We start from the raw sequence: 239,895 nt of genomic DNA on the forward strand, positions 1-239,895 counted from the left end.
TGGATTTCGGGAACGTTGTTATGTAACTTACTGTTTTGTTATGCACCTTCAGCACCCCTACACACACAAACAATCACACACCCAGCATGCAACACTACTGATACCACTGATGTTCACACCCCATCGTATGTTCTGTTCTGTTCATTTCTAATATATTGTTCATGCTAATTCTACCCTCTGATTCCAGTTTCTTTATTGTGTGGTCTTTCTCTGCTGACATTCATTCCTTAAGGCTTTGTAGTTATTGTTGGGAAAAACGGTCTGTCTAGTTACTGGACCAGATGAAATGAGACGGAGAGGTAATAAAGTCTATCGGCACGAGGACCTTGGATTTATTAAGTAAAGTGGCAACGGTTATACAGAGTCATAAAGCGTGAGAAATCGAATATGTCTAAGTCCCTAATCAGCGCTGATGGTTCGTCTGGAGCTTCGCCTCCGTGGAAGGTCTGCTTCAGAAGAAGGTGAAGAGTCCCTGTGTGATACAGTCTTATGCTGTATCCTCCTCTCGATGAGGTGTGTGCGTTTGAGGTGTGTGCGGTTCGGTGTGTTTTGGCTCCCAGGCCCTGAGAGAGCTTCGTAACGGGGAGAGTTCCTCGTGTCTCTGGTGTGATAAATTAAAACGGGGGAGTGCCCCCCCGAAGTGTCTCGTGTGTGGTAATTTAATGTGGCTCTGAGGCCCCTAGTATGGGCAGAGGTATCTCTTGGTTCCTCCTAACGGGGAAGAGCTCTCAAAATGTCTCCTGTGTGATAAATTAATGTGGCTCTCCCGTTCTGGAGATGATACTGGTGCATTGTCTGAGTGTCCACCATCTGCCTGCCTGGGAGATGGGGCCTTCAGCTCCGGCCTTGACCTGACTATATATGATCATGTTTGTGTTATGTGTTCGTTGGGTTTAGAGCAAGAGTCGACTATATTATAATGTGTCCATGTGATGTGCTCATCAGGCTAGGGTAGGAGTTAGCTATATTTATAATGTACATGTGATGTACTCAGCAGGTTATTTTTCCCAACATATCCCCCTCAAGTCGTCGCAAGACGACTTTTACTCATTAGGGGTACGAGGGATAGGACTCCAGCACGGGACTACCATTATAACACCATTAGAAATAACAGAAAGAAGGCAAAATGACCATAAAAACAAACAACCATGAGCATGGGACTAAAACAACTCGCTGGACCGGGCGTATGGGGAACCACGTGGGAGAAACGCTACCCATGCTTCAGACATGGGTATGCCATACACACCCCACCTAGGGGGTGGCATCCACCCCGGCCTTACATCGCGAGCAGACAATACCAACAATACTGGCAGCAGATGATACACAACAAAACCAACACCAAACCATAACAACAACAACAAAATGCAACAACAAAACTAACAGTAAACAATAATGATATAAACAAAATGCAACAATCACACAAACACTACACAATAACAATCACAGGAAAGAAATGCAACCCTGAAACGTGTCCCTAAATAATAATAATAATATCAGAAAGATATGAGGTACACAACGAATGGCAATCCCCCTCAACCCATCCCTAGATGACCACACACTAAGGATGTGAGGAGGAGTTAGCTGGTCGTGTAACAATAAGCAATCACACGCATGGGGTATTCGGGGTAGGCCCGTGGCACGGGAACAACTGAAACCACGGAATAGTCCTGAGCGTCATCACGGGCAGGTGGACGCAAGGCGCCACCTGAGCATTAGACCCTTTTATTCAACTGCGCTCAGGACCTCATCTGATAAACGGGCAATCAAGGCCCCTGGAATCTCGCCCGTGTGTATCCCCGAGCTCCATCTTGTTCTCCAGCCGGATCAGGTCGGGCCCCTCTGGCGGTCCCTCGTCCAAACTCTCCGGTGTATACTCGATCCCCAGGTAAGCTTGGATGGCACCTGCTGCACCTGTAGCGCCCATCGCTCATTGGGCTCTCCATCCATCCTGTGAAGGGGTCATTAATGCCGGAGCTCTCTGCCAACTCTAATCTGAGGGACTGTAACCCTGCCAGCACCCTGGCCACCGACCCATCCGGTGCTGTGTTATTGGGGATAAAAGTACAACATGTCGTCTTCATCATCCCACACACCCCTCCGTGCTCTGCCAATAGCATATCTATATCTATATAGTCCCTTGACCTTATCCGTGGAAAAATTGACAAAACGTTGCTGATTATAGTATATATTATTTATCCAATCAACATTTTTGTTAATAGTGGACCACCAAAACAGGACTGATTCAAACCCTGCCAAAATTTGATTGCATCATTCTTGGGTAGTTCGTCGGCTCCGGGCGTGTCTGCATCTGGCTCCTCCTCTGGCCCTGGAACTTTGTGTTTCTCTTGCTGGAATTACAAACTTATGTACAACAGTTAGATGTTCAAACATATTTTCCTTAATTCTATTTCTAATTACTCTAATGGAAGTCCCTTTTGGGACCCTCAAATGTTAAGTGAAGGCATGGGTCGACCCTTAAGCATTTCATGCGGGGTTAGATGCGTCGTTCTGTTAGTTTTCATGCGATAACTCATTAGTGTCAGTCGTAGTGCATTAGTCCTTTAATTTAGTACTCTAATTTAACTTTGTTAATCTTTGTCTCAAGCGTCCCATTCCTCTCTCCACCATACCTTGTGGTTGAGGATTGGGGCGTAATCTAGTCTTTATTTGACATGCAAATGTTGAATCACTTGTTTGAGTGTTCTCTGAATAAACGTTTTGTCTGAGCTTATTTCTGACGGAATTCCAAACCTTGTCATGACTGCTCTAGTCCAAAACTTGATTACTGTAGCCGCACTTTGGTCTTTTGATGGGACTGCTTCTACCCATCTGTTGAACACTGTGTTTTTTTGTTTGTTTGCAAGTATGGTGAAGAAAAAACCTCAATACCTCCCCCCTTGCGCAATTGGTGCAACCAACGTCGAAACGTCTAACCTTAACCATCAGCAAACTAAATCCAATCTTTTGGGAAGGGAAATCGAAACCAGTATGTCCAAAACCAAAGCCCAATATGGGTGGGTTTACCATCAGCCGCCGGAGACCACGCTGTTCCAAAGTCATGCACTAAACCGAAAAACGTACATGCGTTAGTGGCCTTCTATACCACAAAGGTAAAATAAAATAAAATAAAACGCGACATGCCCCGTTCCAAGACCACCTCTGCTGCCAGAGCTGACATATCTGACTCCTGTTCCTCCTCCACCCTACACCCCAGACGGGACTTCCCATGATTGTTGCAGCTCGTCACTTCATGATCAAGTGAGCCAGTGCCCACAGCGACTCTGCCAAGTAATCGTGACTGTGCCTGCCTTAGGTCGTCCCGGGTGTCAAGGTGGGATCTTACCCGTCGTTGGCTAACCAGCCTTCCATACTGGCTCGCTGCAGGATGCCATACTTGGGATACAATCAATCCCCACCTATATGGTGGTATAGATCGCAAAGTGGAGGGATGGAGACAGAGTCTTCAGCCCCATCTGCCCTATGCAGCCAAGTGTGTGTGCGTAATGAATACACCTCAGGGAAACTATAAAACAAAAAGTCATTTATCAGAGTTAAAATTATTAAAGTGTTGCAGCAGCAGTAGTGGCATTTGAAAGGTAAACCCACTACTTCCGAATCCAAATTGACAACATAGCATGTAGGACCCCTTCCCAGCAGATGTGGCTTCAATCCACCTGTCATCCTTGACCAAAGAGATACACCCCATATTTTAATAGGTGTAGTCCTACTTGTACAGTTTATCAAGATTACTTTATTTTATTTTATTATTATACTCCTTCTTTATCATATCCATATTTATTCAATTATTCTTTCCTGTGTGAAAATAATATGAATCACTTAGTTAATAGCAACACCTTCTTTAGTCCAATTGCATTAGATTATCATCACTGTTGTCCTATTAAAGTATCAACGTCATTGTCCTTATAACCTCCTCATGAACTTTGATGTTCTTCATCCTGAATAAAAAACAAAACTAAAACTAAACTTAAAGAAAAACAAATTAGCCATAATGTGAATATCCGCTGCGTGTCTCCCTGTGACTCTCTCCCTCCTTCGGGAGAACACGCTCTCTCTCCCTCCTCAGTACGGGGTGCTGTTTGGTGCAAGACAACAGATAAGGGTGGAATGTGGCTTCTCTCTCTCTCTGCGTGTCTCCCTCCCACGTTGGGTGCGGCCATAACGCCTTGAAAGCGAGTGTGCTCTGGGGGCTGGGTGTGAGAGAAACCATGGGTAGTTCCTTTTCTCGGCCAGCAGAGGGGTTGTTCAGGTGAAACCTATGGACAGAGACTACAAGGAACTTCAAACATGGCAGACAGGGAACTACAAATTTATCAAAGCCTGAAAACTCAACAGAGCTCTACCTGCATTCCTTGGATATGTGGTATTTTATGGCGTATGGCCACCACACGCTTTCAGTTGAACACACTCTATATCCTTTCTCTGTACTGTGTGTTAGTGTGTGTCTCTGTACTGCCTGAATGGTGTAGCTCGACAAATGGGGGGGGAAATGTGTTCTCTCTCTCTCACCCTTCCTCACTCCCCTTAGGGTCAAGCAGCAGCTAGGACCGTCAACAGATAAGCCTGGAATGCAACATCCTCAACTCTCCATCATGGAACAAGGCCTAATAACTATCTCTCACACACAAAAAGATCCATCTGTCCCTTCATTCACAAATAACTTTTCACTTTATTATATATAACTTAATACTGCTCCCCCTTTCCAAATTTCTATATACACAAAACTAGAAGCTGACCACCGAAATTGGTACAGGCCTCATCAGGCCGAACCAAAACACCCTCACAGGTTCTAACTTCCATACAATTTTAGGGAGGGGAACTACAACATGAGGTGGAGTAGAGGACTTCAAATATGGTGGACGGGGACCTCAAATGGGAGGACTACACATATGGGAAAGGGGATTACACTCTGGGCCTGAAAACCATACAGAGCCCCTTCTCGTGGTCCTGAAACAACCGTTCATTGTTAGAAAAACACGCACTCTATCGCTACTCAACTGTCTAGAGGGAAAATGGTCCCTCTCGATCGTCCTTCGACTTTAGCTCTCCTTGCTATCTCTCCTTGCTATCTCTCGCTCCCTCTCACACAAACACACACACACACACACACACACCTAAACAGACCTTTCTCATTCTGTCTCCTCCAAACGCACACACAGAAACATCACCTCTTGCGTACACGCGCACAGAGACGCACACAGCCTTTCTCACTCTGTCTCCTCTAAACGCACACAAAGAGACATCAACAGACTTTTCTCATTCTGTCTCCCGCAGACGCACACAGAAACATATCAACAGACTTCTCGTTCTGTCTCTCTTTCACCCATGCTCTCCTATTCTTCCACCCACGCTGACTCTCGTTCTCGACTCCATACACACGCACTTGCTCTCTGGTCATGAAGGTGGGGGTGAGAGGTCTCTGCTATCCCTAGTCTGCGTCAGTTCAGGTGTTTGCCCGTCAGTCCCCGCATATGCAATGAATATATAGCTTACCACATAGAATTATTTAATACACATTTATTATTTGGCCATAGTTTTTCTTCTCATTCCCTCTGGATTCCACCCGCGGTCCAGGCATCCCTCCGAGTCCACTCTTGGCCCGGGCATTTATCACTAGGCCATCGGTAGTCTTGTATCACTATGACCGATTATTATAGGCCCTAGTGTTTCTCTCCTCATTCCCTCTGGATTCCACCCGCGGTCCAGGCATCCCTCCGAGTCCATTCTTGGCCCGGGCATTTATCACTAGGCCATCGGTAGTCTTGTATCACTATGACCGATTATTATAGGCCCTAGTGTTTCTCTCCTCATTCCCTCTGGATTCCACCCGCGGTCCAGGCATCCCTCCGAGTCCACTCTTGGCCCGGGCATTTATCACTTGGCCATCGGTAGTCTTGTATCACTATGACCGATTATTATAGGCCCTATGGTCTCGAGGGTATTCTTTCACCATGCAACGAGCCGATATTCGATGTGTCACGCGTTCAGGGTCAATCGGGTTTATGGGGAAATACTGGGATGCAGTCCTATTCGTCCCCACGAGATATCCCGTAGCGAACCGCTCTCACAATCTCACCTCCTAATGTGGTTCCTATATAACTATGCAGAGTTTGGATTTTATCAACAGGTTCTGCCTACCTTTTGTTGGGCCCGAGGTGAGACTGCAGGAACCGGTCCGGTGCTCCGGGGTCCCGAAAAAAATTCACGTCGGAGGTCACCAAATTGTTGGGAAAAACGGTCTGTCTAGTTACTGGACCAGATGAAATGAGACGGAGAGGTAATAAAGTCTATCGGCACGAGGACCTTGGATTTATTAAGTAAAGTGGCAACGGTTATACAGAGTCATAAAGCGTGAGAAATCGAATATGTCTAAGTCCCTAATCAGCGCTGATGGTTCGTCTGGAGCTTCGCCTCCGTGGAAGGTCTGCTTCAGAAGAAGGTGAAGAGTCCCTGTGTGATACAGTCTTATGCTGTATCCTCCTCTCGATGAGGTGTGTGCGTTTGAGGTGTGTGCGGTTCGGTGTGTTTTGGCTCCCAGGCCCTGAGAGAGCTTCGTAACGGGGAGAGTTCCTCGTGTCTCTGGTGTGATAAATTAAAACGGGGGAGTGCCCCCCCGAAGTGTCTCGTGTGTGGTAATTTAATGTGGCTCTGAGGCCCCTAGTATGGGCAGAGGTATCTCTTGGTTCCTCCTAACGGGGAAGAGCTCTCAAAATGTCTCCTGTGTGATAAATTAATGTGGCTCTCCCGTTCTGGAGATGATACTGGTGCATTGTCTGAGTGTCCACCATCTGCCTGCCTGGGAGATGGGGCCTTCAGCTCCGGCCTTGACCTGACTATATATTATCATGTTTGTGTTATGTGTTCGTTGGGTTTAGAGCAAGAGTCGACTATATTATAATGTGTCCATGTGATGTGCTCATCAGGCTAGGGTAGGAGTTAGCTATATTTATAATGTACATGTGATGTACTCAGCAGGTTATTTTTCCCAACATTATACTTGTATAACCATCTGATACTAGCCAAGAGTTAAGCATATTCATCTAGCAAACTATACCTACCTTGGAGTGTTACAATAGCCAATAATCATTTTATTCCATGTGTCCATCCAGGCAAATTGGTGGATCCAAATGTTATTAAAAAACAAACATACATATATGATGTAATTTCTTTGTAATCATCCAAAATAATGTTAAGTGTATGGGTATTTTTCCCAGAAGGCCACTGACTGTTCGATACGCGCGATCCATTGAGTGGGCAACGCGGCGTGTACTTAGTGGGCCGCGCGCCGTGTATTGAGTGGGCCGGTCTGACAGAAACTCCCGGGCCACTTTTTTCCCCCAGTCCGCCCCTGTATAGCACTGAAGAGAGAGACCAGCACGCACTGGTATGATACTGTAGAGCAGGGGTTCTCAAAGTTTTGACAGCTGAGGGCCAATTTAGGAACCCAAAATTTGACTGAGGGCCGCCAAAGGAAAAAAAATTAGGCGGGAAACGCCGTCATCATCTCAGTAGTGAAAAAGAACATTGCACCGTGGACCTCTGGGAGTGAGGTCAAGTGAGCTCTGAGAATTGAAAGCTAGAGAGAGACGACTTTTCTCTTTATATTTATTTATTTTTGTTTAAATTAATATTGATATAATAATTAAAAAAAAAACGTACTCGCAATGATGGAAAAGTATAACAAAATGGGGAACGACTTCACGTGACAAATGAAGAAAGAGGAAACAGAAATAGTTTGCTTTGCAATTATTGCATTATCTTACACATGTGGGGAACCACCAAAACCCAGTTCTTAAAATTCATACTATTGCATAGGCAAGGGCTTTCATAAGTGCGCCACAAGCTGAATCACCATTTTGTTCCCTTATTAAGCAATAGATAGTAACTTAACAGATTCTAATTTATTTATTTAAATGGAGGGCACTCTGGGTTAGATGTCGGGTTGACCACCTGCCTGGAGTTTTGGTTTGGATTGTGGAGATTCACCATGCTCTCAATCATGGTGAGGTTCAATATGGACCATTCTTCCTAGACGGATATGCCCCGAGTGCAAACACAGCCAACCAATGGACATTTTCTTCCTCTGTTTAGGGAAAATAGGCCTACATTAAGGAAATACGGTATTATATCCTTAATCCATCGATCCATAATATTGGCCCATAATAGGTTCAAATTGTGTGACAAAGCAAGACGTCCGTCTTGCTTTAAATTCAATATTCAATATCAATTTTCATTTTCATGCTAAAACTAGAAGATTATGACTCTGAATAAACCTTTACAATTAGTGTATCTGTAGCCTTTTTTGGAAGGTTATAAAGTAACTGTCCTAGAGAGATTTTAATTATGTAATTCTTAAGAAATAAAGAGCAGTGTAAGAAAATCTGAGGCGATCATACAAATGATAATTTGACAAGTGATATTATTGGCCAAGTGTCATTTCATTTGACACCACTTATATCCTGTTTGTTTTTGCAGAAGGACCTTTCCACGATCTTAGAATTGAATCTGAGTCAGTTTCATGCTTTTTGCTTATCTCACTTCCCAGCCTATATTCCACATAACCGCTACAATGGTTTTAATTCGAAATGCTGCCCTCTGGTGCCATTAAGTAGAATATATTTAAGTGGACACCCCACTCACATGAATAATAATTATAATTGTGAATTTCATTCGAAAATGTTTTTTTTAAATACTATATGGATTGATTTGGTTTATTCTAATATATAATTATCAGTTCATTTTTTTTTAAATCTACATTGCATTAACAAATTAAATATCATGAGACATGAACTTTGCTTTGATCATGATTTGTTAAAAATAAAAGGTAAACGAGTGTGAGTTGTTAAGTTTTGTCAGCATACCTCAGAGGGACAGTAAATATGGGTCCTTACAAGTATTTTCCCTCCCTTTTCTTATCAGTTTGAGGGCAGACGTTACGAAGGCCACGCCTTGCATGGGCACTCCACACTCTTCATGTACTCTCCTTGTACTGCAAAAGTTTGCGAAAGTGTATCTTTATCAAAACATCCAACAGAATGTTTATCTTCTCCTATCTCCATTTAAACATTTGTTTTGCATGATATTTTCTCTATTTTCAAAAAGTTCTGTTCCCTTTTCTATAGACAATGAACATGTCTAAGAGAACTCCATTTCCGGGGGCCAGTTTCATGCTTTTTGCTTATCTCACTTCCCAGCCTATATTCCACATAACCGCTACAATGGTTTTAATTCGAAATGCTGCCCTCTGGTGCCATTAAGTAGAATATATTTAAGTGGACACCCCACTCACATGAATAATAATTATAATTGTGAATTTCATTCGAAAATGTTTTTTTTAAATACTATATGGATTGATTTGGTTTATTCTAATATATAATTATCAGTTCATTTTTTTTTAAATCTACATTGCATTAACAAATTAAATATCATGAGACATGAACTTTGCTTTGATCATGATTTGTTAAAAATAAAAGGTAAACGAGTGTGAGTTGTTAAGTTTTGTCAGCATACCTCAGAGGGACAGTAAATATGGGTCCTTACAAGTATTTTCCCTCCCTTTTCTTATCAGTTTGAGGGCAGACGTTACGAAGGCCACGCCTTGCATGGGCACTCCACACTCTTCATGAACTGCTGGCCTGCATAGATATAGTAGATAGAATGGTCTTCTTCACCATTTCAGTTTTCTTCACCATTTCATTAAAGCCCACTATTTCACTTGAACGGCCCATTACATTTTCAGGTAAGGAATAATTATATTATGTATAATTTTATAAAAAGTATATATATTAAATTTATACATATATATATTGTAAATATTTTATTTGATATGATATGAATGTGACGTGTTCCTGAGAAACAGAATTGACCTTGTACTGCAAAAGTTTGCGAAAGTGTATCTTTATCAAAACATCCAACAGAATGTTTATCTTCTCCTATCTCCATTTAAACATTTGTTTTGCATGATATTTTCTCTATTTTCAAAAAGTTCTGTTCCCTTTTCTATAGACAATGAACATGTCTAAGAGAACTCCATTTCCGGGGGCCTTTTTCCCCAAAGGACTCTTCTTCCTCCTCTCCCTGTCTCTGTTGATTCTGTATTCCTCGGATGCAGATGGAAACCCAGCGACGGAAACCAAAGAATACCTAATGGCTTTCCCCTCCTCCACCACAGAAATCCCACAGACCTTGATGCCTCGGGTCACAGAGGTCTTCTTTGTGGAAAGTAAAATCCCTACCATCCCAAAAGGAGCATTTGTGGCCAATCCTCAGCTTGAAAAGGTGGAGTTCTTATCCACGCCCACAGTGTCCGTGGAGGCCGGGGCCTTTGAGGGTTTGGACAGCCTCAAGAAACTTGTGATCGTCGGCACTCTGCTCACGTCCATCCCAGCGGGAGTCTTCGCCGAAGTCCCACACTTGGAGTCGCTGGTGCTGAAGTCCAACCAGCTTGGTGGTCTTCAGAGGGGTCTGTTTGACGGCCTGATAAAACTGACACAGCTCCAGCTCCACATGAATAGTATCCAATCCATAGAGGACGGCACCTTCGATGAGCTCAAGAGCCTAAAGAGCCTGCATTTAGCCAAAAACAACCTGACGTCTATTTCCCCCAGCCTTTTCTCACAACTCGACGCACTGCAGACATTACGGCTCTACGAAAACCAACTCACCTCTGTCCCAGAAGAGGTCTTCCTTCCTTTACCCAATCTGATGGAAATTGGATTACAGGGAAATCAAATAACTCAACTAGCACCAAGACTTTTTCCACATAAAGACAAATTAAGGAATCTATATTTGGACAACAATCTTCTCACTGATTTACCACCAGAGTATTTCACTGGCTTCAGTCTGCTCAAAACACTGACACTGCATGCAAATCAACTGACTGGTCTACCAGCGCTTTTGTTCGGAGGCACGCCGAAATTAACCGAGGTGAGGCTCCATCAAAACAACCTAAGCAGTCTTCCTAGTGGAGTATTCAGCCCCCTGACTAACTTAAAGGAATTAGATCTGTCCAAAAACCATTTTGAAACTTTATCTTCCGAATATTTTGACGGCATTGCAAAGCTTAAAAAGCTATATTTATCAAACAACCAACTCAGAACATTGAATGCAAACGTATTTGAAAAGGTAACATCGGTAACGATCCTTAAGCTATCAGGCAATATGCTGGAGAACCTTCCGGAAGATATTTTTGAACCTTTGAAAGCCCTGATAAGAGTGGACCTCAATGATAATCCCTGGCGTTGTGATTGCAATTTCATTTATTTATACCAATGGATGAAAGACAACTCTAAAGTGCTAACAAACACTCCTCCTGTGGTGTGTAAGTTTCCAAATGATTTAAGTGGAAGGGAGGTGATTTCACTAACAGAGGATCAACTTGTGTGCCCCACCCTTGCTCCAACCCCCACTCCTTTACATACCACTACCATGGCAACCACCGCCCCATCTACCATTACCACGGCAACCACCGCCCCATCTACCACTACCATGCCAACCACCGCCCCATCTACCACTACCATGGCAACCACCGCCCCATCTACCACTACCATGGCAACCACCGACCCATCTACCACTACCATGCCAACCACCGCCCCATCTACCACTACCATGGCAACCACCGCCCCATCTACCACTACCATGGCAACCACCGACCCATCTACCACTACCATGGCAACCACCGCCCCATCTACCACTACCATGCCAACCACCGCCCCCACTACAACCACCGCCCCCACTACAACCACCGCCCCCACTACAACCACCGCCCCCACTACAACCACCGCCTCCACCACAACCACCACCCCCACTACAACCACCGCCCCCACTACAACCACCGCCTCCACCACAACCACCGCCTCCACCACAACCACCACCGCCCCGCCTACTACCATCCCAACCATGACCTCCCCCACTACAACCTTCCCAACCACCACCAAAATTACAACTACCACAACCACCCCAACTACAACGACCACCACCACCACTACCCCAACCACCATCCTAGCCACAACAACCATCCCAGCCACCACCCCCACTACAACCACCACCACCCCCACTACAACCACCACCACCCCCACTACAACCACCACCACCCCCACTACAACCACCACCACCCCCACTACAACCACTGCCCCCACAACGACTGCCATCCCAACCACAGCGACCATCCCAACCACCACCCCCACTACAACCACCCCGGCCACCACCCCTACCACCACCACCACCACCACCACCACCACCACCACCACCACCACCACCCCTACCACCACCACCACCACCACCACCACCACCACCACCACCCGCTTCTCCCACCGGAAGGAGTTCGTCCGGAGGCCGCTCCCCGAGGCAGAGACCGTCGGGCTTTGAGGTGTGTGGGGGTTTGCGTGCGCGCTTTGCTTCGTCGGCTTCCGACGTTTTTTCTCAACGTAAAACAATCTTCGCTCCAAAAAATCCTGTGTACGAAATGATATCAGTTTTTTTAATTTTTTTGTGTATTTGCTTGTGGATTATTTATTGTGGATTACTGGAAGTTGTAGGGTAGCATTGTTTTAGTAGGGTAGCATTGTTTTATTATTATGATGCCAGGAATAGGTAATTTCCCTGTTTGCCAGAAGAGGGAACCAGACATACATGAAGCAGAAAGCAGGTGGATAATTAACTTATGTGAAATGTAAAACAAAAGCTTTTCTCTGTAAATTATAGTTATAAACTATGCACATTGTTGATTGTATATAAGTGTGCATACTCCAAATCGACCTGGTTCAGAGCTGCCAGCCTGATGGACATGCTTGGCTTGGGAAAGACAGACTGTCAGACAAACAGTGTGTGGTACGTGCACCTAAGCTACGCTTAACCATCTGTGTGTAGAGGGACGACGTTCATACTTTCTCTTAATCCCCTGTTTCTGAGTGGCAGGAGTCCAGTCTAGATTGATGCCAGTTTTGTGGATTAAAGTGACAACGTGTTCGACATGTATTATTATTACAAAAGTATCTAGATTTATCTGTAGGACATGCTGCTGGCTAGCCTGGTGACCCACATGATCGGGTGACTTCACATTATGTTTCGATACTGGTGTCAGTAAACAATCAGCTAACCAATCATGTGACCTCGTCAGTTCAGGGGATACACTGAGTAAGAAAGAATGGCAAAACATTTTTCCGCTTTCCGTTATCTCTACTAATGTTAACGTGACCGCTTGTTTCTTTGGGAGCCGCTATGTTTTTTGTCATAATCTACGACAATCTCTGATTGGCCCGTTTTCATCTATGACACAGTCCCTAATTGACCCAGGCGACATTGTCATTCCTAGAATTCGTTGTGGCCGGCTGAAAGTCCACACTGAGAGGTGTGGCAAAAAGGTGAGGTCACGTGATCAGGATGGTCTCCGGCGGCTAGCTAAGGGCCCTATAGTCTTATACATGCTTTTTTTTTTTTTTTACTCCAGGCCAGAGATACATGTTGTGTTTATTTAACGTGTAGTTACTCAAGGGAGCGTGCTTTCCCTTGTGTAGAGGACTTTTAAAGGCACCCAGTGCAACTTTATGTAAACATTCAATGAAAAATAAACATTCAATTTCTAGTCTTTTTTACACGTAGTAAGTTTCAATAACTCCATACCATTACATATCGACATTCAAGGAGCAAAGATGAGACGTCGTTGTGTGGTGAGAACTGATAGAAAATCGTAAACAACAACAATCGCCGGTGGGGAGAAGCCATTTTTCCATTGACTGGAAGCCTGCTTTATTTATTGTAGGTTACAAAAAATAAAGAAAATGGCGGCATTGTTGTTATCGATTTTGTATCAGTTCTCACCACACAACGACGTCTCATCTTTGCTGCTTAAATGTCGGTATGTAATGGTATGGAGTTATTGAAACTTACTACGTGTAAAAAAGACTAGAAATTGAATGTTTATTTTTAAGCCTCGAAAGTTGCACTGGGTGCCTTTAAAATAAATGACAGCGTGATTTTATGACGACAAAAAGGTCTGATCAAATATTGTGCAATTAAAAATGTCACAGCAAAAATATTGGGAGATCAGTTTCATATCCACCGTAAATACAAGGCTTATGAATGAAAAAAATTTACGAAGGCCAAAACTAAATAGATGTTCTCAATTATTTTAGTTTATTTTAGTTTGTTTTGTCAACAACACACAACAGATTTAGTTTTTTTTAAGCTCTTTTATCTATGATGACTATGACAAAACCATCTTGGAAGAACTAATACTACTACTAGAGGCACCTTACACAGTACGGGTCAGTGCAGGCCACCATATTTGTTGGAAAGGGAAGGGGGGGGGGCGGGGGGGAGCTTCAGTTGGTTGAACATTTTGCCAAAAGCATTTTAGTAAAAGTAAAACTATCTGCAACAAAACACATAGTCTTTGACAGAACGTCAGAAAAGGTTTTTTTTATTTCTTCTTCTGTTGATAATTTTTAATTTATGGACGTTTTTGTGTCTACACCTATTTTGCATATTATAAATTTTTCCTTAATCTCGTTGTAACAGTTTGGGGTTTTTCAGCTTTGAAACAAACCAGCTTGAAGGCATTTTCAGTGTCGGATGACACCACTGCAATTTGATTACAAACTTGATTATGATAATTATGTTTAAAACACAATCATCATAGCCACAAACTCAGCATGAACTAGAGTAACTATTCAAGTAGCCTACATTTACTTAATTACATTCACTTAAAAAAAAGTACAAAATTAGCAAAAGAGCTTATGATAGAGACTTCATGTCATGCAGTAGTACGGATAAAATGAATGGTTTTCAGAGAAATTGGGCCAAGCACTGGACTTGAATTTTGGTTCAACTACGTTTCTTACAACATCAAAAATAGGTCTTCATTAGGGATATTATATAGGTTCAAAGAAAAGGAGGAGAGGCGTTTGTGCTTGCTTTTAATCCAATATAAAAATAAAATACAGAAAAACTACAAAAGTCGGCCTTACTCAAAATGGTAAATGGACTGCATTTATATCGCCCTTTTCTAACCAGTGGCCACTCAAAGTGCTTTGTAATTATTGCCTTACATTCACCCATTCATACACAAATTGACACACCGACGGAGGTGTCAACCATGCAAAACGACAGCCAGCTTGTCTGGAGCACTTAGGGTTTGGTGTCATGCTTAGGCACACGTTGACACCCAGCTTGGATGAGCCGGCGACCTTCCAGCAACCTTCCGGTTGCAAGTCAACCCACTATCTTCTGAGCTTCTGCCGCCTAGGTTGTATGAAATATATTGTAGATGATCTCTCTCTCTGAATTAAGCCTCAACAGATCAACTATATCTGTATCATACAATAAAATATACTCTGATTTTGTTTAAGTTATACGCGTTGGTGTTTCAGTGGTTCATTTCTCGTCTGCCACATGGGAGTTTCTTTCTGATAAACCTGTAACAGCTGTTTGTTGAATTTCTTTCTTTGGGACAATAAAGAATGCATGATACAAAGCTTCAAATAGCTTAGTTAAGACCAAGCACTTGGATGCTTGGTCATACCTGGTGAGGTGAGGTGATCTGCAATCTTGAAGTTTCATGAACATAAATTCCTGCAAAGTCACCGAATGAAGTGCCACAATGGGGATTGATCTAAGGACACACTGCTGGAACCCCTGGTATATAATATAATGTATATATATATAATGATTGTTACAAACTGGGTGTGTGTGATGACCTCATTTGGATCTATGGTAACCATCTATAGGGGATGTGACGCGTATTCCAAAGGTGTCCCTAACAGAAATCTTGGAGATTCCACTTTAAAGTGGCCAAAAGGGTAAAAATCACGAAAGTATAGAAAAAAGTGTCTGGTTGTTGTTGTAGCTGTAAGCCACAATCATCTGAAATGCGAGGATGTATTCGTGTGTGAACGCTCCGTTGGTTCTGTCGTGTCTGGGGTCGTTTGGCTTTGACAAGTAAGCTGACAGCCTCAGACGTCCTTCCCTGGCCCTGTGGACCCGCCCCTGCCCTACAGCCTGCAGAATCTCCTGCTGCATCAGCGCTCTCGCACACACACACATACACACCCTCTGATGCACATGCACTCGCATGCAAACAGTTGCTGTGTGTGTGTGTGTGTGTGTGTGTGTGTGTGTGTGTGTGTGTGTGTGTGTGTGTGTGTGTGTGTGTGTGTGTGTGTGTGTGTGTGTGTGTGTCCGGTCTCTCTTGGCCCTGGGGTCAGCCTCTGGCTCTGGGCAGGGCAGGAGGTTTGGACCTGCTGGTTCTTGCTCCGTCTCTCCCAGCGGAGGCCCCGACGGAGCCACCTGAGCCCCCTCTCTGACCACCAGCTGCCCCCTCCAGGCAGAGCTCCAGAGCGGCTCGCTCCATCTCTACCAGCAAATACCTGTTCCCTCTACACACACACACACACACACACACACACACACACACACACACACACACACACACACACACACACACACACACACACACACACACACAGCTGCAATGTCTTTGGGCACACACAGAAACGGATGACAGGAGGAAACACAGCACAAAACAACATTCAGTATATCTGTATACATATTTATTATTAGTTATTTATATTTATATATATGTATATAATACAACAAAACTTACATTAACCCCTGCAAAATTGCACTTTGGTTGAATAACCGTTATAAAATAGATTAACCTTCACTTTATTTGTGATAATTGTGGATTTTTTTTTTTTTATTGTTCCTGAATTGAGCTAATGCTGCGGCTGTAATACGTGAAAAAGGGGTGCAATGTAATCCTTTGGGGCAATTATGCCCTGTCAATGAAGGTCCTGTAAAGTGCTTATTTTTTTTTACCAATGACTCTGATTAGATTCAAACATTATTGAACGGTTCCCTACAGAGAAAAAAAAAAACGTGTCTGTTGGGTAGGGTGTCCAACCTAGCTCTATGAGAATAGGAGAGGTGTTGTGTTGGAGAGCAGAAAGCATAGCTTTGTTTTAACGATTTGGGGGCAGGGGAGTTGAGATCATAATGACAAAAGGGAAAAACCTGCAACTTCGCAACAATGAGGTCTCAGAGTGAGACGTTGTTTGACACAGCAACAAACCGACCGGATCAAGCGAAAGGTAAAGAAACTAAATACATTTTTCTGTAGATAGCCTTTCCATGATGTTGAATTAGATCCGGCATCTGTGAGCAGTCAAAAAGAAGCATTTTAGAGGGGGTTAATTGATGGGGCGTACTCGTCCCCAAAGGATCTCATTGCAGCCTGTTTTAGCGTATTAAGGCTTTAGCCTTCTCGCTCAATAGGCACAGGTTATAAATTGTCCTTTAAAAATAACGTATTGATGTTTTATGATCTGCATAAAAGTTTAGATAAAGTTCTATAGGACTTCATTTCCACCGACAGTTACTGTACGTCCACACCAGGAGCGACCAAAGCGTCAAAGATGCTTCGGTCGCTCACAAAGTTTCGCTGCGAATTTTTCTGTTCGCTTTGGTCGCTCAAGTCGCTCATGACGTACAATTCAATTATGCAGACGCATTTAAAGGAGCCGTATGCGTTTAGTAGGCCCTACAGACAGCCATATCAAATAGTGAACTCTCCCATACACCTTGGCCATATTGCCGAGACGGTTTTGCTTGTTCGATAAAGTGCTTCGACAACAAGTAGGACAGTGATTCCCCCCAATATAAAAAAAAAATCCTAAAATGTAGGCTAATTACAACCGAGAACAAAAAACCCTGCGTGCTGTAGTAGTTGAAATATGTTTCACTGATCTGGATCTGCAAATCATGATCTGCACTCATTCGTCGCATTCAAAACAAATAGACATTAGCGCACATGGCTAATTTGCATACGTGGACAGGACTGGTTGGCTCCGCAAGGCAAATAATGGAACATATCTATCTAGGTCTTTCTGTCTATCTATCTATCAACGCGTGTCTAGTTTTAATGTGATGTGTCCAGTCAGACTTGTTCTGTGTGGTCTTGTAGGCTACTGTCCTGTGTGGGCCGAACAGTGTTGTTTTTGGCAGGCATTTTAGATTTAGTTTTAGTCTTAGTCTTTTTGACGAAATGCTTCTTAGTTTTAGTCCCATTTTAGTCATTTCTATCTTTGAAAGTTTTAGTCTAGTTTTAGTCTGACGAAAACTCAAAAGGTTTTAGTCTAGTTTTAGTCCGACGAAAACTCGTCGGACTGTCACTCGTCGCACACGGCACACTCGTGTGTGCCGTGTGCGTGCAGGCGCAGCTGCGCGCGAGCGAGGCTTTTAGTGTGTGATGGGGGCGTGACTGTTAGGACAAGCAGCTGGCTCCATTTCTCCATTTCTTTTCCGCATATTATAGTTGGCGGGAAAAAAGCATGTTTTGAAACTTTGTTCGTCCACTCACTGACAATTTAGTCTCGTCTAGTTCTCGTCTGACGAAAATGTCTACATTTTTCGTCACATTTTAGTCTTTATATGGCTTTGGTGACGTTCGTCTTAGTCTCATTTTCGTCATGGAAAAGAGGGGTCTGACGACGTCATTTTCGTTTTCGTCTTGCCTGACGAAAACAACACTGGGGCCGAACCACCTAAATGGATTCCCGACGATTTGTGTCGTTTGGTATCAATAAAGACTTGACTAGGCTATCTATCTAGACTATTTAATTAACAATTATTCACCTCAGGCTCCGTGAATAGTGGGGAATAGAGGGATAAAAGACAAGAGATATATCCCTTGTCATTTATCCCTCGTCTTGTCGATTAGTTTGTTTATGTGACGATTTCAAAAACTTTTGGTTTTGTTTAAAGCATGCTACACGCGATTGGTTGGTTAGATTGGTGACATGTAGAGAAAATTAAAATGAGTCCCGCTTAAATACGAACGTTCTAGATGTAGCCTATAAATACTCCCGCTTATCATCACTTGATATCCAAACCACTATGGCGTTTCGATCTCTGAACTGAAAAAGGGTGGGTTCGTACAACACCGGGTGCCCAGTTACAGCCGCGATTAATACTTCAGCCGACATTTTGTTCAGTGAGTGAATAATGGCGCATTTCCACTGCAGGGTGCGGAACGGATCGGATCGCAAAGGTGCGGGTCGGATCGCGTTTCCACCGCCAAAAGTGGGCGTGACCCGGACTTTGCCGTACCCGTTCCGACCCCATTCTAGGGACTCCTCCGTTGCGGTACCCAAAACGAGACCAGACGCCTGAAAGGGTACCCTGGAATTCTAGCTACACCCCCCCTCCGTTGATTGGTCGACAGAATCGTCACTTCCGGGTGACGCGGGGATAAAAACAAACAAACAGTAGCCTCAAGGTATTATTCTTTACAATTAACATGTCGCGTAAAAAGCTTGCTTGGGCGAACAAGGAGGTGGAGACGTTCGTCTGCATTCTTGCGGAGGAAGACGTTGTTTACGATGTTTACGTAGCTGCCGCGGCGATTGACATCCGGCCTACCACCAAGGGTACTGTCGGCAGTGGAAACGCGACCTCGGAACTGAGCTGGGCTATACTGCCCCCGCCATACCGCACCTTTGCGATCCGATCCGTTCCGCACCCTGCAGTGGAAATGGGGCATATAGGTAGGTAGCCGGAACCAAAGTGCCTGCCGATGTTCCCTGGGATCCACGCAAGCGAAGAGCGTCTACATTCCGATTGGCTGTCAGTGTTTGGCCGCTGAAGCGAATAAAAGTCATTTGCATAAAGTTAAAAAGTTTTCAACTTCTTTTTGACGCTCTGGTCGCTCAACTTTGGCCGCTGGTAGCGTTGGTCGCTTTGGTCGCTTTGGTCGCTCTTGCCCATAGAAAGTGAATGACTTCCGGCGATTTGGTCGCTCAATTCGCTTCTGGTGTGGACGGACAGTTAGCTGTCACAATTTAACAACTGTAGAGATTGTAAGCCTGCTATTATTAATTTAAAATATAATAAATAAAGATTGAGAGCAGTCTCAAGGGGCTGGCAAGAGGGAAAATCTGAGGCGCACTTCTGAATGATAATTTCGATGACTGCTGCCAAAACAAGAGGTCATATTGGCCCAGAGCCAGGATGTCTACAAAGGAAAGGGATAAATTTGGTTGTTCCGAAAAAAGGATGAGTCTATTTTTACTCTCTCCCTTTCCTTACCCTAGTCTAATTTTAGATGAGATCAGTCCACCAAATGGCTTGACCTGTCGTCACAAAAGTTAATAAAGAGTTTATATTGAAATGGAAACTCTCAGGGTATGCACATAAACACTCACAGAAAGAAAAATCCTATTTTCTTTCAAAATCCTTGGTTTAATTACCTCGCAAGGGCTTTTCTGTCCATTACAGATACGCTTGGCTTCAAACAGCTCGTCCAGCAACCAACCCACATCGGTGGAAACACGTTGGATCTCGTTCTGACCCGCGGTGTTGACATTTCGCAGCTAGTGGTCTCTTCCTACACCTCAGCTTTATCAGACCACTTTTTGCTCACTTTCCAGGTGGTGGTATCCTGCCCCTGCGACGATCAGCAAGCTACTTTCAGCTGTCGCCGCATCACACCTGCAACCATTACAGCTATGGAAGATAAGTTATCTGGTTCACTTGCACCTCTCTGTAACTATAGTGGTTCTGTGGAGTGCCTTACTGATGACCTCAACATTGCCTTGTCTGTTGCCATTGATTCAGTTGCTCCGTACGTAACTAAAAAACGAACATTGAAAAAAACCAGCTCCTTGGTTTAATGCAGAAACTCGCATTTTGAAGCGAAATTGCAGGATCCTTGAACGCAAATGGCGCTCGACTAAACTTGAGGTCTTTCATCTTGCATGGCATAATAGTCTGATCACCTATAAGGGTGCGCTGACTATCGCCAGGAACGCCTACTTTTCTAGTATCATTAATTTGAATAGAAATAATCCTACGTTTCTTTTTGACACGGTGAGGAGTCTCACTCAGAAACAGAATCAGACCGTAGGCTCCTCGATCTCGGCAGGTGAATTCATGGATTTCTTTGAGAATAAGATTCAATCAATTAGAGAGGAAATTGATGCTTACCGGGCGGCTAATCCTACACATCCTGTGGGGCAGGATGGGGTTCTGCCAAGTAGGATGGTGAACTCTGACGCAACTCTTTTGGAGTTTAAGGCGATTTCCTTGGTGGAACTTGAAAGGGTGATAAAGGCCTCAAAGCCAACAACTTGTATGTTGGATCCGCTCCCTTCTAGGGTTCCCTTTGAGTCCGAATGTAGCGTCGACGACACGTTTGCACAAGCGCTCTTTGGATTACCGTAATTACGTCAGTTTTTGCACTATCGGAAAAATTTCAATGGTTTCTCAAAGCTGAGAGTTTGCACTTTAGTGCCAACATGGTGTCATTACGGTAATTTCACTCCCGCCTCTCGCGGAAGCCCGCGAAGACGCCCCTTTGTTTCCAGCGAATACACACACAGCGAGAGACACAGACAACTGACTAAACAGTGGCATCTAGTGGCATCTAGCGAAATATATGAGTAAAATGACAACAGGAAGACCTTCCCGAGTTATTAGACCACCTTTGAGGTTCACAGACGGCTTTGAGGAAGAAGAGACTCCTTGTGAAGAAAGGTAAAGTAAAAAAAAATATGTTTCTAGGTGCTATTTGGGGATATTTTTTGTGAGTGACTGATTTATCTTTAGTTCAAACTGTTACTAATGAATGAATATGGTATATAATATATGGTATACAATATGTAACACATGAATGTAGTTTTCAGGCTACTGGGTTAGATAGAGAGGGAATATATTCACATGAGTGACCCAGCTCAAAGCGAAGAGAATGACGCCAAAAAAGGCACTGATGAATATGATCACCTCCACCAGAGTCAGACCGCTTATGGAGATGATCCAGATCAACTGCAAGTCCATTTACCAACCAAGGCAGCACATTGCAGTTGATGAGAGGATGGTTGGGACCAAGGCCAGGCTTGGTATCAAGCAGTACATGAAGGCAAAGCCTACGAAGTGGGGCCTGAAGTTCTTCGCGCTTGCTGCAGCAAACGGCTACACTTTGGACTTCAAGCTCTCCACAGGCAAGTCCAAGACTGCCACAGGGAAGGGGCTCTCCTTCGATGTGGTTGACGGACTGATGGATAGAGGATACCTGGGGTCAGGTTATATTGTGTACACCGACAACTTTTACACAAGTCCCCTCCTCTACCGACACCTGAGCCAGGAGGGATTCGGAGCTTGTGGGACATACAGGCAAGGAAGAGTCGGTGTCCCTACCACCCAGGAGAATGCCATAACAAAAAGGTCTCCACGTGGCACTATCCGGTGGATCAGGGACAGGGATCTTCTCTTCGTGAAGTGGATGGACACAAGAGAGGTCTCCCTGTGCTCCACCATCCACCCCGTTTACAGTGGGGATACAGTGCAGCGTTGGCAGAAGACGGGTGATGGGCCACACCATCATATCTCCATCCCCAGACCCACCACGGTAACTGAATACAACAGGTACATGGGGGGAGTCGATACATCCGACCAGATGATTGGGACAAATTCAGTCCACCGGAAGACGAGAAGGTGGCCCACCACTGTATTCCAGCATCTGGTGGACATCGCTGCGACCAACTCCTTCATTATCCACAAGGAGTGTGCCAGCCTGCAGCAGGTGAGACCGATGACCCGTCAGCAATTCCAGGAGGAGCTTGCTGAACACCTCCTTGGGGTTGACCACAGGAGTGGGCTTCAGAAGACGAGCTACCACCATCTGCCTGTTCCCACCAGCGATGAACAGACGAAGAGCAAGAGAGCCACCGGTGGGCGACGGCGCTGCAAACTCTGCCAGAGGAGCACTGCCTGGCAGTGTGAGGACTGCGCTGTAGGCCTGTGTCTGCAGCCAGACAGGAACTGTTTCAGGCAGTACCATTGTAAATAGAATTAGCCAATAAATGTTTGTAAATACTAACCATAATATAATCAGTTTTTGTAAATTTAAGAGACCAAGAATGAAATGTTTTGTTGTAAATAGTTCTATACGTTATTTATGGCCTGTTATTGTAAATAGTGGAGAATTGGCCAAAAAACGAATGTATATAGTAACCATAATATGACTTGTTTTTGTAAATTGAAGAGACCAAGAATCAAATATTTTATTGTAAATAGTTGTAAACTCTTCAACCTTTCAAATGAAATGGCAAAATCAGTTATTCATGCATGATTGCAGTGTTTTTTCCTCACTAAAACACTCAAATCCAGATCCGTTTTTGTGTTCATCTTCATTTTGAACTGTGATTACACATTTATGACATGTAGTAAATTGTAAAAAACTGACAGATATTGAATGTTCCAGGTATTCTGAAAAAATGGGCAAAAGAAATTACTCACAAGACATTTTCTTACCTTTTTATAGTCAAAATAAGCAAAAAAGTCCAGGCCGACAATTTGAGGCCTAGGACTCAACTTTTTCCAACGGTGGGGCCTGTTATCCTCTTGCTTATGAATCTTTCGTTTTCAACAGGAATGGTTCCTTCCAATTTCAAGGCTGCGGTGTTAAAACCGCTACTCAAAAAGCCTGGCCTAGATCCTGAATTAGTCAGGAACTATCGGCCTATATCGAATCTGCCCTTCTTGTCTAAGGTACAGGAAAGGATTGTAGCAAAGCAAATTGTTGATTATTTGACGAGGAATAATCTCTTCGAACCTTTCCAGTCGGGGTTCAGGAATTTCCACTCAACTGAAACTGCTATTACAAGAGTTGTAAATGACATCCTTCTTGCTTTGGATAAAAACACAAGCACAATGCTTGTGATGTTGGATCTGAGCGCTGCGTTTGATACGATTGACCATAGCACTCTTCTTCACCGTCTTGAACACTATGTTGGTTTCGGGGGTACGGCTCTTGGTTGGCTTGAATCATACCTCACAGATAGAACCCAATTTGTGCTTCATGAGGGTGCAGAATCGAAGCATTGTAAATTGCGCTTTGGCGTACCACAAGGGTCGGTTCTTGGTCCATTGCTTTTTGCAATTTATATGCTTCCCCTCGGTGACGTTATTCGCGGCTTCGGAATTAGTTTCCATTGCTATGCGGATGACACCCAGCTCTACATTCCTGTAGATTCCGGGGATTCTGCCCAGATTCAAAAGGTTGAGTCCTGTTTGGCTGCTGTGAAGGGCTGGATGTCACAAAACTTCCTACAGCTTAATACTGGGAAGACAGAGCTGATGATTATCGGCTCGAAGCGGGACCGGGAAAAGTTTGAGGATGTCTCTCTGTGGTTGGATGGCTTCGCCATCCCACAGAGTGCATCCGTCAGAAATCTTGGTGTCTTGTTTGACCCTCAACTATGCTTTGATCAGCATATAAGAAGTATAACTAGAATTGCCTTTTTCCATTTGAGAAACATTGCAAGAATCAGATCAATGTTATCTGTAGTGGATGCAGAGACACTGATTCATGCGTTTGTCTCGTCAAGACTGGACTATTGCAATGCACTGTTCTCGGGATTACCGAACTCTACTACAAAGAGTCTACAGCTGGTACACAATGCGGCAGCTAGATTGCTGACCAGAACGAGAAAGTTTGATCATATTACACCTATTCTCGCCTCTTTACATTGGCTACCAATAACTTTCAGATCAGACTTTAAGGTGCTATTGCTAACCTATAAAGCCTTGCATGGACTATCTCCATTGTACCTGAAGGACCTGATTATTCCTTATAGTCCTTCTCGGTCTCTCCGGTCTTCGGGAGCCGGCCTTCTTTCATTGCCGAAGGTTAAAAAGAAATCGGCTGGACAGAGAGCATTTGCCTATCGAGCCCCCTTTTTATGGAATAGGCTGCCATCAGCGATCAGGGAAGCTGACTCTGTGGAGCTATTCAAAGGGAAGCTCAAAACGCACCTCTACAATCTTGCATTTGGAGTGTGAAAACAACAGATGCGTAGTGAAGACTACTCTGTTTGCTTGTGCTTTTCTTATTACATTATACATTCCCACTATGTACTTTTCCGTTCTAATTCACTATTCTGTCATTTGTAGCGTGCTGCGGGTGCTGGACTGGATGCCTGGACTCTCCTCATGGATAACCGGCCAGAACCCCATCACCATTTTAATATGATGTACATGTATTTACCTGTATGCCATTTGTGGCACCCATTGCACTCCTGACCATAAAGAAGGGATCCCCTACACTGCGTTTCTTCTCAAGATTTCTTCCTTGCTGATTCAAGGGAGTTTTTTCTTGCCCGTGTGGGGGCATGGGTAAGGGGGGGTGTCACAAATATTTGGCCTGTTAAGCCCTTTGAGACTGTAATGGTGATTAAGGGCTATACAAATAAAATTGAATTGAAAATTGAATTGAATTACAAATAGGGCACTTTTGGTCAATGTACATTTGCAGTCATATCAGGGACTTTGTGAATGAAAAAAAGCAGAAACCATATCCCAATGTAACCCAGGTAGTAAATCTTCCAGGCTATTACCTCCATTATTTTGGAAAATTAAGCTGCATTCCATGTGATTTGTTGTTAAATTTAGTTTTTTTAAAGAAATAACCTATTCCCCAATTTGGTCACAAGGTGGCAGCAGAGGCGCAGTCAATACACTCTTTTAGTTGCGAAGAAAAAACGCTACGAGTCATCATCTTACTCGCACGTGTTTCTTTGTTCTTCCTCGTGCCTGCTACGCAGTTCGTGCGGATGTTGGAGAAACAACATAGCTGTACCTTGATGAAACTGAGTCAGAAAGTTGATAACTGAAATAGAAAGTAGATATTGATAAACATTGAGACGCTTGAGAAGCTGTGGACATCGTGTAGAACTCTGTTGAACTATTGATTGATATTCCGGTGAGTTATGGCCGCTGCTCAGCATGATACGTTAGCATGCTAACTGTATTAGATTAGCCTTGAACTTTTATCAAAAACCAGTCGGGATATTGTTGAAAAGGTGGTAACATGACTATATGAACATGTGATAAGTGTATATGTGCTGTGTTTATGTGTATGTGGACATTTATTATGGACTTAATGAATATTTTCCCTGCACGTTGTGCAGGCTGGTTTTTTTTGTGGAGCCCTTCAGAGGACCGTCATCTGTCCATATCTCCATCCTGGTTGCTTTCCATCTTCTGCCAGGGGATCATCATTCACATTGCCATTCCATCCTGCAATACTCTTCCTGGACTGCCTCATCTGACATCCATTGGGGTGGTAGGACTTCTGGGGTGGACTCAAATTTTTATTATTTTTATTATTTCTTTTTCCTGAGATCTCAGAGGTTTTTGTTTGGTACAATTTCATTTAAGAAAACCACTTGTGGCTCACCAGAACTCAAAGGAAAAAGATCTAAGGTTTAAGGTTCTTCGTGAATTTAACTATATTACTGTGTTATCATACTAAGGTTTAAGGTTCTTTGTGAATTTAACTATATTACTGTGTTATCATACTAAATTGTTTATTACTATTACTAGAAGTGTGGTACTTTCGTGCCTTAGCAGTAACTGAACAAACAGTCAGTATAAAATGGATCTTTGCAACCAATTCGACTTGCATGGGCCTAGTTGCCTTTATGTCACAGGAATAGATGAAACATGCACTGATAAAGAGATAAATGATTTTTTTGAAGTAAATGGGGACATTGAAAAAATTGGCAGGGTCCCTGATAAACCAGACAAGCCAAAAGGTCGAACCCTTATACAGTACTCATCGGAACAAACAATATCAAGACTCGATCCTGCCAACCTTGGCAACCTACCAAGCCCTTATGATCCCACTCTCACCTGGCATGTGAGAAGCATTCGTGAGGTATGTCAAGAGGACCTAGGGAGGGAATTAGCCCGGCGATGTTTGGCTGAACTGAGCACTCTTGCCGGGAAAAGCAAAGCTGGCTTTTGGGATATGCTTCAGCATGATTTGCAACATGTCCAGCCTGATTCTGCCCCGCCACAGAGTCCCGATACCCATTTTGAGACTTTAGATCAGCATGGCCAACCAGCTCGTGGTGACATACCAGAGCTAAACCCACCCAATCTGGTTGCCAGTACTCTCCCTCCCAATGCTCCCAAAGCTCCCACTTTCTTTGACGAGGGCACAATAAATCCCCCTCAAGTTCAGAAAGTCATTGTTGAACATTTCATTCGTAGTGACACAACGCCATCCAGCTACAGCCAAAGCAGAGTGAAAACCTTCTCAGGGCGACTACCAAAGCCAAATGGGGAAGCTGATTATGATGCCTGGCGCATTCAGGTAGACCTTCTCTGTAATGATGCTTCATTGTCTGACTCTCAAAAGGTGAGAAGAATACTAGAGAGCCTGCTCAGCCCAGCTGCTGATATTGTCAAGCCGCTTGGAACAAATGCAACCCCTGAGGCTTACCTCACTCAGCTCGAATCAGCATTTGGCGTGGTAGAGGATGGTGAAGAGCTATTTGCAACCTTTTTGGGCTCCAACCAGAATGCTGGGGAGAAGCCCTCTGTTTACTTGAACCGTCTCCAAACCCTTCTCACCAAAGCCATCTTTAGAGGGGGGGTTTCAGTCACAGAGTCCGACAAGTACTTACTCAGGCAATTCTGTAGAGGGTGCTGGGACCAGAGCTTAATCATCGGCCTTCAACTTGAGCATCGAAAACCCAATCCCCCATCTTTCCCTGAACTATTGTTGCTTTTGAGAACAGAAGAGGACCGGCGTGCAGCCAAGATGGACCGGATGAAAAAACATCTGGGAAGCACTAGGGCTGCAACACATGTTCACTCAGTCTTGAGCATGCCAGTATTCGACGAGGAACCTGCTACCACAAATCCTAAGAAGCATGATGCAAGTTCTAAACTTGAAAGGGAAGTAGCTGAACTCCGGAAACAAGTGGCACAACTTGTACACAAAGAGAGAATTAAGCTCACACGTGAAGAGGTGCCAAGTAGTTCTACAAGAAGAGAATCACCCTTACAAAGTGAACATTTAGCAGCCTATGTCACAAATCCTGATTCGACATCCCGAACTGCCACTCCACCGAGACCATGGTTCTGCTTTAAGTGTGGGGAAACCGGCCACATAGCAGCAAACTGTACTAACAGCCCCAACCCTGACCTTGTCCGCAAAAAGAATGAAGAGCTCAGAGACAAACGCGACAGATTCTGGGCCCAGCAGGCAGCCTGCAAGGTATCTTTAAACTTGTAGAGGCTCCTGCTTCGGGACGACCAGGAGCTGAGGACATCAATCAGATAAGTCCCAGAGTAATGACCCACAATGTTAAAGAGAAGTCAAGAGCCAAAAGCCCTGAAAGCTGCGATGGTCTCAATCACACCTTACCTCTTGGGCTTGTGGGCCCCCGCTGTGTCTCTACAGTCTACGTGGGAGATGTACGATGTGAATCTATCCTTGATACCGGATCTCAGGTCACGACTATTTCAGAGACTTTCCATTCCAGACACCTGGCTTCCCTCCCCATTAAGCCCATCAGTCATTTGCTTGAGGTTGAAGGGGCCGGGGGTCAGCCTGTGCCCTATCAGGGCTATGTGGAAGTTCTCCTGACTTTTCCTAGCAGTGTTACCGGCATGGAGGAACAGTTAACTGCTCTAGCCCTCATTGTCCCAGAGTGCCAATTCAATAGCAGAATACCAGTGTTGGTAGGCACAAATGTTTTGCTGCAGCTCTACCAATGTGGCATAGATCATGACAGGCCAACATTCCTGAGGAGGTCAGACAGTTTTGCATTACTCCTCCACCATGTTACTCAACTGCATGAAAATGAAACCAAAACCTGTCCTGTCAAGTTGCATGGGAAAAAACCCATCACCGTTCCAGCAAGGCACAAGTTGTGTGTGTTTGGAGATGTCAGAGTGGGTAACGGAAATCCACACAACTCTTTCATTCTTGAGCCCCCTGAGTCTTTTTCCCTTCCTGGTGGCTTGTTTCTTGAGTGTGCACTTATGAATATCAACTGTAAAGCTTCAAGCAAGATCCCTGTTATTCTCAGAAATACAACAGATCACAGTATTACTCTACCTCCAAAGTGTGTCATTGGCGAAGTATCTGCCGCTCAGAGTGTAAAGCCCCTAAGCCCCCATCAGTCTGTGCCCACCAACTCTCAGACACCAAGCGAGGAGCTTGCATTCAATCTTGATGATGCACCCATGTCTGAGGAGTGGAAACGACGTATTACAGTCAAGCTGAACTCCATCCCAGAGGTCTTTGCAGTTGACGAGCTCTCTTTTGGTCACACAACTAGTGTGAAACACCATATTCGGTTGCATGACCAGACACCTTTCAAAGAGCGATCAAGGCCGATACACCCCAGTGATAGGGAAGCTGTAAAGCAGCACCTCAGGGAGCTCTTGGATGCTGGAATAATAAGAGAGTCCGAGAGTCCCTTTGCATCACCAGTGGTAGTAGTGAAGAAAAAAAATGGGAAAATCAGACTATGTATTGATTTTAGGAAGCTGAACAACCGCACTATAAAAGATGCATATGCCCTTCCCAACATTGAGGAGATATTCTCAGCCCTGAGTGGTGCAAGGTGGTTCTCAGTAATGGACCTCAAGTCCGGCTACTACCAGGTAGAGATGGCAGAGGTAGATAAGCATAAGACCGCATTCACATGTCCCCTAGGTTTCTACGAGTTCAATCGTATGCCGCAAGGTGTGACCAACGCTCCTAGCACCTTCCAACGCCTTATGGAAAAGTGTGTTGGAGACCTGCACTTGAGCGAGGTTCTTGTATTTTTAGATGACCTCATTGTCTTTTCCGAGACCCTTGAGGAGCATGAGGAGAGACTCATGAGGGTGCTACATCGTCTCAGAGACTATGGTCTGAAATTGTCTCCCGAGAAGTGTCAGTTTTTTAAGTCATCTGTAAAATACCTTGGCCACGTGGTAGATGCTCAAGGAGTCCATACTGACCCAGACAAAGTGTCTGCACTCAGAGATCATTTTGTGGAGGGCTATTCTAAGATCGCCAAACCCCTCAACTCTCTCACTGTTGGGTACCATCCACCCAAAAAGAGAGGCAAGGTCTATAAAAGAGAGAGGCCAAAGAACTTTGTAAATCCTCGAGCCCCCTTCGATGCAGAGTGGACGCCTGAATGTGAATCTGCTTTCAGAACATTGATTGACAAGCTAACGTCTGCTCCCGTTCTTGCTTTCGCAGATCCCAAGCTCCCATATGTGTTACACACAGACGCTTGCGGTGAGGGGCTGGGAGCTGCTCTTTATCAGGAGCAAGATGAAAAGCTCTGCGTAATAGCCTATGCCAGCAGAGGCTTATCAAAGAGCGAGAGAAATTACCCAACGCATAAACTAGAATATCTAGCCTTGAAGTGGGCCATCTGCGAAAAGTTCCATGATTTCCTCTACGGCACTGATTTCACTGTTCTGACAGATAATAATCCGCTCACCTATGTCCTCACCTCTGCTAAGCTCGACGCCGCTGGACACCGCTGGTTGGCGGCCCTTTCAACCTTCAGATTTAACATCAAGTATCGAGCGGGAAATGCTAACGGTGATGCGGATGGTCTGTCCCGACGGCCACAGGACGCACCTCGGGAGGATGAGGATTTCCTGCAGGAGAAGGAAAGGATAAGTGAAATGACGAATCTTAGAGGGGGAGAAACGAGAGATCTCAGCTGCTGTAATATCTGCAGTATGTCAACATCACTCTGTTTCCTCACAACTCCCTGTTCTTGCAGAGTCTCTTGCAGTAGATGCTTCCTCAGTCCCAGATCTGTTTGCCGGCCAAGGCCAAACCACCTTACCTGGGATGACAAGAGAAGGTTGGCGTGAAGCACAGAGTCAGGATCCATCAATTAACAGGGTAATTAAACTGGTGGAAAGTGCACAGAAGCCCAGCTTCAGGACCCTGAGTGATGAGCAGCCTGAAGTCAAGTTGCTACTCAGAGAGTGGAACAAGCTCGAGCTCAGGGAGGGAATCCTTTACAGACGGTGCTTTGATCGAGGAGACATGATCCATCAGCTTGTGTTGCCTGAGCAGCATAAAGACAGAGCTCTGAAAGGCTTACATGATGAAGTCGGTCATCTCGGAGCTGAGCGTGTGCTAAGTCTCGCTCGAGCCAGATTTTATTGGCCGAGAATGAAAGAATCCATCGAAAAGAAATGCCAAACCTGCGAGAGATGTTTCAGGAGAAAAACCCAACCACAGAGAGCAGCACCAATGGTGAACATCAGAACGACTTACCCATTAGAATTGGTCTGCATGGACTATCTGTCCCTTGAACCTGACAGCCATGACACCAGGAACATTTTGGTCATTACTGATCATTTCACAAAGTTTGCGGTGGCCGTGCCAACAGAGGATCAAAAGGCAAGGACTGTCGCCAAGGCTCTGTGGGAGAATTTCCTTGTCCACTACGGCTTCCCAAGTCGCCTTCACAGTGATCAGGGAAGGGACTTTGAGTCACACACAATCAGAGAGCTGTGTTCGCTAATTGGAGCAGAAAAGGTGCGTACTACACCGTATCACCCCCAGGGAAATCCGGTTGAGCGCTTTAACAGGACCCTGTTAAGCATGCTCGGAACCCCAGAGGACCAAGACAAACAACACTGGAGAGATTTCGTCAAACCCCTTGTACATGCGTACAATTGTACGAGAAATGATACAACAGGATATTCACCATACGAGTTGATGTTCGGCAGGCAGCCAACCCTCCCAGTTGATCTCATCCTGGGCATCGACAATCCAAATGAGACCCATAAAACCCATTCAGAATATGTTCAGAACTTGCGCCAGCGTCTCCAGGAGAGCTACACTCTGGCTGCGCTAAACTCTAAAAAGGCTGGAGAGAGAAACAAGCTGCGATTTGATGCTAAAGTCAGAGCTGCTGAGTTGGTTGAAGGGGACCGCGTCCTAATCAGGAATGTCAACATTCGAGGGAAACATAAATTGGCAGACAAGTGGGAAAAATCCATCCATATTGAAGCGATTTGATGGTGGCCCCGTGTATGTTGTCAAGCCAGAGAGAGGCAGTGGTCCACACCGTACCCTTCACAGAGACTTGTTATTGCCTTGTGGGTTTCTGCCTGTTGAGAAAACTCCAGAGCAGGGGCCCCGGCTAGACAAAGCAAAGAAAATGCCTTTGAGAAGCGGTAAGAGAAGAGATCTGCAGACGGAAAATGATAATTCAGAAGGCAATTTGACAGATGAAGAGGAGGAAACTTATCTCTTTGAAGGACCCCCACAGTTCGCTACATGGGGCCCTTATGTACAGGAAATAGAAAGTACACTGCAAAGACAACCCCTAATCCCACTGAACCCTGAGGCTCCTGAGTTTAGTACACAGCATTCACTCACATCTAACCGGATGACTTCTGACCAATCAGTTAAACCCCCCGAGTTACTGATTGAGACAAGTAGTGACGTGGATCAGCCTTTTCCTCAGTCAAGGGAACACGTCGTCGTAGACATCCCAGAGTGTGACATGTCACGTGAAGAGGAAAGGAACCGAAATGTCTCACCCAATCGTAAGGACAATGACACAACTCTGCCTAACCAGCATCATGACATTGTCTCTCAAGAACCTGAAGAGGATTTGAATGTCGTTCCTGAGAGCAGATTAAGTGAGCCCAGGCGTTCTCACAGGGAGAGACACCAGCCACATAAATTGACCTATGATGAGCTGGGAAAACCCCTGATTCTTGCCATTTGCTCCTTAATTGGAAGCCTGCAAGATATCCTTTCCCCAGTATCCAGCAACCACTATCAAGTTCCTTCCAGAGTTTAGTTGCATGAAGGGACTCATGCAGTTAAGAGGGGGAGGGTGTAACCCAGGTAGTAAATCTTCCAGGCTATTACCTCCATTATTTTGGAAAATTAAGCTGCATTCCATGTGATTTGTTGTTAAATTTAGTTTTTTTAAAGAAATAACCTATTCCCCAATTTGGTCACAAGGTGGCAGCAGAGGCGCAGTCAATACACTCTTTTAGTTGCGAAGAAAAAACGCTACGAGTCATCATCTTACTCGCACGTGTTTCTTTGTTCTTCCTCGTGCCTGCTACGCAGTTCGTGCGGATGTTGGAGAAACAACATAGCTGTACCTTGATGAAACTGAGTCAGAAAGTTGATAACTGAAATAGAAAGTAGATATTGATAAACATTGAGACGCTTGAGAAGCTGTGGACATCGTGTAGAACTCTGTTGAACTATTGATTGATATTCCGGTGAGTTATGGCCGCTGCTCAGCATGATAGTTAGCATGCTAACTGTATTAGCGATTTGTTGCGCGCTGCTAAAACTACAGAGATTAGCCTTGAACTTTTATCAAAAACCAGTCGGGATATTGTTGAAAAGGTGGTAACATGACTATATGAACATGTGATAAGTGTATATGTGCTGTGTTTATGTGTATGTGGACATTTATTATGGACTTAATGAATATTTTCCCTGCACGTTGTGCAGGCTGGTTTTTTTTGTGGAGCCCTTCAGAGGACCGTCATCTGTCCATATCTCCATCCTGGTTGCTTTCCATCTTCTGCCAGGGGATCATCATTCACATTGCCATTCCATCCTGCAATACTCTTCCTGGACTGCCTCATCTGACATCCATTGGGGTGGTAGGACTTCTGGGGTGGACTCAAATTTTTATTATTTTTATTATTTCTTTTTCCTGAGATCTCAGAGGTTTTTGTTTGGTACAATTTCATTTAAGAAAACCACTTGTGGCTCACCAGAACTCAAAGGAAAAAGATACTAAGGTTTAAGGTTCTTCGTGAATTTAACTATATTACTGTGTTATCATACTAAGGTTTAAGGTTCTTTGTGAATTTAACTATATTACTGTGTTATCATACTAAATTGTTTATTACTATTACTAGAAGTGTGGTACTTTCGTGCCTTAGCAGTATTTTGTTCTTCATTCCATATATCTGCATTGTGGAATACTGACTCCATAAGTTTGTTTCAATATATATATTTTCTTCTAACTAAATCGCCAATCGGTTGTCGTGTGAGTTATTTGGGGTGGATATTACAGGTATATCCTTACAGTATAACAACCAATCTCCTCATCGAATCTAAAATAGATAATGACCCCTGCCTCTTGGTTTTATAAACACACTAGCTTAAGGACTTAGGTGCCAGAGGGGTTACACCAACAACAGGGATTTTGTCATTAACCTAATGAGGCATTTCACCTTTGCTGGTTTGGCCCTCCTCAGTTCTGAAAGCCTTAAGATACACTACCCAGAGACGTCCCCATCATCTGCCCTTGGGTTTCAATGCTAACATCCCAGCACTTTGCCCATAATTGGCCATTAGCAAGTATGTGGATACAACTGCACTTTTCTACCATTTCCTGCCCTGCAGGGATATTCTTATACTGGTGGTAAAAAGAAAAGGGAATAGAGTTTGTGGATAATTAGTGCGGAAAGTCATCTTTTTGACTGACAACTCATCACAGCCTTTTACTTTTTCCATGAGAGAAATATGTCACATAGTGCTGGACTCCACACGACGACTCTGCTATGGTCCATTATATAGCCCTACTATGCTATGCTTATACTTTACTACTCAATATGTAATGCTATCTAGTTTCATAGGTGTAAGATATTCAGGCATATAACCAAATTCAAGATATTGTCATTATGGAATTTGGGTACTTTTCAGTGCCTCAAACTTTCTAGCCGTATTAAATCGATTCATGATTAATAGTACCAACATAACCGTTATCAAATAAGCACAACAAATTGTCTGTTTCATTAGAGAAATTAATTAATAACCAAAACAAAGATGACAAACAAAATATGTTTATACATTGTATGGATGAAATACCCATGCTATTTATTCATGCTCATTACCGATGACTATGACATATTGCAAAGCTCATTCCGTCTGAGAGAGGTTTTAAATCATGCCAGAACAAACTCAGAGTACACACATCATTTAAGATGTGAGCCACGAAGTGAGGCGATGTTTGTGTGGAACTGGAAAATATATCACCTCAATAACAACGGTGATGTGCACCCATTTGTCAAACTGATTGTCCTAAACAGGACGCTGATTCAGGAGATATAGGTACAAGAACGACATCACACACAGACAAGACTTTAGTTTCTGGGTCTTTGAATCTGTATTGCTGACTTACCGTATTCACATTCTTTAAAGTGAATGATTTACATTTGGATATGAGCACCGCCATTTTGTCAAATAATATGGGATGCCACTAAAGTCCTCCGGAGAATCGACCTGAAAATTGTAAACATTGCCATGGATAGAAATTACATATAAAAGTACTAGAATTAGTAGCCCCACAAAAAATAGCATGCTTCTCAATTCACAGTTTCAGCTTACCAGACACCAACCGCGTTGAAAGGTGCGCTTGCTTGGGTCAAGCCACTTGTGTGTTTAGGCTCATTAAGCTTAACTTCTTAATTTTGTGTGTTTTTTTTTTTTTTTTTTTTTTTTTTTCAGCAGGTTCCCTGTGTGTCAGTGTTGTGAAAAAATACTTTTCTCATCAATGCTCTGGTGTCATCTTCTAGGATACTGTACCTACATAACCTGCTCATTCACATTCATTTTGATCGAGAAAGCATATCCTCTACACTTCAGTCATCCCTATATGGTGTCCTGTGGTGCCAAAAAAAAGTAGGTTGTAAAATTGAAAACGAAACACAAACAAAAAGTGGAAATGTTCAATAACTGCAGGGGTGAGCAAGCGAGGGCTGAAACAGAAACACAATATCTTCAGTGCATACAGTAGGTTATTTGTAAAAACATCTAGTGTAGTGTAATGTTATTAAAGGCACCCAGTGCAACTTTATGTAAGCATTCAATGAAAAATAAACATTCAATTTCTAGTCTTTTTTACACGTAGTAAGTTTCAATAACTCCATACCATTACATATCGACATTCAAGGAGCAAAGATGAGACGTCGTTGTGTGGTGAGAACTGATAGAAAATCGTAAACAACAACAATCGCCGGTGGGGAGAAGCCATTTTTCCATTGACTGGAAGCCTGCTTTATTTATTGTAGGTTACAAAAAATAAAGAAAATGGCGGCATTGTTGTTATCGATTTTCTATCAGTTCTCACCACACAACGACGTCTCATCTTTGCTGCTTGAATGTCGGTATGTAATGGTATGGAGTTATTGAAACTTACTACGTGTAAAAAAGACTAGAAATTGAATGTTTATTTTTAAGCCTCGAAAGTTGCACTGGGTGCCTTTAAGGCTTTTTCCCCCAAATCCTGACACCAGTTTCTCCACTACCTTCCTGAGGCTAGAGCAGAGGAACTGTCTGGTTCAATATGGCAGGGGAGTAATTATTGATTGCTTGCAGGTGCCTTAGCTCCAGGCCCTGCCTTATAGGGTACGTTCCATCATTTTTTCCTACTTACTCCTCCTTCCTATAGTCGCTATAGAAAAACTATGGAAACACAGAGTGATCCAGTGTGCTGTTCCTCCATCTCTAGAGAGATCAGATCAGTCCCTCCAGCCGCTTCCACAGTGTGCTGTGGGTCCTTAAGCTACTTACCCAATACCCTGTTATTGGTTTCCAGGGGTTGGATTTCTGAGTTAAGTCCTGTTAACTCTGACGCTAACTGTATTATTTACAACCTTGTGGCTTTAATAATGTTGGCCACTTTTGTCAAAGTTATGATAAAAAACCGAATAACATTGTTTGATTTTGTTTATCTGAAACTACAGATGAAGTCACGTAGCTAGCAAAATTAAGATTACATAATATAATCGTGCATGGACATCCACAATAAACTTTGTCAACGGTCAGTAATAATGGAATGGGACAAAAGAATACCTTGGGAATGGTATACTGTTAACCGGTACAAACCCAGTGACACACAAACACACACGCATACGCACACAAACACACACACCGGCACACAAACTCACTAGAGTCCTTCCTCATTACGCCCGTCGGTGTCCTGGAGCGAGAGTGCTCTGACATCTAGGTGCAGGTGTCAGCCGTGTTAGTGAAGCCAGGGAGGGACTTGTGTATCCACGTGACCTCGCGCCTACAATTTAGTAGCAATATAAATGGAAATTAGCTCCTTCAATGCTGGGGAAAGGGTTCGGAAACAATTACACTGCCAGGATAAGTAAGCGTGGTAAAAGCGTCTTCTGATGTAGGCCTACTGTATTACCCTGTATCTCATTATACCAAGAGAGGGAATGTGCCTTTAGTGTTTGTTTTATCTACTGACGTTTCCCCTATCTACTGACGTTTCCCCCGCATGCGCGCACACACACACACACACACACACACACACACACACACACACACACACACACACACACACACACACACACACACGCTGCAGCAAAACCAGCTTTTATACAGTAGCACATAAGGAGTGAGAAAGCTGCTGAGGCCCGACGTTACACTTTTACAAAATCAATCATTAGTTAAATAGAAACGGCAGTAATTGATTCAGTAGGACTCCTTATCCATGTGAACGATTATTGTGACATCTGAATTAATTAATTATCTGCAATACACTGCGTGTGCGTGTGATGTTAAATGTTTGAACCATGGTGAACGGTTAAAGTGTCAGAGAATGGGTGGGTATTTTCGCCGTCCTCCCATGATCTGAAGTGCGTGTGCGTGTTCGTGTGGGTGAAAGTTTAAGAAATGCAGAACTGTCGTTTCAGCTCTCTGGTGCTCCCTGCTGGCAGTATCACTATACCGTCCTCATGTTTCACAAAAATAGTTTTGAGAGACGTTGTCAGTCTTTGTGTGTTGCTTAAATTCTCCCAAACGGTTGGCAGTAAAGATCAGGTCACGGTAGGCCACGGAGGCAATGAGCTCGAGTTGAAAAAGAAAAAGCTTACAGCACCTGGTATTCCCAGGCGGTCTCCCATCCAAGTACTAACCAGGCCCGACCCTGCTTAGCTTCCGAGATCAGACGAGATCGGGCGTGTTCAGGGTGGTATGGCCGTAAGCAATTATTACTGCCGCAAAACCAGCATTTATACAGTAGGCTAGCACGTAAGGAGTGAGAAAGCTGCTGAGGTCCGACGTTACACTGTTACAAAAACAATGATTATTATGACATCTGAATTAATTAATTATCTGCAATACACTGCGTATGCGTTTGTGTGTGTGAGATGTTAAATGTTTGTACCAAGGTTAATGGTTAAAGTGTCAGAGAATTCTTTTATTTTTTTTAGACATCCAATAAAAACATTAATATTAACAGTTTTGGTTATTCTTTGGTGCTGTGTTGCTGTCATTTCTTCCACATTTTCTCGTCTCATTGAGAATTTCAAAATGTGCGAAACAGCGCCCCTCTAAATTGTAAGTACTGAATACGCGGTCAAACACGACATTGCACACTGTATGTCCGTGAGGAAGCCAGCCCGAGATGGCATCCCTTGTTGAAGAAAAAGAAGAAGGATTAACCTATCAGGTGAGGCTACCGTCATGACACTGCCCTCCTGTGATTAGTCAGCAGGGTGCAAAGGGAAGCCACCGGGCCCTTGGCTTCACACCAATCAAATCAAAGCATCAACGTCAACGTAAACAAATAGCGGGAGATTTGCACTTTTGCATTTTTATCATTTTATCGTATAAGCAAGTGCAGTTATGGAGGGTTGAGATTTAGAGTATTTAGTCAAATTTAACCAAACTGCCACATGGGCAGCAACTAAAAATTGAATCTGACTGCAGGCCAATGCCGAAGCTTCAGCTGCGTGCACGGAGAGAAAGATGAGTGGTTATCGCACTTTCAATGAGGAGAACTATGTCCTCCTCACCGACTGGTAGCGCTAAACTTCAGCTACTATTTTGCAGGCCATGTCTTCTTTTTCGTAAAGATTCCTGCACCCTGAACAATCCCTGGGTCTCTTATTGACCTCTTCGCCACCATGAAAGACAGGAGAATGGCCTTCATCTACAAACAGGGTGAGTAAAATACCCACCTCCCGGTGTGGCATTACTGTTCCCTGAGCTGTCCGTTTATTATTTTTTGTGTTATTGTATGTCTAATTGTGCATTGATTGTCTGGAATAAGTTGCATTGGTCAATCAACTGAAGTTGTTGTTTTATCAAGTTCGTTAACGCTGAGAATCAGCACCAGCGACAGCAGGGCTCACCTGAACAGAAGCAATATCATCCCACTGCAGACACAAATGGGCGTTCTCGTGTGGTGGGAGTTCCCGTTTACGCAGACTGGAACGCCCCCATCTTATTCTTCGTCGCCTTTCTCGCTGAACTGTATTAAAATTTCAAAGTGTACTACTCCAGTGAAATAGTCTGCTATAAGACGTTGACGTCGCTTAGAAACCGAAGACGCTGGGGTTGACAAGTTACCGGACTGCTACCCTTGCAAGTGAAGGGAGCGTTCCACGGCATTGAGAAGACCAGTGTAATAAAGGCCTGTAAAATGTCTGTTTATGGCATAGATTTCTCCTCAGATTAGGCCAATGATAAGATTAAGCAATGATAACAAACAAAAACAAAAAAAACACAAACGCTCGATCAAAGGCCCCCTCTCCCTTGGGTCAATCAAAACCCTCATTGTTTAACATGAATTGGCTAAACAAATGACCACCATATTTAAACACAATTCAAATTGTGCAGAGAATTATTTCCATTGGTCATTCTCAGTGGCGGCTGACGATCAAACATGTTGGTGGGGCACAGTAACAGACAGGGGGTCTGAGGTTCCCCCCCCATATTTTTTTTTAAATCAATACGTAACTTACTTGCTCCTTTTAAGTATAACATTGCTTGGGGAGTCCAATTCCTCCACTGAAAAGGGTGGAAAGTGCTTACAACTCTCTGGTAGGTAGCGATCTATGACACTGTTGTTTTTTATTGGTCGTCATGAAAAAAACCATAAGGGGTAACACTGTTGTTTTTGATTGGTCGTCATGAAAAAAACCACAAGGGGTAACACTGTTGTTTTTTATTGGTCGTCATGAAGAAAAACATAAGGGGTAACTCTGTTGTTTTTTTATCGGCCGTCATGAAATAAACATAAGGGCTAAACCTGTCGATATTGATCAAATAAAACATAGGGGGTAACACTGTTGTTTTTCTTTGGTCGTCATGAAAAAACAAAACAAAGGGGTAACACTGTCGTTTTAATCAAATGAAACATGAGGGGTAACACTGTTGTTTTTATCAAATGAAACATGAGGGGTGACACTGTCATTTTTCTTTGGTCGTCATGAAAAAAACCATAAGGGGTAACACTGTTGTTTTTGATTGGTCGTCATGAAAAAAAACACAAGGGGTAACACTGTCGTTTTAATCAAATGAATCATGAGGGGTAACACTGTTGTTTTTATCAAATGAAACATAAGGGGTAACACTGTCGTTTTTCTTTGGTCGTCATGAAAAAAACCTTAAGGGGTAACACTGTTGTTTTTTTATTGGTCGTCATGAAGAAAAACATAAGGGGAAACACTGTTGTCTTTGTCAAATAAAATATAAGGGGTAACACTGTCGTTTTTTATCTGTCGTCATGAAAAAACCATAATGGGTAACACTGTCGTATTTTTTGGTCGTCATGAAAAAAAACATGAGGGAAATAATAGAAAAACACACATACATTTTAATGTCATGTATATCCTCTTTATTGATGATTGATCATTGTGAATTTTCATCGCCTCAGTGGTGCAGTGGAGCGTACTCTGCCGAACCCACTGGAGACCGCGGCTCAATTTCTGTGGAAAACACAATATCTTTAATTTGAAACGTAATGCTATCATGTCTATTGCACATGTCATATATAACCACAGACATATTTTTATTATAAATCTCAGTGGGAAGTGGATTGAGCTGTGAGCTGTCCCCCTGGAGACCGGGATTCAAGTCCGTTTGAGGTCCTCTGTTGGAAGACTCTAATCTCTTATTTCATGCGAATTATAAAGTCAAGTAGAACCATTGTGTTGACTTTATTCAGTGTCTTGATGGTGCATTGATAAGTTCGGAGGTTAATACTCGAAACAGCTCAGATTCCGATCCTTGCAAAAACGTCGACAGGGGTACCACTTTTGTCATTTATTGGTCGTCATGAAAAAAAAACATGAAAAAAATAAGGGGTAACACTGTTGTTTTTCATCAGTCATCATGGGAAAAAAACATAAGGAGTAACACTGTCGAAATGTATAGAATAAAACATAGGGGGTAACACTGTCGTTTTTATCAAATGAAACATGAGGGGTGACACTGTCGGTTTTTCTTTGGTCGTCATGAAAAAACCATAAGGGGAAACACTGTTGTTTTTTATCGGCCGTCATGAAAAAAAACATAAGGGGTAACACTGTTGTTTTTTATCGGCCGTCATGAAAAAATCATAAGGAGTAACACTGTCGTTTTTATGAAATGAAACGTAAAGGGTAACACTGTCGTTTTTTATCTGTCGTCATGAAAAATCCATAAGGGGTAACACTGTTGTTTTTTTATTGGTCGTCATGAAGAAAAACATAAGGGGAAACACTGTTGTCTTTGTCAAATAAAATATAAGGGGGAACACTGTCGTTTTTTATCTGTCGTCATGAAAAAACCATAAGGGGTAACACTCGTATTTTTTGGTCGTCATGAAAAAAAACATAAGGGAAATAATAGAAAAACACACATACATTTTAATGTCATGTATATCCTCTTTATTGATGATTGATCATTGTGAATTTTCATCGCCTCAGTGGTGCAGTGGAGCGTACTCTGCCGAACCCACTGGAGACCGCGGCTCAATTTCTGAGGAAAACACAATATCTTTAATTTGAAACGTAATGCTATCATGTCTATTGCACATGTCATATATAACCACAGACATATTTTTATAACAAATCTCAGTGGGAAGTGGAGAGAGCTGTGAGCTGTCCCCCTGGAGACCAGGGTTCAAGTCTGTTTGAGGTCCTCTGTTGGAAGACTCTAATCTCTATTACATGCGAATTATAAAGTCAAGTAGAACCATTGTGTTGACTTTATTCAGTGTCTTGATGGTGCATTGATAAGTTCGGAGGTTAATACTCGAAACAGCTCAGATTCCGATCCTTGCAAAAATGTCGACAGGGGTACCACTGTTGTTTTTTATCGGTCGTCATGAAAAAAAACATAAGGGGTAACGCTGTTGTTTTTTATCGGTCGTCATGAAAAAAAACATAAGGGGTAACACTGTTGTTTTTTATCGGTCGTCATGAAAAAAACATAAGGGGTAACACTGTTGTTTTTTATCGGTCGTCATGAAAAAAACATAAGGGGTAACACTGTCGTTTTTATGAAATGAAACGTAAAGGGTAACACTGTCGTTTTCTATCAGTCGTCATGAAAAAAAACATAAGGGGTAACACTGTCGTTTTTCTTTGGTCATCATGAAAAAAACCATAAGGGCTAACACTGTTGTTTTTTATTGGTCGTCATGAAAAAAACAATCAGGGGTAACGCTGTTGTTTTTGATTGGTCGTCATGAAAAAAAACACAAGGGGTAACACTGTTGTTTTTTATTGGTCGTCATGAAGAAAAACATAAGGGGTAACACTGTTGTTTTTTATCGGCCGTCATGAAATAAACATAAGGGGTAAACCTGTCGATATTGATCAAATAAAACATAGGGGGTAACACTGTTGTTTTTCTTTGGTCGTCATGAAAAAAACCACAAGGGGTAACACTGTCATTTTAATCAAATGAAACATGAGGGGTAACACGGACACACAGACATATTTTTATTATAAATCTCAGTAGGAAGTGGAGAGAGCTGTGAGCTATCCCCCTGGAGACCGGGGTTCATGTCCGTTTGAGGTCCTCTGTTGGAAGACTCTAATCTCTATTTCATGCAAATTATAAAGTCAAGTAGAACCATTGTGTTCACTTTATTCAGTGTCTTGATGGTGCATTGATAAGTTCGGAGGTTAATACTCGAAACAGCTCATATTCCGATCCTTGCAAAAACGTCGACAGGGGTACCACTTTTGTCATTTATTGGTCGTCATGAAAAAAAAACGTGAATTATTATTTTTTTTCCTTATCAAATAAAATATAAGGGGTAACACTGTTGTTTTTCATCAGTCATCATGGGAAAAAAACATAAGGGGTAACACTGTCGAAATGTATAGAATAAAACATAGGGGGTAACACTGTCGTTTTTATCAAATGAAACATGAGGGGTGACACTGTCGGTTTTTCATTGGTCGTCATGAAAAAACCATAAGGGGAAACACTGTTGTTTTTTATTGGTCGTCATGAAAAAAAACATAAGGGGTATCACTGTCGTTTTTTATCGGTCGTCATGAAAAAAAACATAAGGGGTAACACTGTTGTTTTTTATCGGTCGTCATGAAAAAAAACATGAGGGGTAACACTGTTGTTTTTTATCGGTCGTCATGAAAAAAAACATGAGGGGTAACGCTGTTGTTTTTTATCGGTCGTCATGAAAAAAAACATAAGGGGTAACACTGTTTTTTATCGGTCGTCATGAAAAAAACATAAGGGGTAACACTGTCGTTTTTCTTTGGTCGTCATGAAAAAAACCATAAGGGCTAACACTGTTGTTTTTTATTGGTCGTCATGAAAATAACAATAAGGGGTAACGCTGTTGTTTTTTCATTGGTCGTCATGAAAAAAAACACAAGGGGTAACACTGTTGTTTTTTATTGGTCGTCATGAAAATAACAATAAGGGGTAACGCTGTTGTTTTTTCATTGGTCGTCATGAAAAAAAACACAAGGGGTAACACTGTTGTTTTTGATTGGTCGTCATGAAAAAAAACACAAGGGGTAACACTGTTGTTTTTTATCGGCCGTCATGAAATAAACATAAGGGGTAAACCTGTCGATATTGATCAAATAAAACATAGGGGGTAACACTGTTGTTTTTCTTTGGTCGTCATGAAAAAAACCACAAGGGGTAACACTGTCATTTTAATCAAATGAAACATGAGGGGTAACACAGACACACAGACATATTTTTTTTGAATAAATCTCAGTAGGAAGTGGAGAGAGCTGTGAGCTATGCCCCTGGAGACCGGGGTTCAAGTCCGTTTGAGGTCCTCTGTTGGAAGACTCTAATCTCTATTTCATGCGAATTATGAAGTCAAGTAGAACCATTGTGTTGACTTTATTCAGTGTCTTGATGGTGCATTGATAAGTTCGGAGGTTAATACTCGAAACAGCTCAGATTCCGATCCTTGCAAATACGTCGACAGGGGTAACACTTTTGTCATTTATTAGTCGTCATGAAAAAAAAACATGAAAAAAAAAAATTTGTCCTTGTCAAATAAAATATAAGGGGTAACACTGTTGTTTTTCATCAGTCATCATGGGAAAAAAACATAAGGGGTAACACTGTCGAAATGTATAGAATAAAACATAGGGGGTAACACTGTCGTTTTTATCAAATGAAACATGAGGGGTGACACTGTCGGTTTTTCTTTGGTCGTCATGAAAAAACCATAAGGGGAAACATTGTTGTTTTTTATTGGTCGTCATGAAAAAAAACATAAGGGGTATCACTGTCGTTTTTTATCGGTCATCATGAAGAAAAACATAAGGGGAAACACTGTTGTCTTTGTCAAATAAAATATAAGGGGTAACACTAGTTTTTTATCTGTCGTCATGAAAAAACCATAAGAGGTAACACTGTCGTATTTTTTGGTCGTCATGAAAAAAAACAAGGGAAATAATAGAAAAACACACATACATTTTAATGTCATGTATATCCTCTTTATTGATGATTGATCATTGTGAATTTTCATCGCCTCAGTGGTGCAGTGGAGCGTACTCTGCCGAACCCACTGGAGACCGCGGCTCAATTTCTGTGGAAAACACAATATCTTTAATTTGAAACGTAATGCTATCATGTCTATTGCACATGTCATATATAACCACAGACATATTTTTAACATAAATCTCAGTGGGAAGTGGAGAGAGCTGTGAGCTATCCCCCTGGAGACCGGGGTTCAAGTCCGGTTGATGTCCTCTGTTGGAAGACTCTAATCTCTATTTCATGCAAATTATAAAGTCAAGTAGAACCATTGTGTTGACTTTATTCAGTGTTTTGATGGTGCATTGATAAGTTCGGAGGTTAATACTCTAAACAGCTCAGATTCGGATCCCTGCAAAAATGTCAACAGGGGTACCACTTTCGTTTTTTATTGGTCGTCATGAAAAAAGTGTCCTTGTCAAATAAAATATAATAATATACTGTTGTTTTTCATCAGTCATCATGGGAAAAAAACATAAGGGGTAACACTGTCGTTTTTATCACATGAAACGTAATGGGTAACACTGTCGTTTTTTATCTGTCGTCATGAAAAATCCATAAGGGGTAACACTGTCGAAATGTATCGAATAAAACATAGGGGGTAACACTGTCGTTTTTATCAAATGAAACATGAGGGGTGACACTGTCGTTTTTCTTTGGTCGTCATGAAAAAGACATAAAGGGTATCACTGTCGTTTTTTATCGGTCGTCATGAAAAAATAACATAAGGGGTAACACTGTTGTTTTTTATTGGTCGTCATGAAAAAAAACATATTTGAAAATAAATAAATAATTGTCCTTGTCAAATGAAATATAAGGGGTAACACTGCTGTTTTTCATCAGTCATCATGGGAAAAAAAACATAAGGGGTAACACTGTCGTTTTTATCAAATGAAACGTAAAGGGTAACACTGTATAGAATAGAATAGAAACAAACACACAAACACACACACACACACACACACACACACACACAAATCAGTTGGATCCGACCGGGATTTCCGTTGTGACGTGTTTCCTCCATCAGCGACTTATACAATAGACAAATTATGTAAAACAAAACCCCTCTTTCATTTTAAAATAATAGTATGCAAATATGTTGAATTGGCCTCCATCTTTGTTATACTTTTAAAATGTTCCTATATAGCCTATTTTATAGCTTACACACTGATATTTTAAAACAGGAACGCGAAATGCGAAATGCATCCTGGGATATTTAACGATCCCAAGTCCACACCATGGACATATTGGGCTAGCGGCTAGCCCCACCAGGAAGAAAGAATCTCTGTTCACTTCAACAGAGAAACACTCTGAGCATGCGTATTTCAATGTTTCCAGTCCAATACACATTGCATTGGGCTGGTGGGGCTAGAGCCCCTCTTGCACCTCCAGACGAACTCAGCCGGAAGAAGCAAGCCAGGGTCGACAAAAAATTAAATAAAAGCACCAATCTTGTTATTTTATAGTACTTTCTGAGGAGATTATTTTTTATATGTATATATATATATATATATATATATATATATATATATATATATATATATATATATATATATATTCTATTTTTTATATATATATATATATATATTTTTTTTTTCTTGTGAGAGTAGCGACTTGCCCCTAATGACCAGTCACCACTGGTCATTCTGACCGGGGACATTTAGAATTGTCGGTCCTCCTAATTTTTTTCCCGGTCAATGACAGGTAATAACCGACAACGGAAACTCTGCTATAAACCGGCCTAACTTTCACCGTCAACACCGAACCCCTTCTTCTTCGCACGGCTGTCAACTGCCGGAACACTCGCTAGTTAGATTTTCTCATACAGCAGTTTCAAGTACGGGTAGCATAGAACTAACGTTAGCCAAGTGGGGGCTCCATGATTGCTAAATCTAACGAGAGAGGTAAAATTGCCATTAAGGAAGGAAAGCATAGTATGCTTTGCGACTGTGCTTCGCAGTATGCCTTGCGAAACCCAGTATGCCTTTTGAAACACCTCGTGATTGGTCGATGAAAAGCTACCAGGAACGCCTAATGGGCGTTCTTGTGTCATGACGGAAACGCCCAAGCCTGCAGCTGGACCCTTCTCAACAGATGCGGCTGTGTTTGATTATAGCCGCTTGTTCTGGGTTGTCTTGTGTTATCTATTAAGTAGTGTTGTACAAGGAACATTGTTTAGGATGACTGTGTGTGTGTGTGTGTGTGTGTGTGTGTGTGTGTGTGTGTGTGTGTGTGCAGTGGCGGTTTTAGGCACGGGCGAACCAGGCAGCCGCCCGGGGCGCCATCTTTGTGGGGGGCGCCAAATCACATGGGGTGCGCCACGAGCAGTTAAAAAAAAATAAGCGCTGCGTAGCGGTTTTCAATGAAGTACAAAACATTGTGTGGGGAATTGGTGTTTTGGCGCCCCCTCTGGCTGCAGGCACACACATGCTAGTTGAGAAGGTGCCGTGCACAGACGGAATGAAACCCCCACTGAAGTCCGTAGGGTCATGATCCAACCAATGATTGGTCTGTTGGGCGATGATCTCTGCCCAAAATTTCTCAACCATTGGCTGAACGCTGCTCAACTCTGCTCAACATTTCTTAACCATTGGCTGAACGCTGCTCAAATCTCTGCCCAAAATTGCTCAACGATTGGTCTGCTGCATGGACATATTATAGAAAGGACAGCGGACTACAAAATGGCGCCCCATTCATTCCTATTGAAAGTGCTCAATGGCGCAGGGGAACATCAAGGAGCGATTTGCTTCCGCATCATGGGAGCCTAGCCACGCCCTATTTCATGACGTACCGGATGCAGAAATATAGAACGCATGCGTCCCCATCCCCCCACTCCGGTCCAACAACAATATAAAATGATACCGTAATGCACCTGTTGTTTGTCTTTGGATCTTTTGAATAAATGAATCAATACATGATGAATCACAATGATCGCAAGCAGAGGACCGTGAGTTATTGAGCAGCAGATGAACCAGTCCAAAAATCGGACACGTTAACGGAGCACTGAACTAGGCCCTCTCGGATGCCATTTGTTTCACTACGACTCCTTTCAGCTGCACACCCCTCTTTCCCAGCGAGATAACGGCTAATAAAACGCTTGAGGTGGCGTTTTGAAAAGAAAAAAAAGATTTTTTTTTAGTACACGGTATAAAGATAATTATGAACCTTTGATTGATATCCACAATTTTTTTTGCGGAGACACATTCCTGCTCCCCACTTGTATTGGAGTGAACGAGGATATCTACTTCCGGGCCCCGTGATTTGAGGGACCCGTCCACAGCCCACTAAACCGACTGCAATACCAGGCTTGGCCTCTGAGCACTGGTGGATTCCGGAAATATGCACCAGTCCTGGGGGCCTGGTCCGCTGACGGGAGCATAGGGACTTGGAGGGGAATTTGCTTGGGAATGCCAGGTGCTGTAAGCTTTTTCTTTTTCAACTCGAGCTCATTGCCTCCGTGGCCTACAGGGACCTGATCTTTACTGCCAACCGTTTGGGAGAATTTAAGCAACATACAAAGACTGACAACGTCTCTCTAAACTATTTTTGTGAAACATGAGGACGGTATAGTGATAGGCCTACTGCCAGCAGGGAGCACCAGAGAGCTGAAACGACAGTTCTACATTTCTTAAACTTTCACCCATACGAACACGCACACGCACTTCAGATCAATCTAAGACCATGGGAGGACGGCGAAAATACCCACCCATTCTCTGACACTTTAACCTTGGTTCAAACATTTAACATCACACGCACGCACACGCAGTGTATTGCAGATAATTTAAAATATCGACTCTAATGGGAAACCCTAACCCCAAGAGAAAACCCTAAAGATCCTAGCCTACCCCTAAAACCAAATGATAAATCTTTAAGCTTAAATCAAGGGATATAGTATGTGAGTGTCTGTGTGTGTGTGTGTGTGTGTGTGTGTGTGTGTGTGTGGATATAAATATAAATGTGTGTGTGTGTGTTTTTGTGTGTGTATTGGGGAGTAGCTGACACATAGCTGACTGCAATACAAATGCTAACAGGCCTAAAAAATAAATAAAATTCGGTTCCGGTTTCCGACCGACCCTGTCAATTTATGTGCGACCCAAATTATTTTATGAGCTGCTGTAAAAAAAAATAAAAAAAAGTCCTACCTATCATTCGCTGCCGCTGGAAAAATAAATAAAAAAAATAAAAATAAATTCCCTACCTACCCATGACCTCAACTGACAACCAACAGGAACAAAACTTTTTTTTTTTTTTTAGGCCCAAGCATAACATATTTTCACTGGAGAGGAAGGGAGCAACTTTTAGGTGGTATACAAAGGCTCATTAAAGTAATAGTAATATGTTGTATATTATTATTAGGATACTATACTTAATTGTAATTGTACTAATTGTCATGTGGATTCTCTCACCTGTCATTCAGGGCCCTGGGAGCAGGCTGAGACGCAGCAACACTGAAGGAAGACTCAACAAGCAGGAAGTATTTTGTCATTTAATTTGGTTTTCCTTCAGTCTGACACAAGGTTAAGGGTCAAGGTGTTTTTGTGGAAGGGGGGACGGGGACGACTACATTCCAAACAAAAACAGCGTAAGCAAAAAAATATATAACGAAAGAGTTCCCGTTCCCTCCCCCGTAACCCGAGAGCAGAACAGACCTCCTGCGTGTTTGGCGAGTGGAAGCAGTATTCAGTATCTATTTGTACACAATGTACATATTCACACCGCGCTCTCTGGGCGGGGGCTTTGGCAGACAGTGAATACATAAACCACGGCTTACTTATGTACATACTCCGTAAAAATACACAATATCTTTACACGCCCCTCTCCACACAGTTCGTGTCTCGATCAGTGCTAAAAAAAAACACGGAAGAGCTGCCAGTCATTTTCTCTTCCTGGGGATCACTTTGTTCTCCCCGTGTACCCACACAGGAAGTGACATCACTCCCCCTCGGCCACATGCGGCACCTCCACCTCCATGGTCTGGATGTCCTCCTGGGGCGATTCCTCCTGGGGCAAATCCACCTGGAGCATTTCCTCCTGGAGCATTTCCTCCTGGGGCGATTCCTCCTGGAGCGATTCCTCCTGGAGCGATTCCTCCCGGAGCGATTCCTCCTGGAGCGATTCCTCCTGGAGCGATTCCTCCTGGGGCGATTCCTCCGTGATCGCATCCTCCTGCGGCGAGTCCTCCAGCTTCCCATTGGTCCCGGCCACACCCATCCCCTGCTGGGCCAGGACGTAGTTCACCACCTGCATGATGCTCTGATCCGACAGCGTGGCCACCCCGCCGCCGCCACCGTCCCCGACGACCGCCTGCGCCGCCTGCATGGCCTCCACCGTCTCCTCTGTGATCAGGACCGTCTCGATCTCCTCGGAGCAGGAGACGGCCTGGGCCTCGGCGTGGGCCGGCCGCAGCTCGGGGGGCAGGTCGGAGGCCAGGATGCTGACGGCGTGCTCCACCTGCGTGCCCTGGTTGTGGAACTGCAGCGTGTCCTTCTCCAGCATGATCTTGCCCGGCAGGTTGTTCTCGTGGTACTTGGCCATGTGCTTGCGGAGCGTGCGCGCGTCGATGTGCGCCTCCTGGCAGATGGGGCACACGTACGGCCGTTCGCCCGTGTGCGTGCGCACGTGGCGCTTCAGGGAGCGCGCGTCGGCCCACGCCACGCCGCACGTCAGGCACTCGAAGGGCTTCACGCCTGCGGGGCGGGAGAGGGGAGACGTTCAGGAGAGAGCATCTATGTTCAATTTACGGCATTTAGCAGACGCTAAAGAACGTGAAAAGATTTATCGCTGTCGGTACTAATGCCGTCGGTGATCTGTGAAGATAGTTGGACAAGACCAAAATAAACGGTTAATTCAGCCTACCCTGGTGGTTGTTGACGTGGCGCCGGTACTCTCGGAGCTGGGTGAACTTCCTGCCGCAGTGCTCGCAGACCCGCTCCAGGTTCTGCTTCACACGGCCCTTCTTCCCGTGCGTCGCCTTCTTCACGTGCCTCCGGAACAGGGCCTTCTCAAAGAACTCCTTACCACACACGGTACACCTGGGGGCCGCGAGACACACACTTAGCTACACCTGGGAGCCGCGCGACACACACTTAACAACACACACTTAAGGTAACACGCACTATAAAAATAACATACATAGTCTAGGGATGGGCAACGATCGTCGAATAGTTGGAGGCACGTAGAAAATCGAATAATGAATGTGACTATCTTTATTTATTACACGGCATCTCAATGCTGTTCAACGCTCCGTTCACTTGCATGGGCCGACATAACACCCGGTGGTGAATAATTTTTTGATAATTCACCGTTGCTTAGCATATAATGACCGCAGTCAAGGAATGTGGATTTTCCTAGACAGCGTCGTATCACTCCGCAAGTAGTCTGTTAACTCAACAACCCCAGTTTCCTCAGTTGCTAAACGACATCAATGTCTTTGGCGGACTGCTTCTCTGCTGATGAACACTACGAATGCTGGTAACAAATACATTTTAAAAAGACACACTAGGGTTGCCGCGGTGTGGACATTTTCACACCGAGTAATACGCTCGTGTCAACACCGGTATTACCGGTATAAACTTTGAAACTATAGGTCAACCGCCATCTTCTCCGTCAACTCTCCTCTCACACTCAGCGGCTGGCAGCGCGCCAATTCTCGGCGTCTTATAACGTTCTATATATATATATATATATATATATATATAGTATAATATAATTTTATATATCATAATATCATGGCCAAAAGCTCTGTGCGCTTCACATCCCTAACATAGTCCAGACATGAGGGCCACGTACCTGTATGGCTCTGCCACGCTGTGGGACTTGACATGGGAGTACCAGTCCTTCTTCCAGCTGTAGCACTTCCCACACACCTGGCACTGGAAGGGCTTCAGGCCCATGTGCTTGTTCATGTGCTGCTGCAGGTCCTTGGCCTCGAAGAAGCTCTTGTCACAGCTGGAGACCAGACACAGGTGACAAGATGTTAGAAAACAAAAAACTGACTTCAACATAGTGATTGAATTTTACCCATAAAATCGAAAATTTTGTAGCTTACACATGGTTAGTGGCAGTATTACTGGTGGTCAGCCTTTATTTTCGGGTTAAGTCATCACGCCATTGAACTTATTATAATGAACGGTTTAATGAAACAACTAAGCCTTCAAATATTGGAATACGCGCAGGTGAATGAAGCAATCAGAAGGGGATTTTCATATTGAATTATGTCTGAATTTGACAGTCTTCATGGTGTTGATTTGAAACCTTTAAAGACTATTTCTTACAGTTTACTACTGCTGACCGAGTTTGCGTTAGCCAATCACGCGCTTACAGATCCCCTCCTTTTGTCGAAACGATTACGATGCGAAAGAAAGAAAAGTGAACTGCTCCGCTGCACCTGAGCCTAACCCCTACTCCGAACCGTGGTTGAGGTTCACCCCAGCCAACACCACAGGGGGACTGTACTCACTGTGTGCAGGCAAAGGCGCGGACCTCAGGCTTCGGCTGGTGCTTCTTGGTGTGCTTGCTCAGGGCCGACGCACGGTGGAAGGTGTCTCCGCAGATGTTGCACAAGTACTTAGACTCCCCTGTTGGACAGACACGCACACATAAACACTCAGCTACTGCGCCACGTTCATGACCCCAGGTGGCCCTCTGGTGGCCCGGGCTGGGGACTACAAGAAAACACAGGAACACACCAGCTGTGGGACTTGCAACACTACATCCTGTGCCATGAGTTCATTCATACCCCCCAGAGTCTAACACAAGCATCTCAAAACATCACACTGGTCGTTCCGCTGACTTAAACAACCGGATGGAACAGACTAGACATACCAGGGAGGGTTTGTGAATGCGGAAAAGAACAATTACCAATCATCAAGAACTTATATTTCGAGGGCAACCTAGGAGACAGGTGTACGTGTGTATGTGTACGCGTGTGTGTGTGTGCGTTTGTGTGTAGCGGGCGGAGGTTGGCGGGCACCTGTGTGCATGCTGGTGTGCTCCTCCATGCTGCGGCGGCTGACGAAGGTCTTGCTGCAGTAGCCGCACTGGAACTGCTTGGTGTTGTCGTGCAGGGCGCGGTGCATCTTCAGGCTGTGCTTGTTGGCGAACGACTTGCCGCACACCTTGCAGCAGTGCGGCCGCACGCCCGTGTGGTTCAGCATGTGGATGCGCAGTGAGTACAGCTTGGGCAGCGTCTTGCCGCAGATGTCGCAGACGAACTCCCGCTTGGTGCGCACGCCCGACTTGTCGTCCGGGTCGCCGCCCTGGTTGGCCCCGAGGTCGGCGGCGGCGGCGGCCGGGGGCTTGAGGGGCAGCGCCCGCTGGCCGCTGTGCTGCTTGTGGCGGGCGAGGTGGGCCCGCAGAGAGGCGGCGTACTGGAACTCCTTACTGCACAACTGCAGAGACAATCACCGTGGAGTTAATGTTACCGTGGAGCCAATCACCTGGGAGATAGCATCACCATGCGGACCAACACTGTGAATAACAACGTGTCAGACTCGGCACCTCGGCACGGTTGCAGTGTCATCCATTTCGGGACCAGTCATATGAAACACAGAACCAAACCTAGAATCTAAGACTTTCGATTTGTTGACAACCACCCTAGAAACCGGTGCTCAATACATAGTCACAAGTCATCCGTGTTATCGCTAGTCCCCGGGGTGACCCGACACTCACGCTGCACTTGTAGGCGCGGGTCTTCTCGTGTTTCAGCGTGTGCATGATGAGGGCGTAGCGCCGCTGGAACGTCATGCCGCACTCCGAGCACGCGTGTTCCCCGTCCAGCATGCCCTCTGCGTCCGGGCCCCCCTTGGTCCTGGCGCTGGCGTCTCCCCCTCCCTCCCCCTCCCCCTCCGTGGCGGCGACCTCTGACCCGTCGGCCCCGGGGTCGGGTTTGGAGGGGTCCGAGACCTCCAGGGGTCTCTTTGGTGGCCGGCCTCGCCGACCCGGTTTACCGGGAGGGATCTGGAGACAAAGAGGCCAACGTGAGGTCATGTTTCCTAGGTTACAGCATGAAGCCATGTTTCCTAAGTAAGAACATGAAGACATGTATCCTAGGTTACAGCATGAAGCCATGTTTCCCAGGTTACAGCATGAAGCAATGTTTCCTAGGTTACAGCATGAAGCCTCGTTTCCTAGGTTAGAACATGGAGCCATGTATCCTAGGCTACCACATTAAGCATCGTTTCCTAGGTTACAGCATGGAGCCATGTTTCCCAGGTTACAGCATGAAGCCTCGTTTCCTAGGTTACAACATGAAGCCATGTTTCCCAGATGACAACATAAAGCCATGATACCTGCGTTACAAGGGTCAACATGAAGCCAAGTTTCCTAGGCGACACCATGAAGCCATGTTTCCCGGGTTAAAGCATGAAGCCATGTTTCCGGGGTTACCTTGGCGGGGGTGGGGTGTGGTGGCGGGGCCAGGTTCTTCTTGTCCTCTTCCTCCTCCTCCAGCCCCATGTGGAGCCGGGCGTAGCCCCCCTCGACGATGGAGCGCTGCCGTAGACGCCGTCTGTTGGGGTCGTCTGCTGACCCCTCCTCCTCCCCGGGAAGGGCCGAGGCCAGGGAGTCCGTCTCCTCCATTGGCTCCACCTCCATGATCAGAGAACTACAGCATTAATGGAGAACCAAAGCCCTGGCCTCTCCGTAAGACGTGCTCTCAGGGGGTTCCTACGTGGGCTGAGTCAGAGGTTATGCATGCAGTAGCATGTGGTGAACCTCTGGAAGGAGACCTCTAACGCAAACCAACCAAGTAATGTTGAGGTTTGGCTCTCTTATAATGCAGAGGGGATACTCATAACTAGGGATCGACCGATATGGAATTTTTTAGGGCCAATACAGATATTTTTTTCATCAGCCTTAGCCGATGACCAATACGCCAGTACCGATTCTCTTGAGCCGACAAATGTTACAATGTCTCAATTTTTTTATTTTTTACATTTATTGAACTGTCTGTAAATCATGCCAAAAATAAATAAATAATAATGAAAACTAAATACCTCCTCCTCCATCACCACCACCACCACCTCCTTCTTGACCTTTGCGGGACGACCCCGCTTCCGTTTGGGAGGCGGTGGCTCGGCCTCCGCTACTGCTTCTTCCGGCACCACCTCCAGAGACGACGCCGTTTCCACGACGGCAGCCGTCGTGGAAACGTTGTCGTCTCTGGAGGTTGTGCCGGAAGAAACGTCCCCCCGTGACATTTCTGTGGAGGTGGCGGTGTCCGGGTCGGGGTCCTGCGATGACGCCCCCTGCTGGCCGGGGGTTTCCTCACCGACCGCGGGGTCCTGGGCGGCGGGCTCGTCGGTCGGCGGCGGCGGCTCCATCGCAAGGCACGCCGAGACCACCGCCAGGGAGTCGCCGGCGCCGGCCTGCCCGCTGTGAGTCACCACCGTCAGGGTCTCCCCCTCCTCCTCCTCGGGGACGCGGCCCATGAGGGTGACGGTCTCGTTGTCGGCGCCGACCTGGTCGCCGCGCGCGCCCAGGTCGGCGTCCTCCGCCTGGGACACGATGGCGAGCGCCTGCTCCACCAGGACCCCCTCCTCGTCCGACGCCGCCACCACGGCGACGCCGGCGTGCGTGACGACCGCCTGGCCGTCGCTCTGGATGGTGACCAGGAAGGAGCCCCCCTCCTCCTCCGTGGCCTCAGGGCCGGCGGGCTGGCTGGACACCACCGTGTGGGTGTCGCCGCGCTGGTACACCATCAGCTGCTGCTCCTCCACCTGCTTGTGGACCGACTCGCAGATCTGCAGCACCTCGGCCATGAGCAGGTGGCGGGCCAGCGTGGCGATGTCCGCCATCACGCAGAAGTTGAAGGTCAGCGACGAGGTGTAGGCGAAGTCCAGGAGCGGCAGGAAGCTGGCCTTGGTGAAGCCTGCAGAGGAAAGGGAGGATCCATCTTAGCTTAAAGTGTTGCAGACACAGAGATACGTGAACATAAACCGTAACTTAAGTAGCCAATACTTTAACATTTAAATTTGTAAATTTATTGTATATATACTGTTTTCGCACTTCTCTTTTCCCACTGTACTGCTGGTCACCTGTGAATTTCTCCCAAGGGGGATTAATAAAAGACTATCTTATCTTATCTTATCTTAATTAGCTCTTCAAGAAAAACATGTAAATTCCAAGCTGCACATTCAAGTCTTATTTCAACAGACACTGTTTTCTATTTGGCTATTTTGATGTCATTGGTTTTAAAAATCCAACAATCTATTTTCGATTTATCTTGCCATTCAAGATAAAATCCAATTTCAGTTAAACTTTTCAGGAGGACACATGTTGTTTGGCACAGTTCCTATAAATAAGGACTATTTTTCAGTTAACTTGTCTGCAGCTAATTTTGTTTAAAGAAACTCAAAATCGGGAATCATATCGCATCATGAGTCGAGTGCATCGTTACATCCCCTACTAATGACTCAGCGAGACATAAACACCAGACATGCGACGAACATCAACGTACCGGAAAGGTCGACCACGGCCTCGTGAGTGGACACGGCCCCCTTCTCCACGAACAGCTCGTGGAAGTACTCGCTGCACGCGGCGAGCACCGCCTTGTGCGCGCGATGCTCCTCCCCCTCGATCAGCAGCGTGATGTCACAGAACTGGTTGTTGAGACGCTGCGTGTTCAGCTTGTCCAGCATGGTCTGGCTGTGTCTGGGGAGGAACTGGTTCACCTCGCCTTTACTGTCAACCTACAGGATGTTGTTGACACATTAAAACGCACACAGAGGGAGGGTACAAGATCAACATAAATTCATCACACACAGAGACACGTCATTTCCTCAAACACAGATAGGTCACCACAACACACACACACACAGACACACACACACACACACACACAGCTTTAATAGTTGTATGATTATTAATAGTCATGACAGCTCCACGTATTTTCACACTTACAAAGACGAGCTCGTGTTTGCCCGACGACTTTCCCATCCTGGCTCTGGAGCCCATAAAGTCCAACTCATCTTCTCTATCTTCCTCCTCCTCTTCCTCCACGCCCCTGCGTCTGCCCCCTTGACGCCCCCCTGCTCGTGTCCCCGTGCCGTCATCCGTGTTTCGCCGACTCTGACACGCAGGGCATTCTCTGATGTGGTCCTTGACGTGTTTGAGAATACCTGCGGACGTCAATGGAGAGAGTGTTTTTGAGTTAACACCCTAATCGCAAACCTCCGATCCGATACAAAGAAAATGCAAACACAGCGTGTCGTCAGCGGATTTAAAATAAACGCGCCACAACAAAGACGGCAGCATCCCATGTCAGTAGGTGGCGGCAGAGGGCGCTTTATTAAGCCGGGAAGGGGTGGCGTAGCTCAAACTGACAGTCACCAGCATCATGGCGAATAGTGTTTACCTGGGCTATGTTTCGTAATTATAAGTTAGTAGACTTAAGGTTTTAATTTAGTGGAGAATAACAGACGCGCTCTACCTCTCCACCAGTACTTCTGCGAGATGGAGTCCCATGTGAGCTGCTGGTTGAGGTGGTCGCCTTCCTCGGCAATGTGCGCCTGGTTGATAAGTTCCGTCCTGCGTCCGTCCTGCAGCACCACCTCCAGCTCCGTGAAGTCCTTCTGGCCTTTCAGCCGCCGCTGGTAGTAAAGGGTGCCGCTCCTCACCACGTAGCAGGCGGCGGCCTTGCGGATCTTCCTCTTGGTGTTGCCGTGAGTCCCCGGCGCGTACGGCTCCCGCTCGTCAGTCAAATAGCGAATGATGGCCAAGTAGCTTTCTTCGCTCGACATGGCTGAGCTTCCCCCGCAGCGGGCTGTCTCTGAATGGTTGCTTCTTTTGTCTCGAAGGAGCTGGGGCTCCTCTCACAACATTAAAAAACGAAACACAATTTTTAACCTGACTCTCTGGCGCTACATATCATAAAATTAGACGCAGTCACAGTATTTTTTAAATTGTTTTTTTTTTTCCAAGGTGGAACTGCTGTTGGTGACCGTCAGGGGTAGACTTGCCCGAACATACAAAATGGCTGCTGCACAACCGGATTCTGCGTAATGATCACGGAAGAGCCCCGTGTTGTTTTTCTTTTTTTCTTTACCCACGCTGTCGTTTACGTTATTCACCATTAGATGGCGTTACAACCAAACATATCTATAACTCCTAAACGAGTCACGCATATCACAGGATTTATTTTTTTGGGAGGTTTCAGGATTAGAAACCACAAACACCTGGGTGAACTGGTCGGATAGTCACTTGCATCGCAAACGTGTGTATTTAAAGATTACCACAACACAAACCCTAGTGTTTCTGCTATTTAAAGACAGCCAGGTGTCCATCTGCCCACAGAACGATGAGAACCTGCTGGTAACAGGACCTGGCTCTCCTATTGGTGTGGCATTTTGGAAAAATAAAAGCCTGCCTTGTGCCGATGCAAGAAGATATATACACAGCTCTTAAAAGCAGTTTCCAGGCAACCCGACAACATTATGCTAACAAATTGTTTTATGATCTGCTCCCAACTGGCTTCATCTTCCCTGCCGGGGTCTGGTTAATAACAAAACACCAGCGTAGATAGGAGCGGTACATTTATTCCATTGTCACCCTTTGCAGATATTCCCATGACATCACAAGTGCAGGTGATGGATCTTCACAGACCAGAAGGGGAAAATATGAGATAACGCACTATCCTTTAACTTTATCACTGTCACACTTTATCCTTTGACTTTTTTCCTTTAACACTTTATCCTACCAGATAGCACTTCAGGTGTGGAAGCAGCGCAAGGAACTGTGAAATTAAAACAAGAGAATGCTAAATAAAGAATAAGAATATCGGCAGGATCATGTAGGATAGAGTCGAGTGAGTGTTCCGTCTCTGAAAGATTATGGGTTCAATCCCCAACATCCTAACCTCAACCTGCTCCTTAATGACCTCACAGTAAGTGTATTTAAAAGTGTCAGCTAAATTAATAATTAGTAAAATAGAAAGATGTATTTACAGGATAAACAACAGAGGGGATGTGTGTACAGAGGCCAGCGTGCGTACTGTTTACTATGTACAGTATGCAAATGGTCTGTGTGTGTGTTGGGTGTGTGTGCCCATATTGTCTTCACGTGAAGGCCTTATTGTGGGGTTGGCCCGTGCCTATTGTTACGCTGTGTTGACTGTGTACACACACACACACACACACTGTGACCATAACCTATACACTAACAAAGACTTCACTTTGAGGCTAAATGAATGAAAGTGAAATTAAACTATGTGTCTCTTCAAGTGATTAAATGAAATGACCGTCAACTACATAGGATGCCGCCACCTCAAAAAACAATAAACAATCATTAAAAACATTTATTTTACAGATTATTCTAATCACATTTCTGCCACAGTACTATTATTGATATGTTTGATGTTTCATTGTGATAAATTGCTGAATGTTTACTGTTGTGAACATTCAATACTGTAATAATAAGCTAACACTGTGTTGTACTGCAGTATTCATACATTGTGAACAATAATCTATATTGTTCATATAAAAGGCCTCACTGAATTAAACCACTAAATGTTCCATACTACTCAGTTCTTAGTCTTAGTAGGGTTGGCCCAAGCATGCACTGCGGGGACAAAATGGACGACATCATCATAAAAAGTGGGCCACAGTTAACAACACTCTGTCTTCTTTGTTTATCTTCTTTGTTCTCTCTCTCTCTCTCTCTCTCTCTCTCTCTCTCTCTCTCTCTCTCTCTCTCTCTCTCTCTCTCTCTCTCTCAGATTGATCAGAATTATAAGGCTGAAGATGTTTGAACTTGTCTTGGTAGCCAGTTGGTAAGCTGACTAGATAAAGGCCTGTTTTCCCTGCGGTGAGTCTCGGGACGAGAGGACGGTTGATAGGAGGTAATAAAGTTAATGAACCAAGAAGAAGCATAATGTCACCCGACCGGGGTATGAGAACTACCTTTGGGTATCGTTCTTTGAAACAAGTTGCAACAGGAGCTAGAACCCAACGTATTCTAGGAGGGTATAGTACAGACTAGTAATACTTCGGAGTGGCTGCCTCAGTTACAGTCCCCTTGAGCCGACATGTAAATCGTAAGATTTGAATGAAATATACGTTCATTCATGACTAGGATTAGGATACATAGGAGTTCTGGATATGTTGAAGGATCTGGGTTTTCAAAAATACTACAGACCTGATATTACCAAGTAGTAATGTGTAGCAACACCTGTGTTATCCTTAGGGATAATACTTTTGGCAAAAGTAAATATGTATGTTATATGTTTGATCTCTCTCTCAATCTCTATTTACATTCACTCTATTATATTCACTCTGCTTTGTTATCTTACTTCCTCTCACTCTTCCTTTAGTCATATACTGTAGGTAATGAGTGGGGCTGACACCTTTCATTTGTCAGTAACAGTAACTGGTAGAAAGTCTGACACTTTACTTCCTCTATTTTCAACCTGAGGGCCTGCATTCTGTTATGTTCTAGTTAATCAGAATTCCTTTTCCGTGAACATATTCTCACTTCCAGTTTAACTCTAAAACCCATACTTCCACAGTTTTAGGATCATGCTATGTTATACCCACCCTAATCGGAATCTGACTTTATCTCACATAATATAACCTAACCCTAATCAGAATCCATCCTAATCTAACATAATCTGACCTACACTAATACCAAAATTAATCTCTTCACATCCTTTATTTGTAATGCTTCTAGTCTACCTCCCAACCTTCATGTCCTGTTAAGGTCTGAAACTCATTTTGACCCCTGCTTGCTACCAATCTGCTTTCCCACACATAGTGTTTTCACACTAAGTGATAAGAAAATGATGATAAAAAAATGTTGAATCAAACATCTAAAGTTTAGGTTGATACAGTCAGCGGTCTACTGTGACCTCATACGCATGTATCATACAAGTGGGGTCACGACCTGCACTGTAAAAAAGGTCGGTCTACAAATTCCTCAGATTAGCATTGTATCACATGAGTAGCTTTCATCAGAGTCCAACATGATGAGGAGGTGTGGGAGTGGGTGGGGGGGAGATAGGTAGGTGGGCGTGTGAGTACGTGCTCCATAGAGCGAGAAGTGCTGTTTTTTGTTACACTATACTGTTAGTGAGTCCTGCTCTCTCTCCCCGGCCTGGGCTGCTGGCCAATAAGATGAACACACAAACACACACACACACACTGACACAGACACACACTGACACAGACACACGCACACACACACACACACACACACACACGCGCATGCATACACAAACACATACAGATACACACACACACTCCACTCTCGTGACCTCTCGCCTCCAACTAGTTCTGATATTCTAGTAGTTAGGTTGTTTGAATCCCAGAAATCCAAAATGTTCTGGGTTCGATTCCCATATATCTACACTTCAGATACTGTAGGCATCCAAGTGCATGATGCCCCATAACCCTTACCTGGTCCTTAATGACCTGTCTCTGAAATAATTAGGCCGGTAGGTCATTAAAAGGGTATGAATTAGTTTAATTTCTGTGCACATCCTCGCCAAAAAACGGTTTGACGTCATTTTGTTATCTCCAGGCCATGCTGCCGCCCAGCGTCCTTCAATGAGAGAGACAAAGAGCCAGGAGAAAGTTCCGGAGTCTCTCTCTCTCTCTCTTTTTTCTCGTCCCGGAGCTCTGCTCTCCATTCAACTGCCTTGCCATCACAGACCCATAAACAAGCTTCTAATTTATGCCGGGCAGCTTCAACCAATCCGACCAATCAGTGAAGAGGAGCTGTAATAACACAGCTTTGTGTTGTGGAGGGGAGCGGGAGGGGTGGGAGGATGAGGGGTTGGGGGGGGTAGAGAAGGTGGTGAGAAGGCTGGGAACCAGAGGGTCACCAGCTCAACTTACACACGCAAACCCCCCCCTCTGTTCCCACAATGCACTGGCTGACTCCCAAACCCTCAACTGTTTCCTCTGTAGAAGACACCCAGGGACTTAGAGACTGTGATTCTTATTGTGTTAACCTAGAATTATCCCATATTTTTCCATGATCCGATACCTCAGGCAGCCGTGCCGTAGGGCCGGTCCGGGGGAAACCTTCTGAGCTTCAGCGCTCAGTGAGTATTAAGACACATTTCCCACGAGCCCCAAACACACAGAGGATGACCACATGCAGGAAGCAATGGAGAGATGGTTATCCAGGAACAAGGGAACACTGCAGCTTTTCTGGCTCGGGGACTTCCTGGTTCCTGGGTTCAGGCTTGATGTGGTGGTCAACCTGGGTACTGCAAACCGAACTGGTTTACAACCTTGAAAGAGTGGTTTACAACCTGTTTGAAGTGGGTCGCTGACGACTGCTATAAACCCGTCTTTATCATAAAGATATTTGCATCTCTACATGGATTTTCCATTTAATTTGATCATAAGTGGTTCTGAAGGAGTGTGGATGAAAACTTGATCGTAATCGCTTATTTTATAGTATAAGATAGTCGACTGGGAACATTCCCAAATGTGTCTCCACTGATGGGTCAAGCCACATAAAAGCCACAGGAACCAGGACTTCCTGGTTCCTGGGTTCAGGCTTGATGTGGTGGTCAACCTGGGTACTGCAAACCGAACTGGTTTACAACCTTGAAAGAGTGGTTTACAACCTGTTTGAAGTGGGTCACTGACGACTGCTATAAACCCGTCTTTATCATAAAGATATTTGCATGTCTACATGGATTTTCCATTTAATTTGATCATAAGTGGTTCTGAAGGAGTGTGGATGAAAACTTGATCGTAATCGCTTATTTTATAGTATAAGATAGTCGACTGGGAACATTCCCAAATGTGTCTCCACTGATGGGTCAAGCCACATAAAAGATACATACACAGGACTCTGTAAGCACGACAGCCTTAGTAAAGAACACCTTGTGACCCACAATCCAGATTCTCGGTGCATTTGAAGCCTCAAGGTTTGAGGAAATGAAACCAAGCCGCAGCGGAATGTTTACGGTATTCATGGACCCTATGTGCCAATATTGGATCACATGTGGTCTGGGATGAAGGATTCCGGATTCTTACAAAATAAAAGTCCTGTCATGTAACTACAGACCCACAATACCAGAGAGGACCTTTACTTTGTCCACCAGGGAGCCTCCCTTCTGAATCTGGAGATTAGGACCGATCTATTTATAGCAGAGTGGTTCTTCGTAATTGTCTCGCACTGGAAGATAATCAGCACATATGTCATTAGGCATGGTGTGTGTTTCCTCCATAACACTTAAGATAAGCTACAGTATCACATTACTTAACGGAATTAACTGGATATTCAATACTGAAAGCTTGAGATTGAGAATATGTTTCGTAAATAAGACGAGTGGAAAAATAGAAAGACGGAAACCAAAGGGACCTGAACTGAACCCATAAAAGTCTGCTAACAAGGTGGGATCTCCGTGCAACGAAGAACACTCATCAATGGTGCTCTGATAGAGAACAAATGCTTCAATCAGGGAACGGCTGTTCAACACATGCTCCCACACACATGCACATACCATGCACACACCATACATATGCACCCACCCACATATCTTTGGATATGACAGAGCGGCATATCCAAAGACACACTTTGAGAAAAATACAAACCACAAACATACAATCATACACGCACAAACAAACATACCAAAGCACATACTTACAAATATACAAAATAAGAAAATATAAATGCAATCTCAAACAAACAAACAAACATACCATCTCTTAAGCAGACAGTAGGCTACCGTGTGTGTGTGTGTGTGTGTGTGTGCGTGTGCGTGTGTGGGTCGCAGGGCTGGCCAGCTGTCTGATCCCCAGTGAGAGTAGAGCAGCAGAGACTCCTGAAAATAAACAGGCTGCTGTGAGGTCCCGGGACCCGGGGACCAGGGGGGAGAGTCCTCCAGAGGCCCCAGGTCAGGGGTCCTCAGTGGGGCGGGAGACACACACTCACACTCACACACACACACACACACACACACACACACACACACACACACACACACACACACAAGCTTACTCACAGAAACACACACACACACACACACACACACACACACACACACACACAAACAGACAAGCTTACTCACAGACACACACGCACACACACACACACACACACACACGCATAGTATTTAAAATAAAAACGACTTTTGACACGCATGCAATGATTTTAAATTGTGTTTTTATGTATACTACAATTCGGAATTTCATTATCCAAAGCTAAAATCCTTTAATTCCTGGCTGAACCCAGAAAAAACGTCCTTCCTCACCCATAATTACACACCCGGCTAGCTAGCTCGTTATGGACAATACAAAGTGATTGTAGTGGGGAGCATTCAACAGGTTTGTGGCTCCGCCCACTGGGCTGTAATTACATCCAATTAGAGCGCAGTGTGACCGAGGGTTCCAGCAGGCCAGTCGTCTGACGGACGGCCGCCCTCGGCTGCTGCGCCGGGGCCATTAGTGGCCCAACGCCGAGTGCTTGGCTCTCTGCCCCGAGACAGCGACTACTGCCGTAAACAAACAACCAGTGCTCAAAGACGCTGGCTCGGTCCCCAGCCCCCTTTAAGATGGCCACTGGCTCAGACATGGTCCCCGGTCGTTAACACTAGAATAGAAGGTCAGAAACGCTTGACTTGAGTTTCGCTAGCTTTCAGCCGGCTTTGACTGTGATGTACAATAGCCACTTGCACACACTATTAAACTAGTTTAAATGTAACTAATTTACATGTGAAGTGTAGGTAAAAAAAAAGGTCTCATTTACAGGGTGACCTTGTGTTAAAGTCCAACCTCTTCAACAGCGCCACCTCAGGTGAAAAAACAGTGCTTACTGGAACTACATTTATTTATTTATTTTGCTCAGTTAGCATTGATGTTTAACAACAACCAGCAAGCCATACGGCACAAACCCAAAAATTCTCTTTTTGACAAAATGTGTGTAGTGATGTGTATAAAAGTAATATAGATTAACTGAATATCCGTTTCAATAATTTGATCTTCATCCATAGATCCAGTGTTAATAACGAATTGTGGTCATACAAAGTTAATATTAGACAGTTACTGTAGTATGAAGCTCACGTAATCAACTTTACTTGTCAGGATATATGATGCATAATAAAAAAGAAAAACATTAAAGACATAAGGAGTAGGATGAAGTGTTTATGTTTGAAAAATAACATAGCAACCTACTCCCTGCTTGTCGGCCTATCAGATCTCAACAAAGAGTCAGGATAAGGGCTCATTCAAATGTTGTTGGAGGATTTCGTTGCCGGATGAAGAGTGAAACAAAAGCATAGAGAAGCCCTCAATGATAAGGATTTCATCATGCTTTTCCTTAAAGCGCTCAATGAGAAAGAATATGTGTTTGTATAATAGTTATGCTTGTTCATGTAACAAATAACAGTGAGATGTCCATCATCTATATATTCTCAAAAGCACAGTCTTGGTCGGTCATTCTGCACAGGATGTATTTCCACTGCCGATCCCTGGTGAAACAGAGAGAAACGATAACACCTGTTATTATAAATTCCAATAATGATTTGCACTGTATGACATAAGATGTACTGTATCAACCTCCAAGAGAAGGAGGGAAATAGTTCATCTGTGTTTATATAGTACTGTGCACTACTGTAGTTCTTTTCTAGCCTATTCCTTCTCTATGTAATTGCCTGGTATGTCTAATCATCTTCAAGAAAAAAAATAAGTTTGAACCCACCTGAGTAACTTGTTTTAGACAGAAGCCAGTAAATAATATTGATAAACCTATTTAAAGGACAATATCGGTCTGATGATCAAACCATCATAGCCGTCTCTCCTGGCTTCACTTGAACATCCGTTATCCATATCATTTGTCAAAAGGACTTTGGTGTGCCGATTCTCCTGAAGAGCATTCAGCATTAGTGTGCCTGCCATGAGTGTAAATAATAGCAATATCCAAGAGCCCAAGAGCTTAATTATTTTGGAATCAATGTGTGTCACTTAGTAGGGAGTTTGTAGAGAACGTAACAGTGGGTCTTCATAGGACTTTGCAAATCGCTTGTTTGACCAAAGAGCTATTTTACTATTGTTTACATGTTTTGCTTGTTCAAGCAAAATGTTCTTAGGCAGAATTGGTACAACAGAGTGACATACTATATTGGCAACAGAAGTTTTAGTGAAGGTGAGACAGACAGTTGGATGACGGTGTGATCACCCAGACAGGTGTTTTCTTTTAAGATTTGCAAACCTAACCGAGAAACTGGTTTAGAAGAGAAACCAGTTTAAACCAACCCAAACAGGAAACTGGTTGACAGGAGAAACCAGCCTAAGCCCACCTGAGCACTCCACTGAAGGTTGTCTGAGCCCCGCGGATGAAATACCCGTAGGCTGGCACGATCATCTCGCCCTCTTCCCGGTACCGAGCTGGTACATCGTTGGTCTTCCTGTTGACCGGACAAGCGGGGGTTAGTGAGCGCGGCAGATTGGAATTCAAGGTTAAAACGTTAGCATGTGAGCAGGCTAGCTTTGCGTACATGCAGGAGTAGGGACAGCGGCGCTTGTAGCGGCAGCAATAGAACTGCCACTCCCGGTCCAACACCGCCTCAAAGTACTTGCTCTGGATCCCCGCTGCGATCCCGTTCTGGGTACACGTTGAAGTCCTGCAAGGGGAGGGGCATCTTTAGCATTAGCATGATTACATATGTGCTACGACTATAGTCTCATCCTACTTTTGATTACATAAATGACAGAAATACGGCCTTTCTACTCCACATTCACATATCAGGTAATTTACATCTCCAACTGAGAAAATACTAACTCAGGGGTAGTCTTTTTTGAAGAGAATTTCAGCACACTAATGTCAGGATATGTTGTTCACACTTACGGCCCATCAGGAGAATAGCAGGAGAATAGCAGGACTCACGCATATGTGGGCTTCATTGTTCACTTTGCAACTTAGCAACTCTGTTCTTTCAGTTACATGTCATGAAGGAGCAGGTAGGAGTAAGCGAATCTTGCTGTAGGATGCCTGCAGGTGAGGGTGAGGACAAACCTACCGTCCTCATAGATAAGACCCAGAACAGCGCTACGATTGGTTGAAAAATTGTCCATTGTCCATTCTGCCTTGACTCTGCTCTGACTCAATGACTAAATCACAATAACTAAGCTATATGTTAATGTAGTCAGAGCTTAAGAATATACTACAAATATGTCAAAGTGTGAACATAAAGTGACCCACAACCCACGCTTCCTCATCACGCCCGTGCGGTCGCTTTAGGCTTCTTAAGGTTAGAACGAGGAACGCGTGGTGTAAACAGCTGCGTGTTGGCGGCCCGTACGGCCCGTTGTCAGCACAACAAGAACGTGGACTAGCTCCACCGAAGCCACGGCACCCCGGGATAGGCAGACGTTTGTCATGGCAACACGGCCGTGGGCCATGCCGCTCCAGCCAATGGGGATAGCCCGTTCCCTTTCCCACTGCAGTCATGTCTCATTCACAGAGCGCCATTTAAACGGACAGCTTTGTTAATGAGAGGCTGTGAGGCTGAGAGCCGGGGCCTGATTCACTGGGCTGCTGCTGGGCCGGATGCTGAGCAGGGGACTCAAGCAGAACTAATGCGCTGTGCCGCGCTGATGGGCGGGAACGCAACACTGGGAGGGGGACTCAGAGGCTCTCTCTATCACACATGAAGCACTCACTGGTATAGGCCGGGGTAGCTGAAATAACACCCCATCACACTGTAAACACACATGTATATATATATATACTGCTATACATATTCAATACTTGGATAAAATTGTGACCAGTTAGCGTTGACGCCTATTGTACTTTACAATGTAAAAGCACAAATAGTATAGTTGTTGCAATCCTTGTTTTTTTTGTTGGCCTTTGGCCTTGTTGTTGGCCCAGGGCCTCACCTTGATTATCATCTTTACCAAAGAAAGAGATATTTGGTTAAGTGTTGACTTGGTCAAACACAGGGGCGATTCTAGGTTCTGACTTTTGGGGGGGCTCAACCCGAGGAAGCCACAGGTGTATATGTAGTATATAAAGTCCTGTCCAAGATTTTTTTATTCCACAACCTTTATTTTATTAGTTACCATGCTGTAGTATGTCTAAGCCAAAAGCTGGCAGTGTCAGCTAAATAATGCAGTTCTGAATCACTAAAGTGATGAAAGGAAAAAATTATAATTGGATGAAGAAATAATCAATGGATGTGAACTGTAATAACAAATTTGAAGTATACTAAACTTCCTTTGTGTAAGTTTCACTCAAAAATGACCATATTTCCCCCTTTTGTTTTTATTTACACAGTTACTGAAACACATTGGTACAACATGTACGAAATTAATAATATGAGAAACATACCACTATTTCGGGAGCAATAAACTAAGTTCTCTCACTTTCAGGGACCCATGCATTTTTATAAAACTTCTGATGCAAAAAAATCTTGTTCTGATGCAAAAAAAAAAAGGATGCTAATTTTCGATTAAAACAAAACCGCTGGCATTATTTTATCAGCTGTGGGCGTTTTCATTGCCATAACAACGTGAGAAAATCAACAAGTACAACATGTTCTAGACCAGTGGCTCTCAATTATTTTCTGTCATTCCCACCCTAGGAGACAGATATTTTTTCGCACCCTCCCTGAATTGAAATATTTTTCTGCTCCTTGCACCTTATCATGCTTATCATGCTACGCAGCATTACAAGCCCCTGCCGACTAAAACATGAAGCAATTCAAGAGGAGGCATGGATAGAATCGCCTTGTGGTCAACTGTCATTTAATAGTCATCTGACAGATTATGTCAAGGTTTTAAAATGATTATTATTATTATTAGCTGGTCATGTTATAACACAGCTGTAAATCGTGGATTTTCAGATTTTCTGTCAAAAGCCTTTTTTGACAGACAAAACAGCAGAAAGTAAGTTAAGTGTGCTCATGCTGCCTTTTTGGTTTTGTCAAACAGGAGACGCCCACCCACCAATCAGAGGTTAGAGATTCATGCAGGAAGGTTGCGCTCGATTTCACTAGCCCATTTGTGCCTGTTCATTAGTGTACAGCATCTATTCTCTCATTGCTTGTGTAAAAAAAAAAAAGGTAGAATATTAGATTTGAGGACGAAATGATAGGGTGGGCTAAGGCAAGGTCTAGCTTCGCCACTGGTCAAACACTTAAACCAACACTTAGACATAGCTAAGCTTAGATAAGATAAACTTTATTTTCCCCAGGCATGTGTGTAATTACAGTGACCGTAAAGGGATTCCTGTAGAAGGAAAACAAGCAGTTGGATGTCATTGTTTTGCCAAACCCCTGATGTTCGCATTACAACCAAGGACAGTAATGTTGGATCGGACAGCTGTGCTCTGCTCCAGCTGTAGTTTCATAATCATCCCGGGGAGAGGAGCCGGTGCCAGCAGGCCAGGCAGCCTTTTGTTAAGGCAACACGACACGGGGAGCACTCCCTGCAGGCCCTGTGTTGGGTGGCAATACTGACCTTTCAGAGCCCGCAGCCCGCAGTAACCCAGAAACTACTGAGCTTCTTAGGTGTGATGTGGAGAAGCCTACCCAGTGCCCTTCAGGAGTTAATCATTCTACACAAGGGTACAACATGAAAAGTCCAACTCCCCCCCCCCATCCACCGCCAGACCCCATCTGCTCCCTGGAACAAGAAGCATAAATTCCCCTCCAAATGTTTTTTCCATGTGTTGAAATCTCCTCTGTCTCTCATATACAACTTGCTAACAAATTGAGCAAATGTCAAACAAAAATGTATCCCAACAAACAAAATGCATGTGAGCAGGCAGAATGGTGTAGTTAACGATAGTCCGTGAGATTGTTTGTATTGAAAATTGCGGTAAGCCAAGAGTCGACACACTTTGAACCATAGCCATCCTCACATACTGATCAAGAGAACACCTTATAACCTTATTCAGTTACCTTTATCCTAACTTTATTTTATAACTTTTCAACTTCCGATTTCTTTTTTTTGCCATCCCTATGAGTGTTTTTTAAAAACGTACATGGCCCTCGCCCTGTCATAAGAATTTCAATACACAATGTTACATTGCACATCTAACAATAAAACTGTTTATTTATTTTTTATTTATTTTTTTATAAAATCAAAGTGAGAATAAAACACTGATTTTTTGAAGTGCAAAATGCATGATTAAACCCCTTAAAGTTTTACTATAATAAATACTTTAACCATAACAATCCTTATCACAATCAACAGTAATAGCTTCCTTATTGACACTATTACTCTGAAGTGCACTATAAAACGCTTTGATCCCAGATTGAGGGGAACTGCGGTGCATTCTGACACGCTGAAGGAGCTCCCACTCACCACTCCAGGCCGGCCCGGTTGAGGTCGTCCCACCAGCAGTCCGTGGGCTCCCCAAGTCCCTCGGGCGTGGGCTGGCACTCAAAGGTCCACAGGCGGTCGGAGCCCTGTACCTCGCTGAAGAAGCTCCGCACCGCCACCAGTGCCTCACCGTGGGGGCACTGGAAGTTGAATCCCTGGCGGTATTGGTTGACCCAGGACATGTCGTAGGCTTCGGGGTCATGGGGGTCATGCTGGGCCGCCACCAGCGAGACCAGCAGCGGTAGCGTCCAGAGGAGGAGGCTGGGAGACATGGTAGAGGACTGCTTCTGGCCGTAGGTGGGGGGCTAGGGTCGGAGAGGAGTTTGAAGGGGGAACTGGGGTCTCGTCTCGTCCGGTCGGGTCGGCTCCTCTGCACAGCTGTGGCTCCGCTGTAGAGCGCGGAGCCTTTTGTAGCCCAGATGTTTACCGATGATCCCATCAGTGATGATGTGCACACCAAACCCAGATCCCAGAGTGGATCAGTGTGTGGTGGGTTTTAAGGTGGACCAGAGGACGTGCATGGAGACGGAATCGTTGGAGATCAGGGGGCTTCCTTAAACGGGCCACCAAGAAGTTTTATAGTGAGGGAAGGAGTCTGCTATGAAATTCAATTCAAATATTTGTTCTAAGTCAGATTACTTCCTGGAGTTTGAACTTTGCGACGTTATAGTGGTGAAGTCAGAACGTCGTGCGGGACAAGTGAGTGTCTGTAATTTGTTTGTTTAACTAGATAAGAAATATAGGTTTATGGTGAATAACATTTGGCTTTAACAGAAATAAAGTTCAGACAAACGCGTGCTGGGTCGATAAAGGATCAGATTTACTGTGAAGATGAGGTACAGACTTTTATGATATTCTCAATAAAAATGATCATATCGACTTTTATCTACCATGAAATTCTTCTACCAATAGCGTTTTGGCAATAAGCTAAATAATACGTACGACCAAACAAGTCCCCGATACTTCTGGTACATTCCAGTATGCATGCAATACACAACAGTATACATGCAGCACACTACAGACAATTGGAAGAGAAGAGAAGCTGGAACTTACTTCCTTCAACTACAATACACCTCTCTAACCCTCCACCGTGTGCGTTCTGCATGCGTTTTATCCAGTAAGGGAATTGATGGAATTGAAACACTCAGACAACACTCAACACAAGTCAGCCCGGCAGACACACCGGTGGAGAGGGTGAGAGACAGCGTCCAAACGGAATAGTCTGCTGAGGGCTATTTATAGATGCCATGCTATTTAAGAAAGTCTATTCAGAGCAATGCTGCTGGCGCCCGGCACATCTAGGCCTTGATGCGCGTCACTCGCTTTGACTGTAATGTCAAACACACTTGGTGTACATTAGACCAGGACATGTGTGAGAGTGTGCGTGTGTGTGTCTGTGTATGCGTAAGCTTGTGAGGGGTGTGTCATCCTTAACCAGGTGAAATGCAATATAATATAGCTGAGAGTATTTGATGGACACCCTTCCAATAAATCAATATTAATAATATTTAATTAATCAATGAATTTCCGGTGTCATGGGCCTTATTCACCTAGTTTCCATCTTGGATCGTAACGTTAGCTGGGTGGGTGAACTGAATGCAAAATAACGCATTCAGTTCCCCCACCAGCTAGCGTTTAGAACCAAGATGGACCCACGATGGCAGTTAGTAGAGATTGGTCTTGCCAAGTCTTGCCACCCCCTTGAGGGAAACCAAGGGTTGCTGACTGTGACAAGTTGACAACCGACCCAAGGGCTGGAAACACCCATTTAGGTGGCAGGGAGGGTGGGGCCTCATGGGGAGAGAGAGGAGGGCTCGTCAGTAATTACAACTCGGAAGTTTTCCCTCTTTGGTCTCTCTCTCTCTCTCTCTCTCTCTCTCTCTCTCTCTCTCTCTCTCTCTCTCTCTCTCTCTCTCTCTCTCTCTCTCTCTCTCTCTCTCTCTCTCTCTCTCTCTCTCTCTCTCTCTCTCTCTCTCTCTCTCTCTCTCTCTCTCTCTCTCTCTCTCTCTCTCTCTCGTCCTGGACCAGCTCTTTCATGCAGGGTCCATGCTGGTCCTTGACCTGCTCTATCTCTCCACACAGGTCCTGGACTTGCTCTCTCTCAGCCAACCATTCAGATGTATACACACATCAGCCCCTTAACACACACGTTCAGCCAATCATACAATCATTCACGTGCTGTTTAAAAAGGGCTCAATCAGGACAATACATGCCACACCTTCCCAGCATGCATCTGGCTTTGTCAACCAGGCTTTGGTTAAACATCCTTTATTCTGATACAAGCCGTACAGGGTAAACAGATCAGGCGCCAACAGAATACGAGAACTGATCCTCAGATTAATTTAAAACACAACACATTCTACAAGCGATGAACTTGCTCAATCGTTTGTTGTCTCATTCAAAACCTGACGACATTGTTTAACTCAGGGATTAAACATGTGAGCCAAAAAAAAACGTTTCCACTTCTGCACAACTAAAAGCCGACCATTTGCCAATCTATTGTTTTACTTTGACAGATGACAGATGCTTAGTTTCCACAACGGTGTGGGAGTGTTACACTTTTAAAAGCGCTGATGTTTACCTATTTTGACAGCTCTTCGATAGTATCATCCCAGGCCTATCTGACAGATTATAAATCGACACAAACAGGAGGTCTTTTTATCTCTCATAACTAACCATACCACACCACAGCTACAGAGAGAAGGGGGTTTGTGTGTGGAAAAAGGATTGGAGATGGACACAGGACTGCCTCAGTCATTCATAAATTCTAATTCCCAGCTCAACTCTGCCAGCGCCCTTCCCAGGGACATACACCGTGTTAACACCCCCAGATATGAGCAGAGGTCAAAACGGACCTCGGACTTTACTTAACAATAGAGCTTTTAAAAATAGTCCTGGCTGTGTTGGCAGCATGGCATGTGCCTTGGATCCCCCCTGTTTCCTGTACGTCACTCCACTGATCTCTCTCCAACGGTAACGGATAAACGTCTGCTGAGTTATAGCAGACTTGGGTTGTAGCTAAGTCGGTCAGCAATAGCAGAGCTTTATATTATACAATGTTCAACGCTTTCTTTTATACATCAGGCTCTGCTGGGGAACACAGCTATCCAGTCAGCCGAGCTACGCTGGTTCCCGTCACACAGTTGCATTGCCAGGTAGAGTGCGCTCAACCTGGTCTCAACAGAAAACTCTGTTGAGACTGAAGGTCTCCTGCCTACTAACTGGGAGGGGCTAAATCGTACACATTGCTTACACATTTAATATTCTACAATATATAACAAATAAATAACAAATTAAAGTAAATGTATCTCATATCTCGCATTGTCCCTATCCCGTTGTCCTAGCAGAATAGGACAAAAAAAGTATGTCATAATAACATTGTATCAACATAAAAAGGAATGCAATTTAGAGAAGGCAAAAGATTGTTGAAGAGCTTTGTATTCCATCTCCACTTTATGCGAGAAACGTGACTGCCTCTATGTACAACATGTCTCCTCAATGTCTATAAAGCCTTGAGTCTGTGGTTGCTTAATCGTGCTTCACTGATAAAATTAAGAGGTCAGTTCAAATGCCACCATAACAAAACAAGAAAAGCAATCCCTTTGCTCTAGGCCATAGCATCATTAGCGCAATGCTTCGCAGTGCGTTGCTGATGCTTAGCTACAGTGACAGGAATCACTGCAGGGTAAGTAACATTACCCGTCGCCCAAACTATTTCACCAGACAACGATACTCTGGTCATTGTAGTTGTTTATCTGGCTCTATTTTTGCCAGGGCTTCCCACTTGTGTACGCATTGATGAAGTGATGGACTGTACAAAAGTTTGGCTTCATGAAGTGGAACACTTCGCTTACAGAATACGCAGATTCACACACACAACGTGCCCTTAGGGGTCATGTTGACCTCATGTTGTTGGGTCATGGAAGTTCTCCTTCAGTAGTTATGTAGTTATCTGTTTTCAGATTCATGAAATATGTATGATTTTGATACTTTTAAATATTCCTGTATTGCGGGTTGTTTCTCATGACAAATACACTGTTTATGTGAAAATCTCTGAATCTTGAAAATGTCTGATGTTGCACTAGAGCTTTACTTCGGTCTCATAATTCAATGGATCAACAAATGATAATGTCCTTTCTTCAAAAGAAAGAACAATTCATTGTTTCTGTGCATGATTTTCATGCTCTAATTTCCACCGCTGTGACCTTGCCTCACCCTGGCTGCTAGCTAGACCAACTGAATTGCACCTCTCCATGTTACGCAATCAATAACCAAACCAGGGTTTTCCTATTATATAACCGACAAATATCTATCATCTCATTTTAAGAAATATTTACAGCAGCATATAAAAATAAAAGATAAAGGCCCGAGAACATCCTTTAAAGCTTTCTCACAACAATACATTGAGTGTATTGAACAGACTCAGTTGTGTGGACACAGACAGTGGTTTGAACACCATAGTGTAGGATGTACTTTTGATTGCAATACAATTTCGTTTGCATGTTTGATCCGGTGTTTGATGCCAGTAATGATCGTACGGAAAATAGAGTGACGCGGGGGGTTGGTATTAGAGCTGCTAATTGATTTAGCTTCAGAACTCTGTCAGCAGCAGCCAGCCAATCAGCCTTCAGCCTCCAGGCAGCATCAGCACGCTCCGCTAGCCAACCAGTACACGGGCCCTCTCTCACTGGCCCACAGACTGGCCTCACATACTAACAAGAACCCACACAGGCAACCCGACAACCTGGATATAGTAGTAGAACACACACACACACACACACACACACACACACACACACACACACACACACACACACACACACATACACACACACACACACACACACACACACACACACAGGCAACCTGACAACCTGGATATAGTAGTAGTAAAACACATAAATTCATACACACACATACACACACACACTCACAGGCAACAGAACAACCTGCATATAGTAGTAGTAGAACACACACACACACACACGCACACGCACACACACACACACAAAAACCTGGATATAGTAGTAGTAGAACACATAAATACACACACACAGACACAGACACAGACACACACACACACACACACACACACACACACACACACACACACACACACACACACACACACACACACACACACAAACAGACACACAGATTAGTTTCATACTGGACACCTGGAACTTCAGATCAGTTTAGTTGGATTACATGAGATAAGGGTATCAATTGAATGAGATTATGTTGGATTAAGTACGATTAGAGGAAATTAGAATGGGTTGCTAATCTAATGGATTACTAATCTACTATTCAGTGGCTCAACCCTTTAGTGTGCTAACCATGTAGGCCATATACCATCTAGCGCTGCAGGTTCCCACCTGTGATCCTATGCTACATGTCTCTCTTCACTGTCCTGTCCATAGAGAAACACATTGTCCATAAAATATGTATGTTTTAAAGGTAAATGCTTTATCCGTTCAAAAGGGAAGCAACGTTGAAATATTCGCACCATTTGACTTTTTAAATGCTCTTTAAAAATGAAAAATATATATTCAATATTGGGTACGCTTGATTGTTGACGGCATCGTGTCGTCGCTGCTTCTTGCTACAACCACATATTATTCTGTTTCCGGACAGACCACACCGTGTGTTTTAATGTTATTTCGTTTTTTTTTACTACCTCATCTTACCAGCACTGCTTATAAGATTCCCTTCCCTATTTCCAACCCCTTTGTCGCTATAAAGATCTGTTTTAGGAAGCCATCCGCTTTTAAGACATGCCTTTTTGGGGCTTAATCTAGACACGCACACACACAAATACCATTTTACCTTAAAAGACCAGAGAGTCAAGAGTGTGTGCGTGATATAGAGGGCAGATAATATATATGTGGGGCGGGTCCATCCTATGAAAACAGCGCGTGTTTTGGGAGCTACTCAGTAGGGACGCTGCTTACTCACCTGCCCCTGCCCCGATCTCCAGGGCCTGGAGATCAGAGGGGAGGGGGGGGGGGGGGGGGGGGGGGGGGGCGGACGACCCTCACGTGTTGTTTAAAAGCACAGAGGAGGCGGGGAGTCGGTGGGTCTTTCTTAGAATCGCCCCCCGACTAGCGGGGGCTTCAGATGACAGGGGGTCCGCTGCTGCCAGGCACTGTAAAAACAACAACAGGCATCTGAGAGAGAGAGAGAGAGAGAGAGAGAGAGAGAGAGAGAGAGAGAGAGAGAGAGAGAGAGAGAGAGAGAGAGAGAGAGAGAGAAGAGAGAAAGAGAAAGAGAGAGAGCGAAGAGGAAGAGAAAGAGAGGGAGGGAGAGAGGGAAGGAGATTCATAGTAGAGAGGATTTAGGAGATAGGTGGAAGGAAGAGAGAATAGTTGAGAGGGGGAGAGAGAGAGAGAGCAGAGCGGACACAGTCACAGTGTGTCCAACCAAAGGCCCAGAGAGACACCTGGTCACGGTGTGTCAGCCCAGAGAGACCCCTGGTCAAAGTGTGTTCAACCAAAGGCCCAGAGAGACCCTTGGCCACAGTGTGTCAGCCCAGAGAGACCCTTGGCCACAGTGTGTCAGCCCAGAGAGACCCTTGGCTACAGTCAGCCCAAAGAGACCCGTGGCCACAGTGTCTGAGACCAGCATAGATCCAGAGAGAACCTGGTCACCGTGTGTCAGCCCATAGACCCAGAGAGGCCCCCGTTAATGGTGGGTCAGCCCAAAGAGACTCCTGGTCAAAGTGTGTGAGCCCACTAGACCCAAAGAGACCCCTGGTCACAGCGTTGCTAGTGGGCATTGGATGGGGTTTGTTCACGTGAGATAATCCAGTCAAGATTTGTTCCTCTTTCAAGAGCTAATTAATGTAATCATAGGGAAGAGAATAGAAAGTGTGAATGCATATAGGTAGTTTGACTCTGCTTTGGTTGTTCTGCTGTTGCCATTAGTGAAGCAAAGCAAGGGAAGTACATATGAAGTCAGCTTCATTCAATTAAGAGTGCTTCACATTGGCATGAATCACATTTTAGAAGGCATTTGCAAAGCGATCAATACAAGAATATATAAGACAAAAAGGTTAAAAGAGAAATGTCAAATACAACGTTAAGAAGGTAAATATACTAGTGAAGCCGAATAAAGAAGACCTCAAAATGAAATTGTCCCGATGCATGTTGTTACAACTCAGTTAGGAACCACCGGAGGAATGTGGCTATCAGGACCAAGCCTACTGAAGGATTATTGATAACAGGGATCCAAGATAGGACTAATCCTGATCTTATGGACAATACCCTTCAAAAGAGAGACTGTGATAATACTGTAATTCTGAGACACGGTTCTATTCTCGAAGGGCAGCAATTGGGCTCATTAATAAACACACTTGTACCGTTGTTATTCAGAATTAAATTTAGTATATGGTGAACTCTTGGAAGTCTGTTTAAATGTGTATAAAATACCACGACGTCTGTATAGCTATATTATTCATAAATGCTAACATTTAAACGTACTAACTAATTGACATTGACTGTATAAACCAGAATGTGTTCTGTATACGAGATTCTTACCAGTACATTCTGTCCAATGCTAAATTTGTATATATGTGTATCTATTCATGTGTATACGTACACAGCTACTAAGCAGGCCCATTAATAGCCTGCAGATACAGGCTATTATACATGTGTTACAGTGTAGCATTTCATAGACACAAAGGCTGCATCACGTGGTGTCAAACGTTCAAAGAATAACTTGTTGATTCCAGCCAATCACGTTGTATGAGTCATTACGCAGAACCATAAACACTGGCGTGGGAAACTTATATCATTAGTGACTTTCAGAAGGTGGTATAACACGAACGTGTCAACCAGCCGAGGCTAGTTTTAATATTTGGTAACTATCGAAGGTAGCGAGTGAGTCGGATCGATAGGGCGGGTACACACTACTAGAGCGCCCCTCTCCCCTCATGTCTTGCGTAATAGCGCAGATACTTGTGACTGGCCGGACGAAGCCCCGCCTCTTTGGGGGCAACTTATGACTGGAGTTTACAGGGCGGAGCTAGTCACCATAAGAGATAAATTGTGTGGGGTACAATAGGTAGAGTCGGGGACGACACGGTTCTTTTACGTTTTCCTGTGCGCGGACTGTGTCAGTGGTCGGCGCGAAAAACTAAACTCTTCTCAATCCGATTTAATTGAAAAGTGAATCCAAAGAGGACTGTAACATGTCGGCCAATAAAGAAGCCGATGGTGGATGGAAGACGTTTGTGTGGAATTCAGAGAAAAGGGAATTTCTTGGACGGACTGGAAGCAGTTGGTGTAAGTAGCCTACTTATGTCTCAAAATCACTCGTAATACAGATGAGTATGTGTGTAATACCATCGATATTAACACACGACACCAGAGGAACGGTGAAACGCAATAGAAAAAGGCGCTTCATTGATTCGTGTTCGTGAAACAGCACCTGTTAGATCCTACTTTGGTTTTTTAAATTTAGTGTGTCGTGACTCCAATTATCAATGGGACGTGTGTGGTTGCTAGGCCGATAAATCAAAGATAACTGTCGATAAGGTACCATCAATCCGCAGCCCCCACACGTCTGGCCGATCACTATGACATAAAAAGGTGTGTTAATGGTCAATTGGTACTATTTTTTTTATTTTTTACTATTAGGCTATGGGGCTGTGTAAGAAACAAAGTGAGATTATTAATAACGAGTATTCATTGGACCTAACGTTACCAACGTGTGAAAGGGAAAAAGATTAGACTACTGGGCCTATAGACCATATGACTATTTATCGATTAGCTTTCGAAAAAAGGCGTCCTTTCTCAAAAAGGTCATTTTGAAGGGCAGTCGGTCTGTCAAGATTTGTTTTCTCCCAAATCAAATATTTGAAGTTGAGTCACTCATTCTCCGAGTGCGGACTAAGGCTGTTTAAAACATGTTGTCAAATAAAGCTTTTTCCCCGACCGAGGACATATGAAATGGGATTGATTGATTCTTGGTGAATAATATCGATGTCTGGTTGTATTTCGCCACAAACAGCGTCCAGGTCCACTCCACAGAGGTTGAGTTTTGGGGTTACAACGAGTACACAACTAAGTGTATTTTTTAAACAGAAACGTCCCCTCACGACACGTTGTCGCCGAGGTCTGATTTCCGTCTCGGTGCCTTCGCATGGCGGCTGGATGGTAGATCACGACTCACATGTCCCCAGGGGCCTCCTCCATCGCAAAGTTTTTTTCTCTCCCTCCGTGTAAAAAAAAACTTTACAAGGTCGAACGCGGGCATTATCATTTGGTTTCCGAATTCTCTAACCAATTCTTTTCCGCCTTCGTGCATCGACAGCATGCCACATTTAAGAAAAGTTGTGCAATCGCCGATTTTATCTGAACGCAACAGGTAGTCGCTTTCAAAAAAAATGTCGACCTTCTCTTTTTATTGAGAGATGACGCAGATCCGCCGCCGATTAAGGCCCCGATCACGAACCGTATGTAGTTTGTCCGCAAAGGGATTTGGCGTGATGAGAGAGAAAATGGCTGTTGCGTCCCTACATTATGAGTTTGCATATACTTCGTATTCTACCTGTAGGTTCAATGAATGAACTTATTTGGATTCAACAAGTAGCCGTACCTTAAAGGTAAAAGGCAGAGATACATTTAGAAATAGAGAGACATCGAGAGGGAGGAGCAGGGAGGCAGAGAGACAGAATGATATAGGGAGAAATGTACAGGAGGGGAGAAGACAGGAGGGAGAGAGAGAGAGAGAGAGAGAGAGAGAGAGAGAGAGAGAGAGAGAGATGGGTGATGCTGAGAAGCACCCATCATTGGTGTGGATGGGGGAGGTGCTCTCTATTCAAAGTGATCCATAGGGCTGTGCCAGCAACACAGGCCATGTGGTTTAGTTTCATTTCCATTGATTGAATTTAAATGTTAAAGCATCCGACCTGCAACACTGCAACTGCCCCACTCGGACATCATCGCCTGTTGATAGCCACGATCTCCGGTCGAAGTAGTGATGAATAATGTACAAACTTTGTTAGAATGATGCAGCGCATTACTCTTGGCCTTACAGGTCTAATAGGAGTTAATGTCTACCATTTTGCGTTGTATTCATGGTGCACTTATGCTTATACCAGAGTATCTGGGTGTTCCCTACCTATTTGTATTTCAATTGCCATCCCTTTGGCTTTTTCTCTCCAAAAGTCAACAAACCTGAAACTCTATTGTGTGGCTATCTGTTGACATGTTAATGAGTTCTGTAGCCCCCCCTACCCTTCAAGCAGGCCAATGCTGAACACAACATGTAAAATACAATCTACCATTAAAGATGTCTTTTTGATAAAGACAATGCAGTGCTTGGTTACTTATTTAGTTGGGTGGTGAAATTAACTCACACAGGCCTATCAGTTAACACAAACCCTTAATATGGTAAAAAAAAAAAAAATAGAGTTTAAATCCACCATTAAGGCAGATGGTTTCTAGTGAGTGACACAAAATCTTGAGCAATGCAGAATGGTCTGAGTATTTGTCATGGGCGTGGACGGCATATTTCCAGTAAAGATTTGTGACCAGGTCACCCTGGTGACAAGCATTGCGAGTATATAGGCCTAAGCATGTAGCCCAAATTTCCCTAGGATATAATGAAAGTTCATACTTTCTTGTATTTGGCTACACAAGAATCAAAACATCAAAGATAGCATAGTTTTGATAGCAAATACCACACTTAATATCTAGTAGGCCAACAGTTTATTTAACCTGTGAAATTATTATTACCAATTACTTTAGCAAAATCCGACCAAATCTCATGTAAATTTGCTTCCATTGTTTTAAACAAATATTGTATGTTGAATTGACTAACACTTTAATAGCACACTTTTATATAGAGGTTAAATAGGAAACTTTTGTAAATGCATCAAACACATTCAAAAGTAGATCCCGGGACTAGTAGCACAATATATTTAAATGTATTTATGTATCTGCTTTGGAAAATAATATGCTGGTCATATTAGTATGACTCATAGGTTTCTAAACCCTAATTCTGGTGGCGTTACAGTTATAGACTTTGAAGCCAGTGATGCTAACGCCGTTCAAATGGCGATTGCTTAATGCTTAAGATAGTGATTCAAGGGCTGGCTCTTGAATGTTCACTGTTCGGTGAATTACCATTTGCAACAGGACACAGAAGCAGACATCTATTGATTTGCTTTCCACAGGCTTCCAATTAAGTAGGACATTAGCGGTTGAATGGCATTTGCTTAATGACCTATCTCTTCTCAAGGACAGTGTTGGTAATTTCAACTGAGTGATACTTGTCAACTGTAAGAAGGATTGATAACTTTGATTAGCTGGGCCCAGGTTGGTGCATGTGTAAAAACACAATCACGAAACAACCCACGCACGAGAAGCATGTTGACCCTTCCTTTGCTGAAACATCGTTTTTTTTCTCTCTCGTTTCTCCACAGTTAAAATCTTACTCTTCTACCTAATATTCTACGGATGTCTGGCCGGCATCTTCATCGGGACCATCCAGGCTCTGCTGCTCACGTTGAGCAATTACACGCCCACCTACCAGGACCGAGTCGCACCCCCAGGTACCCAATACCTACTGTCTAACACTTATCATCCAGACCGGCTTACACTCATCATCCCTGCTTTCTAACACTTTACCGACTTACACTTATCATCCATACTGTCTCACACTTTACAGAATTACTGTCTTACACTTATCCCTACTTTCTAACACTGAGCCGACCTACACTTATCATCCCTACTTTCTAACACTTAACCGACTCACTGTTTTACCCTTATCAGACTTACTGTCTTAGCCTTATCATCCCTACTGTCTAACCCTTATCAGCCCTACTGTGTACACCAACTCCTTCGGAGCTCATATTGACTGTCAAACACGTATTCTTACGTTGCCATATGTACCGTCTAACACTAAATTGATCAAACACCTATTACTCGACTGTCTAACACTAGCTACTCCGACACCTCTTTTCTGAAGTCTTACACAAAGTCATCCACACCTCATACGTACTGTCCGACACTTCTTTCCTCTCTATACGAACTGTCTAACACTAAGCGATCCAAACCTCTTCATACGTATCAACGTTGAAATGATCAAAGACTTTTTACTGTACTGTCATAACACCAACTACTCCAAAACACGTTCTCTTATTGACGGTCTAACCTAAACTCCTGTCGAATATGTACTATTCTGTACCTCTCTGTACAACACTAACAGTTTTCTATCTGTCTAAACTACAATGTACTGCCAGCACAGATCAAGCTCAGTAACGTTTGTGTGGGCATTTTATTCACATAATTGCTCGGGATGTGAGGAATGTTAAACACACTTTTGATTCAAAATGACGCTTATTCGTGAGGTGTTGTTGCTATGCATCCTGTTGCTGCCGTCTGTGTGTGTGTGTGTGTGTGTGTGTGTGTGTGAGAGAGAGAGAGCTGCGATGTGATTTGGCTGCTGCCGGCTGGCAGGAGTCTGACCTTAGTTTCGGCCATTTTGTCCTTCACTGCTCGCAGCCAGTCAATGGCTTCCCCCTCAGGAGTCTGTTGAGCCTGTTATACAAACACCGCACACTTTTGTGTTCAGCAGAACTCAAACGTCCATTTGTCATGTGAACGCATCTTTAACATGTTATAGCCTCGGCCAGAGTCACGTCAGACCGGTTTCACTTCGTTCTTGTTTGGGTGGTTGGGAACTCTTTTTTTTTTTTCCCTCAATGAAAGATTTTTGTGGATTTCGTTTTTTCCCTGTTGTCTTTCGAAAAGTGTAAATCCTCACACGCACACCCACGAAGGATTTATGGGGCGAGACATAATGAGACATCTGTGCGCCAGTTTGCGTGTGCATGCGTGTGTGTTTGTAAACAGCCTTGCGTCCCCTGCGAAGCTCACGACTAGCGGTAGCGGCGTGTGTGTTTGCTTGGCCCATGCTGAGGCCCTCTGGGTATTTTTAGCAAGGCATTGTAAAGGAGAGAGAGAGAGAGAGAGAGTCTCTGTGCATACGGCCACGAGCCTGCCTGCCGATTCCCCTGTCGGCCATTTCCTCTCCCTGTCAACTGACTCTGACTCGACGAAGTCACAACCAACACAAGTAGGTGTGGAGCTCTTGGAGCCAGGCTGAGTTTCCATTGGTGGGCAGATAAAGGAAAGAGCTTTTTTTTTTCTCTCTCTCTCGTGCTCTGTCGGTTGGTTTGAGAACCGCCCCCAACCCCCCCTTCTGGCTCTCTCTCGCTCTCCCTCTCTCTCTGTCTCTCGTTCCAGGGCTGAAAGTTTCCATTGAGAGAGAGAGCCGGGGCAAGAATGATAGGGGGGGGCTTGTTCAACTTTTAACGAACAAGGAAGTCAAATCAAAACAGAACCGAGTGTCCTTGTCTCACTCCTCATCTTTCCTCGGCAGCATTCTTCTTCCTTTTCCTTCTCCTCGTCCCAGTTGTGACATTGAATGAGAGGATTTCCGTGTTTTGGGAGCTCCTGTAAGATCTTCTCCCACATTGTCTGTCCATGCCCCGCCCCCTCAAGGCTGAGGCCCGCTGAGAACGCTGTCTGTGGAAAATTACTGCAGCAACACCTCCTGCCCCCCCTCTTCCCCCCCCCCCCCCCTGTAGTGTTCAGCATTTATTCCGTAAATGTCACATGTCTGTTGCTGCAATAATGCGTTGAGTAATATTTCCACAAGAGATGAAAATAGGATTTTGAAATTTGTGCATTTACACTCAGTGCCACGGGAGGGAACTACGTACCGATTATGAACGCCCAGACACCACAACATTACATACAATGGTGGAACAGGCGGCATGAAGATTACAGCCGTGTTCCTTGAGTAACTCCTGTGCCGTGTATCCTCCAGGTTTGTCGCACACCCCGCGCTCTGAGAAGTCTGAGATCGCCTTCAACATGAACGACAAGACCACGTACGAGAAGTACACCAAGTCCATGACCAGCTTCCTCGAAAAGTACGACGCCAACGTGCAGCTGGACGCGGGAAAATTTGATGACTGTCCAGGTAAAGTCTAATTACACATATATATATATATATATATATATATATATATATATATATATACATATATATATATATACACATATCCATCCATCCATCCATCCATCCATCCATCCATCCATCCATCCATCCATCCATACATACACAGCATATATATACAGCTGTCAATCGTCCTCTACAATCCCATTCAAATTCCATTCTTTATTATTTCGAGTGTCTGAATAAAATCAACATTTCAATGCTACAATTTAACCTATTATTTATATTTACTATGTACCTATACACATATGCATTGCCAAAGCCAATTTTAACATACTAACCTAGAGTGCATTCTACCAATTAAAAATGTATTTTTAAATTATAGGCACAAAATTATATGATAGACAATTATTTGATATGATATAAACGCCAACTCTCGACGGCATTAAGCCAGTGAATTGATCTGTTTCACCAATCACATTCGGGTATCTTTGTCAGTCACCATGGACTGTACATAAGTTGTAGGACATAGCAGAGATAACAGCCTACTTACCTTTCTCACACAGTGTTCTTAGTGTATCCATAGTGGTAAACCACAATCAGACCTATTATTATCGCTATCTGTTACATCTCGATAGCAGTCGACTCGGCGCTACAAGCCAATTTTTAATTGCACCTCGGTAGGGGAATACAGGTTGCTGTTTATAACATGACGGTGTGCATTTGTATCGCAACAGTTTCACTTTAAATAGCAACATCGTACGAAAGAGTGAAAGACTATTTTAGGTTCTTTGAATTAGGGTTGCCGCGGTATACGGTATTACCGGTGTTACCGGTGTTGAGGCCAACACCGTTTACTCGGTGTTGCACACCGCCAACACCGTTTTCTTTTTTTTTTTTTTTTCAGTAACAATAAAAAAATTCTGTAAAAATGAATAATAGAATTATAATTAAGAAAATTAAAATGTGTATAATAGGCCACAGTTCTGCTCTGTGCGGGAGAATTGTCGCGCCGAGAATTGACGTGCTTCCTTACAAGACCGGTAACCATAGCAACGCCGGTAAACAAACCCCGCAAAGCCCAATCCCTACGTGAGCTCCCCGCGCTACGGCCATCCGGAGGCGCACAGAGCTTTTGGCCGTGATATTATGATACATAAAATTATATTATACTATATATATACTATTATATATAGAACGTTATAAGACGCCAAGAATTGGCGCGCTGCCAGCCGCTGTCACCGAGTGTGAGAGGAGAGTTGACGGAGAAGATGGCGGTTGACCTATAGTTTCAAAGTTACCGTTTATACCGGTGTTGACACGAGCGTATTACTCGGTGTGAAAATGTCCACACCGCGGCAACCCTACTTTGAATGTTAATTTCCGTGGGAATCTGGGCACCTCTGCTACACTCTGTCCTCATGTTGTCCTAACCAGGGAGACATCCACGCCATGTGTATGCGTGTGTGTTATAACTGACGCTGTTCCCGCATGTGCTCCCTCGCCAGACACGCCATCCGCGCCAATAAAGCGCAGGGACCTGGAGACAGACAAGTCCATGCGCCGGGCCTGCCGCTTCTCCCGCTCCCTGCTGGGGGTGTGCTCCGGTGAGACGGACCCCTCCTTCGGTTTCAAGGAAGGCAAGCCCTGCCTCATCGTCAAGCTGAACAGGATCGTCAACTACATCCCCAGGGTGAGTCTCCCCTCCCCCACATACCCGGGTGCCCCCCCCCCCCCCCCCCGGCGCCACCTGTCCCGGCTTGTTCCAGAAAGTTATTCAGCGTAGTAATGACGTCTGTGATTAGAGAGGTCATTATAATGTAATTGATCATGTTGTTAAACTGTGTGTTATTATAAGACCGACGTCAAAGAGTCTAGCATTTCAGATGTACTGATGGTACACAGTGTACTGGCACGATCCCTGCTCACTGCTGATTTAAACTCGGACGCCTGTTATAGATACGCCTGATTTTATTCAAAAGGTGTATTCAACTGTACTAGGTATTTCATGTCGTCGTCAGATAAGACAAGACAGACGACAATGAACAGTTTCACGTCGCAAGTGATGTTGATGGCAGAAAGCCATGGTGCCCGGCCAGCAAGTCTGATCAAATCCACCAAATCTCTCCCCTCTAGCCCGTACAAGACAACGCGACCCTGTCCCCGGCTGTTCTAGCCAGACAGAAGCCCAACCTGATCCCTCTGCACTGCACAAACAAGGTACGGTACTTACGATCTCAAAAGGCTTCAGGTCACCCAAGCATATAGTACGCGTTTTGTCCAAACTTTCACCTCATCTTATTCCACCGTTACAACAATAGCCGACATCAAGTGGTAAATCTCTGGCGTTTTTTTTCCTTTTTGCAGAGAGAAGGGGAAGAAGGCCTAGTCGGCGAGATCAAGTACTACGGCTTCGACGGCGGCTTCCCGCTGCAGTACTACCCCTACTACGGCAAGCTGGTGCACCCCCAGTACCTACAGCCCCTAGTGGCGATCCACTTCACCAACCTCACCATGAAGACGGACGTGCGCATCGAGTGCCGCGTGTACGGCGACAACATTGACACGAGCGAGAAGGACCGCTACCAGGGACGCTTTGACGTGAAGATAACCATCTCCTTATGACCCCCGACCGCAAGTGCCCCCGCCCCGTCTCCCGCCGTGCCCCTTCAAACACAGTTCTAGAAATTAAAAGTAAAAAAAAAAAGAAAATAGTAAAAGTCGAAAAAATTAAATAAAAAGAGTTCCAATAAACAAAAGAAAAAAAACACGACTAGTCTTGAAAACGAAACGTTCACGCTATACAAGACCTTAAAAAAAAAAATTAATCTGTGTGCTTTACACTAGCTTTTTTCTGTGTATGTCGAAGGGGGTTAGAACTACATGAGGAGTTAGCAATACACAATATTTATTCTAATGTAAATTGAGAAGTATTCCTTGAGCCAGGGGGACATGTTCACCTATTACTGTAAATTGCGATTCCACTACTGATATGTAGCGAGCTGTGTGTCCGTCTCCAGTGTCTCCCTGATGTGGTCTCCCCCTCTCTCTATATATATATTTTCGGAGTGTTCAGTGCTGTAGTCACGCCACTTATACTGGCCTTCCCATGCTTCCCTGTCTCGTGTCGTTTGCTTAGCTTTAGTGGTCCAAGGTGTGTGCGTGTGTGTGTGTTTGTGTGCGCCTGTGTTTGTTCTCTGTGCAGGTGTGCTAATCTTAGCGTGAGCGTGTGGATGTTGTCATGTACTTGTACTAACTGAAATACTGGCATGGTACTCTCCCCATGTGTGAGTAAAAAGGACTGCACTCCCTGGAATCTCTTCCTCCTAGATGATGTTGTTGAAGTATATGTGTGTACTTGCTCTCTCTCTGTGTTTTATTCACGGTTGGCCACGGGCAGTGGACAGGGTCTAATTCTTTCTCTCTCTATCTATCTTTCTCTTTGTCTCTCACTCTCACTCTCTCTCATTCTTCTGTTTATTCCAATTTCAAAGCGGAGCCGGATATCCCACGCTCAGAATAGACAAATCCGGCCCAATATTTTGGGTCTACCGTCTGCTAACGAGCAGTTATCGCAACCCAAGAGATACAATGCTGGCCTGGCAGTGCCCGGGTGGTGCCAAAAACTTGGCATGGATTTTCACTTACTGACCGTGGGATTTCTCACTTCTTAAAAAATAAAATGTGTAAACTTAGTGGGTCCAGTGTGAATGAGTATCACTTCTGTCCGAACATGGCAACTCAATGCTTTTAAAAATCTTTTTATTTGTTTTCACGTTTTTTGATTTTAGAATTTATATTTTTTTTTGCTGGAGACATCACATGATGTTGTGTAACTTTCTATCGAATGTTTTAGCCATTTCCATGGTTGAAGAATTGTATATTTATGCAGTTGTACAATTTTTTTTTTGCAAAAAGAAAAAGTGTAACGTACGAATGCAATACCAAAGTGGCTGGTGAAAAAGATCATAAGAAGCAACGCAGTGCCCATGTAGTAGGACGTCAAGTTGGTGTAACAGTGCTTAGAGTCCACGTGGAACAACACAACACCATTTACTCTTGTCACTTTATTTAATCTGGTGAGACTGAAATAATTAAACAGAAAAATAAGCCTGTGCTGAAGTCTTAATAAACACATTCAGGAGTGATTTTCTAACAAACTTTTTTTTGCTTTAACCATCTAAAATCTTGAAGAAGTACTGCACCTGGAAGAAGAAGGAGGAAATGTATTATAGAAATGAACCACTTTATATTGGCGATTAATATTGATACAGTACAAATGGGGGGGGGAGGATGTAGCATTAATGTCAAGTGTACTGATAGCTGGATATGAATCTTTACATAAGATAAGACGTACTTAATTAATCCCAAACGGGAGGGACAGGAACATACGTGGAACTAGTATGAACGAGGCACACGGTGCTCTCGGTAGTTCCTGGTGGTCGTTCGGGAAGGAAGTGTGGTACTCGGGGCAACCTTTACGGCAACTATGAACTACCAAGCGGGAATGTGCCCCCCTTCCCTCCGCCTGGTCCCAGGCTTAATGATTAACAAGGACACGTTTGTCCACAGCCGCTCCACGGATCAGGAGCTACCCTGAACAATAGTGCCTAATGAATCACGCCTGCTCACTCGGCTAAACAATGGCTCGCTTCACATTCCACCCCCCCCTCTCCTCTCTCTCTCTCTGGTCCTAACCAGTGTGATCTATAAGGGGGGCCCCCTCCACTGGCCCACAGGGGAAGTCATGGGACCCGCTTCCCAACAGCGCATGAAACGCTGCACTGAGCTCGCGTCCCCGCTGCCACCGCCGGCGGCCGCTTCAAAGGAAACGCTCACGTGTTGCGTGTGCGTCGGGTGACGCCATGTGAAACAGCGCGGTAGTGTGCGTGAGGGCGGGGAGAATGTGAGTGGGAAGGGGGGGGGTGACGACCGGACTACCTCTAGAAGTGCGTCGTCGGGGAGGTCGGTGCAGTGCACGGCGTTCTGGACCTTGTCTTTGCCGTACAGCGCCCGCAGCGTCTCCGGTCGTAAGTGGCGTGCGATCTCCTGTCGAGTTCAGGGACAGTTGGTTAGTTAGCAGGGCCTGCCTCGCTTTGAATGGGGCCTTCGGGTAGGATCTGAATACAGGACAATGTCAACTCATCCATTAGGCAAACCACACTGACAGAATATATGAATCGTAAACGGTGCCAGGGGGCGGATGGTTTAATTCAATCAAACCTTTAACCCGGGCAGTGGTAATGCGCCGTGCTGCCACCCAGGACAGAATAACTACAGTACACACAATACACTAAGCGAATATGGGTCTAGTCTAAGTGATGAATTTGAGTCTATAACATGCAACTCTTGCGGTTGGGTACGCCCTTTGAGTCCATTGCAATGAACTGCATGCGAGAGCAAAGAAAAACCTCATCCTGTACCAAGCACTTCCCCATTAAGTTCAACCCAGCCTGTTTCAACACAGGAAACAGGCTGGGTTTATCAGAACAACTAAAGTCGTTCTGATATCTCAGACCCTTCTCGACATCTAGATTGCGTCCAATGCAATATCTTTAAGAACTGCAGGGATATGTGATTGGGACGGCAATGACAACGAGGACACCATGATCCCTCGCTAGCATCAAATACAACCAAGCCGAATCCATGCCACGGCTAGGTAGCTAGCCCAAAGCTAACCACCTGTCATTTCCTCTCAGAGGTCAGGTTGCCAAAGGAGAGAGAGATGTCTTTTTTTTAATGAGAATAAAATGGCAATATTCCCATTAGGGCTTCGGAGTCCTCATAAACCAATAAAACAAATATGTCACACCCCTCAATTGTGTCGCCATGCCCCCCCCCCCCCCCCTCCAGACCGCTGCCCATTCAGAGCTAGTGGGGGTGTGGCGCGCGTCTTCATTACTCGCTGACCTCCACTCAAGGACACGTCTTCATTTCACATCGACCTCGGCCACACGACGGACACATTCTAAAAGGGGAGGGCGGCCGTTCGGCTCCCAAGGTCAACGCTCAGCCCTTTGTCTGGTGGGAGAGAAGATCCTCCCAACGGGACCCTGCTGCTCAGGTTTATGTTAACCCGGTGCCTGCCGTTAGACTTACGACCCTGTGAAAACATCACGGAAGGGGGGTTATGAATGCCATGCGTGTAATGCCTCCCGTTCCCCCCAGTATGCACTGCCGTTGGAAACAGGAGAAGGTGAATGATGGGTTTGGCAAAAACACCATCGGTGTCACGACACCGTCACCTTCTTGGCTGTAACTCATGTCGAGGCTGCTGCTGTTGCTGCTGCTTCGTCATATCAGGCCCTGGGAAACGTCACCACACGGCCGCTGCCCCTGCCTGCCAGGCTGCTGCACTTGGCAACTGCCTCGACTCCATTTTGTTCATCAATTGTTTCCATGGTAAAATAATAGCCTCCAGAGATTTATAAACCAAAAGACAAAAGGCCGGAAGCGGTGTGTAAAGAGGTCATAAACCTCTTCCTCAACAGACGCCGACACAATGTCTCTGGTCGCTGCCTTCCAGGGACACGTGAGGAAGGGGAACAGCAGAAATAATGGCTTAAAAGGCAGTTTAGTTACGCAAAGGGGCTCAGAATAAGGAAATAAGCCCTGCAGATCTGGTATGGACTCTCAGGAATGGTAAAACAAGTGGGTAAGTCGGTGGTTAGAGTGGAGGAGCTGGGAGCTGAAACCAGACCAGGTCAAGGTCACTCGAGCAAATAGAAAATATTAGGTTGATAATCATTTATAATTTTATCTTACTCAATATAATTAACATGAGTGATACTATTCACCTGGCCAATAATATACGTTTGATCAATAACATAAACATGACACACAGGACTGTCGATTCTCTTTCCCTCTCTACATGGTTTGAGTCATGAATAGAGCGCAGAGCGGATGATTTGAATGTGACTGGGGAGGTTGGGGCGTGGCGTTATGTTTACATATCTACTCTACTGTGGCGAACAATGGACCGCATGTAGCTGGTGGTGAAGGCCACTCTCTAACATCAGCAATCTGCTCACTCATTAATTTACCGGATCATGGTACATCCATACCAACCATGTATGTTTTGCATCCACACTAATAAACGGTTTGTTAATAAATGAGCAAACAGGCCAGCACTGAAAGAGAGCAGTTTAAATACGGTAGAAAGCAGTTTAAAAGATTAGTTCTGAGAGAGAGCGGTTTAAAAGACTGTAGTTCTGAGAGAGAGAGAGAGAGAGAGAGAGCAGTTTAAAAGACTAGCTCTAAAAGAGAGAAGTTTAAGAGACTGTAGTTCTGAGAGAGAGAGAGAGAGAGAGAGAGAGAGAGAGAGAGAGAGAGAGAGAGAGAGAGAGAGAGAGAGAGAGTTCAAAAGACTGTAGCTCCGAGAGATAGCAGTTTAAAAGGCTAGGTCAGAGAGAGCAGAACAGCTCGATGGAGACCAAAGTCAAAGCTACAAAGTTGTTTTTCACACAGTGTCCGTTTTTGATTCTAAAACGGTTCAAAAGAGATCTGATCCAAACAGCTAATATTCTTATCTCAAACTATACATAAGAGGTCTTATGGGTCGTGACAAATTAGACTTTGGAAGAAGAACAGAGGATTCTTTTCAAAAGAATGATAGCGCGGTATGTGTTTGCTGTTGTCGGTAGCGGGTCATTAAAGTATCCTCCTAGCTCTCTAATCTCCCATCTGCCGCACCGAGAAGACGATGTCAGAGTGCTCCTGAACTTCTTATCTCCAACCTCTACTGGCGGCAGGTGCTCTGATTCTCTCAGCCGGCTGCAGTTCCCCAGGGACCTCTAGGGGGTGCTGGTGGTGAGCACCGGTGCTGCCAGCCTCCCTGGAGATCATAGTATGCATTAGTCGCGTGACTTCACCGGTTACCGTGGTAACGTCCAAGCCCAGCCAAGCCCGTGGTGGGTAGGTAACCTTGGAGCAGAAGCCAAACAGCCAAACTCGCTGGCGCGGTGTCCACAGACGACTTAATGGCCGACCAACCAACCAAATTAATAGTTTCAACAGGAAGATTTACCAACCCAACTGCGGCATTCAATGGAACAAATAAATACCTTGATCTGTATAGCAACCTCAAATACTTTGTTTTACAAAATTCTTCAAATAGTTTCTAAGAACATAAACCTGTGTATATTATTAGATATAGATAGTTATTTCAACTATTTAAATAAGAATGTTGTCTCAGTGAAGCTGTGATTGTTATTACACCCTAGCCTTTGGCACACTGCGAATAATAACAGTTGAAGAAGATGAAAGATAACAACATTACAATGCCGGTTATGAATATGATCGATATGCATTTGCTCGTTGACCAGATGTAATGACGGCCGGCTGCATGCAGTGGAGGGCCCCTTATGGAGTCATGTGACCTGGCCAACCGTCGCCCACCAGATAACTTCCTACTTCCTGTCACACGCACCCACACACATCATATCATATATCCTTTCACAATGCACCACACAATCTGTATATTCAGAAATCCCATCACAGGTCATATCTCACACCTTGATTCATTTACCTCCTATCCTATGTCCACCATAACTTATCATACCACATATCAAATCACATACAACTTGTATCAGACCATGTATAACATCATACATCACATGAATACAACTGAACAAGCCTTTTCTAGCTATTGAAGAAGGGGTATTTAGTGTAGCAACACTGTCATGCTCTACTTGCAAAGAATCTAAAGTGAGCTTTTCATTGAGATTAAAACTCAGAAAATAGGTTATATTGTTAAAGTAACCACGGTAACCGACGGGCTTGGGGAACAAGGGCCTTCACATGACACACCAACACAGCCCTACAGCACACACACACACACACACACACACACACACACACACACACACACACACACACACACACACACACACACACACACACACACACACACACACACACACACACACACACACACACACACACTATTTTATTCCAATGCCACTAGAAATTACATAAAGTCACATTGCCAGATTTCACATTTGAACCTTAAATCAAATCTAACTCATTTAGAGGTGAAAGCCAGAAGCCACTAACAGTGCAGGTGTCCTTAAAGTCATGGATGTGGTGTAATCTACACAGACTGACCTTTTAATGGCACCAGGGACAGTTAAGTACGATCATTCATCTTCATAACTGTTATAAACCAAGAAACTAATAGCTGTAGTTCAATAAAGAGACTAGAGTAGCAGGAATGTGGGGTCATATAATAGTTTACAGAGTATAGTATAGTGTATATTGTACAGTAAAGTATGGTGTATAGTATAGTATGATGTACACTGTATAGTGTATAATGTTGTAAAGTATGGTGTTGTTTATACTATAGAGTTAGTGTATAGTATGGTGTAGTGTTAGTGTATAGTGTATAGACGGCATCATGTATAGTATGGTGGTGTATCGTATAGTATGGTGTATAGTATGCTGTATAGAGTGTATTATGTATAGCATGGTTTATAGTGTATAGCATGGTGTTTAGTGTCCAGTATGGTGTAAAGTGTTAGTGTATAGTATGGTGTATAGTGTATATAAGAGTGTATAATGTATAGTATGGTGTATAGTATGCTGTATAGAGTGTATAATGTATAGTATGGTGTATAGTGTATAGCATGGTGTTTAGTGTCCAGTATGGTGTAAAGTGTTAGTGTATAGTATGGTGTATAGTGTATATAAGAGTGTATAATGTATAGTATGGTGTATAGTGAATAGTATGGTGTTTAGTGTATGGTATATAGTGTATGGTATAATGTATAGTATGGTATATAGTGTATATAGTATAGTGTCTAGTATTTAGCATTGCTTCCCAGCCTTTGACCTTAGGTTTCCCACTAAATAGTCATCAAGACCTTTTCGGACCAAGCCATACGCAAATAGTAAAAAATACTTCATGAATACACATGCAATGACTCAGCAAAGAGTGCCAGCCCCCTATTGTACCCAATTATTACCACAAGAAGGTCATGGCCGCTGGGAAACAGTGGAAAGAAGAAGTCAGCAATGTTGCATATGCCTCCCAGTGTGTTTATTTAGCAAACACAAATGAACACAAAACCTCAATGGAAAAAAAATACAATGGAAAACCTTTGATGGAATGCACAAAGGGACACTCGTTCTGAAATTATAACAAGCCATAATACTATATTTACTGAAAATATAGTAGATTGGTCTATTTCGAGAATAAAATCCCACGTACCGCAGTACCCGTGTATACTACAAGTGGTACACATACATCGGGTGGCAAAACATGCATATAATATGGAGTATAGGGTCTAGTATGGTGTATAGTGTCTAGTATTGTGTATGGTGTATAGTCTTGACTAGTGTTTAGCTGGGGGTGGGAGGGGGATGTAGAAGTCTGGACTCACCGGGTCGGCCGGCCCACAGAAGTCCCGGAAGCTCTTTGGTGTGTCGGAGCCCCGTACCTCCAGGGCCAGGCAGGGTCCAGAGCACAGCTCGGACACCATGTTCTGATAGGAGCAAACTACATGTTAACTACAGCACAGACACCATGTTCTGATAGGAGCAAACTACATGTTAACTACAGCGCAGACACGATGTTCTGATAGGAGCAAACTACATGTTAACTACAGCTCAGACACCATGTTCTGATAGGAGCAAACTACATGTTAACTACAGCTCGGACACCATGTTCTGATAGGAGCAAACTACATGTTAACTACAGCTCGGACACCATGTTCTGATAGGAGCAAACTACATGTTAACTACAGCGCAGACACGATGTTCTGATAGGAGCAAACTACATGTTAACTACAGCGCAGACACCATGTTCTGATAGGAGCAAACTACATGTTAACTACAGCTCGGACACCATGTTCTGATAGGAGCAAACTACATGTTAACTACAGCGCAGACACCATGTTCTGATAGGAGCAAACTACATGTTAACTACAGCGCAGACACCATGTTCTGATAGGAGCAAACTACATGTTAACTACAGCTCAGACACCATGTTCTGATAGGAGCAAACTACATGTTAACTACAGCTCAGACACCATGTTCTGATAGGAGCAAACTACATGTTAACTACAGCTCGGACACCATGTTCTGATAGGAGCAAACTACATGTTAACTACAGCTCAGACACCATGTTCTGATAGGAGCAAACTACATGTTAACTACAGCTCAGACACCATGTTCTGATAGGAGCAAACTGCATGTTAACTACAGCGCAGACACCATGTTCTGATAGGAGCAAACTACATGTTAACTACAGCTCAGACACCATGTTCTGATAGGAGCAAACTACATGTTAACTACAGCTCGGACACCATGTTCTGATAGGAGCAAACTACATGTTAACTACAGCGCAGACACCATGTTCTGATAGGAGCAAACTACATGTTAACTACAGCTCAGACACCATGTTCTGATAGGAGCAAACTACATGTTAACTACAGCGCAGACACCATGTTCTGATAGGAGCAAACTACATGTTAACTACAGCTCAGACACCATGTTCTGATAGGAGCAAACTACATGTTAACTACAGCTCAGACACAATGTTCTGATAGGAGCAAACTCCATGTTAAACTACATCTCAGACACAATGTTCTGATAGGAACAAACTACATGTTAACTACAGCAAATACACAGTGTTATGTTAGGAATAAACAATATGTTTAAATACAGCTAATATAAAGATAAACTCCATATTCAACTAAAGCTCAAACACCATATGTTGTAGAGTGCAGGAGAACCCAAATAATTATATACATATTAAACTAACCTATTAAATATAATCTACATATATGAACATGGACAAACAGCTGCAAAATAAATCCTTAAAATGTCATTACATTACATAATCTCAAAGAGTGTTTTTGGACAGGTTATTGAGACTCACAGGGTACTCTGTGACAACCCCTTTGTAAACTTCATAGAACTCTTCTGCATTGGCCCGGTCCATCGTGAACTGTGGAGCAAGAGGGGGGAATTAATTTTGATATGGAGGGACCGACATTTGCTTACTCAAAGTTAACATATGTACACCAACGCATGAGTGGATTTATGACTGGCAGTTTCATTACTACAGATGGAATGCACTATGGTTACGATGCTGGGGTGTGTCTGAGTGAGTGAGTGAGTGAGGGAGGGAGAGACTGAGTGAGTGTGAATGTGTCTGTGCGTGTATCAGCCTACTTAGCTAACACATAAACAGTGGGCTGTGTGTGTATGTGTGTGTAAGTGAGTTTGTGGGAGAAAGTGTTTATATGTATATCAACATAGTAACAATACTGTATAACATTAATAAAGTGTGATGTGTGAGTGAGCCAGAGAGTGTTTATATATATATATCCGCTAGTAACTATATAACTAATAGAAAGCACGCTGTGTGTGTTTGTGAGTGCTTTGGATAAAAGCGTCTGCTAAATGCCCTAATTGTAATTGTAATGCTGTGTGTGTGTGTCTGTGAGAGAGAGTGAGTGAGGGACTGAGCGAGAGAAACGTGTGTTTGTATATAAGCGTAGTAACTCTGTAACATGTGTGTGTGAGTAATGTGTGTGCGTGCATGCGTGCGTGCGTGTGTGGAGTGACGTTAATCGATTTCTCTCCACCCGGGGGCTGTCACTGAGCATGACATGTGACTTGAATCCGACAATGGATCCAGCAGGCCCCGCCCCTCCCCTACCAACAGATGACAGATTAGTGAAAAGGTCACCCAGTGCCTCGCCGATGGGCACTTCGATCCGTGAGACTGACCGGAGAGAGCAGATCTCTCATAGCCCCTGAGCTGACCAACGGTTTGCACTCATTTTACATGTGACTGTTCGCCGTGAGTGAGGTCTGGTTATGTCCATTTTGTTTGCCTAGTCCTTAATCACTGTGACAGTCAGAAGGGCTCCCCATGATATGACACCACTCCCCAACCCTGAACCAAGGAAAGCAGGGTTAACCTGCTGTGTTTGGGGACAGTGTTTTGGACTGTGCAGGACCTTAGTGCACACCCAGCCAAATTGGTGATGCTGTTGATCAAAATCCTTTTCTGAGTGGCAGTGGCCTGACAACTGTACGTTGTGTGTCCAGCACAACCCCAACTAGATTGTGACCCATTTTGTGTCCAGCTCCAGATCTTAAGAACTGATGATTCTAATTACTAGGAAAAGCTCCCCCTTAAACCCAGAGGGAAGAAACCTGGAGAAGGAGCCAAGAACAGGGAGCGCTCCTTCCAGGGAGGGCAAGGAGGGCAACGGGAAGACGTGTCTGGGTAGATAAACAGGCTTCTTTCAACCGGAGGTCTTACCATCTGAAGGGCTGAGATCTCGAACCCGGCCTTACTTATGGAGTTCAGGACCTTCCCTGCCAGACCTGTGGTAGCAGAACAACAAACCAGGATTCAAAGACACATTCCATCACCACTGCCAACCACATGAGGAACCCCATGTTAATGTGCTATTATAATGGCCAATTAGTTAGGATCAGACCTTCTGCCAAAAGGAACACCAGCCACCACCTAATGGCTCGTAGATTTGAAAAAATAAAATAATTCAGGGTTGATTAAACAATTGCATGGCTGATACATTTTTCCACTCTGGCATGTTAAAATATACAATTCTAAAAGTAAAACTTGGATGAAAAGGGCTGTCTGCTACAGGCCAATGTCTGCAGAGGGATTCTCACCCCACACCACACATGGGCTTACAGAGGTCTAAAGGGGGGGGGGGGAATTGTGAGAGGAGAGAAGTTGGGGGAGAGACAGAGACACAGGGGGGAGAGGGAGAGAGAGCGGGAGAGAGAGCAGGAGAGAAAGCATGAGAGCAGAGCGGAGAGAGAGAAGAAAGAGACAGAGACAGAGACAGAGAGAGAGAGAGAGAGAGAGAGAGAGAGAGAGAGAGAGAGAGAGAGAGATGAATCTGGCTGTGAGAAGAGTCAAGGTTAAAGCGTTGAAGAGAACATGGAACAGCCCCCCCCTCCGCTAATGTAATCCCATTCTGATAACACAAAATGGAGGCTGGCCGTCCTCCCATAGAATCCTCCACGGCTCAGATATGAAACTCTGTATGTATAGAGCGGCCGCGGTAACTGGCCGCCCGGCAGACAGACGCACTCCCCTGGACCCATCTCGCCTCCGCCGCGCGCCACAGGGCCCAACTACAAATGATAGCAGAAGAAAACTCATCACCCGGGGCTGTTGCTAGGAGATCCGGGTGCCAGGCAACAGACTCAGACTCTCCTCTATATTCCAGTCATGACCGCAACTCGTTTTACTCAGACACCCTCCACCAATACACACGGCACAGATTAAACGCACCTTTCCCAGTGGGGAAATCAAACGGGCAATACATAAGGGAAATTAAATGCATCCCCAACCGGGGTAAACATTAGACCTTCTCTACCCTGGGTAAATCGAACGCACCCTACCTAGGGTAAATCGAACGCACCCTACCCGGGGTTAATCTAACGCACCCTACCCGGGGTTAATCTAACGCATCCTACCCGGGGTAAATCTAACACACCCTACCCGGGGTAAATCTAACACACCCTACCCGGGGTAAATCTAATGCACCCTACCGAGGGTAAATCTAACGCACCCTACGCAGGGTAAATCTAACGCACCTTACCAAGGGTAAATCTAACGACCGTATCCAGGGTAAATCTAACTTACCTTGCCCAGTACATGCCCCTACTACATTAGATGGGATGCACGACCCTAGGTAATGTAAAACAATCTACCCAGGGTTCTGGAGTACTGTGTTGAAGATAAATTTAGTATCAGGCACGACCTTAGTGGTTATCTGGGGTTATGTGCATGGCCATACAGCATGAGGTGCTAGCTAGTAGCGGTCTGGGGTTCTAATGTGCCACCATACAGCTAGTGTGAGGCGCTAGCTAACAGTTGTCTGGGGTTCTAATGTGCCACCATACAGTTAGTGTGAGGCGCTAGCTAACAGTTGTCTGGGGTTCTAATGTGCCACCATACAGCTAGTGTGAGGCGCTAGCTAACAGATATGCAGAGCTCCTGTGTTACCCCTCAGTGCACCACAGGCCCGACTCTCTTCAAAACTAAATGTTATTGTAGCTTCCCCTCCGAGCTGGAGTTTACCTTGGAAGCCGTTGTTCTGATACCAGAGAAGAAGAACAGGGAAGGACGTGCAGAAAATATATATATAAATAATGTGGAGAGAGAGAGAGAGAGAGAGAGAGAGAGAGAGAGAGAGAGAGAGAGAGAGAGAGAGAGAGAGAGAGAGAGAGAGAGAGAGAGAGAGAGAGAGAGAGAGAGAGAGAGAGAGAGAGAGAGAGAGAGAGAGAGAGAGAGAGACCACCGCAGGGAAGAAAGTGTAAACAGAGCAGAGATCAGATGCTTCCCAGACCTACGGGGAAGAGCAGTGCCTGAGGGCCAATCAAAACACACGATCATGTTAGGGCCGGTCCCCTAGACCACAGCAGGGATGTAGTCTGATGACCCCAAAGTTGCTGTGACTTTAAACCTAATTCTGACAAGATGCAAAAAAAAAAAAAAAAAATAAGAAAAGCCTATACCCCAGAAAATGGTTAAACATACAGTGCTGGTTGGGATCATTCTAAAATAACCAGGCAAGCTTCAAGTGTTCTTGTTTCGTTTAGGGTTTTTTCTAGCATTAAAGGCTAAGTAAGGTCATTAAGAAGCAGGGTGGGGTCAGGCCACTTGCTCCAGGATACGTACAGGTGAGGCTGTGGACATTTTGTCTGGGAGGCAAACGATCTGCAGTGGGGGTTCTCAGGTGATGTCGCAGGTAGGGGGTGTACCTTGAGAGAGTGCATGTGGCTTAATGATGCAACACGTGCACGCCGTGTATTGGGCCGTGTTGGAGGGGCCGTGGCCAGCCGTGGAGGGGAAGAAGAATTCCACTTCCTGAGAGAATCAAACATAAACCAAAACATACCCATTGTCACCCAAAAGTGATCCACGGACAAAATAGGGTCAGAGTCATCCCGGTCTACCGCAACGCATTTTCCAGCCTCTCTTATTAGCTGTGTACACAGTCACCGACAAGGAGAACACATATGGAATTTATACTAAACTATTTTACAAAGCGATATCCCAAACTTGTGATGGAAATCTCTCTCAGAAATCCACCTTGTCTTTTAAAGTGAACTGAAAGTCCCGCCCTCTCCTCTGCATTTTTCCTTTTAAAGTTGGAGAGGAGTTATGTAGTTCTATAACTTATAGTTAGCATGGGTTTTAAACCCATGCTAACTATAGGTCCCGCCCCCTCTATCTCCTCTCAACCCTTGTAACTAAAAGTCCCGCCCCATCTCTCTCTCTGCTAAACAGTGTAACTAAAAGTCCCTCCCATCTCTCCCTCCCTCGTAAACAATATGTAACTAACAGTCCCGCCCCTCTCTATCTCCTCTCAACCATCGAACTAAAAGTCCCGCCGCTCTCTCTTTCTGCTAAACCAGTGTTTTTCAACCTTTTTTGTGCCACGGCACACTTCAGATAAGGAAAAAATCCCACGGCACACGCGAAATGTATTAAAAAAAATTAAATAAAATACAGTCGCATTTACATTTATTGTTCAAAGACTTAAAACTCACTCAGTGTGAAATCTGGGCCTGATTAGATGCACACAAACGTGGTATCCTGGCAGAAATTTATGAGAGGCACACCCGTAGTTCCTCATCAATTGATCTGATTTTAGTCTTTATTGCATTTAGACTTGAAAACCCAAGCTCGCAGAGGTATGTTGTGGAGAAAGGGAGCAATGTTGAGATAGCATTGTTTCCCACGATTGGGTATTCTTTGGCAGCAGTCAACCAAAAACTATCCAGCTGTAGGTCTGCATGGAGCAGTTTTAACGTGCAATCTTCTTTCAGTTCAATTATTTGTTCTTGCTCCTGCAAAGTCAAATTCGTGACTTTATCTACCACAGACCTATATGGGTCCCTGACCCAGTCAAATGAGTTGGTGTTGGCTGAGGGAAAATAAAAGGATATTTTCTCTTCAAGTGTTTTCAGGTGTTTTTTGATCAATTCGCACAAGGCTGAAGTGTTGACCTGTTCTTGCCATTTTTTGGCTCTGGGGAACATTTCGAGAGTGTCACCCCTTTCCAAATGCTGTCGCCAGAGGGAGATCCTTGAACGGAATCCGTTTATTTTGTCCGTGCTTGAAAGAAGGTTTTCATCTCGACCTTGCATTCGCGCATTGAGTTCATTCAGATATGCAAAGTTTTGACAACAAGTGCCTCGCCACGTAAAAAGCAATGCGTGACTACAACATCAGGGTTCTTCTCTCAAACTCTGCTCACGAAGCCTTTGATGCGCCCGCCCATGGCTGCAGCTCCGTCAGTGCACACATTTACACAACTCAACCACTGAAGTTCTCCTTGTTCAAGGTACTCTGATGTGACCCGAAAGATTTCCTCTCCTGTGGTTTTAGCGGGCATTGCTTTGCAAAAAAGGAAATTCTCGCGGATAGTCTCTCCATCCACAAAGTGCAAGTCGGCCATTAGTTGCGCATGGCCACTGATATCTGTGGATTCATCCAGTTGCAAAGCATATTTCTCACTACCACTTATTTTCTCCAAAACCACACTCTCTATGTCCGCAGACATATCAATTCGTCTCGCTATGGTGTTACCTGAGAGGGGGACTTTAGCCACTTCTTTCTCTGCATCTGGGCCTAGAATGGCATTGACAATGGCTTTGCAGGCTGGTAATATTAATGTTTCCCCCAAAGTGTGTGGCTTTTTTGATTTAGCCACAAGTTCAGCTACTAAATAACTAAAATGGAGGGCTTTCTCTGACACCTTTGTGGCTTTCCTCGTCAAAGTTTCCTGTTTCCCAGTGCTGTCACGCAAACAAACAAAATAGTCCGAAGGCTTATTTTGGAGGGATGGGTGTTTGGTTCGCAGGTGTCGCTTAAGCTTGCTAGGGACCATGGCACTGTTTGATAGCTTCTCCCCACATACTACGCATAACGGACACGGTGCAACAGGATCCCCAGTAAAGCAAAAACCAAATGACAGATACGTGTCACTGTACAGCTCACCGTTTTTGCTTTCTTTTGAACACCACTTGTTGTGGGCTCATCGACTGGATTGGCTATGGGGGGACTTTGATCAGGAGTGGGTTCTTTTCTTTTCAAATATTCATCCATGTTTGCGGTGCGTTACTCGCGTGTACATCTATCACTTAATCTGTAATTTATTGTTTGCATATCTGTCAATTAATTGCGCTGCCTACCGCCACCAACAGGCATATGGGAGTATTTACGTAGCATACCACCAACAGTGCGACCAGGCTCAGACTGGCTTACACGCCGGAGTAGACCAATATATATATTTTTTAACCAATGAATTGAATTTGCATCATTTTTCACGGCACACCTGTCCATCTCTCACGGCACAGCAGTGTGCCGCGGCACAGTGGTTGAAAAACACTGTGCTAAACAATGTACCTAAAAATCCCGCCCCTCTCTCTCTGCTAAACAACGTAACTAAAAGTCCCGCACCTCTCTCTCTGCTAAACAATGTACCTAAAAGTCCCGCCCCTCTCTCTCTGCATAACAACGTAACTAAAAGTCCCGCCCTCTTTTCTCACCAACGACGCTCATTTGGAGCATCTTGCTCGAGGCTGTCTGTCCTGAGATGAGGTTTACTGGAGGTAGTGTTTAGTAGGGACGTTACCCTTGCGGCCGAAGCGACGGAGTCGGACCCGTGTCCGGCGTTCTGGGTGCCGTCCGTCCCGAAGCGCGCCCGCACGCTGTCCTGCGCCTCCTGCCGCGCTGTCGCAGAGTCGGTGGGGCCCAACAGTCTGCGCCACGCCCCGATGGCCTCATCCCCCATCAGCTCCATGGCAACCACCGGCCCCGACGACATGAACTGCACCAGGTTACTGTACACGCACACGCGAACGCAAAGCACACACAGACACAGACACACACAGTAGTTAATCACTTCTACCTTCTAAGTAAGTGACATAAGAGCTGACCTAATTTTCTCCTTTTCTCCTTATTGCACCATGGGTCAGAGATTAACGCAATTTCGATTCGTCGGAGATACATTTTGGAAATGACAATAAAGCTGACTTTGACTTTGAATATCTTAGAGACTTTTCATTTAGAAGCAGGAAGGGCTGAGGTGTCATCTTGCACAAGGACGCGTACTGTGGTCACCAGGGTTCAAACCCAGGACCTTTCGGGTGGGAATCAAACACCCTAAGCAGTGTCCAGCCCAGGCCTAGTGAATCACTCCCACTGGTTAGGAGGAGTTCTGACTCACATTCATTCATTCCTCCCACAATGTTGTTCAGGGGTCACATGATGCTGGTGTGTATGATATATGAGAGAATGAAGACATTGTCATCTATGAAATTAACCCAGATCTCCGAGCCACAGGTCTGGGTAGCTGGTGAAGCATGGAGAGACAAACCTGAAGAAGGGCTTGGACTGGTGCTCCATGTAGAAGTCTGATGCCTGGCTCCTGCAGCGACAGGATAGAGGGTTGGAGAGACGTCATTGACCCCAGCTTTTACACCCACACTCATCCCTTTCCTCCGCCCTTTTCTATGTGCTCAGCAGCACAACATTAAAAGCACTAGTGCATTGGCGCCGTTTTAAGATCGATGGAAGGTTTAAAATATATTCCTTCTTGAAATCATCAATGTTGCAGAGATAACATTAAGCATTGCCTAATGATTCTTTCCAGTTCTTGCTGAATGATACCAATAGCTATTAGATACAAGCTGTACTGGAGTCAAAAACCCGCTTTGGCCTAAGTGTCTTTCATTGGAATCTTGGAACACATGTACAAGATAATACAGGGTAACAGATGTGGCGCTTCACTTTCAGTTTGACCGTACAATGTTAGCGTGGTCATTTTAGCCTTGATCACGATCAAGTTGGCTGCGTGAATCGTTTCCAGGATGTCTCCCAGTCTGGACAGGGCGTCCGGCTTCACCATGGCCAGGGTCCTACCGGGATAGGGGAGAAGAGGAGGGAGTTAGTGACTGACTCACCGACACAACACACAGAAACAGAACAACAATATGATAAATCACCTGGCTGCGCTATTGATCAATGGCGAATGTCGAATCAATGACATTTTCCTTCAAAACAATCATTACTTGAGTTACGATTATTGATTTACCAACGGCCAACGAGTGACCTAGCTACATAGCCCAAAGCCTGTCCTCAATAGTGGGCCTGAATGTCATGTTTCTTTTACTTATTGTTGTTATTTTACCCCAAACGGAAATGTGTTTTCATTTTTAGCAATAATAACACGGCTGCCCATCACTAAGGCCATGCCGGAAGGGAGAGGAGATTAGGAGTTGAATCCAAAGGGAATGTAGCGGATGGGGATTAGAGTGGCTTTGCGCGGAGGCCAACGGCAGCATACCTCTCCTTCTTGCTGCCCAGTTTGTTTGCCGTGTACTGGTCTCCGTACTCCACAAGCTTGAGCTGCCGCGAGAACACGTTGACCAGGCTGCCCACGAACAGGTCCTGCTGCTGGAGACCTTCGTACCGCGTCCTCCGCAGGAAAACACGCTGGTTCTTCACGTCAAACTACACACACACACAGACACACACACACACACAGTTACACACACACAAAGTTCCATCCACAAACAGTTACAGACAAACCCATACACCAAAACAATTATACACACACACACACACACATATACAAATATATTGAATACACACACTGACGCAGGCAAAACAATAATGATGAACAAGCTGTTGACAAACACAGTTTAGACCAATATGTGTTGTAAGACGTTGTCATTCCACTAGAGGGATCTATTACTACTTAGTCATTAAGCTTCAATCTAAAACCACTTCCAGTGCATTCAGATACATGTCATCAAGTTGCAGGAAGGTTAGACAGTACACAGACTGGTCATTAAGGAGCCGGTATGGGTCATTAGACAGTATAGAGATTTGATTGCAACCTAGAAAGGAATCTCTTGTTTGGTCTCCCAGATGTAAGGTTCTGGGTCGGTCCTCAATGTCCACACTACAGCCTGACCTGTAGGCAAGATGAGCATGATGGCCCTCCTCACCCACTCTAACTGCTCCTGAATGATCCTGTACATGAAATGAACTGCAAGCCACTTAAGATAAAAAAAAAATCATTTGATGAAAGGCTAAATGGTAAAACTGTCCACAGCCTCTTGGTGCCTACCATCTCAACAGAGCCGTCCTTGGGGTAGTAGAGGAGCTGGTAGCGACGCAGGAGGGTGGCGCTCGGGTCATACCACTCAGCCAGGAAGGCATAGCGGTCCTCCTGGGAAGAACAAGATGGTCATGTGATCTCACACACTGACCAGACTGGTTTGTCTTTAGCTCTACTGTTAAATTTAGAATGCACTTTGTTGAAGAATGTGACTTTGCCGTTGCAACATTTATGCACTAACACCACTCATGAATTATAAAAAAGCTTGCCTTTCTGATTCATACGGGGCTGTCTGTGCAGCGGTTTTTAGTTTTTATTTTACTTATTTAGCAAAAGGCCCCAGTCTCATTTGACATTTGCTTTGGATATAAGTGTCTGTAAATGACTTAATGTATTTGCTAAAAAGATACAGTCGCTAAAGACAGCAGTTAAGTAGGCCTAGACATAACAATTCATAATAATATATCCTCAGTCAGTAACAGATGTGTCTGCTTTTTCTGCAACATTGCAGAAAATCCCAAGGAGACAGATATAGATAGATAGATACAATATGCATGTGTATCTTTTTCAGTGTCCTAATTATTTGATAGGAGAAATGTCAATGCCAATAGTGCTCCCTCTTGTGTATTTCACTATGATCTACAGCTGACACGATATCGGAAATGTACTTATAATGTATTCCTGCAATTAAGTTTCACTACTCAAATGTTTTAGGGGAATTGGTGCTTTCGCTCAAGCCCCAAACAACTCCAGATAATACTCTTCTACCGAAAACATCACCCAACATGCTCAGTTGAGCATGTTGAGATTATGTTTTTTTAACAGTTCCACAAACGAATGACACTTTTAGCCAAAAGCCAGCAAAATAACATTGGTTACAGTTTGTGAATAAACCAACTTGTCACACATTACTTGACCCACGAACCAGTCAAACGTTAAGACCAGTAGTGGTGTACATGTTATCATGTGGGTAAACTCACTAGATAGCTAACTGCTAATTGCTATATACACTCATCAGCGTGAAACGCAAATACTACACCTTTAAAATACGATGTACAAAACCGCAAGACTTAACATACCATTTGCTTTCAAACGTCGTAAGAAAATGCGTTTATTAAACCTATCTGAGTTTCGATGAGTAATTACATGGGTGAGCTAGCAGCACGCTCCAAACTGCACAACGTTTCCATAGTTACGCGGTTGGGTGAAAGGTTATAATGGCATGTTCAAAAGCAATTGGGCAAAAATCGCAGATTGTTAACGGTGCCACACAAATGTTCATGCAACGGTTGCAAACATACGGTTGCAAACATCAATTCTATATTATTAATAATAAATATGAACATATTTGGCTGATTATAACATTGTTGATTGTATCAAGTTGGAGATTCAATAACGCTAATAAAGCCACGCGCCACCTAGTGGCAAATGAACACCTGGGTGGTAGACATCCATAGCTCCGAGTGTTCCTGAATGCAACCTACAGTGCTTCAATAAAGTGCTTTCACTACTTTAAGAGGAAATAAGACATCCAATCTGTGTAAATCGTGTGTGCGGCTACACACGATAAAAGACCTGCTCGTTCTTACTACATTGCTGTAATTAGTGTAATGTGTTCAAAGGAAAGTATAGCATCTATCCGGGGAGCTGGTCCTCTTATCTTGGATGGTGGGCTAGCAACGGAGCTAGAGGCTCAAGGTTTTGGGTTACAGGTAAGTTACAGGTACCTTAAAGTTCACCTGGTGGTCCACTTAGTTATTGCTAGAACTTGCGACTAACCCACCTCCAATCGGGTTCAACATAAAGTCTGTTTAAATAAGTTTAGCACCATCCTCGACTGCACAGACATATTTATTCTACGTATGAACTCATTGCCCCCTGTGTGGCGGTTCTATATCTTCTTAATGAAAGCCATATAAACGCATGGATAAAGGGGATGACTTACACAGCAACTATAGCCTGAATGGGTTGTGAATGACAACCTTTTACATATGTGTGTTGTTTGTGACCATAGTTTATATTTATGTCAAAGTATCTGGTATCTGGTATTGGTTAGGCTTTATACACCTGTGATGACAATGCTAAATCCTACTTATAGGGGGATCCATTGTGGAGTTCCAGACTCTTGCATACTAACCCACAGGCCATACAAGATGCCCATTGCAGGTAGGCCTGCGCCACAGTACTACACGCATTGACTCAAACATGTAGGTTCAGAAGTATTTCACAAATTATTTCATGTGATATTTCCGTAGGTTTCTTGACAGCGGAGCGGATGTGGTTTCCACGGCGACCTACCAGGCCAGCATCAAAGGCTTCATGGAGCACCTTGACATGAGCTTAGAGTCGGCCCAGGAGCTGATGAAGTCAGGAGTTCACCTGGCCCAAGAAGCCGTCCAGCAGTTTGTCACCAGCAACAATGATACAGGTGTGTCTTACTCATTCATGCATTACATTGGGAGCAGGTAGGGGTTAGGGGGTGATATTGTTCAATGAAACCTAAAATACCCCCCCAATTCCCTACTTGCTCCTTAATGTCCTGTATCTGACTTCACTGTCAATCACTTTGTATTAAAGAATCAGTTAAATGACAACTAGTAAAATAAACAGGAATTGAAATTGAGAGAATCAGCTAATGGGAGAGAATAAGAGTCATGTTAGCATGAAGTGGTAGACTTTGGAACTATAAATACTTCTTAATGTAGCCCATAGCAACATGCCATTATATCATGTTAGAAGGCTAGACCAAGTGCACCATGGTACAGACAATCACCCTATCATCAAGTATAGACCCAGGTTGATTACACTGGTGAAAGAAGAAGTGTACAAGTGTTATTTTGATTACTTCATTTTCTCCTTTCCCTGGCCAGAGCGAGGGCGACCCCTGGTGGCGGGGTGTGTCGGTGCGTACGGTGCGTTTCTACTGGACGGCTCGGAATACTCTGGAGGATACGCTGAAGCGATGAGTATAGAGGTCAGCAAGTTGTAAAGAACTCTGAATAAAGACAAATTGATTATATGAATGGAGAAGAGCTGTGGATGAAGTTCAGGAAAGTTTTAGTAGGACATCGAAATGAATGAATTGAGTCTTACGCCAAGAGAATGAATGAGTGATTGAGTGATAAAAATTATGTAACAAATGATTGCATGAATCCCAGATCATAGGAGTGTACCTCCTGCCCATACCACATACATATAATCGAAATGTATTGATCCTTGGGTGATGGTGGTGATCCCCCAGGAGCTGAAAGCCTGGCACCGGCCTCAGATCAGCTGCCTCGTGTCCGCGGGGGCAGACCTGGTAGCTATGGAGACCATCCCCAGTGTGAAGGAGGCGGAGGCCTTGCTGGAGCTCCTCAGAGAGTTCCCCAGCTGTAAGGCCTGGCTGTCCTTCTCCTGTAAGGTAGGAGCTCCTTCTATTCAGTTACACTCATGATTTACCCAATTTATGGGTGAGAGAAGGATTTTGCAACCCCAACTCCTTACATTTCTGTGCATCTGCTTCCCGGCACATCACATAGTTTTGAACCCAATCGACACCGGCCGCAATAATAATTATAATAATAATTATAATAGATCAAATTTATATAGCGCTTTTCCTGGTGCTCCAAGACGCTTATAACAATGTCCCTGTGAACAGGGACATTGATCAGCAAACAGCAAGTCCAAGATCCCCGTGCACACACACTCCCGCACAACTAACACCTGTAATAAACCAATAGGCTTCAATGCATTACTAAACAAAATCCAAATTAAATGAGTCATTTTGTGTAAACCAACCAAAACACTTTTAAAAGGGGGTATTTACAGGTGCTACATTTGCATGGCCTCACGTGATTAGAAAGTCAGTGGAGGCAGGGTGACGGAGCCTTCCTCCTCAGGACGGCCGGTCGCTGTGTGACGGGAGTCCGTTCCTGGAGGCGGTGCGGCTGGCTCAGAGGTGCAGCCAGCTGGTGGCCGTAGGGGTGAACTGCTGCTCCCCGTTGCTGATCCGGCCGCTGCTGGACACGGTCAGCCCGCTGAGAAGCCCCGACCTGCCCTGGGTGGTGTACCCCAACAGTGGAGAGGAGTGGGATAGACTCAGCGGGTCAGTGTTAATGCTACTGCTCGTAGCACTTCTAGTACACACCGGGTCAGGGTTAATACTACTGCTTGTAGTACTTCTAGTACACACAGGGTCAGTGTTAATACTACTGCTTGTAGTACTTCTAGTACAGGGTCAGCGTTAATACTACTGCTTGTAGCACTTCTGGTACACGCAGGGTCAGTGTTAATACTACTGCAGAGTAGTATTACACTCGCACACACACACCGAGGGAATTTACTACTACTATACACAGTGGATACATTTTGAAGAAGTACTTGGAATTCTTTTTTACTTACCCATAGTCAGACGAGAAGGACAGTTTCAGCCCAGTCCTCTTCCAAGTTCTTGATTAGCATTCGTTAAAGATAGCAATAGACTGACTTGACCGATGGCTCCTTTGTCTATGAAAAGTCTATGTAAATGTTTATATTTTCTGCACGACTGCAAAGGTTACACCAGTGTTATGAGTAATTGAAGATGGATATTTTTTAAAACCTCCAAATCATGCTATAAAACAATCAAGGGTGTTGTTTTTTGGTTTTGAGATTTACTGTAATCAGATTTTCGTCAACAAAAATCCCCCACTAGCCCCGACACATCCCACTATTGTAGAGCTACATTAGTTGCCAAACCCATGACAGCACTTCGGTAATCAGTGTTATCCGACAACTTTGTGTAGGAAGAAATATGCAATCACCATACTTTTTAATTCTCAGGTGGAATGCCTCGGGGTCAAAGGTTTCATCCATAGCAGAACTGAGCCAGGAATGGTTGAAACAAGGAGCCACGATGATTGGTAGGAACAAAACAAAGGAAGCCTGTTTACTCATCTGAACCTTCTTGGTGTGGCTGTGGTAGTGTTATTATCGAAGCGTTGGGAAGAGAGTACTACTCTCCACAATGTGCCATTAGAACACTACAAACACTGACCTGAATGGCTGCAGTCATTTGGCTAGAGAGCCCACCTTACATCACTGTAATTACCCGAGTCAGAAGCAAGTAATAACATTTCTTTTAACTTACCGTATTTTCGACTGGTTTCTTGTTGTCTCTTCCATCACTAGGGGGCTGCTGCCGCGTGGGTCCCACTCACATCACGGAGCTACGTAAACGTCTACTAATCAAGTCAGTCAGAATTTATTTGAAGTAAAATACTTATTAGATGCCAGGGCAACTCGTTTGTACAGGCTCTGAAACTAAGGTTTTGTGTCACATGCTAAGAAAAGTTAAGGAACAGATTGACACACGCAAGTGTGTAGCACCCACCTGGGGGGAGGCCAGCCAGTAGACGCCGCCCCCCCCCCCCTGTGCCGATGTTTTCATAATCATCTGACCAGCATGATCGACTGACACCCAAAAGAAAAATATATCCAGATCCATCCGAAAATGGATGGTACAACTGTGCTCTCCTTTCCTTCCAGCACAATTCCCATGCTGCTCTCATCCTTTCCATCGGTAGTCATTGAATGATAACTTCAGGGGTATCCAACCTGGGCCCCATTTTCACATCATTGGGTCGAAGGGACTAATACGGACGACAATTTTTGGAAATTGGTCTGGTATCGAGCGAGCGAGCTGCAGACGCAATCAGCAAAACAGGCAGCAATGTAATCCCTTGGGGCAATCACACTCCACCACCTCTCCACCTCAAAGAAGTGCTTTGTTTTCCACTGAGACTCAGATTGTTATTATGTCTGACAGGATAATTTGAAAGGATCCCTACAGAGAAATACAACCTTTGTTCTTTGCCTTTCACTAGATCGAGTCTGAATGTTATTGTGTAGCCAAGTTGTTGCGTGAAAAGAACGCTGGAATCGTGAGTGATAGGTGGAGAGAGGACTGCCAGCAAAGGGTTTTTTGTGTTAGTGTTGTCTAAAAGATTTGTGAAGATCTGTGAAGGAGGGTTGGGTTTTACTGCGACTATTCAACTTCATAGCGTGAGTTAGTTAGACACAAGAAACAGACCGGATCAAGTGTAAGGCAATGAACATTTTTGAGTTTCTCTTTAGGGATTTTGGTTCTCTTTTTATTTATAAGATAAGGTCCCATGAGAGACAGCTGCACTGGAGGAACTTAAGCTCTTAGCAAAGTGTGACCAGTACTGACATCAAACATCAGTTCAACACCAAGCATTAACAGGTCTTCAGCAATTTCCAAGATACAGCAATTCAACAGCAAAATTATATTAAACGTCAAAAAACAAGTTTAAGAATAGCTTCTCAATATTATCAACATATTCCCAGATCTTACCAGTGTCTTTTAAACACAAATGTTTGTTATCCATCATGTCATGTGACCAGCTGACTCTGTCGTTATGGTTACAGGTGACGATGGAGCCACTCGACCCTTAGGTGTTATCGCCGTACATCTTCCCAGCAGATTCCCTTGCTGCATGAAGGTGGAGTTCAACACGGAGCCTTGGCAGCTACGGCTCACCGATACTTTATAGGATCAGGAGAACAACAGCTGATACCTGATCTGGAACAAAAAGCCATTTACCATTGACAAAACTGCTGGTAAAAATCATATGTCTGTACTCTGTTTAAGTGTAGATACCTTGAACTGTGACGGTGTATTGAAGGATAATTGTCATTGCTTGATACTGTCAACCTTCATTCATTTCTAGTTTTTTCAGACGAATCTAAAACTCGGCCCTGTTTTTAAAATACTTGCTTGGCTACAAAACCGGAAATATATATTATTATATTGAATTTGTCTCCATAGGAAGAAGCCTCCATTGGGTGTCAGTTTATTGATTTTCATTAATACATTCTGTCCATTAAGCAAAAATAGGAGTTGTTGTGGACCCTGAAAAAAGTTATTCTGTTACACGGAACATTCCTTATTTTAGTTGCATAAGCACTACACAGATTGTTTAGATCAAACGTTCGCACTGTAACACAGATTAACGCAGGCCGTAACCAAGCAGAACCCTTGAACACACCTCGTTCCCCTCTTACAGAGCTCAGCACTCTGGCATCAACAGACAACACAACCTAGTACCGTTGCAATAAGTTAGACAATATAGCATTAAGTTCAGATGTGTATCACAGTATTAAGAAAAAGGACCTGAATTCATTGAAGATTATGTATTTTGCAAGTTTAGGTTAAATGCTTATTTCATCATTGGTCACAGTCTAATTAAACAACTGAAATAATCCGATATCCGAGTCAAAGGTTCCTATTAATATTTATTGTTTTCCTTAAGAACTATGTCCAAAACACTGAAGGGGTGTTGAGGGTATCAAATATGAAGGGAATATGTTTAAGACAGAAAACATGAATAGGATAACTACACTATCAGTGAGGGTCATCCAGGTTCACTGAAGCACTACTCCAACTTATTACACTTAAGAACAAATACAATAAATAAACAATCGGCATTCATTCAATACAAACCGCATGTCACCAGATATCACATTGTATTTACTGTAGAGCGCTCGGTTGCACTATAGTCCCTGTTGGTAGCTCAGATTGTCAAAACGAGACGTACTGTTTATTCAAAGAACCATAGAATCATTTGACCTTAAAAAAGTTTGGGGGGGTTTAACGCTTCTACCCCGACATCTGACGGCCTCCAGGTTCCCACATGATGGTCAAAGTTTAAACTAAGCTAAAAGTTAAGTAGGGTAGCTCATAGTTTAGCATTTAACTTAGTTAGTTGTTACTATTTTAACCTTACATTCGGAGTGGAGAGGGAACGGGAACGTTGCGATCGTAGCGTAGCAGTTGTACCTCGATGTCTCTGGCGTGGTTGGAACACTCATCTCTCGTCGCGCGCCGGCTCGCTCCCACACCTCAGTCTGTCAGGTGCTCCTCAATGTCACACCCCGCCGGGCTCCTCCTCCGGTTGTCCGTCGTGTTCGACAACCGCTTCCAGGCAGTGTCCTTCGGACTTCCCGTGCTCTGTGAGCGTCCGAGGCGGGCCAGGCGCTTGGCGGAGGTCTTGTCCTCCCCGCCGCTGCCGCTCCCCTCGGGCGCGGGACAGTTGGCAGACTCGGGCTCCCGCTGGTGGAAGTCGTGGCGCAGGTTCTCCAGGTTGAGGGCCCAGGGGCCCAGCTTCTGCCAGTGCACCCTCTGGAAGGCCATGATGCAGTGGAGGTTCCCGCCCACCTGGGACCAAAAGGACCATGGTCACAACATTGCAGGCATTGTTGAATACCTTGGTTAAGGATGAAAGGCTAGTGGGTGAAGGGCTACTACTTAGGGATAGGGCTAAGAGCTAGCTGCTAGGCTAAGGTTAAGGAATAAGAGCTAGCTGGTGGGCTAATGGCTAGAGTTAACTGGGGCTCAGGGCATGGACTAAGAGCAGGCTGGCAGACATAGAGCTTGGACTAAGAGCTAGCCGGTGGACTAAAGGCAAGCAGATGGGCTAAGGTTCAGTACTCCGGGCTACTGAGTGTTGTCAGGTGCAGGCCTAAGAAAAATAACTATACAACTGTACTTTGGAAGGTTGGAAGCAAACAATGCCATAACCAGCAAAAAAGGTGAGCAGGAAACCTTCTTGGTCTTTCGGTACTGAATCCCCCTCTCTGTGTGGCGGATGTCCAGGTACTCTGGGTTCTGTGTGTTCAGGTCCGTCACGATATCCAGCCACCTTGGTAAGAGAGGGCCTTTTAAAATCGGCAATCCATTGCTAGGACCAACATGATGCGTTAGGTTTGAACATTGACACTGACACATTTTTACGGTGAGTGGTTTGAGATGTCTTACCTTTACAGTGAATAGTTTGATCACTGACTTACTTTATGCAGTCGACAGTTTAAACTTTAAAGTGTCTTACTTTTTACAGTGAAGGGTATCGGAATGTCTTTGCTTTAACAGTCCATAGCTTAGAGTGTCCTTTTACAGTGACTAGTCCAGAGTGTCCTACCTTTAAATGAAACTGTGTTAATTGGCTTACTTTTTGCAGTGAATCGCCGGGTGTTTCCGGCTCGGCTCTCCGATGAGGATCCAATGTTCCGTGTCGTTGGCTGGCAGAGCCCCCCTGGGAACCCACAGGAAACAAGGGCTCAGTCCACAGAGGAAGCATGAGGAGACGGGGGAGGGGGGGGGATCAGAGGCGCAGCTACCTGTATGCCTTGGAAGCCTTGAGGGGTGTGGCCTCGAAGCCCACCGGGCAGAAGTAGTGGTTCTGACAGTGGTAGATGTAAGCCATGGACGCGTCCTTCAGACCCTGGGTCATCTTCTGCAACGCCCCCTCCGCTGGGAACACAAAAGCGTTGCTAAAGCTGCATTCAATTCTGAATAGATGATATACTAGATAAGATAATAACTTTATTTCCTCCCGTACATGAGAAATTCACTATTTACAGCATCCCATGGAGAATAAAAAGATGCAAGGATATAAATAAAGAAAGTTATGGTACGTCCAGCGTACATAAAAAAAGAAAATCCCACAGTGATTACAATGCCATGTCATAAGGGCATAGATGACACATGCCTAAGGGTTACATAACAGTCTAACAGGCTAAAAGGTCCTTCAATACAGTATGAATACTTCATTCCACATGTACAGTGGAAAGTGCACATTATTTACATTGAAGTAGGTGAAGTGATTGGTGACAGGACAATGTTTCATAACAGTTGTGTTATAGAGGCATATTGGCATATTACCTGACCTGACCTTTGAAATGAAGGTCAATCAAATGTCCCTACGTCTACGCACATCAAGGACAGCACAGCACAGTACTCGTGTGTTACAGTGGATACAGGTCATCAATAACAATGGGCAATGATGTATTGTTTCGATAATGGAGCATATTCTGTTAATAATGTCCAAGCACAGTGGTCTGCAATGCATTTATTTTCTCCAGGTCATTGCTACTGATGTACTTTCAGTGACACCAGGATATGCTCTCTGGGATTAATACATGCCTACCAGTATTCTGATCTACAGGGCCAGTTTGGGCTGGACTAAATACATGTATATAATCACGCGTCCAATCAAGGGGGAGCACTGTAATCATGGGAGGAACTCAGGACGCACAACGATCACAGTGGTTACCATAGCAACAATATGAGTGAAGGTGAATACAAAATACAAAGTGATTACAAAGAGCATGAATGAGTCTCACCAGTTTCCCCTGCAGTCTTGTGCTTTCCGTGGGGTTTGTACAGAATATAGGAGCAACCTCGAACTCTGAAGTTTTCATTGATTTGCCGGAACCATCTGGAAGTGATGAGAGAAATATGAACGATGTCATCGTCATCGTCGCCTTCATGGATCTCCCTGGTGAAAGCCAAGGATCGACCCTGAACTGACCCTCACCTAATGAGGGTGACTTTAATGACCTCAGCCTATTTGGTCCTCATGGCCTCACCTCATGAGCGTGGCGTTCCCGGTGAACGGTCCGAACTTGATGTCTTCGAACGGCGGCTGGAAGCCCAGGATGTGGAGGGCATCCTCCTGGGAGAGGGGAGGAAGGCTGGACGCGCACACGCACACACACACACACACACACACACACACACACACACACACACACACACACACACACACACAGTAAATCACCTATATTAACCGCCATCCAATTTAAACCACATTCCAAAACATCAAACTCCACTGGTACTGTACTTTATCTCAAGTTACCACAATACCACTTCTACACAAAATATACAGGTGCATTCTCTGATCCATCTCTGTGATGTAGGAACACAGCCAGACTCTGTTTCACCATCAGCAAGGGACAGGAAGTGAGAGGAATACCTGCCAACAGGAGACTTCTCTGATCCATCTCTGTGATGTAGGAACGCGTTTCAACATCAACAAGGGACAGGACGTGAGAGGCATACCTGCCAACAGGTGACTTCTCTGATCCATCTCTGTGATGTAGGATCGAAGCCAGTCTGTACTTTCAACATCAACAAGAGGCAAGAAGTGAGGGGCATACCTTCCCGCCCCCAGCGTGCTGTACAGGAAGTTCCAGCAGGAGATCAGCGAGGAGATCCCACACGACGTCTTGTACTGCGGCCGGCTGATACAGTACCTGAAGATATAATAATCACACAACAAATAATGCATCATAACTTAACCAATATTACAACACCTTTAGATATATTAATAACATAACAAATAATACATCATCTGAATATATGATAATAACCTAACCAATATTACAATACCTTTAGATATATTAATAACATAAACAATAATACAATACCTGAAGATATAGTAACAATAACAAATGAAAATGACATTTAGTTATGAAAAGGTAAAATTAGATTATTTTCCACTTTTCTGAACAAAATCTATGTGATGATGAAAATGTCAGACAAATAATAGTAAATAAATGGATGACTTCATATCGTGAACTTGTGCTGTCTGATAAAGAGATTGATGCATTCATAACACTGAACTTGTGCTGTCCAACAAAGGGATGGATGAATTCATTATGGTGAACTTGTGCTGTTTGAAAAAGGATGGATGACTTCATAACCGTGAACTTGTGCTGTTTAACAAAGGGATGGATGCGTTCATAATAGTGAACTTGCTGTCTGAGAAAGGGAGGGTGAGGTTACCATCTCCGGAGGTCCAGCACCTTCCTCTGTCGGAGCTCCTCCTGGGCTGGGTGAAGGGGAGGGTCCTGGAGGTTCCGGCTCTTCGTCTTCTTGGAGCCCGCCTTCTTGGGGTTGCCTGTGGACACACCAAGGAGAGGCTGTTGTGTGGTGAGGCAGGACCGAAGGGTTTCATCATCGTCGTAAACATCTGGCAAATCCTGGCGGTGTCTTAACAACAGATAGGGGACCTTCCTTCCTCCAGCATTCAAATCGTTCTACTCAAATTTACTTTTTGGTATACATTCTCTGCACAGTTCTGCAAAGGCTGGGTGTTGTTCTGCACCACTCCTGGGCCACCCCTTATAGACTCGTCTAGACACGCCACTGGCCTGCTGTATGAACTTACCCGACCCAAAGTATTAAAAATGACTCACTTGTTTTACTCTTCCTTGTCAGAACGGCCGCGAAGTCTGTTGTGTCGATCTCCCAGGCGAGGATAGGTTTGTTGTGGGCGGACATCTCCTCCATATCGTAGTCCCCGTCCGACCCAACGCTGGTCACCTCTATCTGACTGAGCTCCAGCAACGGCTTCACAATAAGAGCCCCCTCTTCATGCATCTTGGGCACTGCGTCTCTGCTGCTGAGGGTGTCCGGTTGGGGGCAGTACACGGCTGTGGCCTGGTTTAGGAGGGCGTAGTCGGAGCACACCGTGTAGAACGTCTCCTGGGAGTGCGTGACCGGACAGGTCCACTGGATGTGGAGTTCGGCGCTGGACGCCCGACGTGGTTTGGGCGTTTCCTGAGACGAGAGAGAGCTAAACACGGCGCCGCGGCCATCTTCTTGCTCGCCGGGCCTCTGTGGCGGCGGCCGGCCAGGCAGGGCACAACAGTTTGCTTCTTGACCTTCTGACGGATTCGGCATCGAACCGTGGGCTGCTTGGACGGGGCAAGAGAGGGCGGTGAGCCAAGCGTTGGAGCCGGACAGCGGTGGTGGAGTCCAATGGGGAGGATTATTTAATCTGAGGACCAGAGGGATAGTTCCTTAATTACAGAGAGGATGAAGTTGACGTACTGGACGTCAACATTTGACTACAAATATGGTCTAGCCAGTCATGCCCTCAGTTTAAAATCTTCGGTAAAACATTGTGAGGAATACGGTTATGTTGTGGTGAACCCACTGTCTCAGCTGGAGTTCAAACAATATGAGATCGGTCAGTACATTCGGTATAAGTAACTGGGGTTCATCTCAGGGGTGGCAGAAGGTGGAAATGAGTGGAACGTGAAGAAGCCTTGGAATGTAGGCATTAACTTTACAGATAAAGACTATCTTGACCCTGTGTTAAATGCATTCATACGATGTTAAACCTTTGACTGTGCCATTAATTAGTTAGCCTCAACATATAAGTCAATTGAGAAAAATAATGAGGTTATCTGGATATAGAGAGATCACAGCTTCAGTGGTCACCAGTCACCCTGGGGCAAGCTCTTATTTAAACATGAGAATAATGAAGGGGGATGTTTCCTTGCGCTGGGAGGAGGTGTTTTGAGTGACACATGGTGGTCTTTCGTTGACTAACTGACATTGCGTTTTCGAGCAATCGGATTTGCTTGGGTTTTCAGGTGATCGGACTGGCTCGGATTTCAGAGTGATGAAAATGAAAGATTACTATTAGTGTAGTAATAATCACAAATTGTGGTCAAAGGCAGCTGGAGTTGTTCTACCCAGGGAAATGCTCACAATTTCACAATATTAGAAAGAATAATCAAACATATATTATGCTATATAATATTCTATATTATATTAGAAATAATACGAATACATTAACACATTAATGGGCACATAGGTCCGTTCACTGATGAAAGTCAAAGACTTGTTGCTTCCAATATCAAAATCTTGTGCCTTCTTGGCTCCCGGCAGGGAACTTGACAAACTGTCAAAATTAAATGGAGATAAGCATCACACATCAATCAGTTGTCATTAAATAGACAGCTCCACGGATACATGGATTTTTTCCTGTTTTCTCTCAAATATATATTTTCTTTAAACGGTCATATAAGCTATGATGCTATGATAGCGTGTTCAGAAACGCCTGCACCTGTGCAAAACCCACCTGACTCCATCCCACAAGCATGTACAAATTTCTCATGTTTTGTGTTTCACACAGCGAGGAATTACATTACAATCGACAGCAAATGTCTGGCCATCATTAAAAACAACTAATGAAGCCAACACACTGTGATGGCTCTCTCTGACCATCACATCAGCTGTTGGTAGTGGGAACCAAATACGCACCACTATAGCAGCTCTGGAAACGTCTTATACGTATTTTAAATGTATATTTTTGACTAGGCAATAATCATGGGTACAAAATATATGCAATTTAGCAATAAAAAGATAGTGCTGACCATTTAAAAACAAATAAAACACCACATTCTTACCCGTTCTGACTTCCGCATTCAGCGAGATAATGTGGACGGACTGTACCACTCCGTGGACGGGTTATTCTGTCAAAACTAATAACACCTAAATGCAGGCCTAATTGCCAAACAAAAGTAGAAAACATGACACAAATCATTGTAGTATATTTTAATCTTATCTCCTCATCATTGTATCGCGTTGAAGAAATGCAGATACGATTTTTTATTTTCGGAAGGATATCCCCGGGTTTATGGCGTTTTTGACCCTACCACCCAATGAAAGATTTGTCAGCGCTTTAATCTCAGGGGCAAGGGTCAATCTTTGCTGAGTTGGAGGTAGGAAACTTGTTTAGAAATTCTGTTGTACGTTTCACGATATCTTATCCAAATTACCTTCCTAGTGGAAACTAGCGGGTTGGTTGAGAATGGTGTTAACATGATTACAGATCGTGACCTCTAAAAAGGTTACTTAACTGTAACACGACGTTACAGATCATAACCATTTAAACCAAATGCCTATTAATAATAAAATGTTCATTTAATGAGCAATATTAAACACACAAATAGGTACCAAAGTCTGCGCCATGAGATTCTCCTCAGATTTTAAATTCATATGATTCATTCATGAAGCGATCAACTTGAGTTTAACTGTTAAACATCTTAATATAATATTATTTATTTATTTATTTATTTATAAACGTGTTCCACGCTATATTCAACAACAGTTTCATGAAGAAAAATAATGAGTTCAGGCTCTTGTTTTTAGTTGTCTGTGTTTTGGTATAATAAGGTTAGGTTGCACCAGACTTTGTAGTTATCTGGTAGGACACGTTTAATGCTTAACTTAACTAAACATTGATTGATGAGAAGACACACCGTGCCCCTTTACAAGCAAATCTATTTAAAGTATTTTTTTTCTCACTTCTCACGGAATAGCTGCTTTTGTTTCTAGAGAGAAACATGGCAAAGAAATTGGTGATTATCGACACGGACTGTGGAATCGACGATGCCCAGGCCATCATGATGGCCCTGTCCGCCCCCGACGTCAAGATCCTTGGTGTTACATGCTGTTTCGGGAACACGTCCCTGGAAAATGTGTGCCAGAATGTGTTGAGGGTGCTGGCCGTCTGTAAACGTGAGGAGGTACAGTAGGTCAAAAGAAAATCGATCCACTGTGTGTAAATATTATGCGAAAAATACACCTGGGAAACAAAGAAAGGATTGATTCAAAATATTATCTACAAATGTAAAATTGAAAACATACTATTGAAATTTCCTGATTGCTTTTTAAGTCTTTGTTCTGTACAATGGAACAGACTGGTTTTGTGTGGCTATCAACAACACACCAAGGCCCCTGTTATACATAGAAGGAAAATGGTTGACACATTCCCCCAGATCCCGGTGTTCCAGGGCTTGGGCGGCCCTCTCGTCGGGGCAACAGAGCTACCTAAGGATCACTTCGGCAGCGACGGCCTGGGGGACATCCTGGTAGACCGAGACCCGGACTGGAGGCAGAAGATCCAGAAGGAGCACGCTGTCAACGCCATGATCAGGCTCGTGTCGGAAAACCCGAACCAGGTTGGAGAGACCACCCCGTTTGTGCCGTTGAACTTGTGCTCTGTCGCCGTCTTGTCCTGGAATCGTGATCCGATACCGGGATTTTCTTTTTGTGCCGCAGGTGTCCCTAGTGGCCCTCGGCCCTCTCACAAACCTGGCCATGGCGGTGAGGCTTGACTCGGGCTTCCCAGACCGCCTCAAAGACCTCTTCATCATGGGGGGGAACATGGAGGGTGAGGTCGACCATGAAATCACATTCAGCTATGTACGATTCACGTTTAAATCTTACAATTTAGCAGCAGAGGAAAACTCTGGACACATTCGCCCAAAGTTATGGACAAGTGAGTCTGAAACCATTCAAAAAAATTGGAAAAGAAAAAACATAGAACGTGTTTCTTTGACAGGGAAGGGTAACGTGACATTATGTGGGGAGTTCAACTTTGTGACCGACCCGGAGTCGGCCTACATCGTTCTGGATGAGTTCCGCTGTCCAACACACATTGCCACCATGGAATACTGCTGCAGAAACAAACTCACCTGGGTCAGTAGCCCCTCCTGTATACAACCCTCCCCCCATCAAACAGACGTGAGGTTGAACCCACAACCTCTCAGGCTTCCCCACGACCTCTCAGCTGGAGTCAAACACCCTTTAGACTATCCTGCAGTTTGTGTACATTATAAAGGATGTGAACCACTGCATATAACTCTCATCCTAATCTCGGATCCAGCAGTTCTACTAAGCCAAAGCAGTCCTAACTAAAACTGAGAGGGGTGGAGTTACACCTGGTTACTTGTATCGTTACTCATTTGTGTGAGTGAATGAAGTGGGGATTTTAAATATTTCTACAGTGGCCAGTCTGCACAGTGTGGATTTGTAATCTTTCTAGACACTTTACTACTTTGTATTAGCAGTTAGTAGAATATTCCCTGCCTCGAGCAACGATTTGTCAAAAAAAACATTAAACAAAAGAAAGTGGAACGCCCCGTTCTCCCAGATGAGAGCTCGCTGATCGGTCTTCTCCTATCCTCACTAACTTCTCCTATCCTCTGGGGGCTGATCCCATGTCTCCAACGTGTCCAGGAGTTCTTCCAGGAGATGCTGAACCAGGACTCTGCGGCCGCTCGCTTCATGAAGCTGCTGACCTCCAAGTGCTGGGCGTACTCTCCGGCGGCCATGAAGACCAAGCGGGACGTGCACTTCGGCCCGGGCTTCGTATCCTACGACTCCTACGCCATGGCCGCCTGCATCGACGGCACCGTGGTGACCAAGAGCACCGAGTGCGGCGTCCACGTGGAGCTGCAGGGCAGCGTGTGTCGGGGGATGATGGCGCTGGACCCCACGGACATGCTGAAGAAGCCCCACCGCGTGGTCGTCATGACCGAGTGTGATCTGGAGAAGTTTAGTAGGCTGCTTGCCAAGTCGCTCCGGCAGCCCTGACCCCAATGAGCCACGTCCATCTTGTTCCCACTTGGTGCCTTAATTATAGAACTGGTTCCCCTTAATGATGTTAAACTGTGACCCTCGGCACCACACGAAAGCAGACTGGTGGGGTTAGGAAGTGTATGTTTTATTGAAATATCTGCGACAAATTGCCGTGTTGTAATGTTTGTTCATTTGCGTTGATCGTTTTTGAAATGGAATCAAAGTTTGTTGGTGAAGAGAAGAAATATTTCCGTTTATCAATACAACTGCTGCTGAAAAACCCTGATAAAGATGAATCATTGAAACCTTCTACATTTTATTAAAATCTATAAAAAATTGATATGTTCATTTCTGTATCGGGAAATCTGGATTGTCAGAGTGCTTTATGGTGGTTGGACCTCACTGTAGATCACTGAAGGACAACAGTTTAATTGAAAGTCATATATTACGAGAACGTAATAAATGAGAATAAGTCAATAAGTCTAGCAGACTAAAAACATCCCCATGTTTCAATTTGAGATGAAGCCGGCCGTTAAAAATGCCTTTCATATCTTTAATACAAAGAGTGGGTGACCTCACTTTATTTATTATTTATGAGGCTCTTAATGTGTAGGGACCTTACTGTAGCTGGGACCTCACTGTGTGGGGACCTTACTGTAGTTAGGACCTCACTGTGTGGGGACCTTACTGTAGCTGGGACCTCACTGTGTGGGGACCTTACTGTAGTTAGGACCTCACTGTGTGGGGACCTTACTGTAGCTGGGACCTCACTGTGTGGGGACCTTACTGTAGTTATGACCTCACCGTATGGGGATCAGTTTTAGTTTGGAATGTCTTATTTAAAATTTGTTTCACAGCAAAAGTTTTTTTTTCTTTCCGCCTCAAGTCCTCAAATGGGATCATGGGGGGGGCTGGGCCAGGGCTCGGAGCCAGACCTGCTCAACATGGGCCGCCACAGGCTCCAGGGGTTATACGTCGGGCTCAGCTCCCCAGGAGAGGGCGGAGCCTCTTGGGTGGTGGGCGTGACCTCAGAGGGGGTGGTGAAACAGTTGTGCAGGGTGGGGTCTTGGCTGATGGACCAGACGGGGCTGCTGAACGGGCCGGTGGTGGACCAGGTGTTCCCCGAGGTGGTGAAGATGGACTACAGGAGGAGAGCACACAATATGAGTGTTTTGAAGATGATCTTGTATTGTTCTTGCCTTCGCCATTCGCATTGGCTCAATTTGAGGCCAGTTAGTTTCTTGGCTAGGGTGTTTGATTCGCTGTCTTTGATCTGCCGGTGTCTAACCCGTATACCTGCTCCTCAGTTATGTTCTGTAATTAGGGAGCAGGGGCTCCTTTACCTAATACTGTCTTTAAGGGAACAGGTCATTCATATGCATCTCACTGTTAACAAACAAAATGCATCGCAACTAATATATCCTTATTACACACTTTTCTTCTGGATAACAGTGTCACTTTGGTCGTAAAGTAAACAATGTAATATAATGTTACATAATGGTGTGAGGGCCTTACTGTGTTAGGACCTAACTGAGGACCTAACTGTGGGAACCTTACTGTGTGAGGACCTAACTGTGTGAGGACCTAACTGTGTGAGGACCTAACTGTGTGAGGACCTAACTGTGTGAGGACCTAAGTCTGTGAGGACCTAACTGTGTGAGGACCTAACTGTGTGAGGTACTAACTGTGTGAGGTACTAACTGTGTGAGGACCTAACTCTGTGAGGACCTAACTGTGTGAGGTCCTAACTCTGTGAGGACCCAACTGTGTGAGGACCTAACTGTGTGAGGACCTAAGTCTGTGAGGACCTAACTGTGTGAGGACCTAAATGTGTGAGGACCTAACTCTGTGAGGACCTAACTGTGTGAGGTACTAACTGTGTGAGGTACTAACTGTGTGAGGTACTAACTGTGTGAGGTACTAACTGTGTGAGGACCTAACTGTGTGAGGTACTAACTGTGTGAGGTCCTAACTGTGTGAGGACCTATGTTTTTGAGGGTTTAACCATGTGAGGACCTAACTCTTTGAGGACCTAACTGTGTGAGGACCTAACTGTGTGAGGACCTAGCTGGACCTTACCGTTGTCGGGATGGTTGGCGAGCCGCAGCTAGTGGACCATGTTGTGAGAGGGTCGCTGGGGGCCGCGTCCCAGATAGACGCAGACGAAGACGACACTGCCGGCGTCGGTTCAACTGGCTTTTTGGCCTCATTTATTCCTTTAAAAACTGAAACACAAACAAAGATATATTTATTCAAGTCAGGACCATTGTCAAATTACCAGTATTTTACATTTTACAAGTATTCACCAAAAGTATTATATTATAATATTATAATGTTATTGTAGCAGAATATAATATTCTGCTATAATAATGATGTACTATGTTTCATACTTTTGCATCTAGAGAAAGGAGTACCTGTGCTCAGGTTGAAGGAATTGCTGTGACCGAATGCTGAGAAGGAGTTGTGAGGACTAACGTTAGGAGAGGCTGGTTTGACCAGAGGAGTCCACAACCTGGGTTGAGAGAGAAGGGTTGATCAAGACCCCTGTTGGCAAACTGCAAGTCTGTGGGAAGTTAGTTGGAATGAGTATGATTTCCTACACTATGTGGTGCACATTTCTATGAGACGACTTATAGTTATATTTTTATTTTATATTACATATCTACTTTATATATGTTATCTATATACACATCTTATTGATATTTGTAGATGCGCATTCTACTTATTTACCTAGCTGGATATTTTTAAACATGTTCTTCATCACCTCATTGTGTACAATACAGTGACCTTAATGTGAGGTTGTTGGGATACCTCTCAGACCCGAAACTGTCCACTGAGGTGGTGTGTGTCAGGATTCTGTGGGCTGGATTCTCTGGTCGCCACTTCCCAGGAGCACCTGAGGAGATGTTAAGACATGAGTGAACCCAACAAGTGGAATAATATATCACATGTAACTTCGGCTGCTGGGGGTATCTTAGTCTAAACAATGACAAAAGACTTACGTTTGTTGACGTTGTGAAACAGCGTGGGAACAAGGCAGTTGTTGCCTACACCACAATTCACGTGATGGTGCGTGGTGGCCCAGTGTTTTTTATAATTCGTGGTCAAAACAATCGTACTATAAATAACTGAGTGTGCTGAACGTTGTGGTAACATTAGAACGTTACCGTACCATTAGCTTGGTGGCTGATATGGGCCACATAAGTATATTATATTACATAGATATTTAAATATAATATAAACAAATAGGTCTCTACCTGATAACTGTCTCCTGTTTTTGGAGGTAAAGAGTCTGCATTTATTCAACTACCACGAAGAAATGTAAGAAATCTCTCTGATTTGAACATTTTTGAAAAGACTCAAAAAAGATATAGAACATAGGTCTAGTCGTTTTTAGATATTTGAATGTCGAAATGCTACACATCATACCTTTGACACATACTAATATAGTACTCCTTGAATTAATAAGCAGTTAAGACTGATAGGTTAAGAATAAAGAAGAGGAATAAAGTAATTTGAACACTTAATCCAAAGCAATTTAAACTCAGCAATCAGATACACGTCATTAAGGAGCAGAGAGCGGTCAGGGCATCTCGTTAAAAAGATGACTTAAACGGCTTGGAGTCGTTCTTGCCACTACACTATCCTGCCCTAAAAAAAAAAACAACACAACCATCTGCAGGGAGAGTTTGACTTCATCCCAAGTCAACAGGTGAGCGTGTTAACCAGCACCCTGGGGTCCTCTGCTCACCTGGACTCCGGTCGTAGCCGGCGGGCAGTGCAGCAGAGCTGTGGTCCTGTTCCTGGATCCGACCGGTCCCAGGTGCCCTCCTGGTTTCATCACTGGGATAAAGCTCAAGGTCTCAGATGCTCTGCGGCTCCACTTACGCGTTACACAAATTGGATTAGCAAGCCCAAGCTCACACCCTTAAGGGAGAGGCCAACATTATACACTGTTCATTAAGATATCTCCAAATAGCCGCAGAGCAACAATATTATTTTCCTGAGAAATATTATAGCTGTCGAGCAAACAGATAAAGGCTAAATGTTACTTCTTTGTTGAATGACTGCATTCCTCCAACAGCTATTTGATGCAAAATTAATAATCAACCTAAAGCATGGACTTCAGTGACCTCTGGTGCGGTACAAATCAATTGCTGTCAAAAGCAGATGATAATAGTTGGTCTGAGCCAAAGGACCATCAGGCCTACCAACCTTGTGGTGTCCAGAAGGTTTCTGTAACCGTCAACGGGCAGAGGGGCGGGAAGTCCAGGCGGAGGGGAGCAAAGCCCCATCATGGCCCTCCTTAGGAAGTGTTCTGTGTTCCTGGTCTGCAAAGAGATCTGCAGAAGAGTGGCTACCTCTGTTGTGGTGCAGAACACAGAGGAAGACCCTGATGAATCCTGTCTATTCAATGATGTGTACGACGATTTCGAACATTGTAAATAAATAACAATGATTGTGATCATATATAGACCGGTGAGTATAGATTGGTAAGGGGTGATTAGGACATGGGGTTGAGGATGACGGCATCATGGCAATGCCAGGATGGGTATGACAGAGAGGCGAGGTAATGACAGTGTGACAATGACAGGGTGATGATGACATCATGGTCATGACAGAATGGTGATGACCACATGGTCATGACAAGACTGTTATGACAGATTGACAATGACATACTGGTGATGAGAGCGTGGCCGTGACAGAGCGCTAATGATTTAGCAGTGATGACATCACAAGGATGACAGAGTGGGGATGACATGGTGGAAATGACAGGGTGGTGACAAAGATCGATTTAAGGCAGGAATAGACTCACGGCTGCCACTAGCAAACTGGGGAAGATCCCATTCAGGAGGGTCCAGGTTCTCCCCGTCCTCGTAGAAAACACAGTGGTCCAGCTCTGGGAGGTGGTTTCTACAGCAGTCCAGGTCCGGCACAGGGCTGCCTGGCTGCGGCGAGATTTGAGGGAGCTGGTGGTCCTCCTGTTGCTGGGAGACTGTGGAAAGAGTTGAAAATGACTTGCAGTACAACTTATGACAAATTATAGTAGAATCCTGGGGACATTTTACAAAGTGTGCTGTAAATACATAAAGCTGCACAGCAATGGCTCAGATAAGACTGAAGAAGGCCTACAGCTGTTTTGGGGCGAGGTTTTGTTCTTCGGGACACTGGAGGGAGTCTGAGGATGGCTGGCTGGGAAGGTCTGGTCTTTAGTCTCCACATGGGGCACATTGGACAGCTCTAGAGGACTGGAGCAGAGAATAGAGATTTCATATCAGTAAAATGCAATATCAGTTTTATATTTACATAGAGAAAGGAACTTAATCGACATTCTTGTCTTGAAACGACATGAAGACACCTAGCTGTGGTTGGTTGGCTGTCTCTCCTGGGGTATCCTGTTCCTGATTGGCTGTCTGTACTTGGGGTTCCCGTTCCTGATTGGCTGTCTGTCCTTGTGGTTTCTGTATCTGATTGGCTGTCTCTCCTGACGGATCCAGTATCTGATTGGGTTTCTCTACTGGTGGTGGATCCTGTTCCTAATTGGATGTCACTCCTGCTGATTTCTGTTCCTGATTGGCTGTCTCTTGTGTTGGTTTGTGTTCCCGATTGGCTGTCTGGTTTGGGAGTTCCCGGTTTCTGAGTTTTGGATGCGACATGGAGATCCGATTTCTTTCTTCCGATTTCTTCCGTTTCTTCTTCTCCGGTTTCAAAGCTCACAGTCCTTCCTTTCTTCCTCGCCGGTTCCTGGATCAAAGTAAACATGCAAATAAATGAACTTACAGATCTCACTAGCGCACTACTCATGGATATAAGAAACAAATGAGCTGGTCACCAAGCTGGAGCCTGCGTATTAGTCGGTCTAGTCATGAGTTTGCAAAATTGGTGACCATCAGACATCGATACCAGAGTTCACTACTTGGACATGTTTCCCTAATGGTATAATGGTACCTCTCTGATGAAGGCCTCCAGGTCGGTGGTGGAGGTGTCGGTGGTGGTGGAGGAGGCATCATCGTCCTGTAGGTCTTTTAGTCCTTCTCCATGAGTCCTGATCTTCTTTTCCCTGTCCGCCGCATCGTCTTCCTGCTCCCGCTCCTCCCCCTCCTGCTCCTCCCCCTCCTGCTCCTCCCCCTCCCCCTGCTCCCCCTCCACCTCCTCCTGCTCTTTCTTCTCCTCCTTCCGCTTCTTCCTCTTTTTCTTCTTCTTCTTCTTCTGTTCTTTGGTCTTCACTTGCACTTTCACAATGAGCTCCGGTTCTGCAGAAACATGACACAACCTTTGGAAACCAGTACGGTATGATCATATCAGACTACAAAACACAAACCCATTGAAATAAATCTCCAGCCTGATAGTATCATACCTGATTAAAATACACAGCCTAGCAACAAGATACCCCAGATACATGGAAGGAGAAGCAACAAACCCTCATTTCAATGTTCGACAACCATCAGTGCAAATATAAAACCACATGTAAGATATCTGTAAGGTATATAAGAGAGGTATCTTGTAGTCCGACCTGCTGGGTATAAGTAGTAAACCCAGGTACCTGGCTGTTGTTCTGGGGGAGAGCTGAACTCCTCGTCCGGTTCCAAGACCCCCGGCAGACTTGCGTCCTCCTCCTCCTCCTCATCCTCCTCCTCCTCCTCCTCCTCCGCCTCTTCCTCTTCCTCGTCCTCCGCTGGCCACAGTTCTCTTTTCTCTGGAATCAGTGCTCCAGGCTGACCCTCAACCTCACCCATCCCCACTATTGGTGGCTGCCTGCCGCTCTGAGCCTTCCGATTGGCCGGCTGAGATGAGCCTGAGGCGCTCCCATTGGCCGGCTGGGAGAAAGTCGCCCAATGTGCGATGGCACATAAACCGCCAGCCCTGGACTTCCTGTCTGGACCGCCCACATCGGGTAAGGTGCGTCCGTTGCCGTGGCGACCGCCCACATGAGAGGCCCCGCCCCCAGGGCCGTAGAACCCTCTGGAGGTCAGCGGGGGGCCATGGGGGCCGTTGGAACTGGAGGGAGGAGGAGGTTGAGTCGTAGTTGGGAACACGTATCATGTATTTATTATTATTCATTGGTTATTAATAAATGTAAAGGTCAAAACAGAGGTCACTAGCTGGTAGTGTGCAGAACGAACGACAGACCAAACAGCTGTTATCAAGTTATTAGGGCAAAGATCAACTCAATCTGGGACTTGAGACAACTCGTTTCTTTGACAAAGTAAGTGAATCTTTGTGAAGTTAACGTTCTTCCCTCCCACGTTATTATGGGCCATGCCGGACCAGCAGGCCCATTAAACTAGTATGGAAACGCCCCTGGTCGGGACAGACTCACTGCGCTAGGCTGTTAGTTTCTCTGCCAGCCTCCATGGAGAGATGAGTTGTGAACGTCTCCCAAAGGCTGCGGGCCTCCAGGTAGGCCATGAATCCCACCAGCAGCAACATGAAACTGGAGGGAGAATTGGGGCAAGGACCGTTCAAATAAATTCATCACAAGAAGGCTTGGGGAGATCATCTCATGTGAGTGTGGCATGTGAGTGCATAGACTAGGGCCCGACCGATATTGATTTTTGAGTGCCGATGCCGATGCCGATTATTTTCAGAGAAAAATTACGATTACGATGTAATCGGCCGAAAAAAAAAAAAAAAAAAGGCTATAAAACATAGTTTTTGATACCTTAAATATACTTTAAACACTTTTGACAAATATGTGAATTGAATGCAGAACCTTTGAGTGTTTTAGAATACATTTACAGTCAAAAATTAGTGTAATGTAAAATAATAAATAAATAACTAACTCCCAATGTGCTGCGCTCGTGAGCAGTGACTAACACGTGCGTGCTGAGCAGTATGGTCTCACCGTTAGAGTCTACAGTATAACAAATTAACATGGCCTGGGACCTAAAGAAAAACAGGCACAACATGCTCAAACAACGCGTCTTGTGTACATTGGTGAGGTAAGCGCGCAGCTGCCTGAGCGAGCATGCTTTCATGTTGTACGGTAAAATTCAATCTACTCTTTTTTACTCCAGCTAAAGTTGTTAGTTAGCAAGGCGAGTAGGAGCGCAATCTGCAGGATACTAAGCGCAATAACATTTCTAAAAGAAAAAAAAATCGGTTGTAATCGGCGTCTTTTTGGCAGATGTCGATTATTTTCAAAAAGGCTATAATCGGCCGATTAAATCGGCAGGCCGATGAATCGGTCGGGCCCTAGCATAGACTGCTGGGGAAATACAGTCTATCTAGCCTCAGTAGCCACCTAAACTCACCTCGATAATTATCAACTCACATTCGCTCATATTCAACCATTTATATACAGAGTAACCCAATCACGTAAACATTAACTGACTCACACACACACACATTCGCCCACTCTAACACACACACACACACACTCACCTTCTCACACACTCATACAGACATCCACATACACTGACTTACAGATACATTCGCCCACTCAAACACCCATACCTATACACATTCACCCATTCACATACACACAGGTGTTCACTGAGTGAACCAGCTGGTCAAGCACAGCAAGGGAGTGGTGCTCTAGTCAAGGAGACCGAGGCAGTGTTGGCACCAAGGGGCTCCCACCTCATGACGAGGGAGATCCAGAAGCAGAAGTCCCACTCCCAGGCTGGTCGCGGAAGCGTCTTGGCACAGGCCCCCAGCATGTGGTGGGGCAGCGAGGCATTCAGGACAAACACGAATTCTGAACCTCCACGCGTTACCAGCCTCAGCTCCCGGATCACTCGAGACGCAGAGAAATCTGGAGTGAACCTGGATGAAGGCATTCAACGAAGCACTGAGCAAAAACAAAACTAAAAGCAAAATTAAACAGGAACTGCCCTAAATAAACATCCCACTCACAGTATGACGAGCTCTCTGGAGGAGTTGGGTTGGATGATGAAATCCTGACAGTCCAGCACGGTGAAGCCGTGTCCTCCACACGCGTGTCGGTTGATCTGCGCTGACGTGACGTGAACCGGCAGCACACCGGCGTTCTCCACCTTGAAGGATCGTCGCAGAGAATGGGTGGGCTCCTTCGGGTTGGTCTCTGGAATGAAACACAGCCGGAACTTAGGCCTACGAGCAGCTGAATAACTGACTGGTTAGGATGGACAGTGATCCACAACAAGGGTTTTTTTTTCTGACAACAAGGTTTTATATTTTGAACAACTAATGTAACTATCAAACTAAAAATATTATCTAGGCCTATAAAATAGGATTTAGTATTTTTGTCCAATATTCAAAAACAGAGAGAGTTCTGATCTAGCATCAGCTAATGCTCAAACATGTAAACAAGTGAACTTCCGATCTGGGATAAATGAACAAGTGAACTCACGGTTGGTGCAGTGTCTGAGGAGGGCTTCCGTCACCTTGAACCTGAGGTAACCATCTTGTCCTTGGGTCTTCTTACCCACCCTAAGGTGTTCTCGAACTCCATGTCCCTCCAGCAGCAACACGTCCATCACAGTCAGGTTGTTCCTGAACAGATACACAACATATAAACTCCACGGCCACTTTGTGAGGTACACCCAACTAGTTCCAGGTTCAACCCAACTTCGTCAGAATCAGATAAAGGTTTATCGCCAGGCAACTCTAAATATGCAAGGAACTTATTCCTTGATGTGTCGGTGCAGTGAAGAAGGAAATATAGAGATTACAAAACACAAAATAGAACACAAAAATACAAATAGCAACTGCACAAGGATATTAACTGGACAATACGGTCATACAGTTCCTGAATGCATTCAGAGATGCCATTGTGCATCCCACTGTTCTGGTTTTACAACATCCCGTTTTACAGGAATGTAGCGCGCAAGGTATTCCATGCGGGGATCGAACCCCGTTTCTTTGGTGTGTGTGGGGGAGGTCTCCGGGGAAGAGGGCGTACCGGACTATGAGCAGAGAGGAGACGCTGTGGTTGCTGCTGGGGGTGAACCTCACGCTGAAGGACTTGCTTTCTCCCGGCTGGAGGAGCATGTTGTGGACCAAGGACGGGGAGGGTCCCTGGAACCCCGGACCACTGCTCTCTGGTGCTGACTTTATTCACACACACACACACACACACACACACACACACACACACACACACACACACACACACACACACACACACACACACACACACACACACACACACACACACACACACACACACGCGCGCACGTTACCGTCAAACTGCTTCTTCGTTTTCAATCCCATTCAAATAAATGGCCATTTTCTTATTGTTTATATCATCAGACTCACTGGATGTTGGTGCACGTGGAATTCCAGAGTTTTGGTGTCAATGTTGATGTTGGATAAATTGGCCCACGGCACCCTGGAAGTAGGAGACAGTGGGGTAAATATTGAGTTACTTAAAGTAAATGAAATCAGACAACAGATTTTGTGTTTTGAGAATTCAGACCTGTCGGCCAGCTTTCCAGAAAACACGGATGGACTGGGGAACAGAGCCAGGGGGAGAAGCTGAACGAAGACCGGAACATCAGCAGGGTTCGCAAGAACCACCTCCTCATCCTGGACAGAACAAGAGAACCCAGCTTACAGAACCATATTCATACAGGAGAACCCAGCACACATAACTATAGTTATAAGGAGAACCCAGCTCACAGAACCATGGTTATAAGGAGAACCCAGCTCACAGAACTATAATTAAACAGGAGAACCCAGCTCACAGAAGTATCAGAATCAGAATTTACTTTATTTCCAAGCAAGTATGACACATACTAGGAATATGTCTGTTTAATAACAATAAACATAGTAAGAATCAAGCAAAAAATATTAATATTTACCATAAAAACATATTATAAATAACTAATTTTAAATTATAAAGAATACGCAAAATGTATCTATCTTGAAATGAAAAAGCTGTACAGTTTTTGCAGAAATGTGCACTATTTGGACCATGGAATGTGAAGATTGTAATAGCATGAGGTGAGGTGTGATAATATGTGGAATGTGCAAGTTAGTTAGACGGTCCAACACTAGGTGGCAGTATTTACGTTGAGACAAGAAAATACTAACATTACCTTCCTGTTTAATGCAACCAATAAAGACCTCATAAGGTCGGTCTCGTGTTTGGTTTTGTGACACATCCTTCCTGACTGAAGAATTAGATGGCAGGATTACCAGCCAGGGGTTTTGATCTCACCGAGGAGCTGTTGGCGTTGGTCAGAGGAAACACGATTCGGTGGGTGGAGTTCAGCAGCGACGGCCAGGTCAGCCTGGCCACTACCTCTGACCTAAAGTTCTCCTGCAGCTCGGAGTTCACCTCAAACACTGCCTTGATCCTGCGACACGAGAAAAGGGACAGATCACCTTGTTGGACGGGTCATGAGCGGGGAAACCCGGTCGGTGAGCTGTAGAATCGAACGATAACTAATGAAGCAATACAGAAAACACCCAAGTACACACGCCTCTACTGCTACTCTTTATCATATATCTATTTTTATTTTATTTATTGAATATGTATCTCTTTCAATTATACTGCTGTACTCTGTATGTGCATGCAGACATATTGTATATATCTTTATCTTGCTTTTATAAAATGTTTTTATCTCTTTTTGACATATATACCACCAGGTGTGAGTGATTTGCCGCTAAAAGCCATTTTGAAAATCTTGCAGCGCTGGTCTGAGTGGGTCTTACTCGTGTCCCGAGCGATCCACAAGGTCGTTCCATCGTCCCAGGAGCTTCTGGAGGAGGTCAACGTCCTCATCCCAGATGTCCTCCTGCAACACCAGACCACCAGGCATGGACTCCCCTGGAGGAGGGAGGGGGAGGGAGGTCAAGAAAGGAGGGGGAGAGGAAATGGGAGGGAGGGGGAGAGAGGTTCAGAAAGGAGAGAGAGAGAGAGAGGAGAGGAGAGGGGAGGGAGGAGTGGAGGGGGTAGAGAGGTCAAGAAGGGAGGTTGAGAAGGGAGGGAGGAGTCGAGAGAGGTGTGAGGAGAGGTCAGGAATGGAGAGGGGAGGGGAGGGAGGGGGAGAGAGGTCAAGAAAGGAGAGGGGAGGGAGGGAGGGAGGGAGGGAGGAGTGGAGGGGGTAGAGAGGTCAAGAAAGGAAAGAGAGAAGAGAGGGGAGAGAAAGGAGGAGTGGGGGGGAGAGAAGAGACGGAGAGGGGGAGAATGAAAAGAGGGAGGGAGAACGGAGGAGACAGACATTAATCTTAATCTATTGCAGGGCTACAATCTGATGGCTACTCGCCACCACAGTAACCTGTGACCAGCCTACCTGTGACCAGCTAAAGAAAGAAAGAAAATGGAAATGAATTGATCATTGGAGAATGTGTGTTGGCTTACTGTAATGTACTGCATGTCGGAGGCAAACAACCTTAGCCATTTTAACAACACTCACCTTTAAGAACAAAGGGCAGGCCAACGTAGCAGTCATCCCCACACTGCAGACCGGCGTCAAAATATATATTGGCCACCTGTCAGAGAGTTGGGGGGGAGGGGAGAGGTATGGTTATACTGGTTATACTGCAGGAAACCACACACGTACGCACGCACACACACACATTCCCCCCCTCCCACACACACACACTCACTTTGCTAGTCAGGTTCTAACCATCTTTGTTTAGGAATCAACCAACAGAAACTGCTTCATTCCATCAGGCGGGTATAATACGTTTGGCCTTTGTGCATCAGTGCATGCCTCCGATGTGATCTGGATCCTGGAGCTGCTCCCCACATTGAGGCGTTGTGTGCTCTGTGCGTTCCTGGGGATTAGGGGACAGAGTCCCGCGGTGCGGCTGCAGGTCTGACCTTGGTGCGGCGGCGGGGCTCCAGGGTGCGTGCGTTGCGGAGCCTCCTGTGGGTGAAGCGCGGGTCCTGGGTCAGAGACACCACCTGCCGCAGCTCGGACGGCTGTCTGAAGGAGCTCTGGATGACCAGGCCCTGGTGCACCACCTTACCCTGCTCAGACAGACAGGCAGGCAGGCAGACCGACAGGCCGGAGGCAGGCAGACAGATACGCAGACAGACAGGCAGGCAGGCAGGCAGGCAGACAGACAGACAGACAGACAGACAGACAGACAGACAGGCAGACAGGAGGCAGGCAGGCAGACAGACAGACAGGAGGTAGGCAGACAGACAGGCAGGAGGCAGACAGACAGACAGACAGACAGACAGACAGACAGACAGACAGACAGACAGACAGACAGACAGGCAGGCACAGGCAGACAGACAGACAGACAGGCAGGCAGGCAGGCAGACAGACAGACACATACACACAAGACACACTCGAACAAACACATTTATTGAATGGAATGTGTTTCATTTTGGTCACTTAACTATATCCAACTATTTTCAACTTTAGGACTAAAGGATTGATATAATGTCATCATTTCCATCAATAGAAGATGAACATACAAAATCTTTGAATATCAAACTTTAAGTATAACATGCATCAGGACCATATATATATAATAAAACCATGTAAAAGTGAGTGATTTCCCTCCTATATCAGAGGCTACTCACAGGAAAGGAGGGGGGCAGGTTGAGGCTTTCGGGACTACTGGATAGCATTCCCACGACGATAAGGGCTTTCACAGGTATGGTCAATATCTGAAATGTCATAAATATTTGTATTATTATTATTATTATTATAATAACAGTTATAATCAATATCTGCATCCTTGAAATGAAAAAGGCGTATAGGACGTTGTCACTTTAGGGACCTCGTACCTCGTAGTCAGTGGTGATGTGGACGGCTCTTTCATACGTTCCCTTGAGGCTGTTATCTATCAGGCTGACTCTGAACGCTGCGTAGTAGCCTGACGCTAGTATCACCTACACATGGACACATGTAGCAGGTGACTGATTTGGCCTGAAGCTCATAACAACAGGTGATTTATAATAATAATAATAATAATACATTTAATTTAGAGGCGCCTTTCAAGACACCCAAGGTCACCTTACAGAGCATATAGTCATCATACATTTTTTAAAAAACAAGACATTGTGGAAAAATAAATAAATAAATAAATAAACATAAGCAATAAGAAATAAATAAAACAAAAACAAGACAAAACAAAAAAACAATCAAAACAGTGATCAGTTAGACGTTGTGTGCGAGTTTGAACAGGTGAGTTTTGAGTTGTGACTTGAAGGTTGTAATGGTGTCTGACTGTTTTATGTGTGGGGGGAGGGAGTTCCAGAGCCTGGGTGCTGAACAGCTGAATGACCGGGCACCCATTGTAGTGAGTCGTGATGTGGGGATACATAGTAGTCCAGCAGAGGTTGAGCGGAGGGAGCGGGAGGGAGTGTATTCTTGGAGGAGGTCGCAGAGATAACTGGGGGCTAGGTTGTGGAGAGCTTTGTAGGTGAGGAGTAGGGTTTATAGACAGAGTTCAGTCATAAACGAGGAATGTTCATGTTACTCAGATCTGAGATCGTGTAAACATGTAGGAGAACAATTTATGACCTTTATGATCACAAGATGTAACCTATCAGGCCTCAATATTTGGCTGAAGGAATTTCGTCACCTCTCAGTTGAACATGTATACGATATTCTTCAAAGACCATATATTTGCATATTATAGCTTATCATTTTAAATAACACCAATATACAATATACAGCCAAAATAAATAATAATAATTCACGGTAACCGCTACGAATGCTTCTCTCTCTCAGTAAAGAAAAAAATTACCACAATATCAAAACTATAAAAAATCTTCTAAAACAAAAGATTGAATTGTTATGAGCTGGAGCAATGAATTTCAGGTTTTCTATTTCTTGTTTGATGGTTTTGGTTCATCTGTTCCAAAATTTTGTTATTGGTTTTTCCAAAAGCTTTGATTTATTTTAACGTGAGCTGAACATCAAAGACACTGACTGATTCAAACTCAATATTTATTTTCTGTGAAGAATTATAAATGATTTTCACCTCCTTCATGTAATGTATTATTTCAGTCACTGTATTTGTTGCTTAGGATCTTGAGGATCCCATTTGTTTGTTTCTATTTTATTTTGTGCATTTTATCGCTCATTACTTAGTTTGTATTATTTTTAACATGTTCAATAAAGAAAGCCCTGTGACCTGAGTCTATCACCCAGGGGGCCTGGCTGAACGTTGAGCGCTCCTACCATTCTCTTCTGTGAGGCGGGGGCCTGCTGCAGCTCCCCAGCACACCCCCGCACCACCGACTGGTTCCCCCTGCCCGTCTTCAGCAGCTCCATGGAGAAGCTGTCCCCTGTCACCAGCCAGGACTTGATCTCAAGCTGGGAGAGTGAGAAGGTCAAAACACTTAGCAATCAACCGTTCAACGTCATCAACAAGAACCCTACGTTTGATTCAACGTGTGTGTGTGTGTGTGTGTGTGTGTGTGTGTGTGTGTGTGTGTGTGTGTGTGTGTGTGTGTGTGTGTGTGTGTTGGGGGTACACAAACACCTTACCTCTATGGGGTTACCGTTGATGACAACCAGAGTAATGCTGCTGGTTTTCGTTGAACTCTGAACCCCAAAGTCCAGGAAGCTATCCTGAAGACTGGGAGGAAGAACCAGGGTCTGAACACACATGCATACGCACAGACAAGCACAAGCACAAGCACAAGCACACACACACACACACACACACACACACACACACACACACACACACACACACACACACACACACACACACACAAAACCAATGTTATACAAAAGGAAGATGATGATTTCAGTAAAACACATAACATAAGCAAAACCTTTATAGGTCTTTTCTATAAATGTCTTGATTTTAATGTTCTGTTATTTACAAAAATATTAAGTAATATTTTTAATTACTATTTTTATAAAACAATAAGAAAATATAAATCAAGGATAAAATAGTTTTTGATCCGAGTCAGGAATTTAGTTGCCAGGGCAGAAAGTACAGGACAGTAATAAAGATAACAGTTTCAACGATCAATTACAATGGGAAAATAAAATAACAATCATAACGACAACAAATATAGAGACCCTGTGCATAAACGGAGCAGAGAGCAGTAGAAGAATACTGTAGCTGCAGTAGACCTACCTCCAACAGGCCTGTGTAGGCCAGGACGGGGAGGTGGAAGCGAGAGAGGTTGGTGTGCAGGAGGACATTGCTGTTGATGAGGACAGACGGACGGACAGGCTGGAAGACCAGCGAGAAGACGTACTGGGACCCCTGAGGTGGGAGGACCACCGAACTCAGATTCTGAACCTAGAGAGGGGCAGGTAGGGGTTGGTCAGTGGATACAGGGACGGGTTATTAAGGGGCAGGTAGGGGTTAGGCAATAAATCTAAAGACAGGTTATCAAGGAGTAGGTAGGGGTCAGACAAATGAATACAGAGACAGGTCATTAAGGAGCAGGTAGGGGTCAGACACTGAATACAGAGACAAGTCATGAAGGGGCAGGTAGGGGATAGACAATGAATAAAGAGACAGGTCATGGAGAAAGTAGAGGTAAGACAGTACAGAGATAAGTCACTGAGTAGCAGGGAGGGGTTAGACAGTACAGGGACACTTGGCTGGGTTAGAAAGGTGGTTAAGGATTAGGGAGGGGTTAGGCAATTCGTCAAGGATTAGGGAGGGGTTAGACAGGTGTTTAAGGATTAGGGAGGGGTTAGACAGGTGTTTAAGGATTAGGGAGGGGTTAGACAGGTGGTTAAGGAGCAAGTAGGGGTTAGAGTTTTCTAGGTCTCACAGTGAACATGGTTGTGGCGTCCAGCTTAAGGGAAGCGTTTAGGATCTGGACCGGGTAGCCGAAGGTGTTTGTGAGGTAGATGGGTCTGACCACTGGGTCCAGGGGACTGTTCCTGATGTGAAACAGAGTGGTGGCATCCTCAAAACTCAGGTAGCTGCAACAGAAGGCATGGCAAAAAAAAAGAATAGGGTTAGAAATCAGAAATCATGGAAGAAACTTGACACGCCAGGCTTGGATGAAATGCTAAGCCTGAACTTAACTGGATTGAAGTTGAGTTACTATTACTATTATTGGGTCATTTAGCAGGCATGTAATCAAGTAGCATGAAGGGTTGCTAAAGGTGACCTATGCATAAAGCTTTGTGGACTTCGGGCATTGAATCAAAAACATTTCAGCTTAACACAATAACCCATACACCATCCTACCCATGACAGTATTATCGGTTCGAGGATAAGTTTTGTTCTGTATAAAACTCAAAACACTGAAAGTAGTAAAGTAGCATACCCTTTTAGCACGTTGGCTTGGTAAGGGATCTCTAGTGTGGGATAACTCCTCTCTGTCACCTTCACCGTGATCTTACCAGACGACTGCTCTGGCCCTGCTGCTTTAGAGGCTGTGTAGGAGGAAACACAGCGTTATCCGGCCCTGCGGCCTCAGAGGCAGCTTCAATCCCACGCAGGACCCTTGCAGCTTGAAAGAAACAAACGTCCCTTTTTAACTTTTTTGATGTAACTTGGTTAATGTTAACATGACAAAAATCATCCCGAACAGAGCCAGCAATTTAAGTACTCACGATCAAAAGTTATACTCGCGACTTTGGTGTATCCTCGTTCCTTCAGAGTAACCCCCTTAAATTCCACTGAGATCGCTGCGTTTGATGGTGACGTTCGTACACTCTGTAAATTAATAAAAAAACATTAGGGAAAGAACTCCATTCAGAAATAAGACATATATTGTTGAAATTAAAGATAAAGAACCTGATTTAGAGCAAAGACAGATATTGTTTAAATAATATATATTGTTTAAATAGATACAGGGACAAGAGAACCTACTGTGATCCCAACATCTTCTGCTCCTGCGTTTAAAAGGAGATTCAACGTTCTGGGGCGATCTACGATATGAAACAAGAGAGGATAGAGCATTGAGAGAGGAGAGAGAGAGGAGAGAGAGAGAGAGAGAAAGAGAGAGAGAGAAACCGAGAGAGAGATGGAATGTGAGGGAGAGAAAGAGATGGATTAGGGGTCTGGAGAACACCTGGAAGTACTTATTAACATCATCCTCATCATCATCATCTTCGTCATCCCCACCACCATCAGTGAGCCCCATACCTTGTGCCCGCAGCGTTCCAAAGTCAAGCACCTCTTTGGAGGAGTAGATTGCAGGAGCTGGAACACAACATATGTAGCAGTGACCAGCACACATCCAAGTTTCATCAAGTTTCACCAAAGCTGACACATCAATGTTTCTACCGTCAATGTACATGGTCCAATATCGTCCAAAATTTCTTACAACGTCAAATACCGTCAAAAAGGCCAATATTTAGGCCCAACCAGGGCTGTATAGGCTAAACGCAAGTAAACGCAGTTTACCCACCTCTGAAATTTCAGAAACAGAGTTTATCCACACTAAACAGAGTTTAGCTACTTCCTAATACAGTAAATGCACTACCCTTGGTTGCGAATCACTGATCTAAGTATTCATAGTTTACCCACCTCTTATTTCACCACTACACCCTTGGGCCCAACCAGGTTTTTTTTGTGCTATTCAGTTTTTCAAACACTCACCGTTGACTTCCACCGTCACAGCGAAAATAGCCTTTATCTTTTGATTCTGATTATCAGTATAGACCAATATATTTAATCCTGGAGCCTCCCTACTGATTAGCATACACGATACCCGTTAAGAAACAAGTTGGACGTCTTTTCTTTGGCAACACTCAAGTCCCAAGGCCCGGCCGCTGGTTTTGTCGTATGTTACTGTTGTGTTTTTGCAATCAGCCCCATTAAACCTATGTTCAACCTTATCCGTTGCTGTTGTCATTCCTTTATTGTTTCACCCACCGATTGTTTCTTCATCTGCACCCATAACCCGGTTAATTTTAACATTCGTTACCTCCCCCGCTACCCCTAGACAGTGGGAGTTGTAACACCCAGTATCTAAATGTTGTGAATGTCCAGAGGCATCGAGGGGTCTGTACCGTCGGAGGAGGGCTCCAAAGGGGGGACGGAGGACTGGTCCGGGCTGGGGGTGGTGGGTCTCACCCCCAGGAAAGACATGTGGTCGTCTGCATGCCGAGACACAAAGCTCGCTCTCTTCTCAAACGGGGGAAGCTCCTGCAAAGAGAATCACAGAATTGTGTTCAAATGCTCCTTTTATACAGTACTTAAAGGCACCCAGTGCAACTTTATGTAAACATTCAATGAAAAATAAACATTCAATTTCTAGTCTTTTTTACACGTAGTAAGTTTCAATAACTCCATACCATTACATATCGACATTCAAGGAGCAAAGATGAGACGTCGTTGTGTGGTGAGAACTGAGAACAACAACAATCGCCGGTGGGGAGATGCCATTTTTCCATTGACTGGAAGCCTGCTTTATTTATTGTAGGTTACAAAAAATAAAGAAAATGGCGGCATTGTTGTTGTTATCGATTTTGTATCAGTTCTCACCACACAACGATGTCTCATCTTTGCTGCTTAAATGTCGGTATGTAATGGTATGGAGTTATTGAAACTTACTACGTGTAAAAAAGACTAGAAATTGAATGTTTATTTTTAAGCCTCGAAAGTTGCACTGGGTGCCTTTAAGTTTAATCTTTTACCTTTTTGTGGAGTTTGTTAAAGCATGAAACTTTAAATCATTGTCAATCTGAATTGAAAATATAGGAGTTAAAATTGTTTATTCATATTAATAATACTATGAATATGAATACATTTGATTGATCGATCACTTTGGTTGCTAATCAAAGACACATAACAAAGACATCAAATAAAAGGACAAAGTATGAAAATTAATAATACAAATGAATATTGTAAAGAACCATTCTATATTATAATGGAGTTACTTACAGGAAAATACCCCAAATGACTGAAAGCATACCCATAAGTCCTCAGTGTGTGGCTGTTGGCCTGTGGGCAGTTCTAGATGTAAGTCTGCTCCACTGCAGTACATCTCCACCACCTGGTGGAGAGCCACAGGAAACCTCATGAAGCACTTCACAAACATGAAACCCTCACTGTCACACTGGCCAATCAAGACCATGCCAAAAGATCACGTCATTTCATTTTATGTTTATAGTTATTATCTAGAGTTACTAATTATCTATTAATTTTAAAGTAACTACAATCTTACGGTATGTGGCCGTTTTTATTTTTGTTTTGTATTCATTGACCAAACAGGATTATATTCCTCATTCTCACATCATTTTTGTATTTTCTCAAAATAGTTTTTGTCCTTTGATGATACTGCATTTTATTGAATTTGAAAACAGAAATGAATCAGCGATGATGGCATTATAGGTACACCTGTAGACATACAGGTACATCCGTAAAGATACAGGCACACATAATTGCATGAAATATGATCCTATTTCTGAGGTTCATATCTAGTAATACGTGCTCCATGCGGTGGCTTGCCTGAAGAGGTTGACTGTGAGACGGTTGGAGGTTCATCAGAGGGGAGGAAGGCTCGTCTACGGGGGCCTGGGGCACGGTGAAGGGCCTCAGTCTGTAGAGGTTTGGAACACTCACCCCAAACACCTACAGAGACACAGACAGAGACAGAGACAGAGAGACAGAGAGACACAGACACAGACACACACACACACACACACACACACACACACACACACACACACACACACACACACACACACACACACACACACACACACACACAGACCCAGAGACACACAGACACAGAGACAGAGTCACGGAGAGACAGAGACACAGACAAAGACAACGAGAGACAGAGAGACACAGACAGAGACACAGCAACAGAGAGACAGAGACACAGACACAGAGAGACACAGACAAAGAGAGACACAGACACAGAGAGACACACACACACACAAACACACACACACACACACACACACACACACACACACACACACACACACACACACACACACACACACACACACACACACACACACACACACACACACACACACACACACACACACACACACAATACCAGTAAAGATGAGACAAAACATGAGGTAACTGGGAAGGTTTTCTTATCAAAATTAGAAGAATAGCAGAAACGAATGAACCAAATATACAGATTGACCACTGATTATTATAATAATTGTATAAATATAATATTGATTTTAAAATGGAACAGGTTAGTCTAGTGGAAAAGCTGTTTGACTCCCAATTGGAATGTTTTGGGTTGAAAACCCAATATCCACAGTCCACCTGCCGAGCAAGATGACCACTGACCCCTAACCCCTAACCCCTCCTGCTCCTTAAAGACTTGTTCTGTACTGTCTCACCCTCATCACTATAGGCCTGTTTCTGAGTTTCTTTCCCCTACTCCTTATTGACATGGATCTGAATTCATTATCAGTCTCTATGGACAGAAGCATTTGCTAATTGAATAAATATGAATCATAAAATACAATCATACAACAAAACGAATACAATAATCGTCCATTAGGCCACATAATGACTTTGAAAAGAAAGCATGTTTCCTGCCTACCTGGTATGCAAACAGACCATGATGTGATGTGTTGATGAATAAAGTGTTCTCTATGTTTCCCACCACGCGGGCCAGGAACACCACATCAAACGAGGTCATTCCTCCTGGTGGCAGTATCTGGTCGAAAGAGAGTTTGACAAACATAAATATAACAAAGGCGACCTTTGACTTTACCGTGTTAGAGGATTGATGAGGCGATGACGACGACCGACCGGTCTTACGATTTATAGTATGGTGATCAGACTATAAATTTTCACTACAAACAACATGGAAGAAAACTATTGAATGAGGGATAAAATAAGTTAGGCTCAGAATTACTATCCATCAAATAACCGAAAAAGGATTACAGGAAGATGATCAGATTGGCCACCGTGCCAACTTGCTGATGTGTAGTGATTCACTTCTGAACACCTGATACACATTTTATATCAGAAGAACAGAAACAGATTGCCCCCAAGCATCCTGGGTAGTGTAGTTCCGGACTATAGGCAGTGTGGTTGCAGATACTCACAGCGTGCTTGAAGAAGGATGCATGGAAGTGTGCTGTGGAGCCTGATATGGACATCAGACTGATCTCTTCTGAGCCGGGGTTGTGGAGGTGCACCTTCTCCATCTTGAGCATCCCCACAGGGCTGCAGATAGAGAGTGTGAGAATGAGATGAACGCATATAAAGATCATGGCCAATAGTGTACAGTGGAACCAACTGATAACTTCTCATTGTCAAAAAGGAACTGATGTTTGTCAGGGCGAGTAAAAATAAGAGGAACTGATGTGTGTCAGGGTGCGATTGTTGAACCTTTTTTATATTTAGCGGATATCTTCCGTTTTCAAGTCCTTGCTTCTTCACACTCACTACATCTGTCATTAACCAAACAATGATTCTTTAGCCTATGTTTTGATGTCTAGATATTCAAGACTTTATCCAAATGAATACACTCAAGTGGGAGAGAGACTGAGTCATGACTGACTCTGAGCCGACTCTAAGTAAGTTACAGACTTACTAGTTATCTCTCTGAGTTGACTAGTTGACCTGCTCAAAGTTAACTTACTCAAAGTTAAACAGTCAGCAACTCATTCAGAGTTAGTTAACAATTAAATGTGACTGGGTTAGCCCATGTTGGAAGCTAGGAGGAGCACTGACTTTTCAGTCCTAATACATGATGATGTCATGTGATCCCGTGCTCCTGTGATATTTAGCTCCCAGCAGCAGGTTGCCGCTGGCGCTGAACCAGGTGAGGCACGAGGTGAAAAGGGATCACCTGATCCACAGCCACATGGGTGTTGGCCCCTGAAGCTCTTGGAGCTACGGTTACGCCTCTCCCAGCTAAGTCGGTTTTTATTTGCATTTAGTGTTCTCTTAAAGTCTCAAGGTATGTTTCAGATCGTTGTCATTCATTCATTGTATTGCAGTAGGTTAAAATGGGGTCGTACAATGTGAGATTTTGTGAATCATTGGCATAATGCATGCATAAATATCACAGCGTTTTTCTAGCTCTCTGGCAACAGTCCAGTAATTTAAAACCCTTCCAGGCATAACAAGAATTAATAATAGAAATACTGTACTATGGTGTGTGCGTGTGCGTGTGCGTGTGCGTGTGCGTGTGCGTGTGTGTGTGTGTGTGTGTGTGTATGTGGTGCAAAACCTTGTCAATACCCTGCCCACGGGAACAGCAGCACAATGACACTATATGTGGAGCATTTTTGTGTGAGCCTGCAAATCCGTGACTCAAAAAAGGACAAATATCAGAATAGATCAAATGTTGTTATAAACAGAGTTACAAATTAACTTCTTTCTTCAATTGTCTATAACTCCCTGGGCACAATTTCACCAACTGAATAAGAGCCTCACTCTCTTTGCAAACAGCACTATTATTCGAGCTGTGGGCTACATCACTCAGACGACCTACTCACTGTTCACTGAAGTCCAGCATCGCCGGCTCAAAGCGTATGGCACGTCGGGTGAGCGTGTTCGAGGACACCAGAGGTGATAGACACAGCACACACAGCACAGACAGCAAGTGGGCAAACATTGTGTCCATGCTGCTGTGCGTTCAGGAAACACAGCTACAGCCGAAAAGACAGAAGATGTCCTAAAAACATGCTGATGTGATGTGATCCATTGGAATGTCTTCCATGTGTTACTCCTCTGTAAACAGCCCCCCTGGAATGGGAACTCTGGACATCCTCTTAAACAATTGACTGAGCTCCTTCTCTATTGGTAATGTTCAGCGGGTAAGTCAGTAGTCTTTTGTAGCACTGCCTTGTCCTGTCAGGAGAACTACTGCTGTGAAATCAAATGATGACAATGGATCACACCGTGATTATAGATGAGGAAAAAAACAGCGGTTAAAGAAACTCACCAAACTAGCTCAACAGGCAGAGCAGCTGAACAAGAGACGGCTCCACTTTACAGAGATTCATTTCATATTTGGGCTGAACCAATGAAAACATCAGCCCTACCACCATGCAACACAGGCGAGCTTTGGTTGAGTCCTTTGCAAACTTTATGGAAATTGGTGTTAGGCACGGAATAGTGCATGCACGGATGCTCCAATCCAACATTCTGCATTAATAACTCAAATGTTTGCAATAACTGAACTGCTATCAACTTCTAATAAAAATACATATAAGGTAACCTTTTTCTTAATCCCCAATAAGGAATTCAAGTTTTTAATAAAGCCTCATCTTATAAACCTATATTTGGCACTATGTGCTAAATACAGTGCATAGTGAAGGAGGCTATGTCAATGAGAAAGCTTGTTGGCCATAGCTGTTAGCTATATTTGCAAACTGCAGAAAATTGTCATATCTGCTAGTCATAGATGGTAGCATTTTAGTTATTACTGTTCTGCAATACGCTAACTTTAGGTTCTTGGAATATACTAGCTGTAGCTCTGGGTGCTAGCTGTTAGCTCTTAGCAATATTTACAATGGTATGCTGGCTGTAGCTGTATCTTCTAGCTGTGACAATGTAGTTGGGTTGCATTTCCATCCCTCAGGGGATAATCCCAGAAAGAGAGAGCAAAATGAAATCATGGGCTGGTTCCTCAACTTCACAGTGACACAGTTGATCTTGTCCAATGTTAAAAAGAGAGAATTGGGATTAAAGAGGCTGAGTTTAAAGTAAGTGCAGTATATGAAACAGGAGGAACAGCAGAAAGTGTACTGCTGCCCTGTAAGACCTTAAAGTGAATCTCTACATATTTAAGTGACAATGTACAATTGTTTCAACTAGCTTGTAGCCTAACATAACCTGGACATATCTGTAGTCAATAAAGAATACAACAATGATAAAATTGCCACTCCCAAAAACCCTCCCAATCACGCCACCCCGCCAGCTTGTTTGATTGCGCCATAGTAGCATAGTTAGTTTGAGTGGACAGAACTCTGTTATCGCTTTTAGTTTTTTTCCTACTAACTGGGAGGGGCTGATTCTTACACATGAGACTTTTGAAGTATGTAAATATGGCAGGATAGTTTATAGTTAGGGTATTTGACTCCAAGCTGAGAGTGTGTTAAAACCAAAGAACTACAGTTGGGTAGTAGGTACTACTACATTTAGGTATCCTTGAGTTTAAATGTCCCTAACAACTGCCTGCTTGACATTTTCTGAATCTCTAGCAACAATTCTGAAATTATTGTTGGTTACCTAAGCCCAGGGTTGTGGGCGTGGCTGTCTTTCAACGAGCAAGGGGCGGAGCCTTCAGGTGTTACCTGTTCAAATAACCCCCGGCAACAACAAGGCAAACATGCTGATGCAACGGCGCACTTGAACGCGTGTCGTGGAATTCAAATTAAAAGTGGCAGTCGCAAACACAACAACGTCTCCCCATAATAACTAATTTCGCAATTAATAACTAAACAATCACCAACAAATTATAATTTGACCTCATAAATGAATTGGCCCTCTTGTAGGCTATTTCTAAGAAAGGTGACAGTTTGCTTTAGTTAGGCCTAACCGAGTGTCTAAAAACTTGGATTATTATTTTGTCATCGTGTTTCAGTTATACATTAATGAACCTGCAAGTGCCTTGTAGACATTAAAGTTAACTTATCGTTAAAGCTTTTATTGATTTTAATCATCATAAAAGCTATCGCTAAATCTCTAAATTAACGATAATAATCCAAAATGAATGGGAGGGGGTGGTAAATGGCCAGATTTGGTAGAGGACTGCAAACAAATGTTGCTGTGCAACAGGTAACGGCACAACAAAAACGGTCTGTACTTTATGCCCCCTGGTTGCGTTGCGCGCACCTATCTGCTGTGACGTGGTCCAGAAACCTGTCTATAGATATTGTTGAACACACTGCTTTAGAAACGGTTGATTGGATGGAGGATTAGAGATATCGGCACTGGGCTAGGTTAAAGCGCTACCGAAACCTTCACAGAACATTCTGGTTGGTTTACCAGCAGAGCCTTTTAGAGTGAAACAACAACAAACAACAACACATTTTCAGCACAACTTGTACCTGTTCAATTTATAACCAGACTATGAGACTAAAAAATATAATTCTAATGTTTTAGGACCCTTAAAACAATTATCTTTCTCATTCAAGCTGTAGTGTATAATCTTTCTGTCTCTATTTACGATTAATCAGACATTTTGCAGACATTTTGTAAAGCATCACAATGACTTCACATAGGCCTATGTCATTCATAGGCAGGTAGCCTAAAGACAGCATAGTAGGCCTAGTTGTTAGTAGTTAGTCAAAACCCTCTTTAGAGCCAAGTTCGCTGGACCTCCAGCAGAGGGCAGAATTGGGCATTTTATTGGGCATTTTTGTGGATATTTACATGGTTTAAACCTAATATGTCCATCTACAAATGGGACAACTGAAGAGATAATCTCGTGTTCATATTCCACATACATTTACAAATGTGTCTATCTTTTATTTTAGTTGCTCTGTCTCTTTCTCTGTCAACCGAGACAGAGACAGAGACAGAGACAGAGACAGAGACAGAGAGTGTGTGTGTGTGTGTGTGTGTGTGTGTGTGTGTGTGTGTGTGTGTGTGTGTGTGTGTGTGTGTGTGTGTGTGTGTGTGTGTGTGTGTGTGTGTGTGTGTGTGTGTGTGTCTCGGGGTTACCACAGCAACGCCATGTGATTCTAGGGCTACGGACGCCGCTGATTGGAGTACACCAATGTCAAGAGAGGCTCGTGACCAGAATGTTCCTGCCGTCGTTCTGATGAGCGAGCGGAACGCATCTGGAGAAGAGGGCGCACGCTGCCAGGGCCACTCCACATGGAATTGGCTTCCCTTCTCAAGAACACGTCTGCTTGCCTCTTTATCTGTCGTTATAGTCGACAACATCGTTATTACTCCGATTTGTCTTTTAAAAGTAGGCTTACTTGTTAGTAATGTTGTTAATTTCACAGAGTTATTTTTTTGTTCCAAGTTTATCATCATACGCTTAATGATAATAGCCTAATTTAAGATATAGGCCTGCCCTACTGTCTGCACCTTAGTGTAAAATAATCTAAAGACAACAATCACTTCAATTATGTAAACTATACTTCCAATCTCAATAATACCCACCAACACCTTGTCAATAATGAACAGGGAAACCACTAAAAAAACATTTTTCTTCTACAACAAACAAGTCTACATGCTAAACAGTAAATCCAAGTGGGTGGGACATAACATTCAAACTAATAGCAACACAGTTAGTGCCAAAGCAACTGCAGCAATTACCCAGCAATTACCCACTCATCATCAAATCAAATTGTACAATTTAGATTTGATTAGGACCAGATCAACTCATATCGGACCAAAACTGAGGTAGTGTAAAAAATGACAAATTTAGGAGGCTAGTGCCTCTGTATATTCTGGGACGGACAGGGTTTAGAGAGAATGCAGTGATTGGGCCGGCCGTTCATCTTCTGCCCCAGTGTATTTAAGAGGCTTTTCACTGGATCTGATCTGCAGCCACCACCTGGCCACGGGCCGGCTGGACAGGAAGAGCTTGGAAAAGAGAGAGTGAGTGGTTAGAGAGAGGCTGTGACTGGACATTTAGCGTTACCGTGGCAACGCGTCGTGTAATTAGCGACAGCCACTAACAAGGACTGAGGCCCTAAACATCCAAGTAGCCTAATGGATATTTGATGGTATGGCAAAGTTACTGAAGTCAAAGTTTTGAAAAGTAAGGGCTATTTATTGTTTAATAACCTTTGCATCAGGATATATGGCTTAGAGTAAAACACATTTTTTGTTATTTCTTAGTTGTTTCTTCAATTGAATATCAGATGTACAGATATAGATGCTTGTGTGTTGTTATTTTTGTGTTCCCTACAGATCACTAGACTATCACATAGCATAAGCACCGTCTCAGTTGCCAGTATCTAATAACAGACGTCTAAACCAAATCCTGAGCGACTATTTCTGTCTCCAAGTCTTTATTTGTGGCTTGTGGACACAGAGCTGTTGTGTCCAGCTTCTGCTGGACACAACAGCTCTGTGTCCACAACAACATAAGCTACAGGTTGTTGTTCCCATGTTCTCATGCGTGATCAAAAAAGCCCAACCCACTTTGGGCATAAATTGTACAACTTGTATCAACTTATAACCAGACTAATAGACTACAAACCAACACAAACCAACCCTTCAAACAATTGTCTAGCTAGTTCAAGCTGAAGTGTATAATCTTTCTGTCTCTATTTACAATTAAGCAGACATTTAACATTTTCATTGACATTTTGATTCAAAGCATGATAGTGACTTCACCTAGATGTCATGAATAGGCAGGTAGGGTCATCTTGCTCAAGGATGCTATGCTATAGGTAGACTGCTTGCATAGTAGTTGTTAAGGTGTTCAACTCTCTGTTCAAAAGTTCTGGGTTCGATCCCCAATGTCCACTGCTTGATCTTAAGGAATCCCTTGCAAAGATGCCCACAGCCTAACCCTGGTTGCTCGGAAAAAAAGAAGAAAGAAACAGTAAGGAGTGAACAACAATGAGAAGAAGAGGACAGGCGGGTGCTCACATTGGTTCTTGCTTGAAGTCACCACCACCACAGCGGGAGCATTAGGTGGCTCATTAGGTGAGCAGAGGTCTCAGGTCTAAGCTGGGATTAACGATAGCAGAACGTGGCTCACTGGATTCTCTTTAGCTCCAGGAGGAGTGGTGGTGGTGGTGGATGGGGAGGGTGGGGGAGGGTGGGGGAGGCGATCTGAGAGAGAGACATTTAGATCAAGGGCAGCTCCAAACGCTGATTCTCCCCATTCTCCCCTAATCACTCGAACTGCTTGCTCATCAAGTTCTCAGCGGCTAAATTATAGGCCTGGTTGACTCTGTGCTGATGAAAAGAGCTAAATGTGCTGATCTATCTACACTATGTCTATGGATTTGCCTTATACTTGAGATAATGTTCATCAGAAAAAAATAAAGATATTGCGGATCTAGGTCTTTTCTTTGATTATTTTTGGGAAAAGCTATTTTTCAATGTTTTATGTAGGCTACACATAAACTTGAATTGAGATGTTGTTCGTATTTTTTCACTTTGTTTAAAACTAGCCAGATATTAGAAAGACTTTGAACCAATAAGGAATTGTATTAAAACAAGGTGTTTAATTTTTGCCACTTTTACAGCATTAATCTATAAGAAAAGGTGGTCCTGGACGTAGGATATTTAGATCATTTCCTTGTCGATTGCACAGAACTAATAGAGTATTGGCTTCTTAATACTTTGATTGACTATGACGAGGTATTGTGAAATTCTATGAAACATACGGGTGCTTTTCTTCACGGACGAACCATGCAATGATTCATGCAATTCCCATACATGACATTAATGATTGAGTGGTCAAAGAGAGGGCGGGACTGTTATTGGTTTAGCGTCGAGATTCGAAAGAGAGGGCGGGACTTCTGATAAGAATATCTGAAGAATATCCGTAGTCCTTTGTCACATTTTTCGCAAAGACTGCTTCACATTTTTGTTGTTCTTCTTGTCGTGTTCGTATTTTTCTTGTCTTGCCTAGTCCAAGGGAACTGTTAACTGGCGGCACATCTCAGCGCAAGTAAGAGACCGGAAATTGTATTACGGTAGACCGGGATAACGCTATAATTCAGGACCCTCTCTCAGCCTAAGGTGGTCCTAAGCGTTTGCTTGGGCTCCTCCCTATCGGAGCAGAGCTGTCCAGGACCTCCAGTGCTGAATGTCTGCTGACCAGAGAAACGCGCTCACAGTTGGAAACAATAAAAAGAAAAACGATTTCATTTTTCAGATACCAAAAGAGGATTAAAAACGTTTCTGACATGGAGTCCAACAACGGCCTGCTAGGAGGAACTACCTACCAAAAATACTTTTCTAGATCGGTGTAAGGATATTTCTTACAGGTGGGTTCGGTCTTTTTTTTAATTGGTTTTATCTTTATGTTGTACCCTACGATCTGTTGGATTCATTAACAGGAATTTAATTTAATGGAAATAATACGATTTAAGGAATAACTCTGGTGATCTTGTTGCTGCTCATTTGTCGGTGTTAGAGCAATGACCTCACAGTATCAGCACTCTATAGACGACTTAAATCAGCCAAAGAATACATGTAATAACATTTCAATCACGATATAGAATGAGAGCTACATGGTGATCATACAGAGTTGTTGAAAGTAAAGTTCAACATAATCATTCGACGTCAACAATAAATGAAAGACCAAAAATATGTAAATTAATAATGATGAAATCTGCTACACCAAAGGCCAAACATAGGTCTACTAAACGAAATAATTTAGCTAAATTATTAACAGGCACAGGTACAACTTAAACAAGCCCATAAACGTAGCCTTTAAAGATAGAAGGCACGTATACCCCCCTTTAGTAGAACGTCATACAGCTGATCAACGCTTCAATCCATTTGGATATAAACGCACAAAATAATGAATAGTTAGAGAAACAGGATATTTAAAGCTACTTAATTTTTTTGTAATATAAAAAAATTGGTATTCTACAACATTTATGTGAATGTATACCAAGAGTATACATACATTCATATAATTAACTGTTAATTTAAGGCCATAAACCTATTTGTTTACAGAAGACATCGAGCAAGGTAAGGGAACCAACAGGCTTGTTTGACTGACAAACACGAAGGTCTCTTCTGCCATTTTGACATCCACTTGCAGAAAAATCCCACAGCAACACCTGAATTCACTTAATTTGAATGATAACATACCTCTAATTGATTTATATTATATGTGATGAATCATTTCACTAGAGAAGAGGTTTAAATTGCAGTTGATTCTCTTCAACCTAAATGCACGACTTAGGGTTTTTAGAAAGCTGTAAGGCGTTTTTCCCTGGACCTCCTGGTACACAATTTAATTTAACTCCCGGGTATTAGCACTAATCTACACGTGTTCCTGCCATGGGGACGAAGCAACCTGAGAGCCAAACGACCAGCAAATCTTTGTACAATGGTCCGGATTGATCTAAAATTTTTTCTTGCTTCTTATTTTTCTTGTATAGTTTTCCTTTTTTCCTGTTCCTCTGATTTCTGAAAATTTCCTAATTTGATGTGAAATGCTCAAAGATTACAAGAACACATCTGATACTGCTTGTCTCTATCACTATTTACTATACAAATGTATTATTCAGTAGGCTTTTGTATCGCCTAATATCGACTAGTAGTAGGCCATACACTATTCTAAGTTACTCGGTACATCGACTACTATTTTAAGTTACTCAGTACATTTTAGATCCACTTAGGATCAATGCCACTTAGGAGCAGGTTTAGATAAGGGGGCGTCTCAATCAAAGATGCCTACGGACGGCAGATGTAGGGGCTCCAACCCCGAATATTACTGCTGGGAGTCAAACTCTAAATTTCGTCCCACCTTTCCTTCACATTTGGTATTTCTAGTGCGTCTTTTATAAAACACGCGTCTCCATACATTGAGCAATCGGTCCTTGTCTTTGGGAGACATGAGGTAATGTTGTATTGAAAGTACTCTGATGGTCCCTGGGCTTTAAGAGGGGCTAATGGACTTAAAGAGCTGTGCATACCCCACGGACCACTGAGGACCTCACTGGCCATCTCTCCTCATGGTTATTTTTACCGGCTCCTGAGCTTTCACTCCGTCCAGCCTCTGATCCTGTTTGCTTAAGGACATAATCACCCCGTATATTGAGGGCCCATGCTTTGACAGTACAGGGATACTGGTATTCACGTCGTGCACGTAGCCAATCCTCTGCTCTGTTTTAGACTGAGGTTCTATAAACCTACATTCATTTACTTGAAGGTGCTCAATGTTCAATCCCACCTTAAACTTCATCAGAGGTCATTTAAGTACAGGCAATAGGCTATAATTTGGGCCGTCGTACAACATATAACTTAGACTCTAAGTTATACGTTGTATGATCATAAGTCCTAGAGTATGGCCCTTAATATGTTTGATGATATAATAATTAATTGGCCATTGCAATTATGAACAAATGATGGCATCTAGATAATATAAAAGTAGGCATTATACGAAGAGGTATTATGATCCGTTCCGTTCGTCTACAGAGCCCTGGTTCTCTGGACGCGTGGAGGCCCTCACCTCCTTTTGCGCAGGCTGTCCTGGAGACCCAGGGCCTGGGCATTGCTCTCCCTACTGGGGACGTCCTGCAGCTCGGGTCCCCTGAACCGCTCCAGGAATGCCAAGTCCCAATAAACAAAATGCTAAACACTATAGAGAGACACGTCACACAGCACACACACAGAACATATCACATCTAATCTTTGTACCAAAACAGCAACCCAGTGCTACATTTGAGACAAGGGGATGTTTGCGCTTCTCCATTTTCCAACCGTCACCTTTGACCGACTTGTGTTTCTTTGCCACAGCCGGCCAGCCGCGCTGGAGCGGGAAGCATGGCCAAGATCTGTACGGACCAAACCTATTCAACGAGGCTACGGCCGTCCAACCGTGCGGCAGACGATGACCTCACAGTCGTCGAAAACGGCGACAGCAGGTTGGATATACATTGTGGTTTGAATTTGACAGAAATCGAATAGCTCACCAGCTGCAGTTTGACCCCAATACCCAATGATCCAGCAATCAATATCCAATGGTTGATGAATATCTAATGATCCAACAATCAATCCTGAATCAAAATCTATTGCAGTAACTAGTTAAGGGATGCTTAGAGCTAATGATGCAAGCAGGCTAATAAACAATTGCTATACTATTGCTAATAACAGATTGCTAGCAGAAGGTTGGTGTCAGACTACCCACTGATTGCTACCCGGAGGTATGTATCAGACTTCTAACCGATTGCTACCTGGTGGTTGGTATCAGACTGCCAACCGATTGCTACCAGAAGGTTGGTGTCAGACTGCCAACCGATGGTCACCAGGTGGTTTATATCAGGCCGCTAAAAGATTGCTACCAGGAGGTTGGTATCAGACAGCTAACAGAACGCTACCAGGAGGTTGGTATCAGACTGCTCACAGAATGCTACCAGGAGGTTGGTATCAGACTGCTAACAGAACGCTACCAGGAGGTTGGTATCAGACTGCTAACAGAACGCTACCAGGAGGTTGGTATCAGACTGCTAACAGAACGCTACCAGGAGGTTGGTATCAGACTGCTAACAGAACGCTACCAGGAGGTTGGTATCAGACTGCTAACAGAACGCTACCAGGAGGTTGGTATCAGACTGCTAACAGAACGCTACCAGGAGGTTGGTATCAGACTGCTAACAGAACGCTACCAGGAGGTTGGTATCAGACTGCTAACAGAACGCTACCAGGAGGTTGGTATCAGACTGCTAACAGAACGCTACCAGGAGGTTGGTATCAGACTGCCAACAGAATGCTACCAGGGGGTTGGTATCAGACTGCTAACAGAATGCTACCAGGGGGTTGGTATCAGACTGCTAACAGAATGCTACCAGGAGGTTGGTATCAGACTGCTAACAGAATGCTACCAGGAGGTTGGTATCAGACTGCTAACAGAATGCTACCAGGAGGTTGGTATCAGACTGCTAACAGGTTGCTTACAGGTGGTTCGTGTCAGACTGCTTAAAGAGCACTATGCGGCCAACAAGCATGTTTTTCGACATCATCAGTGATGGTTCCCGTTTCAACCATCAGACACCCTTGCCCTTGTAACGCAACCTGACCCAGGGCTCTCCTCTCCTGATCCACCTCCACCCTGGGCTTCAGCTGCCTCAGTGGCCCAGGTCGTGGTCCTAAGCCTGCTGGACCCTGTGACCTCCAGCATGTTAGAGACCCTGTAGACTAGACTGATATAATGGGCTGATTAGGTGATGCATGTGATCAAATGAAAGATTGCCTGTTTTTGCCTTAACACACCATGTTGATGTCCCAGGATGTCATGTGGCCTCATGTCATGTCATTCCTATGGTCTCAACCCCCCCCCCCCCCCCCCCCCCCCTCCCAGGGCTCCCTCTCTCTGTGAGGACGGCTCCGAGGCGTCCGGGCCGACCGCCTGCCGAAGTCCCAACACCCACCGAGACTCCTTTACCGGCGTCGGCGCCATGGCCAGGTACTTCATGTGACCTTGTAGTCACGGAGACCCTTGCTAGATTAGACCAAGTGTGATTGTGACGTCATGGAAACACTGTAGCTATATAAACCTGCGCTAGGTTTGACGACCGATGTCACGTGACCCTGTTGTCATGCCAACCGTCTCCGGACTAGACAACATGTGATCTTGTTGTCACGGAAACCATCACCAAACTGGACAATATGCCTCTGTTGTCATGGAGATGGAGGCTAGACTACAATTATCATACCCTGTCGTTTTTTGAGACCCTGTTGTCTTAGAGACCCGCACTAGACAATGCAACCATGTAGACAAATCCCAGAAACCACTAGAAGTTGTTACCGTGTCCTCTTCCCTCCCTCTCTCCTCCTCTCCCTCCTCTCTCCTCTTTCGATCCCCCTCCCACCTCCCCTCTCCCCCTACCCCTCACTGACTCTCCAGGGTGTCTCACTTCCTGTTCCTGCTGCGGTCATGGGTGTTCCACAGGATGCAGGTGGAGGAGGAGCGACCAGACTCCTTCCTGGAGCGGTTCAGGGGACCCGAGCTGCAGGACGTCCCCAGTAGGGAGAGCAATGCCCAGGCCCTGGGTCTCCAGGACAGCCTGCGCAAAAGGAGGTGAGGGCCTCCACGCGTCCAGAGAACCAGGGCTCTGTAGACGAACGGAACGGATCATAATACCTCTTCGTATAATGCCTACTTTTATATCATGTTTATCATCAAGGAAAGCTAGTTTACATGAAAACAGGAAAATCGTAACAATTGCAAATTTAAATGTGGTCATGTTATCCTGATCGTAATGTTAACTTAATGTTATAACTATATTAGTAATAGCGTTGCTTGTATGGTTCAGAAAGATGTTAAATGTCGAAACAGGAAAATAACAATAATTAAAACAAATTAAAGGAGTCATCATCAAATTAACAAAATCAAATGGATTCAAAGAAGGAAAAGTAAGGAAAATAAAGTATGCATGCATTATTTTTGTGTGTATTCTGACCACAACTTTTCTGGGTATTGGAGTTTCACCAGTGAACAGTTTATCTTAAAACCAGACCCAAATAACCTCAGCACGTCAGAACGATCAGTGTCGTTAATAAGCATATGGTTAGTGGTTATAGTCATTGGATCATAGGAGTGGCTTCATGATCAAATGTGTTGGTTTGTGTTTTCTTAGTAAGTGGCCATTGGCTGCTTACAATATGAATAACTGCAACAATACAGATGAGTAAGTGTGCACTCGCACGTTTTCAATTAATTCCCTGTATTCCCCAGAGAACATATATATTGTTTAATAACAAAACCCTTTGAAATAGTTCTTATCAACAATTAGACTAGAGTCTGTCTTTAGCTATTTTTAGTTATAGTAGCGGTTAGATAAATAACCCTTACTGATAAACCCTAAATGTGACCCCTTTCTCCCTAGTGTCAGAAACTACACTTCTGAACAAGCAGATACTTTGGTTTGTCTGCTTGTTGGGAACTCCCTGTCACAAAGTGGATGTTAATTATGCTGACTCTGTCAATAATTATAAATTAGATGAGGCATTTCTTAGAAATATGCTCATTTAATTAAATTACATTTCCAACTTGTCTTTAGTAGTGGCAATGAGAAAAGGAAAACCTGTTCTTCTTTTGGAACACGTTTGTAACATACTGCCACCTGCTGGCAGAAAATGGCCAGCAGCAGGTCTCTTCCGGCCGAAGGACTAAAGAACTGTGTAACAGACAAACAGTACAGAACATCTGCTGAAGTTAGATCTATCTAGCAACTGGTGTTGTGCATCTAGACCAGACTTCATCTACACTCCCAACTCCAACCCCTTCTGTTCTTTCAACTGCTAAAAGCCACACATTAAAATCAAATCTGTAATCTATAGCAAGAAAGATGACAAGAAAGATGAGATAAAGAAAGATGAGAAAAAGGAGGAAGACAAGAAAGAAGAGGAGAAGAAAGATGAAAAGAAAGACGAGAAGAAAGACGAGAAGGATGAGAAGAAGGATGAGAAGAAAGACGAGAAAAAAGATGAGAAAAAGGATGCTAAAAAGGATGAAAAAAAGAAAGAGGAGCCGCCGTAAGTACCGGTCACCACTAGGGGTCCCAGTGCGCGTTCAAAACCTTCTCCTTAGTTTCTGTACCCGAAAACTACACCTAGACATCGTCTGTTGGGGATACTTTAAAATAACAAGGACCACTTTGAATGGCATGAAACGACAACAACTAGACACCATGCCATCTTGTTTTAAACCTCCTAACAACCGTTTTTGTTCTCAGGAAAGAGATCTGGATCATGGATCCAGCAACAGACAAATACTACCGCTGGCTCACTGTCATCGCTCTCCCTGTGTTCTACAACCTCATGATGCTCATCACAAGGTAATCCCCCTCCCCCTCTACCTCTCATCCGCTTGATAACACAATCCAAACCTTTACCTTTACCTTTACTTATTTTATATTCCAGAGCCTGTTTCAATGAACTCCAGGACACCTACACAAGGCTCTGGATATTCCTCGACTACACGTCCGACATCATCTACTACACCGACTCGTTCGTGAGATCGAGAACAGGTACGTTCTTGAACAGGAGTACTTATCCCTTTCATTCATTGATAAACTAATGAATCAGGGTTAGCGTTTCAAAATGTCGCTTTGGCAGATACTTAATCGGTTATTTTGTACCAGGCCCTTTGTTAATCCCCATGTTTCTTCAACAGGTTACCTGGAACAAGGCCTTCTCGTGAAAGACTCTAAGAAACTGAGGGATAAATACAAGACAACGTCCCAGTTCAAATACGACATGATCTCCATGATACCGACTGACCTTCTGTTTTTACGGCTGGGCTTCAACAATCCAGAGTTACGGCTGAACCGCCTGTGCAAAATGCCCCGACTTTTGGAGTTCTTTGAGCGCACAGAGACCCGGACAAGCTTCCCTAACATGTTCCGCATCAGCAACCTCGTGCTTCAGATCCTGGTCATCATCCACTGGAACGCGTGCGGCTTCTACGCCATCTCCAAGACGATCGGCTTTGGCACAGACACCTGGGTGTACCCCAACATTAGCCACCCCGAGTACGGCCGCCTGGCCAGGAAGTACATCTACTGCCTGTACTGGTCCACGCTGACCCTCACCACCATCGGAGAGACCCCGCCGCCGGTCCAGGATGTGGAATACCTCTTCGTGATCGCCGACTTCCTCACGGGCGTGCTGATCTTCGCTAGTATCGTGGGAAACGTCGGCTCCATGATTTCCAACATGAACGCGTCGCGAGCCGACTTCCAGGCCAAGATCGACTCCATCAAGCAGTACATGCAGTTCCGCAAGGTCTCCAAGGACCTGGAGGCCAGGGTGATAAAGTGGTTCGACTACCTTTGGACAGAGAAGAAGACGTGCGACGAGAAGGAGGTTTTGAAGAACCTCCCGGACAAGCTCAAGGCCGAGATCGCCATCAACGTCCACTTGGACACGCTGAAGAAGGTGCGCATCTTCCAGGACTGCGAGGCGGGTCTCTTGATCGAGCTGGTGCTGAAGCTGCAGCCGCAGGTTTTCAGCCCTGGGGACTACATCTGTAAGAAGGGCGACATTGGCAGGGAGATGTACATCATAAAGGAGGGCAAGCTGGCCGTGGTGGCGGACGACGGGGTCACGCAGTTTGTGGTGCTGAGTGACGGTGCGTACTTTGGGGAGATCAGTATTTTGGGGATCAAGGGCAGTAAGGCTGGGAACAGGAGAACCGCAAACATCCGCAGCGTGGGCTACTCGGATCTCTTCGCCCTGACCAAGGACGACATGATGGAGGCCCTGACCGAGTACCCGGACGCAAAGAAGGCCCTGGAGGAGAAGGGCAAGGCCATCCTGATGAAGGACAACCTGATCGACGAGGCCATTGCCAACGCCGGTGCAGACCCCAAAGACCTGGAGGAGAAGGTGGACAAGCTGGAGGGGAACCTGGACCTCATGCAGACCAAGTTCGCCAAGATCATGGCCGAGTTCACGTCCACCCAGGCCAAGATGAAGCAGCGGGTGACCGACATGGAGTCCAAAGTGAAATCCGTCCAGCCGCAAGACCTGCTGGAAGTGGTGCCGGACAAGGACAAAAAGGTCCAGTAGTAGCGACCTTTGTGGAAGTCAGAAAGGTCAATAAAACGCCCGATGCTTCAGCGCCACCCACCATGGAACCCTACAGGAAGAACATGACAGAAAGACTGTATAGCCGTTCTGTTTACACATCATTGTATATTATTATTATTTATTATCATTACTTGTTGTTCTCCATTATGAGTGTCAAAACTGGGAACGTAATATGCAATGCATACACTCTTTTGGTGTAAGACATGGCTGACATGTTTAACTGTTTTTATTCAAAAGATTTCTGAAACGTTATTCAGCTATTCTGTCCATGGATCAAATGGAAGCAATAGAGAAATGGTATATTATTGTAATGTTTGTATTATTATTCATAATAATTTCCTATTCCAAGCCTCAGTATTACACAGAATATATTTCAGACCCTCAGTTTGGTTACAAGGAGATAACTAGGACTATGAAAGAATAGTGCTACGAAGGCTGAGCACTATGGTAGCAGAGGTGAACCTAAAGGGTGATGGGGTTGTCGATTCGAACCCTAGTGTGGTGGTTTCATTATGTACTCCCAGATATGTTGGGTAGTACTCTGTACTCAGTGTGCACAAACAGGGAAACTGAAAACCTCTGTTTGATTTTAATCTGAACTGTAAATACCACAGAACAATTGAATGTGAAACCCATAACTATTCTGATTTAGGAATGTTCATGACATTGAAAATATGTCATTAAACATAATAAATGTGATTCTTTGTTTTGTTTGTCCCTTTGAGGAAAACCTGTTCAAAACTAAAATAGGATTCTAGTTGTTTCAATTCATCTTCCTTACCAATCTACAATATTATAACTTTCATACAACAATTGATTATAACAAACCACCGCTCAATACGATTTTTTATTTGTATCGTATTTATAATAATACTTTGTGAACACAAGAGTAACAATCGCGTTGCATAATTGTTTTTCACCTGAGAGACTGTTTAGACAAAATCTAACCAAATTCCTGTCAAACGTAGGCATGTGGGTTTTGAACCACCAAAAGCAACCCGACTTTCAGCACCATCCATCTGTAAGTTCCTTGACTGCCTTCAGGAAATCAATATGAGGGACCAAAACCCCCCAAAAAACAAGCTTTTCATTTTGGAAATCGAAGTATAATGTTGCCAAACTGGTCAATTCCCAGTAAAACGTTTAGCGGTAGGTTTACTCCAAAGCGACTCACAGGTGAATACATGTTAGCTGGTACACTAGTGCTGTGCTTCAGGGACATGTTCAAGAGTCTGTCATAAGAATGATTCACAGTCAAACAGACCCTCTCTGACCGGGGCTGAGGGAACTAGTATTATGCTGTCAACACAGCACATTCACTTCAAGAATTAGATTAAAAACTATGTTTGAAAGCGTTAAAAAATTGCTCCGTTTTAGATTTTCGCCCTCATCCATGACTACTTTCTTCAGATTCTAACGTTTTCAAATTGAGAATGGAACAAGGGGGATATAGACAATTAAAACGTCATCAGAACTCAATAATCAAAAAATCTTCACATTGATTACAATCAGCACCATGATCGCCAGTTTTGTGTTTTGGCAAATAGTGCTGGTGTAGTTATTAAATAACAAACCAAACCAAACCCACTTCAATTCAATAAAAAAAAACTGTTGGAGCACACTGTGTGTATAAGTGCACTTTCACAGTTTCACTATCAAGTTCTATACATGCTACTACCTACAGTAAACACAACAAAAGTGTATGGGAGTTTCATCTCTTAAATACTGAAAATAATTAAACAAAACGCATTACATTCCACAGCGATGAGACACTTGAGTGAACGGGAGTGGAGCATGGGGAGAAGTGGGGATCTTCAGCAGGTTCAACGTTAATGCCAGTTCAGTTCAGAGCGTGTCTATGTGTACAAGGTCACGGGCCTAAAAGCTGTCCACCCGACCAGTGTAACTGTAGCCACGCCCTATATGGTCAGTGCCGTTAAGAGCCCGACCATATAGGTCGTGGCTGCAGTTCCGTCACCGTTCCATATATGGTCGTTACCGTAGGTTGGAGAAATATCCAAGAGCATTATCACCAAGCATCTCTGAGAAACGTCAGAGGCACCTCAAAAGCAGAAAAGTTACTGAAAAAAAAGTTTAAAAAAAGAGAAGGAGTTTCTTTTTGTTATACTACTTCATTATCGATCCATTTTCACAGCATTCCAAATCCTTTGGCGTAAGTGATAGCTTTGAGAAGTCTTTCTTTGAGTTTTTCCTTGGAGGAATATTCCGGAAGCAGCAGCGCATTGAAGCAGGTGTGCGACGTCGGCAGGCTGAAAGAAAGAGCGGGACGATAAGGCCAGAGAAATTTTGCATACTAAGCGTCTCCACCCCATGCTAAATATGGAAAATTATAACAAGTATTCATAGCAAATTAGTGTGGTAAATAACTTTTTTTTAACTGCCACGTAGGATAAAGAAACATCTACACGGTACTTTACCGATCTGTGTCAGCGCCGTTCTTGGCGATTATCATTTTTAATTTTCCGAGGCCACCAACTGGCGCTCGGTCGGACCCGGTGGTGAACTGGAGGAACTGCCTCTTCTGGTCCTCTCCGAAAGAATGAATTGTCTCCCAGAAGTCCCTGTGAGCGCAGAACAACCACAACTTTAACCAGCTCAAAGATTTTTGAATAATGGTTGATGTTGTAGCTAACATAATCTTAAAAGTAGTTATTTACAGTATGATAACAATACTAAATCTAAATCGATTGTTACATAGGCTTTATGTTACGTAGCTAAGTTGTGACCTAGATGGTGCAGAGACAAATTACATTATATAGTATAAAGCTATGCTACATAAGGAGGTCTGTTAAATGGTACCGAGCAATGGAATGTAGATATTTCACATGGTATAGAGAAGATACGATGAAAATGATGACTTACTTTACAACTTGACAGTCTTTACTATAACCGCCGTCGTAGTCTGTTGTTTCTTCAAGTGCTTTGAAGTCCAGATTCTGTTACAAAATACATAAATGACAACGCACATTTTAACAATGATCAAAAGTCAAAGCTAGGCACATAAACAACCAGGACGTGATTTAAGAGTTCGCACCCTGCTTCCACAGATGAGCAGCTCCACCTCCTCCGGTCTGAATAGATACTTGAGTGGAGATTCGTTGGTGACCATGAGGAAACCTTTCTTAAAGGCCTTGAATTGTCTCTCCACGCTCTTGTTCAGGATGTAATCAGTGTACATGTCCACAAACTCCTGCAAATGAAAGAAGTACAAATTACAGACCACGCTTATTATTTGTCTAAAAGTAGATCCTTGGGTCAGAACTCTGTACTATTTAGCCTAAATGATCATCTGGAGGGACTTGTAGTCGCCGTCTTTGTTCAGATACATGTTATTGAGGAGCAGGTAGGGGTTCGGGATCATCTTGCTCACGGATACACTACCGGTAGGTAGTGCATCAAACCCATAACCCTATTGGTGTGAATTTGAAAACCTTAACCACTGTCCTTGATTATCCTGCCCTCTTGTTAGGACATACTAGACGGTCGTGTACCTGTTTGTTGTGGTTGGTGACTGGGATACCCTCGCCTTGCTCCTTCAGGTCGTGGGTGATCGGGTTTCCAAACAGGTCGGTTCCGGAGATCTGGAAGCTGGTCACTATGTCCTCCTCCACATTTCCAGAATAATCCAGTAGTTGCTTCAGGCTCTGGTAGAGGACCTGCAATCGGAGACGTATCACATACAGTATAAGTGCTATTAATAGGAGGTAACGCGTTGTAACTTACGCCACCAGTGACACATCCAACAACACTAATACTCTGATGTGTACTTTCATGGTTACTCAAGGGACGTTTTAAACTATAACTTGAATAAATTAGACACGGTTGCCTCAGGAATACGCCTATAACTTGGCTAACTAATCAAATCCCAAGGAAGTAAGCCAATTCAATAAATCCTTCAACCGACTAACTAGGAAGCTGTAACTGATACAGCCTATAGATATAACATCGCACATACAGTATATCCAGGGTCAGCAGTTCACATATATGTTTAGAAACAATAAAATGAAATGTGCGTCAAAGGATAAGACCACAAAGGGTCACATTTCTAAATAAGGTAAAACAATATCTCGACCTCCCATTTTGTTATTGCTGCTTATAACCAAGACTGATATTGACTGATACATAACTGAACTCAGACTGTTAATGAACTTTTGGGAATGTTACTGAACTGGGTGGGAATCTGCCAGGTCTGGGAAGGTACCCTTCTTCCCCATGAGCTTCCTGTAGACAACCATGGGGAAATGGACGTCCAGGATGCAGTTGTTGTAGATGGCGAGGCCCAGCACGATGCCAATAAGGCTGTACTGGGCTTCGTTCTCCAATGAAGACGAATTAAACCAAAACGACCGTGTCTCCTGGTCATATGTGAACATTCCTGTGTGGGAAATAACAGATATCAAGAATGAATACAATTAAACTATAAAAAATAGAGCTATTAATTAATTTAGGTGATGCTTTAGTGATTTATACTGATTCATTATATATGTGGCATTAGAGCTGACAGGGGTCAGGTGCTAACATGCAAGGATGCCTACTGGTAGAATGCGGACATTGGGTTTCGGTCCCCAAACCTTTCAGCTTGGAGCCAAACACGGTCACCACTAAGTAAAATTACTTATTTTGTAAAAGACTAGTTCAGAGATGGAACAAAAAGTAAAAAGAGTAACACATGTAGAACTGGGAGATCATGTCATACCGATGTCAGGGTTGAAGATTTCCTCCAAGACCAACTGAAAGAACTCCTTGGAGACGCCTCCTTCGTCCACTCCTTGCTCGCCCTCAAACTCCACAAACAGCTGCTTCTTCAGGTCCGACGGGTTCTCCATAGAAATCATCTCCAACTGAAAAGTAAAGATTGCAGAAAAATAAATGAAGAAATTTTACCGGGGCCGGGTTTCCCTCCTTTATGGACCATGACCCAATTTGACGTCTCAAAAACAACATCAATGTCCCAGTCAATGTATGATCCACATTAGAAGGTTTGCCTGCATCAAATGAACATGCAATCTATTAAGACAGAACGGTGGGGGAAGCCTTGTTTCCCAAGGTTGATAACCACGGCTTTATAAAGGCAAAAGTTTCGAGGCCATTTGACCTGAGACATCAGAAATCCCTACCCTCACGAGGGCGTCGTCGATGATGTGTTCCCGGCGCACTTTGAGCTTCAGGTAGGGGTTGGGCTGCTGTCCCTGCGCCATGCTGTAGAGGGCGGTGATGCGGCGCTCGCTGTACATGCGGATCCTGTTGTCGTAGTACAGCCCCTGGCTCTTGGTGACGGCGTTGAGGATGAACGGGCAGCTCTGGAAGGAGAACTTGCTGTCGGCGTCCACCTTGTAGAAGGTGAAGTCCTTGTCCATCTCCACCACCTCGTTCACCGACTCGTTGACAAAGTCCTCGAAGGGCACCACGGGCCGGCGCACGTCCAGCGTCCGCGCGCCCAGCTCCCGCTCCAGCAGGTCCACCCGGGGGCCTCGCCGGTAGAGCCGCTCCTCGCCCAGCAGCTCCTGCAGGGTGATCTCGTCGTCGTCCGAGTCGTCCGAGTCGTCCGAGTCCTCGTTGTGGCCCACGTCGAGGTCCCCGCCCAGGACGCTGGCGTAGAACACCAGCTTCAGACACTTGGTGGCCGCAACCACCGTCTCGTCGTCGTTCACCAGCGTCTCCGCGTCGTACTCGTTGCTGACGATGGTGAAGGTGATGAGCTGCTGGAAGGTCTCCATCAGCCGGCGGATGCGGGCGGCACCCGAGCGCGACCACACCCGGGTGAGCCTGGCGTGGGCCTCCACGGGCAGCTTGCACACCGCCTTGCAGAAGAGCGGCAGCGCCGTCTCCAGGTACTCGGGGCTGTGCAGGTTGGTGTTCTCCATCACCAGCACAAAGATGTTCAGGTAGTCCCGGTTGGTGTGGTACATGTCCAGGTACTCCAGGTCCAGCTCCAGGTTGGGGCACAGGTAGACGAGCGCGTTGACCAGCGACGCCTCGATCTGCTCGTGGGCCTGGAGCCGGTCGTACACCCGCCGCACGCCCTCCACGTCCAGCGTCACGTCGTCGTCGTTGGAGCCCAGAGGCGAGGAGGCGGTTTCCTCGGTGGAAGCAGGGGATGCGGCGGCAGCAGCAGCAGCCGCCCCGCCGGTGTCGTCCACCGGGGGCGCTGTCGTCTCTCCCTCGGTGTCAGCATCGACCGCAGCCCCACCATTCGCGCCACCGGAAGAAGCAGAGCAGGTTGGGGTTTTCCTGAAGCTCTGAGTGAGTGCCTCGGCGCTGCTGAAGACCCGGCCGATGACGCGTATCAAGGCAGAGAAGTCTCCTTCCTCCTCGCAGAAGCCCAGGATCACACTCACACTGTCCTCCGTGAGGAAGTACACGTCTGTACGGAGTACGGACACAGAGAACCATGGGGTTGGGTAAGACCAAATAAGGCATCCATCACCAGACAAAGAGGAGAACTCATAGAGGTACTCAAAATAGACAAAAATAGATCGATAGCAACACTGGCTTGCCTTATACTTAGATAGAATAACTAAGTTAGCACATCATAATCAGGCCAGCTGTCAGGACGACGGCCCGGTTTATGTATAGGCTGCTGCCCCCCCCCCCCCCCATTAGGGAGAAGTACAACTTCTTAACACCACTTGTTATGAAGAGCAAAGTCAACACTTTTGTGTAGATCAGTTTAAAAGACTGAAACAACAGGCTTCTGTGATACAGACTGATTGTTTTGAGGGTGTGAAAACAACCAAAAGAAGGATCAGGAAGTGATGGGTTAAGCTGATTCAGGGTTTTGATTCACAACGAAAGGGGCTCCTTGAGGACGCCGATGTTAATACTAGAAGGGTGTATCTGTATTGTGGTCCGTCAATATTATCAGTGGCCAGTATGTTATAAACCATTCCAAGCATTAGTGTAATCACAGTCACATTAAAAAGAAATGTCAACGCAACCAGTCGTTCAGCTGAAAGGTCATGGATTCGATCTCAAACTTTACAGAAACTGCCTGGTGTAGGGATCCTTGGGCAAGACGCCCTAACTGTTCACCCCTACCTTCTCCTGAATGCCATGTATCTGAGGTCAATGTAAGTCTCTTTGGGAGAAAAGTGTCTTAAGAAACGTGTCTTGATAAAAGATTAGTAAATAATAATTAGATCAAGTCCACCACGGATATATAGGCATTACCAATCCGGAATGACAATAATAATACCCAAAGCCTAGAATAACAACACACACACACAGATACTCTGTGAAGACCTGAAAACAGTAACCGGAATCTCTCCGCACCTGAAAAGGCTTCCTTGGTGGGGAACAGGTCTGAGCTCGTCATCCGGTTGAACTCCGGTCGGTACCCATTGGTGCTGCTCTCTGGCTCGTCTGGGTCCAGGTCCTTCTTCTGCGGGCTGCAGAGTTTAGCGTTGACCTTGTACAACTCCAGAGCCTTGACGGCCGCCGAGTTCTTGTCGACGGGCCGGAAGTGTTGGCAGGAGGCACAGAACTCGTTGGTGCAGTCCTCATTCCCACAGCCGTCTGTCAGCTGGCGAAAGTATCGCTCGATCAGATGCTTCGCCGTCGCCTTCTTCCTGCGACGGGCGGACGCATAGTCAAAAAGATCATTTGTTGGATCATCTACAAAAATGTATTATTGAGGTTAGTCGAAGGTATTACGTTTAATGGGAAACTCCTGACACACATGTATATGTATAACAGTACGATTTCTCTGTGGTAAGGATAAGGTTAACTTCCATTTATCGGATCTATAGATCTATTGACAGATTGCCTTCAACCAAAAGGGAAGGAATGCCTCAGCCAACGTCCACCTCCTGACCTGTTGACATCTAGCCAGTCAGTGGTAACTGCAACTGGCTGGTGTCAGTTAGGCCCATATCTAAATATTAAATAAAATAAATAAAGTGTTTGAATGACATACAATAGTCTAAAGACTTGTATATCTGTTATTACATGTTTGTTGTCGTCATTTGTGGATAATTGTCTGCTAATCGACCTACAGTAATTTGGACTTACATTGATCTGGGATAAGACACTCCTGATGTTGTCTTACTGGAAACTGTCCTGAAAAAAAGACCCAACAAAAAGATGAATGCCCAGGGTTCACTTGGAGGTACAGAGAATCGTGTTCTTCGGCCATGCAACTCTTCTCACGATTGCTTAGAGTCGCAGGTTAAAGTGAAAGCAAGAAATCGTGGAAATAACATGGCATTCATGGTATGCTAGATTGGATTTGGATAACGAAGGCAACATTTCCGTATAATCCACAGATGTATTAAATCCACACACTGTCCGTGCTCAATCCACAATAACAAGTGATGTTGCAACTCGAGTAGGGGGGCCAGCTGACATGTCAACAGACCACCATACCCCTAGTACCTCTACGGTGGTTTACCCTGTTAAAACCAACCATAGAACACCATCAGATACAATCGCGGTTCATAGAATCACCCACATCCTCAACCGATCCTCACCGATTATCACAAGTGTATCAGGGGTCGTCCCCTGGCTGGCCGTACTGCTCTGTGACTGTGCAAAATCACGTCTTCTGACTGCCAGCGGTCGCCGACGGATCATCGATCACAATAAATGATCTATTATTTTCTGCTTGATGAGCTCGAGGCGTTAACTGCGAGTCTAACAGACAAGAAAACGGAAGGTTAAATGTTACAAGAACATGTGAAACATTGTTGCAGATGAAATAATTTCCAACGCCTCACTGTAAACATAGCGATGTATCCCAGCATGCACCGCGGGGCTGTCAGACAACTGACTCCCACACCCATTGCCCACCACCTCCCCCTTCCTCCGCCTCCTCCCCTCTCGCCCCTCCGCGCACCAAAACACGCCACTCTACACCTACCTAATATATTGTTAGGTAGTCCTATGCGTGTATATATAAATAAACGAACACAATTTTTTGTTTAGATTCTGTGAATTGCAATGATCCGTTGCCAATTTTAATCTCAGGTTATAACAATTACTTCTTGAAATATCATTTTATATTAAAATTATCAAAGGAATTGTTTAGAGAAAAATGCCATTAAAACAATAAATAATATGATATAATCAATGTATCCTTATTGTATTAATGGGAAACTTGGGAGGAGAATAGTCTAGTATAACCCTATTTTGGATGAGAGTGCTAAGTGACTAGACAGTAAACCTTAAACGGGAAGCGTGTGGATATGTATGAGGATATGAGTATATCAGGTTACACCACAGCGCACTGTGCTCATAGACATGCATGCTTGTGCTGTGTCATCAACTTGCCCATAAAACATTTTGTGGCCCTGTTGGTCTTGACCTCTGACCTCGTCTGTCCCTCCAGTCACAGGGGGGCTGGAAGGGTGGAGGGGGTTGTGGAGGGGTGAGAGTTGGTGGGGGGTTGTGTAGACAGTGGAATGGGGTCGTTAAGTCTGCCTTCTGCGGCCCTCACCCTGAACGACGTGACCCATTATCGTTAAGGCCTCTGCACACGGCCTCTAACGTTCAAGCGCACAGCGCAGACAGAAGCTGAACCCGCATCCTTCTCTTCATGCACCGGGAATATTCAATCCCACGCGGACTGACTCATCTGGTCCATTTTAATTGATCAGCTGAAAAAATTATTGAAAAAAAAAATGTGATCGTGATGGTGTCATTATTAGAATATCCCATCTAGATTTAGATTGAGTCTGTTAGTGGACACCTTTGATCCAAAACGAGGGAAACAAGTGAGGCTGAGCACAATCAAGGTATTCTATCAGAATTGGAGCATTATAGTAGTTACAAAGACTCTTAGTAATAGCACTGCAGTCTAGTTTAAAACAACATTGGGAAGAGTGCATGTGTCGTGTGTGCGTGTGCGTGTGCGTGTGCGTGTGTGTGTGTGTGTGTGTGTGTGTGTGTGAAACCTTGTCGATACCCTACCCAAGGGCACAGCTGCACAGGAGATACTATATGTGGAATATTTACACTTTTCCCATTTCCCTGATGAGTAACTCTGGTTATTTTCGAACGTGTCCATGATGAATCTGTTGAACGTATAAATAAGATGCACCGATTTTCCTACAGGCTCAATGATAAACAGCGAAAATAAAAATATTCTACATACATCAACTCTATTCAAATCCCCAGCCAGCCGATGACAAGGCAGCCAAGGAATATTTAATGCAGAGAGACACCGGTCGCAGCTGCCGGGGCCAAAAGACAGAGCAATCACATTCAAGGCCTTTAAATCATATTCATAACCTATAAATCACCCTCGCTACCCACCACACAGTGCAGCACATCGACAAATCTGCGAGACCTGGTTCTGAAATAGGATGTTCTGTTAAATTATGTAGATCCATGCAGATAGCTACGCTGGTACCCCAGAGGGAGAGATGGTAACTCTGCCAGTGTGTCTTTTCCAGAGTTCTGTGCCAAGCTTTATGTTTAACTTCTGTATGAGGTAGATAGTCTACTCCAGTTACAGGGACCCTTCATTAATCACCAGGTATGTTGATTAGCTGTTACGCAATCAACCCATTCGTGACATCACAAGGGGGAGGAGCATCCACACGGTTGATAATATGAATTATTTAGTGTGCTTATGTAATGCTTTTCAATGACCCTCAAAATGCTTTACAAGGCAATTGTTATTTGGGGTATATCCCACCTTGTCCTCTATCAGTGTGTAGCACCTATACATACCTGGCTGTATGGTGTCGGCCCATGAAGCTATACAGTTGGTAGTGGACTCTACCAACTGGTTGATCCATCCCTCATACATCTAGCTGGACACTCGCATGTGTGATGTCATTATAGGGTTGAACATGGAATGTATACATTAATGGCTAATCAAGTGGCAAAGCCATTAATGTGTAAATTCCAAGTTCAAAGTAAGGAAATACTAAGGTACAAAGACGACATATACGAAATAATATATGTATACACATTATTTTTTAACTGTAACAACGGGTTAGTTGCATATATTCTATTCTCTATAAACATGAAATATCCCTTATTGATATAAGACTATAATCAGGTTGAATGATTAAGAAGCCAGATACAGTTCCCTCCGAGCCACTAGGGGTCTCTGTTACCCCACAGAGGAACCTAAGCAGAAGGTAGGCTACAATACTGGACTGCATTGGTCTTCGTAGATTTGTAACAAACTTTGTGACAGGGGCGCAACTGCCTACTTTCTGGGGGGTATGCAGACACATAGCAGGCGCCCCCCCCCCCCCTCTTTGATCTGGGCACAAATTTGACCTAAAACACTCTGATATTGAATCAAAAAATTCACTTTGAGTGCACCAGGACAGATATCCGGTGTTTTTTTTAGAGGCAGCCTTTCTAAAATGCTCTGCCAGTGTAACATCATACCGTGCTATAAGAGATCAAGGATACCCAGAAAATTTCCATTTCTAGGATTTCCTATCTGTGCATTTGTCCCTGTGAAAAAGAGTTTCCTTGACGCACAATGTTGTTGGTAAAAACATATTTTTACTTAAAAACAGTCGAGTCACTTGCACAACTCAAGCCGCCCTCCAGTCTAGAACTCTGGCCCTCTTAAGGAGCACCAGAAAGGGTGTGGCTCAATTAATCTATGAGCCACAGCTGCAGACTATTACAAGGCTAACAGCCAGACAGGAACGCGTGAATCTTTTAAAACATGTTAACACAGTGAAGATGCCATTCACATCTTCACAGTCCCCCTCAGTGGCAGGTTTCTTTCTGCAAGGAAGAGTATGCAGTCGATCACTCGAGTCAACAGGCTCTCTGCAATTCGCTATCAATAGTTTTACCTAGGCATAAGCGGGGTGCCAATTCTTTCCACATCAGATAAGCATTTATGTGGTAACCACTTGTTTCATGGTGCTTCAGTATCTTTGAAAGACACTGCCAGTTATTATACCCCACCACTCTAGTTTCACCAAAAAGCTTACATGCAAAACAATAGACTCTGTTAGAACTGTTGGAGTACAGTAACTAATAGGGGTGGGAAAAATAATCGATTCTTCGATGCATCGTAATACTGTGTAGAACGATTCAGTCTCGATTCAGATACGATAATAATCTTTTTTTTGGATTATTAATTATTTACTTTATAACTCAGTTTTTACTGGGTCTACTCGCTCACCTCCAGGGCGTAGTCGAGGCGGCGGCCACTGGAGCGCCGTGTGGGGAGGAGGGGGGGAGTGAGGCGAAGGAGCGGGGGGGCGCCCCTATGCGCCGCATATAGTACCCACTTTTAGCGCCACTGCTTTGTGACTATGGAAAACCGAACGGCCAATTTGCACAAATACTTGCCAAATTCCCATTTGATGACTCAGCCAAGTGGGCAGTATTTCAACAGAATAAAAATATTTATAAGGTCAAACATCAAGCAGCTCTTCTGAGATATTTTAAACGGAACAAAATAGTTGTTTCCAGGTAACCCGTTCTTACCAGTTATACTCGTGATTCATGGGTGGACACATCAGAACAGAACCCTTTGAAAAAAGATTTATGCTGGGGATTAGACATGGGATTAGATCAGTTATATTGGGGGGTAGTTTTGACCTTTGGGTCACTGGGAAGAGGGAAGGGCGTGAATTCAACATTAACATAACTCAAATGTCTTACGCCTATGAAGCACACCTTGTTTTCTTCAGATATACAGCATACAAGTTTCTCAGGCGGACGTTAAACTTGGTGGGGGTCGTGGTTTGAAGCAATTGGCCTACAAGGTAAGGGAAAGCGGAAGTTTGCTTCCCACACCGTTTCATCGACCTTCTTTTATAAGACGCCTCCGTTTAACCTGTGATTATACCATTAAGAGTGAATAATCGTTACTTATGATCGGTTCTGGTGGCTCGTTGAAGAAGTCCCTGGAAGCAGCCGTTTGAGGATTGGGGGCGGGCCACAGCGATGACAGTGATTTACCGGCGCAATCACCGGATAACTGCAAACTCCTGTGATTGGGGTGAGGAAACACTTCCACAAAGTACCTGAGTCATTACGGTTCTCATCATTGAATGCCCCTCATTTAGGCCAACTCAAGACCCCCCACCCAGGCGGATTGGCCTGGTTTAGTTTTTCGCTGATTAAGCGTTTCTATGACCACGGCCTAGCGTATAAGATACCTGTTGATATGACCTAGTGGAAATGATACGAAGAAAGCCAGGCCGCTGATCCATTTATTTATGCCACAGAACCAGGTTGAAATGACAGGAACATGGACAGACCGCTGAGCCATTGATTAGGGTGAAACATGGCTAACATGGGTGAAACATGCAGTTAAGAGTGGGGAGGCAATGTTCGGTAAGGCATGTCTGGTAACTTATGGAGGGGGTAACGTAACACATGGCAGGGTAGAAATGTTGGGTAGGGTAAGGCATGTTGGGCAACACAGGGGGGGGGGCGGTTAGGCCTGTTGGGCAAAACATGTGGAGAAGGCATGTTGAATCCCACGTGGAGGGGAAATGCATGTTGTGGTAATGCATGGAGGGGTAATGCATGGGGGGCTAGGGCATGTTGGGTAAAACATGGCAATTCATGGTGGATAACACAAAAAGGTAAAGCATGGTGGGGGTAATGCATGGGGGGGGCATGCATGGGGGGGATGGTTAAGGGGCCATTGGCTCTACCCTTAGTGCTGGGGTTAGGATCGTGCACACGATGTCAGCGCGTGTTTAACAGGCATAAAACGTGATGTCATGCCTACAGCCATCAGAGTGATTTCACAAGTTCGGAGGAGAGGCAGCCGGCGAGTTAAAAAACACATAAACATGTCACACGCGCCAGCCCTCTGACAGCAGCATCGAACCGGGTTATTTACGAGACATCTCAGGAAATTGAAAATACCTTGGTTTCAGCCTTTCAGAACGATGGGGGTCACCCCGGTTTTAACGACTCCAGTCGACGAGGCATTTGTATGACAAAATGCAAATGACTTGCCATTATCCGGGAGCAGAACCGGTCTGGTAGCACGCGCCTGGTCTGCAGGTAATCATAGGAAGTCATCAAACCATTGAAAGAGAGAAGGGGGTCTCGGGAAGGATTTAGGATAATTGATCTTCAGCCCAGCAAACCCCAGGAGCATTACTCATGTTTTTACACATCGTCCCGGGAGATGAATTGGACAGCTATGGCCAAAATCAATCCCCCGGCCCTTTCCATGCTGTGCGGTGTACGGCTTGTATATTTATTCTGTTGCAGATGCGGGTCAATTGATGGCTGATCTCGCCTGGTTGCAAGAGGGAGGAGGAGTGTGGAAATTGGCATCATCATACATAAGGTCCGTGGTCAAACAATGTGTGGGGCTTCTGGCTTTCTGACATTTGAAGAGTGACTTTCTGTTCTGGGTGTGTGAAATACAGCAAAGAAGGTATTACCCTGCAAAGTGAACAGATCACGATGGTTTAAACCCCCCAATGATCCAAATTCAATGCGAAGAGGAGTGCAATGCTGTCAGGGAGTGTGGTTTCGGCACAACAGCAACGGCCAAGTAATGCGTCTTTCGTCACTTTTGTCTCAACGTTTGCCAACAAAACACTTAATCCGCTGTGAGCTGCCCGACTTCAGCGTTGGTCAGGGAAGTATGCAAGCCCAGTAAGTAGCCCACCACCTCCCTCACAGGACAGCCACCGAAACATTCATAGCAGCGTTCGCCTGGCGAAGAGCTCAGCAGGAGAAGACGAACCTCTGCAACACTACAGCATCTAGCTGCCTCTAGCTAACCCACAATCCATCTCCCTGGCGCCGCAGACGACCTCTTTAAGGAACTCAGCTCCTATAGGAGAGGGAGCGGTGAGAGTATGGATCTCCAGACAGAGACTCGATTCTCCAGGGAATGAAGCGGTTTAGGGATGGAATAACAGCGCAGGGGGAAGGTACTACCAAGAATAACGAAACGAGATGGGGAACTTTAGCTTCGGTACAAATAGTCTAGGCCAGAATGTCGCCAAGCATTTATCACGACCACACACAGTCTGCTTTTAATAGGCTTACACTGTGAGGAATTGTTTTAATGCTGAATTATAAACTCATAGTAAATAGTTGCAGCACTTGGTTTTGGTCCTCATTCGTATTCTTTGAGTTGCAGTGATACAATGGTGCAACAATGTTGAAGAGATTACAATTTACTTGGAAAAGGAGACCTAATTTGCTAAAAAATTTGCTCTCTTTTTTTTTTTCTTGAAAAGCATCTCATTTTATGAAGTCAGGTTTCAGGTACAAAATGTCTCTAAGATTTTAGAAATTTAACAATACATTCGCATTGCACACAAATAACATCAAGGACAGATTTAATCATGATGAATAACTAACAATAATAAAATGCCATATAACACTGATGCAAGTATTATAACACAAAAGACAAAAAACTTGAATGTGTTCCAGGCCATGGCCAGTTCAAGATCTGGGTGTTCCTTGAATGGAATTTATCATGGAATGTAGCAGTGGGTTAGCTTTGGTTCAACGCTAATCATGCTTTGGTACAGTACAGAGAGTACAAATAAAATACAGGGCATTGAACTCCAACAAAGACGCGATATACAGGAGCTAACGCACATCAGATAAATATCTACAAACACCAACATCTCTTCAGCCAGCGATGGCCCATGGAACCATCTCAACTTGAATGAACGACAAAAGGTTTCACTCATCTTATCCAGTGTTAAGGCACATGTTGCTGTTGAGAAACTCAGTTTTATATATTTATGTGTAAATGGTTCTCTCTCCAACTCACAAATAAGGATGACACTTTCAAGGTGCAGATCTTTGGAAACAAACAATCTTTAGCATACAGCTTGACCGGGTGTTTGTATAGATTTAAAATCATGTTGTGCTTTGGGAAAGTGCCAATAGGAACAGTATCCTGCATCTGAACACGCCGAAAGAACCAAACCATACTCTGATCTGAAACAAATCTTTCATTTCACAAAACGCAGGCTACTTCTGAAATCCCCGTCTTCAATATTTGAAAAAAGCTTGTTATGTACTTGCAATTCATTTGAATAAAAGTACTTTGGAGCAGGCAGCAGCCTGAACAGATGGAATGTAAATGTGCACACACACACACACACACACACACGATATGATATTAATATGATGCTGTAATTGAATGGAGCAACTTTACTCAACATCCTGTAGCATTGGGAACCGATCCATCTTCCAGGCTTATTACATTTTCAACAAAACACATTTATCCTTATTGTTGTTTTACACCCACTGTGTGCTCCATCAATATTTCTTCGTGCTCTTAAGTCTTTACTTGTGGAAAAGAAAAAGCACGTTGGATGGAGAATATCTAAAATGGAGAATGTATTAAATGGATCTTGATGTGTGAAAAAACACGAAACAGCAATGAGACTAAAATGAGATCGATAGCAAAGAGAGTCCAACCCAATCCCAAACGTAATCTCTTCTCTCTGCCATCGGTTGTAAACCGGCGTTGAAAACCGGCGTTGAAAACCAGACAGAACCAAAAAACGTAGAAATACGGCAAAAAGGAAAGGAAATTAAAAAACGCAGAACAAACTAAACATCCATAATCAGATCTAATGCCTCAGTATCGCTTGTATTTGGTTTTAATCCAGCGCTTAACTTCCAGAATGAATAGAACATCGTATCAGAGGGAGATGGTATGACTGTTCTTAAATAAAATGCCTGTTCACAAGTACTGAAATGCATAATTAGCTCAAAAATCCTCCAGAATTGAAATATATTGAAGATATTCCAGTTCCTTTTAATCTCAACCATGATCATCACGATTTCAAAATATAAAAGCAAGTAAGTACCTAATTTCGTCTTTATAAAAAAAATCCTCTTAAAAAATATAATATATATATCTATATATATCAACTTAAAAAAAAGCTATCGTGCAAAATGTTGAATAACATTAAATACATCCATCCTGGGCAGGGTTTTAAAGCCGGTCCTCTTCAGAATAGTCTGCAGCAATAGACTGCTTGGTCTGGGTCCTGGTCCGGGACTCTACTGGGGGGGTCTCCGGGTCTGACCCCTGGTTCCGCTCCCAGTTCCGGGTGTAGGCGACGCACCGCGACCGCCCACCAGGGGGCGCAGTGCCCAGCTCCACCGCCTCCTTCTGGAGGAGAGGAGGGGTGGAGGAGACCCAGCCAGACACGCCGATGTCCGACCGCTGGAGCGCAGACCGTTCCGGGGAGTCGACGACCCGCGACCCCTCCGTGACCCCAGGAAGCTCTTTGGTGACGTCCAGGCAGGACTGCGTATCGTCCGTCGCTGTCGACTGATCGTGGTCCTCTGGAGTCCTCAGGGGGGGGTCAGACGGAGCCGAGACCGCCGCATCCTTTGGTATGGTTAGCGTGCTCTGGGCGCTCTGTGGGTGGTCTTTGGGCGGGAAGTATCTGGGAAGGGGGTTGTTGAAGGAGGCGAAGGCCGTCTTAAGGCCCAGGGGGTCCGAGGTCGAGGCGAGATTGCCCAGGCTGAAGATGTTTCCACCGTGGGTCTGGCGCCAGCTTCGGTCCAGCTGTCTGCCCACTTTGGTGGGGCTGGGGAACAGGGAGCCCTGGCAAGCCCGGTAGAAGTATCTGGAAGACGCAGAGAGAGAGAGGCAGAAGATCCTATACAGTTACTATTTAGTCAGCATTTAATCCAAAAGGTCTAGGTTATTAAGATACATTCTCATGAAGGGGACAGGTAGGGGTTAGGAAAATGTTCCTCAAGGATATATAGATGGTACCCAAAATGTATTTTGCACAGATTGAGTTTCCCCCTCAAAAAATTGAAATGCTGACAACTTCCGATATTATATTATTCTTATATGAATTAACATACCGTTTGTGCAGAATATGTTTGACTTTTAGGTTTTTATTTTCTTGAACCAAGCAATGAGAAACCGCTACAATGTCCCCCCCAAAGGATGCATTAAGTCCCTTGACCAAAGTGTGAATCCACTACAGCCGTTAAGAGACCCCGACCTATTCCCTGCCTTGCCCGTGGGTACCTGGGAAGCAGTGCAGTGACGGGGGTGACGAGGCAGAGCAGGTAGAAGCGGGGTTCCAGCAGCAGCCTCTGGATGGTCCAGTAGGGGTTGGAGGGGGCGTAGCAGGTGGGACACGACGAGTTGTAGCTCAACGCCACGGCGAAGAACAGACATGCGCTGAACACGATGGAGGCCCAGTTCATCCACGTCTGGGAGGGGGATGGAGAGAGAGAGGTGAGAAGAGTGAGTGAGCAAGAGAGAGCGGGGGGGGGGGGGGGGGGGGGGGGGAAGAAAGGAGAGAAGAGACATGGGATAAAGAGGGACATATTAAAGAGAGGGTAGATGGAGAGAGAGAGAATGTGGGAGTAAGAGCGACATATGAAAGATGAGAAAGGTAAACAGAGAGAAAGAATAAATGGACAAAAGAAAGAGGTAGGGCAGGCCGAGGGGATAGAGCGGGAGTAAGAGGGACACGAAAGAGAGGGAGGGGAGACAGAGGGAGAAAGAGAGAAGTCACCAAGACAGATTTGATTACAGACAAGTTTCCTTCCAGCCTAGTCAGCTCGGTCACACACAAACACTCGGGACAGCAGCGAGCAATGGGAATAAATAATACATTATACATGATTCAGTTACTCAGGAAATTCCACATCCCCCCCCTCCCCCCCCTCGATTCACCTCCTCAACCCTCCTCCTCCGCCTCAATGAGGCAGTGCTTCTCCCAGGGCTCCACGCCAGGTTTTCCCCGTCGACCGGAGGGTGCATCCGGTCTGACCGCTGGACTTCTCGGAGTTCTGCTGCCTCTAGCTACCGATTGGCCCTTGCAGCACTCCCGGGGGGGGGAAAGAGAGATTCTCCCGTACAGAGCGAGGACCTGCCAGCCGGGGGATTTACGGTTTCAGCTGCAGCTGAGGTCGTACGATGGCAGGGGGGGGGTCGTACGTTTAAAAACACGGCTAGCGCCCAGGACCGCCCCATAGAGCACTCTTTAGGATAAATAAACTAGGATAAATAAATGGTCAGATTGGGACACACCACCACGCAGAAGAGTACAGAGTCTAAACACAAACAGGAACAGGACGTGTCATAAATATTTGGCCTTTAAACCCTTTGAGACTGTAATGGTGATTGAAAAAATGTAATTGAAAAGGTAATTCCCCGCCTTCTTGACAACCTCCACCTAGACGTCTCAATGTGTAGTGCCCTTGTGTAGCGTGATGGAGGAGGCGGTCTCTGGTTGGAAGGGAGGCTAGAGGGCTGGGTAGAGGGTGATGAGTTTGATGGAGGGGGTGGTTGAGGTGGATGGAGGGGGGTAGCTGTCTGGGGTGCTATATGGCATCGACAGCTGCGTCTCCATCTAATCAGCTGCAGATATTGCAGTGGTGCCCATGCGACCAAGCGCCTGAACACGCCAACAAGTTTGCCCCGCATTCATTTTCTGAGGGATGGGGGAGGGGGAGGAGGAGGAGGGGGAGGGGGAAGTCCCGTTTCTGTTGGGACAGTTTGCGGTCTTCAGCACACGGGTTGATGTGCTGAACTGCATGGAATACAGGCAGGATGGAAACATTGGTAGTTAGCTTGTTGAAGGTCAGAGGGGCTTGTTCCCGGTGTCTTACCCAGGTCTTGGTCTCGATGCCCAGGTGCAGCAGGATGGTGATGAGGGCCAGCGTGGTGATGGGGGTCCCCCACGTAAACAAATCCACATCAGAGCCAGCATAGGCCTAGAGAGGGACAGACCGAGAGAGATCGAGACACAGAGACCAAGAGACGGAGAGAGAGAAAGAGAAAGAAAGAGAAAGAGAAAGAGAAAGAGAAAGTTACAGAATTACACAGAGCGAGATGAATATTGAGTGTGTGAGACCGGCCAGGCAGCGGGGTACGGAGGAAGGTGTAGTGTTAGTACCCTGTGATAAATCATTTATATCTAATGTAGTTTTTTGCTGCATTGTGCACAAACTCTGAATGGCAGCTTTACAGGGTTTCTGCTTTGCTGTTCACCACCTGGACTCACACAGTCCCTGCACACTCACACCACTCGCCCTCCTTCAACACACACACACACACACACACACACACACACACTCTCTCTCTCTCTCTTTCAGACACACACACGCACACCTCTCATCAAATCATGTACGGTCTTCAGTCAGGTAGATCTTATTTGTATTTGTTTGCGTGCTCCGCAGCGCGGCACGGAGGGAACTCACGAAGTAGGGGATGAAGAAGCAGACCAGGCTCTGGTAGAAGGCATCCATCATGTTCATCCAGAACATGTATGGCTTGTACTCCTGCAGGACACACAGCTTAGTACACACAATGGCGATCCACACACACTGTAGTCGCACACACTCACACACACACACCCCTCGCTGGCTGTGGATTAATCTTGCGTAATGAATATATTACTCATACGGATGAGTAAGATGCACTATTTACCAACTCGACTTACAGTGAATTAAGGACTTTAAGTAGCAGCTAGGGGCGTGGGCACACCTTGCTCAATGATGCCTACAGGTAGACTGCTAACATTGGGATTAAACACAGAACTTTTCGGCTGGGAGTCAAACACCCTAGAGACCACTAGACTATCCTGCCCCGTGCAAATGATCGGCCTGACATTGTGTCTTCAACAACGAGAACAACCAATTAACCTCTAAATTGCGCCACGACCTCGGCGCGGTGAACCCAGACACGGTCCCCCCCCCTTACCTCCGAGTTCTGTCCGTTCATGTAGAGCTGAGGTAGGGCCTGCAGGGTGTGGGCGGACACGTCCTTGTCCAGGGTCCCGGTGACCAGCTGGGGGAAGGCGGAGAACATGAGGTTGAAGAACACCAGGTACCACTGGTCCACCATGGAGGAGCCAGAGAACCCGCAGTAGAACTGGAACCAGAAGATGAGCGCCACGAACATCTGGGGAGACGGCCACCGGGGAACGGAGGAATCAACCGGTTAATGGGGGAAATCTGTACTTTTGTGGTTAATAATGCATTCATTATTAATGTAATCGATTCATTCATGAGTTCATTCATAGATGGATGACTATGATTGATGGATTAGATGGAGAATGAAATATTAAATTCATTGTTTAAATTAGATGGAATAAAGACATAATGGACGGATAGATGGACAAGTTAGGGAAGTAATGGATGGGGGAAATGAATGAATAGATGGATGAAATCATGGACGGATAGATAGCTGATTTACTGACTGAATGAATGAACAAATGGAGTGAGTCGATGCACACAGTCAGTTGATGGATTTATGAATGATGAATTACTCATTGTGAAAAATGGGTGGACGGATGAATGCACAGTGTCTGTCTGTCTGTCTGTAATCGAGCCACTAAGTATCCCCAGGAAAGAACTCATTGCGCTTCCTGATTATTTTGTTTTTCGGCTCCAAGTGTATTTGCTTTAACCAGATTACAGCTAGTCTGGCTTCCAGGGCGGGGGAGCAGGTGCCATTACACTCAGGTACACATCAGTACTACCATTACATCACTAGTGCTACCCCGGGCTGGAGCTTCCACAAAGCAGGGTAGTGGCTGTGATCTGTGTGCTGCTTACTGCAGTGTAAGTGGTCCCGGTTCCGCGGCGGCTTGATGCAGCAGAACAGTCTGATTCTGCTCAGGACTCATGGTATAGAACAGAAAGAAACAGTTTGCTCGCTCCCCCCCCAGCCCCCCCCCCCAACAAAGAAACAACAGGGGGTCTTTTACAGAACATCCCAGAATGTTCCTCTGCTCTCTGTGAAACGGCCACGTTTCAAAAGAGAAAAGCCATCCGAAATGTATTTAAAGAATAATCCTCTTCACCATGTAATCGAATAGAACAGATCCGTAGCACTCAGAAAGTTTGCCCACTGCTTTGAAATTTAAATGTTGAAACATGTCTTCAATAACGGCCTGCCTCAGTCAAGCACCAAAGGGCATTCGAGTTTCCAAGGGGGCTATTGGAATAAACTCGCCCAGGAAACACAAACCCTCTAACAAATCGTCCACTAGTGAGCATGTACGAAGCAGGGTGGCTGGAGAGCCTGGAGGGGGAACGGTAGGAGGGGTCCCGGCGCCAGAGGAACTCACAGCGTTCTTGTAGAAGAAGTAGAGGATCATGTTGGCCAGTCTGGAGTAGCACCAGTGTCCGTGAACCAGGAGCAGTTTCTGGAGGTACTGGAATCGCGGGAGGGCAAAGTCACTGGCCATGACCGCCTACACAGAACCAGGAAGAAACACGTTAGCTGGGTGCCAGTAGATGTGGGTGCTAGTAGAGCTGGGTGTGGGGGGGTGTGGGGGGGTGTGGGGGTGTGTGGGGGTGTGGGTGCTCGTAGATGCGAGTATGGTGTGGGTGCTCGTGGATGTGGGCGTTCAGGGTATGGTGTGGGTGCTAGTTGATGCGAGTGTGGTGTGGGTGCCGGTGGATGTGGGTGTGAGGGTGACTGGCGGGTGAGGAGGCGGGGCCTGTGACGCCCCGGAGAGACCCCGCGGCAGAGATAATAACAAAAACTATAAATAAAAACAAAGTTCACAAGAGCAGCACTTTTGAAGGGGCATTGTTCTGCTGTGGTCCCCAGAGAACCCGGGCCCCAACCCTGGAGCCCGCAGGTCTGAACCGGCTGACTCTGGTCTTATCCGGTCGCCCCGGGTCACCTGGACAGAGCTGCTGATGAGGGGAACACACTGACGGGGGCTGCTTGTTTGGAATTAAAAATCCCATCTGCATCCTCGCGGGGGACGTCCTTCGCGGTCGAAATATCGTTTTCATAACTCATTTATCAGGTTGATCTCAACTCACGAGCCCTCTTTCCTCACGCAATAACCTGGGCTTGTCGTAGCGATGAATTCCCCCCCATCCCCCCCCCCCCCCCCCTTGCCAACCGCCGGGTTTGCAAGAGAGGGGGTGGGGGGAGGGGATTCATCGCTACGACAACAGACGGATGTCAACCGCCTCCGTTAAGAGACCCGACGGCGTGTCTCGGCCGAGAAGCAGACTCGCTTCATCACGCCGCCGTTTTCCCCGCCGGCGCCGTTTTTACACGGGCGGCCGTCGGACCCAAAGTGTCGACAAGAAGAATACGTTCAACGGCGCGTCTTCGAGACGCTTTTACCGTCTGCTGCGCCCCTAATGGACGCGTTTAAAAATAAATAAAAAGGCGTGGGGCGCGGGAGAGAGAGACGGGGGCCCCGCCCCCCCGGCGTGCAGGAGGAGCGGCCGGCGGCTCGTTAAGACCGGCGGTTATTAACGATGACGGATGGGCCGCCGCTGCTAAGCGACAGGATGCGCCGTCTTTAAGCAGATGTGCACACAGCAGCGCCTGGCCGCCTCTGAGGGGAGGCTAATTGGACGGCTCCATCACCGCCAGGAGCGGGCGCCGTCCCGCTGAGCAGTGGGCGGAGCTAACCTGAGCCCTGGTGGGGGTGCGGAAAGGGGGGGTGGGCATGGCAACCTCTGAAGAGAGTTGAGGGGAAGGGCAAGGGGCTCTTGAGGCATTGTTGGGCGAGGCTTGGAGGCTTGAGACTAAAAGGTAGAGTTATGGTTGGACGTCGACGCAACGCAACGGGGTTCACGGAGACATCACGTCCTTGCGGACCCTCCTTGCGTCCAGCGCAAGGGCTTGACGTGCGCCTCCCACAAAATAGTAACCTTGCGTCAAGGCGACGCAGCAGCAAGGATCGGTCCGCTCACTGAAACCCGACGCAGAACCAAAAACAGGTTCACGACTTGAGTTGAAATGTCTGCGTGGTCATTGCGCTGCGTCGACGTGGAACCATAACTAAGCCTTAAGGATTAACGTCAGCAGGGTCACTAGAGCGGTAGCCTGCCGCGTGCTGCAGACATTTAGTGTCTGATATTTCACAGTGGGGAGGGGATGTTTTCTAATTTATGTGCGGGTGAATGACACTGTAGATCACATTGTGTGGCCTTAGTGCAAAGGAAAGCTCTATGTAAATGCAGTTCATTTATTTTCAGACTCTTTATCACCACAGGGTACACACAGACCGGACTAAACTCTACATAACCCACCAGACTCTTACCCCACAGTCAATGTTTAAATCACCCTCTAACTCTCTCCCTCTCTCTCTCTCACCCCACCTGCATGCCCTCCTGCCCCGAGATGCCGACGCCCACGTCCGCCACCTGGATCATGCTGACATCATTAGCTCCATCACCTGATAGAGACAGACAGAAAGACAGACAATGCATTTTTTATTAAAAAATAAAGGATAAAGATAATAATAAAATGAATAAGCTAGCTAGCTTCAGATAGCCATCGTAGCCCTAGACATGGGATAGCGTGGTGGCGGTTTAACGCTAAACAACTGTTTCCATTTACTGGTAGCTCTTAACCGCTGGTTGTTTGGTTAGCAAGACCGCTTGGAATCAGACGGACCACAGTGTCCCCAAACCCAGCGGAGCTGCAGCTGGGTAAGTGCCCTAGGCCTTAGCATTCTTTGATTTCATAGCATTTCAGGATTGCTGCTATTTATGGCATGTCAGCCAATAACCTTCGATCCCCAGAAAACCAAGCGCCATTAAACCATCAGGGGCATTTTGAGTGTCTGGCCAACATGCAAGGTTGTTTTGCTGTATAAACAAAGAAAATCCTGATACAAAACATAGCAGTAGCATATCGCCAGCCATCTTTGTTAGCCCTGCAACGCTAACATGGCAGTAGCATATCACCAGCCATCTTTACTATCTCTAACACAAACATAGCAGTAGCATATCACCAGCCATCTTTACTATCTCTAACACTCACATAGCAGTAGCATATCGCCAGCCATCTTTACTATCTCGAACACTAACATAGCAGTAGCATATCACCAGCCATCTTTACTATCTCTAACACTCACATAGCAGTAGCATATCGCCAGCCATCTTTACTATCTCGAACACTAACATAGCAGTAGCATATCGCCAGCCATCTTTGTTAGCCCTGCCACACGGACATAGCCGAAGCATGTAGCATATCTGTGAAAACATCTCTATTCCCTCTCTTCTCTGCATTGCTAACACAGCAAGAAAAGGGGAAAAGCGCTGGGAAGGCAAGAACAAAAGCCCTACCTGACTGCAGGAGGACACTAATAAATCTCCCGGACTCAGAGCGTCATAAGTCACACCGCTGTCCTAGCACACACACACCCCATACATTACACCAGCGCACCATTAAGCCCCACAGCATCCAACTTTAAAACCCCTTTTAATTAAACACTCTGGTTAATATTTTATGTGCACAAATGTGTCGGCATTACAAGAGCACAACATTTATACTCAGCCACTGATCTACGGATATCGTGCTCTCAACAGACAACAGTTTATGACCATCTTCTCAGAGAAAAGCCAATTATACGCTCAAGAGCGACAGCAGCAGTCAGAACAGCAGGAAGCACACACGCTCGCTTGTGGTCGTCTTCGCTTTGCCAAACAACAAGTGGAGGAGATAATAAATATGCAGTTCAGAGAGAAACTCCAATTGTGGTTTTCTGAGTACCGTTTGCACCTCTTTAAGGTGACGGAAGTTAATCTACTGCAGGAGTCAAACCTGGCCACACTTCAATCCATAAGTAGACCCTAAGTACCTAAGTCAAACACCTATTCCACTATTTAGGACTTCAGCAGTTTTAACCAAAGCAACTCGCAGTGACATTAAGATACAGGTCATGAAGAAGCAGGTAGGGTTCAGAGGTCTTCTTGCTCAAGAAGTGTATTCCCAGTATACTATACTGGCCCGCCTCGACACGGTTCAAACTGCCATGGAAGCCTAGCGGCTGGGATTTGCATTTCCATGACAACTGGGCTACCCGCTTGACAGTGTGTGTTTAACTGATGACACGCTTTTATTAAGTCGATAACATAACAACACACACACTATTATTGCCTATTTAGTTTAATACTATAGGCAACCGTAGCATTGGATCAATTTCTTTAGGAGACATTTGATATATTTGTGTTGTTTCAGACATAAAAGATATCCACAGTGATGAATTCAGTTTGATGTTCAATACTCCCCCTTTTTGGCTTCCTAATCCCCATAAATCATTGAAAGACAATTTATTTCAGATAAGTCTTGTTTACACATCGGACAATGTTTTACACAAATTCCCCCCAGTGCTACGCGATGTCCTTGACATTTATTAAAAAAAGTGTAGAATATCAACATCAGCCAGTCAAATATCAGCGTCATCATACCAGTGTTAAAGGGGACACATTATTCCACCAGGTGTGAGTGTGATAAGCCATTACAAGCCGCTTTGGAAATCGGCCTCTTGTGACATCACAAGTGGGCGTGCCCACCTAGATGTGTGCAGGATAGATCAGTCTACCAGCCTACCCAGTGGACTGTAGCAAACCTTGCTACTCTGTCCGTCATGCATCTAGGCGGCCACGCCCACTTGTGATGTCAAAACGGCTTGTAACGTCTAATCACGCTCACACCTGGTGGTATAATATGTCACCTTTAAACATCGTCTGCTGTCCAGTCTTTAGCCCAGGACTGATCAAAAAAAAAAAAACTCTCCTATTTACTACAACAAGCCATTGTGTCTTTGGACGTACCTATGGCCAGGGTCATGACCTTGAGCTTGTTGCGCACCAGCTTCACCACGGTGCTCTTCTGCAGCGGCGTGGAGCGGCAGCACAGCACCGAGCGGCAGCTGCGCGCCACCTCCAGGAACTTGTCCTCCAGGCTCTTGTCCAGGGCGTAGGCCAGGGTGCGGCCGTCGATCACCAGCCCCAGCCGGTGCACCAGGAAGGGGGCGCCGGCGCCGGCGTGGGCGGAGCTGGAGGAGGAGGTGGTGGTGGTGGTGGTGGTGGTGGTGGTGGTGGTGGAGGAGGACGGAGGGTAGAGGGGGAAGGCCGCCGAGAGGTCGCCGTGGAAGGCGGGCTGCTTGGAGGGGTGGTCCGGGGAGGAGGAGGAGGAGGAGGAGGAGCAGAGGAACTTGGCCTGGATGTAGAGGAGACTCTCCTCCAGGAGCGCGGCGCACGCCTCCTGGTGGGGGGGGGGGGGGGGGGTGGGGGGGGGAAACAGGTCAGGGGTCATCGGGATGAGCGGCGAAATGGTGAATTTAAACAAATAGTGAGTCTTTGAGTTTGGCCTAAATTTAAAGGCTGGTGTTTGGAGGAGACTAAGCCTAAACCTAAAGACTAGTGTTTAGATTAGACTAAGTAAGACCAAGACTCAACCTCAATTTAAAGACTGGTTAAACCCTCAAACTCTGCCTAAACTTCTAGTTGTCAAGGGATACTTTCCACAGTATTCAAGGAAAAGACTATGAACTGATGATAAACACCCCGACAGGGGCGTAGCCACATGGGGGCCAGGATCGTACCTGGACCCTACCTACACTGCACCAGGACCATACCTGGACCCCACCAGCACCGTACCAAGACTGTACCTGGACCCTATCAGGGCCGTTGAAGCCCCGTACCAGGACCGTACCTGGACCCTATCAGGGCCGTTGAAGCCCCGTACCCGGACCGTACCTGGACCCTATCAGGGCCGTTGAAGCCCAGTATCCGGACCGTACCTGGGAGTCTGCGTTGAGGGTGAGGATCTCCTCCTCGGGGTCGAGCAGCTTGCAGGCGTAGGCGATGTTGACGGCTGTCTCCTGTTTGTCCCCCGTCAGCACCCATATCTGGAGCCCCGCCTTCCTCAGCGAGGCGATGGTCTCCGGGACGCCGTCCTGCAGCCGGTCCTCGATGCCTGTAGCCCCTGCACAACAACACAAACACGACAACTCAGACATAAACAACTAAATAACAAACACAACAACACCTCAACAATAAATAAACACAACAGACAACAATAAACAACTAAATAAACACAACACACAACAAAGACACCTACACAGCAACGATAAACAACTAATCAATAGTAAAATCAAACAAATAACCAAAACACCTACAACAAACACATATTACAATAACAAACACACTCAAACATTACACACATTATAAAATATTTCCTTTATTTAAAAAAAACACCAAAATAGAATAAACAAAATACGTCCACTTAATAAAACTACAACCGTTAGTATCTGAACTCGTGATCATTTGTAAAGATTTCCCACTGGTGATTCATCTGTAGTGAGTTCTAAGTCAAACCACGTAGCATAATGCTCCACTACTAGTAGTGTAGTGTGGCAGAGAGCTGTGACTGCAGGCCCGGGACAGCTACCAGGGAGCTGCAGTCTCCAGCTACTGGGCAGCTCCACTGTAATGAGGCAGACCATCACACCAGCCTGGCCACTGGTCCTGCCATTGTGGCAGAATGAGGGCAGCGCAGTGAGTGAGGGCCCAGAAGGGTTACCTAGGAGATGGAGGTCCGTCTCCAGCCGCAGGGCCGACTGGAAGAGCCGCTCCTCGCGGCCGTGGATGGCCGTCTCAGCCTCCAGGTGCCCCTGCAGCCAGCAGGCATACTCCTCCTTACTCAGAGTCTACACACACACACACACACACACACACACACACACACACACACACACACACACACACACACACACACACACACACACACACACACACACACACACACACACACACACATACAGACACACGGGGAGACACACACACGCACACACACAGGGAGAAAAACACACACACACACACACAGGGAGAGAAACACACACACACACACAAACACACAGGAAGGAAAACACACACACGAAGAAAACAAACACACACAAACACAAGAAAAAACAACACGACACACACACACACACACACACACACACACAAACGAAGACACATAGACAAAGACAAACACACACACACTCACACACAAAGACACAAACAAACACACACGAAGAAGACAAACACACACATACGAAGAAGACAAACACACACATACAAAGAAGACAAACACACACAAGAAGACAAACACACACACACACAGACAAAACACAAACAAAGACAAAACACATACAAGACAAACACACACACACACACACAAAGACAAACAGAGGAAGAAAAAAACACACAAACACACACACACACACACACACACACACACACACACACACACACACACACACACACACACACACACACACACACACACACACACACACACACACACACACACACACACACAAGAGAAGAGGGCACAGAGTACAAATCAGTGCCGTCAGAGTGCAGATGTTTCTTCTTTTTTTTCTTCCTACTATTCAACAGAATCGATACATGCTGAGTATATGAGAGCTTTCAAATTGTGTTTTATCACTTTCACATGTTGATGCACTCTTAACAAGGGAGAAAGAGACAAGAGGAGGAAGAAGAGATGGCAAGAAGGAAGAGGGGGATGAAAAGAAGAGAATAAAGACAGGAAGAGAAGGGAAGCAAAGCGAAGGAGAGGGATGGAGAGATGACAGAGAGAGAGAGAGAGAGAGAGGGAGAGAGAGGGATTGCTAAAAGACGAGCGAGGGACGAGAATGAACAGAGGCGGCCCAAACGGGACAGAGGAGAGGGGGATAAGAGTGAGAGAGAAGAAGGGAGACAGTGAGAGAGAGAGAGAGGGAGGGAGGAGGAGGGACATAATGAGACCAGCCTGTGAGAGTATAAATTAGGAGGCTGTGAAAGCCGGCAGATTGTAGCTGAGTCACTGAGATGGAGGCCGGGGAAGGACCATGTGGGCACCATAAAGACCCCGTTCCCCCCTGCTGAGCGGCCATCCTCCTCCACAACACCCCGCGTTCAGCACAGAGGGCCGCGTCCAGGGCTGTGTTCGGGGCTGGGCATTGCTTTATCGGGCCTCAGGTTGCACCTCCGATTCCAATGAATGTCAATATCGCGATTTAAAAAGGTCGGCAAATCTACTGTACATCTCCAAGGCAGTTTTACATTTTAAACTGCAGAAGTCACAGTGTGCGAACACGAGAGGAGAGGGCAGCAATATAATAACTACAGTCCGCCTGACTGGATAAACACATCTTTATGCACGTTGTCCATCATAGGTTGTATTGATGTTATACGCCAGAATGATATGGAGTCATTAGCCGCGCAAGACCATCATGGTATCTAGAGTGTGCGTTTGCTAATAAATATCAGCTTGGCCCTGGCTGGGCAGAAATTGATTTCCACATATGGGTGCGGCCTTACTCAGATAAAATATATCCAGCCTATCACATTTAATCATTAATCTTAATCTATTTTCTTTTGCTGAATCCGGTTGAAAGTAAAGATTTTCTCCTTTGAGAAAAAGCCTTTCGACCAATTTCTGTTCTTCATCTTTTAACACCACTTTTGTCTCATACAAGTTTCAAATGCTCCGTCTTCTGCTACACTCTCCAAGGGCACCGCCATTGTCGGGGGAAACTCTGAAACGCTGTATATCATACGACACTGAAACTCCCTCCCCCGAGTGCTAATAGGGCCCCATCATAATACAAGTACTGGGAGAGGCTTTCAGCGGGCGCGGAGCCAGACTGATCTGCAGAGAGAAACAGAATGTGAACTCAGCTCCCGACTCATAACTCCCGTCTGGATATGGCCCGGGATCGACCCACAGTGCATTTCTGGCCCGGCCTCCCCTACCTTCTTGGCGATGCACAGGGTCCGAAGCCCGTCAGCCGCGTACAGGTTCAGGTAGCTCTGAGTCTTGCACAGAATCTTCCTTTGGCGTTTTCCTTTGGAATTATCTGCCGTAGAGAACAGAAAACAAAGAGTCAGCCCACGTTTTCAATGGAGGGGTCAGAAAGGAATGAGAAGATTTATGCAGAGAGTGGGAGATGGAAGGCGAGGCGAGATGGAGGAGACAGGAGGATAAAGAGAAGAGGGGATGAGGAGCGTAACAGCAGGAGGAGGAGGAGGAGGAGGAGGAGGAGGAGGAGAAGGAGAGGAGAGATGGTGGAGAAAGATAATTCAGGGGTTAGGAATGCATTGGCAGATTTCTGCAGAACATCAGAGTTCTTCCAAGAAGAACGTGGAGGCCATCTGCTCTTCACGCTTCAACCGAACGCCAAGCTGGCTAGTTGAGCTCAGACGGGCTCCTCCGAGGCAATCTCTCTCCATATCATCTGAACTCGCCTGGCACGTTGGCTGTGGACAGATTACCTACTAACCAGCCCTTCTACACCAGCACATGGACTGGGCCGGACGGCATGAACAGCATCATATATTAATGACAACCAACAGGTATTTAAGGTGGATAGTCTAGTGGTAAGGGTGACTGGTTGTGGGTTTGAACCCCAATGTCCACAATCTCACTGGATCCCAGAGCAAGAACCTTTTCCCCTACCTACAATCACATTTTAATTTTATGTCTATTCTGCAGCCATGGTTGGATTTCGAACTCAATACGGTTATGCTATTTGGGAATAACTCATTGGCTTTGTTTTGTGCTACCATTGTATGTGCAATTCTCCTTCCAACCATCTCTGGAAGAAGGGATCCCTCTTTTGGGCTCAATTTCAAGGTTTCTACCCCCTAGGTTTGGATGGTTTTTCTCTTGTCCTTCAGAGGTCCTTCATAATACGGGCCCATGAAGCCCTTTGAGACTGCAACTTTGATTCAGGGATGTAAAAATATAATTGACAGGACTATTGACACATCTACATGCCTTTATGCTTCTCTTGATTCACACTGACCTTGGACTAGATCAACAGAATCGGCAAACAAAGCGTCTAGGAAGCAGTACAAGCACAATGTGTGGTGGAGTTCTGCAGCGTTTCAGTGTGCATCTGCTCCAACACGAGGCCATATCCACCCATTGTTCCCTGCTTCAATAGGAAGTGGCCCGGGCTAAAAGTGCATGCTGGCTGAAAACATGTAAATGTATTCGGCTGTAAGGGAGATAAACATCTTTAATATGTCTCCAAGAATGTTTGTCGTTCGTCTTGTTTTGTTTGCTTTAGAGAGACGTTTCCCCGCCTGTAATTTCCCTATGATCATATATGAGGGTGAGGGTTAGTTCAATATGAAGTGTGCAAGCACGCTACTGTGTGTGCTCGTGCGCGCGCGTGCGTGCGTGCGTGTGTGTGTGTACTGTTCAGTCAATATCCAGTGTGTCTGTTTGACTGTCTAGAAGGGAGGTGGAGGAGAAGATAAGAGAAAAGAATCCCAGAGAGGAGGAGGAGGGGTAAGGAGGAGACGAGGCCAGAGAGGAGGAGGAGGAGAAGGAGTAGACTAGCGAGGTCAAGGAGGAGGAGGAAACTAGCGATGACTTGGAGGAGGATAAGACTAGCCAGGACAAGGAGGAGGAGAAAGACACAAAGATAATACCTTCTATGCAAGCCAACATGACTTGCCCCAGGTCCATATTATCACTGTCAGTACCAGGTGCATATTATCACTGTCAGTACCAGGTCCATATTATCACTGGCAGTACCAGGTTCATATTGAGACTGGCAGTACCAGGTTCATATTGAGACTATCAGTACCAGGTACATATTGGGACTATCAGTACCAGGTACATATTGGTACTATCAGTACCAGGTACATATTATCACTGTAAGTACCAGGTCCATATTATCACCATCAGTACCAGGTCTATATTGGAATGGGTTAACCTAGAAATTGTAAGTGCTTGGCCCTTGTTCTTATGAACATCTTTACTGTACCGACAGAGATACATTGTTGTTTCCCTTTCTTCTGAGCAATGTACTTTTTTTAAGTTGCTTTTTTTAGATAAAAGCTTCGGCTAAATGCCCTAAATGTAAACGTAACATCTGTACCAGGTACATACTGTTACTATTAGAACATCAGCTACGGTATTTTTACTAAATGGAACAAAAAAAGTCTGCTAGAAAAAACCACTACTCAGTGATACGATGACATTACATTAATATCCTAAATATTGTCTGTGTTGCGTTTATTTTTCGCGAGCAATTTTTGCACACGTGCGTCATTCTTGGGCTGATGAACTACACACCAGCTGACCTATTTTTCGGGACATTGTAAAATAAATAGTGAGCTCAGAGAAAGCACGGCAGCTTTTAACAGAGGTCTGCGAGGCGCGGCCTGTCTGACAGATACAGGTGGAGCCCAGTCCGCTGTTTGTTTTACCCTTCCTGTTAAAAATAGAGGAAAGAAAGAAAAAAAGGATCCGACCCAGAGGAGCATTCCTGCACCATGTGTTCCTCAGCTCCGGAGCGTTTCTCAAAACACACAATCGAGCCCCAGCCGACGGTTGGGTTAAACAGTTAAACCTCCTCACGAGTTACATTTTGTTTGGAGTTTCTATTGGCTTTCTGCCTTTTGTGTGCATAAGGTATTAAACAACACACTCAGTTCTCAGGCTCTTAATTTGTATTCTTTCAAATGTTTGAATTTTGCTTTTAATCTAAATATTTATCTTTGATGATTTAGTAAAGTGAAAATGTATTATTATTTATTATCATCGAAAACTATTCCGAGCAGTTTCTGATCCTCTGATGGCATTCTTGGCAGCCCTTCGATAACGGAGGGGGGGTCTTACCACAACCGAGCCACACGAGAATAAACGTATAAACATATTAAAGCTTTCTTTGACCTTTGGTATCTGCTTTACGATGATTAAAGTCACACCACAACAACCCTGCTTTGAACACCGGAGACACACTTCAAACAAAGAGACCTAAAACACTGCTGTTTACCTTCCCCTTGCACCGTGTTATTAAAGTCACACAGGCGGACGTTTCTGGCTGAATGGAGCCATTGTGGGGGTCCATGTTCCCGGCAAAGGCTCTGCTCATTCTTCGCTCTAATTGGCCATTTTAAACACCAATGGCAGAGCAAAGTACTGAGTAGGCTGTGAGGAGGAGGACACGCCCAGTCTACCATTATAGTGAATATCTTAAAACAGCTGAGACGCACAGTGTGTGTCGGGGGGGGGGGGCCTAGCTAGGACTCTGGGGGGCTACGGGGTGCTGGGGTGATGATGTGAGAAGTGTATTACTTTAAACCCCCCACCTCTGTAATGATCCAGGGAGCCAAATAGTGTGAATATTTTAACAAGGCGGCAACTTCCGACTGGAAAATGTCCTGGTTTGCCCCGGGCCACTAAAATGTTCCGTAAAAATAAACTTTTAAAAACGATGAAGCGACAGTGTCCGACACGCCGAAGCACCAGCCAGATTTCATCTCATTGATGGACGAAAGAAAAAAACATGAAGCACGTTAAACCGTTTCTTTCTCCCCCTGCATCAAGGAACAAGAGAGAGGGACAGAATAAATATCACAAAGTGAGACTGGAGGACGTTTCCGTAGCGATGGTTGGCAGCTAGAGAAAAATCCTCCCATTTCAGTTTACAATATTTATCCAGCATTTGCAGCTACAATTCAGATGGGCTTCGGCCACTCCTGGTTGCAATTCCCCCCCAACCAGGCGAACAGAATGCGTCTAGAGAAGCCACGATGTCTTGTAATCATGTGTGAAAAAGGAGCATAAAGTCCTCGCTCCCCTCAACCAACAAGGACCAGACCACTGAGACCACAGCAGACCAACAGTTGGATTACGCACCATCGTGCAAAAACAAGAACTAGCATAAAATGTAATAATAAAACCGTTTCATCATTTAGCCGAAGCTTTAATGCAAAGCAATTTCCTGCGATGTGAGGTACAGGCCATTAAGGATCAGGTACTCGTATTCTTTTCTCAAGGAACCCTACAATGCAAGTATAGTGTACATTGGGGATCAAGCCCTGTTCTTCTCCATTTCCGCACTACACCCCCACTACACCCTGACCCACATTGAGTGTAAAGTAGAAGCCAACAGACCGGAAAATCATGTTGACGTTCGTTCATGAGGTAAATGAAAAGCACAACCTCTGAGGTCTTGTGTTACTAACCCAGGAGCTGTGCGCTGTGGGACAAAGCAGCCAAAACAGTCGCTCCCTTGTAGAGGGCTCTCTTGTTGTTCTGGTGCCGCCACAATCTGTGTTCCCTGGCCTCTGATTCCCAGGCAAGACATCTGGTCCGTGTGTACACAGTAGGGGAGGTAAAGAGCCTCCTCAGCGGCTTTGGTCATTGTGCGCGTGCATAGTGTGTGTGTTCGTGCATGCTTGTGTCCACCGATGGGAGGATGTTTAAGAGGAGGAGCACAACAGAGACCAGAGCGTGTGGAGGAAGTCAGGACTCTTTTCAAGGGGTACCAATTAAAAGCCGGGTGCTGGAAGGTGGACCTCGGCATAAAACACGAGATCTTACATAACGACGCGTGGATGTGTCTTTCTGTGTTGAAGTTGTGCTCTCTCCATGGAGGCACTGGCTGGCCGGTAGCAGAGCTCACACACCCTTCCTGCAACATGAAAAGCTAGCACGCTGCAAGCCGAAAACTAGGCTACCACAACAAAGAAGGGTCAAAATTCAGTCCTGTCAAATTTGACAGCCTTTTCATCATTTGCCGTCATTCATGTCTCATTGTTCCGCTCATCTCCTTGCCCGATGGGGGTTATAGTAAGGATTCGGTTGAGGTTCAGGGAGAGAGAGAGAGAGGGGGGTTAGGAGGTGTGAGAGAGGGGAGTAGAGATGGGAGAGGAGGACGGGGCGACCGATGTGGGGGAGACTTCTCCGGGGTAAGGGTTGGGAAGTGAGAGGGGTGTAGATAAGGGAGCGATGCTGTGTGGGAGAACAGGAGCAGATAGGGCGAGTGTGTGAGAGAGCATTGCAGAGAAGGGAGTTGGTGTTAGGGTGAGAGAGAGAGAGAACCGGTGCAGAGAAGGGAGTCGGGGTGGGTGTGTGAGACGGAGACGGTGCAGAGCAGGTTCCTACCGGTGAGCGGGGGCTTGATGAGCTCCATGATGGCCGAGTCGGCCCCCTTGGTGTAGACGGTGATCTGGTCGGTGAGCGGGTGCCTCACCACCACGGACATCCTCTTGCGCGTGGAGTCGAACCCCAGCGTGTGCAGCAGCTCGAAGTCCAGCTTGCCCAGGTGGGGCAGCTCCACCGTCACCTGGTCCGGCAGCCGGCCCACCAGGGAGCACTTGTAGGCCCTGGCGGCGTACACCAGCGCCGCCTCGTCGGGGGACTCCGCCTCGTAGCGCAGCTCGGCGCCGCCGCTGACGCCGACGCCGCCGGCGCCCCCCTTGGCCGTCGGGCCCTCGTAGCCGGGCGGGACGGGGCTGAAGTCGGCCAGGAGCCCCGCGCCCCCCAGCCGGGACCCCTCCTCGTCCAGCTTGGTGAGGGTGCTCTCGGCGGAGGGCGAGGACAGGGCGCTGGAGCAGCCGCGCGTGGACGAGCGGTTGGTGACCAGGCTGGAGGTGGAGCTGCTGTTGGAGCCCGAGGTGAGGCGGCTGGGGGTGAAGCGCTTGATGAAGTCCTCGATGGTCTTCACGGGGGACTTGAGCTCGAACCTCATCCGCACCTGGAGGAACCCAGAGGAACCAGGAAGGAACTTGGTTAATATTTAACTGTTGAGTAAGTGACAGTTACAGTGAATGTGTTAAGACAAGTCAGGAACAGGAACGGGTTAGGGCATTTAGCTCCACAATGCATACAGGTTAGGCTCTGTACTTGGCTGGGAGTCAAGCTATACTAGGTACAATATAAGCTACTGTACTATCCTTCATTTATTTTTTTTCTCTTTTATGTGCTTTATTGGCAAACGGATGTATAAAAGGCAACAAGTATAGCCTGATGATTGTACCTAGTTCCCAGGATTTAGCAAATGTATGGGTCAACTCAAAATATTGTACAATTGGGTGGTGTATTTGACAGAAATGAAAAGATGACGTAACAAGTCATTGTATACTTTTGCACTATAGCTTTGCCTGTACGTCCATGGGAATTGTCACGCAGGTTCAAAGATAGTGCTTCTACAGTGATATCCTGCAAGGGAGAGGGGTGTATTGGAGTGGTTAGGGTGTTTGACTCCCAACCCTGTCTGCAGTCTACCTGTAGGCATTCGAGAGTAAAAAGCCTCATTACACCTACCTGCGCCTTAATGACATGTATCCGAATTCACTTTCTAGTCATAATAGATTCAAGAGTAAACGGTTAGTAAATGGCAACAAATTAAACAGTAACTAAAGAACAAATTAATTATATGAGTGAATAATAAAACGCTGTATTGGCTATATTTCCCTCCAGGTTACCCCATGGTGTACCCAACGCTTGGGAGAGGGCGGCATGGTTCTCATGTATAAATCATCCACACACCGGCACCCAGGGGCGTCGTACCACCAGCTACACCTCTGCTCAGAGGCCCTGGCTCCCAGGGGCGTCGTACCACCAGCCCTACCTCTGCTCAGAGGATGAGGACCTCAAGGGCATGGTGCCACCAGCCCTACCTCCGCTCAGAGGCCCACAGCACAACAAGGAGAAGAGACAAACAGGAGAACCGCCAACGGAACCATTGATCAAAAGATAGCAGGTGTAAACTTGACAGGTTTTAGCTTCTTCTGCCTGCACCCGCTAGCCGATAACCTCTAAAAATGTAAACATAGAAGGGATATATAATCTGTCACATTATGAATAATATTATTTAATGTTCAGGGCCTCTGGGGCGGCAGGCCAGGGAATTGAGAGAGGGAGCGACACACACACACACACACACACACACACACACACACACACACACACACACACACACACACACACACACACACACACACACACACACACACACACACACACACACACACACACACACACACACACGATAAACAACGCTTAGACCCACGTGGTTAATTATAAGCACAGAGGGCCATTCAGTTCAGCGTTGTTGTGGTGTATAGTTAGGGGGCACACGCTAATGCAATAAAAAGTTAACTATGGGTAAATAGAGGACGTATTGTCAGAGTCTATCTATGAAGGCCTTGGAGGAAACCCCAGAGCACCGTTAAAATACCATGTTCCCTATGCATTGGATTATGGATTATTATTTTGAATGTGTGTGGTAACAACAATCATGGCATAACCTTGTAGTTTACAATACACTCCATTGAGCAGTGCCATTGTTATGGCCGTTTAGAAATGAGGAAAATCTTCTAAAAGGCATTTAGAAATCCTTTAAAACATGAGAAATGTTTTCCCACAAGAAGAATGACCCATGTCTTTCTGACTCCTGTAGTCACGCTAACATTTTTGTAGCTAATCCAATTTCAATTGTACGCTCCGATTAGTCTCAGCCTCACTTAGAATTTCTCTGGCTAAAACCATCCGCTACAATGACTGCATGTTACTATGGCTGAACGATTCATCAAATTCAAACCGACATTGCGTGGAAATAGAACGAGATTTGCAAATTGCATAGGTTGTGATTAGAAAGATATACTTTTTATTTTTTGAATATTTTTCGAATATTTATTATTTTGGGGGATTTGTTACTGCTACTGAGTTGAGTCAATCATGTTGTATTGGTCATACTATATCATTATTTATTGCTTGTTTAGTGAATAATACAGAACATATGGAACTTTAAAAATAATTTTAATTTATTTGTTTTATAATCATCTCCCCAAATCGTTCAGCCCTACCTGCAACTATGGTAACATGTACTGGCGGTTATCTCCGTTAGGGACGGTTACGGTACCTTCTGCCGGGGCTGGTCCGGGGACGACACCACCACCGTGTTGCAGACGGTCAGCGCCACGAAGAAGTCGATGATGTCGGCGAGGTCGGAGGGCAGCTGGGACATGGGCTGGCGGTGGACGTGGATGAAGTTCAGCTGGCTGCCGCCCTCGTTCACCTTGTCCAGGAGCTGGGGGTCGGGCGTGATGTCCTTCTCCTGGGGGGCAGAGGAGGCGGAGAGAGGTTGGAGGCAAGGTGCAGAAGTGTGTTTGTCGGGGCAGTAGGCAAGCATATTCAAAGTTTCAGATTATGCCACCAGGCGCGAGTGTGATTCGCCGTCACAAGCCTTTTTTAAAGATCTGCCTCTTCCGACATCAACGCGTGTCCACCTAGATGTGTGCTGGATAGATCAGTCTACCAGCCTACCCGGTGGACTGTAGCAAACGTTGCTCATCTAATCCAGCACACATCTAGGTGGACACGCCCACTTGTGATGTCAGAAGAGGCCGATTTTCAAAACGGCTTGTAATGGCTAATCACACTCACACCTGGTGGTATAATATGTCACCTTTAACATGGTCATGTACTTTGGACACATACCAACATGCTGTGTTGGCTTTTTTTTTTGGAAAAGTGGAGGATTTCTTATGACGGTAGGGATTTTTGGGCTTGCTAACCATGTATCACACAGGGGACAAGTAAGGCTGTGTTTTACCACGCCACGCTAGCCATGTAGCGCACCGGGAAAGAGTAAGTATTTAAAGTTGCATTGCTAACCATGTAGCACACATAGAGTAAGTTAGTCTCTATTTAGGCGTGCTGTGCTAACCATATCGCACACACAGCGATTCTGACTTTATTTTAGCGTACTGTGCTAACCATGTAAAACACATTGAGCGAGTGAGCCTGTATTTGAGCGTGCTGTGCTAACCATGTAGCACACAGAGAGCAAATAAGTCTTTATTTTAGCGTGCTGTGCTAACCATGTAGCTCACATAGAGCAGCCGAGTCTGTGCTTTAGCATGCAGTGCTAACCATGTAGCTCACATAGAGCAGCTGAGTCTGTGTTTTAGCATGCAGTGCTAACCATGTAGCTCACATAGAGCAGCTGAGTCTGTGTTTTAGCATGCAGTGCTAACCATGTAGCTCATATAGAGCAGCTGAGTCTGTGTTTTAGCATGCAGTGCTAACCATGTAGCTCACATAGAGCAGCTGAGTCTGTGTTTTAGCATGCAGTGCTAACCATGTAGCTCACATAGAGCAGCTGAGTCTGTGATTTAGCATGCAGTGCTAACCATGTAGCGTACAAAGAGCAAGCGAGCCTGTATGTTAGCGTGCAGTGCTAACCATGGGGCTGCTGAAGGCGGTGTGCTTGGACAGGATGCTGGCCCTCTTAGCCTCGGCGCGGCTGCCCGTGCGGCGGTGGGACTTGGTGCTCTGGGAGCGCAGGACCACGCGGGCGCTCTGGTGGCTGCCCACGCTGTCCCGCCTGGGCAGGGTGCCGCCGCGCGACGGGCACTCCGCTTCCTCCTCAGACTCCAGCTCCTGGTACATGGCTAGCCGCCGTGCTGGGGGTAAAAACAGGAAACAGGAAGTTACAACCAAGGTTTTCCTTTATTATTATGGCAATACCATGTGTGAAACGGTAACATTCAACAATAACAACGTGCGAAGAAACAAGCATCACAAATGCTGCTTTGACATTTGAATTGAGCACATAGGACCTAGCATCTAGCATCAAAAACCTAGAACCTAGGTATAGCATGTAGCAACATACACCTCAGGCATCCATCACATAGCATCCGCCACGTAGCATCCACCAAATAGCATCCAGTACCTAGCAACTATCCTCTAGCATCAGGCCCCTAGCAACCAGCCCCTAGCTACCAGCACCTAGCAACCAGCACCTAGCAACCAGCACCTAGCATCCAGCACCTAGCATCCAGCGCCTAGCATCCAGCGCCTAGCAACCAGCACCTAGCAACCAGCACCTAGCATCCAGCACCTAGCATCCAGCGCCTAGCAACCAGCCCCTAGCATCCAGCGCCTAGCAACCAGCACGTAACATACAGCACCTAGAATCTATGTTCTAGAATCAAACCCTTAGCATCCACTACCATATACTAGCATGTACTAACTACATGAACCACCAAGCATTTAGCATCCATCACTTAACATTCTAACATCCATCCTTTGGCATCCATATCCTAGCATCAACAATCTAGCATCTAGCACCTAGCATCCGGCACCTAGCATCCAGCACCTAGCATCCAGCACCTAGCATCCAGCACCTAGCTTCTAGAACCAAGCAACCAGAACCAAGAATCTAGCACCTAGCATCAACAATCTAGCATCTAGCACCTAGCATCCAGCACCTAGCATGTAACACCTCGCATGTAACACCTCGCATCTATCCCCTAGTATTAAGCACGCAACAAATGACGTCCAGCCCCCTCGCACCTACCCTCTAGCCATCCATCACCTAGCGTCAACCGACATGGCGCCATCACTCACCATTTGCATCATGGGAGTACTCCACGCCGGCCACGGTGCAGCGACGGAACACCATCTTGTTCTCCGTGAGCGTGCCGGTCTTGTCGGAGAAGATGTACTGCATCTGGCCCAGGTCCTCGGTGATGTTGAGGGCGCGACACTGCAGGTGCGTGTCCGTCTCCTCGTCATACAGCTCTGAGTCCTGGTGGATGAAGAACACCTGGCAGATCTTCACGATCTCGATGGACACGAACAGGGAGATGGGGATCAGAACCTGGGGGAGGGGAGAGGGGTGGAGGGAGAGGTACATAGGGAAAGAAGGAAGGAGACAGAGTGTAGAGGTAGACAGAGACGGAGAGAGGGACAGAGAAAGAAAGAGTGAAGAGAGACGGAGACAGAGAGAGAGAAAGAGAGGGGGGAGACGGAGTGAGAGAGAGCGAAAATTAAGAGAGATTAGTTACCTATTAGTTCCCTAGCCCAAAAGCAGAACATAAAAATAGACTGCACACCTTAAGTATACGTTCCCAGACTACAGTCTCACACCACATAATAAACCGAGTTACTGGTTCCATCCTGTCCTCTACCGCCTACAGAGAGAGACAGAAAGCTAAAGTGAAAACCAGCTTCTGTTGTGATCAGCGAAGCTGTGACCCCAGATGAGGACAGCTGAGCTCCCGTTCCCCTGTACAGCGGGTCGTTCGGTGAGGGAAGAAGGGATGGGCATCATTGAGCAAAATGTCCTAACCCGACATGCATCTCTAATAATTCACTATTTGGGTGACTAAAGGCGGGATTATGGTTCCACGTTGACGCAGTACAAGAGGGTAACGGACCTGTTATGCCCTTGCCGACCCTCCTTGCGTCCACGGCAAGGGCCTTACGTGTGCCACCCAAAAGTTGTAACCTTGCGTCGAGGCGACGTACCCGCGAGGGCTGTGATTCATCCGCGAAATACATAATGTCCGGCAATACGCTTTGTATGTAAAAAATCTAAAATGCAAAACATGTAACTTTTTCTTTCATAGCCGTAACCTTTTTTGAGAGACGTTTTTTTTTTTATTCGGTCATCGTAGACTTGACCAGAATGGACAACGACGACCAAATAGCAGCCTATCTTCTGTTTTTGTTGCACATTGTTTGAGTCATATTCTGCTTTCAAGTTGCTAGAATCTTCTAGTAGTAGACCAATTGTAAAGTAATAGCATGCACAGACAAAGACCAACACTTTGTTCTCTCTTTACCACGGACATACATAGCCACACGTAAACCCGACGCAGAACCATAAAGGTTCACGACTACTTCGAAGTGACTGCGTGGTCATAGCGTTGCGTGAACGTGGAAACCAAATCAGCCCTTAAGGAGTAATATTCAGTCTTAATTAGTCCTAGTCGCTGCACAGCTACCGTTCATAAGAAAACACACGACCAGGGCGGGGATCTTCAGGGATTTGTCATCATCTGATTGATGATATGGATTTAAACTTTTCAACATCAGGACAGGCTGACATTTGAAATGACCTTTTGTTATACAAACATCCCAAAAACAACTTTCAGGATGAGTAACGCTTTTTCAGAAAAGAATAAAAATAGCTTTTCCCACGGATAAAACCTATTTCACATAGTGGAAGACAGGGGATGACTTGAATGTGAATATCTCTCTCTCTCTCTCTCTCTCTCTCTCTCTCTCTCTCTCTCTCTCTCACAACCTTGGCACGACCACTACCTGGAAGACGATGATCATGGTGAGGAAGAGATAAACCGCCGACAGGCCGGGGGATACGTTGGCTCCCTCGGGGCTTAGGACGTCAAACACGGGCCTCTTATCACCGTACTGAAACAGCCACAGGCCATGACCTGAAACCACACCCAAAAGCACACACACACACACACACACACACACACACACACACACACACACACACACGGTCAGTTAGCCGTCGCCATCGATGGGACAAACCACAAATAAAGCACAGGATACGGGACCCCGACATCAGCACTCCGATCACTTCGCTCCAAACCGTCCGCATCCACCTCCACCCCCTCCGTGTTAACCCCCCACTTAGACCCTCCTCCCCACCCCACCTCCCCCTCACCCCACTCTGTCGGACCCCTCCATCCTCCATCTCACTCCCCCCCCCCTCCTCCTCATTGCCCCTCTCTTCCCCCCCGGCCACCTGCCCCCCTCTTAATGCACCGCTCCTCCTCATCCAATTACCGCCACCTCCCCCATTCCCACCCACCTCCCTCATCACCATCTACCCATCCTCCTCATCCTATCGACCCCCCCCCCCCCACCTCCCCTATTCCCACCCACCTCTCCACCTCATCCCTCCTCCCCTATTCCCGCCCACCTCTCCACCTCATCCCTCCTCCCCTATTCCCGCCCACCTCTCCACCTCATCACCCACCTTCCTTCTCGTCACCTCATCTCTCCTCTCTCCCCCCCCCCCCCCCCCACCTTCACAATGGGGGGGTTGGTTTATCCATCACAACGCCACTGCAGTCCACCAACGCTCCACAATCACAGCAACGACACAGAGCACCAGGCGGTTGGTGCGCGCCGCGCGACTCACCGATGGCCGTGAAGAGGCACATGACCAGCAGGATGATGACGCACCAGAACACGTCCACGTTCATCTGGCGCTCCAGCTTGCTGCGCTTGTAGCGCGGCCCGTTGTTGTTCAGCATGGCCTTGGTTTCATGACCTGGGACGGGGTTGGCGTAAATACCACAGCATTTGGATCAAGCAGGATGAAGAGGGAGGGGGATCAAATGGTATCAAAAGGATACAAAACAATAAAAGAGTCAAATGGCTGCAGGGTAACGGGCCATGGGATGATTATAGGGTGCACTTGGGCTCGCGGTTCCCAGTCTGTTTTTGGCCCCTCAACACATCTTAAGGTCTTTGGGAAAAATGACTAAATAGTAAACAGTTACCAGCTGGGGTGAGGGGATTAGGAGGCAAGAGGACAGGATGGAAGTGAAGGGGATAGAGGAGACGTTGCCATGCCGACCTGCGTAGATGACGATGCCCACAGCCTCCTCTGTGTTGCGGATGGTGCAGCCGCGCAGAAGCAGGTTCTCCTTGTAGAGACCACACTTCCTCCCACTGCCGTGGATGCTAGGAGACACACAGAGAACCACACTAGAGAACCACACTAGGAGAACCACACTAGGAGAACCACGCTAGGAGACACACAGAGAACCACGCTAGGAAAACCACGCTAGGAGAACCACGCTAGGAGAACCACGCTAGGAGACAGACAGAGAACCACGCTAGAGAACCACGCTAGGAGACACATGGAGAACCACACTAGAGAACCATGCTAGGAGACACGCAGAGAACCACGCTAGAGAACCATGCTAGGAGACACACAGAGAACCACGCTAGAGAACCACGCTAGGAGACACATGGAGAACCACGCTAGGAGACACATGGAGAACCACGCTAGGAGACACATGGAGAACCACGCTAGGAGACACATGGAGAACCACGCTAGGAGACACATGGAGAACCACGCTAGGAGACACATGGAGAACCACGCTAGGAGACACATGGAGAACCACGCTAGGAGACACATGGAGAACCACGCTAGGAGACACATGGAGAACCACGCTAGGAGAAGCGCACACACACACACACACACACACACACACACACACACACACACACACACACACACACACACACACACACACACACACACACACACACACACACACACACACACACACACACACACACACACACACACACACACACGCACGCTAGAGAACCACGCTAGGAGACACATGGAGAACCACGCTAGGAGACACATGGAGAACCACGCTAGGAGACACACAGAGAACCACGCTAGGAGACACATGGAGAACCACGCTAGGAGACACATGGAGAACCACGCTAGGAGACACACAGAGAACCACGCTAGAGAACCACGCTAGGAGACACATGGAGAACCACGCTAGGAGACACACAGAAAATCACGCTGGGAGAAGTTGTATTGTAACTAAATGCATTGAGGAATGGCTGTCTCTGAATGGTCTGTTGGTCTAAAGCGAGGTAAATGACTAAACTTTGCATTTCCCCATCCTAATACATATTGAGCCACAACAATACATTTATTCATTCATACAATCCTGGAAAAGTGGAGGAAAAGTAAAAACAATAGCAAAGTAACAAATAACTAACTCACACAAAATCGTACACTCACACAGCATAAAACAAACCTCATAAATTTATATTTTTTAATTAACAAAAAAGGGATGAAGAAGGGGAGTTGGGGAGGTTGCAGTCACTCGCCCCGCCTCCACTGATCAGGCCCTGAGGATCACAGTCATCGTTGTGCTCCAAACGGAACCCCCGTCTCAGCACTAAATCCCTCTCACAGACCAGCGAGCGTACACGAGAACCACTGGCGTACACTACAACTTGCACAAGTGTACACGGCAGCTCCCTCAGAACTCCCCGAGTACATCATGCTTGTGGCAGCCCATCACATGACTGTGTCTTAACCCCGCCCACCCAGGAAGTACCAACACCTCTTGGGAGTAAGCTTCGACTAATGAACAGGATCAATTTGGAGTTAACACATTAAAAAATGAGTCCAGTGTGATTGTGTGGGACTGTGACAGGATTGCAAAGCCAATCTTAATCCTATTATCAAAAAAAAAAAACAGGATTAGAAGTGTTTTAGGGGAATTGTCCCAGGCCTTTGTAATACTGATATGTTTGAACCTGTGTTGTGGTCATGCTCTTGAAGAAATGAACAAACGATTAGTTGGCAGCGTAAGCTAGCAGGTCGCCACCGGGACTGCTGTACCTATCGCCATGCAGCCTCTCCAGATTAATGTCCGTCCCAGGGGAGGACATCAGCAAGAGTGCAGCACCCCTAAGAGTCTCCCCGGCGAATTAATCACCACCCCAGACAGAGTGGCTTCTAGTGGCCACAGCTGTTGCTGCTGCTGCTGCTGCTGCTGCTGGCTGCAATAATGAACTAAACACTGGAGACAGGGTCAGCTGTGGATGAACGCACCCTGATCCTCCCCCGTGATTCAGGGATCTTATCAACCTGGCCATCGTGTGCTTGTACATGTCTCCTAGCAACGCTGTTACGGCTGTTTTCGTAGGGTCTCCGTCAGAGCTGAGTCGAACCGTCAGAATCACATGGGTCAAGATCAGCTGACAGAGTGGGTATGTCCGCCACCAGACATACCATCTACTCCTCCTCCTCTTTTACCCTCCTTGTACTCACCCGCCTCTCCCAATACTCTTTAATCTCCCTTCTCCTCTTCCCTGCTCCTCCTCCAGCTCCTCTTCTTTTAACCCTCCTCCTAATCACCGGGTTCTCCCAATACTCCTCTTCGATCTCCCTTCTCCTCTTCCCTGCTCCTCCTCCTGCTACAGCTGCTGCTCATCCACCAACCTTCCCACTTCTCCTTCTCCTCAACCCCCTCCTTCACTTCTTCCATGAACCTCCTTCCTCCTCCTGCTTCTCTTCCATTTCCCCAACTCCCCTCCTCCTCCTCCCTCTGACGCTTTTCCCTCACGCCTCCTCTTCTCCCCCAGGCGACTTTCAGGACATCACCTCATGTTGTGCCTCAGGAGAACATGCATTCAGCCCCAGCACATCGACACAGATCAACCACACTCAAAAACACACGTGTGACATGTTTTCAATGCCACATGTGCCAAACCGTGAGAACATGAGAAGGCGTAGGCTGGCGTGATGCGTGTCTACAAAATGGTAGGTAAACCAGCAGAGAGCTTGCATTGGGAAGAGGAACAGACCATCCGAACACAGATACTCAAATGTTCCTTGACTTGTGGCACAACCCTTACCCTGATGACATCATCGTCCGTGTAGCAAAAACTTACCCAGCACCAGCCGAAACAGAATAGAAACACAATGAAGGTCAACGGAGGTTAAGGTTAAATTCAAGATAGAAAATAAAATGCCTTGACTTACTGCCAAACCTAGTTAAGTCATAATTATTGAAATGTTTACCTAGCCTCTTGCATACACCCATGTTTACTCTGATAAAATATTCCCAGTTCATTTAGAAAGGTAAATATCTGGAAGGAAGGATTCAGTAAAAAAAAAAGAAAAAGATAGATGCTGATGCACTTAAAACTTCACACCTTAATTACATTGAAAATTCAAGGGAGCAACTGAAATATGTTTCTTGTTCATCACAAAATGATCCGCAATTTAAAGCTTGTTGAAAAGATTGCTTTTTGGACTGCATACTGACATAAATGTTTTCTATTTAATTATATAATTTTACGAAATCATCCAAGAAACCTCGCCTGGGAAGAGCGTCAAGTGTTTGGGTGTAACGAAATCATCATGAAACTCCATGACAGAGCCATGACAGAATAAGATGGAGAGAGCACCCATGACCGCGTCTATGACAATAAGCTTTGCTTTGGAAAACAACATTTATCTTAGCAACAGAAAACATTAAGCATGTTACAGAATAACAACATTTAGATTAGTAACAGAAAAAATTTAGCTTGATACAGAAAACAAAGTTTGGCTCGGCAACAGAAACCAGGATACGACATAAAGCTTGGCAACATAAAACAATTGCATGAGTAGCAATACAAAAAAACATTAGTTTAGACAATAGCATTAGCTTAGTAGTAAATAACAAAATTGGATTATCAACAACCCAACTACATTTAGCTTAGCTGTACAGGCAGATATTGCAAAGTGAAAATAAGCAAGTAGAGTCTGGACTTTGTGTGTATATATATATATATATTCAAGAATGATTAGGGAATGTCTCGATCATCCATCAAATGTGTCTCCGAACTTGCTAAAAAAACAACAACATTCAAACTAAGTTGTACTAAGATAAGAGACACGTCCATTGCATGGATTTCTGCCACAGCCAGTTAGACTCCTGACAGGCGGAGATAATTAAATACATGTCTCCTCTCGCTCTCTTCTAAAACCCTTATCCATAGCATGCAGCCAATATATAGCATGAGTGATGACCAGCAGAAATTAAATATTTAGTCACCCGTACAACATTGTGTTGAGAAAACCCCACATGTTCATAGATAAGGCTACAAGGACCTTTAAAATGATGCTTGCATAAATTTGTATTGAGCCATAATTAACCTACCCGAAAAAAGACAATTATAAAGGTCAAAATTTGATGCGCTTTTCTTCCCTGAACAATACAATAACCTCCCCATCACCTGTCAACAAACGTCTCATACAAAGAGAAACCTGCTCTCCGGACACTCCATCACACACTCAGGCCTGATTTCAGAACACAAAAGGCCCTCAAATGTGGCAGCTAATTAACAACAAACCCAAAACAATCCAAAACAAAACAGCAATTGTTCGTCACGAATAGGGATGCAAAGTGTCAAATCGCCTCTTTTTTATAACTAACTTGTAAACGATCGAGAGGGTTGTAAATAACTAATTACTCACATGTAGCCTCGGAATCGGTTCAGGTCGTTGTTGGGCTTTTCACACTCGATTACGCCGTTGTACTTGGACGGGTCAAACTCACAGTCCTGCAAAGGGGGATTTAGCAGGGTTAGTAAACTCATAGAAGACTCTAGTGAGAGAAATTAAAGGCTTGTTCCTTTTATTATCTTACTGTTAAGCACACTTGCGTCCTCACACACACACTCTTAAGTGCACGTAATTATCAAGTTACCGTTTTCCAGGGGGTCCAGTTGCTCATGTTAAGAATGAATGCACTAACATTCTTGTAAGAACCTTTGTAATAAAGTGACCACCAAATAGTGTATCTTCAGAATACATGTTATTATTGTTGGTTAATCTGTAAGGATTAATTCTTGAAAGAAGCATCTGCATAATATTAAACCACAAATCACGTTATTAACAGTGTCATCGTATTCATAGTGTGGCCCTAATGGCTTACATTTCAACACATCAGGCAGTTAATAGGTTAGGAGATCAAAAAGCAGTTGTTAAGAGTGTGAAGTGAAAGTGGTCATTAGTAGAGTTTTTAATGAGGAGCCAGCTTATTCCCAGCAAGGTGTGATCTGTGAACTGGCAGACCAGTTAAAATGAGCCAACAGACAAGATCCAGCTGAGTAAACCAGCACATAGACACGTGAAATCTCTTTAAACATACAAAGAAGTAACTTTAAAGAACGAATAAAACGTAAACCCCATTTGAAGAGATTGTGACTTTTAAGGGTATCGGACTGCAAAAAAACAGTTCCATCTTTTGACTTCCTAAAACTCTACTCACTATGATGTCCGATCATGATATTTACAGTTTTTGCCAAATAGGCAACATACAGGCAAAGCAAAAACTATTTTTCTTCATCGATTTATTTGTGCGATCGACTCCATGGTGCGATGGGGTGAGGGGATGGAGGATGTGGAGATGTAGGGTTGAGAGTGAGGAGGGTGAGGTGAATGAGACGGGTGGGGATCAGGGGATGTGGAGATGTAGGGTTGAGAGTGAGGAGGGTGAGGTGAATGAGACGGGTGGGGATCAGGGGATGTGGAGATGTAGGGTTGAGAGTGAGGAGGGTGAGGTGAATGAGACGGGTGGGGATCAGGGGATGTGGAGATGTAGGGTTGAGAGTGAGGAGGGTGAGGTGAATGAGACGGGTGGGGATCAGGGGATGTGGAGATGTAGGGGTGAGAGTGAGGAGGGTGAGGTGAATGAGACGGGTGGGGATCAGGGGATGTGGAGATGTAGGGTTGAGAGTGAGGAGGGTGAGGTGAATGAGACGGGTGGGGATCAGGGGATGTGGAGATGTAGGGTTGAGAGTGAGGAGGGTGAGGTGAATGAGATGGGTGGGGATCAGGGGATGTGGAGATGTAGGGTTGAGAGTGAGGAGGGTGAGGTGAATGAGATGGGTGGGGATCAGGGGATGTGGAGATGTAGGGTTGAGAGTGAGGAGGGTGAGGTGAATGAGACGGGTGGGGATCAGGGGATGTGGAGATGTAGGGGTGAGAGTGAGGAGGGTGAGGTGAATGAGATGGGTGGGGATCAGGGGATGTGGAGATGTAGGGGTGAGAGTGAGGAGGGTGAGGTGAATGAGATGGGTGGGGATCAGGGGATGTGGAGATGTAGGGTTGAGAGTGAGGAGGGTGAGGTGAATGAGACGGGTGGGGATCAGGGGATGTGGAGATGTAGGGTTGAGAGTGAGGAGGGTGAGGTGAATGAGACGGGTGGGGATCAGGGGATGTGGAGATGTAGGGTTGAGAGTGAGGAGGGTGAGGTGAATGAGATGGGTGGGGATCAGGGGATGTAAGATTGAGGCTAGAGTCAGATGGAGGAGGGGAGGGAAAGATGACGGAGGAGGGGTTGAGATGAGTTGTGGAGGAGGTGATTGGAGGAATTGGATTGAGGTAGAGAGGAGATTTAGTCGCGAGCACAGTGAGGTGATGGAGTCATGAGTAGGGTGAGGGGATGGAGTCTTGAGTAGAGTGAGGTGATGGAGTCACGGTGGTCTCACCAGGTGGAAGAAGCTGCGGACCACCTGCCTCTGCTTCAGGTTGGTCTCCCCGTCCAGCGTGGCGGTCTCAATGTGACACAGGCGGTCTGGGTCGCTGGAGCTGAGCAGGAGAACGTCAGCCGGCAGGATCTCGTTGCAGCGCAGCCTGATGAAGTCCCCGACCCGGATCTGCTTCCAGAACCGCTCCAGGTAGCGCTTCTCCGGTCTGCCAGGGGACGGGAGGACAACAGCTTTGGTTTCACTTTGTTTCATTTTCTACTTTTAATGCTTTGACAGCAGAAAAATGGGGCAAGTTTGTTTTCGCTGGATAGTGTACTTTCCCTTGGGGAGAAATGCGCCTTTATTTATGTTTGATCATAACCGAACCATAAAGAAAACAAACTGCCATCAACACTGACTGTACACAGATGAATTGCACTAGCTGTTCTAGGTTCTTAATCACAGCATTACAGGACTTCACCTTCCTTTTTTCCTCTACTCCACTTACATTCATTTCCATGGTCTTTAGTGCGTTTGCTATACATAAAACGCTGCTGCATTATTTATCTTTACGCACCACACGCCTTACTCGATCAATTACTGCACTAACGTAAAAGCATGACTGAAGGCTCCTCCCTCATCCACCCAAATAACCTTAACTAAATTTGGCAACACCACCCAGGCAGTTTGGTTGTGTACCAAAACTTAACAGTCTCAATAGAGGTCATGTCCCTCCCTCGCAAGACCAGGATTGTATGGAGACCTGCTCGGTATTTGTTTACGGTAATAACAGGGCTGGATTCTTCTACACAGATAAAACTCTCTGGAAATCAGACGCTCCTCCTTAAACACAACCAAAGCGTCGACGTCTAAAAAAAACTCTCTCCTGTCGAGACCTAAACAGCCTATTTTGTATTTCAGCTGATTTTAAAGCCCCTGGGTTGGGTAGGAGAACAGGGACTTTCCTGGCAACCTGTTGCCTCATATTGCATCATTGTGTGCTTGGAATTCTCAACGATGACGTAAACAGAAAGCACAGGTACCCTGAATAAGATTAATTCCATACCAAGAAACATATATGATTATTCTTTGAACTATTGACATTAAAAATAAATTGTCATTTAACTTATGAATTACATTTACATTATTGTATGCAATAAAAATGACACACATTTTTTATCATTGCTTCTCTAGTTCTAGTAGTTCATACAAATGATCATCTATTTTCCCAGAAGATAAGCACCACTCTACTGCAGGTGTATTCAGGAATGCTGAAAGTATGTGTTTCCCGTCTCGCACCTGAGATAGCTATTCGTATGGGTGCTTCGTGGATACACATGTGTTTGCTGTTGAAGAAGATCATTCCGGAAAAACCAACAGATGTTTTAAAACCCGAAAGATTTTTCTTTCCAAAAGATGTTTCAGAACCGCAAGAGTTATTAAGCCTTCAAAACCAAACATTTTGTCTTCATCAATCTTATCATTTACTTGTATAATTTGGGTGCATTCTATAAAATCTTTCTATCATAACAAATGGCGGGAGGGTTTAAAGATGGGCTTTAGGATTAACTCCCCTTCCATAAAACAATAAATTCTCTATCTAAATAGCTTTTTGGAATAAGGCTGGAATTCCTTCTATCATAAACATGAGGTCCATCGTTTATTTATCTTCCTGTTTACAAATAAAATACCTTTGCGGTGAAAGGACGCGTCTGATATGCGTTGTATCGTCCTGAATAGAGATTTATCTCATGCACACAAACTATTTACACATCCACTTTGAACTCCATATAGACGTGTCATATAGCATTTGCTCAGTACTGTATGTGCAGTTTTAAGCACTTTAAGGTTCAGAATGGGATGCCACGCACAATAGCGACCACAGGGAACTAAACCTTGAATTATGATATGGCCTGAGGAACAGCGCTATAGCCATTAGACCTTGGCTTTAAAAAAAAAAAAAAAAGGTAAGTCACCAAACACAGAGTCCTTTGATGAGTGTGACTTATGCTCACTGAGCAAACAGGGACAGCTTTTCATAAGCGAACACACACACACACACACACACACACACACACAGTAATAAGTATTCATGGAACATGTTGTTTTAAAAGTTACGCTACGTGACAATTCCCAATTGAAAAACCACAGCAGAAGAGAAAAGTGAAGACTGCTTTGAGACATAAGCGAAATTTGTTCCAAAAAGTTCCTCCAAAGTTGACACCTCCAAAGTGTGTAGCGATGGGTGATAGTAGAAGTGGTAGGACTTCAGCAAACATATTAGGCCTTTAGCATACACACTGGGTCTATTGTTTTCCACACACGGTATGATATTTGGGTTCAAGTAGTAACATGCTGCTACTGACCAACTACATTCGTTTTCAGTTTCAGACGATCGTGGAGATCAGGCCTACCTGCTGTACACCAGACAGTCCATGTGATTGATCTCTGTATCGGATCGGTGTCTCCTGTAGTCCTCCCACAGGTCTTTGATTGCGGTCACGGATAGAATGAAGACCACGGGAGCCAGGGCAAGTTCGGGTTGAAACGCATTGACAACGGGCACGAAGTTCAGCAAAGCGATGAAGACAAAGTAAACATTAGCGAACCTGTGGAACTGCTCGAAAAGATTCTTTGGCAGAAAAGACAGGAGAGTGTATTTGGTGGTTTTTATCTTATTGTCTGAGAAGTGTCTGTTTGGGTTCTCCTCTCCTTTGGCATTGTCGTACAATATGTTTGCGTGGACGATCCGTGTTTTGTTCTCCTTGTTTTTCTTCTTTTTCTGCGTTTTAACCTTTACTTTCACCATCCCGGCTTCTTCGCTCTCAGGCGCCATGGTTTGGTTTGCTCCCTGTCTCAAACTTTTCCACACTTTTTCTTTCGCCCCGTGTTAACGCCACAAAGTACTAGGTGATCATGCTCCCAGCCCGGGCAGAATGACTCCAGCATTCTCGCTCAAGCGACTATCCACTCGCTTTCGTCCATGTCGGTCCCTCGCAAGTTAAGAGGAAACGTTTGCCTTGTGTTTTTCTGTAATTTTTTACCCCTACTGTCGCTGAAAGGATGCTGGGAGTGTAGAAACAACATCGGCTTTCAGGAGCTCTACCGCAGATCTCTGCATCATGGGGATGCGATCTGAAGATGCGTGTACGGGTCGCGGCTGTGTTTACAGATCTGTGAATGTGCGCAGATTCCGCACAAAGATGGGGTTCGTCAAAGGGGGAAGGGTCTCGGTTTGAGAGAAATATGACCCGCATGCCCCTCCTTGGTCCGACCCAGGTCGCTTTTTTTCTGGAAGTGCCACGCGGTATCATTTGAGAGTTGATGCGGAATTATTAAACATGCGACTGCCCTCTTGTAGACCTGCCCATGGATCACACGACTCTGCGTCGGTTTCTGTTTCAACTTGCAACAGTAGTTTCCGTTTTGTGTCATCTGAGTTATGAACTTGTGTTTCTAAGTATCCACTGAAAAAAATATAAATCAGGCGCTCTTGAATCGAAATGTTGATGAAAATAATGATAATAAAGATAATTATAATAATAATGATAATAATACCTAACTTTTTTTTCCTGCCTCTCTATTTCCTGCCTATCTATTCCTGCCTATATGGTTTTATATATATATATATATATATAGGCTTTATAAATATATATGTTTGATATATAACTAACCAACCAACCATCCTACAAAAGAATGCATAGTAAGTAAGGTATAAAACATATTAGTTTGACATACTTGAACTAGATCTCAGATACAACAGATATGTTAAGAATGGAAAACTATCAATTAATAATTGTTAATGATGTTCTTTATTAATTTGCACAAAGCTGTTGTACGCCCCCCTACAGTAAACCATCTAGGGGTGTGTGTGTGTGTGTGTGTGTGTGTGTGTGTGTGCGCACGTGCGTGCGTGCGTGCGTGCGTGCGTGCGTGCGTGTGTGTGTGTGTGTGCGTGCGTGTGTGTGCGTGGGTACATGCATGTCTGTGCCCTATGGCCTGCAGGCCATGCCTGTGTGTCCGGGTGCCATGAGTATCTCGGCGTGCCCCCTCTCAAGTCCAGCCCACTCCAGCCATCCATCAAGTGCAAATTGAATTGTTCCCCTCGCGTAGATGCCACAAGTACACGCCCCCATTAGTTTCCCACCCAACAGCTGGATCGCCCTGGCTGCAAATTGCCCCAGACGGACTGGGATAGGTGTTTGATTTATCACCCCTTGGGCTTCTGTGGGCTAAGTGGCCAAAATGTCCTTTTCTTTTTCTAAGTGCTGAGATTTCACAATTCCCCGGCCCCTTTATCTGAGGATCCTTCATCCCAATGACTGCTATATAGGTGTCCCTTGGTGTCATTATGGGGCTGAAGGCATATGCTTCAGCACGCTGTTACCATTATCATCAGTAATTTGCACCATGCACCACAAAAAACAAAGCTGGGTGGGGCAGCGGTTGGAATGTGTTGTATATATCAATTAAGATGGTGTGATTTTATTATTCTCACCTGTAAACAGTTTTGGATGAAAGCGTCTGAAATGACTAATTGTATGTCTCTTTGGACGATTTGTAACAAACGAAATAGTGTTAAATGCTACAAACGCTACACAATCAAAATCGATCTTTCAAAGAGGTGATATAGGAGAGGGATGTTAAATGATAGCACTCATTAATCAGCCATTATAATTCCATCCCACCTGGAGGTCTGTGCTGTCCATACATAAGTGAATGATGACTGCAGAATATTGATGGAGAGGGGGAATCAGACGCCATTCTGCTAATGATCACATACCTCCTCATTACGTGTCATGTACATAAAGGCTGAATACAAAGACACACTCTGCTACTAATACCATCACTATACTACTACAACATGTACTTCTACTTCTACCGGTTAGTGTAAGGCAAGGCAAATTGATCTAGATCACACAATTACTATAACAGAGGCAACCCAAAGCGCTTTACAGAGTACACAGACAAAGACACTGAGAACAAACGATAAAAACAATATAGCAAGTAAGCGAACACACATAGAATAAAAGCAATAAAAACAAACAGGCAAAAGCACAGTCGGCAAAAAAGAAAAAAAGAAATAAATAAATAAAACAAAGAAATACATTTGATTGAAGAAAATGTATTAAAAGTAATGGTACAAAGGTGGGTTTTGGCTTTGTTTGAAAATAAGTCGGCATTGTCTCAGGTCTTAGCTCTACTGGAAATTAGTTCCACTTTTGAGCAGCATGGCATCTGAAGGCAGCTTCACCTTGTTTAGTTTGGACTCTTGGAAGAGCCCAGCAACCCAACAACTTTCTCTGCAGCTTTCTTGATCAGCTGAAGTTATCTGATGGCTGTCTTAGTCAGACCTTTGAAAAGTCCAGTGCAGAAGTCTAGCGTGCAAAAGATAAAAGCATGCACAGATTTCTTGAGGTCATGTTTTGACATCAAGTCTGATCCTTACGATATCTTTAGTTGATATGTTGTGTGGAGACTCTCTGATGTACTGCTATTGATCCAAAATACTATCAGTCTTGAAGGTAGGACATGAACCCATTCAGGGCCATTAGAAGGGGTCCCCACCATTGGTCAAGTCTGTTGATTAATAATTAAGATAGGTCCAGTCAAACAAGGTAGGAGACTTAACAAAAAATCTTTGTTGAGATGAATCTCATTCAGAACCTTGATAATCTTGGTACTGTGGGGTAAACTAAATCCATACTGGAAAATGACAGGGTTATAGCTGCTAGAAAGTTGCGGCCAGTAAGTTTCCCAATAATTTTGCTAACAAATTGTAGGTTTGCCATTTGAGTATTCCTGTAAGCAATTGAGATGAGCAGCATAAGAACACCTGTAAGGTGTTCTGTGCATAGCCACATCAGGATATACACCTGACTTAACACATTGACACATTATCAAGTGTGGATGCACTTCGGTACACCTGTTCAAGTTGAGTGCACTTGATACAGATAGATGGGTATAATAAAAAAGATATAGAGTTGTTTGTAAACCAAACTGTACAATCTGTAATTTTGTTGTGCACATGGTGAATATTGTATTCACATTCGTATCTTTTAATGACAAATGATTTATAAGAGTTACAGCACTATATTTTCTATAATTCAATCTAATGGTTAAGACATGACAGATTTTCATCGGCCCTCAAAGGCATTTAGAATTACTTATGTGGCCCCCGATGAAAAATATTGCCCACCCCTGGGTTAGCCAGTACAGAGACATGTTCATTAAGGTGTAGGTATAGACAGTGCATACAGAGACATGATTAAGGGGCAGGTAGAGTTAGGGGCCATCCAGAACCAAAAATCGTTTCTACCGGGACCCCCATTACACTGTCAATCTCCCTTATAATAGCATTTGGCCTCACGGAATTATAGAAATCCTATATTAAATCCTACCCAGAAGGCTTATTATTCCTGAATAAAGTGACCAATTACAAACTTAAAAAATAATTATATTTGTATTTGAGTACAGGCCGATAAATGAGAAGAGCAGCAAAGTTGTTTTTATTATGAAATAGGAATGACTAGATATGCAACAAGAAAACGAAATGTCATGAACAATCAGAGACCGCAGACAATGCTCGCCAAAACCTTCCTGTTCGCTATCAAAATAAAAGTTTAATATCCTTTCAGAAAACTTTTCATCAAAGTTAAAGTCCTCCTGCCAATATTATAGTAGGTGAAAATAAAACAAATGTATGCTGTTGATAAAAACTCAACTTAACTTAAGTATCTCACTTAAAAGTGTTTGAAAGAATATATTTAAAGCATACACAGGTTGGATCCACTGGCTTCATGTGTGATCCTTGGACACTAAATATTTTTGTAAAAACTACAGTACTTTGGCGAGGTAAGATATTTAAGTGAGTTCAGGAGTAGGTTTGATTTGGAATGGAGCAGTGGAGGCAGACAAAGAAAAGACTCTTTTGTAAAGAGTCATTCAACAAATTAAAATGTGTTTTCCCCCTGAAATCCCCCTATGATTATCACTTCCCTGTAGGCAAGATGAGGTGTTAAAGAAAATATCCACAAAGTATGACACCATGAATGCTCTAAAATGAATGAATTAACCCATCGACACCCGGAAAGGAGTGGGTGTGCTCTAGAACAATCACACACTTCCAACCAAACCTGTAGGGGTCCCAAAGAAACACGTTTACAGTTAAAAAGATTCAAAGGAACATTACATCAAACAGTGATATCGGTTTGACCTTCTGAAGCTACCTTTAAACAGACTGAAATACAACTAAACTATCTAAAAAGACAGGTGGAAAACTAAGCCATGCTAATATAAACTAGGCTACCGTCAGCCATGCATATCCACAGTTTAGTTTATGCAGGGGAAACATGGTGTGAAGGGGAAATACATTATTATACGATATTATGTTAGCCAGATGTAGCGTAGCCGTCCAGCTCCGTCAGACACAGCAGTCAGAAGCCAGAAGAGGGCATGCTACCCCAGCCAGTAATAACTCACACACCCCTACACTACCCTTGAAATGTCAGCACTGTGTGTGTGTGTGTGTGTGTGTGTGTGTGTGTGTGTGTGTGTGTGTCCATGCCAGTGTATATGTGTCTGTGTGTGCGTGCGTGTGGGTTGGGAAGCCTGCATAGTGTGTCTATCTGTGTCTCTGTTAATGTGTGTGAGAGCATGCATGCGTGTGTATGCGTGTGTGTGTGTGTGTGTGTGTGTGTGTGTTCGTGTGTGAATCTGTGTCAGCATTAGTGGGTGTGACAGAATGCATGTATGTGTGTACCGGTATGTGTGTGTGTGTGTGTGTGTGTGTCTGTCTTTGAGTAAGTGTTTGTGAGAGCATGCTAGTGTGTGTTTGTGTGTGTGTGTGTGTGTGTGTGTGTGTGTGTGTGTGTGTATCTGTATCAGTGTAGGTGTCTGTGAGAGCATGTGTGCATGTGCTTAAATATCTTTGCGTTAGAGTGTTGTAAGAGCAAGCATGTGTTTGTGTGTTTGCGTGTGTGTGTGCACGTGTGTGTGTATCTGTTTCCGTGTTAGTGTGTGTTAGAGCATGCAAGTGTGTGCATGTGTGTATCTATTTTTGCGTTAGTGTGTTGTAAGAACATGCATGTGTGTGTGTGTGTGTGTGTGTATATGTATTATGTACCTGTCTTTGCATGAGTGTGTTGTGAGAGCATGCATGCATGTGTATGTGTGTGTGTGCGTGTATCTGTGTCAGTATAAGTGTGCGTGAGGGCATGCGAGTGTGTGTGTGTGTGTATGTGTATCTGTCTTTGCATGAGTGTGTAGTGAGAGCATGCAGGCGTGTGTTTGGCTATAAAAGGGTTCAGTGGGAGTTCCTCTGTTCTCTGGATAGCATCCAACTCTCCCAACCACAACCTTCACGTTGTTATCGCACTCCATTCTTGATCCACACAACATCCACACTACATCTCCACACATTCACCAGGGAGAACCTTGGTAGATATGCCCCCTTGGCTGAATCTAAACATGGCATTGAATGACCCCATACACACGAGGACAAATAAACCTCCGGAACCTACCTTTAATAAAAGCTTTCAGGTAAACACACTTCAAGGTTTTAATAAGTGGAGGACAGGTGTGTCACAAAATACAGTTAACCGGCAGGTGACCAGGTATCCCTAACAGCCAATCATAGGCTGTGCAATGCAGTAGCATGGGTTGAACCTAGAGGGGGAGTTGTCTAATGCAGGCCAATGTACAAGTGGTGTTTGGGTTTGAAGACTCCTGCTTTCTCCTGCTTTCTGAACACACAGCCTCGGAGGTAGAGCCAGCTAGCGTTGATCGCTCTCCTTACATCTCGCAGCAGACGTTCATCTCCGGGAACACTCTTAGTTCGGACAAATAAAGACGTTCCAGGGCTGAATAATTGATCTGGAAGGAGAGGCGCGTCAGATGGTGCTGAGTGAGAGACTGAGAATAGCATGTTCCTGTTGCCTGGTAACCGGGAGATATTTGGCAGCTTGGCACACCTCAAGTGTTCCTCGGGTGCAGTCCATCAACACGGAAGAAAACGGAAAATGCAAGGAGAGAACTGAACTCAGGTCTGAGGTGAAGATCTGGTCACTCTTTGTTGGGGGTGAAGGAGGGGCGGAGCTAGAGTGGGGTTTGGACAACCTCCAGCCTCTAGTGTCGAAGAGTGATGGCCATGAGAGAGGAGGATCGTTGACGACGGAAGTCTAACGTTACTTGAAAGTGTCTTTTTGATCAAGAAGCCTCCGAAACATGACGGATACTGCAATTGAATCATTATATCAAACTTTGATCCAAAACAAATGAGTGATTTGGTTTTGAGGAGGGCCTCTTGCTTAAGGGAGTCCTACAGGTAGACCGCAGACATCTTGGATTGAACCCAAACCACTAGACTATCTGCTTTCAATATGCAGAAACATGCCCACACACACACACACACACACACACACACACACACACACACAGATAAACAAACAAAGCTCTGATGAGTAATCATCATAATTCCCACTAGGTTCATTGCAATACTCCTCTACCCTCCATGCATATCATTATAATTGAACAGGGTTCTGTTACCACCTCAACTCCTGAGACGCTGAGCGCTTGCACGCGGGCGGAGACCAACCGACGCAGGAGAGATTGATCGGACAGAACATGAGCAGCTAAGGGAGCTCCTGAATTAGCATCTCGCTCTCTCTCCCTGAATACACCCAGGCCCCAACACCCCAAACCCACCCCTCCCCATCCCAACCACCACCACCACCACCACCACCACCACCACCACCACCACCGCCCCCCAAACCCACCCCTCCCCCCTCCCCACCACCACCACCACCACCACCACCACCACCACCCCCCAAACCCACCCTCCCCATCCCCACCACCACCACCACCACCACCACCACCCCCCAAACCCACCCCTCCCCCCCTCCCCATCCCCCCCCACCACCACCACCACCACCACCACCACCCCCCAAACCCACCCCTCCCCATCCCCACCACCACCACCACCACCACCACCACCCCCAAACCCACCCCTCCCCATCCCCACCACCACCACCACCACCACCACCACCACCACCCCCAAACCCACCCCTCCCCATCCCCACCACCACCACCACCACCACCACCACCACCAACACCCCCAAACCCACCCTCCCCATCCCCACCACCACCACCACCACCACCACCACCACCACCCCCCCAAACCCACCCCTCCCCATCCCCACCACCACCACCACCACCACCACCACCACCAACACCCCCAAACCCACCCCTCCCCATCCCCACCACCACCACCACCACCACCAAACCCACCCCTCCCCATCCCAACCACCACCACCACCACCACCACCACCACCAACACCCCCAAACCCACCCCTCCCCATCCCAACCACCACCACCACCACCGCCACCACCACCACCGCCCCCCCACCTCTCATAATGAATCCTGCCGATGGATATTACCTTTGTCACGCGGAGGATAAGCGATGATGCCGGGCCCTCAGGATTGTGGGAAGGAAGCGGGGGACGGGGGTGGGGGTGGGGGGTGGGGTGGGGGTGGGGGGGACGGGGGGATTGTGCTGATTCTGTTGAAGTTGCAGATCAATCTGGTGGGATGATGTACAGCGTGTCGGTGGGGGGGGGGGGGGGGGGGGGGGGGGGGGGCTGTCGTAACAAAGGATCTGGTTTTTAATCAGGGACTGCAGGCGGCACGCAGAGCGTGGGGAACCACTGTTCTACCGTCAGCGGGAAACAGCACACACAGAGAGAGAGACACAGAGAGGTCTAATAACAAACCGGCTTAATAGCTTACGCAAAGGAGGCAGGGAGGCTGGTCCGGGGGATGTCACGGTCGCACACACGGAGGTCTGCAGAGGCAACATGTTACGCCACGTATGTCTCCGATCCGCCTCGGATGAGCCAGGAATAGTCCAAAGTGTATCTGTAGAACAGGGTTGAATCATATAGCCGTGAACATCCCACCATCCACCCTATACCTATCTGGTTCCGGAAGCACGGCTGTTATATTGTCTTTAAGCAGGTTGTTTTGGTGTGCACGCGCAATCTCTTACAAATTTCCAAAGTAGCCTATCACGATTCCTTAGGCAAGCAAATAGATGGCAATTATTCGGTCGAAGGAAGTGGATAGTATGACAGTGTGTTTTTAAGTTGAATATTTATAGGTTATGACCTATTTCAGGAAAAAAATAACATCGCTCAATCATTTTCAGAATCAAATGTTTTGATTCATTTCCTTTTATTCAGGGGAAGTGATAGATGAGCCATGTGTTACCGTGGTAACCAGGGCTTCTGTCTCGGTCAACAGTAGTTTGGAGGAGTTTTTAATCAGTTTAGCTACTAACCGAGCGTGTCTGTCGGCTGTTGAATGAGAGGAAGAACAAGGTCAGGGATGTTCTTCCTCACACGCGCAAATTCAATCAGAAACCCCTCAGAGTCTGTCTCCCGAGTCCGCAGTGATTATATTGTGGTTAGTCACTGTGCCTGTACAGTTTATTACCTCATGTTTGTGTGTTGGAACATGAGGGGGCCGATACATCATCCCCTCTTATTGGTTGGTGACAACACAGCTCTCAGGTGTCTGGGCGAAGTGTGTGTGTGTGTGTGTGTGTGTGTGTGTGTGTGTGTGTGTGTGTGTGTGTGTGTGGGGGGGTGTGTGTGGGGGGGTGTGTGTGTCTGTGTGGGTGAGTGTGTGGGTGAGTGTGTTGGTGTGTGTGTGTTTGTTAGTGTTGGATTTTATTGTGACTGTATCGGCTCACTGTCATACAACTGTCAAACTTTTTTACATCACACTTCGAAAAGGCCTGAGGATGGCCTTACAGCCAAATAAAAAATGAATTGTCTTAAAATAAAAATGATAGCACAGTATAGTTTGTGGCCTCACAAAGTTTCCGCCAGGTACAACAGTTTGGTGGAACCGTTTGCACCAGCTAATCTCTTCCGAAAATGAATCAAGGTCACAGTGTTGAAACGATACCGTAATTTAGAAGAGGCTTTGACTGAAAGTGAATTCAGATAGCGGCCACTAAGGAGCAGGTAGGGATTAGGGGGCATCTTGCTCTCGGTTGCCTACAGTGAGACTGTGGCCGTTGGGGAATGAACCAAGAACATTTAGACTCAGAGGCAAACACCACTAACCCCTAGACTATTTCCCCCTGTGATCAACTGGCAGGTGTAGAGCTCACATCTCTTCTGTTCATACCTGAGAGAGAGAGAAAGAGAGAGAGAGAGAGAGAGAGAGAGAGAGAGAGAGAGAGAGAGAGAGAGAGAGAGAGAGAGAGAGAGAGAGAGAGAGAGAGAGAGAGAGAGAGGGAGGGAGAGAGAGAGAGAGAGAGCAACACCACCACAACACGATCTCCAGCTGTTTTGTGGTGAGAGCGCGAAAAATAGCGTGAGCGAGAGAGAGAGAGAGAGAGAGAGAGAGAGAGAGAGAGAGAGAGAGAGAGAGAGCAACGCCACTATGACACCGATCTCCCTCTAATAACAGAATACGCAGAGGAAGCCAACTTGTTATCTGCGGTGTTGAGCATGCCACAGCAGATGGCGCGGTAATCTCAGATCGATTGGTTTGTGAATTATGGCGGCTTCTCATCCCACCGACCCTGAAAGAAAATCTATGGCCACATTCCAGCGCAAACACCCCGCGGATTAAGGTGTCATTCTATTTGAGTTTGCCGCCTTACTCGCACACTGTAAAACGTAATCCGGTCAGAGGTCAGAGGTTGTTCTCCGACAGATGTTCTCGGAAAAGACTACAAACGTTAAATCCATCAGGCTTACGCTTCTTTTTGTTGAGGTGACCGGAGCTGTTGAAATAGGCCTACCTCATCTCTGTTCAGAAAAATATTTTGAACTGAAAAGGATATTTTAGAGTAGTGATTTGGGGGATGGAAGAGGTGAGGTGTGGTATGGGAGGGAGTAGAGGACAAACGTTAAGGCCTCATCAGGAAGTCGCCATAGGCTTTACCTTAACACCCCACTAACACTTGTAAACAATTACCGTGAACCGTAAACCAGAGCTGTGCCAACCCAAGGCAAGGCAATAACCAATAACGTGTTCTCATTTATTTCCAGTTACTGTTATTATTCCCACCATCACACGCTAATGGAGGCGGATGAAATCTCCGGCCAACGCGACGAGAAGACAGGCTGGCTCTGAGACGATGATGAAGAGGAAGATGACAAGAAGGAGGAGGAGGAGGAGGAGGAGGATGGCGGCTGAGCGGCAGGTGATTGATGGGATCTTCCTCACGGACTCAACTTCTGGGAGTTTACGGCGCCAATTAAAGCTGGAAGGTTATTGGCCAGCGCTTTATTGAAAAGCGTCCCAGCAGGCCGGAGGCGCGTGTTAACAGTCTGGTTAGCGTGTGTAATGAGAAAGCACCGCCGCTCAACAGACTTTATGACACACTGGCTGGTCTGCTGCTTAATTAAGAAAACCTTCTCGGCGCTACCCAACGTTAAAATGGGTTTTTCCAATTCCTTTTTAGGTGTGTGTGTTGGATGTTTCTCCAGCCATCAGGGAGTGATTTGTCACCATGGATGGTAGATGAGGATCATACTGCTGGACGTCCTTGAATGGTTCTTTAGAGGTGGGGTATTTCATATTAGGCTAGATGTTTATCGTGCGTTTCTTTGCAGACATTTGCGAGGATATGAAGATATTCAGATATGCGGTCGCTTTTCGGGCTATAAAATAATAATAGGATTTGAAAGGGTTTTGGAGGGTTGAGTAAAATCAAGTCTGCTTTTACAATTTAATTAGAGAGAAATGCAACGCAATATAAAGGCAGTGAACTGTTATAGAGGCCTGCTTATATCAAGGTTTTCCTGAGTTAAAAAAAAATAATCAAGTCATTATTTAATTAGAAGGCCAGTTTTGTGTTACACCAACGATCCATAACGCTGAGAAAAACTAAACGCAACGTCTCTTTGCGCTCTACTGCGCATGACCTGCTTCGTCGAGGACCGCGCTCACGCAACGTTTCACGCACTGGGAGTAATCTGAGGCCCAGATAAATCACAATAATTAACTCGATAATAATATGATGAATATCCTCGCAAAATCTGATCCTTTTTTTTTTCTGTTTCTTTCTGCTCCATCAGCAGAACGTGCGCAGCCTGTGGGAAATCATGCATAGATCTGGCATGCGCCGTACAGGAACGCGGCGCCCCAGGGCCAAGTTCTTTTAATTACAACAACACGCGCCAACCTGTCGTCAAGGCGACGCCGACCCTCAATCAATGATCCGGCAGTGGATCAATGTCAGTCACACACGCTACTGAAAAGAACACCACGGGAACAGTCCCCCTTTTCAAGCAGAACATGAGTTTGGAGGCCGGAGTGACACAGAAGAGTGTCAGGTGTTGTGGAGATTTCTGGTACCCGTACCTTTCAGAGCAGGACCAGAGAGAGAGTGGGCGACAGAGAATGAGAATGAGAAAGAGAGACAGGGACAGGGACAGAGAGAGAGAGAGTGAGTGAGTGAGTGAGAAAGAGACACACACAGAGACAGAGACCAAGACCGAGACCAAGACAGAGAGAGATAGTTACAGCCTACATTTCAAGAATTTCTCCATTGAGCTTCACCAGTAATGAAACCGAATAAACAACTCACCGCTCTCACACACACACACACACACACACACACACACACACACACACACACACACACACACACACACACACACACACACACACACACACACACACACACACACACACACACACACACACACACACACACACACACACACACACACACACACACACACACACTGATTGTGATTTGGCAGCCAGTGAAAAGTCAAATGCATAGGAGAATATCATAAATGGTTGTTTATGATATTTTCTGCTGACATTATGAAACTAAATTCCCATGGCATGGCTGAATGGCTGGAATATCTTTAATTCCTCGTTTACTACCCCGGTGTTCAGACTACTATGGATTTATAGACGTACTGAAAAGTAACTTTAGCATTAGCACTCGGATATGATGAGATCTGTTTTTCTCCCCTTAAAACTGCTTGTATAAGGTAAACGTTTTTCGAAGACTCTTTTAAACAATTCAGGGGTTAGATCAGTATCACAATAATCATTGTTTTTTGGCGGTTCATTTACAAAGTCTGTTGAGGTTCATTATGACCAAATGCGAGAAGAAATAATGACGGCAAATATAATCATTACTTTTTTATAGATTGCAAGTAATTGTAATATGAATATGACACATTTGCCATTCATTAGTATGGCACTGACTAATTGAGATCCAGATTCTCCATCAGTATGGCAACAATGATCAATCACGTATTGTTGGACAGATGAGGCCCCCGAAGTGTGTTCAAATTATAATGGATGAAAAATGTATCTATTATTCTGATATTTGTGTATGGATCTTACGTATTGACCCTTGTGTTGAAATTGACTTATTCAGTGCTTCGGGGCAAGTCACGTGAGCCACGACTCATAAATGATTACAATCAACGAGAAATGTTTGGTATTTGAAAAATGACATTTGTTGCTAATTGAACCAGGCAATTTCACTGGACTAACATTTTGCAGTTCTTATTATTTGCACATGTAGGAAAAACAAACAATTATCATGTTCACTGAATACATGGTGAATGTGAATAACTACAATGCATTACAAATTTACCCAAATCCTCTGATTTCTATAAGAAAAAATAACATTTCCCATTTGACATTATACATCTTCTTTGAAATAAGCTACAGTTGATCTTCCAAACCCCTATTCCCCGTTTTAAGGTCAAACAAAATGAAACCAGACAGTATACGATATATCCTTGGGACAGGTGAAGGAAATCAGAGCACGAGCTGTGCAGTCTCTCCCCCAACAGAGGTTCGACCTTAGCACTGTCCAAGTTCTGGATCCGAGATAACCGTCTGCTGATATACTCGCAACATTGTGTGGTTACCTTATGCGTTGAGTGGGGCTGAGTAAGAGGAAACCGCACTTAAAACCTGGTTTCCTGGTTAAATGTAACCGGTTCTGTAAGAGCTTCTCCTCTCACACCACTTCTCCTTGCCAGGGACAACTTATCGCTCTGCACACGTTTTACTCACACATACACTTCCTGCAGGCCCTGGAAGTAACGATTCAAGAGAAAGACGTGCCGATGGAATGAGCTGGAGAAGAATATGTTCTCGGAAACGCAGGTGGTGATCAATCAAAAGTGATTTTGTAATTACCAGATTAATGATGCATTGCCAGGGCTTTCTGTTTTTCCGTTAAGGGCTCCTGTCTACTCCTGAATCGCAGGGTATCGGGAGAATCTGAGGAAGAAGGGCCCGTCCAAACGCTACTGTGACTCGTACAGTAACTCGGAGGGAGGAGAGAGCAAGCAGCAGCAGGGAACTGTAAATGAACGACAAGGAGATTAACCCTTCTTCATATGCAAAAGATACAGAGGGCTAAACTAAACACAAATCAAACACAGTGTGTACAATAAAACGACTATGTACCTGTGTATGTGGCCTCGAACTGCTATGTTGAAGTAAAACATCAAATCCCATTTCACATCATATATTTTATAATAATCATCAGCCTATTAATTGTAAGTCAGTTGAGGCACGCCGATGACGGGTTGAGTGTATAGTCGTGAAGGAATTTACCATATGTAGACACCGGGCACTTCCATAGAGAACTGTGGCAATACATTAGAGGAAGAGAGCGATATCTATACCCGTCCAGCCTCTACCTAGCATCCAGCTGCAATGCAGTGCTATAAAGTCCATCCTACAGCCCAACAGCATGCATACAGTAGCTAGACCCCCCCATACAGACTTCTCTCTGGATTCTGTTGACAGGGAAAGCTCCCTCTGAATCTTCTTCCTCCTTTCCTCCCATCATTTCATGGGCGGTACAGAAGCATGCATTCTGGTAATGCCAGATCACAACCACATCAATCCTGCTTGCTATTGTTATGCTCCGACAGTGACATAGTTTTAACATTGTGTAAACGTTGTTTTACCATTGTGTTGGTGAAGTGTTGCTCTAGTGTAATTACTCTATTTTTTATTTGTGTTGTTGAGCTGTTTTGCTCCTTGTGTGCTCATGAATCTGTAAAGCGACCTTGAGTGAGAGAAAGGCGCTATATAAATTATAGTGTCAACTTTAGCGTCGCAGTAATAGCGTCTTATAGCGTCTTATAGTGTTAACGCTGTGTCCGAGTTAGGTTGCGTTAGTAGCATTGTGTTATGCAACATGGATGGCCTGGGCTGGGACGGAGCGTGGCCGGATGAGACCAGGGGAATGTCTGTTCCCTCAGGGGCTAAAGGCCAGCTTATCTTTATTCATATAGACAGCTAGCCAAGCTCACATACCATCTCTGGGTGACCAGGATAGGGATCTAGGAAATACAGTAGGGATGAGGATCATATCTCACACGATGGGGACTGGTCTATTTCAAGAGATGAGAGACCTTTGATTACAGGAGGTAACATAGCTTAATAGCCTGTTTTGCTTTGTACCTGGAGAGGGTTCAGGTATTGTCTTCCGCTGGTCGTGAAGGGGACTGAAAGCCTTGTTCTCACTGCCCGGTTCGGGATCTTTTGTGTTTATGGTCCATTCATGTGAACAGCAGGAGTCACAGAGGATGTCGACCAGCAGAGAACGAGAGAGAGAGAAACAACACAGCATGAATACAGCCTCGTCCGCCCCCCTGATAAAACACAGTTTCCCATGAGGCAGTACACAAACTCCTCAGGGAACAAGACTGCAAACACACCGAACTCTGATGACCCTAAACCCAAGCTGTAGTTCAACTTTCAGGCTGCCAACGAACCATTAAAGTCTCCATTAAAATACATTTAATGCGCATCATTCATCCTGCGGTTCTATATTAACCTACTGTACTATTCGCTCCAACTTCTGTGTTCTTCTCTGATCTACTTTTACTCTACTGAACTCTGCTCTCTACTTTACTGTTCTCTACTGGAGCTGGACTCTACTGTGCCCCATCATTTTTCATTTTCCTTGCTTTATTCCTTTAAACAATGCCTAAAGTGCTAAGTCAGGGTTCACATTAAATTTTACATTTTATATGAGAACCGGATGATGCAATAAAAAACATGAATGAAAAATGGGTTGACATTAGAACTCAACCTCAGCCTCCTCCTCCGGTCGGCACGCCAGTCTCAAATGAGTATTGATGTTTCCGGTTTGCTGTGGCGTTATAGTCTTGTGTATGAGTTTCAACGGGATCGCGTGGCGGCTTGTGTTTCAGTGAAGGTCTGACCCTCCACACCGCCTCCCGTTTGTATAGGCCGCGGAACGTCAGATGTATACACTAACCTCATTATTTTAAAAGGCGTCCTGGGCATGAGGCCAGCGACCGCCGCGCCACGCCAGCGTATCGCCGCGTCGGCGGGAGATAACATTATTCAGAGTGATTGCAACGATCTCATGGCTTTACCGCAAACGGGGATAAGGGCAAATGTTGTACAGGAAGGAATAACGTTAGGTCGGTGTTCTGATGTGATCAGTTAAGGGGGGAGTCGATGACTGCCCTGTGCATTAATACATTAGACCAGCGTTTGGTTTCCGGCCCGATACCTCCAAGATGACTCCGAGCGTCGCGGTCGCCGTGCAGCGAGGCAAAGTCACTTAATTCCATGCATTTACGTCTGTTTCGTTGATCGGTGGGGGGATTTTAATCAGGCGATCTGGTGAATTTTGCTTAGCTTGCAGCTTTTGTAGTTCAAATGCTATGCCTTTCCTCAACGCCACGTGCTCCCTTCCTGGTTTCATGCATCAGGCAGAGCTGACACCATTTCAGAAAACCTTGGAGTGGACTTGACGGCACATTTTTAGGGGCTTGTTCAGGGTCACCACCGCAAGCCTACATTTTTTTTTAATAAATTGTTATACTTGAGGTTAATAAACTATTTACAGCCCCTTCCCCAGTTTTATAAATTCTAATCCTGAGCCAATCCATTACAAAATAAACAGATTTTGGCCACCAGAGGGATCATTGACCCATTGGCCAAAGAACGCAACCTCAGTATTTTCAACAATGTGGACTGGGTGGAGTAAGTGAGTGAGTGAGTCAGCTTCACGTAGTTTGATGTGGTTGTGGCCAACAGTAGACCAACAGAAGACCAAATAGTTGTCGCATGTAATCGAAGTCGCCTCATTGAGCAAAGCTTTCCGTCAATGGATAACCGCATACCACTTTGTCGGTGCATAAAATCAGGAAATACAATTCCTGACATGCCGCGCTCCCCCTGCCCACACGCGAGCCTTCACACAATCCCTTTCCTCAAGTGTGAGCACACTTGACTTCCAGCGTGCACAAAGCGACTGGGAGGCGAGTGCCACACTCAAGGCCACGCGTTGGGTGGGGCCGAGCCATGAGATTTGGCAGCTCTGCCACATGTCTTGCGTGTGAACTATAGTTCTGATTCAATTTAATTTAATTTAGGACCCTACTTGAGAGCAAAGGATTTGATTTAATCGAGGGCATGATCATGGGAATACATAGGCAGAGATTTTCCTAACATGGGATGACGGACAGCCAGGTCTGCAGGGATGCAAGAGAGCTGAAGGAATGTACAGATCAAAGAAGTCAGGAGATTGACATGGCCTCAGTATCAGACTTTGCTGACTGTGGCTACATTGGCAATGCAAATACAAACTACCTTAACACCTTTCAATTAGAGAGAGGAAGCGAAAAGATCTCTAGGTGTAGGTAGAATGTATACAAAGGTCTTTTCAATTGATTAGTTTCAATGTAACCACGGTTTATATAGTTTATATCTTAAATTAAATTTTATAATTTGATTTATTTATTCCAATAAATCTTTCCTCAACAACTTCGACCTCGGTGCCACTGGTCCAAAACTATAAACTAGCCGTTAGCTAAGGGATACAGACATGAGGCATATTAACAAGATGAAGCCCTTTGAGAGTCATTGTGATAAAGGCCTACAAATACAATTGTAATTGATGATAAAGGATTATTGAATATTCTCATGTTGGGTAATCAAATATGGAAATCTTAAACCTGTACCGGTACTTTTCATGGTGTAACGGACCATTCTCCGACCCAACACGGTAAGGCAAAAGACGGCAGCCATCCTGGGTGGAGAGTTATGGCGCGTTTCCCCCGGCGGATGCGCTTAGACCCAGCACGCCTTGGCCCAGTAGTGAAGGTGCGGTTATGCCCAGCTCAGTTACGGCTCACGTTTCCACCGCCGACAATACCCTTATGGTAGGGCGGGGTTTAAGCCGGATGGCGTAAAGGCCGATATATGCTCTGTTTTAGACGTAACGCGTAAGCACGTAAGATACATAACCCCCCCTTGCGCGGTAAAATATCCCCCCTTACGTGCTTAAGTGCGTCGCCCAAAATTCCTGACTATGCGACTAAAACACTACGGCCCTACGCAGCTCGCAAAGACTGTGATTGGCCAGCTAACCACATCCTTTCAGGAGTCTCACATTTCACAGCGATTTCCACTTCCACGCCCACAGATTCGTTCGTTGCTCCCCCTACTGTTCTGGCGGAGAATCCCCTTGCAACACGCGCAATCCTTAAGGAACCGTAAATCAAAACTTGTCTAAAACAAGTCCCTTGTGTAAATTACGTGCTTACGTCTCTGCGTCTAAAACAACCCTAAATCGGCCTTTAGCCGCGGCAGCTACGTAAGCATCGTGACCTCATAGCAGCTCGACACAGTGTAGTCTGCTAATAAATCCAAGGAAAAGGAAGAACACGACACAATAAACAAAGCGCAACAATGTAGGACGTCCAAGGACAGCGAACTTTTGCGCAACATTTTCTTCAATAAACTAAGTTTTCGTCGTTCGCGGCTACTGTGTTTGTTTGTTAATATCCCCCTGTCGCACGGAAGGTACGATTCTGTCGACCAATCAACGGACGGAGAGGCGAGTGTAGTGTGTGTGTTCGGACCTGCCGGCCCCCTTTCAGACGTCTTATGGCGCGTTTCCACTGCAGGGTGCGGAACGGATCGGATCGCAAAGGTGCGGGTCGGGTCGCGTTTCCACCGCCAAAAGTGGGCGTGACCCGGACTTTGCCGTACCCGTTCCGGCCCCGTTCTCGGGACTCCTCCGTTGGGGTACCGCAAACGAGACGAGACGCCTGAAAGGGTCCCGTGAAATTCTAGCTACACCCCCCCTCCGTTGATTGGTCGACAGAATCGTCACTTCCGGGTGACGCAGGGATATAAACAAACGAACAGTAGCCTCGAGGTATTATTCTTTACAATTAACTTGTCGCGTAAAACGCTTGCTTGGGCGAACAAGGAGGTGGAGACGTTCTTGGGGAGGAAGACGTTTTTTACGATGTTTACGTAGCTGCCGCGGCGATCGACATCCGGCCTACCACAAAGGGTACTGTCGGCAGTGGAAACGCGACCTCGGAACTGAGCTGGGCTATACCGCCCCCTCCCTACCGCACCTTTGCGATCCGATCCATTCCGCACCCTGCAGTGGAAACGCGGCATTAGTACCCCAACACAGGAGTACTGAGAGATAAGTACGGCTAATCACGGCTAAGTCCGGACCCTGCCCACTTTTGGCAGTGGAAACGCGAACCGCACCTATTCATACCGAACCGAACCGCACCCACCGCTGGAAACGCGGCATTATAATGTACTTAATGGTTCTGGAGTGAGGTTTGCCCTGGAGGACCTATGTCGGTTACAGTAGCAGGAGTCCTGCTAGCGGTACACTAGCTAGCGGTTACTAGCTAAAGGAGCGCTGGAGGTGTTTCTCTGGTGGTACCTTGTGATTAATTATGCTGCCCGCAGGCGATGGGGGTGTGGGCCAGCTGTAGGTGTGAACCGACTGCATTTCTGTTTATTTATAAATGGATTACTAAACACAGCCATTTTTCCTGCTGCATTTCACCCCATAAACAGAAAAAAGCAAGAGTGCCACACACACCTACACACACACACCAACCCACCCCCACACCCACACACACAAAAGGCGAGTCACATGCATTGTCCAAAAAAAGCCCTATTGACGGGGAGATTTGCAGTTTTGGGGATTATAATAATTACTGTATCATTAAAGATAACTGGGAGCTTGGGGGGGGGGGGGGGGGAGACAGTATTTTGTAGCAGCTCGATAGAGGCAGCAACACTTAGAGGGTGGCAGAGTAGTGTCAAGCCAATAATAATAGCAACAATCCTAAAATACACAATAGAATAGTAATAATGGTTAAAGCATTAAAAACCTTTGCAATAATCTGTAGGTAAAAATGTATAAACTGATTAACCTACATTTGTAGCAACATTTAATTGTACCAAAACGTTCTGATAAACGTTCCTTCAAAAATGAAACCATTACATCCAGAGCTCCTCCGATCATAACTGCACTGGTGTGATGTAACTCATAAATGTGGTGGGGTAGGAATATATATATATATATAGATATTAACAATACACTGACAATGCACAATTACTTGTAGTTAGTGACCTTGAACTAATGGTAGCTTTCTGGGCCATGCGAACTGCTTACCAGGACTTCTCCTCCCCGCTCTGATGTTGACGTCAAGTTACAAACTGACACCCCCTTCCTTCTCGTTCTTTTCCCCTTCTTTCTTCCTCCCGCTCTCCTTCTTCCTGTCTCTCTCCTTCCACTTTTCTCTTTCCTCCTTCCTCTTTCACTCTCCTTTTCTCTCCCTCCTTCTTTCCCTCTCTTTCCTTCTTCCTCTCTCTTTCCTTCTTCCTCTCTCTTTCCTTCTTCCTCTGTCTTTCCATCTTTCGCTTTGTCTTTCTAACCTACTTCCACATTTATCTTCCCTTGTTTATCTTTCTCCCTCACTCTCCCTCTTCCACTCTCTCTCTTTCATTTTTCCTTTCTCCCATTCCTCCTTCCTCTCTCTTTTTTTTCCTCCTTCTTCTGCTACACTTTCCATCTTCCCCTTTCTTTTTCCTTCTTCCTGTCTCTTTCCTACTTGCGCTCTTGATCCTTCTTCCACTTTTTTCTTTCCTTCTCCCTCTCTCTTTCCTTTTTCCTTTCCCTTTTCCTTCTTCCTCTGTCCCTTGTTCCTTCTTCCTGTCTTTCTCTCCTTCTTCCTCTCTCTTTTACTTATTCCTGTCTCTCTTTCCTTCCTCCACTTTTCTCTTTCCTTCTCTCAAGCGTTGAGTGCCCAGGAAGTCCAACTCGGCAGAAAGGTTTTTTCTGCTTGCAAGCTTTTCCTTCCGACTCATTTCCCTCCTCTTCGCGCTTTCCTTGTTTTTTGGCAAATCATGCCCTTTTATTTTGTACACGCATGTCGGTATAAACACACTCGTTGCCGGTTCACTTCTGCTGAGCGAGAAATTCATACCATAATAGATTATAATTGTGTACACACACACAAAATTATAAAGTGAATTCACAAAATATACCAAAAATAATCATAACACTTTTGGGGGCGAACAACTGCAGAGGGTGGAAACTGACCCCTCTCTGATGCTCCCTTCCTGTGGTAATAATTACAGTGTGATTCTTGGAAACATTTTAAATCCACAGAAACACTTTCCACATTAGGCCCCAAATCCTGTTTGTCTGTTGGTATTAAAGTGGCAGACGATCATTTATATTTTCTTCAAGTCCTTTTAAACTCAACCTCCCAACTGTCATGTGTGTGTGTTTTACTATATTATTGTCCTGGAAAGAACTTCAACATGTCCTCAAATATTTGAATTGATGAAAAGTGCACAAGAATAAGAGGAGAACTAAGACAGGCGATTCCTTCCTAGGGTAAAATAAAAACACATCAGCGGGTAAACGGTGATGTAGTCATGCATATCACACCTCTCATAGCCATCCACACCTATAAACAACCATCCACACCTCGAAACACTGTTAATCCTCTGGTTCTCAGAATCTGACTACAACAGTGCTGCGATGCGGCAACCCTCTATCAAGAGGCCAGGGGGAAGGGTATTGAGGCAAGGGTGTTGAGTGGAGGGGTGAAGGGTTTGACAAATATGCGTGCAGGAGGACGCTGTTTAGCCCGCTGGATCCATCTCGCCGTCGGTGGCCTATGAGAGGTGCCTGCCGCTCTCCTCTGACTGCCCTACATTTAGCTCCAGAGTTGGAAGTGGAGCAGCTATTTCAGGGCCCTGTTGTGTCAACAGAGGATTCATAACAAAGGCCTCGATAACACACATGTAGCATACAATAGGATAGGATGCAGAAATACATCATGATACAGATGTGACGTCTAATATTAAGGTAGAAGCTATCAAACAGATAAAGGCCTACTTTGTGTAACATCTGAATGTAGGCGTCACCACTATGGTCTTCATAAATTGGACCATAGTCATATTTATTGTGTTCCTTGAGAGAACACGTCATTAACATTCGGGAGAGACGAAGAATAATATTCAACTGATGATGTTCACTATTGGTGATCCTGAGAATATTTTATTTTTAATTTGGTGGATGAATCCGGAGATTCAATAGATTTTTACCAAACAGTAGATTTAACTTTAAGATTTCATGCACACACACACACACACACACACACACACACACACACACACACACACACACACACACACACACACACACACACACACACACATCATTTTCAACGTTGCTTGTTCAAATTAGCCTACTACCACCACCACTATGGGGATTTACAAAAAAACAATCACTGTTCCTTATTCCCCATTGTACTCAGTTAAACCATACTTCTGCCGGCACTAAGTATACACTAGTCCAGAAAACTCCACTCAAAGACGCTAGATCAATTTCATGATTGGTTTCCGCGACATGTTTCCACAACCCCCCGTGGCGAGTAGGCCGAGAAGACGCGCCCCCGAGTCGCTGAGCGTTCACCGACAGAGGAGACGCCGACCCACCGCAAGTAGTACAGCTGCTTTCCCGTTATTTATTTATCTATCTAAACTCCAAATATAACCCTGCTCGTGGTAGTAATCAATCACGGGCTTGTGTCACGGTTGGGGAATAAGAGGCGTGTTTAGTGGATCGCGCCGTGCTGCCCACTCGCTCGTCGACTTCCTGCTGAGATGTGATTCATGGAGCAACGAGACAATCACACAATCTGAGACGCTGGCACTTAATCGTTTTATGGGTGTCATTCTCACCCACTAATCTGCCACTTTATCTGTCAGCCTCTCCCCTAAATCCGATAATTATGCACTCATATTAGCATAGTTCTGATTCCGTTAATGCGATGTGGTAGCCTACTGAGTGCAGTCCCCTCACCGAAGGACTCAGGGCCTGATTCAAGATTGCACTTAGTTTACCAGCCAGACAGTCTTGTGTTATTATAATATAATGCTTCTATTGACATTTTCTGTGGTATCATAAAGTACAAATTTACTTATCCCTTCTCATTGCATGAGATACAGGCCCACATTTGAGCGATTTGTAATAACAACATCTTTAAATACTTTATAATTGTGCTGCATGATGAAAATAATACTTGAATTGTGTACCTCAAACCACCCTCGGTTTCTGGGGAAGAGAGGTGAGGCGTGGAGGTTCTAGAACGTTCTGACGGTGGTCTTAGCATGATGGAGGGGGTCATCCAGCAGCACTCCACATGTAGGCATGTAGGCTACAGCATTGCTTTCCGTTTAGAGATGCAACCATCTCTCTCGCGCGCGCGCGCACACACACACACACACACACACACACACACACACACACACACACACACACACACACACACACACACACACACACACACACACACACACACACACTCACAGTTCAAGCTAATCAGGCAGAAGCAGATCAAGAGCTTCAACAACCATGACAAAGGGAAAGCCTCCCCGTGTCGCTGTCTCCTCAGCTCTCAGGTGAATTCCCGTTCTGAAAGGACCTACTAGGATCTAAAAAAAGATTTTTCTTTCTTTCTTTCCAGCGAGCGTAGCGGTGGAGTCTCGTGGGTTGATCTGGAGCCTGGCGGGGCGCAGCGCCCCGGGGACAGACGGGTGTCATGCCCAACGCTTGGTTGGCGGTCGGTGCTCCGCCCACGCATCCCCGTCCCCGCCGACCGAGCGGCGCAGATGGACGGCGGCTGGCTTCGTAACGCAACAGTTGCTGCTTCAGCGGCGCCATTCCTCCTCCTCTCTCTCTTCCTCTTTTAGCTTTCCATTTCTCTTCTATCGCATCTTTCACTTTTTCCTCTCCGTATTCTTTTTTTTTTTTATAAACTTGATTAGACTTTTTGTTTGTTTTGGGATTGTTAAAAGTAATAACAAAACTATTCCTTCTCTTCTTTCTTCTCCTTTCCATCTCTTCCATCGTGTGTTACATTTTTTCGTTTCCTTCGTGTTCCCTTTATTCTGCGTCTCAATAAGAAAACATATTCTGGGATTGATTGAAATCTTAACATCATAAAACATGTCAAAAAAAGAATGAGAAGGTCGACACCTTGTGATATGGCATATTATATTTACAACAGACTTGGGGAAGGAGGATGAGCAAAATATGGTTTGTGCAACATATCTAACGAAAATCAACATGCAAACGAACAGGACCACCGAGCAAAACATACCAGACAGAATACCAATGTGAAGCTCTTCGAGTACAACCTGACAAAGTACGAGAACTCGTACAAAGTTGTTGGCGACAAGATACGTCATAAGTCACCTGACAGTTTAAATCCAGATCGAAGCCTGCAGTGTAAACCGTCCAGGAGAAATACAAAGTTGTTTCGTCCAGTTGTAATAAAGGTTTTGCATTTCAATTATATACATATATATATATATACATATGTGTATATACATATATATGTATATATACGTATATATACATATGTATACATATACATATATATATATATATATATATATATATATATATATATATATATATATATATATATATATATATATATATATATATACATATATATATATGTATATATACATATATATATGTATATATATATATATATAGACATATGTATATATATATATATGTATATATATGTATATATACATATATATATATATATATATATACACATATACATATATATATACATATATAATATATATGTGTGTGTGTGTGTGTGGGCATAACAGTCCTGAAATATCATAACAAGAAGAAATATGCAAATATCAAATATGTTCTGTATCATTTATAAAATATTCAAACTATGCAAACGTCATTCTAGGAGTCCGGAATATAAAGATTTAATTCTGTAGATGAAAAGAAAAAACAGCATTCATCATGTCCTAATGGTTATTCATGTTGAAATATTTAAAGATAAATTCTCTCTTCCGGTTTACCGAAAGTGATGTCTCTGCCTGTTAGATAAATAACTTATCTTTCCTTTATGCTGGTATGTGTTCTGTCATCGTACGTCTGTATCAATAAAACCCCAAATACTGGATATTATATTTATCAATATCTTATCAATAACATTTTTCATATTTAATATCTTATTATTACACATAACACAGCACAGCAACCCTTTGATCGATCAAGCTTCCTTTTGCACTTCAAAAACAAGTGAATATTCTGCATTGTCAACCTCAAGGCATACGAATCTGTTCTCGTTAAAAACGTGTATGAACACACATAGAAGGGGCTTCATCTGGATGCATATAATGGCTTCCGTGATATAGACGTGAACGAGTGTCACAGCATGATGCGTGAAATCTAGAAATCTTGCTTGTTTCATTGTTTCCTTGACAGAAGTTAGAATTGGTTATGCAGTCAGTACACACTGTATGATGTACTGACAGCATGGCTACAGTTGTGATACTTGGCATAAAGCACTGTTAATAACCGTTTCCATTCACAACGCTGCAGATCTTGGGAAGATGGCTGGGTTTGCCCTGTCCCAACATACCACCCACAGCTCCAGGAAGAGGACAGTAGTTAACATGAAGTCTCAGAAAAATACATCTTTTCCGTAGACTGAACCATTTTCTTCATATTTAGATTCTGAATCGCAACTTTGTGCTCGGAAGTTGCAATCAAGTACGCGTTTCCTTGTTAAAGTCTTCACTCTTTGAAGCAAAAGAAAAGGAATCGGATTGGATTTCAACCGACGTTTACGTTCTTCAGTTCCGACAAAACACACAGACGGCTCCTGGCTCGTCTTCAGAAGACGGCCGACGAGACAAACGACACAGCGGGGCGCTTGGGTGGACCTTACGCAGCGGGGGATTCAGGTCGACAGCGGCGGCAGACGAGGCGGCGTGCGCTAGTTGACGTAATACAGCCAGTAGATGAGGTTGAACAGCGAGAAGGCGAACGGGAAGATGATCCGCGAACCACCGGTCGATGGAGTTGACGTCCGTGAGGTCGGGATCTTGATCTTGAGCTGTGACGACCGCCGGCGGAGGCGGGACTTCCGGGGATTAGAGATCTGGTTGCGGTCCAGGCTGTGGCGGCTGGAGCCCAGCGGTGCGCTGGGCTTGCGGTGCTGGATCACCGGGTGGTCCAGGCCCACGCAGGAGGAGTTGCGGCCCTCGCGCACACTGGTGGTCAGCTGGTTGCCGGCCACCTCGTTGTGAACCTCCAGGGTGCTGAGCAGGATGTTGCCCTGGGAGTCCACCTGGATGGGAGAGAGAGAGAGAGAGAGAGAGAGAGACGAGAGAGAGAGAGAGAGAGAGAGAGAGAGAGAGATGAGAGAGAGAGGGAGGGGGGAGGGAGAGAGAGGGAGAGGGAGAGAGAGAGGAGAGAGAGAGAGAGAGAGAGAGAGAGAGAGAGAGAGAGAGAGAGAGAGGGGGGGGGGAGAGGAGAGAGATGAGAGAGGAGAGAGAGAGAGAGAGAGAGAGAGAGAGAGAGAGAGAGAGAGAGAGAGAGAGAGAGAGTGAGAGAGAGAGAGAGAGAGAGAGTGAGGGAGAGAGAGAGAGAGAGAGAGAGAGAGAGAGAGGAGAGAGAGAGAGAGAGAGAGAGAGAAGAGAGAGCTGAGAGAGAGAGAGAGAGAGACAGAGAGAGAGAGAGAGAGAGAGAGAGAGGCAGAGGAGAGAGAGATTTGAGAGAGAGAAGAGAGAGAGAGAGAGAAGAGAGAGAGAAGAGAGAGAGAGGCAGCGAGAGAGAGAGAGAGAGGCAGCGAGTGAGCGAGAGAGAGAGAGAGGCAGCGAGAGAGAGAGCGAGAGAGAGAAGCAGAGAGAGAGAGCGAGCCAGAGAGAGAACAGGGTTAGAGAGAAACAGAGGAGTTAGAGAGAGTGGTTGAGAAATGCCAAGGAACCACCACTGACCTCAGGACCTCATGGATATATTATAAGAACTGGATCCAGATTATTATACTTACACAAGGCACTACACTGCAGTATAAGTTTTTCTTTTTAAATAACCCTACTTCACTGGCTTCTGTGAGCAAGCAAGCAGTTGTGTTTAGTTTATCGCTGTGTCCTGCCCTCTCAGGCTGACTTCCTGCTGAGATCTGATTAATATATTGCCAAGACAATTACACAATTCTGATACTTGAGCATCTTATCTGCTCAGATGCTCACGAGCAAAAACTGCTAAATTACGTTTGTTTTTTTCAAATTCTCGATTTCCTGTCTGGATCTGATGTTTATAAGTGCAGCACAATGGTGCTGAAGCAAGTGGGAATGCTGGAAAATGAACTGGGGACTGGACATCGATAGCAGTAGACAGTAGACAGTAGACGTAGCGAGGACCCTCAACAAAACTCACTGCCCTATGTTTCATCATGTGTAGTGTTGTTATGGGCTTCTCTATTTCTATGTGTCATTTATGTTC

General features: G+C 45.0%; 12 protein-coding genes, 1 long non-coding RNA gene and 1 other non-coding gene across 18 annotated transcripts in view; 4 read left to right on the forward strand and 10 right to left on the reverse strand.

Moving 5' to 3' along the window:
• Positions 1-37,709: 37,709 nt before the first annotated feature.
• LOC132470018 (5S ribosomal RNA) lies at positions 37,710-37,828 on the reverse strand. The gene has a single exon (XR_009528560.1). It is a non-coding gene; the product is annotated as a 5S ribosomal RNA (ribosomal RNA).
• Positions 37,829-49,061: 11,233 nt separating this feature from the next.
• Positions 49,062-57,613, reverse strand: zbtb11 (zinc finger and BTB domain containing 11). Of its 2 annotated transcripts, none has more exons than XM_060066657.1 (11): positions 57,024-57,613; positions 56,495-56,712; positions 56,052-56,283; positions 54,589-55,463; positions 53,981-54,181; positions 53,264-53,551; positions 52,566-52,983; positions 52,053-52,170; positions 51,383-51,541; positions 50,450-50,625; positions 49,062-50,280 (listed from the first exon to the last, which is right to left on the reverse strand). In XM_060066657.1, the coding sequence occupies exons 1-11, from the start codon at positions 57,331-57,333 to the stop codon at positions 49,526-49,528; spliced, it is 3,750 nt and encodes a 1,249-aa protein (XP_059922640.1). In that variant the 5' UTR covers positions 57,334-57,613; the 3' UTR covers positions 49,062-49,525. The 2 variants fall into 2 exon arrangements, with proteins under 2 accessions (XP_059922640.1, XP_059922641.1); XM_060066658.1 differs by having other exon boundaries at positions 53,981-54,175; positions 57,024-57,604.
• A 6,744-nt stretch (positions 57,614-64,357) lies between these two features.
• Positions 64,358-71,112, reverse strand: dpt (dermatopontin). Its single transcript, XM_060066691.1, has 5 exons — positions 70,927-71,112; positions 69,856-70,426; positions 66,042-66,167; positions 65,844-65,951; positions 64,358-65,015 (listed from the first exon to the last, which is right to left on the reverse strand). The coding sequence occupies exons 2-5, from the start codon at positions 70,143-70,145 to the stop codon at positions 64,949-64,951; spliced, it is 591 nt and encodes a 196-aa protein (XP_059922674.1). The 5' UTR covers positions 70,146-70,426; positions 70,927-71,112; the 3' UTR covers positions 64,358-64,948.
• Positions 71,113-77,867: 6,755 nt separating this feature from the next.
• Positions 77,868-87,992, forward strand: atp1b1a (ATPase Na+/K+ transporting subunit beta 1a). Its single transcript, XM_060066702.1, has 6 exons — positions 77,868-78,155; positions 81,302-81,430; positions 83,713-83,868; positions 85,353-85,537; positions 85,981-86,064; positions 86,212-87,992. Exons 1-6 carry the CDS (start codon positions 78,062-78,064, stop codon positions 86,467-86,469), a joined length of 906 nt encoding a protein of 301 aa, XP_059922685.1. The 5' UTR covers positions 77,868-78,061; the 3' UTR covers positions 86,470-87,992.
• nme7 (NME/NM23 family member 7) lies at positions 86,656-106,215 on the reverse strand. Its single transcript, XM_060066698.1, has 12 exons — positions 106,058-106,215; positions 104,988-105,089; positions 104,199-104,365; positions 103,660-103,770; positions 103,230-103,280; positions 102,486-102,693; positions 99,604-99,709; positions 97,121-97,185; positions 95,723-95,791; positions 94,224-94,325; positions 88,786-88,893; positions 86,656-88,049 (listed from the first exon to the last, which is right to left on the reverse strand). Exons 1-12 carry the CDS (start codon positions 106,058-106,060, stop codon positions 88,017-88,019), a joined length of 1,125 nt encoding a protein of 374 aa, XP_059922681.1. The 5' UTR covers positions 106,061-106,215; the 3' UTR covers positions 86,656-88,016.
• A 199-nt stretch (positions 106,216-106,414) lies between these two features.
• On the forward strand, positions 106,415-112,228 carry zgc:172121 (uncharacterized protein LOC337599 homolog). The gene is made up of 9 exons (XM_060066700.1): positions 106,415-106,690; positions 107,077-107,144; positions 107,234-107,406; positions 107,849-107,952; positions 108,220-108,381; positions 108,860-109,065; positions 109,782-109,861; positions 110,130-110,190; positions 111,390-112,228. The coding sequence occupies exons 1-9, from the start codon at positions 106,589-106,591 to the stop codon at positions 111,391-111,393; spliced, it is 960 nt and encodes a 319-aa protein (XP_059922683.1). The 5' UTR covers positions 106,415-106,588; the 3' UTR covers positions 111,394-112,228.
• Positions 111,708-120,043, reverse strand: LOC132468867 (basic immunoglobulin-like variable motif-containing protein). Of its 3 annotated transcripts, none has more exons than XM_060066696.1 (10): positions 119,905-120,043; positions 117,000-117,583; positions 116,587-116,701; positions 115,959-116,054; positions 115,389-115,493; positions 115,143-115,237; positions 114,138-114,270; positions 113,969-114,052; positions 113,566-113,662; positions 111,708-113,178 (listed from the first exon to the last, which is right to left on the reverse strand). In XM_060066696.1, the coding sequence occupies exons 2-10, from the start codon at positions 117,484-117,486 to the stop codon at positions 112,864-112,866; spliced, it is 1,527 nt and encodes a 508-aa protein (XP_059922679.1). In that variant the 5' UTR covers positions 117,487-117,583; positions 119,905-120,043; the 3' UTR covers positions 111,708-112,863. The 3 variants fall into 3 exon arrangements, with proteins under 3 accessions (XP_059922679.1, XP_059922678.1, XP_059922680.1); XM_060066695.1 differs by lacking the exon at positions 119,905-120,043 and adding an exon at positions 119,004-119,140; XM_060066697.1 differs by lacking the exon at positions 119,905-120,043 and adding an exon at positions 118,858-119,005.
• si:ch211-201h21.5 (uncharacterized protein LOC555526 homolog) lies at positions 119,943-122,300 on the forward strand. The gene is made up of 5 exons (XM_060066699.1): positions 119,943-120,125; positions 120,378-120,560; positions 120,661-120,772; positions 120,944-121,080; positions 121,621-122,300. Exons 1-5 carry the CDS (start codon positions 119,943-119,945, stop codon positions 121,975-121,977), a joined length of 972 nt encoding a protein of 323 aa, XP_059922682.1. The 3' UTR covers positions 121,978-122,300.
• Positions 122,266-145,913, reverse strand: tmem131 (transmembrane protein 131). Its single transcript, XM_060066703.1, has 38 exons — positions 145,227-145,913; positions 143,826-143,946; positions 143,315-143,431; positions 142,246-142,368; positions 141,710-141,790; positions 140,805-140,940; positions 139,936-139,992; positions 139,660-139,718; positions 139,401-139,503; positions 139,112-139,220; positions 138,608-138,761; positions 137,956-138,123; positions 137,352-137,462; positions 137,043-137,177; positions 135,641-135,745; positions 135,434-135,520; positions 134,720-134,869; positions 134,310-134,385; positions 133,606-133,720; positions 133,109-133,247; positions 132,365-132,474; positions 132,205-132,277; positions 131,849-131,997; positions 131,297-131,439; positions 130,822-131,008; positions 130,546-130,731; positions 129,284-129,397; positions 128,507-128,961; positions 127,912-128,216; positions 127,322-127,707; positions 127,096-127,211; positions 126,779-126,958; positions 126,178-126,325; positions 125,714-125,805; positions 124,774-124,858; positions 124,377-124,474; positions 124,042-124,187; positions 122,266-123,103 (listed from the first exon to the last, which is right to left on the reverse strand). The coding sequence occupies exons 1-38, from the start codon at positions 145,352-145,354 to the stop codon at positions 122,852-122,854; spliced, it is 5,499 nt and encodes a 1,832-aa protein (XP_059922686.1). The 5' UTR covers positions 145,355-145,913; the 3' UTR covers positions 122,266-122,851.
• Positions 145,914-148,267: 2,354 nt separating this feature from the next.
• LOC132468874 (uncharacterized) lies at positions 148,268-151,223 on the reverse strand. Its single transcript, XR_009528289.1, has 2 exons — positions 150,037-151,223; positions 148,268-149,277 (listed from the first exon to the last, which is right to left on the reverse strand). It is a non-coding gene; the product is annotated as an uncharacterized LOC132468874 (long non-coding RNA).
• Positions 151,224-151,437: 214 nt separating this feature from the next.
• cnga3a (cyclic nucleotide gated channel subunit alpha 3a) lies at positions 151,438-160,629 on the forward strand. 2 transcript variants are annotated; one of them, XM_060066693.1, is made up of 9 exons: positions 151,438-151,646; positions 154,135-154,262; positions 155,696-155,800; positions 156,242-156,415; positions 156,975-157,025; positions 157,678-157,872; positions 158,073-158,174; positions 158,260-158,366; positions 158,513-160,629. In XM_060066693.1, exons 2-9 carry the CDS (start codon positions 154,162-154,164, stop codon positions 159,907-159,909), a joined length of 2,232 nt encoding a protein of 743 aa, XP_059922676.1. In that variant the 5' UTR covers positions 151,438-151,646; positions 154,135-154,161; the 3' UTR covers positions 159,910-160,629. The 2 variants fall into 2 exon arrangements, with proteins under 2 accessions (XP_059922676.1, XP_059922677.1); XM_060066694.1 differs by having other exon boundaries at positions 151,439-151,646; positions 156,287-156,415.
• A 129-nt stretch (positions 160,630-160,758) lies between these two features.
• Positions 160,759-168,715, reverse strand: ube3a (ubiquitin protein ligase E3A). Its single transcript, XM_060066692.1, has 11 exons — positions 168,420-168,715; positions 167,962-168,009; positions 167,224-167,519; positions 165,069-166,315; positions 164,648-164,792; positions 164,121-164,326; positions 163,443-163,607; positions 162,986-163,141; positions 162,814-162,887; positions 162,369-162,512; positions 160,759-162,200 (listed from the first exon to the last, which is right to left on the reverse strand). Coding segments are annotated over exons 2-11 (2,556 nt in total). The 5' UTR covers positions 167,964-168,009; positions 168,420-168,715; the 3' UTR covers positions 160,759-162,079.
• A 6,470-nt stretch (positions 168,716-175,185) lies between these two features.
• Positions 175,186-213,566, reverse strand: atp10a (ATPase phospholipid transporting 10A). Its single transcript, XM_060066423.1, has 21 exons — positions 212,635-213,566; positions 210,242-210,446; positions 208,224-208,309; positions 203,790-203,896; positions 203,349-203,480; positions 202,499-202,629; positions 200,798-201,050; positions 199,631-199,851; positions 198,306-198,500; positions 195,545-196,136; positions 190,390-190,493; positions 188,168-188,294; positions 187,386-187,570; positions 186,415-186,847; positions 183,952-184,028; positions 181,944-182,069; positions 180,572-180,772; positions 180,070-180,150; positions 179,479-179,583; positions 177,884-178,071; positions 175,186-177,467 (listed from the first exon to the last, which is right to left on the reverse strand). Exons 1-21 carry the CDS (start codon positions 213,054-213,056, stop codon positions 176,825-176,827), a joined length of 4,614 nt encoding a protein of 1,537 aa, XP_059922406.1. The 5' UTR covers positions 213,057-213,566; the 3' UTR covers positions 175,186-176,824.
• Positions 213,567-237,340: 23,774 nt separating this feature from the next.
• Positions 237,341-239,895, reverse strand: part of gabrb3 (gamma-aminobutyric acid type A receptor subunit beta3) — a 41,741-nt gene continuing 39,186 nt past the window's right edge. The window contains 3 exon segments of the mRNA XM_060066583.1: positions 237,341-238,453; positions 238,455-238,492; positions 238,495-238,738. Of these exon segments, the coding sequence (XP_059922566.1) occupies positions 238,385-238,453; positions 238,455-238,492; positions 238,495-238,738 (351 nt within the window). The 3' untranslated portion in view covers positions 237,341-238,384.

The sequence above is a fragment of the Gadus macrocephalus genome, chromosome 12, assembly GCF_031168955.1.
Source record: "Gadus macrocephalus chromosome 12, ASM3116895v1".
NCBI lineage: Eukaryota > Metazoa > Chordata > Actinopteri > Gadiformes > Gadidae > Gadus > Gadus macrocephalus.

What these genes read in the sequence shown, in the direction of transcription:
- zgc:172121 (XM_060066700.1), top strand. Translation starts at nt 106,589, where the DNA reads ATGTGTTCAAAGGAAAGTATAGCATCTATCCGGGGAGCTGGTCCTCTT. An exon ending in CTCAAGGTTTTGGGTTACAG is followed by an intron (nt 106,691 to 107,076) that starts GTAAGTTACAGG and finishes TCCTACTTATAG; the next exon opens with GGGGATCCATTGTGGAGTTC. An exon ending in GAGTGGGATAGACTCAGCGG is followed by an intron (nt 109,066 to 109,781) that starts GTCAGTGTTAAT and finishes TTTAATTCTCAG; the next exon opens with GTGGAATGCCTCGGGGTCAA.
- nme7 (XM_060066698.1), bottom strand. An exon ending in AAAATGACCACGCTAACATT is followed by an intron (nt 103,281 to 103,659) that starts GTACGGTCAAAC and finishes CTGTCGCTGCAG; the next exon opens with GAGCCAGGCATCAGACTTCT. An exon ending in GCCACATGCACTCTCTCAAG is followed by an intron (nt 97,186 to 99,603) that starts GTACACCCCCTA and finishes CTGCTACCACAG; the next exon opens with GTCTGGCAGGGAAGGTCCTG.
- dpt (XM_060066691.1), bottom strand. Translation starts at nt 70,145, where the DNA reads ATGTCTCCCAGCCTCCTCCTCTGGACGCTACCGCTGCTGGTCTCGCTG. An exon ending in CGCTGTCCCTACTCCTGCAT is followed by an intron (nt 65,952 to 66,041) that starts GTACGCAAAGCT and finishes TCCGGTCAACAG; the next exon opens with GAAGACCAACGATGTACCAG. An exon ending in ACCTTCAGTGGAGTGCTCAG is followed by an intron (nt 65,016 to 65,843) that starts GTGGGCTTAGGC and finishes CTGTTTCACCAG; the next exon opens with GGATCGGCAGTGGAAATACA.
- si:ch211-201h21.5 (XM_060066699.1), top strand. Translation starts at nt 119,943, where the DNA reads ATGGCAAAGAAATTGGTGATTATCGACACGGACTGTGGAATCGACGAT. An exon ending in CCGTCTGTAAACGTGAGGAG is followed by an intron (nt 120,126 to 120,377) that starts GTACAGTAGGTC and finishes ACATTCCCCCAG; the next exon opens with ATCCCGGTGTTCCAGGGCTT. An exon ending in GCAGAAACAAACTCACCTGG is followed by an intron (nt 121,081 to 121,620) that starts GTCAGTAGCCCC and finishes CAACGTGTCCAG; the next exon opens with GAGTTCTTCCAGGAGATGCT.
- zbtb11 (XM_060066657.1), bottom strand. Translation starts at nt 57,333, where the DNA reads ATGTCGAGCGAAGAAAGCTACTTGGCCATCATTCGCTATTTGACTGAC. An exon ending in CCCGCGCCTACAAGTGCAGC is followed by an intron (nt 52,984 to 53,263) that starts GTGAGTGTCGGG and finishes TTGTCTCTGCAG; the next exon opens with TTGTGCAGTAAGGAGTTCCA. An exon ending in CCACGTCAACAACCACCAGG is followed by an intron (nt 50,281 to 50,449) that starts GTAGGCTGAATT and finishes CCCGCCCCGCAG; the next exon opens with GCGTGAAGCCCTTCGAGTGC.
- atp1b1a (XM_060066702.1), top strand. Translation starts at nt 78,062, where the DNA reads ATGTCGGCCAATAAAGAAGCCGATGGTGGATGGAAGACGTTTGTGTGG. An exon ending in AAAATTTGATGACTGTCCAG is followed by an intron (nt 83,869 to 85,352) that starts GTAAAGTCTAAT and finishes CTCCCTCGCCAG; the next exon opens with ACACGCCATCCGCGCCAATA. An exon ending in CTCTGCACTGCACAAACAAG is followed by an intron (nt 86,065 to 86,211) that starts GTACGGTACTTA and finishes TCCTTTTTGCAG; the next exon opens with AGAGAAGGGGAAGAAGGCCT.
- ube3a (XM_060066692.1), bottom strand. An exon ending in CACCAAGGAAGCCTTTTCAG is followed by an intron (nt 166,316 to 167,223) that starts GTGCGGAGAGAT and finishes TACTCCGTACAG; the next exon opens with ACGTGTACTTCCTCACGGAG. An exon ending in TCACCAACCACAACAAACAG is followed by an intron (nt 163,142 to 163,442) that starts GTACACGACCGT and finishes TTTCATTTGCAG; the next exon opens with GAGTTTGTGGACATGTACAC.
- atp10a (XM_060066423.1), bottom strand. Translation starts at nt 213,056, where the DNA reads ATGGCGCCTGAGAGCGAAGAAGCCGGGATGGTGAAAGTAAAGGTTAAA. An exon ending in TCCGCAGCTTCTTCCACCTG is followed by an intron (nt 208,310 to 210,241) that starts GTGAGACCACCG and finishes CCCCCTTTGCAG; the next exon opens with GACTGTGAGTTTGACCCGTC. An exon ending in GCATCGAGACCAAGACCTGG is followed by an intron (nt 178,072 to 179,478) that starts GTAAGACACCGG and finishes TCCCCCTCCCAG; the next exon opens with ACGTGGATGAACTGGGCCTC.
- tmem131 (XM_060066703.1), bottom strand. Translation starts at nt 145,354, where the DNA reads ATGGACACAATGTTTGCCCACTTGCTGTCTGTGCTGTGTGTGCTGTGT. An exon ending in CCTGCCCTTTGTTCTTAAAG is followed by an intron (nt 133,721 to 134,309) that starts GTGAGTGTTGTT and finishes TCCCTCCTCCAG; the next exon opens with GGGAGTCCATGCCTGGTGGT. An exon ending in TTCCTTCAACCTGAGCACAG is followed by an intron (nt 124,188 to 124,376) that starts GTACTCCTTTCT and finishes TTTGTGTTTCAG; the next exon opens with TTTTTAAAGGAATAAATGAG.
- cnga3a (XM_060066693.1), top strand. Translation starts at nt 154,162, where the DNA reads ATGGCCAAGATCTGTACGGACCAAACCTATTCAACGAGGCTACGGCCG. An exon ending in GTCGAAAACGGCGACAGCAG is followed by an intron (nt 154,263 to 155,695) that starts GTTGGATATACA and finishes CCCCCCTCCCAG; the next exon opens with GGCTCCCTCTCTCTGTGAGG. An exon ending in AACTGCAACAATACAGATGA is followed by an intron (nt 157,026 to 157,677) that starts GTAAGTGTGCAC and finishes TGTAATCTATAG; the next exon opens with CAAGAAAGATGACAAGAAAG.
- LOC132468867 (XM_060066695.1), bottom strand. Translation starts at nt 119,140, where the DNA reads ATGATTTGTGTCATGTTTTCTACTTTTGTTTGGCAATTAGGCCTGCAT. An exon ending in AGCACGCTGGGGGCGGGAAG is followed by an intron (nt 115,494 to 115,958) that starts GTATGCCCCTCA and finishes GTGCGCGTCCAG; the next exon opens with CCTTCCTCCCCTCTCCCAGG. An exon ending in AAGGCTTCCAAGGCATACAG is followed by an intron (nt 114,053 to 114,137) that starts GTAGCTGCGCCT and finishes GTGGGTTCCCAG; the next exon opens with GGGGGCTCTGCCAGCCAACG.